The sequence below is a fragment of the Xenopus tropicalis genome, chromosome 9 (genome assembly GCF_000004195.4).
Source record: "Xenopus tropicalis strain Nigerian chromosome 9, UCB_Xtro_10.0, whole genome shotgun sequence".
NCBI lineage: Eukaryota > Metazoa > Chordata > Amphibia > Anura > Pipidae > Xenopus > Xenopus tropicalis.
In genome coordinates this window covers 52230379-52505177 of record NC_030685.2, presented here as the reverse complement: position 1 = coordinate 52505177, position 274799 = coordinate 52230379, and the positions used below count along the sequence as shown (strand labels likewise).

Below are 274799 nucleotides of genomic sequence, written 5' to 3'. Positions count from 1 at the left end.
TCCGTTAAAAAGCTATGTTTGATGAGTCCACCTGACAGGGGTCTCAAATGCTTCTCCACCCATTATGTTTGCATAACTGAGGGGCCTTGTTGTGTTGGCCAGCTGGGCCCCACTGCCTGTTCTGCCCTAGAGATAACAGAGCTAACTACTAATAAGTGTTTTAGAGCCTACTATATTATGAGCATGTTTTGTGACAATAGTCAGAGTATCATTTTGGAGACGTCTCTGTCAGGACTGTCTGTATACTCTGTTTGTACGAATAAACATATCTACAATCAAACTGGCCAACAGTTTAACTTTAACACAGGGGTGCCTGATGCTCTCAAATTAAATATTTAGGGTAGCACATAAAGAAAGCAACCAAAAGACTCTCTCATATCTCACTCTGGCTTATAAGGGCACTTCAGGAGAATGATCCTTCTGCATTTACAGAATTGCTAGTGAAACAACAGAAGGTTAGCCTTTCAGAATGCTCATAAAAAATGGTACTTAGGTTTTTCCCTGGAGTCTGCAGTGCTCTTGGACATGCTGAAAATTGAGGCTTGGTCAGAATACAAGGTTAAATCTAAGGTGGGGGTTTTAGGAAGATAGTGTTCAGTTGCGTAGTAGTTTATATAAAGGCCTAAAGCGAGAGAGCACTTTTTTTTTTTTGGGGTCATTGAACATCTTGCAGGCTGGACACTGGCAGAATAGGATTAATATAAAAACTAAACATAAAACTAGGACCAACTGAAAACTTTCTTAACCTTCATGCTGCCAGGCCATATGGCATACGTGCTTTCAGAAATAGTTATCTACCAAGCACGTATGCCATACGTTGTTTGGCAAATAAAGGTTTGCAGCGATGATAGCCCCCTGGGCAATGAACCAGGGGGGGGCTGTCATGTCGGTACTGCGACGCAATAGTTGCAGGACCGACCTCCAAGCAGCAGACGCGATCGTGTCTGCTGCTTGTCTTGCTGCTCCTCCTCCCACCCCCAACAGCACCACCCACTCACTGCTGCAGGAAGAACTCTGCATAAGTACCCTCCAGGACAGGCAAGTTGCCTTTATTTGCACTACTACACACACTTACATACATTTACACTTTTTTTCATTTTGCACACATATGTACACATATACACACTTACACACTGTAGATGTGTATTTGTCTTTAGTTACATGGGGATTGTAATAAAGACTTTTTTGAATGTTGCGGACTTATATGTATTTTGTAGTATTTCCCTCTTTGGCCACTGGAGGGTTTAGTCTGCACTTTTAATGTTTCTTTTGTATTTATAACTTTTGAGTATTATTATCCCATATTTTGGCCTTGAGGAGTGTAGAAAATAACTGAAAAATATATGTTCCCATTGGGGCCCCTACATGCCACATACTTAGGTAAACCTATACATATTGGGCATCAAACTGTTCAATGGACCAATAACTTTAGGGAAGCATTGCAACTTGGTAGTTTGGAGTAGACAGACAGTTCTACCTATTCTGGATTCCCCAGAATCTGTTCTTTCCAAAAACGTATAATTTTTGTTTGATTAAACCTTCTGTTAGTGGAATTTTTGGCCTTGAAATCTAAAGTATGCAGCTTTCTGGAGCAGTGCTTTGGAAATTTGGTAGTGTACTGCTGGGAGTTTTTGGCCAAGTGAGAAATCTCCATAAAACTATATATATGAAAATACAGCTGATTTGGAAAATTCCATGTCTTCTGAAAGCGCCAATACCTATATATATATATATATATATATATATATATATATATATATATATATATATATATATATATATATATATATATATATATATATATATATATATATATATATATATATAGTTTTTGGTTTGTGTGTTTATATTATTGGAAAATATTTTGTTTAATTTAGACATTTAGAAGCCTATGTCTTGTTACAGAATTGCAATTACATAAAAATTCTACCATATTTTGAAAGCTTAGTTTGTCCTGAAAAAAACGATACTGGTGAAATGCAAAATGTTCAAAAACGAATCTTACTGTTGATAGATATAAAGGTAAACGTCACCTTTAACCCTTTCACTGCCAGCCGTCTACTGAACAGTTTGATGCCCAATATGCATAGATATACCAAAGTCTGCGGTATGTACTGACCCCAAAATGAAAATAGCGCATATGGATTTCTCGCCGGCCAGCTCAGCTTTTGCACACAGAGCCCCCTGTCAGTGTATTATGTGCAGTAACCCCCCCTAACTATACAGAAAAACCCAGAAAACCATATATTTTTGGAAAGTACACATTCTGATGAATTGAAAATAGGTAAAGTTATTTTTCTATACCAAAGTACCACATGGCAAAGCTATGCTAAAATCAAATCAGGAATACTAATACAGGGATACAAAATGCAAACCCCAAAGATTGTGCAAATCAGTGAAACAACAAAATATTTCACACAACAGCGTAATTAGTGGTCAGAATAAATGATCCAATAGTCACGCTGTCAAAATAAAGTTTTAGGGAAAAGAAACTAAAGTGGTGAAAAAAAAAAATGTTGGCTTGCGTTTTTTATACATGTGTGTACACATGTAAAAGTTATGTGACAGTGTGTATATAAGTGTGCAAAATGAAAAAAAACAAACTGCTAAATTGTGTGTTGTATGTGTGCATAAATGTGTGGAAATATATGTAAGTGTATAAGCGCAAAAAAAAAAAATCACTGTTACCTGTCCTGAGTTTGCCTGGTCATCTGTGCTGCAGTCCTTGGAGCAGGAAGTCCCCTAGTAAGTGGGAGGCAGTGCTGGGGGGTAAGGAGGAAGCAGTATAAGCAGCAGACGCGATGCAATTGCGTCTGCTGCTTGTAGGTCGGTCCTTCGACGATCTCGTCGCAGGACCGACATGACAGCCCCCCTGGCACATGCCGCTGCTGCAGAGAGTATCCTTTATCTGCCAAATGGCTTTTTCTGCCAGCACGTATGCCACCGTTGGCAGAAAAAAGGTTAATGAAAACAATAAAGAACTAGATACATTAGCTTTGCATTACACTGTCAGCCTAAAGGGGGAGGGGAACTGGTTCCAAAGAGCACAGACAGACTTGTCTGTGCAGGTATGTCAGTGTAGAAAAAAAAATATAAATATATTTACTTTTGGAAGTTCAGATAGTCTTTATACAACTGAAGCCCTTATTTCAAAATGGGGGGTATACTTCCCTCTAAGGAATTCAATATTCTTTGATATTATAAATGTGTTTTCATTAATTTTAGTAACTTAACTTTATACATTTTCTAACCAGTAATGCAAAAAAAAAAAAAATTGCTAGTCTTATTCCTATGTGGGGATCAGAAATGTTTATGCCGTCCAAACATTTTGAATGGCTGATTACTCCCCTTGCTACGGGCTCAGGGCTGCAGCACCCGGGCCACAAGTTCACTCTCTTGTTTGATCATTTGAAGCAATAAAGCAATACTGTGGATTTGATCTGAAGCAACATCCGGGGCTGGTGCACTCGTACACACCACTAATGGGCGCTGGTCTATTTTTGAGAATGAATATGTATTTATAGAGTAATCAGAAATCATTATAACCTAATTTATTTGCAAGAAAGAATAACTGTAATTTACGCTGGAAAAAGAGAAACACTGAGTAGTTTTTTTCGGCGTTAAACAAAATCTGTCTAGCTACTAGTTGATCCAGTAAAAGGCAAAAAACCTCACCTAAAACCTCCCTAATTGGTCTTATTGGGTCAGTTACCCTGTATTTCCCACTAAAAAAGAGCCACCCAGACCCTTTTTAAAGGGTCTGCCAGTACATCCACTTTAGGGTTAAGGTAATATACAGGCCTTTTTTTCTAGTTTTCCTAGACTCTAGCGTATAAATTGGAGAGGAAATACAGGTCGCTGTGATGAAGACATTAAACATATTTAACATCACTCACCAACTGACCAATTAGTCGTAGGGACCTCTAGAGGCAATATTATGAAAAATGAATGCACACGCATAGCTGCCCAATACGGATTTAAATGTGGTCTTCCATTCATTATCCTAACAATTGTACTGGAGAGGAGTCAGGTACCTGACTTATCAACCAAAAAGTTAGTATGCTGTGGCTATAAATAATAAATATTCTATGAATAATATTCACCTGAAACAAAGCATAAATACACACAGAGGTTCCAAATGTCAGCCATAATCAGAACTAATAAAGTAAAAACTTGTTTCCCCGTTATAATTTTTTTTATTAACAAATCCAACATTCACATACCATTTCTAGGTACATTTTGACCTTAACACAAATCTGTTCATTGCATTCTGGTTTAGCACTGTAGAAACATTTACACTCTACTTTAAATAAGGCTGATGGAACAATACACTCAAGTCAGAGTTATTGCTATAGAAACGATAACAGCCATTATTTTAAATGCCTAATCGGAAGGGTGAGGCTATTAGGTACCCTACCTTGAAAAACCAAGATATGCCAGATCATACATGCAGCTTGAATCATGAATATGTTGGAGTCAAACAGGTTTTATTGGTTTACACTGTATTTCTGGTAACAAACTGATTTCTTGATCTGGAAAATCTCACATTTAACAGCTTTATAGCAGCTATCTTTGGGATCGGACTACTTGGAAATTTCTGCAATACACAAACATAAAGACATTATCAGTACTTGGCCCAGAGGCCTAACAAAAGGGATATTACAGGTACAGCTATCCAATAGAACAGATATAACAGTACCAGCCATAGTTTTTCTTTACCCTGAATAAAGCAGAGTAAGAGTGTCTTTTTGCACAGATAGACCCTATGGTGCAGTCCACCTAATGGCACAATTTAGTCAGTCAAGATAAGAGGGCAGCTGTCAGTACGAGTGCTGCTCTGTTCTGGTTGTTCAGACTATTATTAGCCTTTATCCCTTTTAAAGAAATAGTAGCACTAAGCTAAAAATTGGTTATACAAAACCTCCCATGTTGTATTATTTACACAAAAGTATGTATATTTATATAATATATATATATATATATATATATATATATATAGTCAAAATTACAATATCTGATGCTTTAAGTCCTCCTTTTGACCCGATATATTCAGCTTTTGAAGATCGCAGTCTCCTAACAATGAACGGCTGGGGCCACATTGGCAGGTTATGTGACATTACCATAATATACAACAGCATGGGCCCTGATTCTCTGGCACTTGTCTCAGCTGATTATCTCCAGTGTGTGTGGTCTGGCAATTAGTCCCAAGTCTGGCCTTAGCTATAATTCAGGTTTGTCATAAGGTGGAGGAAAAATTTACATTTAGCAGACTTCCACATTGCATAACTTGATAGTAGCAGAAATCCAATTCATAATGTTGCTGTGTCTTGAAATTTGATGGCTACAAATAACATTTATCTTTTATCTATAATTTAGATAAGCTATCATGTTAATTACAGTGGGTAAATACCAGAAAAACTCTATGAGCCTCTGCAATTCACTACCACACTATCAATATAACTTAGAGGGAGCCAGGTTTAACACTACACAGATTCTAAAAATATTTCTTCAGCAGCTATGAAAAAAAATACTTTAATTATTGAAGTTGCCATCAAAGGAATTAAACAGTGGTAGATGAAGGCATTGGATAGTCTGTGCTTTAAATTTTAGACTAAACAGTCAGGTACAACTCAAATGCATTGGAAGATTTACTGCAAGTGTGGGAAGAAAGGATCCAAAAGACAGGAAAAAATGATATGCAAAGGTTAGGAAACATTTTATGAGTGGTACAGATTAACAGATACCTTGCCTAGCAAATATAAGTTTCAGCTGGAACCCTCTTACAATGTTTAATATAATCCAAATGTCAGCTAAAGAAGTAGGACACATATACCACAATATTGCCAACTATAATAAAATGATGAAGCAGGAGGTACATATAATTTCATTTAACAAACCACACAATACCCACCAGTCTGCTACTCATCTCCCCTTTAACCTTTCTATTTACAGGTTTACTTATCATGTTAAGATCAGTTATCTTAACATGAGACTAGTAGGTACATCATTTACCCTGCAGCTGGAAAACAGCTTAAAACTTTATTAAACATCCTGGCCATTAGTTTATACCTTTTCAAAAATGCCTTCTTGTTTCCATTTCTGAGTGGTAACTACTGTTAACATGGACTTATCTGGAAAACAGACCATCTGTTTGTGAAAGCAGTTTGTCTTGTTCTGCTTAGGAAAGTGATAGTGATATAAAGCCCAGAACTTAAGGATGAGAGTGTCTATGTGGCTGATACACTTTGCAGATAGAGGCACCAGATTATTTTAATTAAATCAGAACACAAGATTTATGTTCAATACAGGAAAGCCAAGGTAAAAGAATTAGCTGACGTTAAGTCCTTTCCAGATCTTGACAATTATATCCATTACAGATGCCAAAGCCAGCAAGTCTGCTTGCTGCCCAATTTACTAAGGGAGAATACGGTCAATATTTTTAACAGCTTATGAAAATACTGCATTTGAAGTCACTTGTTTTACCAGAGCAGTGCAGTTCCTCTGTAACAATGAACAGCCAACATGGTTTTTAGTCTTCTTCTTCATCAATTTGGCCTGATGGGTGTAGCAGAGAGAGTGGGGGAGCAAGGGTATTTGTCCCTCGAGAATTGCGTTCCTGCTCTATGTTTCCTGATATTGATGTCATGCTGAGGTTTTGAACAAGAGAAGATGGTATTCCAGAAGGCACTGTAAGACTGTGGGTGGAGCCTTTGAAGGTTATTTCCTGATTGGGTAGAAGAGGCTTGAGAATGCTGACCAGACAAAAAGCAGAACCGCTCTTTGGAATGAAATTCACTTTGTTCTTATCAGGACAGTAAAATGGTGGAATTTCATGCAGTGGCTTTGGCCTGAAGAAACAAAACACAAAAATTGCTACATAAATACACTTACTTATTCTGGATTTTTAAAAAAAAAAACAAAAGTTGATGGTTACAAGTTCCAATTCTCTTTCTATACTAATGAGACAGACTTGAGGGAAACCCTAAAAGCATCTTTAGCAGCATCCCACCCTAATACCCTAGAGCAGTGCTGTCCAACTGGCGGCCCTCGACTCCCCTCTGTGTGGCCCCCCACCTGTCTGGCTGTTTTGATGGTTTACCTTTGTGTAAGCTTTAAATGGTATCAGTACTGTGATTAACTTCCCCCCCTGCATGGTTCTCACCTCAGATTCAGGCTGTAATCCGGCTGTATTGTTTAAACATGTAATCCCCTGTGTTGTTCACACCTTTTAATCCCTGCATTGTTCACCCCCTGTAGAGTTCACACCTCAGGCTCAGGCTGTAATCACACACATTGTTCCCCCGTTCACACCTCAGACATTCTAGGTACTGCCTGGACTATGTATGGCACACACAGGGAGCACAGAGTAGGCAGATTATGGAACATAGCATAGGGCAGGGAGGGTATGGCACAAACGGATAGTCCAGGCAGAGTATGGCACACACAGGCAGGTTAGGGCAGGCAGAGTATGGCACACACAGGCAGAGTATGGCACACACAGGCAGAGTATGGCACACACAGGCAGAGTATGGCACACACAGGCAGAGTATGGCACACACAGGCAGAGTATGGCACACACAGGCAGAGTATGGCACACACAGGCAGAGTATGGCACACACAGGCAGAGTATGGCACACACAGGCAGAGTATGGCACACACAGGCATCATAGGACAGGCAGAGTATGGCACACACAGGCAGGGTAGGGCAGGCAGAGTATGGCACACACAGGCAACATAGGACAGGCAGAGTATGGCACACACAGGCTGGGTAGGGCAGGCAGAGTATGGCACACACAGGCAGCATAGGGTAGGCAGAGTATGGCGCACACACAGGCAGCATAGGGCAGGCAGAGTGCTGCCTGTGTGTGCCATACTCTGCCTGCCCTATGCTGCCTGTGGGAGGTGAACCTGGCAGGGGTTTGTTGTGGGTTTGTTAGCAGTTGGAAATAGCCATTAAATGATCCCTAAGGTGTGTAACTATGTGCTGGGGGTTGCTGTGCTATCCACAGGGGAGGAGGAGGCATATGGATTTAAGGGTATATCTTAATATGACATAATATAATTCTTTCACATATGAATGACGGTTGACATCCTCGCTGTAAGCACCTAGCATTTGGGATTTTGCTGTGCTACCACCATTGTGATAAAATAGGTGTGGTTTGAAGTGGGTGTAGTTTAAAAAGGGGGAGTGGTCAAAACTGGCTTCCATTAGCGGCCCTCCACCATGTATGCTAGAGAAAATCCGGCCCTCGGCACCACAGAAGTTGGACAGCACTGCCCTAGAGCAGTGATCACCAACCAGTGGCTCGTGAGTAACATGCTGCTCACCACCCCCTTTGATGTTGCTCCCAGTGGCCTCAAAGTATGTGCCCATTTCTGGCTTTATAGTGGAATTTTGAGTTCACACAAAGACAGACAGAGTTTTCTGTCTAAAAAAATGCCACCAAATGGAACAGAAGGAAAAATGAATGGCCTTTTCTAGTTTTGATGTCAGATGAGGGAAAGGCACATTAATGTTTCTGGTAAGTGGGGGGGGGGGGGGGAAGAGGGCCAACAGAGAAACTGGTGTCCACTGAAATTTGTAGATCCCTGTAAATAACGGAGTCTTATGGTTCTCTGCAAAGTTACTGTGCTCGCCTACTAGCATATATTAGATGCATAGATGCAAAATGAAAATCTGTTTATTCTTTAAATAATGTAAACTTGCACTAATCCTCAAGGATTTATATCTCATTCCTTGAATCCTACACAGATTAATTCACATTCTGGCAATGTTGTTGGCAATGAACAGTTCAGAGTGTAACTTGGAAATGTGCACTGGCTGCCAGGTCCTGAGAGCTGAGTAAAATTTACAGGCTGTGCCCTGACATGGATGAGTCAGCTGCCAACTCTAGCTACATGTGGCTTGCATTTAATATAACCAGCTCTGTATAATGAAGCCACCATTTCTAAGGCCAATGCCACAGTAGGTGGGTACTCCACTGGCAGTTACTGCTCAGGCTACCAGCCATTGTAGTGAATAGCAACCAGAAGTGACAGGCAAGTGTGAGCAGAAAATGTGCAGATTTTCAGGTCAAAATCTACTTGTGTCAGGTTCAAGTCTTTGGCAGGCAGGCCAAGTGATGACAGGAGCTTCTTTGCCAGTGGAGCAAAGCACTGGTGTGCCACACAATACATAATTTGTAGGAATGTGGTTGCAATGGGTAGATATAGTTCTGTATCATATATAATTAGTTTTTAGTCTTATATTCACAAGTATTTAAGTTACTACATAACTTAGTATCTAGTAGCATAAATGAGAAAGCACTTCAAACATTATTTTATAGATATACAATTCCCTTCTATTGTGAACCTATTACTACCCTTGTTTGTTTCTTGTATAAGAAACACAGCACACACAGCTAAGGATTGGGATCTTTAAAGAAGAAAACAAAACAACAAAGACAACACAGTGTTCGCCAAACTGTACTTACGCGCCTTCCTCAAATACTTTCACCCTTTCACAACCCTCAGGCGGTTCTCTCTTGAACATGTAACTGTTGTTTGGTTTTGGGGATGTAGCATACTTGGGAAGAGGGGAATGATTTCCATTCTCTGCAGGCCAAAACAAATGCCTTACGTTAATAATGGATGAAAAATGCTTTGCCATTAAAAGTATTGCCATTTACAAATTACTATAAATATGCCTGTTTCATTTGAGGGTTCTAAAATCCCAGCTCAAAATAAACCCCAAAACAGTAGAAGATATGAGTATTTCCCTAGTTCTCTGTAGTCTGTTCCAAAGCTGTGAGGTATATTCATCTAGATCCTGTAAAGTTATAATTGAACATTTATTTGTGGTTTATAAAGTTTTTTTTTTTTTTCAGACAATGTTGCTAGAGCTAAATTATCTGAGCACCCAGGCATCATTCTGGAAATTAGAACAGAAGATGAATAAAACAGGGCCTAAAAAGAAGCTAAGCAATATAACATAAGAGTAACAGTAAAATGTAACCCTCCCAGTCTGGGACATTGATCTTGGCAACTTTTTATCTGTTCCTTTTTTTTTTTTATTTTATTATTAATTATTTGCTTGCCTATTTCAAACCTGCAATAGAAAAAGTGGTTTGATTGTCAACAAAAGCTTACTCTATAACATACTAAAATATAATGGCAACTTCTCCTTTGAGGCTACTGCAGCACAATGTCACTTGCAGTGCCACTTAAAAATTTTGTTGCAATCATTTTGCTTCAATACACTGGTGGTTTAAAATGGAGTAACATTTGAACAGACATTCTCTAGAAATAGCAGATAGATTATATATATATATATATCTCAAACTTAACAGTAGAAAGCACTCACAGCTACAGCATCAATCAGGTCAGTGATTTATTTCAGCATACCATCTATGGTATGCTGAAATAAATCACTGACCTGATTGATACTGTAGCTGTGAGTGCTTTCATATATATATATATATATATATATCCCCTTTTAGAGACTATCGGCCAATATACCTTTGTCTCGAGGATCTGCAATATTGTCATCAGCTGGGCAAGGGCTTTCCTCGTTGCACTCATTAGAGATTGTAATGAAAGAGGCTGGTGACACGGATTGTGAGCGGCTGCTATTGTTGCTTCCGCGGTCAACCCCTCCAGGTGTCTGAGTATCTATACTGCGCAGAGCTAGAGGTGGGGGAGCACGATGTCCATCTGGGATATCTTGGGGCTATTAAAAAAAATAAAAACAAACCAAAAACTTCAAAACACCTTTTTACATGCAGTTTAGTTAACATGCATGCTTGTGACTAATGGTTCTCCTGCAAAATTCTGAAATGAGCAAGATGCATGGTGAAAAAATGTTGCTCATGTTCCAGAACCCTTACTGAAAATGAACATGCTACATTTAACTGGGCAGCATCAGTCTCTGCTCTAATGAAAGCAACAATGCACAAATATACTATTTTAAGAAACTGTTTAAAATATATTTAATACAGAAAAATGGTTGAGTACTTATAGTTACCTTATTATACTGCTGCCAGAAGCAGGCCGCTAAGCCAGAAGGGGTTAATGCTTTATGTTTCAGACACAGCAAAGCACGTACTGCATTCTACACACTTACACAGACATAACTAAATGTGTATTACAAAATTACCCACTTCTTTGTGGAGACCTTTTTTTTTTTTTTTAAATACAAATTTCAAAAGATAATGCACTCCACAGCAAAGATTTTACATAATTTTGGACTGGACAACAGTACTTTCATAAATAATACACGGCTAAAAATAATAATAATCTGCTAAGACTTGTGCATATTCGAAAAGGATACACTATAAACTGATAAAACTAAGCATGTTCATTTTCATGTAAAAAACTTAAAATGAAATAAAAACTTAGAACAAAGTTAGAACAGACAAAGAAAAAACAAGAAAACAACCTACAAACACAACACAATGTTTGAAACAGTAAAGAAGTTAGTCCTATTCTGAGAAGAGAGAGGAAAAAAAATAAAATTAAAAACAGGTCACAGCCTTAGAGGCAGGAAGTGTTTGATGGGCAGTATAACATTTTCAATACCATACAGCACTTTGTGCTCCAAGCTAATAACTTACCTTTGGGAGCAGGTGCAGAAAACCCATTGAAGTGTTCCCATTGACATCAGGAAGGCCTGAACAGTCTCCATGCTGGGAAACCACAAGGATATATGCTTCAAGATGAATAGTGGCGTATCCCACCCTCTTAAGTAAGCCCATAACATGGAGGGTGAACATTTAAAATAATATATGCTTCTTGATTCCATGTAAAGCGGAGAATGTGAATGTGAAACAGAGATGCCTTCCCCATGGTAAGTCAAACTAATCTGGGTATGGGCAGAGTTTGCAGGAAATTTTCACTTACCAAGAGTTGCTCTTCCTTCTCTCCATTTTCTTTTGTAATTATCTCAATCTCTTGGTTCAGCCCCTCTACACTGTTGCGAAATCGAGACCCAGAGGATTTTGTAATGGGAATAGTCACTGGAGTAAGTACATTTTTGGACATCGAACTCTGTAATAAAAGAGTGTTATCAAAATGATACTGAAGGAACTTCACAGCAGGCTGATTGTGGAAGGGTTGGATAGTAAAGGAACAAATACATCTGCATGGACAATACCCTACTGGAAATATAATTTGTGACGGTTTGTCAAACTTTCATGTTGCGGCATATACTAGTTTATAGGAAAGCATACTGTGGCATTTTTTCAGTATGGGCTATAAAATAATGAAGGGAATTGTCTACGCTGTAAGTTTTCTCAGTTAGGGCCTCCCTTGTCTCATCATGCTACCAAAGATTCCCCTTATCTAACAAGCCTTTAGAACCCTTCTTTTATGGGACAAACACAACAGGAGGTGACAAGGAGCATGTGTCTGTCTATCAATGAGGCTGCAGCAAATTATTCAAAGTTTAAACTGCAGGCTGAGCCAGTAAGGGCTCTGGCACACGGGGAGGTTAGTCGCCCGCGACAAAACTCCCTGTTCGCGGGCGACTAATCTCCCCGGATTGCCATCCCACCGGCGAAAATGTAAATCGCCGGTGGGATGGCATACGTGGCGGCGTGATTTAACTGAAACAGAGCCCTTACACATTCATGGAAAGGCTTAGGGGGCATAAAGTGAATCAAAAACAAACGTTCAGCTCTTAGGCGAATGCCACGCGAAGAAGCTTATGGCGCATATTTTCAGCAAGTCGAAAAACAATTGCCGAAAATGCGCTCCATACACTCCTACCTGTGCCTGCACCTGAATGAACTAAATATGCTTGGGTGCAGACACTTTTAACCGATAACTGGATAAAAACGTAAGAAAATCCAAAGGCTACAGGTGCTGTACCCAAGTATATTCAATATTCAAGTTTGGCATTGCACAAGAAGTTATGTCGATATATAAACATCCGCCATCTTGCATGTGTACCATAAAGACCATCACTACCACTATGTATACTGGGAGACAGTTTGGGCATCTCTCATTGTTTTGTTTATTTGGTTTTGTTAAAATTTACAGCAGCAAAATGTGACACCCATGTAAAACTGGCACTGGTTTTGACTGGTAGTGAAACCTTGTGGAAGGCTGCTCCCAAATAAAATGGTACCTGTGGAAAAGGTATGCAATAAAGTAATAAGCATTTTAACATAGTGAATCACCCTATTAAATCTTCTTTAAAAAGTGACACAAAGGGATTAACGCAAAAGAATCACCTAAGAATTCTGAAATTTGAAGCAGCACAAGCAGGATGTCCCCCCCCCCATTTGTACTATTACTACATCGTAAATATGTACAGCTCTGCATATACAATAGCACTATATAAAGATACATATTTATACATAAAATTTTAGCTGCCTCCAACCCCAGCAACTAAATAGTTTTTTTTGTTGTCTTTTCAGGGATGCACCAAATCCTGGCTTCGGTTCGGGATTCGGCCAAATCCAAGCTTTTTTTTTTTTGTAAGGATTTGGTTTCAGCCGTATCTGCAGTCCCGGCCGAACCAAATCCGAATAAGCATAAGCTAATTAGAATTCGGAAAGGGTTAAATGGGCAGTAAAAACCCCTTGCCATCCTAATCAGCATATGCTAATTAGGATTTGGCCGAATCCTTCTGGGTGGGTTCGGCCAAACCCAAAAAGTGGGTTCAGTGCATCCCTAGTCTAAAATTATATTCCGACTGTATATAATGTAGATAGCCAGATATAAAACATATGCATGGAATGCTACTCTGGGCATTTTGTCATTACACTGGAGGAGATTAAGTGAGGGCAACAAAATGTCTCATCTGCCACAGGCCTTCTCCAACATTTACTTCAAACCACCAGGTGAGCCGCAAGAATCCCACTCCCATCATAACAGTACTAACTGCAAGGCAAAAGTAACAAAAAGTGGAAAGAGCAACGCAAGCAGTACTTTGCTGCAATGTTCTTGAAAATTCCATTCTCAATGACCCTTTTCAAGAATTATGTTTTCCAGGTTGTGTAGAAATCTACAAAGTCATGTATTAGGTATATATTTTGTTAAAATAAAGGAATAAGTCACTAGTCTTTAAAAGGGGAAATATAAACTCCAATTTGATATAAGCTCAATTAACTTATTTTAAGCAGATGTATCGACTCTCATGATGGCAAAAACATCTTTTATTATTTTATTTTTCTGCAGGAAACCATTTTTGTGGAAAAGTGCTTGACCCTGACTCAAGCAAACCATTTCCCCACCACATTATCAATTTCTTGTACATTGTTGAAAAAAAGCTAGGAGAGGCACTGAATAATTCTGTCTTTTCCTGAGGGTTGGGGAAAGTTTTCCCAACATATGTGGTTCCCTCTCAAACAGAGGAATTGTGTATACAAATGGACATCAAAAAAAATCACAGAATAAAAGGGTTTTTTTTTTTGCATAATACAGGAGGCACAGAGGTGTAAGAAAACAGCAGTATATTCATTTGTTATGTAAGGAAGTGGGAATGATATAATGCTTCTTGGTGTCTAGCAAAAAATTGGCAGTCAGCCTTCTGTGCCATTACCTTAGAGTGCTTACGGGGCAGTGCAGCCACTTACCTGGTTAATTGCAGAGTGGTTGCCATGAAATGGAGACTGCCTGTCTTTTTCTCGATGGTGTCTGCTGCTGTGTTTACTTCTCTGAAGTTGTTGACGTAATTTTGCAATCTAAAAATGGAAAAGGAGTTCAGAGGTATTTCAGCCATAATTTAGCAGTAAATTAAAGATGTAAACTTTATTATATGTGCACAGAAATTTAAAACTGCATTAGATCTAGAGAAACATTTTGAAGGTTTTATTTAACATCTTGTTTGGCTGTTAATTTAAAGTTCATGACAAAAACAGGCTCTAATCCTATAAATTCGTTAACACCACCATGAAATAGCCTATTATGATGTAAAAATGCACCCTTCATAGCTTAAAGTGAAAGCCACAGAGTGCTGCTATGCTTACAAACACAACAAGCCAGATTGCCGTAAGACAGCAACGTTCAGAGCTGTATTGTGGGTGACTCCATACACATGACAAGTAGCCCATGCTGACAATAGTATAAGCCCCTCTCAAGGAATCTCAAATACAAAGTGGGACTCAAAGGGCCACTCTGCTGGGACTTACATATAAGGCACAAGTATAAAATTATTGAGCATTATCAGATTATGAGCAGGGCCTATGGAGAGAGACTGGGGATATTGTGTTGGTTACACAGAGCAGCTTCCCCTTAGCAAACTTCACAAATAATTATCTAAGCCAAAAGCAAAAATGAGGAATAGATGCTTCTGACTGGATAAAAAGAGGCCAATGTGCATAAGAAACAATTATGCTAATACATATAGAAACAGTAGCTATACATTTTTAGAACTCAATAAAATGTTATTCTTTTTTGATAAATATTGCACAGTGAAAGAGGGTTTAAAGCAATGTGACCGTTTGCGTACGAGTCTAAACTCTGTACCTTAAGGCTGTTTAACTAGAGGCTCAGACCAGATATACATATTTTACTTGCCCCCAGCCTGTTCACGCATTTTGTGTTACATATTAATTTCTCTTAAAACCTGGTCCCTAATAAAATAGTATGGTGTATTATCATTGCTCTGCAAAAAACATATAGAGAGCATCCCTGCAGAAGTTATTAAAACATTTGGCAAAATGGTCACATAAGTTTCAGATTAGTGTACATAAAGTTAAAGTTATGCACTTTCTTAAAGCAAAGAATATATGCATTTAGAATTTATATAACTAGAAGTTTTCACAGGATATTCTCCAACCTTAATGTCTTCAATAAATGTGACCACACAAAGTGTTAGACACTGCTTCAGTTCATTATTCACCATACTGCAGCCGTCTAACCTCTTTTAGCTGCTCATTGCTTCCCCAGGATGCAGAGCGCTTATGTGACCCTTTTTTCTTCTCTGCATATTCTTCAGCCCAAGCACTCTCCGTCTATTTAGAAAGAAAGAGAAAGAGGTTATAAGATCTGAAGAATATTAATCTGTATATTTAATGCAGTAAAGCAGAAGGCAATATGAGTTTTAGATGGGCAAGGCTTAATTTGCACAGCTTGATGTTATAAAAGACTCAGAACAAGTACCTGAGCAAGTGATATTTTGAGCTTCATTATGATTAACAACCAATGTTCCCTTTAAGCTCTGGGCTTGCAAACACATTTTGAGGGCAGCACATACAAGAAGTGGTGTGAAGAAAAACTGTGTGTGAAAATACATAAATTTACTGTTTATTCTGACCCACGCCCTTTTAAAAGCTACATTATGAACACTCTGTTTTTAAAATGACTATTAAAGGGGATGTCACCTTCAAATTAACTTTTATTATGATGTAGACATTGATATTCTGAGGCAATTTGCAATTGGTTTTTCAGTTATTTAGCTTTTTGTTCAGTGGCTCTCCAGTTTGGAATTTCAGTAGCTATCTGGTTGCTATAGTCTTATTTACCATAGCAACCAGACAGTGGGTTAAATGAAAGACTGTAATATGAATAGGATAGGGCCTGAATAGTAAGACAAGAAAAAGAAACATAAATAATATGTTTGTAAGCACAAAGAGCAATAGTTTTTGGCTGTCAGGGTCAGTGCCTCCCCATATGAAAGCTGGCAAAAAAATGTAGAAGTGGTAGGAAAATAGTTTGATAAATGAAGACCAATTGCAGAGTTTCTAGGAATAGAATATTCTATAATATACTAAAAGTTAATGTAAAGGTGACCCACCACTTTAAAGATAATTTTTGTACACCTAACCAAAAAGAACTTTGTTAACAGGCAAGTCAGCACAGTCCACAGTCTGTAAAATAGAACAGAAAGCTTACATTTTTCTTTTGTAAAGGACACATAATCAGGGATTTCTCGTGTAGTTGGTGGGGATTTGATTTATTTGCATTGCAGAACTGGGCAAGAGCTCATTAAAATGATGCCTTTTCCAAAATACCTCTATATTTTAGTTAGTAGCAGAAAATTATAGCACTGTGTTCCATCTGTCTGTGTCAGTGTTCAATAGTAATTCTCATAAGCCCTGTGTTTTTTATTATCTGTTCAAAAAAAAAAAAAAAATAAAGAAAAAGAGATCCTTTAAATGCCTATGTTGTGTTGCCTTTGTTTCCCATAACCCAAAATGTGTGCCTTAAAGGTGCTGTAAGGCACACTGACTACACAACTGTAGGCAGACATAAATTAAAATAAGCAGCTTACAAGGTTAACACAACATTGTACAAAGAGTCTTCATCTTCAACGCATGTTAAACAAACCTTAATATAATTGTCACTGTAATGTGTACCTTCAAAAAGTATAAATAAATATCAATTCAGCTGCAAAACATTTCTCTTTCTGCATCATTTATAATCCTGGCAGAGGAGGAGGGACTAAAACACTGATGTTACAAATGGTAACAGCTTGAATATATATTTATATATTATAAATCATGAAAAAGCTGCATATTTTTTTTAACTGATGTATATTGCAAAGTTGCTTGAAATTATATTAACTTTTCAATGTATAGTTTTTTGGTGAAGTTACCCTTTAAAAAGGTTCTGCTATTTTTCCATATTCTGGAACTGTGGATTAATTCAGGTAAAAGGGATGAGTTTCATGCTCAAATTTAAACATTTTTGGACCTAGTGATTTTGCTGAATTTCAAGAACTAAAGATGATATCACTCATGTGCCGTCCCGAAATTTGTCCTGTGTTAAAGGAGATACCATGCGCTTAATGCTCCTAAACACCATGAAACCCTACAGGTGTGACAGCTGACTGATTTGGGAATTTGGCTGCACTAAGGGGGGTGCAAGTGCTAAGATAATCACGTGAACATTTTCTATCTGAAGCAAAACATATTAAAGAAGAAGGAAATGTATTACCCCAATATTCATTATTTTGCAAAAGCTGCCTTTTTCACTGGCCCCCATTACTTTCCCACTCCTGGGAGTCTGCAACTAGTTTGTGAAAAAACATCTCCGAGACTGATAGTGTCTCTCGATACTGCCAAAGCATTCAAATCTGCTGAATGGCCGCATCTCTGGGAAGTCATCACCAGAATGGGCTTTGGCCCAGCCTTCACTTAATGGATTAAACTAATGTCTAGTGAATCAAAGTCAGAGTAAATGGGATCCTATCCCCTACCCGCCAAGGATGTCCTCTTTTTCCACTAGGGGCAGCGATTCAAGCACAGGATACAGAGTAGATAACAGATAAGCTCTGAAGAATCCTATTGTACACTATAGAGTTTATCTGTTGTCTGCTATGCAACCTGGGCAAATATAGATAGACGTCCTGCCGTAGCTCCCAGTGTAATTCAGTTAGTGCTCATCAACAGGTATCAGTCCCCGTGCTGCCTGGGCCTTTCCTCCATTACCAGCTTGAATGGAGGCCCCATGGCTACACAGCAGGGTATATATTTAAACTATAGTAGTGTTAGTAGTGTATAGTAGCAGACACACAACTTTTACCAGTGCAGGGTAACAGTACATTATACTGTAATAACTTTGAAACATTTTTATTTTTTTGTTTTACTGTTTAATGAACCTTTAATATTTACTCGGCAAGTACAACTGCTCTAGATTTACATCTACTAGATACCACTTGCAATACCTATACTGAACTCTGATAAATAGGAGGTGCAAGTGCAACTCCCCTTTAAAATATAATGGCCTCTTAAAAAAAATGGTATTATAAATAGAGGGGCATATTTATTATAGTGTGTAAGCCAACATCAGCGGTGATGATGCCCATAGAAACCAAAAAGCAATTAGAATTAAAAGTTAGAAAACAAAAGCAAAGATCTGATTGGTTGCTCTGAGCAACATAACTATAACAAATAAGCCCCAGTAAAGGATTATGTAATGAACTATAGCAACCAATCAACATCTAGGTTTTATTAGACTAATTTGGCCTATTTTACAAATTGATCCTAAGTATTCTTTAGTGTATTTTTTGCAGGAATAATTCATCTTTGGCTACTCATGCTTTACATACCAAGATAAAATAATTTTTGTGCATAAGTAGTTAATAAAAGCAAATGATACAGTATGAACTGTATGGCATACCTGGGTGGACTGGTCTTTCATACAAGGAGCTGTCTGCACTTGATTATCACGAGGCCAATGACCGGATAGATAAGGAGCAGCAAGTGTATCAAGTGAAGATGTGCGCCTTATTAAACTTGATGGACTTAATGAAGGAGGTTGTGTTTTATCCCCTGCACAAAAGAGAGAATGGCATCACTGTTATTTTCTAATGATCAAATCAAGAAATATGGTGAGCATGTCAAAACAATGACAGTTCAAATACAGAAGCACAAATCTGATCAAAATGCATATAAGCCCTTATAAAGAATGAACCCTACCTCTGGCTAAACACAATACAATACAAATGCTTACTTCTGTTATTCAAATGCAAAATCAAGCAAGCATTTGGATCACAGAAAACTGTCACTCTGACAGGGTACTCTACAGAATGAAAAAATTCCAGGTGGAAAAAAATTCTGTGTGGATGGGGGTTACTATAATAACAAATATGTGCCTTTCTTCACCCAACAGGAATAGTTTTTACATAAGCCAATATGACTGTAAGCTTCTGAAAATACAGCAATTACCATATGTATTGGCTACTTTACACTTTTTGTACAAATTAATCTATTGTAAGGAATTACATTTTCCAAGTATATTGTACACACATGACTGAAACGTCAATTTTGCACTAATAAATAAATTAAATCAGAGATCCCCAACCTTTTATATAAGTGAGCCACATTTAAAAGGAAAAAGTGTTGGGGAGCAACACAAGCATTAAAAGGGTTCCTGGGGGTGTCAATAAAAGCTATATTTGGCTACTTAATATCCCTTTTGTGGACTGGCAGCCTACAGAAGGCTCTGTTTAGCATTATATTTGGTTTTTATGCAACCAAAACCTGCCTTCTTACCAGAAATTCAAAAATAAGCAGCTACTTTGTGGCCACTGGGAGCAACATCCAAGGGGTTGGTGAGCAACATGTTGCTCACAAGCCACTGGTTGGGGAACACTGCTTTAAAGCAAAGATGCTCTCTACAACACTTAGTTAACCCGAGATCTGTTAATTCTTTGCATACCTAAACATTTTCCTTTTCTGCTTTGAGCCCATATCAATGGGTCAGTAAAGCTAGCCATCTACGACCAGATTTAGTCGTGCACTGTCTAAATGTCTGGTAATGTATGTTACTTTACATACATTACATTAACATTTATTTATAAAGCGCCAACATATTCCGCAGCGCTGTACAATAAGTGGGTTACATACATTGGACATACAGAGTAACATATAAAGCAATCAATAACCGATACAAGAGGTGAGGAGGGCCCTGCCCAAAAGAGCTTACAATCTACAAGGAGAAATGGTTGAGACACAAGGTGTACATACAGGAGAGATTTCCTATTGGTGACAAAGCACCTTGTAAATGTGAAAGAGATAACTGTCATAAGACAAATCACCACTTTTGCATATGATTTAATAGTAATGCAGATCAGTCAGATCATGTTCATATTAGATTTCATACATATTGTTATTAAGTTCAGTCATTCAGACTCAGGTAAGCTTTTTTTCTCTTCTATTTAAAAATCAGCTACATTTGCAGACAGCATTGCAGTAAATATTAATTAGCATTCCAGATATGGGGACATTTACATGGAACCTGGGCATACAGAAAACAAAAACCCTGTCATAAAGCACTGCTACAATTTTCATTTGAGATTATAACTCATCCAGAAAATGTTGCTTTATTGCTGATATATTCCTTAGGGATAAACTGGGTGTCCAGCTCCAGTTAAAGCCAACATCTGCCCAATAACAACGCTATGCAGCTTTTAGTCACTCATTTATCTACCCACTTAAGGTACAGGTTAATCTGATGCTGCCCTTTAAAGAAGAACTAAATCCCCATGAACAAAAGTCCCCATCCACTGCTGTCCATTGCCCAATTTGTATATTTTTGGATGGAGCTTGCAGGCACATGTGCAGTTGAAGCCAATTTCAGACTAGCTCCAGCTGCCCATGTGCCTGCAAGCTCTGTCTCTGCAAACTGATCTGAAGAATACCCAAAGATACAGAAAATGGTGTATGTGAACTCTGCTGCGCTACTCTGCATCTATATGTCAGGGCAGTGGATAAAAGCTTTTGGTTATGGGTTAGTTTTCTTTATGCGCAGTTAAAGATGATTCTGCACAAGCTCCAACTGTGCATGCTCCTGCAGGCTTTGTGTCTGTAAAGAGACACAAAGAGGATTGGAAGGGAGTGAAGATGGCGCCTGCAATCTCCGCCATGCTGCATTTTATTTCAGTTATTTAAATAAGATGCACTTTTCTATTAAATAGACTGTGAGGGGTGGGAGAGGTGAAGGGGCGGATGGAGATTAGTTGGGTAAGCTTTTCTACCTAGGGGGGGTTTAGTTCTCCTTTAAAGAAGAAACCACTAGCATTAATTAGCCCTTGATCAGGACTCGCACAACTGAATTAAAGACATTTACCACAAGATATCTTCAATTTAAAGTAGTGGCTAGATGACAACCAGGCTACTTTGTGAGTTGGTAAACAAAGCTGTCTGAAATAGAATCAAGGCTTGCTCAGATACTTACTATACCAGTTAGCCCTGCAAGGGCGCAGGAAACCGAGGATACATATTGCATGGGCCTCAAGCATCCTCATCTACTCTTACTACTTAATGGCATCCTTAGGTTGCTGGATTTTGATATACAGTCAAACACAGAAAAAGCCAAAGCATTGTGCCCAGGGTAGCGGTGGAGACATGCTGCCCCAGCCACCAGATGAGCGCCCTACATTGTATAACTATCAGTACCCGCTCAGTACATTATGAGCATGTGTCCCCATCATAAGGCAAATCAGTTGGGAAGTTAACCTTTTAAACTTCTACCTAGCTTGCCTCACCATGTTATGGCACACTCCTGAGGTAAACAGAGCACAGCACTCAATGCACTTTTGGATATTAATTATAGTTTACATTCTATAATGGATGGAAATATTCCTAGTTGTGTCAGTAATTGACAAATGTATATAAAGCAACTAAGGCCTGGTGTTTATGTTCAGTCACTTCAGGGAATTTGACTTGCCTTTATGCTGCTTAGGGGCATCCCTGGGCTTTGCCTTTATATATCTAAGGGGCATCCCTGGCCTTCGCCTTTATGCTGCTTAGGGGCATCCCTGGCCTTCGCCTTTATGCTGCTTAGGGGCATCCCTGGCCTTCGCCTTTATGCTGCTTAGGGGCATCCCTGGCCTTCGCCTTTATGCTGCTTAGGGGCATCCTTGGGTTTCGCCTTTATGCTGCTTAGGGGCATCCCTGGGTTTCGCCTTTATGCTGCTTAGGGGCATCCCTGGCCTTCGCCTTTATGCTGCTTAGGGGCATCCCCGGCCTTCACCTTTATGCTGCTTAGGGGCATCCTTGGGTTTCGCCTTTATGCTGCTTAGGGGCATCCCTGGGTTTCGCCTTTATGCTGCTTAGGGGCATCCCTGGCCTTCGCCTTTATGCTGCTTAGGGGCATCCCTGGCCTTCGCCTTTATGCTGCTTAGGGGCATCCCTGGGTTTCGCCTTTATGCTGCTTAGGGGCATCCTTGGGTTTCGCCTTTATGCTGCTTAGGGGCATCCCTGGGTTTCGCCTTTATGCTGCTTAGGGGCATCCCCGGCCTTCACCTTTATGCTGCTTAGGGGCATCCTTGGGTTTCGCCTTTATGCTGCTTAGGGGCATCCCTGGGTTTCGCCTTTATGCTGCTTAGGGGCATCCCTGGCCTTCGCCTTTATGCTGCTTAGGGGCATCCCTGGCCTTCGCCTTTATGCTGCTTAGGGGCATCCCTGGCCTTCGCCTTTATGCTGCTTAGGGGCATCCCTGGGTTTCGCCTTTATGCTGCTTAGGGGCATCCCTGGGTTTCGCCTTTATGCTGCTTAGGGGCATCCCTGGCCTTCGCCTTTACACAGCTTACCGCAATGAGCTGGTGTCATATAATTACCTTTAGGGGAGCTAGGACTCTTCCTCTCTGGGGAGGCCCTTTGCTGCCACCCAGGCCTGCCAACTGACGAGAGGGCCACAGGGGACGGAGAAGAGGATGAAGAGGCCGGTGGGACTCCTGTTATGGACGGATCTGCTGGACTGGTAAGCACTGGGGGAGAGGAGGCAGGAGAGACGACCCCCTGCTGGTGTTGGTTGTTATTGTGGTGGTGGTGATGATGATGAAGGTGGTGGTGGTGATGGTGGGAGTGGTGATGATGGTGGTGGTGGTGATGCCCACGCGTGGGTGACGCCCCTGTCTGCGTGGATACCGTAGGGCTCCCTCGGTTGCTGGTAACTGCTGGGGGGGATTCCAGGCCATTGCCCCCTGCCCGTGTGGGGCTGCCGGTGCGGGAAGGAGTGCGCTGGGCGGCCCCGTTGTTATTGTTACAGCCCCGTGTGGGGCTTCCGTGCTGTTTCAGCTGGAAAGGGACGGTGGCCCTCATTGGCTGCAGCCGACTCCCGGGGGCGCCACTTGGCACGGTGCTCCCAGGGGTCGGTGGTGGCGTGGGAGAGCCATTCCTTCTTACACGCTGTTGGGACATTTTTCCTGTTGCCTTTACCTAATAGGCGATTACCCACGGTGGTACAAAATGGCGGAAGAATAGTCCCGCATCGGAAAGGAAAAATGAATCACAAATTCAGTGTGAGTCAATAGCGAATCAATATCGTGTCCCGAATGTATCGAATGTCGGTGTCACAGCAGCTGCACCTGCGGCAGGCGCCGAAAATGTGTCCCGGGACAACACAACAGCCGGGGCTCCGCGGCACCGCCCACCGCCACACTCCGGCTTCCTGATTGGCTGCTGCTCGCAAGCCAATAGGCACACTGGAGGCGAGAGGTGATTGGTTACAAGGCATCTCCTAGCAGTTTCTTGGCCAATAAGTAACACTTCTTCGTAGTGCCAAGCAAAAAAAGAGGAGATAAGGAAAGGAGGCGGGAATTAGCTCGCTGCTCTCTTGTCATGGGCATCATGCAGCATCCAGTCACCTGCTAGAGGCTGTCACTTATAGGGTCTGTGGGCTGGGCCCGGCCGGGCAGCTTTGTAATCGTCACGGCTGTAGTAACAAGAGAATGCCTTTGGCATCTGTAAGTAAGGGGGAGGGCGATGGCTGGTACAATATCTGTGTCAATGGGCGTTTAAAGACATGTACTGATTATTATATTACATCATATGTTTAAAAACCAAGAAACACATTTGAGTATAAGCCTTGTATGTGTTGTTATCATTTGCACTGTATTTACATCCTATACTTAAAGATCGTTATTAGGCAGTATTTGCACTTAGTCATTTAATGCATATTTTACACATTTTCTATAAATACAAACTCTACTGTTTTTGTTTACTTACCTTTTATATTTATTGCAAGATCTTCACTATAGTTATAGAATTCTCTGTGTGCAGTATTAACTATGTGGATCTTGTTCCACCGCCTGTAAAGATCATTTAAGTATTTCTAAAAATAATTCCCAATTTGTATGGGGACATATAGTGAGAATCACAATGTTTGTGCTGTTGAATTATACACCTCTAAAACAGGGAATGTGGCTCAATAAATTATCACGGTGTTGAAGTTGGTTTCTTATTTAGTCTGAATAAGAAACTGGTGTTTTAAAGAATTAGATGAACACGTGTAAAAGTACACACATTAATAGGCAGGGTTGTCCTACATAAACTACAGCTTGTTTCAACCTGGCCTGAAACGGTTATGGGCAGGAAACCTGCCAGCAATGTGGCATTAGCTTCTTAGTCAGTCTGATGAATAAGTAATTAATGATCGAAAAAGGTAAATGACCTTGAGCCATTGATTTAAACCTATATATTTGCAGGCAGGGATGCAACACATTGTATGCAACCCAAAAAGTGGCATCAAAATGGGCATCTTTGTAATTATGCCTATTTGAATAATTGACAAGGATGCTGAATGGGTTAAATTACCTTGGGCCACTAATTTAAACCTATATATTATCAGGCAGAGATGCACCCAGTGTATGCTCTCTGTTCCAACCTGAGAAGAACAGGAGACCCTCCTCGCACACCCGTAGCTCTCCAGGAAAAAATTTTAGCGCTCGGTGCACACTGCTGGAGGGATCGGCACCCTCCCAGGACACAATAGCAACGAAAAAGCACTGGCATTCAGAGCTGCAAAACGGGACAAGCCCTTTAAAAATCCTTATTGCGGAGGTGCAACATTTCGGGGCAAAGTAACCTCTTTATGATGCTTGATAAAGGGGTTACTTTGCACCGAAACATTGCACCTCCGCAATAAAGGTTTTTAAAGGGCTTGTCCCGTTTTGCAGCTCTGAGTGCCAGTGCTTTTTCATTGCTCTGCTCCAACCTGGCCTGATATGGTTCTGGGCAAAAGTGGCATCAATGTGGGCATCTTTGCAATTCTGCCTATTTGAATATGTAACAGGGGCGCTGAAGGAGTTAAATGACCTTGGGTCATTGATTTCAACCTATATATTTGCAGGCACGGGTGCCCCACATGCATGTGCCTCATTCTGGCCTGGCCCCAAGTGGGAGATTGCCTGACTGGGTGGCACAGATGAGTGTGTTTTCCATTGAAAGGAATGAAAAGAAGGTAAGGAAGTTAACATCCTAACTTGCAGTACAGGACCAGTGACTCTATAAACCTCTCCTATCTGTGTTTCTCTAGTATGGGCCAAGCGTGGCTGAAATGCTGCTCTCCCTGGGACAGCAGGAATCTATTGCATACCCAGTGTTAGACTGGCCCACCACGACACCTGGAAAACTCCCGGGTGGGCCCAGGTGTCAGTGGGCCCTCCTGCTCACCCAGCCATTCTCCTCGTATGTCTATACCATGACCATTATTCAATTCTAAGAAGAAATGGAGGAAAGGATAGATAATAGTATGTAAAAAAAAAAAGCAATTAAGAGACTAAAGAAAGTGAGTGAACAGAGAAGGGAGAGTGGGCCTAAGGTCTAAGGTTTTCTGGTGGGCCCTTGGCACCCCAGTCCAACATTGTGCATACCTCCCAACTGTCCCAATTTTCACAGGACAGTCCCGATTTTGACATCTCAGCCTGCAGTCCCGGATTCTTTCTTTCCCTCATTTCCCTTTGATCTGAATGCTAAAAAAAGATACAATGTTTCCCAAACTTAATTAAAAAAGTAGCTTTTGGCAGAGAGCCTAGAAAAATTTACAAGCTACACCTGCACTTACAGACAATTGTAAATAATAAGCTACAGAGGTCTCTTGGGGGAACTGAGACTTGAAGCTTAAAGGGAAATCCCGGCACAGGAGGAGGGTGGATCTGAGCCAGAAGAGGACATGGCAGATAACAACATTGCTACCTCTTCTAGTGTCCCATCAGCTGTAAGATTCTGTAACAAAAAATGCCTTACCGGGGACGCCCGCCGCGCCGTCCTCCTCATGCGCCGGCTTCCTCATAGTGGGCGCGCGTGCGCTCCCGCATTTTAAGGCACATGCGCGCTGGCGTGATGACGTCAGCATGCAATGGCGCGAATTTCAAAGATATTTAAAGGGACGTTTGTTTACATTTTGTTGCCCGTGATAGGATTCGATTCCTGGTGCCTTCCTGAGCCTTGTGCATTCTTGTTCCTGTATTTCTGATAGTATTTCTCCTGTTTTGACCCGGCCTGCTCCTGACTTTCCTGAAATCCGTAACCTGACCCCGGCTTGTACTTTTGACTCCGATTTTGCCTAAACCCGCTACTTGATTATCTGGTTGACCATTGCCTGTCTGACGATCCCTGTTTTCCGCCTGCCTCGACCCAGCCTGCCTGACGACGAACTTGTTTAACCCTATTTGTACCGTGATCTTCGGCCTAACTGACTTTATCTACAGTCGTGCCCCTTTGCTTGCCAGAGCTCCTGCCTTGTTCCTCTCGTTAAGTCCAGGTGGCATCTGATTAGCTGAGGGCTCCTCCCGAAGCCAAAGGCGGTCACATTACTGGTGAAGCCGAGCCGAGACCAAGGAACTTGGCATTTGTTCTGGTTTAGGGTGCCGACCGTGACAGATTCCATGTATTCTTTAAAAATAATTCACATATACAGTATATCAGTCTTTGGGGTTCATTAAAGAGCGATAACACTTATCACATGCTTTTTTGTGTTAAAAAGCACGCAATAAATAAGTACCGATTCACCAAAATTATTTCGCATGCGTTAAGACGCATATTGCATATGTTAAATAGCGCGCTACCGCAGTATGGAAAGAATACTAACGCATGATTCACAAAACCACATGAAGCGTTAAACACGGTAAATAACGCAATAATTTGTGCGAATATTAACACCTAATCGGGGGAGGCGTTAGTCAGAGCACATTGCGATTTTGGAGTGTTTGTGAAGGCAAGATGGAGTTTGCAGTGGGATTTTTGTTGGATTTGGAGGAGGATCAGCAAGTCCGTGAACATCCTAGAGTGATGCGTCCTCGGCTTTTCAGGGAAATTTCAACTCTAGAGGGCTTAATTGAGGATGATGTCGTCAGGCGCTACAGGCTAAATAGAGCTGCAATATACAGCCTGTATGAGGTACTGGAGTTTTACCTGCAGCCACTGACGCGCAGAAGCCACGCTGTTCCTGACATGGTTATACTGCTGTGTTCCCTGTGCATTTTTGGGATCTACAGGGGGGGTGTCACAGCCTACTTTTTCACGGTGCCTGGCCTGGTCCTGGATGCCATCCGCTCAGTGTCTGGGAATTTCATCTCATTTCCAAAGGCAGTTTTATGGCATAAGTGGCATCCCCAATGTGTTGGGTGCAACTGATTGCACCCATGTGGCATCAAACCCCCCCAAGACAGAGAGCATATGATGCACTCATGAACATTCTGAGCATCGTGTCTGGCTTCCCTGGCTCCTTTAGTACAAAAAACTTTTGGCTTGCGGTCATTTGAAGAAAGGCGATACGGCGATGCAGGTGAAGTATCAGGGGAAGCATCTACTATGCGGCGATCGATTGATCAAGCCTAGCCTTCCTTCTGTATAGGAAGAAGTCAGGCTAGGCTCGATCAATCAATTGCCGCATAGTGGATGCTTCCCCTGATACTTGCCCTGCATCGCCATATCGCCTTTCTTCAAATGACCGGGAGCCAAGATTTAACAGGTATTTTGTACTAAAGCATTCAATATAATAAATGGTTTGCAGGATAGGGCAATTATTGGAGCAGGGTAGAATCGATTTTTTACTTAAAAATTTTTAGTGTTACTTTTCCTTTAAGTCAGTCCGGGCTTTATGATGCTTTTCAAACCAGACAAATGCCTCACGGGTGGCTGTAAGGTAAGTATTTGTGTCATGTCTAGCACAACTTGCCCACATTTGCTTTCTGTCTCCAACTGTCAAACTAGGCCCTGCCTGCCATAAGCTTGTTTTGCAATTTGAAAAGTGCCCTCTTTTGCCAGAAGTGCTTGCTGAAGTATAAGCGCCATCTCTAGTAGTAGAGCGTGTTGGCATTGCTCTACTTGTTTGGACAGCACTCAGTAAATTTGTGTTCATTTCCTTTTGGCCATGTGTCATGCTCTGTATCAAGGTTTTTCTACCAGGGAACTTTGTTTTTGTATAAGTGAATTTTGAGTTTCCAACAATGCCACTTTTTGTTGCTGGACCTTGAAGTGCTCCTGATGCAGGGTTAACATAGCTGCCTCGTACTAGGCTTGGCTTGCCTGGCTTTTATGGCAACACACAAGTCCAGATGTACAGCGTGCATTTTTTTCATAAAGGACTTGTGGTGCTGTATGAGTGATTTGTGGAACCGATCTTTCTCAGGTTCCACTGTTTGGGGGGGCACATGAGATGTGGTGGGTTTGGCCGTTGGTCTGACTTGGTGTTGTTGGTGACTTTCAGTGGGCTCATCCTCTGAAAAAAGTGGCACATCACTGCAACATTCCCCAGACTCAAACTCTCATTTCCGCTAAATGTTGCTTCTTCCATTTCAGGATCCACTTGGTGTTGCAGCAAGTGGAGCTGACTTGAGGAGTGTCCAGCACGTCTTTGCCCACCTTTTGAAAAAAGAAAAAAAAAATATTTAAAGGTTTTGAATTATGTTCATGATGCCAGGCAAACTTCATGGCCAATAATGTTTATCATTTCTTTTACAACACGACAAAGTTTATTTTGCAAAAACTATTTGTGGACATTGATTCATTCCAACTGAGCAAAAAATTTAAAATGTTTTGCCATACAGAGTGCAAAATCAAGTTGAAAAGACTGACTTTCCAAAAGTACAAGATGAACTGACTGCACCTAACCCAGCAAGCCTAACACAAAACACATGTCCTGCAAAATTAAGTTACAAAAATACCTTGAATAGGAGCAACTGACAATTGTCTGCCTTTGCTTGTGCCAGGTGGTGGTAAGAATGAATCTGTTTTACAAAACATTGTATTCCATTAATATTAAGCTTCTCTGCAAGAGCAAATACACTTGTATTAATGTCATTACACCTACCTTTGCCGACATTCCTGTCCGAATCAAAGATTACGCCAACACCAGTCACACTCTCTCCATGTATACAAGGCATGAGCTGCTCCTCATACCTTGTGAAAAAAACTTTTTTGGAAGGGCCACCCCCTGTTCCAGACCTAAATAAAATATATGAACGCTTTTATTGTGTTGCCTTCAATAAGCAAGCCATAACAACGCAGTCACTTTTTGTTCCTCATTGTTGCCTCAATCAATTCCCTTTACTTTCAAGTGTAACAATACTAAGGCATGCTCTGACACAAACCCTACTTAAATGCTGCAAGTTGCTGCTAAGTGGCCTCGCTAACTCCCACGGCTCTCCCTTATACCCTGTATTAATCAATGCTTCCACAATAATCCTCCTTCATAAAGGAGAGTACAGGGCATTAACTATTTTTGGAAATATTTTTTGAATTACCCCCCCCCCCATTTACTGTCCTAATTTGTTCTTCTACTACACAGCTTTTAGGACATAAGTTGCACACATAATAATAGGTGTGCAATACATACATTACATAGAAGTAAAGTAAGCAGGAAAGAAGCCAAAATGGAAAGAAACACAGTAAGCTAAAAGGAAAAGCATATTGAGTAGAAAAGTAGATGAGCAAGTGTTAATTAGAAAGATGAATGTAAGATATTTACCTGTATCTGGAGTCTTCTGCCAGTTTTTTCTTGAGGACCCTCTTTATGTCCTGATACTGCTTTTTACAGTGTTCTACACTCCTCAACACAACCCAACACTATTGACATGGTCCGCGATGTCCTTCCATGCCCTGTTTTTTTACAGCTGTGGGGGTTTTGGCAGCATATTTCCCGATGATTTGGTCAAACACAGACACCTTTTTTTCAATCAGAGCCTCATTCTCAAATTTGGAAAATTTGAGATTTCGGAGCCTGATCTCCTGCTTTTTTTCTTGCTCCTTTTTGGTGATGGGGGGGGAAGTTCCTCACTTCCCTCTCCACTGGCTTCCTGCCAGGCCTCTCTCCCTCAGTGTCACTGCTGGAGCCATGTGACAGGGCAGAAGTCGGAATACTTCTTGCAGGTGTTGGTTTGGCAGGTGTCCCTTCCTCTACAGCTTTGGTGGTGTGGGTTCTCATGTAGCTGCTTGGTTCATGTAGGCTTTTCCTTTTTGGTGTTGCTTAGTGTGCCTGTGCCTTTTCTCAGACTCCTGTGGCCCCAGCCTACCTTGGTGTTCCCTGTGTGTTGCCACCTTTTCCTACTGCCACTGCCGGCTTCCACACCACTCTCCATCGCTTGGGTTGCCTTGTGTTGCTTGGGCAATTGCGCACCTGCACCTTCTGTGCTCTCCATCTGTACACTCACAGCGCAACTGCACAAAATGGCGTTAGTCATGTGGTATATGACACGTTACACTTGCATGCAGAATTTCGCATGTAAATTACCGCGCACTGCGTAAAATACTGCACGAAAATGCTCATCGCGAGTTAAATAACACAAACAGCATTGCTTCTTAATTATGACGCGTGTCCTTTTTTGGGTGTGGATGGTGTAAAAAGACAGAGGCTCTGAGAGGAGCGGAGGAGGTGACCAGGAACGTGCAGGGAGACCAGTGAAGAAATGTAGTGAGGAGCAGAGGAGTGAAGGGCTTTGAATGTCAGCAGAAGGATTCTGTATGCTATCCTTTGCTTTACAGGTAACCATGCAAGAGAGCTTAATTGAGGCTGAACAGGTTCCCTCTTAGGAGAGAGCAGGAGGATCCTGGCAGCAGAGTTCAAGATTGATTGCAGGGGAGAGAGGTGGGAGTCTGGGAGGCCGGTTAGTAGGAGATTGCAATAATCTAAGAGGGAAAGGATAAGGGCATGGATTAGTGTTTTAGCTGTTAAAAGAAAGGGTTGTATCTTGGCAATATTGTGGAGGAAAAAGCGGCAGGCTTTGGCAGTGTTATTAATATGGTTAGAGAAGGAGAGTGACTGGTCAAAGATAACCCCAAGGCAGCGTGCAGAATTAACAGGATTGATGGTCATGCCATCAATAGTAATGATGAAAGGAGGAAGAGGAGAAGGGCTAGGTTTGGGCGGGAAGACCATGAGCTCTGTTTTAGCTAGGTTAAGATTGAGGTGGCATTGGTTCATCCAGGAGGAGATAGCCAGGAGGCAGTTACCAATCTGGGTTTGAACATCAGAGGTTAGTGCAGGGGTGTCTAAATATATCTGGATGTCATCTGCATATAAGTGATATTTAATCATATACAGTTGAGCTCCAAACATCTCCGGACACGACATGCTGCTAAAACCAGGTCTTTATTGTTCCATCTAAAAACTAGACGCCTGACGCGTTTCGTGCGCGCACGCACTTACTCATAGGCATACACATACAACAGTAGGAGGGTTTAAATAGTGTCATAAGCAATTAAACATGCAAATTAGGACATCAATACATACACCCCCATCAGTAAAAAGCACACATAGTGGAATCTGGAACCTGTATAAATCAAAACTGTGGCTATATTTACAAGGCCAATCATTTAAAAAATAATTTTTTTTTTTGTTGTAAAATACATATGTAGAATACATCCAATTAATCCAAGTAAACTGTTCAATACATCAATATCAATAAATATAGTAAAAAGTAAGCAATATTAATTTAATACATGAATGGCAACATTAAATGTTAGAAATTCTTTTATGTACAAATAAATAAACTCATAAATTCAAACATAGCAGCTAATGTCAAAAATAGAATTGAGGCCATTAGGATGTCGTGTATCAAGAGTAAATATCCATTTGACTTCAGAACGTAAGAGCCTAACATATAAGTCACTGCGCCTTGCATCAGGAAGAACTTTATCTATGACTTGAATGTGCAAAAACGATACATCAGATTGGCAACATTGTAAAAAGTGTCTAGCCACAGGACTGTTGCTATTTCTAGCAGCTATATGTCTAATGTGTTCCCTCATCCTGCTCTTAAGGGAGCGTGTTGTACAGCCAACATATTGAATTCTACATCTTGAACAGGTTAAAAGATACACAACATATCGCGTATTACAGTTGGCATAAAAATGCATGTTAAATACTGTCCCAGACACTGAACTACTAAAGGTAGTAGATTGCCTGATATGAGAACAAGTGACACATCTGCGTGCTCCACAGCGATATGTACCCTTTACTGTAAGCCATGTCGCTCTCAAAGGCCGGGACTGCCACAGAGTTGGTGAGAGTATATTACCCAATGTGGGAGCTTTTTTTGCAACAATATTGTAACCACCTTGTAATACCAATGCCAAGTCAGGATCATTATAGAGAACAGGAATTAAATTAGAAACTATACGTCTAATCTTATAGAACTGATTGGAAAACGAAGTTACAAAAGTAGGAGAAACATTACCCCTTCCAACTCTACCATGATGTTGACCTTTCTTATTAGTGAGTAAGTCTGATCTCTCCATCCGTAAGGCCTTAGTAAAGGCTGAGGACAGTGACCTCATACTATACCCACGATCAAGAAATCGATCTCGCAGTATGACGGCCTGCTCCAAAAAGGCACTCTCTGTGCTGCAATTTCTCCGTAAACGCTGAAACTGTCCCACAGGGATGCCCTTAAACATATGTGCTGGATGGCAAGAATCTGCCCTTAGCAAAGAATTACCAGCACAAGCTTTACGAAAGGTTGTGGTTTCCACCACAGTGCCCCTAGCAACCAGTTTCAAATCTAAAAAAGAGATAGTATGGGTGTTAAATTCACTGGTGAATCGTAAATTAAGTGTGTTCGTGTTCAGCTCAGTGACAAAAAGTGAAAATTCTGAATGTGACCCCTGCCAAACCAAAAGGAGGTCATCCACATATCGCTTATAAAAGACTATATTGTGTAAGTAAAGTGAGTCACCTCCATAGATGTGGGTCTCCTCCCACCAGCCCATGTACAAATTGGCATAGGCTGGTGCAAACTTGGCACCCATCGACGTACCACACCTCTGGAGGTAAAAAACTTGATCAAAAAGAAAAAAATTGTGAGACAATAGATAACTAATAGAATCTAAAATAAAGTGCTTGGTGCCCTCATCATAAGTGCTATACATATCCAAGTGATAAGAGATCGCTAGCATTCCTTTCTCGTGTGGGATGCAGGAATACAACGATGCTACATCAATCGTGCCCCAAGAAAAAGTGTCAGACCACTCTAAATGATTAAGCAATTGTAAAACATGTTTTGTATCCATGACATACGAAGTTAACCGTTTAACCAAAGGCTGTAAGTAAAGATCTATATATTCCGAAAGTTTCTCATTCAAAGATGCTATACCAGATACAATTGGTCGCCCTAAGGGCGGACGCTCAGACTTATGGACCTTAGGTAAGTGGTGGAAAAGGGGGACTCTCGGAGAAGTCGGTATCAAATAATCCCTGATTCTCTCATTGAACAATCCAGACTTATAAGCATCATTAACTAATTCCACCAAATTTTTAGTAAACTCAATAGTAGGGTCAGTACTCAGGGGTTGATAAGTAGAAATATCATTCAACTGTCGCATGGCTTCATTCTTATAAGTCTCACTGTCTAACACGACTACCATCCCCCCTTTATCGGCATTCTTTATAACTATAGACTTATCATCCTGTAATTGTTTAAGGGCTGCCTTTTCTTGAGAAGTCAAATTGAAGCCAGTGAACTGACTCCTAGTCTCCATTTTAAGTGACAACAGCTCCTTCTCTATTAGCTCCTGAAATCTATCAACAACACTGCCCCTACAATGCAGTGGATAGAAGTCAGAAGTCATACGTAAGCCATCCCTTATCTCCTCAGGGTCAACACCAAAACGGTGTATGGACGTGTCTGATTCATTTTGTAAAGCATATAAATTCTGCAAACAACGTTCATCCTGAAACAATAATTGACAATTCAAATTATCAGACATACTGGGGAAAGACAAACCTTGACTATCAGAGCCATTCTCAATTAGGCTTCCCGGTGTCGCCGCATTTACAGGTTGTTCAAGTTGTACACAGTTTAAATCATTCAAAAAATATTTCTTTAAAACTAGTTTACGAACAAACCTATTGATATCAATCAAAGTTTCCAGTATATTAAAGTCCCTTGATGGTGAAAAAGATAATCCTTTTCCAAGTAGGGAAAGTTGTGCCTCAGTCAAGTCTTTAGTGGAAAGATTTAAAACAAAAGTCTCCTGTTTCCCTTCCGGTCGTGGAGACGATAGCCTGAACGGTCCCCCCTTATCGAAGAGGCGTGTAAATCCTCACCAGCCCGATCGGCACGATCACTAGTACCCCTCTGGCGTCTCCGGTATGAAACATCCGTACCCTCAGCTCCATGCACAGGAGGAGGGGCATCGCTCCTGCTACGGACAGAGGAGGATTCAACATTCATATCCCGACCGCGTGAACGGGTAAAGCGTCTTGTAGAGGAAAGTCCCGTATCCTTGAACATTTCAATAGCCCGCAGCTCACGTTCACGCTGTGAAGAGATAGAGGAAACAGAGGAGCAAAAGGAGGTACTATCATTTCCTATGCAGGACTCGTCCTCTGTGCTAGAAAATCTGACAAATTTCTGAGAAAGCGGTTTTTTAAGTATAGTTTTCTTATTGTTACTATCATGATGGGGAAAGCTATCAGAGTATCGCTTCCTAAAGCCCCACTGCGTAGTGGTATAAACCCTCCCCTCATCATAATCCTGCCTGTCACGATTTAGTTTCTTAATTTTTCGTAAAAGGACCACTTCCTCAGCATTTTTTAATTTTTGTTTCAGATTAGTATTAAGAGTGTTACATTCATCAGACCAGTTAGCATTAGAGAGTAGCTCATAAGTTTCGTTCAAAAGTTTCTGGGTGTGTACCAAATCATTCCGTTTGTATTCAATTAAGAGAGCCATTAATCTTAGTGAGCAATCAGATAGAATTAAATTCCATTTATCCATGAACTCAGACTCATTAATAACAAAAGACGGTACTTTCAATTTGTTATTCGTTTACATTTACTTTGTTATAAATACTAATTAGAGTAGAGGCTTTATTATAAGTGATATTTAAGACCAAAAGAAGAAATAAGGTCTCCTAAAGAGAGAGTGTACAGGGAGAACAGCAAAGGACCAAGCACAGAGCCCTGAGGCACCCCCACACTAAGCGGAACCGGGGTAGAGGGTTTGTTAGCAAGAGCAACAGAGAAGGAGCAGTTAGAAAGGTAGGAAGAGAACCAGAATGCAGCCTGATCCCGGATACCCAGAGAATAGAGGATTTGCATAGGGACAGAATCATCAACAGTATCAAAAGCAGAGGAAAGGTCCAGGAGAATGAGGACTGAGTAGCGTCCTTGGCCTTGGCAGTTTGGAGATCATTTGCCACTCTACATAAGGCCGTCTCAGTGGAGTGCGCAGGCCGAAAACCAGACTGCATAGGGTCTAGCAGATTATGGGTGCAGAGGAAGTTAGTGACACGAGAAAAGACAAGACGTTCCAGGAGTTTAGAGGCTAGGGGCAGGAGAGAGACGGGACGGTAGTTAGAAAGGCAGGACGGGTCCAGCGTAGCCTTTTTAAGAATGGGTTTGACACATGCTTGTTTGAATAGAGAGGGAAAAGTACCAGAAGCCAGAGAGGAATTGAATATGTGGGTAAGAGCTGGAGTAAGGGCAGGGGCACACTGTTTTAGTAGGGATGAGGGCATAGGATCCAGTGAGCAGGTAGTAGGCGGGGAGGATCGGAGAAGCCGAGAAACTTCAGACTCTGTTACGAGATCAAAGGAGCTGAATACGGAAAGAGGAGATTCTGGAAGGCTGAGATTACTGGTATTTGAAGGTTGGGAAAATTGTTTGCGGATAGAATCGACTTTGCTTCTAAAGAAGTCAGCAAAGTTCTGGGGTGTATGTTCAGATAGGATTGATTCATTAGGTGAAGGATGAAGTAGCGAGTTAAATATGGAAAATAATCGCCGTGGGTTCGATTTATTATTATTTATAAGTGTGTTATAGTATACTTGCTTGGCCCTGCTCTGGTATATCTGGCTTCTGATGAAATTAAACTACTAAAAGAAGATAAGAGAAACCCCTTTAACAGTGTTTTACAGCTAACAAATAACTCGCTCCCTCCAATTTTATAACTGAGTTCCCTATAACAGATCATCCTATACAGTTACTGTGAGGACTTCTTCAGGTCACAAGAGAAAACTGTGCACAAAACATCAAGACACAATGGAAAAAATAAAAATGGCCATAATTTTAAAAAGAGTAGAGCACTGAGGCTGGATTCCTTGCCATGCTGAGATAGAAAGCAGGTAAAGAGTGAGTTAGCAATCACCATCTCTAAACCACACATTCTTTATGCAGAATAGATTTTGAAGCAGAGAAATGTCCATTTCATTATGTCATCAACAGTATCTGGTGTGTTAAAGAGCCCTAGTGTATAAGGGACCAGTTATAACTACAAGTATCCCATTATTCAAATAAGATTAGAGCTTTGTGTAGCTACATCCATTGGGTTAATGGTTCTGTACACTTTGCACCAGAACCTCTGATATGATCAATCAGCCTACTAAGACCAACCAGCAACTGGCAGTTACACTTACTTCATAAAGCGCCTCAAAGAATGTGTTATTATCCTCTCTGCTCCAAGATTCCCACTGCCATCTTCCTTTACTATTGCTGCCCTTTTCTTTTGCCCACCTGATGGCTGTAGGTTCTTGCTGGACACTTTAAGGGCATTTGGGAACTAGGGGGAAGATTGTGGCACTGTCCAGTTCCTAAAACACAAAAGCAAAAGGATCTTTTATTAAACCTTTAAACCCTCCCTTATGAAAGAACCAACAGAATAAGATTTTCATTTTAGGTTCAGAAGTGTTGCACATATGAAAATGAATTACCGTATATACTCGAGTATAAGCCGAGTTTTTCAGCACAAAAAATGTGCTGAAAAACTCAACCTCGGCTTATACTCGAGTCGGTATATGCACCCCCTCGTGAGTGTCCAGGGCCGCGTGCACGTAAGTTCGCGCATGTGCGTTCGTGTGCACGGAAGTTCGTTGGAGTACTTGCAGTCACAGCACGTCCGTGCGCAAGGAAGTTCGTTGGAGTGCTTGCAGTCACAGAAACCTCAGCAACCTTAACGATGTGGCCAGTGAGGCTGCCAGATTTGTGAGTGTGCATCTTTTTTGGTGGGTGTGGGTGGGTGTCACGAACTTCCGCGCACGCGCAAATCTGCACAGTTTGACCAACCAGGTGTTTAACCAAACCTGACTGACAGAATCATTTGGCCCCACACTAAAGATCAGATCACAATAGTGCCTAATGAAAACTGTTGGGAAAAGAATACACCAAAAGCTCAATGCAGTCATTGGCCTACGGGACTTCAAATTAACTTCCAAAAGGTACCTAACCTTTTTCCAAATATCAATTGGTGAGGCCACTGATTTGGCAGACACTGTTCATCTATGTATGGCCAGCATAACTCCACACATCATTAAGGGGATACCAAGAGTCTTAACATTTTTAAACCTGCAGCTGTCAACAATATATGTTTATGAAGAGTTCACAAGGTGTCACTCTAAGTGTCCTTTATTAATTATTTGATTATTGAAACTTCGCAGTAGCGGCTTCATTTACCACCCTAGGCTTATACTCGAGTCAATAAGTTTTTCCAGTTTTCTTAGGTAAAATAAGGTACCTCAGCTTATATTCGGATCGGCTTATACTCAAGTATATACGGTAAGTGCTAGGATAGGGTAAAAGAAGTAATTCCTTTTATTGCAGGGAGCTGTAAATCAACAGGAACATTCACTTAGACCTGCATATGGGAAACTGGTGCATCAGGTATAAGTTCCTAAATATCTAAATATATACTTTTATATAAGTAATTCAGTATACAGGTAACATAATATAACACTGTGCTAATAATACACAATATATCTTGTAAACAATAATCATAAATAGTAAAACCAGCATTAACTACTATGCAACATGTGCACTGATTCTACAGGTATAACTATCTGTCTGCTGTAACTGCAGACTGCCTGTGCTGGAGACAGTGTAGAACTAGTATGCAGTGGCATATAACAGTTTTAAAGGAGAAAGAAAGGTAAAAACTAAGTAAGCTTTATCAGAAAGGTCTATGTAAATACAGCCACGAGTACTCACAGAAACGCTGCATTGACTTCTCTTTCAAAAGATACAGGATTTTTTGTCTGTTTTCCAGAGACATGCAGCTCTCTCCCCTCTCCTGCTCCCCCCTCCCTCAAGAATGCTAAGAACTCACTCCACCCCCTTAGGAATGTGCATCTGAGCCAATCAGCAGGAAGCTGACTCATAGTCTTACTAACTGAGCATGTACTGGGTCTCGGTGCAGGAGCAAGGCATTATGGGAACTTTCTTTACACAGCTCAGCGTTTTTCTTCCTGTTTGGCTTCTGATCATCTGAACAGGTGAAGTATGGGGAGACTTAAGGGCACTATTGAGAGAACTGAAGGTATGCCTGCAGCTTGAGATTAACTCTTTACTAGCCTTTCCTTCTCCTTTAAATATCTTTATAAAACATTAGGTTAAATATTTCTACCTGTAAGACAACAGGAACATTCACTTAGTCCTGCACATGGGAACTGGTACATCAGGTAAAAGTTCCTACCTAAGCTGTGCACTTTGGTTCTTGGAATGTAAGTGCTGAACTTGTTTAAAAGCACAAATTGTATTAGGGGGGTGCATAATAACCTTATACTTCTTACAGAAAGCCTCACAACTGAGACTGGTACAGCGTCTCATCATTTCCAGTCAAACCCTTAGACTGGAAACACTTTAAGCCTGTAAGCTCTACAGGGCAGGGACCTCCTTCCTCCTGTCTCTCATACCACATAGCACTTACTCCCTGTGTATTTATACTTATTTATTGTATTTATTATAACACTTGTCCGCCCTGTGTGTAACTGTGTACATTGTAAGATTGTACAACGCTGCGGATCCTTGTAGCGCTTTATAAATACAGTTATACAGACATACATACCCACAAACCCCAAGACCTTATAAAACAAAGTAAGCCCATTATGGATAGACACATAGCAGTGACTATGGGTACCCCTTTTAATACGATACTGATTAAAGTGCAAACATGCAGCATGAACCTGCATCTGTTCACACCTCAGACTGTAGGAGCATTGCCAGCATTGTGTCACTGTATGCACTGCCTTCCCTATGCTGCCTGTTTGTACCATACTCTGCCTGATTTATGCTGCCTGTGTGTGCCTTACTCTGCCTGCTTTATGCTGCCTGTGTGTGCCTTACTCTGCCTGCCCTATGCTGCCTGTGTGTGCCATACCCTGCCTGCCCTATGCTGCCTGTAGGAGGTGAACCTGTAAGTTTGTTAGCATTTGGAAATAGCTATTATATGGCCCCTAAGGTGTGTAATTATATGCTGGGGGTTGCTGTGCTATCCATAGAGGAGGAGGAGGCATATGGATTTAAGGGTGTTTCTTAAAGGAGAAAGAAAGGTAAAAACTAAGTAAGCTTTATCAGAAAGGTCTATGTAAATACAGCCATAAGCACTTACAGTAATGTTGCACGGAGTCCTCTATTAAAAGAAACACAGGATTTCTAGTCTCTATTTTTGTAAACATGATGTTCCAGTGTCTGACTTTCTCTCTCGGAAACATCCTTAATTCCTGGGGCCAGAGTCTGCCCAGTTCTCTCCCCCTCCCCTCTTCTGCTCCCCCCTCCCACCAAAATGCTAAGAACTCCCTCCCCCCCATCTTAGGAATGTGTGATCTCAGTTATAACGGCTTGAGACTGCAGGAAGGAAGCTACCTAAAATGGCAGCTGCTATCTTAAGCAAACGGAGAAAGCTTCTAAAGCTGTTTACTCAGGTATGGTAATGGTTTCTGCAGAATAAATATAGCGTTCTAGGTGGCACTAATGTGGCAAATCTATTGGCAGTAAAATGCCAAAATGACTTTCCTTCTCCTTTAATATAACATAATATAATTCTTTCACCAACTATTTGGGTTTTTGCTGCGCTACCACATTAATTTGGGTATGGTCTTAAAAGCTCTTATGATAACATCGGTGTGGTTTGAAATGGGTGTGGTTTAAAATGGGGAGTGGTCAAAACTGTCTTCCATTATCGGTCCTCCATCATGTAGGCCACAAAAATTCTGGCCCACGGTACCACAGAAGTTGGAAAGCACTGCCCTACACCAAAGGGATTACCTGAATGTGCTCAACTGTCCAACTTTGCAATTTGGGGCCGAAATCAATATTAGCCAAAGGCTACAGAACATTCTTAGATACCTTAGTTACTTAGTATACTGTTCCCAATCCCCTTCATTGGCAGAGGTGGCCTTTATGATTATCACCCAAGGAATACTAAGAGCAGCAACTTTTGAGAACACTTACTAGTGAATCTCACTGGGATAAAACAGAACACATTTAAGTGTGTAAACCAAGAACAAAATGGTGAAAGGAAGATGAAACAGAAAACAACAGTAGATATAATTGAAAACACATATTAACAAAATGCACAGTGCCACCTTGTGGCCGTTTTACATAGCATACAAGTTTGTTTTTTTTTAATAGTCAACTTTTATTGATTTTCTTATAAGCAAGGGAAATGATAGAAGGAAGAAAGTTAGAAGGGGGGAAGGGAGGAAAAAAAGGGGGGGGGGGAAAGTAGGGAATGGAGAGCATATTATGGTGCCTTAGACCTTTGTTGCTGGGGACTCCAACCATGAGTTCCAAATCTTCTCGAACTTTAGTGGGCATCCTCTGGCTAGATATGTTAACCTGTAGAGTTCCAGTTGTGAGTTCAACTTTTTCCATTTATTTAAAGTAGGAGATAGGGGACCCATCCAGTGTAGGGCCACAGTTTTTTTTGCGTAAAATAGCAGAGCCCTCATAAGTGCTCTGGAGGCTGTCTTTGGTAGTAGGGAGTCCACCAGGCCCAACAGGCATGTGATTGGGTTTAGAACTTGAGGTAGGGAGAGTTTGTCTGCTAGGAAGTGCATGACTTGTTGCCAAAATCTCTGGGCAGTTCCAAAGTAAGTGAATGAAATTAGCATCAGGTTCATTGCAGTGAAGGCATCGGGAGTGTTCCAAGTGACCCATCTGGTGTAATTTCTTAGGTGTTAAGTAGGTTTGGTGTATAATTTTGAATTGAATTAGTTTGTCTCTTGTACTTATTAATGGGGAGTAGAGATTGTCTTCCACCTCTTCCCAGTCACGTGGGTCTAGGTGGAGACCGCTTGATTTCCACTTGAGTTTGACTCTGGGCCTGGGGTCATATTTGTGAGTAATGATTGTTGCGTATGTTTTGGAGAGGGTTTTTAGCTTGTCTGGGGCGCCTTTTTCAATAGTTTCAAAATTGTTGAGGAGGGTATTGTGCCATAGAGGTGTGTCAGGTGAAAAAGTTGTTTTTTGTGTTGGAGATTTTGTACATCATGTCCCAGGCTTTTTTGGTGGTATTTAAAAGAGGAATTAGGGGGGGTAGGCATTTGCTTGGTCTGTATAGAGCGTGATGTAAGGATTCAATGGAGCCAAAATACAATGCTTCTAGTAGAGAAGCTGGATTTTCTGTGTCAAATGTTTTCCAGTTTGAAGCATGTGCTGCCTGTGCTGCAACATAATAGAGTTCAAAGTTGGGCATTGCTAATCCTAATTGTGCGGTTTGGGGAATGTCAGCTTGTATACGGTTTATAGTTTGTAATGTGGTTTTGGGGATGTAGCAAGGCGAGTTGGTAAAGACATAGGGGCATATTTATTATGCTGTGTAAAACTAATTTGCCGAAAAAACGGAGTAAAAAGCTGTGTAAAATAAATGGAAAAGATCGCCGTCTGAACACTGGATATTACGCCGGATATTACGCCGTTATTTTCCATAAGTTCCGGTGGAAGAAAAAACGCGTAAAAAATTACGCCGTTTTTTACACAGCATAATAAATATGCCCCATAGAGTAGTTTGGGGAGATATATCATCTTGCATATATTAACTCTGCCAATTTGTGTAAGGGGTAATGCGGACCAGCGTGAGAGTGTATTCTTCATTTGTGTAAGAGAGGTTGGAGGTTTAAGGAAATGAAGTTTGTGAGGTCTTTGTGTATATTGATTCCCAAGTATTTGAAGGTGTCCACTGTCTTAAGATTAATCGCAGGATTTATAGACTGGGATGCTCGGGCTGTAAATGGAAGGATTTGGGCTTATCTGTAAGCTTGAGAACTTTCTGAATAGAGAGATGGTGTTAAGGGTTGTTTCTAGGGATTTCATTGGGTCAGCTAAGTATAGCAGGGTGTTGTCAGCATATAAGGAGAGCATACAAGTTTAAGCATGAAAGCTGTTGCATTTGTTCCAACCCCATCGGCAGGACAGACACCAGTCCAGACATCTCATGTCTACACCTGTCATTTTCCTAATGTGACTTAAAACCAGAAGCTTTTAGTTTCTCATTACACAGTGCATATCAGACATGCCCCGTCTCCAACTACTGTTACATTACAACTCCCTGTAACAGGTGGATGCAGGCTGTTTTACTAAATGGTCAAAAGGGCCATTTCCCCTGGGCCCACTAGGACAGGGCTTTTCATTACCCTGAAATGGCAGACTCCTTGTTTTAATCCACTGGGAGAGCACACCAGTTATACAACCTCTATAAATGAGTTTTTTACTTCTTATATTTTCACTATTTTGTAATAATGGTTTACCCACTCCCATGGCTGTTAGTTCAGGGAGCTGCACCTAGACCTAAGCTCTGCTTTGATAAACACAGACCATCACATATGTCTTGGGATAGCCATATGGGGGCCATCAATGAGATCTTTGCCCTGGGCCTGCTAGCACCTTAAATTGCTGGATTTTTGGAGTTGTGGGGCAATAACATTTGCAAAGTGCATGTATTAGCTGGCGTTGAAATTGGTTTCTTATTCGGCCAGTTTCTGTATAAATTGCCTTTTTATACAGTTTTACAGAAAAAAATCCTTAGTTCTTTAGACACAGCGGAAGATATTCAGGAATAGAGATGGTGCAGTGCAACTAGTGGACCACTCAGAGAATCAAGTCACACCCACTTTTTAAAAGGGCCCCATTCTTTTAAAGTTTTCATGGGGTTATAAGGTAAAGCATAGCATTAGGAGCAACATTTGTTCCAACGTAACCCATAACATGATATTAAGATTTGTCTAAGCCCGGTAGACCAGAAGTTGGTTGCCTGCTATATATGGATTTTTAGCCATAAAGCAAAATCTCACCAAGGGAGCAATCTACATTGGCTTCCTTGAGTTCTGAAAAGTATAAGCTGATCAAATATGGAAGTTGTACACAGAGGCAGGCCAAGTCGACCAGGTGCCTTAGGCAACTCAGCTAGCCACCTAGCCCTGACCGCTCCCCCCCACCCCGCGCGTGCACTAACACACACAAGCGGGAATGCCATAGAGGGGGGAGGGCGGCGTGCAGACGCCGTGCAGGGGTAAGTGCCGGGTAAGAGATCCTGGACTAGGGGTTGGCAGCAGAGGTACCTGCCTAGCCCCCCTCACTGTTGTGCCCTAGGCAGGTGCCTCTTCTGCCTACCCCTAGTTCCGGCCCTGGTTGTACATCAAAGTCCTAGGTAAATAAGTTTTAGTTGCTATGATTTTGAGATAGTCAGTGTTAGAGTTTTGTGAATTTTGATGCTGACATGTGCTATGTTATGGAACCATTCACTGCCAGACAGACAGCTGAGTAATACAGGTAATAACATCCCCAACATATTATCCTGTGGGGAAAATGAATAATGGTATCTCTATAGCACAGTACTTACAAGCCAAGCAAATTATACACAGATCATCCTTTTCCGCATAAAATCACCAGATTTGAAGAACTGGTCACCACATTTGTCCAGCTTTATTTCTGCAGTAAGTAGTATCTCCTAGGGTTGGCCTAAATGTGTACAAATAATTTGCACTAAGAAGAGAGACAAGAAGGTCAAACCACAGTCAGACGTAGGTAGGTCAAAACAGGAACACTTTAGTAGACAAAAGATATCTGTAAAATGTTCTAATTAAATAGTACATTACTACTTTTCGCATTTCTGTTTAGTCCATGCTTCCAGAAGGAAAAGTAGTTGCCACTAAGGGCAAGATGCCTTGATTGAGACTATAACTCCTACAAGCCAGGCAGAGTAAATTAACTTAAAAGACACTACATGGCAAGGTTACCAACCACCACCTTTAATAAGGAAAGCCTTAATATTACTGTGCCTGTCAAGGCTAAGGGGGGGGGGGGGCTTCAGACCTTAATACAGACCTGGTGGTATTATTGTTTTAGCTATATCCTAGGAATTTACTATATTTGTGTTCTTAAAGCGGTATTTTTTCTGTACAATGAGACGTCATCCCGTATTTAGTCTGACTTACATTACAGCTGTTGGGATCAGATTTTGTTGCATCCCACTAAGTTTTGTGCTGTTGGATGTTGTTGTATGACAAGATTTTGTATTCAGCTGTAAATCTCAGTACCTTATCTGCAGCACAAACCAGTGGTGCTGTTCCTCCAATGGGAATATCTGGCTAGTTACTAAATCTTGTAAATACTGAAACTAATATTATTTGAATTTCGTTTTTTAAATAAATGTAATTGCAATAATAATAATAATATTAAGTGAAAGAATCATGTACTAGATAAATCAGGCTTATGGGCACACCCAGATCCTTGTGCACGCATTTTTTATATATATTTATATATAACAATATTAGAGGGAACATCTTTCAATACATTTAATTTGGGCAGCATGTAGGGTATGGGTGGTAATGTAAAGATTTGGTGAAGGAGAGTGTGTATCTATAATGCAAATTAGCCCAAATTGTGTCAGAGGGGTCACCATTGTAAGGCTCCCATAAGTCCTAGATTCGGAACCTGGTCCACCCCCTAACTTTGTCATAAAAAGTCCCCATGTGGTGTGTTTTGCTGGAAGTAAAAAAGAGGTACCATTGTAAAATAGATTTTTCAACATCTTCTGCCCAAGTGTAACATGAGGATATATTACCAAATGATGACCAGAAAAGAAATTGAGAGCACTTCACCTGCTCTGGGGAATATAAACAAAGCAGATCTCATTTGATCTTGCCTGGGCGTTGTTTAAATAGGGACTGGTGAATAGGTGGGCATGGCCTATGCAATTTATATTGTGTCTACTGTGTGCCCCCTCTTCCCTGGGTTTCCCCCAGGAAATTCTGGCAACCTTATACTTGCTAATTTAGAACAGGGGAGGGGGGTTCACTAAAGTGTCATTAAATTGGAGAAAAGTGTTTCTTTATGTAAGAAAATAATTAAATGACAAATTTATAATTATCTGAATGCACATTTTTACATTTACATCTCTGCAGATGGCTGCAGTTAAACTCCATCTTTCTGAATTCAACATTATTATCCCAAGTAAAATGTTGTTGTTAATGCAAAATAACTTACTGTAAAAGAGAAGGAAAAGTAAAAACCAAGTAAGCTTTATCAGAAAGGTCTAAGTAAATACAGCCATAAGCACTATCAAAAGAAACAGGATTTCTTGTCTCTATTTTTGTAAACATGATGTTCCAGTGTCTGACTTCCTCCCTCGGAAACATCCTTAATTCCCATGGCCAGAGTCTGCACAGTTCTCTCCCCTCTCCTGCTCCCTCTCCCACCAAAATGCTAAGGACTCCCTCCCCCCTCCCTTAGGAATATATGATCTCAGCTATAACTGCAGGAAGGAAGCTACTTAAAATGGAAGCTGCTATCTTAAGCAAATGGTGAAAGCTTCTAAAGCTGTTTACTCAGGTATGGTAATAGTTTCTGCAGAATAAATATATTGTTCTAATGTGGCAAATCTATTGGCAGTAAAATACCAAAATTACTTTCCTTCTTGGCCTAAATTGTTCTAAAAGATTAGTTTGATGCTCAAAATTCAAAATGCCTGTAAAAACTGTTTAACACAAAAACACACTATATTTATATATATATGAAGTAAGGTTTTTGTGAATTTGATGTTCTTTTAACAACGATTTTCTCCAATAATATCTCTCTTCCAGTTTCCAAAAATATTTCTCCTCCAGTTTCAGTTTATTCCACTGTTGTAAATTCCCCCCTAGGATAAGGTTGGGTCATATTCAGAATTTGTAACAGTTACTAGCCAGGGCAGTGCTACAGCAATTAGGTTAATAGGCAGCCATACATTTAATCAGCATGATTATGTAAGGCAGTGACCTAAATATACAGGATGAATTCCACCTATGCTTTCCTGTGGGTGGAGCCCACTAAATAGTCGTATTAGTGAACTGCAGTAAATAAGCATTCATAAAAAAGCAAAATAATTCAAAAACCACAAGAATAAAAAATGAAGGCCAGCAGCAAATTGTCTCAGAATACTAAGGGGCTGATTTACTAACATTCATTTTTTCTGGCCTTGAAAGTCGTATAAACTCAACGTGGTATAAATTCACATTAAACTCGAACATTGTTGTATTTATAAAATGTCACGGTAATGCGTGAATCGTTCGTACAAAAATTTTGTGTTTACATTCGAAAAGGCCAAATTTTCCGAGCCAAAAGTATTTATTTTTCCCAAACAGGAATTGCTCCAGCAGCCATTTTCGGAACAGTGGAACTCATTCTTGGAAAACAATAATGTGTTTAAGTTTCACTTGAAATTGGATAAACTTCCCCTTGAAGTTGATGACTATTCTATACTTCTACTATTCTAAGCCTTCAGAGGTCTCAATGATTAATAAACATTAATAAATCACAAATTATGTTAATTTAGGTATGCAGTTTTGGGATCCAGTACTTAAACCATATATTGCTGAATTAGAGAGAGTCCAATTCAAGGGTTTGGAAAGTATCAGTTATGAAGAAAAACTGGCCAAGTTGGGGGCTGTTTAGGCTGGATTAGATCAAAAGGGGAAGGGAAATGGAAAAGTCGTGGAATTAACCTAAAGTTGCTAAAGTTGGAAATTTACCTGTGTGAAGTGGTTCCTAACACTGCCTGAAAATGAAGAGGTGGGAAAGCAGAGAGTCGTGAGCTACAAGCTCATAAGACCTCATCACTAAGTCTAAAGCAGAAGAGGGCACTTCATGCACATGGAGTATTTTATTGAACTGGAGAAAGATCTACTTGAGAGGGATATGATTACTATGTATAAATATATGTATATAAGGGGATCCTATTATAATCTCTCTAATGCTTTATTTACCAATAGGGCCTTCCAGAAGACACAAGGGCACCCATTCTAATTAGAAGGAGGTTCCATCTAAACATACGGAAAGGGTTATTTACTGTGAGAGCTGTGAAGTTGTGGAATTCCCTCCCTGGATCAGTTGTACTGGCTGCTACATTATATAGCTTCAAGAAGGGGCTGGATGGCTGTTTAGCAAGTGAGGGAATACAGGGTTATGGGAGATAGCTCTTAGTACAAAATTTATCCAGGGACTAATCCAAATGGCCAACTTGGCCAGAAGGAATTTTTTTTCCCACTTTACAGCAAATTAGAGAGGCTTTAGATGTTTTTTTTTGGCTCTGGATGAACTAGTGGTTAGGCAGGTTTTATACAGCTACATTTCTGGCCCTAATGCCACCTAATGCAGCTTTTGTGATGCCAGAACCCCTCGTGCTTACCTTTATAGTGCTGGAAGGGGTCTGAGGGGACCGCCTTCAAGTGCATGGAGTGCAATTGTGCTTCCTTCACTAGAAGTGACAAATTTCCGTTTTTCCGCCGCCCCTGGTAACTAGCAGGGCACTGCCGCCTGAGACAAGTTTTCAACTCACCTCATGGCAGTAGAGCCCCTGGTTTTATACAGACATAAAAATGTAAACTTGTTGGATGTGTGCCTTTTTACTATATAATCTACCCTTTTTACATTAGAAGGCAGGGCAAAATGTTTAAATATGCCGCCATCACTTTTAAGGCAGTTGCCTGACATAAATTGTGCAATCAGGCTATTTTCACTTGGAAATCCATGTTTTTATCCATGAATCCCCGGATTGGACCACATTGCTGTAAAAGCAAATGGAGGGGGACTCATTTTGCATTCAGCCTTGGTTGTGGGTAACAAGACACTCCTGTGCTACAGCCCTAAAGCACCTGCTAAAAATTAAGCTTAAAGGGTGTGTTTTAAAATGATCTTTTCCCTTATACAGGCTTTGTACAGCACAGAAACCTGACATTTTACCAGGGGTGTGTAGACTTTTTATATCCACTGTATGCGTTGCTCAGTTTTTCCGAAGTCACGCAAAGTTTCCTCCTGTAGGCAACTTCACACTTCTTCAGAAAACGAAGCAACACATTTTCTGCCTGCACTAGAAAACTTTGCGTGACTTCGGACATCTTTCCGCCGGTGATTCACTTCATTGCCAATGGAAAGACATTTTGAGGAGATTAGTCACCTGCGGTAGCCCAGATTAAAGACGGGTGACGGGCCATGAGTCTAATAAAAGCATCAAAATGTTTCAGTAAAACTAAACCTGAACCCAAACCTAACCCATAAATCCTTAATCTGTACCCAACCCTAATCTAAATTGTTAACATTGCCGATATTATTGTTAATACTGATGTTATTGCTGGTATTGCTAGTACAGGTATAGGATCCATTATTCGGAACCCATTATCCTAAAAATCCTCAAATTAGGGGAAGGCTATCTCTCAAAGACTTAACTTTACTCAATTCAAATTTTTAAAAAATTATTTCCTTTTTCTCAGTAGTAATAATATGGTACCTTGTACTTGATCCCAACTAAAATATAATTAATTCTTATTGTTGGAAGAACAATCCTATTTGGTTAATACTATTCTTACAGCTAATATTGTTACAGATTTGATGAGCAAATCTGTCCCAAAACGCATTGAATGAGTGTTTTTTCACAGCGAAACCTGGTGAAAGATTTTGCTCATCACTGCTATTACAATTATTATTACTATTAGTATTATTACTACAGGTATCGGACCCCTTATCCAGAACCCATTATCCAGAAAGTTCCAAATTATGGAAAGGCTGTCTCCCATAGACTCCATTTTAATCAAATAATAATCACATTTTTAAAAATGATTTCCTTTTTCTCTGTAATAATAAAACAGTAGCTTGTACTTGATCCCAACTAAGATATAATTAATCCTTATTGGAGCCAAAACAATCTATTGGGTTTAATTACTGTTTAAATAATTATATTAGCAGACTTAAGGTAGGAGATCCAAATGATGGAAAGACCCTTATCCAGAAAACCCCAGGTCCCGAGCATTCTGGATAACGGGTCCCATACCTGTACTGCAATTATAAATAACACCATTATTGCAACTTTGTTTTATAATTACCTTTAATACTGCTGCTACTACTATTATTAATATTATTAACATTATTACCATTTTGTCTATTACTACATTGACCATTATTGCCATTACTATTATTCTCATTACTACTACTACTATTATTACCATTAGTAATTCCATTAACACAATTATTACTTTTATTACTACCACTATTAGTACTGGTATTATTGCTATTGCTGTTACTATTATTACTGCTACCACCACTACCAATACTACTATTGTTGCTCTTACTACCACCATTATAATTACCACTATTATCACTATTATTATAACGGGTATGGGATCCCTTATCCAGAAAGTTCCGAATTACGGAAAGGCCATCTCCCGTAGACTCCATTACAAGCAAATAATTTTAATTTTATAAAATGATTTCCCTTTTCTCTGTAATAATAATTAATCCTTATTGGAGGCAAAACAATTCTATTAGGTTTATTTAATGTTTTAATGATTTTTAGCGGCCTTAAGTTATGGAGATCCAAATTGTGGAAAGATCCAGGTCCCAAGCATTCTGGATAACAGGTCCCATACCTGTACTACTACCATTACTATTATAATTTGTGCTGTTGTTATCATTATTACCACCACCACAACTACTATCATTACTATTGCCCTTAATACTATTATTACCACCACCATAATTACTACTATTATTATTAGTACTGTTGATGTTATTACTACTATTATTGCTACTATAATAGTATTATTATAATTACCATTTCCACTATTATTACTAGTACCATAATTACTATTACCACTATTGTTAATGCTACCACTATTACTATTGTTATTACTACTATCATCTTTGCTGTTATTGTTGTTATTATTACTACTACTAATATTATTATTAGTATTGCTAAGTAGAAATATTAATATTGCAGTTGTTACCTGCAGCAACCAGAACCTGGTTTTTATTTGTAGTAGACAAAAGTTAATTATGATTGGTTGCTATTGGTAACTGCACTGGTAGAATTTAGTACCTATATCAGGAAATCAGACCCACTGTGTTAAAGCAATGAATTGTGTCTGTACACAGTTTCATAGCATTCAAAACTGTTCGGAACTGCTCTGCTTGTAGGAAAGGTATTGTGGTCATATAACAGTTATAGGCACTGGAAAAATGTTTGTTATGATATGTTAAATGGGTGGTTCACCTTTAAGTTATCTTTTCGTATGTTATAGAATGGCAAATTCTTAGCAACTTTTTAACTGATCTTCATTCTATATCCTTTTTGAATTATTTGCTTTTCTCTTCAGACTCTTTCTGGCTTCCAAATGAGGGTCAGTGACCCTGGCAGCCAAAAAACTATTGCTCTTTGAGGCAAACATTTCAATGTTATTGTTACTTTTTATTACTTATTTTTCTATTCAGACGCACTCCTATTCATATTCTAACTTTTCATTTGAGCCACTGCATGGTTCCAAACTGAGAGATTGCAGAATAAATTTCAAAGATCATTAGCAAGTTGTTTTAGAATAGCACTCTCTACAACAAACTAAAAGTTAATTTTAAGGTGAACAACCCTTTTAAAGGTGAAAACACACGCAGTGATTGGTAGGTGCAAATTTTCAAAAAGAAAAACTCAAGTACCACTGTTAGAAATCCAGGTCTGGGAAAGTGCAAAGTCAAAACACCTTGCAAAGGGCCACGCTTATCAAATGACCAAGATTGCAGCACTCCAACTGCAACGAAGTGAAGAAAATAGTTTGTGTCATGTCACAAAACCAGCAATGTTCAGGTTCCACTTAGTCTTGTCCTCTTATACTGGCTTGGTAAATGTCTAGGTAGGCCCTAAAACCTTGCCTAAAAAGGTGAAGCACAAGGTGCAGCTGCCATACTGGTTCCAGGCACAAGCCCTTTATATCTGGCCATTTAGCACTGTGCTGATTCAGAAATGAGCCATTTGGTCTGCTCTTTAACCTACATTTAGATCTGTGAATTGAGAGCTCACTGCATAAAAATTCACCCACTCTACATTCATTTCAATGGGATCTTTAGAAGTGCATGTATGAATGGCTGAAAGTTGACCATTTTATAAATACAGTTCCATAGTGAGCTTTTATTTTACAGGTTAATAAATCTTTCCCTTAGAAATAGCAAGAAAAATAAGCTTGACAAGATGACATCAGCTTGAATTCTCAAAATTACACCAAAGACTCCGGGTTAATAATGTTAAATGTCTGGTTGGAAGATAATTAATCTTAATGTATGATACGACTTTAATTGTAAAATTGGATATTTTCATACAGCACCATTTCTTCAAAAGAAGAACAGGCTCTTTTTATTGTGTTTTTTTTTTACCTGTTGTCCGCATACATTTATTCTGCATATATTAAAAATACAAACTTAAAGCATATTTCACAGGACAAAACCAACAACAAAATAGCTGCTTATAGTTAGAGCAGCTAGCGGGAGAAAGTTTATAGTAAATATTTAAGGTAAGTGAATTAAAAAAAAAATATTCAGAAACATGGCAGACAATGCTGTAGTGTTAGTGAAATGTATTTTCCAGCAAAACAAGGAGCAAATTTTTGACCATTGCACATTTGAAACCAAGTACAAGGAAAGCCAAGGAATAATGCACTCAGTTAAACAAGTGTTCACTCTTCCACAGAGAGGCTAAAATATCGCTTGTATAAGCTCTTTTCATGTTATAATCACTTATCTGGTATATATATATATATATTTATATAATTTTAATCTATTTCATTTTTAAACAAAAACCTTGCCGTGGAGTATTAATGGAGGCATTGCCACCAATTCTTTTCTTTACAAATTCATGCTTCAATATTTCTGTTAAAAATAAAAAATAGGCCTGGTGAAAGCAAAATTAAGAGTTAACACCCACCAACTCAACTTTTCAGGGCAAAATGTACATTATCTATTAACCCTTTTTGTGCCACAGTTTTGAAATCTAGGGGACTGATATGGAAGTACCAAATTCATTTTACATAGATTCTATGTTTCTAAATTGATGGGGAAAGCACAGCCATTACCGGCCCACAAAGGTTTAAAGCCATGATCTTGAATATATCTGCGGTTAAATAGTATGAATGCATACCTTTTCATACCATTTTGTATACAAAACACTCCTTGACATATTGCTTGTCATAGCTGATAAATACTCCAAATAAAAAAACAACAAATGCACCCTATATTTACTGTAACTGTGGGTGCTGCTGTAAATACTCTGAAACTGTGGGTGTAGCTGTAAATACTTACTGAAACTATGGGTGCTGCTGTAAATACTAACTGAAACTGTGGTTGCTATTGTTATTGCAGTCTGTGGAGAACCTCAGCTGAGACAGCTTCTCCAAAGGGCTTGTTCACATAAGCTTTGGTCCCACTAAAGTCAGACTGACTGTAATACAAATAAGATGCGAAAGCCCATGATGTGGACTGGGCATGCTGAATTTGCATTTATTATTATTTCAAAATAGGCCCTAGCTTGTCAGGTACACAAAGGCCCAAACAGTCTCCACAATAAAGAATGACTGCCCAAGACATCTTACAGCAGCCTGAGCCTGATGTGAATGTCACTGTACAAACCCACATTTTTGCAGCCAATTAGTACAGCGAACAGTCAGTCCAACTGCAAGTAGACCAGAGTATAGATGGATAGAAAAGGAATATTTTTGCCCAAAATCAAACTGTGCCTTTATATATTGTTGTTTAAGAGAAAATACAAAGATAATAAGCCCTATGCACAAAACCAGTTTATTTTCTCTTGGAGTGAAAAGCTCTAGCCCTGTCCTTCATTGGCTGGTATGATTTTAACTCCATTTAAACAAGCATACAGTTTGCAAGCAATTGAGGGAACACATTTGCAGTTCATGGGTCAAAAAACAGAATGGAAAAAATCAGGGAGGCAGCAATCGTAAATGTGACCTGCAGTGCTTTCACCTAAAAGTGCAAAGACATATAAATGTATCTACTAAAAGAAAAGGCAGGAATTAAGCATGTTTTTTTAAAAAGGTTTTTTCTCTCCTTACACAAGTGCAGCTTTAACACACCAACATATGAACAGGACATCTGGCAATTAGAATACCATGCACAAGATTTTGCTGAAGTTTATCCTGACTGACAGCTTCTGGAGCATTTTAGAGACCACACTGGTCAGCAATATCTTTTCAATTCTTGCTTCAATCAAACATCCAAATGAGTGTCTTTCTGTTTTTGCTTTTCATTATGACATTACATATACATACATACAGGCGTGTGTGTGTTCTCGAAATGTAGCATTTGCTCAGTAATAAGTCGCAAGGTGCAGAATGGTTCCAGAAATTAATTTGCATTGTAAATGATGAAAACAAAAACATGGAAGCATAAGCTTTTTGTGTGTTTACTCTGCATAGCTGAAATCTATGTAAATTTTTAGCTCTAGAGGTGCCAACAAGGTATTGCTAGCGATTCCAGAACAACAAGATTTGAAGCAAGTCCTTTACAAAGAATTGATGATACAAACTCTTTTTTTCTACATGTTTTTCTGCTCATTTGATGATGCAAGAAAATAAAACATCAAGTTTTGGAGGCTTTGACGCAACCACAGAAAATGTAAATGTGCTGAAGCATTTACAAGCAGCTCATCTTGGCTTCTTTAGAAAGAGTAGAGGTGGCAGTACCCCCATCTATAAGGTAAACGGCCGTGCTGGACTTTGAGTGACTGAAGGTTTCACTGCCCCCATTATTGTTGACCTCACAGTCTTGGCGTTCAGTTGGAATAGCCCAAGTTGAAGGGCGCCACCGTTTAAGGGAGTATGGTGTCTTCACTCTCTTCTTAATCTTCTCTCCTGAGCCAGATCGACTGTCTGACAGTGTTTCACCTAAACATGAGAAAAATAGGAAAAACACATTAGGGGAAGCAGCAAGCTTACATAGCATGACATACTATTATGCTCATACAAAATTATTATATCTTATAATAACTTTATTATTGCAACTTACAGGTAGCCTTCAGCTTTGTAGCTGTTGTTGGCCCACAGAATAAAGCTGCCCATACACTGAAAGAGGTGTCAAACAATCAGATCATATTTACAGGATACAAGCCATTAGGATGAGGACCAATGTGCTGATGCATTCCTCGTTCCAACAGATTATTAAACCTGCCCAATCGGCAGCCTGGCCAGGCCTATAATCTGGGGCCTCAGACCATCAGCAGCTTTTATAGGCCCATGTATGGCCACCTTTGTTAATTTTGTTAGACATGCTCAGCACATTTATTTGCTGACGTCTTACAAACAAGATATACACGGAAGTAAACAATTCCATAAGAAGTCTAATTCATAAAGAATGTGGAACACCATGTCCACCATGGTTGTTAATGGTACATTCTCTACATGGAGTAAGGTTCTCAGAGGGTCTCTCAGGGTTCTGTACTGGGTCCACTTTTGTTTAACTTGTTCATAAATGACTTAGGGGAGGGTATTATAAGCAATGTATCAGTGTTTGCAGATGACACAAAACTCTGCAGACCAATCAATTCTATCCAGGATGTGGCATCCTTGCAGCAGGATCTTGACCAACTTGCAATCTGGGCGGCTAAGTGGCAGATAAGATTTAATGTGGATAAATGTAAGGTCATGCACCTGGGATGTAAAAGTATGCACTAGGCAAATCCATAATGGAGAAGGACCTTGGAATCCTTGTAGATAATAAATTTGGCTGTAGCAAGCAGCTGCAAAGGCAAACAAGGTTTTGAGCTGTATTAAAAGGGGTATAGATTCACGGGAGTGAATTAGAGAGGGTCCAGAGAAGGGAAACTAAGCTGGTAAAGGGTATGGAAAGTCTCAGTTATGAAGAAAGACTGGCCAAGTTGGGTCTGTTTACACTGGAGAAGAGGTGCTTAAGAGGTGACATGATAACTATGTATAAATATATAAGGGGATCATATAATAACCTCTCTATTGCTTTATTTACCAATAGGTCCTTCCAACGGACAAGAGGGCACCCACTCCGTTTAGAAGAAGGGAGGTTCCATTTAAATATTCAGAAAGGTTTCTTTACTGTGAGAGCTGTGAGGTTGTGGAATTCCCTCCCCGAATCAGTCGAACTGGCTGATACATTATATAACTTTAAGAAGGGGTTGGATGGCTTTTTAGCAAGTGAGGGAATACAGGGTTATGGGAGATAGCTGTTAGTACCAGTTGATCCAGGGACTACTCCAATTGCCATCCTCGAGTCAGGAAGGATTTTTTTCTCCTCTGCAGCAAATTTGAGAGGCTTCAGATGGGTTTTATATAGGCATTATGGTTGAACGTGAAGGACGTACGTCTTTTTTCAACCTAACTTACTATGTTACTATGTCTCCAAGTGAGAATTGTCTGAACTAACACATAGGCAATGAGATGATTTCAGGTGATTTGTAGCCAGCCCAAATAGAGCTTATTTACTGCTGTTTGCACCCCAGGCACTGTATAGTATGAGAGATAACATAGCTCTAAGCTATCCAAGCATCCAAGCAAAGGTCACACAATTGAAGAATGAAAGTATGGTCAGCCCTTTGGGGCAGTGGCACACAGGGAGATTAGTCGCCCACAATAAATCTTCGTTATTGCAGGCCAAGCATATGTCATCCCACCGGCAATTGACATTCTTGCCGGTGGGATGCCATTTCAGGGAGATGAGGCAAAGGTATAGGATCCCTTATCCGGAAACCCGTTATTCAGAAAGTTCCGAATTACGGAAAGGCCATCAGACAGACTCCATTATAAGCAATTCTAATTTTTAAAAATGATTTCCTTTTTTTCTGTAATTTCTGTACTTGATTCTAACTAAGATACAATTAATCCTTATTGGAGATGCAAATTACAGAAATATCCCTTATCTGGAAAACCCCAGGTCCCGAGCATTCTGGATAACAGGTCCCATACCTGTACTGGAAAGCAGAAAGAGTTGGATTACCTTCTCAATATGGTTTGTTGTGGAAACAGGGGCTGTAGAAGAATGTCAGAGCCAGAGAATGTCTTGACCCTATGTATAGGCTTTTATAGTATTAGGGTGAGGACACATGGAGCTACTTAGTAGCAGCTACTTGTCACGACTACTAAATACCAGAAAATACCCTGCCAAAGACAATTTTTTTTAATTGCCTTTGCTAAAACACATGTAGTGAAAATTATCAGTAAATGATCAGCATTGTCTATTTTTGTAGCTGCTACTAGTAGCTCCGTGTGTCTTCACCCTTAAGAATGATAGTAGCATTATACAGTGTTCTTACTTCCAGAATACTGTATTGTGATCAGATTAGTATGTGTGCAAAGAAGAGATAATGACATTGTCTAATAATTACAGAGATAAAACAATCAAATCAATAACATCAACTTCAACCCAATACATGTGACCAAATCCATCACACTCTGAATCAACAAGTTAACTTTTTTTAAAGGAGAATACTACCTAAAGGGTTGCGCCAATATAGGGTCCCCTATAACTCTCCTGAAAAGCATTGTTTTAAAAAAACTAGAGTCAAATAAGGCAGAGATCAGGATCCTTCATGCCTGACATTCAGGAAGTGACACAGAGGCTAAGTAACATTTTGCTCAGAGAAAATGTATCAAATCCAAAATGTTTTCTCAGTTCTGGAGGGACCTTGGGGCTATGTATTAATGGCACATGGGGACATTTAATTTCCACTGCCATCTGGTGAAAAAAAACAGTGACCTGTTCTGGTCACCAGCAGGATACTGATAAAAAATGCTTGTGAGTATTTTTTGGCCTTGGATGACCCCTCCATAAGCCATACGGGTAATGTGACTTTATCTCAGACACTTAACAATCCTCTAAGAAATGTGGTATAAAGATAAACAACAAAAAGGTGACAAATAACTGACTGATATTACATCAGAAAACCAGTGGGCTATAGGGAATGAAACTTACACTGTGTGCTGCAGTTATCCATAATACTGGAGTTGGATAAATCCAGGGAGTTTGGTCTCTGAGCTCTCCTTGTCTGACGTTGCCTTGTCTCTACAAGAGCACTTTGCGGAGCTGTCTCTTGAAGGACACATTGGCTGCTATTGTTGTTGTTATTGGAGTTCACGCGACTATTTTCTGCAGGACGTTCCCTCCTATCCACTAGCCGATCTAAGACTGATTCATCCTGGCCAGCTTGTTGCTCTCTCCTTAGTAGAGGCTCATTTTCATCTGGGCTAGAGTTAATATTTAGTCGACTGTCTTCCCCTCTAAACTGGTTCTGTAGCATCTCCTGTGCCCTGTGAGCCATTGAATTACTGCTCAACACAGCAGTTGTGTTAGAATACTGGGCTGCAGGGCCCTGAGAGTTTACATAACCTGTCCTACCACTCACTGAGGCAGTGGTCACTGTCACCACATGTGGTTCTGCAGCAGTCACTGTGTTCATTTTGGCTACTCCTGTCTCAACATGCTTTAAATTTGATTTGTGCTTGCTACTAAATTTCAGCCTGGATTCTTTGCCAGAGTTTTTAGTGTTCAGTGGGAGGCTGGTAGGTCTTTTGGGAAGGTTCTGCTGCTTGGGAAGAGGATACAGCTGTGCAGCATGAACATCCTGGACAATGCAAGCTTGTCCAATCCCTGTTTGATTAAAGTCCTGTGGCCCCGTGGACTCAACTGCTAGTTTTATAAGTGGATAAAAGAGGTTGGAGCTTGTGCTGCTTAAGGGATCAGGTCCACTAAACTGTTTGAGGGAATGCTCCATAAGATTTTCATCTGAGCTCTCTTTTAGGTTCTTATCTACTTCCTTTGGATCAAGCTTATTAGTCTCTAGGTCTTCCTCTGTCAGCTGCAAACACACAGGAGTGGGGCCAATATTTTGCACACCGTGCATGGTTTCATCTGAGTACTGGACTTCTGATATGGTGGTCATTCCAGTGCTTGGTGTGAGCCCAGTGGTGTTGGTAGTGGTAGTGTTTGTTGACAAGCTGGTGACGCTAGTTTCAGGACTGGGTAGGCGAGCCTGAGCTTGCTGCCTCTCGTAGTTGATGGAGTTTCGGTTCTTCTCACCAGTTGTAAGGGGGGCACTAGATATTGAGGTCTCAGATGAGATGTTTTTCACAATGCTGTCAGTGTTGTGCACAGAATCTTCTATGTAGGATGAAGAGGAATAATCTGGGTATGGCCCAATCTTTGGGACTCGCCTATTTTGTGACAAGTTACTTTTAAGACAAAAAAGAGAGAGAAAAAAAACATTAAATTAGTGGAAAGGTTAGAATCCAATTAATCATCAAACACTTTCATTCTAAAATGCAAAGATATAGACGTTAAGGCTAAAGGCACAAAGGGCATCTTCTCCACCAGTGTATTTTAGCTGGCGGTAAGAGGTCTGAAACTGCAATCTCATCTGGAAATCATCTAAAAACACCAGTGCTGCTAGTTCTTGGTCTGTCTGCACCTTGTGAAAGATTAGAGCTAACACTTCTAGAGGCATCCTTTACCTAATGAGCCACTGAAAGCACTTATTGGTTATCTGTTAGGGCAATGTCTCATGCACAGAATTTCTATTTCTCAAGAGACAATATGTGCATTTTTGTAGATAGAAGGCACAGCACTGTCCAAAAAATGGATTTAAAAAGCCTTTATTGGCTATACATGGTTTTCATCTTTGACAATTCGCAATAACTGTTACAGATTATTTGCCACTGAAATTATCTACAAATTAAGTACATGTAAGCATGTACTGGATGAAAATTTGTATGCAGTGAACATACTGGCTGCATTATTCTCTTGCCCTTGAAATGTTTCTGCTTAAAAATCAATTACATTTCTAAACACTGACTATAAGGTCCTGAGAAAACTTTTTCCAGAAAAGTCTTAAAATATTGTTGTCAAAATAAAATCTCCAAAACAAATAGGCTTTATCTTATGTACAGTGGAGGAAATAATTATTTGACCCCTCACTGATTTTGTAAGTTTGTCCAATGACAAAGAAATGAAAAGTCTCAGAACAGTATCATTTCAATGGTAGGTTTATTTTAACAGTGGCAGATAGCACATCAAAAGGAAAATCGAAAAAATAACTTTAAATAAAAGATAGCAACTGATTTGCATTTCATTGAGTGAAATAAGTTTTTGAACCCTCTAACAAAAAAAGACTTAATACTTAGTGGAAAAACCCTTGTTTGCAAGCACAGAGGTCAAACGTTTCTTGTAATTGATGACCAAGTTTGCGCACATTTTAGGAGGAATGTTGGTCCACTCCTCTTTGCAGATCATCTCTAAATCCCTAAGGTTTCGAGGCTGTCTCTGTGCAACTCTGAGCTTGAGCTCCCTCCATAGGTTTTCTATTGGATTAAGGTCCGGAGACTGACTAGGCCACTCTATGACCTTAATGTGCTTCTTCTTGAGCCACTCCTTTGTTGCCTTTGCTGTATGTTTTGGGTCATTGTCGTGCTGGAACACCCATCCACGACCCATTTTCAGTTTCCTGGCAGAGGGAAGGAGGTTGTCGTTCAGGATTTCACGATACATGGCTCCGTCCATTTTCCCGTTAATGCGAATAAGTTGTCCTGTGCCCTTAGCAGAAAAACACCCCCAAAGCAAAATGTTTCCACCCCCATGCTTGACGGTGGGGACGGTGTTTTGGGGGTCATAGGCAGCATTTTTCTTCCTCCAAACACAGCGAGTTGAGTTAATGCCAAAGAGCTCTATTTTGGTCTCATCAGACCACAGCACCTTCTACCAGTCACTCACAGAATCATTCAGGTGTTCATTGGCAAACTTCAGACGGGCCTGCACATGTGCCTTCTTGAGCAGGGGGACCTTGCGAGCCCTGCAGGATTTTAATCCATTGCGGTGTAATGTGTTTCCAATGGTTTTCTTGGTGACTGTGGTCCCTGCTAATTTGAGGTCATTAACTAACTCCTCCCGTGTAGTTCTAGGATGCTTTTTCACCTTTCTCAGAATCATTGACACCCCACAAGGTGAGATCTTGCGTGGAGCCCCGGAGCGAGGTCGATTGATGGTCATTTTGTGCTCCTTCCATTTTCGAACAATCGCACCAACAGTTGTCACCTTCTCTCCCAGCTTCTTGCTAATGGTTTTGTAGCCCATTCCAGCCTTGTGCAGGTCTACAATTTTGTCTCTGACATCCTTGGACAGCTCTTTGGTCTTTCCCATGTTGGAGAGTTTGGAGTCTGCTTGATTGATTGATTCTGTGGACAGGTGTCTTTTATACAGGTGACTAGTTAAGACAGGTGTCCTTAATGAGGTTGACTAATTGAGTAGAAGTGTCTAACCACTCTGTGGGAGCCAGAACTTTTAATGGTTGGTAGGGGTTCAAAAACTTATTTCACTCAATGAAATGCAAATCAGTTGCTATCTTTTATTTAAAGTTATTTTTTCGATTTTCCTTTTGATGTGCTATCTGCCACTGTTAAAATAAACCTACCATTGAAATGATACTGTTCTGAGACTTTTCATTTCTTTGTCATTGGACAAACTTACAAAATCAGTGAGGGGTCAAATAATTATTTCCTCCACTGTATATGTATGCACTGAAACCACTATTTTGGGATCCGGCCCAACCCAGAATCATTTGTAAAAAAAATTCAGCCAAATATAGAACCAAATCCTAATTTGCATATATTCCACAAAGGGGTTAAAGAGAACTGCGCACTTAAAAAAATTTCAACTTCCGTGTTTATGTGACAAAAAGATGCATGATTTTAAGGGTTTGGATTTGGTTTGGCAAAGTACATGGATTTGAATCCTGCTGAAAAAAGGCAAAATCCTGGGCAAACCCCGAACTGAATAAGACACGGATCAATTAATCGTCACAACTTTTTAAAAAGTTGGTTGTAGCAACTAATCGCCACAACATTCATGCCACAGTATATTATAAAATTTGCTGCGACTAATCACACCACGTCTTCGCTGTGTGTCTTTGCAACTTTTTAAAAAGTTCTGTTCATATTCTGTTCATAACATCAGATCTGCCACAATCACATTGATATGACTATGAAGATTTTTGTTCATCCAGGTCATGGTATATCTAGAATAAATAAATCTAAAGCAACTGGACTTGTTAAACAAGTCCAGTTGCTTTAGATTTATTTATACTAGATATAAATCACATTGATAGACTTGCAATAATAAAACTTGATGTTACTCTGTCCTTATATAAAAGCTAAAGCATTGACAGCTGGAATAAACTGTACATATAACATAAACAAGGGAAGCAAACAGGACTTCCCACTATGCCTTCTACTTTTCAGACTGGCTCTGGACCCACACATTAAAAATGTGGTCTTTGGCCTTGTGTTTTAATATGGTCATGGAACTCCTCGGTGACTTATAATATCCTTATATTATACAATAGGGGGTACTTTATTCACTATATAGCCTTTACTGTACAAGCTAATTGCAGCTAATGGCATATGGGGCAGTTTTTTCACAGTGTGTTTTAGCTGGCAGAGGAATGCCTAAAGCCAGTAGCTTTAGGTCTGAATCTTCAGATATGGAGGTAGAAACAACAGAAATTCTACCTCCTTCTGCTGATTCAGCCCTGAGCGTAGATTCTGCTTGGGCGCCTTCAATGGCGCCTAATCAAAATCTTTTAACCTTGCAGAACGACCAGTCGACCGATATACCGATATCTGCAGCCCATTGTGATATCGGTCACCTCGCCGTCATGCACGCACCGAATATCGTACGAAATGAGGTTTCGTACGATATCATTGGTGCGCATATGGCCAGCTTTAGGGAGCTTCTATCTTGTTACCAGCCTATTGTTCTGCTGATTGGCTGTTGGGGGGGGGTTGATATCACTCCAACTTGCAATGCAGCAGTAATGAAAGCCTAAAGATTATTAGAGCCCAAGTCACATGACTGTGGCACCCATGGAAATGAAGAATATGGCTAGCCCCATGTCAAATTTTAAAATGAAATATAAAAAAGTCTGTTTGCTCTTATTAAGATGCATTTTGCTCTTATTAAAATGCATTTTGTAAAACTCATGTTTTCCATGACAGGATCCCTTTAAAGAACTAAATAATTTCAAAGGATAAAGATAACATCCTCAGAGATGAACACCTCAGCATGTGGCGATGATGTGGCTCTAATTATTGTGCCTCCAGGGCCAGCCATACCAACTATAGTAAAATACTACTTTTTTTTTTAAAGAATAAATTTGGATGTATGATTATGGCTCAGAAAAGATGTTTATTAAAACACTCAGTCAAAATACTTAAAATGTCTAAATAAATTAAAAAATATATACCAAAATGTAGAAAAGCTTTATATGTTAAATATCACAGAAACATTAAATAGAATTAATTAAGAATTTTAAAACAGTGAAAGCCTTAACTATACAGCCAGGGTTAATCTGTTCAAATGTGGCAGTTCTGGGACACCCCTTTGTTTTCCCTTTCCAGACATGCCAAAACTGTGCTGCAACAATCCCCTAAACAACGCCACAGTCAGTCCAAGCTTGGCATTTAATCTGCCATATCGTATTTAGGACATCTAGGGTATTATTGTTCTTATTGTTCTTACTACTACTTAACAATAAGCACAAAGAAAGCTGACCCTCCCCCCTTCAAAATACAGCACTAAAAAGGTGTTGCAACCGCAAAGCAAATCCATATATCAATTTCCTGAACAAAAAACGAATATAACCACCCAAATAAAAACAAATCTTATACGTATAAGATGAAAGTTGAGTTAGTGGCTCAAGCACTGGTTCAAGAAAAGGTCAAGAGAGATGCTTCAGATATTTATGCTATCATAAGGGAAAGGTTAGACTACCAGAGAGAGCATTGCTAGTGATAACTATATTTCTATTTATTATCATAATTCAAAATAATACATATAACTGTAAAAGGATTGGTAACTCTAATCTCACCTACACTTGATTTTTAAAATGAAATATTTAATGGTATACATACAGCATCCTAAACTGTGATAAATGCTTAAGCAAGAACTATGGTAGCAGAGCAAGTAAGAGACACAAATCAGAACATTTTGAGATATATTTTAAATATATTGAAATTGTTAAAAAATTCATATTTTTGTTACATCACAGTTGATAACTTGGGGTTGTATGTAAAAACACAGAAGGACAAACCGCTTTTCCTGTCCTGTATCATATGTACAAAGACAAATATGGACGGTTACACTACAGTACAGATTAACTGGCTCCCTTCATGGTTCATGCCTCAGATTCAGGCTGCAATCCCCTGTATTGTTTAAACATGTAATCCTCTGTACTGTTCACGCCTTTTCTTCTCTGAATTTTTCACACCTCAGGCTCAGGCTATAATCACCCACATTGTTCACCTGTTCACACCTCACACTGCTTGTGTGTGTTCCATACTCTGCCTGCCCTATGCTGCCTGCCCTACCCTGCCCGTGTGTGCTATACTCTGCCTGCCCTACCCTGCTCGTGTGTGCCATACTCTGCCTGCCCTACCCTGCCCGTGTGTGCTATACTCTGCCTGCCCTATGCTGCCTGTGTGTGCCACACTATGCCTGCCCTATGCTGCCTGTATGTGCCATGCTCTGCCCTATGCTGCCTGTGTGTGCCATCCTCTGCCTGCCCTATGCTGCCTGCGTGCCATACTCTGTCTGCCCTATGCTGCCTGTGGGAGGTGAACCTGTTAGGGGTTTGTTCTAGGAGTTTGTTAGCAGTTGGAAATAGCCATTAAATGGTCCCTAAGGTGTGTGATTTTGTGCTGGGGGTTGCTGTGCTATCCACTGGGGAGGAGGAGGCATATGGATTTAAGGGTATGTCTTAATATGACATAATATAATTCTTTACCATATGAATGATGGTTGACATCCCTGCAGTGAGGATTAAGCATTTTGGTTTTCTCTTCGCTACCAACATTGTGATAACATGCGTGTGGTTTGAAGTGGGTGCAGTTTAAAAACGAGAGTGGTCAAAACTGGCTTCCATTAGCGGCCCTCCACTATGTATGCTAGAGAAATTACGGCCCTCAGCACCACAGAAGTTGGACAGCACTGATCTAACCTATTGGCTAGCGAAAACTGCAGGTTGTGACTTATCCTTTTGATCCAAAACACCTTGAGTAATTTTTATGTGGAACATTCTGGCATGCTAAATTGGTGGCGATTCTACAGATTTTGGCTTACTTCCCAAAATGCTTATTCCCCACAGAAAAATCATCTAACCTAAGCATATAGGAACTACTGAAAAAAACATAAAAATGCATCATGATGCCAGGCCTGTGTTTTTAAGCCCATCTACAAGAGAGGTTTCAGCTAATGATTGCTGTTGACCTTTTCTCTCATACATACCGTTCATTTTGCACTGCTGTAGAGGTTGGGTTGATAGTTGGGCTCACAGATTTGTTCCGTTCCCAAATCATCATGAGTTCAGCCATCCTCTCTTCTGCGCACTGTGCAGTTAGTCTGGCTTCTGCATCCTGATCCCAGCAATCATCAATTGTCTCTTTCAATGACCTCACAGCCTGTGGGCAAATATTTCCATTACAGGATTAGAATTAAAAGATAGAGTTTAAGACACAAAGTTGCATGATTGGGCATATAGTAATAATTAAATATTGGGGTACAGTCATATAACTGTAAAAAGGACAGAAAGTAGACTAAAAGCGATACTAACCATACTACGATATTACCTATTTCCCCCTTATTTTAAAGCACCATTTCATTTTTATGCAATTCTAATTAGTGCCAGACAGTTTTAGAACACATCCAGTTTACTTAAATTTATACAGTGGGGGGGGGTAACCTAATGGAATCCAAAGCCGCTCTCTCTACCAAAATTGTGGACACAACAGCTGCTGTTACTACTAAGATTGAGAAGATACAAGTGGATCTATTGTTACTGTGCCGTGGAATGGCACACACAGGGAGCATAGGACAGCATACTCTGCCTGCTCTATGCTGAATGTGTGTGCCTTACTCTGACTGCCCTATGCTGCCTGTGTCTGCCATACTCTGCCTGCCCTATGCTGCCTGTGTGTGCCTTACTCTGCCTGCCCTATGCTGCCCAAGTGTGCCATACTCTGCCTGCCCTATGTTACCTGTGTGTGCCATACTCTGCCTGCCCATGTGTGCCATACTCTGCTAGCCCTACCCTACCTGTGTGTGCCAAACTCTGCCTGCCCTATGCTGCCTGTGTGTGCCATATACAAAGGCAGCATAGGGCAGGCAGTACACAATGTTAACACTGCTCCTACAGTCTGAGGTGTGAACAGGTGAACAATGTGGGCATTTACAGTTTGAGCCTGAGGTGTGAACAATGCAGGCACTAAGGGGGAGATTTATTAAGACACGAACGCTCCAAGTGTAGTTTTACCGATTTTTTCACGCTTGCACGACTTTTTCATACGCCCGCGCAACTTTTTCGTACACTTGCGCGAAAAATTTGGAAAGGTTCTGCCGCTGTTTACAATCGTTCGGTATAAAATTTTTTATAACTTTCGGACCACCAATACGATATTATCGTGACTAATGCAATTTTTTCATAAGCATTTTCGTAATATTTGTGATCTTCAGAAATTATTGTATCCAACCCGAATTTTTCCTATTCGGGATTCGAATTCATGTTTTAATGAACCGGCCCCTAAATGTGTGAACAGTACAGGGGATTACATTGGACTTAAGTTAATGATATATTATCTCTGTAAAGTGAAATTACCGGTAATATGTCAGTAAAATTTAAACAAAGGTAATAATAATATCTTTAAGCTGCAGTGAAGTCCTTCCTTTGCTCTGCTAAGCTTTCTTGTGGGTCATTTCACAATGTCCTGTTGCAAGTTAAGGGTAATGTTCCCTCTAATTCCTTCTCATCATTTGTGTGCACATTTCAAGCTTGTGTGCGCATCTTTAAAAAATGCATGCTCATGTAAAAAATAAATGCAAAATTTTGCATTTTCACACAAAATTCTTTGTGTGCACGACAATGTCTTGTGTGCACTGTCCTTAAAATTGAGTGCACAGCTTAGAGAGAACATTAATGGCATTCAGGCTAATAATGGGTGTTCTGCTGATTACAAGCAGCATAATGTGACATGACTACATCAGCTGCACATTAGGGAAATAAATACAACTGTATGCCATAAACAAGGCAATTCCCAAACAAAAAAATCGAAAATTCTAAAAGAAATTCTCCTCATTTTATTATTATATTTGCTGAAAACAAAATGTGTACATATAGCCACTATTGACATTACATTAATATAATATTTGGACACATAAAATGTAATTCAATAAGTCCTAGTTTCTTTCAAACCTTACCAGACTGTTCTCCTTCCAAGCCTCTGGGAATTTGGGCCTTTGCTTCTCTCTGGACACCAATACCTGCATATCTTCAAATGTAGGGTGGTTGCCAGCCTCTGTCTGAAATGCCATCTGGTATTCTGGCACAGATTCCCCTACAGACACACAAACATATAAGTCAGCAGGTTGCTATACACTGGCTTTATTTTTAAAGTAATCATAAAATAGTTCATAGAGACAAATATGACAAGGAAACTGCTGGCACCTTGCATATCATAGACCAGGAATAAACAACACACAAACTTCCAAATGATGCAGAACTACATCCCGAGAGTCTCTCCAAACCATAAAACTGATGGAATGCAGGGAGTTGTAATTCTGCAGCAAATGTAGTACCAAAGGATGCTTTTCTTTGCCATATAGATAAATAATTTCCGTTAAGGCACTAGGTGGCAGCAATGCAATATTCATCACAAGCACTAAAATGTGTAAGACACAATTGCTAGTATATGGGTACATACACAACATGTTTGTATAATGCATCAAATGCATGCGTGTTTCAGCACACTGCTAAAGTACATTGACTGCAATGGGGAAAAAAGTTGTAGACACACAGAAGGTCCCAAGTATAGGCCCTACTGGTATTGTGTTAATGGTGTGCTTGTACAAACCCAAATAAAGGCACATAAGGGTCATTTACTTTTCCTCAGAACATAAGCACTAGAGCACTTAGACATATAAATGTGCACCCCCTAGTGCTCATCTACCAAGCACTTTCTTGTCCAGAAAGAGCTGCACTTTTCTGTAAAAGCCAGTGAACAAAACTGTCATAAGTCAAGCGGTAAGGGTAGGACGCCGTTGAATGACAGCAGAAGGCAGTGTGCAAACAATCCTTCCTTTTTTGAACTTTGCAAACTACCAGGAGGTTGAAAATTGCCCCTTGTTTGTACATACTGTACATTTAGGGGTATGTTTATCATGCTGTGTAAAAAGTGGAGTAGAACATTACCGGTGATGTATAGCATAGCAGCCAATTAGATGTTTTGCTTTGGTTTTCTGTTGAAATCTAAATGCTGATTGGTTGCCCTGGGCAACATCACAGGTAATGCTTTACTCCACTTTATACACAGCATTATAGATATACCCCTTAGTTTATTTCCTCCGCTCTTAGGTGTCCTAGCAGCAGCTCACTAAGGCTAGCTGTCGTTTATAGATTTGAAGCATACAGCAGAGCACCAATATTTTCCTCCTGGTACTTTAGTACTTGCCTGGAAAGAGGTCAGTGCATCTCATAAATATTTCCCAGTAGATGAGACCCAGCGCGTACATGTCCACTTGCTTTAAAGCAGACTCACAGTCCCTCAGATTAACAGCTCCTTCCAAAACTTCAGGGGCCATGTATCGGATCGTACCAACCTGCAAATACAATGTAATCATTAGATACTATACATTTCATAATATGCTGGCAGATTTTCAAAGAAAACTGACCTGACATAAATGGTAGACGTAATAAGACCTTACTCAAACCATTGCATTTAAAGCTGGGGCCTAGAGGATACCATGGCTCTAGATGGGTGGTTTTAAACAAATTATAGATATATATATATATCTTTAGACTGCCTCCAGTGGTTCCCAAACAGCAGTGCTTCATGCATAAAGATTAAATATAATGGATATTTATTCTATATATTGTTGTATCTATTTTTATGGTATCTTTTCACATACAGGTATTGCTTATTCAGTAACCCATTATCCAGAAAACTCTGAAATATGGGAATGCCATCTCCCATAAAGTCTTATTTGAGCAAACAATTGTTATCTATAAAATAATTTCTAATGACAGAAAATAGATCCTATACTTGTAATTTTTCTATGAGCAATCTGGGGCCCTCACCAAAAAAGTACAATCACTGTCCTACCCTAAATTGAAATTAATATTGGGACAGAATTTTTCACTATGCTCCAATTTGCATTTAGCGATAGATCTGATAAACATATTGACATTGCATGCAACATTTTCTAGGAAAGTAACATAATTATCCCCCAGCACTGCTCCGACTTTCATACACAGTAGGCAGAGCCAGCAGGGAGGTAGTAGCAGATGGATGACTGATTAGCAGATACTACTGTTTAAAGGGCACTAATCACATAAAAAGTGTTCTTCCACAGGAGGTGCAGAGTAACAGATCACACTCCAATCTAGGAAACATTTGTATTTATTGAAGAAAAGCACTCTAACGATTGGTCAGCGCCCCCCACTGCGGCCACAGGCAGACATGATGGTTTAAATACATGTGCATAATGAGAAAGTGACCCATCAGGGTCTTTCACATCAGAAGTATTCTGTGTCATGTAAAAGAACTGGGACTAAAAATTAGTAATTTTAAAATATAAGTAATAAGAAAAAAATATTTACCATTTTTTCAAATGCACTTTACAAATAAAAAACTTTTTTTTAGCACTTTATTAGTGCTTTTTTCGAGTTGTGCTACTTTTGTTTATTCAACATAATTATTGCATGCAGGGTAAAAAACTATTTCCCACATGTCCTTACCTCACTGATGGCAGCATTATCTTCATCACCAGGTCTTACCAACCTGTTTCCTGTGAGTCGCATAGACAGACCAAAGTCACTGATCACACACGTGCCATCGCTCTTAACCAGCACATTACGGCTGTTAAGGTCACGGTGAGATATTGCTGACTTGTAATTATCTGTAACAGAAGTAGTAACTTGTAAATTACTGCATATTTATTCATAACTAGTAAAATGGCTGTGATTAGCAAAAAAAAGTCACCATATTTCTTTGCAATTAAAAAAAAGAGATAAAATTAAATATAGCTGTGAACAGTTTACATAATTATTTGCAGTTTACATTATTATATCAACAAGATTTAGCATCCAAAGCAAGGCTGGCAATCTGTATGGAGAGCACAAGAAGAGAAAGAACTTTCCTCTGATTCCTACCCCTATTTCCAGCCTGTGACTATCTGATATCCAAACTAATCTGTATGAATCCATATTGGTGGCAAAACATTAGGATTCTATTAGGTTCATTTAATGTTTAAACTTTTTTTGTAGACTAAGGGGCTGATTTACTAACCCACGAATCCGACCCGAATTGGAAAAGTTCCGACTTGAAAACGAACATTTTGCGACTTTTTCGTATGTTTTGCGATTTTTTCGGATTCTTTACGAATTTTTCGTTACCAATACGATTTTTGCGTAAAAACGCGAGTTTTTCGTATACATTACGAAAGTTGCGTAAAAAGTTGCGCATTTTTCGTAGCGTTAAAACTTACGCGAAAAGTTGCGCATTTTTCGTAGCGTTAAAACTTAAAAGGTGCAAAGTTTCGCGTAAGTTTTAACGCTACGAAAAATGCGCAACTTTTCGCGTAAGTTTTAACGCTACAAAAAATGCGCAACTTTTTACGCAACTTTCGTAATGGATACGAAAAACTCGCATTGGTAACGAAAAATTCGTAAAGAATCCGAAAAAATCGCAAAACATACGAAAAAATCGCAAAATACCGATCATTACGAAAAAAACGCAATCGGACTCATTTCGACCCATTCGTGGGTAAGTAAATCAGCCCCTTAATGTATGATCATAGAAATTGTTGATTTCCATGATTTCCATTTTCCATGATCCGAAAAGCCCTAGGTCCGAAGCATACCAGATAAAAGGTCCTCTGCCTGTAAATGAAATCCAAACCTATTCTGGCAGCATAAAAGACAACACTACTTTCAAAAATTAATATTGGTATGAAGAGTGGAACCAATTACATTATATATTCCCATTAAAAAGAGGAACATTAACAAAAAAAAACCCATATAAAGCATTTGTTTCAATGGAAGCATGTATTTCTGAGCACATGCATGAAGCAACAAATTAACTATTCCCTGGCAATTATCAATGACTTGTACTGATCTTCTTACCTCCCCGCAGTAATTCAGTGTGCAGATATGCCAATCCTTTAGTTACGGAATGTGCCAAGCGACAGGAGTTAAGCCAGTCATTGCTGTGAACACTTAAATATTTGCTCAGAGATCCCTGCAATTACCAAATATAGAGATATCAGTTATGCTCACACTGAACAAAATATGTCCATACATAAAAACATAATTTAAATGTTATTTTGATGAAATGTATAATACTTTTGTATGAAATGTATAATATTACTCCAGTTGTGTGATTTGTCATTCTGGTTCACCCTATCTCCATGTGTTGCTTAGAAGGCATAATTAGAGAAACCAGTTTAGAAATCTCCTATACTAGAGAAAAAAACAATATAACAACATCAATGTATGAACATTTATTGTTCTTGATTCTTATTTAAATATAGTTCAGATTTGCAACAGAAAATGATAACACCCAAATCAATATCCAGCTTAAGATCTCAAAATATTCTGCAATATATGTGCGTGAGCAAGTTTATGTATTAGAATTTCTTCAAGATCCTTTACCATGTTAGAATGAACTGCATCTGCTTAAGAGAATATGCATCGTACTATACTGCATTACTACATGCTGAATTACACAACTTTCATTTTATTTTTTAGTAAATTGTGGCACTGCTTAGCTACCACCTGCCTTCTGCAGAGGATGTCTGGCAGTCACCAGTGGAAAGGCCTGTGCATCACTTTGGTTGCCTGCAGGAGGAAACTTTGTGAAAACCAAAGCAATGAGTAGGCCTTTCCACTGTTTACCACCTTTGTTGCTGGTTGTATTTCGGAGTGATAAGTCACCCGCAGTAGAAGAGATCTACCGTCCTACATTAGCCTAAGGCTAAAAAGGAGGACCAGATGATTATCATCTATAGACTTGGCTAGAAAATTCATTCATGTATGTTCAGGGCCAGATTTAACACTTGCGCACCCCTAGGCCCATCCTCCCCCAGATGGCCTTTGTAGCCTGTCTACAAATCCAGAACTGTGTAGTTTCTCATAAATATATTTTACAAGTAATTCTAGTTTAACAGAACCACTACAGTGCTGTAAAACATCAAAAACCTTGATAAGATAGCATCGTTAAAGCTTTATCCCTCATCTGTAAATTTTGGGTACCCCTGTCCCAGACATCCTGATCCTGATTCTTCACGCTACAGTGCAATAGCTGGACAGGGCAATAGAAGAATGAAGAAACAGAAAATAACTAAGTGGTGCTAAATTTTGGCACCCCCGGTGACTTTCCTTGTCCTTAAATGCAAATGCAATTTGGAAACACTGGTGTTACATAAGTGCAGGGTAGAAAAGGCAAGGAGAAGTGATTAATTATTAAGTGTAATAGTGGAATTGTATTTATTAATACATTAGTAACTAAATTAGTAAGCTAAATTTGTAAATAAAAGAGGTCTGTGACATGTTAGCTTACTATTCTAGTGGCTTCTGTAAAACAATGAAGCTCAGTTAGAAGAATACAAAAAGGTTATTTTGGAACACTTGAAATAAAGTATAAGCAGAGTATAATTCATACAAAAACAACCTATACAAGAGGTAAAAAAGGACAGCATTTTTACATACTAAAATATATTTTATAAACATATGCAATCAATTCATTTTCATGTGCAAAGCTCAATGACAAGCCAGCCAGCTGTTATTAAAAAAAAAAAAACACCCTACATCCACAGAAATTGTCAGAGTATTCTGTAAGTTGTTATTTTGTTATTCATCAATATTTATAGCACCACAGTATAAAGAAGAAGATAGGAAGGCAATCTATTTAGCGCAATTACTGGTTGGTCCACTGTAGCTGCACTACACAAAAACCAGCTTAAGCAACTTGATTAAACTAGAAATATAAAAAAACAAGGCTCAATGCAGTATTGCAGCTGCTATTTCTTTATTAGGGTAGCAAATAATACAATATGTTCCAGACACAGACCTATATCAAGCAACACTCACATTTGCGTAGTACTCCATAACCAAGAGGTATTCCAGACGCCCATCTGATGTTATCCGCTCATCTGCCGCAATAAAGTGAGCTATGTTATCGTGCTCCAGCAGTGGGGTGCGGTAAATGCTCCTTTCGTTGATGAAATTCTGACGGTTGTTAAAGGAAAAGACTTTCACAGCCACAGGGCGTTCATCCAGGGACCCTTTGTACACTGAGCCATAGCGACCCCTTCCTATAAGCTAGAACAAAAATGTTCACTATATAATTTAAATCAGTACTCAAAGACAGTAGTTACACTTGCAGGGAATTAGGACTAAATGTCATAGAATAAAATAGATTTATTTATCCTTACTGCAACTTGAAGTGCATGAAAATACTACCAATGCAGGTCATTTACATAAGAAGAAACAAGGATTATTATAAGTGCATTGGGTTCTTTTAAAGCTGCATTTTTAGTTTAAACAAAATAGTGGGCACAACAGTTAAAGACACTCCTTGGGACATTAGCCTAAGAGAACCTAACATGAGAAGAAAGGGCTAACAAAGACAAACAGAATATCAGTTAATACAATAAAGCTTTGTATCATCCCATCGCATTTGTTTCCTGTTTACCAATAAGCATTATGGAATGTGCAGTCCTACTAACAATTAAGCTACCTTTAACACTAAAGACATCTGGTCCCTTACAAACCTCTCAACCATGAATGTTAAGTTGTATACACAAGCCTATGAAGTGAATAAATAAAACAATTTTAGCTGCTAACGAGTTTGCATACTTAACTGTGCATATGGAAAACTGTAACATCTCACCCACGGTGGAGCCTTCACTCCTGAGAATTACAAACCAATGCCACAGGCAACAGAAATTTGGAACAGCACCAGCATCTGCTTAACATGTCCCTAGGACTCTAGAAAAGCAGCATGTAAAGAGGACCTGGCATGCTTGTAGTCTTTTCTTATTGCTATTGTATGCTGTTATGGCAGTCTCCAACCCCCTAAGTGCTTAAACATTTAGCAGCGGTTACAAATCTGCTGTGTGCTGTTAGTATACCGATAAAAGCTGCTGATTCAGTCCTTCCGGACCAAATCAGCGGCTAATTGACCTGTGCATGGGGCCCTCTGACAGCCCCATTTTTTGTTGTTAACATAGCCTCACCCAGTCTATTGTTTTCAGTAAAACTTCAGATAATGTATATTCATGACCTGGCCCCCAAAACTATACTATGGTTATCTTTATATTTTTAATATATGCCACAAAAGAACTTTGCAGCTCTATTTGCGTCTATGGGAATACATAGGGTCCATTTTTTGTCAATTCTGGATGACTTGTCTATTTATCCTTTGATACCGGCACACCAGTTGTATTCTTTGCTAGCAAGGCTAACGCACATTTCCGTGATGAAATTCACTTTTTTTGTGCTTAGGTGGAATGAAGCAAATCAACCTTTTCTCAAGTCATGTTATTTTTTGACAGTGCAAAAAACTCCCATGTGTATAGTGTGATTTTCATGTATCAAGGTGATGGTATATCTAGTAGAAATAAATCTAGAGTAACTAGACTTGCTGAGTAATCATTAAGGATGTTTCACTACTCATCTGGGCAGCTTCTTCAGTTTAACATCAAGTGCACAAGGGAGGATGTCCTTGAAAAAAAACATGCCTTTCTGGATTGATATCCATCAAAGAGGGGTGAAACTTGAAAAGAGAAGTATATATTAAACCCGCTCATATGAAAAAATATTTGCTGTTTGATTGCCACCATACACTGGAACACAAACTTGGAGTCAATAAACCTTTGTGCCACAGGGTACGAAGTGTAACAAATGAGACAAAGTCTAAAGATAAGTAACTCAAACATCTTAGAGGGGCACTGAAAGTTTGTGGGCATCCAGACTGAGCTTTTGTCAAAACAGTAACTAAGCCCAACAGGAACACCAAGTGAATGGCTCAGCATAAGAGGGTGAACTCTACAGGGCAAGACCTAAAAGACTAACAGCACTCCTTTGAAGATAGAAATGTCCACATTTTCGACAGGGAAGATCACTGGTTGAACGTGGTGTAAGGTAGAAAAACCATCTCTAAACAAAGGCGACGGTCTTCAACACCACCTGTCTGCTTTCTACAATACTGTTCTAACATCTTAACCCTTGCGGTTTTACAACACTTTACACATCCATTCATCCAACATTCAAGCAACACCTGTCTGAGTTTCCTGACACCTCTGAGTTTACATTGCACCACTGTGATTGGATTAATAGAAAAGTTTATGTGACAAGGACTTCCTGTACCACTCAGTTGAAATTAAGAAGTTACTCTGATGAGATGTGAAATAATCATTACTTAGCAAGTCCAGCTGCTACTAGTTCTACTAGATATACAATTTAGAATTGTGCTCAATACCAGAGCATGTATGCTGACATAGTTTCAGGGCCGGTCGTATAAACTGCAGTGGGGAATGGGGACTGGGATTATTTTGGCAGGGCCCCCTACAGGAGGTGTTGCCAGCTGGCACAGGGTGCCAGTGCTGGGTGGGCAAATAGTCCCTGCCTCTCACTCTCTCCATATGACAGATGTTGTAACCTGCCTTTTCACCTCTCTTTCTCTTGTTCCATTGGCCCCCAACAATTCATAACACAATGTGGCCTCAAGCACTGGGCACTGATACACCAAGCATACTATATACAGTGTAAGACAGTGATTATTGGCCCCTCAAGCACACTATACATAGTAAAAGACAATGTGTACCCTGGGGTAGCAGTGTGAATGCAGTGCCAACTTTGTGTAAACAGATACAGTACCAGCATTATCAGGCAATCATTGTTGGGGGGGGGGGCTGGAGAGGTGCTTATTCCGGCTGGTGCGGGCCCTATTGGGCCTAACATACTATGTATATAATATATGTGGGCCCTACATACTTTTTACAGTCTCTTAACATAAATTAATAGTTGTCCTTTTTATAGACTTCTATAGACTACATGCACAGCCCCATTTGTCTGGCCATACCACCTAATGCCATCGTGCCACAGACCATTAGTCACTGGGTCACACATCCTAAAAACTTCCTGCAAGGGGCATTAAAACATAACAAGAAGGTTCCTGGCAAAGGGAGCTGAAAAGGAGGTTAGTAAGGTGAAACAATGGCATCTTAGGCAAGACTAGAACTTTAAGTATATGTATTCACTTCTTAATATCTCTAGCAAACGGTCAAATGGTCAAAATGTGCTGTAAACATAGTAGTAATAGTAATGCAACAGATAGTATTACATGACTTGGCAATGCAATTTCCGGGTTAATTTAGCACATACAGTATTTCATACCTCTAATAACTTCAGGTTGTCTAGGTCCAGGGATGGTTCTGATGTGGCAGCCTCCAGCACATTCATACTGTGAAGACCTTGCTTACGGTCTCCTAAAAGGAAGTTAGGTTATATTCACTATGTAAAACATATAACTGGTCCATTCAAAATATGAATACTTGTTCTGAACAGGACACAGCACCCTAATTAGGTACTAATACAATTACAATTAGGTACCATTCTTTTGACAATGTAAAAATGTGGCTGAAACTGTTGTTTTCAGCTTCTTCTACCATGCTACTAAAAAATACTTTCAAGTGGTAGGCATTACAAACAGAAACAAAGTGCACTGAGGGCAAAAATCATGAGGATTTGCACAATTTTTCGGTACGTTGCACCTGGGCCCCCATGTAATGTCTACTGTATTTAGTAAATAAAAATAAATCACTTATATACCTTGACAACTATTGAGAATCCATTTTGGGGCTTAAAACCCAGCTCTGAAAAATCTCTCCCTTTCTCTCTCTCTCTCTCTAGCCAATAAACAACAACATTTTTGGAGCTATATTACCAGGAAAATCCTAACAAGACTCACTGTACACCAACCTGATTTTGGTGCTCCATAGCAACTGAAGCCTAAATTTTTGATTTTTTTAAATTGACTTTCATGTTTTTAATATTATATTGTGCTGCTCTGTGTAAATAATTCTCCTCCAAATGATCTCCAAGTACGATTCTAAGTATTGTGGATTTTGAGCAATATGAGACGTTAGTGTGCTTATAGGAGATGTAGGGTTAAAGCTGTGTGCCTGTTGTAGAATACGGGGGTGGAGGCGCGACTTTGGAGCGCATACAGTCAGTGTAGTAAGATGTGTCACTCTATGGGTAACGTACCTGCGGTGGTACCCGTCAGTGGATGTGACGTCATGTACCCGGAAGCAAGTAAGGCTCGTGCAAACAGGGAGTTTGCAGTTTCAATTAAGGAAGGTATTTATATCCCTTACACATCAGGATTCCCCTTGAGAAAGGCTTTTTGCCAAAATGTTGGGGTTATTCTCATCTTGGCAAGTGTATCCCTTATCCTGCTTTATCTTTTTCTTTATTGTGCACAATTTTGTGGTATGTAATATAATTTATGGCTATGTATAATTGTCTGTATTTATATTGATTGAAATGGATAAATGTTATCTTTTTTAAAGTGCTACATAAAGAACACTGAGTTCTATTACTACCACTGTGCTATTGGTTTTTTTTGTGTGCAAGCCCATATATGTATATAATATACCTGTCAATATACCTTAAAACATTTATTAAATGTTCAAGACCATATCTAGGAATCATCAAGTCCAAAGCATTGCAGATACCAGTTTTCTTACCTATTTAAAGTAGTACTCAGTAAAACAGAGGCTAAAATGACAAAATTTTGTTACTCTTTTCAGTCTTAATCTAACCTTGTCTTATATCTGTACATGTCCAGGACCGTATTGGGGGGTGCAGGGCCCACAGACGCTTCTGCCTCCAGGGCCCCTGGACCACTTATGGCCCCTGTTGTCTTCACCATTCCCCCCAGCCCCCCCCCCCCTGCAGAGGCCCACAACGTCCTCCTCCCCCGAGCGCTTCTAAAAAAGAAACTTACCTGCGCCTCTGTCACCTGGGCCGGATTTACCAATTGGCCGCCCAGAGGCTGCCCCCGCTCGCAGGCCCCCCCCCCCCAGTGCGCATGCGTGTGCGAACAAGGGGAGGCGGGGTTTCCGCGCGCATGCGCGAACAGTGCGGGGTGGGGTTGCGCACGCATACGCATGCGCTGTAGGCCAAACATGCATACGGAGCAGTGGGGAGAAGTCCCAATTGCTCCGTATGGGGACAAAACTTTTACAATTTTGGTGCGGCGGGGCGGCATGCCGCCCCCAGGTTTCTGCCGCCCTAGGCCCGGGCCTTTGTGGCCTCTCCACAAATCCGGGCCTGTCCGTCAGGGAAGGGAGACGGCGGCGGCGGGATCTGGGAAGCCAAGTCCAATGACATGTCCAATTACATGTCATATCAGCATTGCTGCTAGTCTGTTTTGTCATTTACAGTAAGTAAATCTTTTTACACTACACATGAAAATCTAAAACAGCTAAAAGGTTGTACACAAAGCAGGACATACCTCCAAATATCCTGTATCCAAAGAAGAAGACAACTATTAAAACTGCCAACACAGAGATAGATGCCAGGGCAATGATTATCGTCATCTCTCGATGGAGCCAGCCACTGGGACCTACAAATGAAAAAAAACACTGTGAAAAGACTGTATTTTAGCTGTTTAAGAGTAATAAAACTGCTAAAAACAGTTTAAACCATGGATGAATCAGTACATATTTCAGCTTTAATAAATGTCTTCCATAGTAAAATAGTTACTCTGGATTCCCCAGAATTTGCCCCAATATATTACATTGGCAGCCAGAAAAGCGGAAGATAACTGAAGGACCGGGAAAGTTTCCAAAGTAAAAGCTGTGCAGTGCTTACATATTGTGGGATGCCTAAAAAAAAGTAACTGCTTATATATATATACATATATACATATATATATATACCTTGGGTGCAAGCTGTTGCTGTTTTTTTTTTTATATTTAAATCATTTTATTTAAATATCCGAAAAAAGACCAGCAACACCGAGTTATATTCCAAAAAGATCAATCAGTTACACTGCTGGCCCTCATGTACAGTGCCTGTTCTATACAGGAAGCAGACAAAGTCCACGGTGTCTAGGAAGAGTCCAGCACCAGAGCCTAGCAATGGAATGAAGGAAGTGGACCACCCTATCCAGCATTGTGCAAAAGTGAACTTTTGGGAAAACCTGGTATACATATCAGATACTCATAGTGAAAATATATACCGTAGGTATGGAATAGAAAACAGAAATGGCTACTAAAAAAGGTGGCCATATACATTGGGACATGGGCAGATAAGTCGCCAAACTGGTCTCAAGTACCCAAATCATAGCTGAATTCTGCCGGTGTATGGTTACCTTTATACATCAGGTACAAAATACATATGCAAAACATATCTAAGTGCTGAAATGAAGGATCTCTCACAAGTAATGTGTAATATGAAAACCAGCAATTATGACTGGAATTCCTAGTAAATAAACTAATAACAGAAATAAAAAGTTTGCATGATAAAAGAAAATGTAATTCTAAACAACTTTTTAATATACTTCTATTCAAAGTTTTAATCATTTTAATATCATTTACAATTCAAATGGCAATTGCAACTGAAATCTGCCTGTCCTGGTTTGTTGCTCTTAAAGGAAAAGTAACACTAAAATTTTTAAGTGAAAAAGCTATTCTACCCTGCACCAATAACTGCCCTATCCTGCAAACCCCTTAGTATTTTGAATGCTTTAAAAGAAAATACCTGTTAAAACTTGGCTTCCTGTTAATTGAACTAAGGCGATATGGCGAAGGAAGGAGCAGCAATCACTATGCGACGATCGATTGATCGAGTCTAGCCTTCCTTCTGTATAGGAAGGAGTCAGGCTAGACTCGATCAATCGATCGTCGCATAGTTGATGCCTGCTCCTTCTTTCGCCCAATTGACAGGAAGCCACAGGAAGCCAAGTTTTAACAGGTATTTTATTTTAAAGCATTCAAAATACTAAGGGGTTTGCAGGATAGGGCAGTTATTGATGTGCAGGGTAGAATAGCTTTTTCACTTAAAAAGTTTAGCGTTACTTTTCCTTTAACTACACAAGACTCAATTTTCCAAAATGCCTTGCATACCTCTGTGATTCTTACTCACCAGTTTATTAATCACAGAAGGCATCATGGGAAGTGAGAATTATTAAAACTTTTAATAGATGTATATTGAAAAGTTGTTAAAATGTTATTTTTCTTTTGTTATGCAATTTTTTTATTTCTGTTATTAGTTTATTTACTAGGAATTCCAAAAATAATGGAGGAGAGCTGACATTGTTTCTATACATTGTTTCTAAGGGTGTAGGCAGTTTTATTTGGGCTACTTGGAAAACTGAAGCAAAGCATGTTTTCTTGCATATGATTTACATCATTGCCATTGGGAAAGCATTTTCAGAAGATTAGTTAACTGCGGTAAAGCAGATTTAGAGGACCAATCTCTTTGTGTGCCATACCTCTATGGTTCAGAATATCTGATTAATTTCAATGGCCAGTCAGCAGGGCATTAGTCCAATTTAGCAATACAACAAGATAGCCAAGCTGCACTGATCTCCTGGGCCAACTGGGCAGACCACTCAAAAGAAATATGATAATTTGCACCTTAAGCATCTACAGACCAAATGACCTGAAATTTGGCAAATCACATGACTGGTTCCCCCAGTTTAACCCCACAGTTAACTTTTGATGCACTAAAAGTTGGAAGATTACACATAATTGTGCTACTTTCCCCTGATCCCCAAACACAGAGAAATCACAGATGGTGTGGAAGAAACAGTAGCTAGCTGATCTCTTCAACTCAGAATCAGAGAAAATTCATTCACGGCAGACAAAACATTTGCTCTTGACCTCCAGGGACATGTAAACAAACTTGCAAGCAACAAGGCTCAGCAATGTATTTAGATTATCCTTAATTAATACAGCGCCAAGATATTATACAACAGTTTCCAGAGATTTCACATTCATCTCTTCCCCTGTAGAGCTTACAAATTAATTTCCATATTGCAAGCGCACACATGTACAGTCACCATCAGTGAGCCTAATAGTATGAATTTCAGCTAGAAGCCACCTATGAAATGGATAGAGCAGTGCTGTCCAACTTCTGTTGTACTGAGGGCCGGAATTTTTCTGACCTACGTGGTGGAGGGCCGATAATGGAAGCCAGTTTTGACCACTCCCCTTTTTGAAACCGCACCCACTTGAAACCACACCCATGTTATCACATGACCATACCCATATTAATGGTTGTAGTACAGCAAAAACCTGCCATACTCTGCCTGCCCTACCCTGCCTGTGTGCCATACTCTGCCTGCCCTACCCTGCCTTGGTGTGTGCCATACTCTGCCTTCCCTACCCTGCCTGTGTGTGCCATACTCTGCCTTCCCTACCCTGCCTTGGTAGGGAAGGCAGAGTATGGCACACACAGGCAGGGTAGGGAAGGCAGAGTATGGCACACACCAAGGCAGGGTAGGGCAGGCAGAGTATGGCACACAGGCAGGGCAGGCAGAGTATGGCACACCAGTGCAGGGCAGGGTTACCCTGCCTTGTGTGTGCCATTCTTGGCTGGTTTGTGCCAAACTTGGCCTGTGTGTGCCATACTCTGCCTGCCCTATTCTGCTGTGTGTGCCATACTCTGCTTGCCCTATGCTGCCTGTGTGTATGGCACACACAGGCAGCCTACAGTGACACAATGCTGGCACTGCTCCTACAGTCTGCACAATAACTATATATTAAAAAACTTTTAATTGCAGTACCACCTCAGTATATGTTCTTTTTGTAGTATGCAGGGATTATTTGTGGGTTTCTACTGCTCCTGAGGTGTGAAGAAGTGAACAATGGGTGTGATTACAGCCTGAGCCTGAGGTGTGAACACTGCAGGGGCTGAACAATTCAGAGATTAAAAGGTGTGAACAGTACAGGGGATTACATATTTAAACAATACAGCCTGATTACAGCCTGAATCTGAGGTGAGAACCATGCAGGGGGGGCAGTTAATCACAGTACTGATACCATTTAAAGCTTACACAAGAGTAAGCCATCAAAGCAGCCAGACAGGTGGGGTGCCACACAGAGGGGGCCGCCAGTTGGACAGCACTGGGATAGAGTATACACTCATTTTTTTTACCCTGGTAAGAATCAAACTCAAGGTCTCAGCAATGCAAGGGGCAGCTTTGATTACCATGCTTTACTGCCTATTGGCGACAAGTTATATTAGCTATGCATTGTATATAAAAAAGTGTTCCACAAACATTGGCATGTACACCATACCGTCTCTATCCGACTACCAACGTCACTGTGCTTCCTGATGTTTGAAGTTAAAAACAATCTCTCTTGGCAGTTTGCCGCATGGTTCCCCTCAATTAACTTAAAGGTGTATACACTGGGATCCATACATCATATTTCTCATTTCAGGAATCAAGAGATGAAAGAAAGAAGTTTATTTACTAAATTGAGCACATTCTCCTCTTCTAACTCAGACAAAGTTCACCTCATTAATTCAGGTGTATTTCTACAATAACATGACATATTAAAAAAAATCCCAAGAAAGCCATTGCAAGCCTAATGTGCCAATGTTTTGTGGTGTAAATTCTATGCGAAAATAAACCAACATTTTTCCTACACAACTGAGGTGGGGAAAATGCTCTAGTGAATTTACATAATCAAAAACATGTATATGGGATATTACTATAGAATATATGAAGTAAAAATCACCTAGTAAATTTGACAATGTTGTGGCAAATGTACATTTCTGGAGAAAATACACCAAGTTTTACCTTTTAACCTTTAGTAAATATCTAAACTGGTCTTTATCTTTGCTTGTTTGTAAAGCATTAAAGGATACATTAACCGTTTAGTGGTAAAACGTATACTGTACTTTTTATTTAATATTATTATAGTAATACTTGGAGCTGTTTCAAATAGCTGGCATTTTTAACAAATATTTTTAGAGAGGTTAGATCTAAGATCTACCTTTCATGCTGTGGTCCTAAGTTTTGATTGTAACCTGGGTGGGTACCATCAGAAAGTGGGTGGGGTTTCCTCCCATGTTCTAAAAAATATAGTCAGGAAAATTTAAGCAAAAAAAATTCCTCCCAGCATGTCTGTTGTATGGATATGACAGTTTTTGTCTGTAAAAATGTGTAACAGTTTGCAACTAAATAGATACGTTAAAATAATCCACCACTCAGAATGAATTAAAGCAGGAATACAGAAGCTCAGCATTTTACCTCTTATTACTACAACACCTATCATTCACAGCCAGCCAAGATAAGGGTAAAATGCCAAATTACAAGCTGAGTACAAAATGTTTCTTTTTATAAATGGCTTTTCTTCTCAGACATTCTAACACACATTCATACACTTTGTGTGTTATATTTGCGATTCTGTGACGCTGATGACCAGACAGCATAAACTTAGCAATCCAGTTTCTTTGCATTACTCAGCCCTTGACTCTTCACATAGAATATGGGTGTCCAATTACAGTATCAGCATGTTTTTACTTATCTGTGGGCTCTCAGAGAAGGGAATGTCAGCATCATAGATTTTACAGTGTAACAGCATGTAGAATGAATGAAAGCTAATGTTAATTTTAATTTGTAATTCGGTCTGCTAGGACTGCCCCATTCTGCATTTACTGTTTAGCAATTCAGCTGCATGTTTTGCTCCTTGCTATGATGACAGTGTTAGGGTTAAAACCAAGTATATTATGACTAAAAGGAAACAAAAAACCCTTATGCTTTGCCAGTTCTGGTTGGTCTCCGGTGCACTTTGTTTCCACAGTCTGTGGCTTTTGAGATAAATTCCTTAGCTTAAAAAAAATTCTTTTATCTGTCATCACTTCTATCAGAGGAGAGGAGACTTCATGCAGAAGAGATGAATGCTCTGCAGCAGACCATGAACAAAATAAAGGAGTTGAACTATCTGGCACATACATATACAAATATTGTTTCAGTACAGAAAACCAACAGGTCTTTCATAGCTCAGTTTTCCTGTTGAAAATTTGGAGATTAGTTACTAAAGTGGCAGGATCAGTGTGAGACTTTATAAAACAATGACTGACACTGAATTCCAGCTCAATCATTGTTTCGAATATTAAAATTGTCCACTTTTTAAACCCATATTGGTTCCAAGAATTGTCTTTGTAATACAAAGTTTGGTTGGGATTTTCATTTTAATTACTATATCTTATTGTAGAAAAAAATATCTCATCTGTATTCTGTATGACATGCAGAATAAATATGAATAACATATGCAAGGATCCTTCTATTCAAGCTGTCACCATTATGGTTGGGGGAGGTTTAAAAAAAAGTGTAGTTAGCCTGAAACTGGATGTTCATTTACACCAAGCCTCTTCACATAATTTTTCAGGATTCGTTGAGGTCTGGCATGGTGCAGAGAGACTGGCGAATTGCTAATGTGGTGCCGTTATTTAAAAAGGGATCCCGTTCTCAGCCTGAAAACTATAGGCCTGTTAGTCTGACATCAGTAGTAGGAAAACTTTTGCAAGGGGTAATAAGAGATAGGGTACTTGAATACATTGCAGTTCACAATACTATAAGTTTGTGCCAGTATGGTTTTATGCGTAACAGTTCTTGCCAGACTAATATAGTCGCCTTTTATGAGGAGGTGAGCAGGAACCTCGATGCTGGAATGGCAGTTGATGTCATCTACTTGGACTTTGCTAAAGCGTTTGATACAGTACCTCACAGAAGGTTAATGATCAAATTGAGGAATACTGGCCTAGAACATAATATTTGTAATTGGATAGAGAATTGGCTGAAGGATAGATTACAAAGAGTGGTTGTAAATGGAACATTTTCTAATTGGACCAGTGTGGTTAGTGGAGTACCGCAGGGGTCAGTCCTTGGTCCTTTGCTTTTAACTTGTTTATTAATGACCTGGAGGTAGGCATAGAGAGTACAGTTTCTTTTTTTGCTGATGACACTAAATTGTGCAAAACTATAAGTTCCATGCAGGATGCTGCCGCTTTGCAGAGTGATTTGAAAAAAATGGAAAACTGGAAAATGAGGTTCAATGTTGATGCAAAGTTATGCACTTTGGTAGAAATAATATAAACGCGAACTATCTACTGAATGGTAGTTTGCTGGGGGTATCCTTAAAGTGATACTGACACGAAAAAACAACTTTTTAAAATATGAATCTACATAAAAAGTTGCCTATAGGTCGTGGTGATCATTGTTTGCTGATATGGCTGCTTCTGTAGGCGATTGTTACTTGAAATCCCAAAACCTGACTGTTTTGCCAGCCTGACTGTCCCTTCTCAGCCTGTCAGTTACAGCTTCTAATGCTAACGGCCTCCTACTGGACAAATATGGCAGCCCCCTCATAGAGGAACATGAGGGATCAGATAGGGAATGTAAAAGCTTGGACAAATACTTTTATGGCAAAATTATAAATAGCATGTAAAGACAATGTTATGACAGATGTAAAAAAGGTTTAATTTCTGGTGTCAGTATCTCTTTAATGGAGAAGGATCTAGGGGTTTTTGTAGATAACACGTTGTCTAATTCCAGGCAGTGTCATTCTGTGGCTACTAAAGCAAATAAAGTGCTGTCTTGTATAAAAAAAGGGCATTGACTCAAGGGATGAGAAAATAATTTTGCCCCTTTATAGGTCCTTGGTAAGGCCTCACCTTGAGTATGCAGTGCAGTTTTGGGCTCCAGTCCTTAAGAAGGATATTAATGAGCTGGAGAGAGTGCAGAGACTGCAACTAAACTGGTTAAGGGGATGGAAGATTTAAACTATGAGGTGAGACTATCGAGGTTGGGGTTGATTGCTCTGTACAAGTACATTAGAGGGGATTATAGGCAGATGGGGGGTGTTTTTCCTTTTCCTATAAAAACAGTCAACGCACCAGAGGTCACCCCTTTAGATTAGAGGAATGGAGCTTCCATTTGAAGCAGCGAAGGTGGTTTTTCACGGTGAGGGCACATCTCTAGGCCCTTCTCTAGGCCCTTCCTAGAGATGTGGTAATGGCAGATTCTGTTAATGCCTTTAAGAGGGGCCTGGATGAGTTCTTGAACAATCAGAATATCCAAGGCTATTGTGATACTAATATCTACAGTTAGTATTAGTGGTTGTATATATATTTTATGTATGTGAGTGTATAGATTGGTAGGTGTGGGTTGTGTGTGCTGGGTTTACTTGGATGGGTTGAACTTGATGGACTCTGGTTTTTTTTCAACCCTATGTAACTATGTAACTATGTAACCATAAAATCATCTAACACCAGATTCACAAAAGTCTATATGTGTCTTTCTGAATTTGTTTTATACTACTCCACAATGGAGTAATTTTGTTTCCACAATCATCTTTCTGCATCTGACCAAAATGGTATGCAACTGCTCTGTGCAAATATGCCCACGTGCCAGTGTCATGGAAATTTTGGTGGATTCACCAGTTTGACACATATAAACCTGCACCATGAGGCCTTAGAGGAGGATGTAGAATGTTTCAAAGTAGGAGTGGTGGGTATATGATATTTTGGAGGAGTGGAGGGTGTAAGATGTTTTAAAGTTAAAAAGTCAACATTTTTTGTGCTGAAATTCATGCCATGTGCACACTGACGGATGGGTGTTATTACTGCCTTCTTGGGTCAGATTGAAGCTGACAGGTGTTATTACACTGGCAGAGAAAACACTGTTTATTACTTTACCCTTACTGTACCATTCCAGAGGTTGAGCGGCGGTTTAATAGTTAATGATCCATGCTTTCATATCTGCCCACAGCAGATCACATCTTCATATTATTGATCTCATGAAACCATTTTTTGCAAGCTACTGGATCAGCACAGGCTCATTGTATTCTGAGCTCCTCCTGAGAAGCTGAGCTGACAGGGTCACCAAAACACTACCAGAAAGCTAAATTACATCTGTCAAAGAAGCTGAGACCACAGGGTTGATTATTAATTAAGTAAATTAATTCAGATGCAGAATGCACGGATTTCTATCCTGCCATCTAATGTGAATTTGAACTAATAACTAATCAGCATTGTATATTAATTTTATTTTGTATGTATACAGTAAATTGCCAGTCTGTAAACTCAAGCAACTGACAGGCACCCAGACTATGTGCTGTGAATCAGCAATAAAAATAGGGCGCTACTGAGGGCATCTTTGGCACAGATCTTCACTACTATAAGGCTGGTCTTGGGCAGAACCCCTGAACATATGATCTTACATGTTTATTTGTCCTTTAGGGTAATGGCACACTGGATGCTTTGTCGTCTGTGAAAATTACTCACTGCTGGGTTTAATGGGAACAGCCATAGGTAAAAAAAAATTTGTATCACACAATTTCCAGTGAGTGACAAAGCACCCCCATGAAACAGTTAAAACATCTTATTCTGCTTGTGTGGGGTACATTTTTAATTAGTATGGTGACTACTTTCTATTTATTAAGAGCTTTCCTGTTATGTCGCCTGTTTGTGATTTTTAGCTATGCTTTTGTTAACATAACTCCCAAAAACAATGACAGCAAGATAAGTGACAACAGACTGAGGGATCCCATAGTTTACCAATTTAAATAAAGCCACATCAGAGCAAAATGGGCTTTAAAAATTAGTTTTTCTTTAAACAGTGCTCACCTAATCCCCATTATCCAACAGTGGTGTACTTTGTCGGCATTATTCAGCCACCTTTTAGTAGTGGCATTACAGGGACAGCCCTGTGCCACAGCTGAGTACTAGATAGACTCAGTTAATGTAGCTTTATTTTCATTATACATTGTCAGTAAAATGTGTGGCGACCCTTACACAAATTGCATTTACATTTATGAATTATCCAGGCTCACACCAGATCTGTGTCAAATCAATGAGAACTACGATGAATGTTCTGCCTCTATCTCCATATTCCAAATGTATCAGCTTCTGAGTATGACACATTTCTCCAAGGGACATGGAGTTCAAGCCTAACTGCTAATTAGAAATTTCAGCCAGGACAATTCCACTGTCCAGTCAGCAAAGAATATAATAATGCTAAACATGGAAGGTTCGATATTAATGCACCAAAAACACTCTGAGAAATGATTTATATCCACTCTGAGAAAAAGTCCATGCAACCATTTTAGATCTTGAAAGACTTGGTGTAACTTTCTTTGTAACATAACAGAGGTTTAACAAGTCACTGTTAATGACACACAATCCAATTATGCACATTGAAAGGTGTGCTGGGATAAGTTTTAGAGTACACTCTTGGGAAAAGTTGTAAGAACAACACATACAACATGTATATAGGTGCACACAACCTTACAAGAAATAGCAGCAACTGTGTAATTTGTGCACTTCTGCTATTTTTTATATTACTTTTACTATTACAAAAATATGCCGAATGCTTCTCTAAAGAGAAGTTTTTCTGCACCCTATATACCTATCCCGCGTCATGTCTCCTTTTCATTAGGTTCTAGAGAGATGACCATGCTTCCCTGCAGCCCCAAACAGATAAATAAACACAGGAAAGCCCTAATTCCTAACAGTGTTGCCTCCAATTCACAATCCAAAAGAGATTCCATACTCTCATTATACTAGTCAGCTCTAGATTTTTTTGCTGGGCTTTTCTTCCTGAGTAAATGATACCTCCAAATCTTAGAGGTGCTTTGTTTTAAAGTTTAGGACATTTTGGCGATAAGAGGTCACTGCTTCATTACAGTCTGTGATTGTGGTTACTTCCAGCCATATTAAGAAAATGAATATTAAGAGGATCTCTGTGCAGAATAATCTGTTAGCGTGTTGTAATGAATATTAGGAGAAACACAGGGTAAACATGTAGCCTTCAACTGATGCCACTTGTGGCATTTTCTCCATCAGCCACACCAATCTGCTCCATATTGTGTGACTATTGACAGGAACTGCATCCACCTGTCAGTATTTACACTGAGCTATTTGTGCACGTGTGTGTTTTTTGGCCAAAATCTGCAATGAAAGATTAGAGGGTTTATATGCCTTTTTAAATGTAAAAACACACAGGATAATGGCAAATATGACATCTGCTTTTTTTCAAGCTGGCATAATAGTTACGAAAATCAGTGAGGCAGTTTCTGGCTCTTAATTTTTGGGCAAAAATGCGACTTTTAAGGCACTGAGTGTAAAACTGGATTTTATGATTTTTTTTTAATTTAGGATTTACAATTTCAAGAATTATTTTTCTCTTCCTTTTTATGACAGTTACAAGATCTGTAAAGAAAGATGCAATAAAAATTTTTAACCCTGATAATGGCACAAATAGCTTGTTTACTCCCTAACCATAAATGTTTCTTTACACTGGCAACAGTGGCTAACCAAACATGCAGCATCAACCTCCAGTCATGAAATGGTTGTATCCCTTTTTATATATCAGGTTAAATAAAAATCTGTCTGTGAGCATTATGTAAATTATAACCAGCACACTAAGTACTTGTGTTTTTCCAAAGTCCTGGAACTGTTTTTTTAGCCCCAAATAACCAGATGTTAAAATATGCAATTGTTTTATGAGACTGAACCCCAGCCCCATGTAAAAAACAAACAAAACAAAAACGTATGGAACGAGCAGATAGTTAACGACCTACAAGTACAAACATTGTTTATCCTGTTTAGTTTAGTGCTCAGACTTATACACCTTTAAAGCTTTAGCTGAAAGGGACAGACACATGACTTTTAACAGAAGGGGTTAATTGAATTTTATTTCTCTCCCTTCTGAAGTAGAAGCAGACAGAGTTAGGGAGGAAGCAGACAGCCTGCCTCCAGGCTGGGCCATATCCAGGCTCCAGCATTCATAAACATCCCAGGCTCCAATCAGCCAGGCAGAGATACCCCCCTCCAAACACTTAGGCTCCTTCCTCCACCATTCAAGAGTTTAATTTTTCTCAGGAAACTGACTGCTTTGTTATAGAAGCCCACCAGCCCGTGACCTTTAATACAGGCACAAGAACCTAGACCAACCTGTGGAAAATGTAAGTGTAAATTGGATTACTCCATGGTGAATACACATAGTTTGTTAAATGACATTTGAAGTACAGTGCTGTTGCATAAACAGGGTACTCACGCATGTAACAAAAATATAGTTTTTAATAAAAGTCTGCTACGTAGCAATAAGGATTTGCCCTTGGAATTGGCAAAAAGCACGCGTGCACAATACATTGTATGTATGTGTGTGTAAAATACACCCTGCATTAAATGCAGTACTACAGCAGTAAAACCAAAATTGCTCTTACACAGACACATTGTAAGCCAGTTAATGTTGCAAGATGGCCATAGCCTTTTAAATAGGAAACCAGGGTTTACATGCCTACTGCTCTGGTACAGTTTCACTAAAGTTTAGGTCCTATAGAATATGAAAATTAATATTAGGAATTAAAAGTATTTAAAGTTGTATTTACTCTATCTCTTTAGCTGTGAAAACTGTTAATTGAATTCTTGTAAATATTACACCACTGTTCACATAAACTCCATGTGAGGGCTGTATTTTGCAGAATGCAGGCCACTGCACCTGATTGGTTCATTGCCATAAACTGCACATTTGTCCTCTGCAGCTTGTGCTAAAGGTCATACCCTAGCCTGGAGCTCATACAGGTGCTCTGTCTAGAAGTTTAGAGCTTTAGTTGCTTCAGCAACACAGCATAGGTGCTTTCCAGGCATCAATTCCCCCAGTGGGTGCTTATGGTGGCTTTCCAAAGTCCACAGTTTTCCACTCTCTTTTTCTAAATATAGAAACATTATTGGTGTGTGATTAATAAAGTAAACTTGATTTTAACAGCAGGGATATCTTAACAAACTGGCAATCTGAGTGCTAAGTGGCAAGTGAAATTCTTCCTGCAAGTATGTTCTTGTAATTATGTTAACTTATTTTTATCTCAACTCGCAAGGACAAAATATGGAGTAGCTTCAATTTCCGTTTGACCTTGTTTAGTGCTAGAAAAAAAAAGAGATTTTTCATGATTAAAACATGCAAAAGAATGTTCAGCACTGGCTCTACTCATTGCACTCATGTAGAACAAGGGAGTATACTGCCTATTAAAATGACTAAGTTAAGCATATTATTGATGGAGAATGACCTAGGAGTATTTGTGGATATGTAGGGTACCTGGGGCTTCTCTTCAAGGCTGGCCACCAGGTCCAGAGGTCTAGAATCACTGCGAAGTGATCTTTTCTATTGGAAACCACGAAGCCTTTGCTCCTATTACTGCAACTCTGATTCTGACCCGGCCTGACTTTGGATTTGAACTTTGCTGCCTGAACTGACCTATCGCCTGCCCGACTACTCTCCTGCCTTTCGATTTTGCTCTGACGCTCCGGTTCGGCACTCCTGCCACTCCTCCACTAGGCCCAGTCCTGTCTCACCCTCAACAACTGTCGCCTCAGTGGGAGGTGTCGGAGAGGTCCTTCTCCCGCAAATTCTTCCAACAACTCTTCACCTTCAGTTTTCATAGGATAATAAACTTAGCTGTAGCAAGAAATGCCAGCTAACAAGTGTCTGCAAAGTACTGCCCAGTATTTCAAAGTATTTCAAGAGGTTTAAATTTAAAGAAGGACATATCCATCTAGAATATGTAGAGCAATTTTGGTCTCCAGAGCTAAAAAGGGATATTACTAAAATAGAGAAGGTCCAGAGAGGAGTGACTAAACTGGTTAAAGAAATATCTCAGTTATGAGGAAAGGCTGGCCAAGTTGGCACTGTTTACACTGGGCAGACATGATAACTATGTTAAAAGATATATTGGGACCATACAACAAATTCTCAGATGCTTTATTCACCTGTAGATCCTTTCAAAGAACACAAGGTTATATACTGAAATTAAAAGAAAGTAGTTTTCTCTTTTACGGTGCACCTTTTTCAGTGTTACAGTAAGAACTGTGCATTTGTTGAATTCTCTACTGTAAACGGCTGTACTGGCAGAGGCATTTTTTTAAAGAAAAGACTGGATGCCCTTTTTAACAAGTGAGAAAATATAAAGCTAACTCATATTAGAGAAAATATACCCCCCCCCCCACTTCTTGACATGTGCTCATTCAGTTGGGCATATATACAAAATGTTCAAAAGCATCTGAATTTTTAGAAATATAAATGCATTTTTTTACACAAACAAGTCTGATTCTACAGACTGAAAGGAACCCATGATATCCATCTCTATTTACAGGCACCACTTCTCTATCCCCCATTAAGCTTACACAGTAATGCAACGCCACACTTATATTACCACTGGAAAGCAATGTTATTCAGGACTTAAAGACCCTCTGTTTGTACAGTGGGTGATTCTCTGGAAAGCAGATTCACGGACAAGTTAAAAGGGTTGAGGAGACCGTCTCATATGTATGCAAATAAGTCAAAGGGATTCTGGTAACAGATTCCTTAAGGCTCTTAGAAAAATCCCATTTACATGGGTTAATCCTATAGGTTAAAGCTCACCCAGCAAAAAACAAGGTACATAGCTAATCAGATTCCCAACTACAGAACAGTTTCGCCCTTCCCTGGGTCATCACTGTAGCGCAGGGTTTTCTAATCATCTTAGGAAGAGCCAGGAGTGAGGATTCACGTACAAGTTAAAAGGGTTGAGGAGACCACCTTTGTAAAGCAAGAATTCATTACTTGACAATGGAACAAAACACCGGTGAGGTTGCACAATGTTTCCTAAGGCTAAGGGCATACAATACAGAAAATTGAAGATTTTGACCCGAAATAAGCTCAGTGTAGCTACACAGAAGCCAACACTGCGCCTGTTAGTGGAGCTGCATAAAAGGAGTGGATTATCCACATGGAGTGCCCCAATGCCTTATGGATGTTAGGACATTTATTGTGAGTTACCATGATTTTCTTTCAATCTGTGGAATTATGTATGTTTGTGAAGAAAAACAATTATATTAATTTCTGGAAATTCAGTTAGTGTTTATGCACCTACATAAAAAAGGGTTATATTTACCCTTTACATCTTAGTACAGAGTAGAGTTGATGGGCTGGTTTGATCACCCTTTTTAGAGTTAGGGAAAATATTTTTTTCTCGTGTGTGAGGCTATCTGGACATGGCTTCAGGCATTTTGACCACTGTCAGTCAGGTACAAAATAGCAGCAATTAAAACACCTCCCTCTGTCACCGATTTCCATAGTAATCTATGAGAAAAACACAGCTTAAGCATACATGGCTGTGACAGGTAAAACCAAATCAAACATTTAAAGGGGACCAGTCACCCTATGACATAATTCCAAATGGTTTTCTATTGTGTTTGTCAAGTAAAATAAACTTCACTTACACTATAAAATGGTTTTAATCTTATTTTCTTTAGCCTTGGAATTCACAATTGCAGCCATTGAAGACAGTCACCATTTTATGGACCCTGTTATTAAGGCAAGCTTTGTATCTTCCCAAAATCTTGTTTCTGTGCCAGTATGGGGGGACGCCCATGCCTATGCACTGGTTACAAAATTAGAAGGTGAGGAGGGAGATTGAATGTGAGGAGAGCAGCAACATCTAAGAAGTTCTGAATTGAAATTGAAAGTAACTGTCTGCCCAACCCCTATGCCTTAGGCATAGAGGTGGGGCAGGCAATATATGATTGACAGCTGGGATTTTTAAATGCTTTTATAATGGGTATGGATTTGTTAATAAAAAAAATTCGTTTGGTGTCATGTTTAATTTGAAAAGGACTTTTATTTTACAGCTTTATATGCCTGGGCGACAGGTCCACTTTAAGAGAAAATCTCCGCTAGTTACCTCCACATTTATTTAGCCAGCATGTTACCACAGTTTTTAGCCTGATTGTAGCAAAGGTAAAAATGCCCTTGTGTTATAGTCCTTAGAATCCTTACACATGGGTGTTTGTATGTGTGTTTATTCAAATGCGTGTTAGTGCAACTAAAGATACAGGTATGGGATCCCTTATCCGGAAACCCATTATCCAGAAAGCTCTGAATTACGGAAAGCCTGTCTTCCATAGACTCCATTTTAATCAAATAATTCAGAAATTTAAAACGCATTTCCTTTTTCTCTGTAGTAATAAAACTGTATGTTGTAATTGATCCCAACTAAGATATAAATAATCCTTATTGGATACAAAACAATCTTATTGGGTTTAAATAATGCTTTATTGAGGTTTTAGTAGACTTAAGGTATGGAGATCCAAATTACAGAAAGAACCCTTATCTGGAATACCCCTGGACCCCTGGTCCCATGACAGAATGAAATCTATTAACTAATGTGCTTAGGTGTCCTCAAATATGCATCACATATGCATGAATAAAAACCAATGTGGCAGGGCACAAAAAGCCTTGCAGTTAATACTATGGCTCTGATTTAGGAACTAATGTGTTAAATTGAAACTGTGCAGTTGCCTGTAACAACAAATAGGGCCTTTGCTTTTATTTTCTAACTTGTATTAGAATGTTCAATGCTAATTGATGATTGGTTGCTACTAGCAACTGCACTTGAGCAGTTGAACTCATTTGTGGGTGATTCCTTTACCACATGGTATAAACAGTTTGCTTGAGGGGCCTTTCCAGTAAAGATATAGTTCTACAGTTGCACTATGAATGTACGAAAAAGCTGTAATTCTTTGAAAAAATTTAATTAATTACCTTGATCATTTATAGACAAACAAGTAGCAATTATTTTCTTGAATTTCCTGCCTGTTACTATTGCTGAGAAAAGTGCTGGATTCTGGGAATGTGACTTTATTTAATACAGATGGGGAAATGTGTTCTTAATTAGCTAGCCTAAATGTGAACATGAGGGAGTGATTTACCCGGACTGTCTTCAGAAATTAGACATACACAAATTAGGCCCTCACAGGGACGATGTATGAAAATCAATAATACTGACTAAAACTTACTTAAAGCAAGAAGCATGCATAAAAAGCTATAGTAAGGGTAATTCAATGAATATAATTAATTTAATGGAGAAATGCAATATATTAAATCAGATTTTTAGGAAGAAACTGCGCACCTAAAAACACAGATAATCTACATAGTGTACAATGTTGGAACACCAATTTCAGGAGAAAAAATACTCACTTTTTGACATAAGTCCATTGCGTTGAACTGAATATATATATATATATATATATATATTTCCCCCCCAGCCAAACCATGATAGTCTGACTAGTAGAAACTATTTCCCAAAGAGCCATTAAACCTTGTTTCACTGTGAAGTGATGGGTTCTAGGAACTAAAATCCCTCTGAAAACCTATGTACCACCCTCTATGAAAAGCACAGGGACTTTAAAGGAGAACTATACCCCTCGGGCGCAGAAAGCACTCTTTACTATCACTGGCTAAACCCCCCTCACCTCTCCCTTATCACATTGATGTTATGTTTAAACTCTGTCCCTATCACTAACTGCTAGTTAAAAATGCAGAGCACAGCCGCGTACCTCGTCAACATCTTCTTACCGACTGAAGACACTTCAGGTCTCTCTGCCAATACGAACCTGCTTGCGCATGTGCAGTTAGAGTAAGGTAGCAGGAAATCATCTTCAACTGCGCATACGCAAGCAGGTTAGGTGTCAGCAGTGAGACCCGAATAGTCTTCAGTTGGTAAGATGTCAGCGAGGAAAAGAAATCCTGTGTTTCTTAGATAGAAAGGAAGTGTTTATGGCTTTATTATTTAGACATTTCTAATAAAGTTTAACTAGTTTCTAACCTTCCTTCTCCTTTAACAGGCTTTCCACCAGATCAGTGCTGTACACTGTCAATATAATGGGTTGATACTCTCTATGCTACATGTTTGGGTGCCAGATTTGCTTCCATTTAGCCATAAGAACATGAGTAAGGTGTTCTACTGGGAGCTGTCAGCAGACCAGTCATGTTTTTCCATTCTTTACTGTCCATGTTTTGTGCAGGTGCATAGGGGCAGTATCAGGGGGAAACAGACTGTTGCCACAAAGTAGGGTTGCATACATTTCTCAAGAATGCTGATGCACTGAAAAAAAAATCTACTTTTAGTAGAACCATTGGCCTAGGTCAGGGGTAGGGAACCTTGGCTCTCCAGCTGTGATAAAACTACAAATCCCAGCAAGCATTTTCCTTAATTAACCATGACTGTGGCTGTCAGACTCCTGCAATGCATTGTGGGACTGGTAGTTCCATAACAGCTGGAGAGCCAAGGTTCCCTACCCCTGGCCTAGGCCAATCCATGATAAAAGGCCCACGCTAAGGGGCACATTTATGACTGGCTGAGCTTTTGGGCTTGGTCAATCCTTTATAATTTATCTTTTATGATTGCCGAAGCCCAAAAGCTCAGGAAATCATAAATCATGCCCTATGAATCCTCATCACCAAAATTTATAGTTAGCATTTCACATTCAGACAACTAGCATTTATATGGCATACATTAAGTCACCCAATTGCTTCAGAAAAAAACTTGGATCAGATGACAATTTAATTTTACTCACTGTAAGTGCATTTAAATTTCAATAAAAAAACTGAAATTCATTCCACTTATTCACTACAAAACGACATTCCCTTACTAACAAGAAATTGGAGCTATGTTGGAGTAAAATGTTTGTTTATAACAGAATATTGAATTGTGATAGATTGTGAAGATTTTTTTATGCCAGCTTTGCCAAAATGTTTATATATTTTTATATCATAAAAAAATCTGAACAATGGTGTTTTCAGCAAAATATCTAATTTTTCCCTTTTCAAGTCCTCTAAATATACCCCGGTGTTTGATATGTTTACATCACAGCGTCTAACAAGCTGTAAAGTAGTGCAGTTTTGGGGGAAAAAAGTGTTTCACTTACCGCTAATACCACGTGACGGATTCTGAACCTGAGGATAAATGCAGGCTGAGAGTCCGAAACTAGGCTCCTAACTGCTTTCTGGTGTGCCTGCACCCAAAGCCAATGCATCGGCCCAGGTACAGGCACACAGAGTGGATTTTAGCACCAAACTGCCTATTCAAGCATTTTCGCACCGTTTGCCTGCACCTAGGCCAGCATGCTGGCTCCAAGTGCAGGCACAGAAAGCTGTTAGGCACATAGGGTGGATTCTCACCCAGCATTTATCTGCAGACCAAGAAACCACCACGTATGGCACTAGCCTTATCGATAGAAAAGTTATTGCTGGTTTTTCATTAACAGGGAGGTAGGAGTGCACAATAGAAATGTGAGGTCAGCATCTCTGCAAAATACAGACAATGCCACTGTCACTTTAAAGCTTGTGTAAAAAATGTAAAGAAGAGCATACTGAAAGACAACCTGGTCCTGGCTTTCAGTGTATATGCAAAGTTACATCCAAATAGTACAAGGTTTGCCATGCTGGAAGTTAAGGGATTCACTGTGAAAAACACAAATGTCTGGTTTTTCAAAAAAAAAAAACATTGTTATCTTGTTCACTGAGTGCACAAAAATGATAAGTGTATCAAGGTTATACCGCCCTTGGTGGAATGCTCAACTGATTATTGATGTCCATTCTGAAAACAGAGGAAACATTTGCCAGTTTGATGTGTCTGAACATGAGATATTTATGTGGGATTGTGTGAAGTGGCATTAGCCATATAAAGGGTCATTATAATGATGGAAATATTCTTTGATTTGAACAGCTTTTCCTTTTCAGTAATACAGAAAACTCCCATACTTGAGATATATTGATCAAAAGTTATTTATCTTCAAACTCAAGTAAGCATTTTGGCAATTTGTATACCAACTTTGCACAGTTCAGGTTCATTAGAAATGTGGATTAGGTTTCATTAATACAACAATCATGGCAGCACAACCTAATATTGTACATAAATATAAATATATACAAAGCTTCTTTTAGAGACTAGTCTATGGCAAGGCTATGCAACAGGAGGCTTTCAGGCCAGATTTGGCAAGCCAAGAGAACTGTATGACCTTAAGCATGCCTGAAACCTCAAAAAATCAATAGCAGAAAAATTAATCATGGCAGGGAAAAGCATGGACAGCAATGGCCTATAGCAATATAAAATAATGAACATTTACAGGATAATAAACTGAATTTTAACCCTAAATAATAACAGGGCATATTGTATATTTCAATAATCTGTTAGTTTTGTCTTGTTTTCTGTCAAGCTATATCGTAAGACAAATGTTGTATTTCAGTTACACAAAGAAAAACATTCTAAGTTTGTTCTAAGGTGCTGATAACAAGTGTTTGTGGGCTTCTCTGGGTCTGCGTACTGGTGGATGTGAGGCATGCTTTATCATCAGTGCATATGTGCCCTTTCTGGTGAATGACAAACATGCTGTTTGCTGTTGTACTTCTGCAAATTTTAGGACTTAAGTATGAGTGCCTGGTTGAGTCAAATCCTAGCCTTATTTATAATTTGATTTTTTAAATAATCATGTAAATTTAGACCAGATGTTGAAGAATATTTTTTCTTGCTAAATATTTTTGCTGTGATTTTGCTAATTTGCATACACAAATTGGGGTTTTATTTTGGTTCAAGATTTGGCCAAATCTTTTTGTATTGGATGTGGTATTCTGTAGAATTCTAAAATTGTAGATTGGGTGTATCTCTTACTGTCTCTGCTGATCCAATGACAGCTGCCTGCAGACTAACAACATTTCAGGTTTTATCCATACTCTGTTGCCTTGTTAATATAGTTTCCTAAAAAAGGTCACTGCAGAAATTCTAGAGCCCCAAAAGAGTGTCTGTAAATACTGGTATCTGCACAGCTCACCATCTTTTCAAACAGTGCCACATAGGATGTAATTCATTAACTGTATACTAGAACATTAAATCATAAAAGTAAAATACGTTTTTTATATCAATGTGGAGCAAATGCACACCATTTTATAAGTTGTCTCGCAATCCAGAAAATTCACGTCAAATTTGAAAAAGAAAAAACAAAATGTATTCCCTATAAGGAAAGCTTAATACAACTTTGTTTAGAATTAGGAGATTTTTGTTCAAGACAAAGCTATAAAAAGAATCCTCAGGTTCTAACTATAGAGGAAGTCTATGCTGGGACTGCTGGGGGGCCCATTAGGTATACTGGGGGTCCCGTGGGGCACTAACCAAAAAGCTATTTCAATTTATCTAAAACTTTCTGAGATGTAGAAATGCAGCATATTATTCTAAATCTGGCCACAGACTAGCTAATTCAGACTAGCATTTCAGTCACTTACTAGTCCATGCATGGGACTGAAATGGTGGCTTCCTTGACCAATACCTGATAATAATTTTGATATCCAAAAATTGTGTGCATTTTTAGTTTTTACAGACTAAGGGGGCATTTTTAGAATCCTATGTATCAATGGGTGAAAGTTTGAGATCAAAATACGCTTCTAAAAATCAGATTGCAGTGAATAGGAGATGGGTGAGTTGTTATGTATTAAGCTCTAAACTCACATTTTGATAAATCTGCCCCTAAAAGTTGACTTCATTATATAAATACACACCTCTGTTTATATATGTAAGAAAATGTATATATGTGCATTCTCAAAGTACATAAACAAGTATGCACTGTGTTTAAGAGGAAAGTAATGTTCTTAAGGAAGCTATTTTTGTTCAGTCTCCTTCCTGTACAACAGAACAAAGCTACTCTCTAATCATAATCTCCATTTTTCACTCTACTTTAGGACATGGAAGGTTATAAAGTTTAAACCTTGATGGAAAATCAGTGGCAATTGAGTTAAAGTTACAATAACATATAAAGTTGTCTGCCCAATAAAGTTTTTGCACCTGAAATTTCATTGTTTACCTAGGCTTGGTTGCAATGAATATTTCTTGTCTATACTTTGTAACCTCCTCAATGACAATGTAGCTAATAACTTACTGTATGGTGAAGCACTAGTAGGATCTGAAGGGGTGAAATTCTCCGTAAAGTTGACATTGCACATGTCCTTGCTGCAGCAACAGAAACGGTATGTTCCATTCTGGATGACTGGTGGTGGGGTGGTAACGGCACATTCTTCATAGTAACAATCACGGGAGTCACTTACATGGGACCAGCAACCTGAGAAACAAATGGACAACACTGGTTAATGAGCTATATTTCAATAGATTCAGAGGTATTATCTATGTCTTTTCAAGATTAAATAGAATACAGTCTATGAAGCTGTTCACACCAGACCCTTCAACAGAGAATTTCTGATTGAGCAGCATTGTTACAAATTTCATAGGTCACAGCACATATCTACTCTTACTATTTTTTACACTGAGTTCTTTTTTTAAGAAATACCAATATATTTAACAATTCAGTTAGAGCTGTATATGACCTCTACCTGACTTTTGCCTGCTCTTTAACTACGTCTTTTGGATGCCGATTTGGTACTTCGCTGCTTGTCTGGTTGTGACTTTGGCCTGCTCTCTGTGACTTTGCCTTATTCTCCCCATTATTCCTGTCATATTCTTTGGTTCCCTTACTTGTCCAGAACTCTTGCCTTGGTTCTGGTGGCATTCAAGTATACTAGATACACTATGACCTGGATGAATAAAAATCTTCATAGTTACATTGTTTTAGGAGTCAGAGCCACCAGGGCAGAGAATAGAAAAGGACAGACAAACACTGCTTTTAATAGCAGTCATATATACAAATAACTCGAAAACCATTACAAATTTGTAATAAATGTATATTGCAAAGTTGCTTAGAATTTTATTTTCTATTATAAGGCAAAAAATTATATTTTGGGTTGACTTGTCCTTTAATGCACCTTGCCATTCAAATTGATAAGAAGGTTGTGGGCTAGTGACTTCCAAATCTGATAATCTCGCCATGTTCATTGGTGCTACCCACTCTAAATAAATACCTTTTAAAGTCATTAAATGTCCTGGTAGTCCTGTGATCTTAAGCCTCCCGTGGTTACAAGTGCATAATCCCCATATTGACTGGGATGCAAGAAAGGTACTTCAGGAGGGGATGGCTGTAGACTCTTTCTCCACACAGGTCTTATTATTGTGCTATTCATTTAATACCTGGTTCTCCCCCCCCTAGGGGTAGAACTTACCCTCTCTCTCTTCTTCAAGCTCAAGCCATGGAAGAATACATTAAAGAAAATCTAGAATGAGGGTTCATCAGACCCTCTTCCTCTCCCGCTGGTGCAGGCTTCTTCTTTGTAATAAGACAGTGGTTTGCGGCCATGTATTGATTATATAGGTCTAAATAAGATCACCGTCAAAAATCGATACCTCCTTCCTTTGATTTCTGAACTCAGTGCCACAATTTTCACTAAGATTGACCTCATAGGGGCAGATAATTTAATCTGGATCAGGGAAGGGTAAGAATGGAAGACAGCTTTTAATACTCGTGATGGGCACTATGAATACTTTGTGAAGTCTTTTGGGCTTTGTAATTCTCTAGCTGTTATCCAAGAATTTGTTAATTATATTTTTTTTATATAATATATGATATTTTAATTGTTTCTTCTAATCTGGCAGAACATTGTTATAACATTCAAGAAGTACTACATAGACTATGGCTTAATCAATAATATGCTATGTTAGAGAAATGTATCTTTGAGGTTCCATCTGTTCATGACTTGGGGTACATTATCTCTCAGCGAGGGCTGAAGATGGATCCAGCCAAGACAGAGTCAATCCTAGATTGGGCTCAACCCCTTTATTTACGTGCTATTCAAAGATTTTTAGGGTTTGCTAACTATTAAAGACAATTTATCAAATTTTTTCTACCCTGGCGGCTCCAATCACTGCCGGTTCTTTGCCACAAAGATTCTGCTCTTCCTTTTCTTGTTGAAGTAGATGCTTTAAAAATTAGAGCTGAAGCGTTTTTTTCACAATAACACCCTGTTACTAGTGAAACTCACCTTTGTACCTTCTTTTCTAGAAAATGTTCTCCTATTGAGGCTAATTATGATATTGGTAACTGGGAGTTGCTGATAATTAAGAATAGAGACATCTTCTGGAGGTAGCTAAGTATGTAGTTACAGTATATACTGATTATAAGAACTTGCTATATATTGAATCTGATAAACAAATCCTAGACAAGCAAGGTGGGCATTATTTTTCACCCATTTCAATGGGAGGCAGGCCCACTCTCAAGAAGTTTTCCGCCCAAGCCTCTAGAGGTTTTCAAACCTGATACTATTATTGTAGCCACCCTGAGTTCAGACCTTTTTGCCTCTCTATCAGAGGCTCAAGTTAATTTGCCTACAAACATACCTCCTGGCAAGCTTTTTGTTCCAGAAAATCTGTGTCTTTTCTGAGACTCATGATTCCAGGTTAGCCGGGCATCCATGCCAAAGTAAAACTTTGTCTCAAACTCTCTGGTGGCCAACATTGAGGCAGGTTGTTGGTAATTATATAAACTCTTGTGCATTTTGTTAACATTCTAGGTCCTTACCTCAGGATTTGCTACAATTGCTTTCTGTTTCCAAAAGACCTTGAACTCTATATCTCTATGGATTTTTTTGTTGATTCCTTCAGAAGGTGGTGGATCGATTTAGTACGACGTGCAACTTTATTCTCCTTCCTACCCTCCCTTCTGCTATTTCTCTTGCCAAACTTTTCATTTCTAATGTATCTTAAACTTCATGGAGCTCCATTAATTTGTTTCTAGATTTTAACAGGTCCTCTGCTCACTTATGGGTACTGATTTGTCCTTTTCTTTCACCTATCACTCTCAACTAATGGCCAGACAGAAAGGACAATCAGTATCTTTAACAATACCATAAGTGCTTTGTTTGCAGTAATCAGTCCCAGTGGGTGGAATTCCTTCCGTGGGCTGAGGTCGCTTTTAATAATGCTACTCATGCCTCCATTTGGGAATCTCCACGACCCCCCTCTGTGTGGCCCCCCACCTGTATGGCTGCTTTGATGTCTTACCTTTGTGTAAGATTAAAATGGTTTCAGTACTGAGATTAACTGGCCCCCTGCATGGTTCTCACCTCAGATTCAGGCGGCAATCCTCCTTTATTGTTTAAAAATGTAATCCACACCTTTTCACACCTTTTAATACCTGCATTGTTCAACCCCTGCAGTGTTCACACCTCAGGCTCACGCTGTAATCACCCCCATTGTTCACCTGTTCACACCTCAGACTACCTATGTAGGTACTGCCTGGACTATGCTGGCTGTGTGTATGGCACACACAGGGAGCATAGGGTAGGCAGAGTATGGCACACACAGGCAGCATAGGGCAGGGAGGGTATGGTACACACAGGCAGGGTAGGGCAGGCAGAGCATGGCACACACAGGCAGCTAAGGACAGGCAGAGTATGGCACACACAGGCAGCTAAGGACAGGCAGAGTATGGCACACACAGCCAGCATAGGGCAGGTAGAGTATGGCACACACAGGCAGCATAGGGCAGGGAGGGTATGGCACACACAGGAAGGGTAGGGCAGGCAGAGCATGGCACACACAGGCAGGGTAGGGCAGGCAGGGTATGGCACACACAGGCAGGGTAGGGCAAGCAGAGTATGGCACACACAGACAGCATAGGACAGGCAGAGTGCTGCCTGTGTGTGCCATACTCTGCTTGCCCTATGCTGCTTGTGGGAGGTGAACCTGGCAGGGGTTTGTTGTGGGAGTTTGTTAGCAGTTGGAAATAACCATTAAATGGTCCCTAAGGCATGTAATTATGTACTGGGGGTTGCTGTGCTATCCACAGGGGAGGAGGAGGCATATGGAATTTAAGGGTATATCTTAATATGACACAATATAATTCTTTCACATATGAATGACGGTTGATATCCCCACAGTAAGGACCAAGCATTTGGGATTTTGCTGTGCTACCACCATTGTGATAAAATAGGTGTGGTTTGAAGTGGGTGTGGTTTCAAAAAGGGGAGTGGTCAAAACTGGCTTCCATTAGCGGCCCTCCACCATGTATGCTAGAGAAATTCCGTGCTGTTTGTCCATTTCTACAAATACATGATTTAAAGGCATTGCCGACAGACTGGAGTGCTTCTTCCCCTTTGCAAAGATACATGGAAAAAAGGCTTGGGAGCGGCTGTGGAAGTTAAGCACCCTCTGAGAACATGTATGTAAGTGGTGTGCTGAAGATTTTTGTTTATTGTTGTTTATGAGAAATTCCGCCCCTCGGCACTGCAGAAGTTGGACAGCACTGGTCTATGGCCATCATCCGAGGGCCTTTTCTTTTTCTGGCTAACTCTTTGGTTGAACATTCTTCTAAAATTTGGCAGAAGGTTTGAAATTCTCTATCTTGCTGTGGTTGCCCAAAATCAGGATGGCGATAGGGTCTGGTTGTCTTCTATGAACATTACTTTGAAAGTTCCCTCTGCTAAGTTAGAATCCAAATTCTTGGTCCTTTTTCAGTTTCTGAAATTGTTAATTCTACTACTGTTCAGCTTGAACTCCCTCCTGACCTCAAAATTTCTAATGCTTTTCATAATGCATTTGTTGACAAAACAGCTCATCAGCATCCTCCTTCAGATATGGTCGATGGTCAGCCTAAATATGAGGCACAGAGAATAACTGATTCTTACTTTTCCAGAGGTAAACTGCAATATCTTCTACACTGGAAAGGTTATGGTCCTGAGGAGAGATCTTGGGTTCCTAGTGATCATCTTAAGTGGCAATTTCATTCTAGGTCCCTTCACAAATCTAAGGGCCCAGAGGTCCCCTCTCGAGGGGAGGCGGTGGGAACGGCTGCTGCTGCCCTCTGGGTCTTACGGCACAAGCGTCCTATGATTTTCTTGTGGGCGTGTCAGATACATGCATCTTTTTATTTTGACGTATACTTGATGGTGCTCTATGATGTCATCGCGTTTGGTGCAAAATTCGAATATCTAAAAAACTCCTTTTACCATTTTGTTGTACAATGTAGCTCCTGGGTGTGTTTCTTGTCTGATTCCTGTGTACTACCTCTGCCTGATTCATGACTTTGACTTTCGCTGCCTGAACTGACCCTTTTGCCTTCTATTTGACTATGTCTTTTGGATCTTGATGTGGTACTTCGCTGCTTGTCTTGTTGTGACCTTGGCCTGCTCCCTGTGACTTTGCCTTATTCTCCCCATTAACAGCTACGATATGCTCTGGTTCCCTTGCTTGCCCAGAACTTTTGCCTTGGTTCTCTCACATTAAGTGAAAGGCAGCTGTTATAGGCGGAAGAGTGAGCTCAGACAGGAATCTTGCATTTGTTCCAGGTTTTGGGATACTGTTTGGGATACCGTGCATGACAAGTTGTTTAGAATTACATTTTCCTTCATTCAATCGGTTTTTGGTTAGATGACCCTGTAAATGTGCACTCCAGTGGACAGTATCTTTGCAAGAAAGATAATTAGATTACTCATGCATAATCTCTCCTGCTAAGAGAACAGTGGCAATAAAGTTGAATTTAGAGGAGTTATATACTGGTAATATAATTGCCTACTTTACAAAGACCAGACATGGAGTAGCTACATTTTCCCTGTTTTCCCTATTTAGCTCAAGCCCTATTCACTGAACTCAGGTTGAAAAAGGGGGTATACTACCTCTTTAAGTATTGACAAGCAATGTTACTACCAAGTAATATGTAATTTGCAACTGATGGAATCATGGATCAGGCGATAATCGTTTGAAAATATAAATCTGGCAGGGTCAAAAAGATTAACAGTGTAGCCGACAGAATGGTATTTGTTGCAACTTAGGCTAAGAATTCTTTAAAATGTATGTAAGGACTCTGTACACAAAAACCTTTCTTAACTGTTAATTTGAACAACATAATTAAATTATACATAATCTTTGTCTATTCTCATTTTCACTATCATGAAGGAAACCAAAATGTTGCCACAAGAAAAATCATGCTACAGCACAAAGGACTTTGCTTCTTTTTAGGTCTTTTTATGCCTTGATGTCACCTTCTACAACAGGGGTCTCAAACTCGCGGCCCGCGGGCCATTTGCGGCCCTCGGTACAATATTTTGTGGCCCGCACCAACGCCTTCTCAAAAGCAATGAATGGATCGCGATTTTTATTGCGATTCAAGGGATAATGCAAGGCACGGCGGGTGGGAGCTGCTGATTGCGGAAATGACTTTATGCCATCATAACAGTTATTATGGGAAGACGTTCTGTGTGCACAATTAGATGCTAAGGAGCTAATTGTGCACACAGAACGTCTTCCCATAATAACTGTTATGATGGCATAACGTCATTTCCGCAATCAGCAGCTCCCGCCCGCCGTGCCTTGCATTATCCCTTGAAAGCCAATTTTTTGTGAAATCCCTTATGCGGCCCAGCCTCATCCTGACTTTGCCTCCTGCGGCCCCCAGGTTAATTGAGTTTGAGCCCCCTGTTCTACAAACTTTTTTAAAACTGAAGTCCAGAAAGAGGAAGAGCAGGAAAGATATTTAGGGCACACAAGACGGATTGTCAGCAACCTACTGCAGGTAAAAGCAAGTTGCCCATTGTGCTTGAGAATGTAAATGAGCCCTTATGTGTTTAATGGATGCAGCTGAAGACATACAAAGTTCTCCACAGTCAGTTGCAAAAAAAATCCAATTTGTTTAAGATAATTGTGTCAAAAGGTGCTCCTTGCACTTCTGAAGACATATTTTTGACAGTAAGCACTGAAAGGAATTAAATTTAACAAGTGAAGACTTTTAAAGCAATTGCATCTGAATCATTTCAAAGTGCAAGCATAACTGCACAAATTTTGACAAACTGCATCACCCTACTGCAACCACAATTACACTCAAATTTTGGTAAACATGCTGCATTGTGGGTTATAAATATGGCAGTTGCAACCCAAATTTGCACACTGCATAAGGCGTGGTAAATAAGCCAATGTGCCATAAGATGGTCATACAGGGCAGATTTAATCAGGTACACTTACCTTGTCTGACGAGATTGATTTCGCCATCTCTTGTTTTCTCCCATAATCCAAAACAGATATTGCCCTTGGTACACTTAACAGTGCCATTCTCCAGCGATATCTGACTTTCGCTGAGTGCCTGGTCCTGGTTATTAGGATCCTTATAGGCACACAGGCGTTCCTCACTTTGAGTAGCTAAATGGAATTAAATATTAAAAAATAAATGCAATGAAGAATATTTATTTTACATTAATAATACTGGCAAACTGATGAACTGTGTTATATATGTAAGATTTAATTCATTTTAGAAATATAAATCCTATGTTACTGGAATTGGGTTGCTAGATGGCAAACCTATATCTTTGTTCACTGATGAATGCTAAAAGATTTTTTTGTGCCATAAATCATTAAATGAGTGAAGAGTGATGTTTCTCCAATTGTGTTAACTTTCCTTCTGAGTTACTGGGCAATGCAGCACAACAGCAGCTTCTTACATGACCACTGAAGATGAAGAATGAAGAGGTCACTATACCAAGAAAAGAGTTGTGACATAACAAAGTCATTGCATATAAAAATCTCCAACTGGTTGACACTCCCTCTGAGTTACTGGGTAATGCAGCACAACAGCAGCTTCTTACATGAGCAATGTACTGTAGATAGAAGAGGTCACCATGCCGAGAAACAAGTTGTGACATAACAAAATCATTACATATAAAAATTGTGTTGTTTTACTAAATTTATGACAATTTACTCCTTCATCTAAGGGCAACCTATAATTTAGCATTATTGTTCTTGTTGTATGACTGAGCAACAAGAACCTATAGCCTTTGTTACTAAAGACCATGTAAAAAAACAAAACAGTCTAGTCTATGTAAATATTCTCACACTATTTCCTGTAACAGCTCTATGACTTTGTGGCATATAGCAAATCTTGCCCCAGATTGCCATTCTTATTTCCCAGCATGTTACCAGATAGCTCACACAAAAACAGCATTGTAAGACTTTAGTGTATTAAGGCCAAGAGACTAATTAAGTAAAGTGTACGTTAAAAATTTTCCTCAAGAAGAAAGACGTCATACTAATTATTCTGTTTCAGCTGCTGTGGCTATGTAATTACTGATCCCTAGACTGTCCCAAGTCCCAGTGGAATGGCAATAACTTACATAAGGGCAGTATCCACAGATAGGCGACTCAATGGAAGACACAGGTGAAGATCTTGAAGAAGTTTAATCTTGCAGTGCAGATCTTACAGTGACAAATCCATAGGTCAAAACGAAGTAACTTTACCAGATACAGAAAGATGGATGCAGCACATGCTTACAGATACTTGTCTGAAAAATACTGACTGTGGGAGGGGAGACTAAATGGGAGGAACCAAACTACAGGGAAGAGAGAGGGACAAACTAGCTACAGGCAAACTAGTTGATGAACATCATAACACATGTATGTGGGACACAACACTCCCCGCCTGAAATCTTTAGATTTCACTAATATATACCAACATTAGTCTAATGTTAAGTTCATAGCTCAACGAATCAGTCCTTGAACCTGAAAAAAATAAGCAAACAACAATAAACATAGCAAACATGTTGCTTGAAGAGGTCTCAGTAGGTTCTCTTGACAGAAGTTCTTGTAACACAACAAAGAACAACCCATCTTCAAGTCAGAGAGGCCACAATATGTCAAACCTCAGCTGACTCACAATTGTAATCCAAAGGATAAGCAGTTTCAGGTCTCAGGAGTCTTGCTTTGACCTGAAGAATGTGTTTCACAAGGTAGAAGCAACACCACCTCGGTAACAGGTCTGAAGAAGATCTTAGTTGTACCTCCTTTGGTAGTCTTAACTTCGACCTTCCTCACTTTCCCATCTTCACTGGGAATGGCTTTGACAATAAGTCCAGTTGGCCAGTCATTGCGAGAAACTTCTTTATCTCTCAGTAGCACAAGGTCTCCTTCTTGAAGATTCGGCTTAGTCTCTTGCCATTTATGGCGGCTTTGAAGGGTATGCAGATATTCTATCCTCCAACGGCTCCAGAATACGTTGGCCAGATGTTGGACCTGCTTCCACTGACGTCTGTGAATATTAGAGCAGTCCAAGTCCACAGGTGGTAGTGGGATGTTGCCAACCTTCTGGGTGAGAAGAGTTGCAGGAGTCAATATTGTTGGAGAATCCGGATCTGAGGACACTGGCACAAGTGGTCTTGCATTAATTATCGCAGAAACTTCAGCTAGAAGAGTAGTCAATGTCTCGTGGGTAAGTCAAGAACCTGAGTCTAACAACATGGAATTTAAGATTCGCCTTGCAATTCCAATCATGCGTTCCCAGGAACCTCCCATGTGGGAAGAGTGAGGAGGGTTGAAAACCCATGAGCATCCACTGTTTTTCAAGAAATTATCAAGTTGCAGTTCCTTGCAGGCTCCAACAAAGTTGGTTCCACAGTCAGACCTGAGTTGCTTGACGGGACCTCTAATGGCGAAAAACCTGCGAAGTGCATTGATGAAACAGGAGGAGTCCATAGATTCAATTACCTCAATATGCACGGCTCTTGCACTTAGGCAGGTAAACAGTACGGCCCAGCGTTTGTTATTAGCCATGCCACCACGGGTCTTGCGTGCACAGACCGACCATGGGCCGAAGACGTCTACACCAACATAGGTAAAAGGTGGGTCGGTGCTCAATCTGTCTATTGGGAGATTAGCCGTTTGCTGATGCTGATGAGTTCCTCTCAACCTACGACACTTAACACACTTGTAAATCACTGAAGAAATGCATCTTTTCATGCCGGTGATCCAAAGACCTGCTGATCTGACAACACCTTCGGTGAACTGTCGGCCTTGGTGCTTCACTTGTTCATGGTAATGCCGAACTAAAAGAACAGCTACATGGTGACTGCCAGGAACAATAACTGGATTTTGCTCCTTGCTAGAAAGGTTGGATTTTCCAATCCTACCTCCTACTCGTAACAACCCATGTTCATCAATAATTGGATTCAATTTTAGAAGAGGATTGTTTTTGGGAACTTTGCAGTTTTCTGTGATAAGGTTGATCTCCTTTGTGTAGATCTCCTGTTGCACACATTGAAGTATAATTTCTTCAGCATGAGAGATTTCTTCAACGGTGGGATGATTCTTACAAATGTGCCAACCACGGCACTCAAGTGGCATTCCAGAATTACCCTTGAAGCAGCAAGCAATATGTTTCAGTCGTGCAACGACACGGATTATAGATGACCATGTGGAGAATTGCTGGAAGCGGTGTGATCCAAGTGTTTTCTTCTGATGTATGGTCGTGTAAAGAGTGATACTTTCAGGTCTGATTTCCTTGTCAACTTCAGAACCCACTAAGTTGAAGACATCAGTAGAGCTGGACTCAGATTGATCATATAAGAAATCCGGGGGCAATAGCCAGTTTGACCTTGCAAGTTCATTTGCTGGTAATGCCCTAGTGCCATGGTCTGCGGGGTTCTGATTAGTTGAAATGTAGTGCCATTGTTGTGGTGTGGAGAACTTACGGATACGTTCTACTCTGTTGCTGACATACACGTAGAACCGTCTGGTTTGGTTGTGACTGTACCCGAGTACAACTTTGCTGTCAGTGTAGAAGTCAAAGGAATCGATCACAGTGTCCATTTCACTCTTTATGGTTTCTGCCATTTCTACAGCTAACACAGCTGCGCAGAGTTCAAGCCTTGGAACAGTATGTCCAGACTTCGGTGTCAGCTTAGTCTTACCTAGGAGAAATCCCACAGAAGGTCTATTATCAAGTCCAGTAAGACGAAGGTAGGCTACAGCTGCAATTGCCTCAACAGATGCGTCTGAAAAGATGTGAATTTCTTTTCTTTTAGCGGAAGCTAGGGAGATAGGTGTATAACAGCGTGGGATTTGGGGATTTTGGAGTGCCTTTAAGGAATTCTTCCATGTTTTCCATGCCTTCAGCTTATTATAAGGTAGTGGAGTGTCCCAGTCTACTTTCTCCAAAGTAAGTTGCCTCAGCAGAAACTTTCCTCGGATTGTGACTGGAGCTACAAATCCCAAAGGGTCGTAGATGCTGTTGACTACTGACAAAACTCCCCTTTTTGTGAAGGGCTTATCACAGGTTGACACTTGAAAGGTGAATGTATCTTGCTTGATATCCCAGAGCAAGCCGAGACTGCGCTGCATGGGAAGGTCTTCAGACCCTAAGTCAAGATCCTTTAAGTTAGTAGCGTAGTCATCTTTGTCAAAGGCCTTCATTACCTTGTTGCTGTTGGAGATGATCTTGTGGAGTCTGAGGTTGGCCACAGACAACATTTCTTGGACTCTTCGTAGAAGGTCAATGGCTTCTTCCTCTGTAGGAAAGGATTTAAGGCCATCATCCACATAGAAGTTTTTCTCCACAAAATGACGAGCATCAGTTCCATACTCTTGTTCCCCTTCTTGGGCGGTTCTTCTCAGCCCGTAGATTGCTACTGAAGGTGAAGGACTGTTCCCGAATACATGCACTTTCATGCGGTAGTCTATAACCTTGTCATTCAAGTCATTGTTCCTATGCCATAGGAACCTAAGGTAATTTCTGTCCTGTTCACGGACAATGAAGCAGTGAAACATTTGTTGGATGTCGGCCATTACTGCTATAGGCTCTTGTCTGAATCGGATGAGCACTCCTATAAGGTTATTGTTCAAATTAGGCCCAGTAAGGAGAACATTGTTCAAACTGACTCCTTGATATTGAGCACTCGAGTCAAATACTACTCTAATTTGACTAGGTTTGCGGGGGTGGTATACACCAAAGGATGGAAGATACCAGCATTCTTCGCCTTCCTTCAATGGTGGAGCAGGTTCAGCATGATCATTTTCTAAAACCTTCTGCATAAACGATACAAAATGTTTCTTCATCTCTGGTTTCTTCTCAAAGGAACGTTTCAATGAAGCAAATCTGGAAACTGCCTGCTGACGGTTGTTTGGCAGTCTCTCTCTAGGTGTACGAAAGGGTAGAGGGGCTACCCAACTGTTTTCTTGGTTTTGAGTGAAATCTTTATCCATGATCTTGAGAAACTCTTTGTCTTCAATGGCAAGTGCTGGTTTGTCATCATTACTAGTTGAAATGAATACTGTGTCACCAATGCAATCCTCCAGGTGATTAAAGGTGGATTTACTGTCACTGGTGGCGGATTGCCAGTCTCTGGTGCTGTTGAATCTCTCCTTTACACTGTAATGATAAGGACATGGTTCGAAAAGAGTTTCGCGTCCATTAGGCAGCACGTAGGTTTTGCAAGAAGAAATACTGGTAGCTCTTTTTGTTCTGTTTATACACACATTGCCAATGATAACCCAGCCAAGATCAAGGCGCTGGGCATACGGAGCATCATGGGAACCGTTTATTTGCTGGCGTGCCTTATGCACCCTTAGAATGTCCCTGCCGAGCAAAAGAAGGATTTCTGCATTTTTATCAAGTGGTGGTAAGTGTTCAGCTATAGCTCTTAAATGTGCATGATGAAAGGCAGCTTCAGGAGTAGGGATCTCTTCTCTGTGGGAAGGAATCTTGTTGCATTCAACAAGGGTAGGCAGTGGCAGTTCTACAATACCATCAAGAGAAGCTATCGTAAATCCATTAGCTCTTCTTCCCGACACTTCTGTAACACCTCCACATGTGCCAAGTGTGTATGGTAGGGAATCTCCTTTAACCCTGAAGTGGTCAAAGAATTCTGGCTTGGCAAGCGAGTGGTTGCTTTGATCATCCAGAATCGTATATAGTTTCATGGCTCTTTCAGGCTGTCCGTTGGGGTACACTCTGACTAGACATATTTTTGCACAAGATCTGTCGCAAAGATCTTCTCCACAAACCTCAGTGCATGTAGAAGAAATTGAAGTAGAGTTTGCTGTCTGATTTGTTTTCTCCCCGCCATGATTTGTGGCAGGATCAGAATCTGCAGAAGAAGAGGTATGCTGAAGTGGATGGAGTGCTTGTACATGGGTACCGCTTCCACAATCTTTACATTTGATTTCAGCCTTACAATCCTTTGCGAGATGTTCTCTTGAAGCACAACACTTAAAGCAAATCCCGAGTTTCTTTAAGATTTCTTTGCGTTCTTGCAGTGGTTTTTTCCGGAACCCAATGCAGTTCTTAAGGGCATGTGGTTTCTTATGAATTGGACATTGGCGATTGGGATTTTCTGTATTCTCTCCTTGTCCGCCCCTTTCAAGTTTAGCAACAGGATCAGGTAGCACATTAGTCTTTTTAACTGACATGGGGCCCCTATGACTCCTGGGTTTATCCAGAGCAAATTTGTCTTTACCGAAATTTGGACCTGAGATGTTTGACTCATTGAAAAGGAAGCTTGGATCGTTCTTGGTTTCTGCGATGTTCTTGACGAAGTCACAGAAGTAGAAGAATGGTGGGAAGGAAACATGTTTCTCTCTCTTGTACTTTGAGCCCATGGTTGCCCACTTCTCCTGTATTCCATATGGCAGTTTTGCGGCAATTGGATTCACACCGTGGGCCGTGTCAAGATAGCTGAGGCCTGGGAGGTGTGGATCTGCCTTAGCAAGCTGTAGTTCAAGCAAAAGATCACTCAGTTCCTGAAATTTCTGATTATCCTTACCGGATATCTTGGGGAAGTCTTTCAATCTTTTAAGCAGAGCACTTTCTACAGCTTCCGGACTACCGTAACTCTGGTCTAGGCGTTCCCAAGCTGCATGTAGGCCTGCAGATGGATTGTCAACGTGGACAGCTTTCAGTCGCTTCACGCGTTCTCTTGACTGAGGACCTAGCCACTTTATTAACATGTCAAATTCTTCACCAGGAGGTATTCCAAGGTCATTTATGGCAGCTTTAAAGGTAGACTTCCATCCTCTATAATTTTCAGGGTGGTCATCGAAGCTTGCGAGGCCAGTGCTTGTGAGCTCACGGCGAACCATGTATCTAGCAAGATCTGACACATCGGCACATGGTGGCCTAGGGTAGTATGGGTTTGCATGGGGGTTTAAGCCAGGAACGGGTTGGAAGTTCATTGCCTTGGCAGGACGTGATCCAGAAGAAATGTTGTTATCAGGAAGCATATCAGTAACTGGAAGAGATGACGGTAACTTGGCCAGGATGTTGACCCCTGGGTTGACAGACTGATACTTAATAGTCTGGGGCTTGTGAGGCGAGGTATGGCTTGAGGGCCCATCTTGATGGGCAGAGGGACCAGAAGGTTTGAGGTCTTGCGTGGTCACAATATTTTCAGAAAGCTGATGTCTTAAAGGAGTGTATGTGTCATCAGGAGCCTCAGAAGTGGCAGAGAAATTGCTGTTCTGGTTGAGGACATAGTTCTTAGTGCGCTCCATGGCATCTTCTGAATTTGCCATGCTGACGCTGTCTAAATCACTTCCAACAGCCTGTTCTAAAACTCTTAATTTTGCTTCTGCTGTAGCTTGATCACATTTTCTGTCTAAGACTTCAATTTCAGCCTTCTTGCGGGCAGCTTCTGCCTCCATCTCTGCTTTCTTACGGGCAGCTTCTGCCTCCATCTCTGCTTTCTTACAGGCAGCTTCTGCCTCCATTTCTGCTTTCTTATCTGCGAAGGCAGCTCGCACCTTGGCTGCCTCTACCTCTGCACGAGCCCTTATAAGTTCACTGAGCGTGGAACTTCTTGAATGGGATGATCTCGAAGATCTCTTAGAGTGCCTAGTAGATGTGGAGCGATGAGATGCAGTTTCTTGCAGCTGTGTAATTCTTGCCTCTACATTAGCTTTGGTTTCAGACACCTTTTTACTTCTCTCCTGGTTCAGATGTTCAAACCTTTTCAGTTCTTCTAAAGATTCTTCTGTGTTTGTGCTCTTTAGGAATGACATGTACTTAGTGCAGAGCTTCTGGTAAGTTTCATATACAGACTTGAAGCGTAAGAGAGCGCCCTCTAGTTGCAGTACTCTCTGGCTAGGCTGTGTGACTTCAGACATGTAGTGTACAGTCCTCTCCCAGCGATGTGCTAGATCAACTGAGAACTCTTCCATGGTAATCTCAAAGTTTTCTTTAGATTTCCAAGAAAGTTTGGTTATACGTTTGGGTTTGACACTTGCTTCTGTCAGATTATCTGCACCTTCCTCTTGCAGCAGAGTGTCAGCCATTTGCTGATCTTCAGTGTTTTCAGCCTGGCTCAGAGGGGAGACTTGCTCAGCCATGAGTGTCAGGTTACAGGGAGCTGCTGCGCGTGGGTTGATACAATGTAACAGTTTGCAGAGGGCAGGCACAGGGGGGATGCTCTGCAGGTAGAAATGCTGCCTCTCTTGGCTTAATGCAGGCTGATAAGCAGTATTGAGAGTACACAGATTATAATGCACACAATTTATAATGTAGAAACACAGTTTATAATGCAGACACACAGCTTATATTCCTACTGGCCTTTTCACAGATAACTGTAGTGTAGCAGGAGTAGTTCTGACTGAGATACTGTGTAAGTTCTGTAATATGCCGGATGCAATATACTGCAATCTGTAGTGTGACTAGCAGGGCTCTCAGGCTGCTGAACATCACAGTGATGACTGTATGGCCTTCTATTCGTTTTGACTATTCTGTTTCAGCTGCTGTGGCTATGTAATTACTGATCCCTAGACTGTCCCAAGTCCCAGTGGAATGGCAATAACTTACATAAGGGCAGTATCCACAGATAGGCGACTCAATGGAAGACACAGGTGAAGATCTTGAAGAAGTTTAATCTTGCAGTGCAGATCTTACAGTGACAAATCCATAGGTCAAAACGAAGTAACTTTACCAGATACAGAAAGATGGATGCAGCACATGCTTACAGATACTTGTCTGAAAAATACTGACTGTGGGAGGGGAGACTAAATGGGAGGAACCAAACTACAGGGAAGAGAGAGGGACAAACTAGCTACAGGCAAACTAGTTGATGAACATCATAACACATGTATGTGGGACACAACACTAATGAAGAGTCACAAGTAGAGCAAAATCCCTGCTATAAGGTCAAATTGCCATGGTTCTTGTGTAAATCATAAGTTTACATTTGATTGGTGTACACACCACAGATTTAAGTTTTTTAAACCAACCAACCTTAATTTTTAACCTAACCAACAAACCAAAACAGATCGTTCTGATCTAGAACACTTTCAATTGTATAAGAGGAAACTGTTTGCTTAGGATACTCATATACTGAAGAAACAATGTACGTTCAGACAAGCCCTGTACAACAAATATACAGGATGAATGTTCAATGCAGCTTTACCATTAGGAAGAAAAATAAAAAAAATAAATTTACAGACTAGTAGAAATAGAGCTTTCCTACCTCTTGCTTGTTGTGCCTCACAATGGGGGGGAATACAACCCTGTTTTCGAAGTTACGAAAGGAAGTTTTTCGCTAGAGATGTGAGACACACACGTAAACAATACTTTGGAGCAGGGGTGGCCAAATTTTAGCAATGTGGGATCTCACATTTCAATTATCACATCAGGATCTTCCATCCCATATGTTGCGCAGCTATGGAAACTCTAGAAATTCATTGCATTACGCCAAAGGAACAAAGATATAGGATCTATTCTGCAATGCTTGGGTCCTGGGTTTTTCGGATAAGGAATCGTGCCATGATTTAGATCACCACAACTTAAGTCTGCTAAAAATCATTTCCAAAAAATCACTGCTACCAATATGATTGTATGCAGCTTAGTACCAGATACCATTTTATTATTACAAAATGGAAATAATTTGTAAAAATAGAATTTGCTTAAAAGACAAGGAAACCCTTTTATGCCAAAGGTGGGCCCTATATTTGGTTTATGAATCATGCCCCCTTAAAAATATATTAAATCGGTGAGACATATAGCTGTTTGCATTGAGTAAGATGAAGACATTTAAATCTTAGTGACAGATGTATGTACAGGAATGTTCAGCTGTTGTACCCACCATTACTTTGCTGAAGTATTGAAGGAAAAAGTGCAAACGCTTAAACACATTCAGAGATTCTCAGGCTTCCTACATGACTGGAAAAGCTCAAACAATTATTGAGCTACAACAAAAAAAGTTATTTTCAACTAGTCTTTCTTGATGTAAAATACCTTTAAATCAGCAAAAATGCCTGACAAAATCTGTGTGTGCATGGCTTCTCTACCAATCACCCCTCTGCCTGTCCCATGCAGGCTTATCAGACTTGTACCTTGCCAGAACTTTCTGAGCTAGTGGTGGTAACTATTGGTGCAGTGGATTAAAAGACCACTTGTCCAGATGTAAGCCAACTACTGATTTCAGTTATTTCTTTTTATTATAAATGAGCCACTACATGTGATGCTCTACATCAGTGCTGTCCAACTGGCGGCCCGCGGGCCCGGCCCGCAAACCCCCCTCTGTGTGGCCCCCCACCTGTCTGGCTGCTTTGATGGCTTACCTTTGTGTAAGGTTTAATTGTTTCAGAACTGAGATTATCTGGCCCCGTGCATGGCTCACACCTCAGATTTTGTTTAAACATGTGTAACACCTATTTGGCTATGAAATGGCCAACCCAGGCTAGTAGCGTGCTGTAGAGCATGTGTTACATGCGACCTTAATGCACAGGAGTGGGCCTCCGCTACGTGGGAGGTATATAATGGAGCTGAGGGGTTGTTGAACTACAACTAGCTGAAGTAGTGTGGTGCAATAGAGATAAATGGACGCCAGAGGATTCTTATGAAGGAACTGGATAGTACTTTATTTGTCCAAGACAAAGGTAATCAGGGTATTTCGATACTCACTTAATAGATGGTACACAGTATGCAGTTATACAATTGATGGTAAAGATGGATAAATAGCAGAAGTATGATGCTCCCCTGTGTATCCCTTCTCATCAAGAGATTTGGGCAGGTAGAACACCAACAGCGTGATAGGTAGGAAAGCTCACCGGCATAGTCCCATGCTCTTTTGGAGGTTAGGGCAAGGCATATTTGCTAACCTATTTCCCTAGCACTTCTGTGTCCCTAATCTAAGGCCAGTAATGCCTGTTAGGAAGACTACTCCTTTGCTATTATCCTGGATGGAGCAAATGGCTGCTCTTTCTGTATAACTCTGTCTGAACTCACCACTTCTAGAGGGTGCTATGAAATATGCTGCTATACTGTCTTTTCCTCATTCACGGGGCCCTGTCCCCGACTTAATTTGGATGGATAGTGGCTTACTGGGCCGGATCTGTACCCAGGCTCGATGGAGCTCTGCTTCAGGTAGCAGATCAGCAGCCAAAGAGGAAAACACTTCCTTGTGTAAGACACTATATAGCCTGCACAAGGGGAGTGGTTAAATGAGCTAAACCTGTAAGGGATAGCTTAAGAAACTGTAACCTGAGTATAGAGGGGTCTACCCTATAACAGTACAGATAAGGAAAAAGTAGGGAAGTAAAGCCATAGGGAGCTTAACCCTATGGGTCCCTACACATGTAATCCCCTGTACTGTTCACGTCTTTTAATCTCTGCATTGTTTACCCCCTGCATTGTTCACACCTCTCAAACTCAGACCGTAAGCACCCACATTGTTCACCTCTTCACACCTCAGACCATAGGAACAGTGCCAGCATTGTGTCACTGTAGGCTGCAGGCAGAGGATGGCACATACAGGTGGGGTAGGGCAGGTAGATTATGGCACACACAGGCAGCATAGGGCAGACAGAGTATGGTACACACAGGCAGCATAGGGCAGACAGAGTATGGCACACACAGGCAGCATAGGGCAGGCTGAGTACTGCCTGTGTGTGCGCCATACTTTACCTGCCCTATGCTGCCTGTGTGTGCCATACTCTGCCTGCCGTATGCTCCCAGTTTTGCCATACTCTGCCTGCTCTATGCTGCCTGGGGAGGTGAACCTGGCAGGGGTTTGTTCTGGGAGTTAGTTAACAGTTGGAAATAGCCATTAAATGGTCCCTAAGGTGTGTAATTTTGTGCTGGAGGTTGCTTTGCTATCCACAGGGGAGGAGGAGGCATATGGATTTAAGGGTGTGTCTTAATATGACATAATATAATTCTTTCACATATGAATGAAGGTTGATATCCCAATAGTGAGCACCAAGCATTTGGGTTTTTGCTACGCTACCACAATTAATGTGGGCATGGTCTTAAGTGATAACATGGGTGTGGTTTGAGGTGGGTGCAGTTTAAAAAAGGGGAGTGGTCAAAAATGTCTTCCATTATCGGCCCTCTACTATGTATGCTAGAGAAATTCCGGCCCTCGGCACCACAGAAGTTGGACAGCACTGCTCTACATAATATGCAGCTTGTATTAGTATTTAATCCCCAGACTATTTTGTAGGAGCTTTTGCAGCAATAAGAGTGTTAAATATTTTAAGGTAAGTGCACACTGTTCAGAGGTGATTCTGGTCCATTCTTCTGGCAGATATTCTCTGTGTTGCTCAGCTTAGTTGGTCTACTCTAGAGGATGAACATTTTTGCAGGGCACAGTATTGCCTACAGAACAGCCTATAAACTCTGCATGTAGGCCTGTAACATTCACGTTACCCGTGTTATAAATAAACAGTAAGTTCACTCCTGGAATGATAAAGTTCAATTTGCTACACCATCAGCTTCCATGAGCTTTTGCAAAGGTGAAAGAGGTGTATTTATTGTGTTCAAAGAATAAGCTTGTTTATTAACCACAATAGGGCTTATTTAAGAAAGAAATTAAGAAAGTAAGAAGGACTAATCAGCAACAAATGTAACACAAATGTCCACAGTGCTTGCGGACATAAATGAGCCTAAATAAATAACCCTTTCAGGATCTATAACCAAGCATTGACATTCAGGACTAGCAAGTTGCAAACTAATGACAACATGGTATATCTCTGCTTTTTTTTCTTAGAGAACATCACTGTTACTTCAGTGCCTTATGGTTTCTCTAAGAACTAACTGAAAACGTGCTGCTCATCCCAAATAGCTGAATACTGTTCCAAGCCCAAGGCTTCCTTGTCTGCTTTTGGTTGACAGTATCCTGTAGGTCTCTACATTATTGCTAAAGTTACTGGAAAACTGCACAGTGATTTTAGCTGCAGACAATGATGCATGTGTATTGGACACAGCTTTAGAATTGCCACTGCAGCAGTTCTTCTCTCAGATTTGTGTTTGACTCTTTCATCTTTAGAGCAGTCTTTGCTTTACAATATCGCACAGCGCTTACATGTAATGCTACGGTTAATGCAGCATACCGCAGGGACAGCTCATGAAAAATGCATGGCTCTGCCAAGCTTCTCAACTTCCTCCAAAGGCATCATAATGACAGCTGCAATATCTCCAGGTACACTGCAAGATCATAATAAAAGAACTGCTTGCAACCAGAGGGTGGAGATTGTATCTGTGTGTGTGACAAGATTCTAAAGGTACAGTAGCAGCCAACATTCCACAAATACTGCACATGCACATATTAACTACATACGATTATGGATTTTTTAAGCTCTGCTGCATTCTCTAAGCTTATACATTTTATACAAAATATAATAAAATAATAATATTGACTTGAGAAATGTTCACGGAAATATGTTGTTGAAGTCCACTAAAAATTACCCCTGCAGCTGCAAATTTAGTGTCAGCTCCACTGAAGCATCTATTCCTAGCCAGTACAATTCAACCTTTGGCAACACCAGGGAAATTTACTGCATAGTTATAACAATAGATGTGAAAGGAGAGTAATTTCCTCCACATTCCTGTCAAGCTGGCTCAACAAGGCAGCGAGTGCCAGGATCGCTTCAGACAACAGTCAATTTTCCTAACACGACATGGCCCAGAGTCATAATGTCTGGCAGCGCAGAGTCTGAGAATAACTCTAGTGCCACAAAAATTCTTTTGCCTCTCCCACTCTGCCAATAATGATGGGAGATGCAGTCCATCATTAACTGCAGTTTTAGTATCCTGCCTCAACAACAGGTTAAAACAAAATAAAGAATTACATACTACAGTATCGCTCAGGTACAAAACCAGAGTTTTGAGAGATATGAATAGAGGGGCATGGTTTGGTTTTGTTCTAGGACCCATGGTTCTCTGACACTGCTGTTACACAATTTAGTAATATTTAAAGGGGTTGCTTACTTTTCAAACTTTAGGGTTTTTTCAGCTAGTACACCAGAAATAAATAATTGAATTCTATTCCTAATAGTATTTATTATTTATTTACATGGGGAGATTTGTTGCCCAAGGTTAAATCTGCGCTACTGCAGGCAACTGCTATTATTTTATGGCTTATCACATGAAAAAGTATGGATAAAATTCAATTTCAATTCCAGATTTTTCCCACACTAATAAAGTGAGATTTAATTTGTTTTTCAAATTGCACCTGGCTTTATGGCAACTGCTGGAAATGGATAAGGAGATAAGCTTTTCTGTACTGTAGCAGTGCTCAATTCAGAATGCAAGGCAGGCAAGACTTACAGCAGCTATATGGAGTCAAAAAAAACACAAAAGCATGAATTTTCAGGCTGATCTCCACTCTGTGTAGCTGCATTTAGGCTGATGCTGTGCCTATCAGTGGAGCTGCATTGAGGTGCACATGAGAACAATCCGCATCTATCTGCCTGCCTACAAAACACAGGCAGAGCATGGTGTGATTTTGTCTTTAAGTGTCCCATAGCCCGAAAGCTCCAGCAGTTAGTAACACTGTTATCTGTTATAGATATTGCCTGTAAAGCTGGCCATACACGGGTACCTACGGGTGGGCAATATCGGGGAGGCATGTAGGCGAATACGATTGTTTGGCCCTGGGGCCAAACAATCGAATTCTACACGCGGCAATCGGGCAGTTGGTTCGGGGACTGCATCAACGAGCCAATGCGGTCCCCGATCCGACTGGATTTTCTAACCTGGCCGATCGATATCTGCCCAATTTCAGGCCAGGCCAGGCCCCTCGGTTCTGCCCCTACACGGGCCGATAAGCTGCCGAATCGGTCCAATGGACCTTTACTCTTAAGAGACAATTGTGTCATATAGGAATGGGTGGAGGAGGACCCACTCCTTTCTCCTGTAGGGTGCCACAGTTCATGGGCTATGTTGTATGTGTCTGTTTTCAGAGTCTTAATTGAAAATGTTGGGCTCCTATAAGCCAGTAAAATCTGTACTACACTGAGTGCAAATAAAAATAACCCTGAACTCAATCACTCAGCTATGCTTTTAAAGTAATATTTTTTAAAGTGGAACAGACACTATTATAAATATTCACTAATTATTCCTGACAACGATCCCTCCTGGTGGATCGAAACACGTAGATATGAGTGCGGAGCAATAAATATTTTTATTTTGGCTGCGAGTGCTTTCAACTTATAATATTATATATATATATAAATATCTTATGGTGAGCACCCAGCCTTTGATATTAGAATGGGGAGTGTCGTCAACAGAGGAGATATATATATATATATAGTATATATTATTATACTAGTATAATACCAGTTTATTTAACAAAGGTGCATCAAAATTTTTTTTTCTTCTTTAAAAACACGGTTTAGCCAGTTTAACTCAACTTTCGGAATTTTATGTTATTAACTTAAGCAAAATGGCGTTAATAACTCAAAAAACTCGCACAAACTTTAACACTTTATGAGTCTACAAAATCACCATATTTACAAAACAGATTAAGGCTTTTGGGGATTTGACATTTTTTCTAGCTCTAATTTAACTCTAATATATGAATCCCCCCCAGGTGTCAACAAGAAGAAAATTCACAGCAACTTGCTTCTATTTCATCCACTTTTTACGGATAAAAAAGAAAATGACTGGTCATTATTTGCTTCAAGCATAGACTATAAAATGACAAAGCCAAAAACAGAGACAATAGAGTCAGCCAGCATTCTGCAGAAACACTGCCCTTAACCGAAACACATGTTCAGTTCTCAGAAAGCGTGGGACACCGACTTGGCTTCATTCACTGGTCTGGAAATAGGGCAGCTTTGTGAACTCTTTCCAGTGTTGTTCAAACAGCAGAGGAGAGGATAAAGTGATTGTGTACTATCCAGAGTTCCAAAAACTAGAAAGCATTTAAAAGGGCACTTTCACTCTAAATATACACAATTCAGTATTGCAATAACTAGGCCTACTGCATTTACTCTTTTAAACATTGGAATATCTCTCACCTACCCTTTAAAGGAGAAGGAAAGATACAATCACTGGGGGTGCCAAAATCCACCTGGGTGCAGGCACATGCAGCTGATATCTGCCAACAAATGTGAGACTAGGGGGGAGATTTACAAATCCACGAACGATCTGAAGGCGTCCGAATGCGTTTTTCGTAATGATCGCTATTTATGCGACTTTTTCGTATGTCCCGCGATTTTTCCATTGCGACTTTTTCGTATATTTTCCGCGACTTTTTGCAGTTTTCTTAAATAGAAAACTGCAATTTTAAGTACTAAGGGCCTCCCCCTGGATTATACGATTCACTGGGCACATAAACAATCCATGGGTACACATATGTACTAGGTTATATGAGCCAATGAATGGACTGAATAATAAAGGGGCTGTTTACCTTTGTCCAAAGAATGGACAATTCTGAGAAACCTTTCAACTAGTTTTTAAATTATTTCAAAAGCTTTTGAAGCTTTCGAATTGAGGTCATTGACCCCAGTAGCCAAAAAAACTTTTGCCCTGTGAGCAATCTTTCTAGTCAAGCCCTCCCTCATTCACACCACTGCTTGGCTGCTATGGTAATTTGGGCCCTAGCAACCAGATAGCTGCTGAAAACCAAACTGGAGAGCTGCAAAACTACACAATTAAAAAAAAACATAAATAATAAAAAATTAAGACCAACTGCAAATTGTCTCAGAATATTCTTCTCTACATCATATTAAAAGTTCAAAGACAAACAACTCCTTTAACAGCGCTGTATTTCTGTTTGGGGTGGCCTTATTCTTCACCACCCCCTGATCCCCCCCAGGATTGCATGCATCCTTTTCGGCCTCTCCAGAAATCCCTTTAATCCCTTTAATGCTTTTAATATACATTTTTTAGCGCATCAATGCTGCATGGACTTTTCCTAACTATACTTTGCTAAAAGTTAGGGCATTACCAAAGAATGCCAGCTGATAAATAAAGTTCAGAACAGTGGCCTGCTGGGAAAATGTTCCAAATGAAAAAGTATACTAGGAGCCTACTGTAAAATGAGTTCTGGTCAGTGTATTGGAAATGACAGGTTGGTGTTTATTCCGATAATTAGTCTGAAGTAAGCTGAAGTCATACGAGAGAAAGGAAAACATTGTGTGTGAATCAGGAACAGCGCGTCCAGCCTGAGTTTTCAGGGGAAAGTCCTGTAACCAGTCCAGCAGTGCTTGTTAAACTGCTCACAAACAGTGCTTCTTTTATTGGATTTAAACACTGGCACCTCAATTCCATGTCCCTTTTTGCTTATTTATTCCAGTACGTTACTTTCCTTGCACTGACAATCAACATTTATGCTGAACTGCCCTGGTATGGAAGAACCTGTAGCAGAGAGTACAACTTTTGGACCAAGTGATGTTTCAGAAATCAGCAACCAAGTGCCAAGGCCAGCTACACTTTTGATTTATGGTGATGAAGCTAAGCTAGAGCCTACAAGTCCATATTCCTATTTCAACGTGAAAGTGTCACTGTTGTTATTTAAAACTTTCCATTGGTTAAACTTTACTTCTGTAAGTGACCCCCTGCCAACCCCCTAGCACAGCGGTTCTCAACCTGTGGGTTGGGGCCCCTTTGGGGGTCGAATGACCCTTTCAAACGGGTCACCTAAGACCATCAGAAAACACATAATTCCGATGGTTTTAGGAATAATTTTATGGTTGGGGGTCACCACAACATGAGGAACTGTATTAAAGGGTTGCGGCATTAGGAAGGTTGAGAATGACTGCCCTAGCAGGAGGTGAACAGGATGCACCATGCAGAGGCCAACATGGTGGCAAAAACAAACTAACTGATATTGATGGCACACAGATATTGGTTGGGGTTGGCAGGGCAGCATACATGTACCATGTGTATGGCCAGCTTTAGTCTCACTTGAAAAAGTCAAGAAAAGTCCAGAAATAATGTAAATGCCCACAGAAACTCTAAGCAAGGTACAACATATATGTTTGCACCTTAGATCCTTAGATACATGGTTTATTAGGCCACGTCACATTAATGATGTTTCCACTTCATGTTTTTCTACTGTGTTGTGACCCTGTACTTTCCACTTTGCAGAAACAGTTGCATTCTGCCCAGTTTTCAACATGCTGAAAACCAAACAGAAATCATACTAATTGCGTCCTGCAGATAAAATTGGCCCTGCCAAACATGCTACCATCACGCAGCCAAAACCATCATCACGTGATGATGCCACATGATGACATCAGTGCTTTGAGTGATGCTGGCGCCGATGTCATCACACATGTCCCCTTTGTCCTACTCTGTGGACCCACTTAGCAGCTGTAAGTAAAAAGTAGATTAAGCAAAACAATAATAAAATTGCAGAAGTCTTTGCCAAAGTACTGCAGAAGGCTGCCCTGCTGTCATTAAATAAAAGTGAATAATACTGAAGTCATGTTTTCAGCATTTCTATACAAACACAGTTTTAGTCCCAGTGGCCCTCCATCTCAGAGGAAAATAAACAGTAGAAATAAAGAAATAATGCACTGTAGGAGATGCTAACACAAAGCTTGTTGACAGGCATGGTAGGCGAACAGGCAGTATAATGAACAATTCATAACAGCTGCAGACAAACATATTTAAAAAGAGAAATTGGCGGCTGTTTATTTTGGCTTCTACAAAATGGTGTGTTCTTTACATGTTCTGCAGATTGCAAGTGTTAAAGAAAGTGCCTTCCTATTTAATGACATTACTCAAAATGGTTGTGGAAAAACAAGATGGGCAAGTCCCCTGCATGCTAGTAAAATGAGCCTGGAAGGCTGAGATTAAGTACCAGGCAGCACAGACAGGAGGAAATTCTGCATCCATCTTAGTGACTAGGAGACAAAACACAGACATTCTATAAAGGATAGGGGTAGGAGTGCTTGCTTGCACAATGAGCCCTCTGCCAAACAATGGAAGGAACATTAAGCTCTTTTCAATGCCACATGAGCCACTGTGCAATTAAAGGTAATTAATCCAGTGCATTAGTACATAGGAAAAAGCAAATTTAAGCAATTTTGTGTCCCAATTTTCTACCCTTTTGATGTCCATGTGAGGTACACACAGAATATGGTGCAAAAGAGAGGGAAAAATCATACAAATGTTTCTTCCACTGCCACTTTTCTGGGCAATAACTTATTAGAAATATTAAAATGGAAATATAATGAAATATTGAAGTCATAACTCCAAAGTGTCCCTATTTAGGTGGGCCATTCACAAACTGCCATAAAGTGTGTGGTGTTGGAAACATAGAATATAAGGGTTGATTCACTAGTGCAATAACACATATCACATGCTTTTTTGCGTTAAAAGTATTATCGCATGCGCTAAGTCGCATATCGCGTGCATTAAATAGCGCCCAACCAAATGCGTTAATTTTACCGCATTTCGTTAATTCTTGCACAGAAATAATACTAACGCATGATTCACAAACACTTAGACGCGCTAAATATCCCATTAGTCTGTGCGAAAATTAACACCTACTTGGGGCAGGCGGTAATTATAGAAAAGTACAGTTCACCAGCTTTTGGCAACACAATATGGACTTTGCAGTGTGATTTATTTAAGTATGTGTTGGCCCTAGAGTAATGCATCCTCCAGTTTGCAGGGAAATGGTCATTTTCAAAAAAAGTAGTTTTTCGAATGTAATGGTGTGTATAGCTAATATGGCGTGCGCGATAAGTAGCGCACGTGCATTAATTATCGCGCGCGACAAGTAGCACGCTTCGTTAATTATCGTGTGTTGCGTTGAATACCGCACGAAAATAGTCTTCACGACTTAAATAATGCAAACAGCATCGCATCTAAATTAACACAAATATACTTTTAGTGAATTGTGCGTTAAGACGCAAAAAATTAGACGCGATAAAAATTTTAACGCATGCTATAATTAGTGCTCGTTTTATCGCACTTTAGTGAATCAACCCTATAGAGTGTTGTTGCTTGGGTACTTCCATGTCAACATTGTTAACTCTATGAATTGTAGAACTTTACTGGGGTAGTCAGAAATTTAAACACCTGCTTTGGGGCCAAAGGGAGCAACATCAAAGGGTTTGGTGAGCAACATGTTGCTCATGAGCCACTGGTTGGGGATCACTGATTTAAGGTATTATGGGAATCACAGTCTTTTCTGGAGGAAAGCTGACTCCTATAGGCTGAAGAGCTCATTGTCATCAGTACTAAATGCCAGAAAATACCGCGACAAAGACAATACTGAAAATTGCCTCTGCCAAAACACATATAGAGACAATTATCAGTAAATGATCAGCATTGTCTATTTCTGTAGCAGTGACAAGTAGCTACTACTAGTAGCTTCATGTGCCTTCACCCTAACATCATTTCATTCCCAAAGTCACCCAAAGTTTCATCTCAAGACTTCGGGACATCGCAGCGATGCGTATGCCACCCCACCGGTGATTTACATTCTAGCTGGTGGGATGGCATTGCGGGGAGATTAGTCGCCCGCCACAACGAAGATTTGTCGCGAGGTGACTAATCTCCCCATGTGCCACTACCCTAAGAGCTAGCAGTGCAGAATGGAACAAACAGACTGCTTCCAACTACTAAAATAAAATAATATATACAATAGTTCCACAGAATTACCTCTTTAGGCAAAATAAAATGCTGGGTAAAGATCCTATTTAAAGGACATGTCAACCCCAAAATAATTTTTTGGCCTTATAAAAGAAAAAAAATTCTAAGCAACTTTCCAATATAAATTTATTAAAAAATATTAATGTTTTAAAAGTTATTTGTAAATGTAATTGCTATTGAAAGCAGAATTTGCTGAACTCCTGGTTGTTACTTTTTAAACAATGTTGCAAGTGCCAGGCCCCTCCAGCAACGCAGGTCTGTAAAATCTGCTGGCATTTGTTTCATTGTTTCAAACGCCAGAGCCACCAGGCCAGAGAATAGAAAGGACAGACAAACACTGCTTTTAATAGCAGCTATATATACAAATAACTCAAAAACCATTACAAATATGTAATGAATGTATAGTGCAAAGTTGCTTAGAATTAAGTTTTCTTTTAATTTATTTTTTGGGGTTGACATGTCTTTAAAGATTAAATAGACAAAATGAGGTCTGCATAAACAAGCTCTCCCCCCAGTTGCAGCCTGTGTCTCTTGTTAACAGAGAGAAAATGTCAAAAAATACCATTGTATTCCTTGCTTTTATGTGATAAAGCAATAGGAATCATTCACATAAGGCCATATTAATAGGCAGTCAAACAGAAGTATTTTCAGGTGTTTTGTTTCTAGCAGGGGTGCAATTTCCCAAGGGTGACAAAATCACTTGTGTGATAGGGAATTAGGATCACTCTTTTGGATCACCTTTTTTGATAGGGGGTCTTTCAGGAATTTGGATCACCATACTTTAAGTCTATTAACAAATAATTTAAACATTAAAGAAACCTAATAGGGTTGTTTTGACTCCAATAAGGATTAATTATATCTTAGTTACCATTATGCACCAGGTACTATTTTAATAATACAGAGAAAAGGGAATTCATTTTTAAAAACAAATTCACTTCTTAAAATGAAGTCTTTGGAAGATGGCCGTCTCGTATTTCATGGCTTTCTGGATAATGGGTTTCCAGATAACGTGTTTCCTAATAGCTGATCCCATACCTTACATACAGTACTTTCAATTTACTTTTTAGAACAAGACAACAAAATCCATAGATATGTCCTAAAACTATATGCAGAAAGCATGTTCAATACAAGCCCTATTAGTGTTAAACACATGTATGATGAACCTTTATACCAACAGGCTACGTTATTAACTCTTTAAGTGAAGTAGATCATAGAAGTAATTCAGTATGGTACTTTATGCTGATGTAACAGATTTTTAGTTTATGGCAGTTGCTTTGATCTAATTCATGCCATGTGTTTACTGGCAACATGTGGCACAGCAAGATCAAATAAATGTGCACTTAAAGAGTTTAAGAACAAACAATTTTTTTCATACATTTTAGGGAAATTATATTATTTGATTAAAATCTAAACTTTTGCCAAAGTGTAAATCCGATTTGTTGCCACATGAAGCAAAAGTTAAAGCAGGCTGCAAGGCCAACCACATTTGTACACGAAGAACACTATGTGCTTGCAGCTTTAGTATTGTTGACTTATGTCTCAGACCAATGTTTTGTCTAAGATGAACTAACTAATGTGTCTTAGAGCCATATGTTCAGTTCTCCTTCACACAATCTCTTCTCTTCCTACCATCAATCAGAACCCTCCATTAAACATGTTCCCAAAGCTCCCAGCTTTATTTATTTTGTATTTGAATATCATTATTGATGTTTAATGAAGGGCTCTGGCACACAGGGAGATTAGTCGCCCGCGGCAAAACTCCCTGTTCGCGGGCAACTAATCTCCCCGAGTTGCCTTCCCCTGTCATCCCACCGGCGAACATGTAAGTCGCCGGCGGGATGGCACACGCGGCGGTGCGATTTTGCGTAAATCGCCGAAAAAGACTCGCGAGAGAGAATTTTCTGTATTAATTGTAATACATCTATTTAGTTACTTGTTTGAAGTGCTAGAAGCAATATGTGGCTTGTACTGATAGATCACTAAAGGAAAGAATAAGTCTTATCTTATCTTATCTCCTTTTATATATGTATATATATATATAAAATCTATTACTATTTTTTTTTTCAGTTCAAGTGAGATTGTGGAGTGAGAGGGGGTGATTTACTTAGTCTTTAAGCAAGAATGGAGGTTTTTTTATTTACATATGTGTTTACTTAATTATGAGTTTGATGTTACATGCTTTACTTGAGAGTAAAGAATCCATCTCCTCCTTCTTCTTCAATTAAAATTTTTTTGTGCAAACTCTAAAATGTAAAATGTTCTTCTACGTGAGAGTAAAAGTTTGATTAATGTATGGTTTGAATCCCACTTGTATAATGGGGTATATATGTATTTTAACAGCTATCTGTAATGATATTGTCAGGTACAGTATAATTATGTTTTCTTGAAAGATTTTGAAAAACTTTGAATGTTTGTTTGGATTTGACTAAATGGCCATTTTACTATTTGATTATTGCTGTTAAAATGTAACCAATGGACAGTAAATTGATGAATTTCTATTTTTTGTGATATTTACTGTCTCTCTTTAAATGATAATGATTTTAATGAGGGGTGGGGTTATTTTTGCTTAAATATGTGCTTAAGAACCCATGGGGTCACAACTGCCTATGACTAAGGCTGCATTTTTGAGGGGTTTGTATGTTTTTAATAATGATTTTTGAATAAAATGTGATTTTTATTTTTTGAACTTTTGTGTGATGTTTGGGATAATTTTGGACTTTACCGTTAATGAATAAAAGTCAGCAAACACTTTAGCTTAATGCAACCCCCATGCTGTTCATTGAAGGTTTATAAATTGACTCCTGCTGCTGTTTTTCAGAATGCACAATAATACTAATAATGAACCCCCTATTGTAAAATTAGATGCCACAGGGGCTGTTTTCTGTTTTTCCAAGGAAAGCAATGTGGCAACTACCCACCTATATATTACAAAGCAAAGTATGTTATTTAGTCTTAAGATTCAGTTTATTTTTTAGTAAAGTAAACCATGGCAATATATAGGTTACTCTGCACATGATCCTTTAGCTGCATTTTAATTTGTCTCTATTTATATGTCATTTATATTTATGTTTATCATGATAATACATTTAGACAAAGGACTGCTTCTCAATGATCATATAAAAAATATTATACATTTTTGCAAACTATCTTTCCAGTATGGTTTATCCCCATTTTATAGTTTAGGAAACAAGGTGAGAAGGACATACAATGTGGCACTTGCTAGCCAAAGATGAGGACCTTCAGGATATTTAGTGGCTACTATAAGATTTATTGGTAGTGACTGATCTAGGGCAGTGTTGTGACTGATTCCTCACAGATTACGTGAAGATCTTGCTGTCTAGCTGCTTTGTCTCAGCACCCTAATAATAGGCAATTCCTTTAGTCATTCCATGACATGACAGGGTTAATTTAAAAAAGCAAGGGATGACTTGTTCACTTTATAAACCTTTTCTCTATAGGGACTAATATCAGAAGGCTATTATTGATGCACAAGTACTGTTCTGAAGATCAGGGGGATATTGTCATGTTTGTCACATGCAAGAGATCTGCAGTTTCCTTTGTTCTTCCATCCTCTCATCATTTGTTCTGTATTGTCTGGCATTTGTATAAATACTTGGTTGTCTGCTATTTGAGTAATGCTTATTTTTTTGCTTTTATATGAATGCAGATTAGTTTACAATCTAATTGATTAAGAAGCAATATTCTCTGACACTGTACCTAGATATACCGTATCCATGCTGTGCTTACAGCTATTGGGGAAGCTGGATTAACATATTGATCCCAGCTAAATGGCAGCACCAAACCATAAATTGAAAGAGCCAGTATACTGTATACCAACAATGCCAATTATTTATTTAAAACACAGAGAATAGGTCATGTCAGGTTTGAGACCCGTACAGGTGTGGATCTAAGCACTGTGTGACCCATTGATTAGTACATTTTGACAACCTTTAGGGCTCTGGCACACAAGGATATTAGTCGCTCACGACAAATCTCCCTGTTCGCGGGTGACTAATCTCCCCGAAATGCCATTCCACCGGCAATTTACAATGTAAATCGCCAGTGGGATGGCATATGTGGCGTTGCGATTTCCCTGAAAGTTGCTTTGAGAGGAAACTTCGTATGCCATCCCACTGGCGATTTACATTTTCACCGGTGGGATGGCATTTTGGGGAGATTAGTCGCCCTCGAACAGGGAGATTTGTCACGGGTGACTAATCTCCCCGTGTGCCAGAGCCCTTAAGTGCACTGCAATCAGAAAAGGGTTTGGTCTCAGACAATATCAATTTCAAATGAGTGGTGTATTTATTGACTTGTAAGAGCTTTACTAGGCAATATAGTGGCAGGACTTCAAGGACCCAAAGAGCAAGGATAAGTGACCTTATCAATGCAAATAAATTAGAATGGCGCAACACCCTCCTTTTATATTTTAAAATGCTAATGACTTGTACAGAGAATGGAAAGGGTTATGTTAGGAGTCTGAGTTGGTGATTTATTACATACTGAGATCAAATGGATTTTGTAAACTGAGCATTAGACAAGCAGTAGGTACTTAGTATTCAACCTGAACTGTTTTGTGTAAAGTGGAGTATAGTGGAACCCTTAGAGCTGGGGTCCCCAACCTTTCTTACTCGTGAGCCACAGTAAAAAGAGAGCAACACAAGCATCATAAAAGTTCATGGAGGTGCCAAATAAGGGCTAAGATTGGCTATTAGGGAGCCTCTATGCACACTATCAGCTTATAGGAGGCTTTATTTGGTAGTAAATTTTGTTTGTATTCAACCAAAACTTACCACCAAGTCAGTAATTCAAAAATAACTACCTGGTTTGGGGGCACTGAGAGCAACATCCAAGGGGTCGGTGAGCAACATGTTGCTCACATGCCATTGGTATGGGATCACTGCCTTAGAGTCACTGCAGCTAAGCAGCAGGGTTTATATGAGATATAGCAGTTTATTCATTCCTTTAAATAGGTTACTTGTACTGTATATTTATGAATTAAAATTAACTAAATAGTTTACTGTATTGTTATACAATATCTTGTTCATAAGGATAATTATACAGTGTGTAAGAACAACTCCTTAGAACATTTTCCTTTTTATCTGTTCTACTTTGAAGGGGCCCTATAACCAAAAAATGTTCTTTGCGTAAAGATGTAATTCTAAGAAACTTTCCAATATACAGTAATTATACATTTTTTGCTTTGCTATCTGATAATAATTAATGTTAAAATGTTAAAGGGGACCTGTCACCCCAACATCAATAACTGTATAATAAAAGTCCTTTTCAAATGAAACATGAAACCCAAAGTCCTTTTTTATTAACACATCCATACCCATTATAAAGGCATTTAAAAATCCCAGCTGTCAATCATATAATGACTGCCTGAGGCATAGAGGCGGAGCAGACAATTACTTTCACTTTCCATTCAGCACTCAATTTCCCCCTCCCTCCTCACCATCTGATTTTTTAGCCAGCGCATATGCTTTAAAGTAGATTTAATGAAAATAGTAGATAGTAGAGTCTAATATAATGTATATGATAACAGATTATTATTGTAAAGAATAAGTTGCTTTAGGTTGTGTATGTATTTCTCCCCAAGCAAAAACATATTTAAAAGAGCCAGACAAAGACAGACTGCTGCTTTAATGCAGTGAGATGTGCTGTCCTTTATACGTGAATTATTAATCATACTTCTGTGAAGTATCTGTACAGAGATGCAGAAATTATTCATGAGCTGGCAGAGAGAGGAATACGATGCACACCAGAAGTTTAACAGACACATGTTTGCATGTATTGGGGTTTTTAAAAATGCAACAACCCTAAAAGTGTGAACTACTGTGATTTTACCTTGAATAAATTGCCAAGTTTTATTAGAAAAAAAGGTATAAAATGATCTGATGTCAAGAACAGATTCAGCTTCACGCTGAATTAGTCTGGGTGGCATATCTCACCATTTTCAATCCTGTGTGACATATAACTTTAAACCAGTGACTGTTGGCTTTGACAATTAATGAGAGATGCATATCTCCACAGTCATTCGACTTGCAATGTCTTGCTTCCAAGCTATGGGGTTGCATATAGACATATTAGACCTTACACAATAGGTCCACACTCCTTATGCAATCTCTTTATTCTCCTAGCCTTTTTTATTTACGGTGCTTTGTTCCCAAACAGAAAAAGGCAATATCTATGAAACAGGGCAAATGGTTAGAAGCAGGAGGGCTCACTGACACCTGGGCCAACCAGGAGTTTTCCTGGTATCCCAGTGTGCCAGCCCGACATTGTTCTTAGCTATAGTTCTAAGGGCTCTGGCACACGGGGGAGATTAGTCGCCCGCGCCCGCGATTAACTTTCGCGCAAATCGCCGAAAAAGACTCGCGAGTCTTTTTCGGCGATTTCCGGAAATTGCCCCGCCGCGTCTGCCATCCCGCCAGCGACTTACATGTTCGCTGGTGGGATGGCAGGGGTAGGCAACTCGGGGAGATTAGTCGCCCGCGAACAGGGAGTTTTATCGCGGGCGACTAATCTCCCCGTGTACCAGAGCCCTTATGGGTACAAGGAGAAATGCCTTGTTCCTATATTACACATCCAAGGCTGATGGGTTTTTAAAACACACAGTCATTAATTCAAAGACGCTGGACAGCACACAGACAAACTGTGGTTTAATCTTGATGGATCTAATCAATACTATAAATATAGGAATATGGCTTCGAAGGTGAGAGATGAGAAAAAACAGGAGGTAGTGGTAAAGCTATAGTAAGATTTTCTTTTTAAAGCAGCACTTCGAAGGACAGTTAAGCAACACCTTATAAAGTAATTGAAGCATTATACAACCTATCGCTAAATCTTTAAACGCTTTAAAAAGTTTTATCTGACAAGTGAAGTATTTGCACACACAGCATCCACTGGGCTTATAGTAACGTTCCAAAGTTCATGTTAAGAAAATAGGAGCCATTTAGAGTGCTGCATGGATGGTGGAGGGTGTACATATTTGTTTATGTGGAACCAAGTCAAAAACAGATCATGGAGTGCAGAAGATGAGTCTGGAGTAGTTTATATTAATGAGCCCCTGAACATGATGATATTCAGCAAAATAACTGTATACTAGCAAAATAACTGTATACTGGCAGAATAAAAACATTTACAATGCAGCACCAGCACAGTTTGAAATTTTAGGCCAAAGTTACACTAAGCAATGGCTCTGCTTCTCTCAGCCTGTGTTTTGTAGGCAGGCAAAGAGTAGGGAATCCACTCTCTTACTCAGCTCCACAGACCTGCACTGACCTGACTGCAGCTACAGGGAGCAGAAATCAGCCTAAAAAAACACAAAAGCCTGCAGAGCCAACACTTAGGGGCCATTTACTAACCGTCAGATTTTCCCTAAAAGTCGACAAAAAAAGTTGTAACTTTTTCGGAATTTACTATTTACAAGTGGTTAAAAATCCAAATCTGAAAACTGAATACTGCTGGCACAGTTCTTATCACATGAACCCAGTTTTGGCACAGAAGTCCTGGCATAGACATCCATAGCTAGTTGCAAAGCACCTCTATTCCCAGGCCACAGGTGGCAATGTGAGAGAATGGCGATAGACCATTACACTGGGTCTTTCTGTAACATGAGCAGTAGAGCAGTGTGGTTCTGGCCTAAAACCTTATAGGGCTCAGCAGAGAGAGCTGATGATTATTCTATATATCCCAGGTACAATAATGGTGTCACCACTGACCATGCAAGTAACTGATGCTCTTTCAAGTATCTGGCAATAATTTTACTCGAAACTATGCATATTTTATATAAAAGATCTGTAGTGATGGATTAAGTGTGCCTTGGTTATATTCAATACATCAGTCTTCTGGCCCATTTACCTAACAGTAACAACTGGGTGATTTATAATACAGCTGAAGGGCTACTATTTTCTCTTTTAGAATCATCAAACCAAATATTTTAGATTTATTATTTCATTTGGGAACATTATAGTGGCCAATTCTAGGTCTATTTTATCCGCATTTGGCATTTCAGTGCACTTACTCAGTAGAGCATCCACTGATAAAAATAAGATCAGTTAACTCCTGTATTCCTATGCAGTGGAACACAATTAAAAACCCATCCATTTGTAAATTCCCTAATTTTCCCATATTTTACAAAATACAGTAAATCATTTTTTAAATGTGCAAGTGACACCATTATATATGATGATACTGCCAACACCATTTATATAGATATATTTTATATGTTATTGGTGGCATTTGTGTATTAAAAGTGTATAAAAAATAAGACTAGTGCTCTGAAGGGTTAAACAGCTGCAGCAAAGCAGATTCAGGTTTAGTAGACACAGCCCAGTCTGTCTGCTGGAAATCGGCCAACAATTTCTTCCTAATTTACATTCCCTTCCAAAACCACCTTTCATTGTTCCCCAGCCCAAGGCTGCTTTCTTTACTGACAGGGAAAGCCCATCGCCAGACTAGCTCAGCTTTAAAATTTATGTATTAAGCTGCTTCTATAAAATAGCACGGAGAAGGGTGGGGGGATTATTATAGTCACCCTTTTTCATGATACAAAATGAAACAGTCAAGGCACAAAGGTGTGGTTATACCTCCTGAATATTTAAAACTATGCTCTCACTAAGGGGCTGATTTACTAAGACACGAATTCGAATCCGAATTGGAAAAATTCCGATTGGAAAACGAACATTTTGCGACTTTTTTCGTATTTTTTGCGATTTTTTCGGCGTCTTTACGATTTGCGCGAAAAAACGCGAGTTTTTCGTAGCCATTACGACTTGCGCGAAAAAAACGCGAGTTTTTCGTAGCCATTACGACTTGCGCGAAAAAACGCGAGTTTTTCGTAGCCATTACGACTTGCGCGAAAAAACTTGAGTTTTTCGTAGCCATTCCGAAAGTTGCGCAAAGTCGCGATTTTTTCATAGCGTTAAAACTTGCGCGAAAAGTCGCGCCTTTTTCGTAGCGTTAAAACTTAAAAGGCGCGACATTTCGCGCAAGTTTTAACTCTACGAAAAAATCGAGACTTTTCGCGCAAGTTTTAACGCTACGAAAAAATCGCCAGATTTTGCGCAACTTTCGGAATGGCTACGAAAAACTCGCGTTTTTTCGCGCAAATCGTATTGGTAACGAAAAAGTCGCGATAATTTCCGAAAAAATCGCAAAATACCGATCATTACGAAAAAAACGCAATCGGACGCATTCGGCCCGTTCGTGGGTTAGTAAATGTGCCACTAAGACTTTCCAAATTCAGATTAACCATGTTTCTGCTGGTTGACACAGCTTTAATACAGTAGTTACCTTTGCCACAAGGCAACTTAACTATCTGTTTGTGTTGTTGCTAAAAACAGAGAACTTTTTTAATACCTATCGCACTGTCCTTCTGTGTGTAAATGAGCCTGAACCCACACTTCGGGCTCACCTTCTTAGCGCTGACCAGCCCAACACGGAGGGTAACTTTCAGGTCATGCATGTATTGGGTCATTTCATCATCACAATAACTCGAAGCCCCCTCCTCTGCTGTTACCAAGTGGCTCCTGGAAAACATACCTGTACCACCTATACCTTGCGCTGACCTTCTTTTACATAAAGGCAAACTATGTCTACATATTTTTAGCCATCAGAAATCTTAGGGCCCTGGACATCTTAACAGAGGTTATAAATTGTTTCTATTACAATTCCCATATCAAGCCACCCAATCTTTCAAAATCTTTAGCTACTTTTAAATAGATCAATGCCGCTGCTTCTAACCTGCTGAACCTATGAAAAGGTCCTCCATAATAGAGGCCTTGCTCAGCTAAAATACTTTAGATTGTTTCACTAAAACAGTCCCATCAGTGGAACTGGCTTGTAATGTTAAAGGAACAGTAACACCAAAAGATGAAAGTGTTTTAAAGTAATTAGAATCTAATGTATTGTTGCCCTGCATTGGTAAAATTAGTGTATTGGCTACAGAAACTCTACTATAGTTTATATAAATAAGCTGCTGTGTAGCCATGGGGGCAGCCATTAAAGCTGGAAAAAGGGAGAAAAGGCACAGGTTACATAGCAGATAACAGATAAGCTCTGTAGAATATAATGGGGTTTAATCTGTTATCTGCTACGTTATCTGTGCCTTTTCTCATCTGAATGGCTGCCCCCATGGCGACACAGCAGCATTGTTTATATAAACTATAGTTGTCCTTCTAAGGCGAACACACCAGGTGTACCAATGCAGGGCAACAGTACATTATACTGTAAATACTTTTATACACTTTCATATTTTGGTGTTACTGTTCCTTTAAGGCCAGTAAAAAAAACCCTTGCTAACATATGCAGTATGTCAAAATGAACTCAAATCTAGAAATGCAAATAAGCAGAAAAGCAAAGTTCTGTACACGTGGTAAATAAACCCACAAAAGTTGTTGTGATAAAACCCTATTTACATATTTTCCAATTATAGTGTAGTTTCTAGGAAAATTGGTAGGGAAGGTTGTGGTTTGGCTAACACATAATATTTATTGCAATGCCACACAGGAGGAGATTTTTTTTCACCACAGTGAGGTGCCAGGAAAATTCACAGGACTTTTCTTACAACAAAGATCAGTAATATTTACTTTTTTCACCTAAATGCTTGGCTGGTTAAAAGTTGGAACCCTCTTTACTAGAGCTGGAAAGTAAATGTTAAGGCTACCTGCCACTTCACTATATTTTTTACTGATTTCAATAGAAGCCCCAACTGTTGCTAATGTGTCTGAGTATGTAAGATTTTCCAATGTAGGACAGTCATAATCACATTTTTTTTTTCAAAATACATTCATGGAAAGAAGACTAGCATTAAAAGAATGAATATTTCTATACAATTTGATTTCTATCATACATACAGCTTTAAGAGTGATATTAGCAAAACATGTTTCATTGTCCTGGATAAAGGTCTAGGTCTAGGCTCACAAAGGATGGAAGCAGCAATTACATAACTGGCTAAATGTTTGCTTTCGGGAATTTCTAAGGGTGGCATGTTTGTTGCTACTTTCAGCTGAACATAAAAGGACTGAATTGTCGGCTGTAATCTACTAAAACACATTTTATGGGCTACAGTTGCCTGAAAATACCACTCTGACTGCCAAGAGAGTGCTTTAGGCAACTGGGGTGCAGCATGTTCCTACAAAGAAAAACGAACAGGAATTATCTCCAAAAGTCAAGGTAGGTCGCAAATGAGTGACTCTGGCCTATTCTTGCTCTAACATGCTATATTACTGACAGCTATACTGTTCCTTAAATAATACTTACACGGGCATTACAAATGCCAAACTGCTCTGTGGGCCTTGAGCTGGATTGGAAATCAAGAGGTGAAGTGGAACACTGTTTATAATGTCTGCCCTAAGCAGCAGGGCCGGAACTAGGGGTAGGCAGAAGAAGCACCTGCCTAGGGCGCCACAGTGAGGGGGGCTAGGCAGGTACCTCTGTTGCCACCCCTAGTCCGGGATCTCTTACCCCGACATTTGATTTGCCGGTGCTCCCCCCCGCACGGCATCTATAGGATGGGGGGAAAAGGGGGAAGCAGTGGGGGTGAGGTGGCCGGCCGGGTCGCCTCTGCTAAGCAGGCATAAAATACTGAGCTGCCTTACATTTTATGGGACGCCTTAGCTGTGCGTGATTAATGTGCATTATATATATAAGTAGTTAGCATAGTTTACCCATTTAAATGCCATACATGCAGTGATTATGCCAACATGGATGCCTTTACACACTTCAAAAGGCAGATTATTACATTTAAACATCTTAGCACCCCAGCCTGTAAGTTTAGGATTGAATTTAAATCTGCCTGGAAGAAACTGACCCCAAAGAAACCACAAGTACAAAGAAAAAAAATGTTTGTACTGATTCTGACTTCTCTGCACAAAGTTTGCAAAAAGTGCATATAAATGACAAAGCCTGTGTATTTTCTGCTTCCGCCTGAGTACAGGTACACGGAGCAGAGCGGAGGTCAGTCCAAAAATGCCTGCTTTCGTGTTTTTGGGTCAACCTCCGCTCCGCATACCCACGCAGGAAAAATGCAGACTGAGAGAAGCAGAGAAAACACTTTGTGTGCCCATGGCCCAAGACATTGCCCATGTGGTATATAAAATAACCGACATATAACAAGGAAATGTTAGCCTTTCGCGAGAATAGTGTTAACTTTTCTACAGTAAACAATTAACAAATCTGGTGCCAAATATAAAGTGCAGTGCCAGGGGCACTAACCAGACACGGGAGGCAATAAGGACAGGGACATTTTGTGGTCTGCAGCCTCTGATGCTCCCTAAATTCCAATAAAATGGTTACAGAGACCTGCAGTAATTCTACAAGGAAAGGAACACTGTCTGGAGGTCATAAATGACCCATCTAGTGTCTGCTTGTCAACCCTTTTCTTCCTACTCGGGTGCACCATAATGACTAGCTGTGCAGCTAATGGCATATGTGATAAGGTTTGACTAAAGGTGGGGGGAGGTGTGTTTTTTTAATAAAGGAAGCCATTAAATCTGTCTGACTCTCCTCCTTTTTCTGCTGAGCCTTTGTTTTCTTTATGTTAATTAAACTTGTTAAGGTCTCCAAGATGACCCAGTTAAAGGATTTAATATTTTTTTAACTATCTTTTTATTGACAGGATATAAGTTGTGAGTAGACCCAATTCTGAAAGTAATGTGACTTTAGGGCCCTGGAGAACCAAAGGCAATATGCACTTATTTAGTAATGGAATTTTGGGGAATTTTGCTCTATATATGCAAATAAAATACACTTACTGATTTTCAAAGAGAATTTACTGCTAGTTATACAGGTCTTTTATATCTGCTGTTAAAAGTTATTAAAATTCCTTCCAAAATTATAAAAGGCATGAGTATCCATAAATTGTTTATTTATTAACAATATTCTTAAATGGCAAGACTTATTTGGCAATACAGTGCAGAAAGTGCCATAAAAAGAGCTGCAGAATACTCTATTGTTATCCTGGCAATCTCTGCTTTCTGACATTACCTATGAACAACTCTTCTGGAACAAGGCTGAATCAAAACATTGTTCTACAAATTACGTATAAATTCCATTATGCTTATGTCACAAGTGGTGGATTCTCTGGCTGTGGACAAATGAAGGCCAAGAATCAGGGCCGTATTTATATATAGGCCCCAAGGGCCTATGCCTAGGGTGGCAGATTTTGGTGAGCGGCCCTCAGGTGCCTATATAAAAGATTTTCTTTTTTTAAAAAAAATTTCAAATCCCCCCCCCCCCAGGGGGTGTTAGGGGGTTTGCTGCGTGTTGGAATGGGTGCCATGTCACTCATACGGAAGTGACCTCACGGCAGGTTGTGCATGACATTTCTTTCACATCTAGGAGCCATATTTAGGTCCGGTGCTTAAAGGTGGCACCAGACCTAATACAGCACTGCCGAGAATCTGCCCCTACACTTGAAAAAGCACTCTTCTGTGTCTGCACCCAGAGCCCCAGTGTCGGGCCAGGGGAAGGCATTCAGAGCAGATTTCAGTGCTGAAATGCATACACGCAGTTTGGCATCAAAGTTTGCTCTGTTTCTGTACCCAAACAGACGCAATGGCTCCAAGTGCAGACACAGAAGAGTGCTAATTCAAGCGTAGGAGCAGATTCTTGCCATACCTCTATATAACTACAGTCAAGCCCCCACTACTGCACAAATATATCTTATAAAGGAACCTAAGTTGCCTTACCAAAATGATTTCTTTAAATAACAACAGTGACCCAGTACAGTATTCAAAGAGAATAGAAGAGTAGAATAGAGAGTATGTATTAAAGGAGACTTGGGTGCTTTCTGAATTTCCCCAAAATCACGGAAGTTGCCTTGAGAGGAAACTTCTGCGATTTCTGGGAAATCTCGGCGCCGCGTATGCCATCCCACCGGTGATTTACATTTTCCCTGGTGGGATGGCATTTCAGGGAGATTAGTCGCCCGCGACAAAGAAGACTAGTCTCCCCGTGTGCCAGAGCCCTAAGGTGGGCATATCAGTGTAGAGATCTGATTGTTTGGTGACTTAGAGTGTATGGCCACCTTTAGTTTGAATTCTTTACTTGCTGTACGGTGGCACAAGCCCAGTAATATTATGTATTGAGTTAGGCTGTAAAAACCACAGCAGTGAGTAAGCATGTCTGTGCATCACTGTGCAACTTAATACATGTGATGTGCATAGACAAAGTTGCTGCATCCCATGTCACCAAAAAGCAAAACTAGGTTTCCCTTGCTTAAATGATACTGTTTACTTTTTGAGATACTGTATACTCTTAGGGGCTGATTTACTTACCCACGAACGGGTCGAATGGAGTCCGATTGCGTTTTTTTCGTAATGATCGGTACTTTGCGATTTTTTCGTATGTTTTGCGATTTTTTCGGATTCTTTACGAATTTTTCGGATCCAATACGATTTTTGCGTAAAAACGCGAGTTTTCCTATCCATTACGAAAGTTGCGTAAAAAGTTGCGCATTTTGCGTAGCGTTAAAACTTACGCGAAAAGTTGCGCATTTTGCGTAGCGTTAAAACTTACGCGAAAAGTTGCGCATTTTTCGTGTAAGTTTTAACGCTACGCAAAATGCGCAACTTTTTACGCAACTTTCGTAATGGATACGAAAAACTCGCGTTTTTACGCAAAAATCGTATTGGATCCGAAAAATTCGTACAGAATCCGAAAAAATCGCAAAACATACGAAAAAGTCGCAAAATATTCGTTTTCAAGTCGGAACTTTTCCAATTCGGGTCGGATTCGTGGGTTAGTAAATCAGCCCCTAAGTCAGCAAAACAGAATTTGAATTATTTTTGTGATACACATTTGTTAAGATCTTTTCTATCATTGCAAGCTACAAGCAAAACAATTCCAGCTTAACTGTCAATGTGAGATGTACCCATTTATTAGAATCAATACAGCCTCAGCTCCGGATACTGCAGAGCATATAAATCCATCTTTTATCCTTACAGCTCTATTGATCACAATATTAATTTGGTCTGCTGGCTCTGAAAAGGCAATTCTAGCAAATGAAAACAAATGAAGAAAACGAACAAAGCTCGGAAACAAGTTTATTGCCTGCCATCCCTACACTGAAAAACCCTTAGCATTAGATGTGTACTCATTCTACACAATGCAGTTGCCCCTCGCTACGGATTCTACATTGCATGAAAGCTGCACATTCAGAAAGGATCCAATTTCAATACTATAGGTTATCCTTCAGACAGAGCTTCAGAAAATATAGGTATTCTGCAATCAAATGACCAAACTACAAATTATAACTGATATCCAAACAATGTAAGAAAATATTTTTCACAGGAATCAGCATTTATTTAATTGCTAAAGCATATGAAAAGCTGAAGTCGTCCCTGACCCCTCCCTGTCTGTCAAATAAAGATCATTTGTTTTGTATGTACGTGCATAATTAATACTTTGCAATATATTTACTGCTTTACTGGATATATTTAAGCAAAATCAGCCTTTTTTTCAGCTGATAAAACATAGGCAGACATTTTATGCCCCAGTGGATCTTACGTACATGAAGGATGTTTGTTTAGGGGCCTCACATGCAGATTTAAGGTACCTATATCATAAATCTGAGTGCTGCTGGAATGACTTTTATCAGATCAGATGTAGCAAAGAAGTTATTGCTTAAAATAGGTGCACATTATCATGGTTCCCAAACAGCAATAGCTTTATTCAGTCTTGTGCACTTTGACAAAATATAACCCTAATTATTGCATTGGGTTATTGGGTTGGTTATTGAACTGGCAAAAAACTTATGTAGCTAGCCTAAGTAGGGATGCATCGAATCCACTATTTTGGGATTTGGCTAAACCCCAAATCCTTTGTGAAAGATTCAGCTGAATACCGAACCAAAGCTGAATCCTAATTTGCATATGCATAAAATACAGCTTCTGTGTTTCTCTGGAGAAAAATCACATAAAGTCCTGGTTCAGCAAGGACCGTGGATTCAACCGAATGCGAATCCTGATAAAAAGGCCGAATCCAGAGTTGAATCCTGGATTTGGTGCATCCCTAAAGGTGGCCACACACGTGGCGATCTGACGATGTTTTGTGCGACCATCGGTCGCACGAAACATCGCCAGATCCGCCACACACCGTTCAGGGCTGAAACAGCAGATAAGGAGGTAGAAACAATAGGATTTCTACCTCCTTCTGCTGATTCAGCCCTGGCGGCAGATTTTGGTCAGGCGTCTTCTATGGCGCCCGATCAAAATTTTCTAACCTGGCCGATCGGCGAGTCGACCGATTTCAGCAGCTTCCTGCGATATCGGTCGACTCGCCGACATGCCATACACGCACCGAATATCGTACGAAACGAGGTTTAGTCAAAGGGAAATGGCTCACAGGGAGATTAGATGCCCGCAGATAATCTCAGCTACCAGAGGCAACTAATCTCCCTGAAACACCTTCCCACCGGCAATAAAATTAATCGCTGGTGGGAAGGCACAAGCACCGCTTTGTTTTCCAAGATCACACAAAGTTTTTCCTGCAGGCTACTAATCTCCCCGTGGGCCACTGCCCTAAAACAAATTTCAGCATGACAGTAAATCATTTAACATATCTCAGAAGAGTGTATACATAAAATACTGACTGACACAGAAGAGTGATAACTTACACTATTTTCTTTGATACACTACAACTATAAGTATAACCAATTACATTAATATGCACAGTATTAAAAAAATATTTAGAACATTTAAAACATTTAGGGGCACATTCATGAAAACGTGAGTTTGAATCCCAAATGGGATAAATGCAGATTGGATACGATAATTTCTTAAGAACGCAAATATCACGAAAATGCTTACGAAAAAATCGTATTAGTCACAATAATATTGTATTGGCGATCTGAAAGTCACGTAATTTTCATACCGAACGATTGAAAAAAGTGGGGAAACCTTTGCAAGCGTACGAAAAAGTCGCGCAAGTGACGAAAAATTTGGCGAAAATACGCTCGGAGCACGAGCATTCATGTCTTAATAAATCTGCCCCTTAGGGTTAGTATCCCTTTTAGCCTTATTATTGTATTATACAGATGTGGAACCTGTTCGGGACCTGGGGTTTTCCGGATAAGAAATATTTCTGTAATTTGGATCACCCTAAATCTGCTAAAAAATTATTTAAACATCTCACACACAGTCTAAGAATGCATGAAGGAGAGCAGGAATTCAGAAGTTCCAGGAATTCTTCTACAGTCATTGAAATTCTAGAACACAACAGGACAAATTTGTTGTAAATAAATATTTTTAACTGGACAAAGTATGGAAAATATTATTTGAATATGAAACCCCTGACAAGTAATGTTTCCATAATTTATAGTTTTACAGTGCTTTTAACTCAGTCTGAATTGGTGTTCTGTTCACATAGCAGCCAGTCTAGTGGCACAGAATGTTCTTTCAAATGCCTCCTCCACCCAAAATCTATGGCTGCATTAAAGGAGAAGATAATTATATTTTATAAACCACAGTAGCAAAAGCAGGTTTTGTGAGTTTTTTTCTTTTTAAAGACCTGTTTGTGTCTTCACTCACAGGTTATATATACTCTTAACAAGACATTCTGTAAGTAAGATCCACATTGAATATAAGGCGGGTGGGTCATTTTTACCATGTTTAACAGAGCAATATAATCTAAAATGCTTGATCTATCAATTCTGATATTATATCAGCATCACTGGGGCAGCTTCTCTGTCCGCAACTTAAGGTGGCCATACACGCACCGATATTATCGTACGAAACCTCGTTTCGTACGATAATCGGTGCGTGTATGGTATGTCAGCGAGCCGACCGATGTCGCAGGAAGCTGCTGAAATCGGTCGGCTCGTCGATCGGCCAGGTTAGAAAATTTTGATCGGGCGCCATAGAAGGCGCCTGACCAAAATTCTCCCTTCAGAGCTGAATCGGCAGAAGGAGGTAGAAATCCTATTGTTTCTACCTCCTTACCTGCCGATTCAGCCCTGAATGGTGTGTGGCGGATCTGACGATGTTTCGTGCGACCGATGGTCGTACGAAACATCGTCGGATCGCCACGTGTATGGCCAGCTTTAGTCTCCATGTTACATATCTGTTATATAAAAGACAAGGTCACCCTCAGATAGTAGTCATTTGAAGGTGAGCTTAATCTGAGACACGTTGCAGTTGGTCTTTTAAGTTTTCAGTTTCCAGACAACTGAAGGTATGCCTGCAGCTTGAGATTAACTCTTTGGTAGCCTTTCCTTCTCCTTTAAAGCTCCTGCCACACGGGGCGGATTCTCAGCCTGCGGATAAACGCAGGTCAAGAATCCATCCATACACTCAAAAAAGCTTACTGATGTGCCATTGTGTTGGCACGGGTGCAGGTACACTGAGTGGAATTCGGCGTAAAACTGCTCTTGCATGCCTGGGCCATACTGCTACCCATATGATCAGAGTAAAGGCACATCAATAAGCTTTTCTCAGTGTAAATGTCCCCATACACGGGCCGATAGTAGCTGCCGTAGGTGGGGGATATTGGGTGAAGATCCCCTCGCTTGGAGACATCGCCAAGCGAGCGGATCTGCCAGTGTATGGGGACCTTAAGGGTGGGTTCTTGGCCTGTGTTATCCACCCCTTGTGGCACTTACCTAAAGCAAGATTAACCTAAAACACTGCAGTATCTGCATTTTATCTCTCTGCTGCAACAAAATACTACATGGAAGCAGCACTGTAGTGAAAAGCTAGTTAGAGTGTATAGATGCTGGGGCATGCAGGGGCATGCACATGGGCAAACACTATTTTATCACAGCCAAAGTCTTAGTAAGGATTAGAGCAAATGGCTGACTGTTACAGTTACAATTAAAATGCAGTCAAATGGATCCCTGCACTTTCATTTCTTGCAGCATTAGAAGACTTTATAGTAATGCCACAGTTTTTTACACTGATCTGGCGTACTGCAATGCAGTTATCAGCACAAAGGACTAGCACGGTATTGCCCTGTATTAAAAGGGGCTCTGGTAAGCCCCTATCTAGAATATGCAGCCCAGTTGTTGTCACTGGTGCCCAAATCCCAGCACATACATAACAACTGGCGCTACAAGTACAGATTATTTTGTAATATTCTAAGATATTATATAAGCACACAAACGTCTTCCCTCTGCTTCCTAGACACACCATGACATGTCCATGACCATGACCATGACTGCATCCCCATAGGTGCAATGACTTGTCAGATATCAGAGTGTGCTATGTCACATCATTGGAAGCTTTTTTCTTACACCACTTTTGAGGTAGCAACTAATGCCAGTTTTAGCATTGTGGGTAAAGAGGAGAGAGAAAAGATGAGTAAACAAACCTATATTTTAGGCATAAGCAGCCAAAAATACATAATGTGAATATTGGGGAAAGAACTTGCTGCTGCTTGCTATTCAATGCCATTTTAAAATGTGTTAATCCCTTTATAAGAAGTCTACTCTGCAAGGTAAGGTTTGTGTTTCCTTTTTGTGAATAACATTATTTATCTATTATTATAGTGCTGATTCTGAAGGTGAATGTCCTTCACACACCACAGTTTGTTCTCATGGAGATTAACAGCTCTGCTTATCTAGGCCAGTTCCCATTTCCCGGCAGGCTGAAAGACTGTTGCACAATATCCAGATATTTACTGCATCTGAAGACGAAAATTATCCAAGATAACAATTTCATTGTAAGGAACACATTCAGAATTTTTGGTCATATTTGTAACAGAAGAATACAAGAACAAGATAATTTGGTGTCATGCCATTAACCCCCGAGGGGAAAAGTAGATCTGTTATTCACTGTTTATAACCAAATAAGAAAAAGGGATAAAACAAGGAAAAGTTAAAGAAAGAAGAAGAATATCAGAGGACAGAAAATGTGCTAGAAGTATGCAGTGGCAAGGGAACAAGGATGGAAGTAAATGGATCTATTGCTGAAGGCACTTAGTAGAAAAACAACAGAATGGTCATAAATTAACCATAAAATATCATAAATAATTATATCATAATCAAAATAAAAAAACAATCATAAAACATATGTTGTTACCATCCCTAGCACCTAACAGACTAGAATGTGTGGGATGTATATCTAAAATTCCTGATTAGCCAGTGCATAGCATGTCTTGGTTTTGTAGGATTTTTCTAGTGCCCACAGATTAAATTGGCAAATATGACTGATGGTGAGCCACATCAGGATACAGAAAAGTACATTGCACTATTTTGACAATGCAACAAAATTGCTAAGTGCATGCTGCAAGTAAGTAGGGTTGACACCTTTCCCCAAGCTGAAAGCCGGGCAAGAGCAGTGACATTACAGGGTGGGGCTATAATGCAGCAAATAGCGACCTAGAAAAAGTCCCTTGCGAAAACCAGGCTGTCCAGGCCAAAACTGGACAGGTGGAAACCTTACAAGTGTAAGACACAACATTTTGTAGTGATAGGCCCACAGTGCTAGGCAGTCACTTATTGAACACAGATACCAGTTGCAGATGTTGTTGGCATAAGGTCAGCAGCTACAAATTAGATGAGCAATAGAATGCACTAAAATGTCTGTAAATAAGCCTACTGCTTTGAGACTTCCTGTCACAAGAGACATTCAATAATCTGCAGATATCTCCCGAGAGCTAGTTCCGTATAACAGGGAGCAGATGAACAATTTAGGCATAGTGCATTTTCAGATCACCAGAGTGCATTTATAATGTTAAATTTATAAAGATAATGTTGGCCCTAGCAATATTGGTATTTTTTAGCCATCGATAAAGCACACATATTGATTTAGTTTTGATTTGTGGACCTTTTGCATTCAATAGCACAATTCTCTATCTAGGCTTTTAAGTATGTACAAAAATTATTCTGAACTTAGTCTGGGGATTTTCCGGCTTGTTTCATTCCATCTGATAAACTGTAATAGTGGAAGAAATGGAAATCCAGAGTTGGAAAAGCTTGATGTACATGACACTGGGGGGGGGGGGGTCTATTTTTAGGTTGCACGTTACCAACCAAGCATTTGGCAGCTATGAACATCAGCTGTAAGCCAAGTGCTAAGAATGACTTTCCATTACAGTCTAGGTTTTGCATACCAAAATGCACCCATAAGCGGGTGGTCCTTTGTTTATCCAGCACCAACATGTTTTACATCATCTACATTACAAATTAATTTCACATTCACGCAGCACATGAGGGTCAGTTTTATCAGGAGCCATTTTTTTTTGTATATTTGTAGGTAAAACAAAAGCTGACATCTTAGGGCTCTGGCACACGAGGAGATTTGTCGCCTGCATTTTTTCCTCCTGGCGCTTTGGCGACAAGTCGCCACGACAATACCCACGAAGAGATTTCATGCGAGTTGAGCTCCAGGCGATCTGCTACCCATGGTACACTCAACAGTTAACCCCCCCTCATGTTTACTCAAGTCGCTCAGAAAAGGGTCTGTGTGCGATTTGAAACAGCAGGCGATTTGAAGTAGCCTCGTATGTTTTGACGCTGCCGATTTCCATTGATTTAGCATTGGCGTCTTGTTGCTCGTCTTGTCGCCAAATCGCTCTTTTAAAAATCGCCGGCGACAAATCTCCTTGTGTGCCAGAGCCCTAAGGGCAATGGCACTTGGTAAGATTTGCCACCCAGGGTTAAATCTGTACTACTGCAGGCAACAAATCTCTTAAAAAATGATTTGCCTCAACTAAAACATATAAATAAAAGTAATCTGGCTTAATCATGGGAAAAGCCATTGTTGCCCGTGATCGGGTGACAAGTCTTACCATGTGCTATTGCCCTTAATAGCAATTTTTATTTTAATATTTTTTTTTTTCAAATTAAAATATCCCAATTAGGGTTCCAATTTAGGTGCTGATTCACACTAAACTTTTGAGAAGAATCCCATAATCATCTGAATCCAAAAGGTATGAATTTGGGATGTGGGCTGCATGGTGGCTCAGTGAATAGCACTTCTGTCTTACAGCACTGGGGCTCTGAGTTCAATCCTAACCAGAACACTATCTGCAAGGAGTTTGTATGTTCCCCATGTCTATGTGGGTTTCCTCTGTGTACTCTGGCTTCATACCACACTCCAAAAACAGGCAAGTTAATTGGTTATTGACTATAGTGTGAATGTTATAAGTACCTTAGATTGTAAGCTCCACTGGGGCAGGGGCTGCTGTAAATGATATATAATCTCTGTAAAGCACTGCAGAAATGTGTCAGTGCTATATAAATCAAATAACAGGAAATAAATAAATCCCTAATACAAACTCTTTGCAGAAAGTGCCCAGGCTGTAATCACACTTATCACCCAAAAGCTGCAAGGCTGAAATTCTAATCAGCAAGTCATAATGCCGTTTAAATATATACCCACACTGTACAGCAATCAATAAAAGCCCTTTCATCTATTACTCTGATGAATAAAACTGAATATTTGCAGGGTGTTTTACCCAGCATGTCACAGTGCTGGCATGTTTTATGACAGGGATTCCCAAACTTTTATACCCACGAGCCACACATTCAAATGGAAAATGTTTTGGAGAGCAACACAAGCATGAAAAATGTTCCTGGAGGTGCCAATGAATGGCTGTTTCATAGCCCCTATGTTGACTGGCAGCCTCTGTTTGGCAATTACACTGTGTTTTTATGCAATCAAAGTTTGCCTCCTAACTAAAAATTAAAAAATAAGCACTTGCTTTAAGGCCAATGGGAGCAACATCCAAAGAGTTGGCGAGCAACATGTTGCTTATGAGCCACTGGTTGGGGATCATGGCTCTATGGTAAAATAAACAAAACTACATGCTGCACTACACTGTGTTCAAGCTGCTAGAGGTTAGATGGTGATGGGGGCACAGCAGAATAATTACATGGGTGGAAGACATTCACTCCCTCTTTGTGCCATTAACCCAACCCAAGGCTGTTAAGGGAAGAAGCAAGATCCCTCTTACCGTCTGCTACAAGCAAGAAGTAGTCACTGCAGATTTCAGCTTCTTTGTTATACATGACATCAGACTCAATGTAAGGAGAGGGGTATGTTATTTTAAGGGCTGTTTAGAGCCTTTTTAAGGATTTTAAAATAAAAGACTTACTTATCCTTTAAGTGACAGGTTTGGGGCAGATGCATATGGACCACAGGCAAGGCCTGGTGAGTTTAGTTCTTCCTCAGTTCGATAGTATTAAAGCGATCGTTTGGTGTTTTTTAAATGCTAGGTCTGGACAAGTACACCCAAACCATTAACCAATATTTTTTAAGACTCTGACATGTGTGCACATTATGTATAAACTCATATTTAGCATTACTCAAATAATTATCTTTTAAGGTACATACAGTATAGCATACATACATGTACAAAGACATATAAGGCCAGACGAAACTGGTTTATCATTCTTTTATTATGTGCAGCCTGTTCTGACAGACTGAAACTATACAAAGAGCAAAGAATTAGACTTGAAAAGAATCACTTTGATCTATGTGGGATCGCCAAATTCAATGTTAGGATTATAATTAACCCATTATCCTGCAGAAGGGTCTTTCAGTGCAAGTTGCTACAAGTTTTAGTGTAGGCACAACTAAACATTAAGTTTAATATGTAAAAGAAAACTTTGTGAATATCTTTAGATTTTAGAAAGCAGTTTAATCAAAATAGAATGCCCAGATAAACCTAACTATTCAACAAAAATGACTGGCCATTCACAGGTAGGTGAGAAACACTGCTTTTGACCGAAAATACATTTACAAAAAATTTCAGAGCATTTAAAAATTTTAATGAATGCTTATTGGAATATTGCTTAGAATGTCAATTTTGGGTACTTTCACATTTTTCCACTAAAATGTGAGCACTCAGTGTTTGCTGAATTGAGCGCATCTGCCTTTTCTCCAGTCTGAAATTTTACACAGGCAGAGAAAAAAACAGTATATAGAATAGTGTGCCACTGGCCTTAGGGGTAGGTTTACAGAAACACTACTTAAGTTTATAACAATAAGCTGCTCTGTAGCCACACATCTAGGCAAGTTCAAATTAGACATTAGGGCCAAGTTTACAAAACAGATAACAGAATACAATGGTTTTAATTCTAACACAGGAAGATAAACAGGAGTCAAATGTAAACTATGGTTCTCAAAAGATATACTGAATCAAAAACTTTTTCTTAAGCTGGCCACACACCATCGGTCGCATGAAAGATCGTTCCAACCCTCCCACTGACGTTCGGGGCTGTATCGTCAGAAATGGAGGTAGAAACAATAGGATTTCTACCTCCTTCTGCCAATTCAGCCCTGAACATAGATTTTGCTCGGGCGCCATTGAAATATTTTAACCCGCCCGATCGGCGAGTCCCCCAATATCTGCAGCTTTCTGCGATATCAGTCGCCTCGCCGTGTTGCCATGCATGCACGATGCGTGTATGGCCAGCTTTAGGGTTAGGGCAGTGGCACACCCTTGAGAGGCAACTTCGGGAAAACGAAGCAACCTGCATGCCATTCCACAGGTAATTTACATTCCTGCCGGTGGGATGGCATTGTGGGGAGATAAGTTGCCCACGGTAACGAAGAATTGTTGGGTGGCGACTAATCTTCCCATGTGCCACTGCCCTTACCTATGGAGTGAGTTAATTGCCCATGATAGATCTCTGCTATCGTGGGGAACTAACCACTCTGAAAAGGCTTTCCACCAGTGATGCGAAGAGGATTCCACTAATGACTTCTATTGTTGCCGGTGGAAAGCTTTTTTGGAGCAGTTTGTGGTCCGAAATAGCAGAGATCTATCGCGGGCAACTAACTCGCACCATGGGTTCTTACCCTAATAAAACAGAACATTTGCTGCTCAGAAATTGTTATCTTGCTGAACTTGATTGGGCAGGTTTAAAAATTCCATTATGGCAAGGACAGAACTGGCTCATTTATGTCCTCACCCGGACGGCTTGCATTTGCCATAAAACAAGCGGATCTTTAAGTGTATGGCCGGCTTTACACTTTCTTGACCTGCCAATGCCATCCAACAGCATATCGGCAGATCTAAAAGTTTAGTGTCTGCTTCTATGACGCTAAATTTGCTTCCCCCACCAGAGGTGTGGGCTAATAGAGCCTGCACTCCAGTTGGGAAAACAATAGTTTTAATTAAAAAAGAACAGTCGCTGATGGCACTAGGCCACCTGCACTGGGAGGAAGCGCCTGCAGGGGGCAGTCATGTTGTTTAGGGCAGTGGAACATGGGGAGATTTTCACCCGCATATAAATCTTCGTTACTGTGGGTGACTGATCTCCCTGAAATGCCATCCCACCGACAAGAATGTAAATTGTCGGTGGGATGGCATACACACTTCAGTTCAGTTTTCCAAAGTCACCCAAAGTTTCCTTGGGAGGCAAATTCAGATGATTTTGATATCAAAGATTTATCGTGTGTGATTAATCCCTGTGTGCCACTGCCCTTAGCGTGCATCCACATAATGAGCGAGAGTCCCTGCTTGCTCATTATGCACATGCAAGTGCCACAACTTGGCTGCCTGCACCAGGAGCTCTCAATAGGGGCAGCCTAGCACTGCAGGGGGCTATTAGCTCACACCTCTGGTGGGCGGAGAAATTTTAGTGCAATAGGTGCCCTTTAAGCTGTCAGTTTGAGAAGAATCTTCTCAGGGTTAAGGGTGAAGACACACAGAACCGCTTAGTAGCAGCTACTTCTTCACAGCAACTCAACTCCAGAAAATACCCTGCCATAAACAATACTAAGAATTGCCTCTGCTAAAACACACAATGACAATTACCAGTAAATGATCAGCATTGTCTATTTTCGTAGCCGTGACAAGTAGATGCCACTAGTACAGCGGTTCTCAACCTGTGGATCGGGACCCCTTTGGGGGTCAAACAACCCTTTCACAGGGGTCGCCTAAGACATCGGAAAACACATATTTCCAACGGTCTTAGGAATAATTTTATGGTTGGGGGTCACCACAACATGAGGAACTGTATTAAAGGGTCACAACATTAGGAGGGTTAAGAACCACTGCACTAGTAGCTCCATGTGTCTTCACCCTTAGGGCTCTGGTACACGGGGAGATTAGTCGCCCGCGAGCAGGGAGTTTTGCCGCGGGCGACTAATCTCCCCGTGTACCAGAGCCCTTAGGCAGTCTGGAGACACAGAAGATTAGTTGATAAAAGAAAAGATAAGACTAGGAATTCTTTGTGAAACATTGGCCATTCTTAGGGAATAAAAAAGCAAAAGCTGCACAATCATGGTTTTGAATTTCACACTAATGGCTTCATTGGTAGATATTACTGTCAATAGAAGATACATTTATAAAATATTAATAACAACATGTTATATTTTATGTACAATACAAGAATCTATAAAATACTCTTTTGTCTTTGTCATGGGACAAGCAAATTTAACACAGGGTACAGTACTGTGATTATCTTTATGGTACCGTTCAAGATGGTTGTTCCTAGGATGACATGCAGAAACGCCTACTGTGTAATGACTGTACAAAAAAATTGATGACAGCATTAGCCAGGTAATACAATAGCCTAGTACAGAGCTATATACAGCACAATATATGCTGTCCATAAAGACCACATGAAGTTTGGTTCAAAAAGTTCAGATATTTTAGAAATGTAAACCTGTTCCACACTGGAAATACAATGTATACTACTGCCATGAAAATGTGTCAGCATAGCATAAAATATATGAAATAGTACATGACTGTATTTAAAGAAGCATGGAGTTTTTAACTTTAGGATACTGATTTTCTTTGTATCATCAATTACAACAGCCTTATAGATAACAAAAGGTTTCATGTCTATGTGTACACTATTTATTCCTGCAATGTACAGATCACAAACCCTTTTATATAAAACTCTTGCCAAGGAGATTATAAGATAGGAACCGTTACAGTAATGGTAATACTTACTAATATTCTATCTTTTAAAGGAATGATCTACCACATAATAAAATAATTGGTTTACAAAATACCATATCATCACTGCAGATATTTCTGTATAGATACCCAAGTACCCATTTACTAACACGTTCCTAGATACCTCACACCTTGTGTCACATGTTTCTGAAAAGATCCCTTTGCATGGGCCAATGGGTCAAGTTTTTCAGGTTGTGTGAAAGGACATATTACCACATCTTCTAGAGCCTATTGGAAACCATATGGAATTGACGCTCATACATATTTCTTATTTCAGTCAATGGGAGCATCAGAAGGCACAGACATATTTCATTCAGTTTATATACGCCGTCTGAAGAGTGATGCATGCGCCAATGGCCTAAGTGATTATGGTCTCTTCCAAATAAACAAAATGCAAAACTGAAAAGCTATTTTATAAAATGTCAATAGTATATATTTATGCATGCAAACATGTAAAAATATTTTGTACAAAAGAACTCTTGCAGCAATTTAATGAAACTGTTGTTTTTTTTAAAACATAATTTTAATATCTAACAATAATGAAGCTCTGAAATAAAAAAAAATGTAAACCTTGGGATAGCTGACAAATGAGCACAAAAGCCAACCAGTTTTAGTTACTTACCAGGGGCAGTGGCCAATAAGAAGGTAGAATGCAAGCCAAGGATCAGTAAAATAAGGGTATGATTTGAAGCCATATCTTGCAATTTCCAGGACCGGGACAATAACGGGACAACTGGAATAGGCAAAAATACCATAAGATCCAATTTCTCTGGCTATAATCCGATTTCACAATGAACGTGATCTGGGCTGCTAATCCAAGGCCCTGCAACCAACAATCCTCTAAGCATCGGGCTCCTCTTCACTGTCAAATCATGTTCATTTTAAGAGGAATGTGTATACTTGGGGAGTCAGAAAACCCCCTGAGAAACCAATTCCTTTTCCACAAAGTCTCACTGAGCAAAATCCAAGATTCTCCAAAGACCTGCAGAACGCATTCCCAAAGCAAAGGATTACACAGGGGCTTCCACACACATGAATATACCATTTAAAGGTGAAAAAATAAATAATGAAAAATCCATTGCACTCCACATAAATAACCTGGATTAAACGCCCTGTTAGTCCTTTTGTCTCACATCCGGCTAAAGAAGATAAATAGAACGCTTAACCTTTTGCTAATAAAATCCTTTTCTTCTTTTTTCAGAGAGCAAGAAGATTGTGTGAGCTGGTCCAGTTTCTCACAGAGCAATCTCCTCAGCCCTTTCTCTTATTCCCAGAAACAGAATCTTCTTTTCCTTCTCAGCTTTTCACATATGATGCAGCGTCTCACTTACAAACCAGAGAGCACAGTCTGTAGCGAGTAAATAAAAATATTAACCATCAGCTTGGACGAGGCATGCAGCTGCCTGCTTCTATAGACTTCCCCTCCCAGAATGAGGCCCTGTAAAGGCTACAGCTTGGCACTGCTGTACTCCTGTGTGTGTCACTGCAGCTCCTGCCAACCTCTGCACCCTTGGGCAACCTCCAGCTTGGCAGCAGCTCCCTTCCTACCCAGGGGAAGCCACCACACGGGGAGTTTGTTGTTGGGAGGAGGAGGAGGAGAGGAGCTAGAAGAGTTGATGAGGAAGGCACCGAGTCACATCCCCTCCCCTTCTCCCTCACACATACACATACCTCCTCCTCCTGTGTCACAGCCAGACACAAAGAGGCCTCTCTCACCGCCCAGCCTTACAGAAAGGAGGAGAGCTCGAAGCAGAAGAGGGAGGGAGGGAGAGAGGGAGAGGGGGTACAGTAAAGGGAGGAGGGATGCCAGGCCCGGAGCTATTTTTTTCCACCAAACTTTATTAAAAACAAAACAATTTCGTCACTGCAGTAATTATTTTTAGAAAGTATGTACTACTTAGAGCTTATATCCCGGAGTATTATTTACAAACTATATAAAAAGTATAGTATTGTGAAGGGGTCCAAAGGCGTTGACATTCAATAACACGACACTAAATACCATTATGATGGTGACTGACAATTTGTACAAAACAAAAAATGTTTTTGCAAAGACCTGAATTACATGTACTAAGTGAAAACATCTGTCTGGTAAAGAAGATAGCAAAATGTACCCCCTTTTGAGGCTTTCACCTTTCTAGTATTTTGCATGACCTGGCCCATAAAAATGTTACTTGATACCAATGTTATTAATAGGAAAATAAAAGATAAAAATATAGAAAGGACAGAAACAATAGAAAACTTACTGCCTTTATAATTAATAATTAATAATGAATTGATAAACACTAAATGCAAAAATGAACATCAGTAAAGAGCTACAGTTCAGCAACACAGGATCTATAAAAAATGATAAACCACACCAAGAAATTATAATTTACTGTAATTTCATAATATTGTGAAAATATTACTAAATACCATTAATAGGTTTTGGATTGAGTGTTACTACCAATTATAAATCTAATTAAGGGCAATGTTACATGAAACATTTTGTCACATGCAATAAATCTGCGAAATCACGGGTGACAAAATGACGCTAGATCCCCACAGAAACCAGTAATGTGAATCATTGTTTGGAAAACATACACGCATACCTCCCAACATTTGAAAAATGAAAAGAGGGACAAAAAGAATTGGCGCGCGCAGCGCAGCAAATATTTTGACCACGCCCACCTTCGTGGCCACGCCCCAATTAACACACCCCATTTTTTTCTAAAAATACTCCTTTTATATAGTTGAAATGGCGGGATCAGACGCAAATGTGCTATACCCTCATACTGTACTACCTAAGGAAAACAATATAGCAACTCCTACATATAAATACAAATATAGAGAGAAGGCAGTGAGTTATAACTATGTACCAGTTTTTCCCCCCATACACAGTGCCCCCAATGGCCCACAGTACCCTTCATGCACAGTACCCCCAATACACAGTGCCCTTCATACACAGTACCCCCAATACACAGTACCCTTTATACACAGTACCCTTCATACACAGCGCCCCCCAATACACAGCACCCCCAATACACAGTACCCTTCATACACAGTGCCCCCCAATACACAATGCCCTTCATACACAGTGCCCCCAATACACAGTGCCCCCCATTACACAGTGCCCCCCATTACACAGAGTCCCCCATTACACAGAGCACCCCACACATCCTCCTACTTCTTCCGCGGTTCCTCTCCTTATGCGGCTCCATGTGTGGCGGTGCCAGGCCCTTTTATAAGGTTGCGCCCCGTGTGTACGTGTGACGTCAGTACGCACGGGGCGCAACCTTATAAAAGGGCCTGGCACCGCCAGAGAAGAAGCCACATAAGGAGAGGAACCGCGCAAGGAGCAGAAGCGCCCACCTTCAGCCGGCAGATTTCGCTATCACGGATCGTTCCATGAATGTTACAGAAATGCGGGACATTCATGGAACGATCCGGGACAGCGGGATGCACTATAAAAAGCGGGACTGTCCCGCGCAAAGCGAGACAGTTGGGGGGTATGATACATGTTGTGGATTAGCCCAATGTCTCTGGCCCCAGGAATGAAGGATTTTTCTGAGAGAGCAAGTCAGATACCCTAAGGGGCACATTTTCTAACCCACGAACGGGCTGAATGCGTCCGATTGGGTTTTTTTCGTAATGATCGGTAATTTTGGGATTTTTTTCGGCGTCTTTACGATTTTTGCGTAAAAACGCGAGTTTTTCTGCGTTTTTACGCAAAAATCGGAAAGACGCCGAAAAAAACGCAAAAAATGCGAAAAAGTCGCAAAATGTTCGTTTCCAATCAGAATTTTTCCAATTCGGATTCGAAATCGTGTCTTAGTAAATCAGCCCCTTAGTGTATGTTTACAAAAAAAGGAGACATGAAATCCTATGTTTCTTTTGATAAGAGTGCAGCATTACTGTAAATGGTTATGGCTGTTTTTACATAGACCTTTCTAATAAAGCTTACTTAGTTTTTACCTTTCCTTCTCCATTAAGTGCAACCCCTTCAAATGAACCCCATTGCACATGCATCACATGCATAAACAGACCTATCTATATACTCACATTTATGAACATTATACTGTATATCAATACCTGCACCGGGGGCAGTTCTTACCCTGGAGCCATCCTGAGGCGGCTCCTGCAATGCTGCCCCACAGCGATTACCATTTCTGCGCCAGAGGGAGTTCAGGGCGGGCCACGTCACTAGTGCAGAGAGTGCAGTTGATGAACTGAATTTTGGGGACACTGCCACCTGAGGTAAATTTCTCAACTTGCTTCATGGCAACCCCTGACCTACACTAAACTAAATGTAGATCCTAAGATCAACATCACCTGGCAGTAGGCATGGACTGGGATTCAAAATAGACCTGGCATTTCGAGTACACAGAGTCTGAAACAGCCTTCACCAGCCTACTAAATAGTGAACGTCTATAGCTTTTTAGAGCAGCCCCTGTGGCATTTGCCAGAATCCATAGAATGCCAGTCTGGGCCTGCCAAGCAGGGCATTCCATGACTTCACAGACCTCAACAAGAATAACCTATGCTGCTTTAAATAAAAGGTTAGTTCCTCAAGTTTAAATGGGTGGCCTCTGGTCTTTTAATATTTTCTAGGAGTGAAAAGACCCCCTGCTATTTGTCTATAATGTTCTTTAATGGACTGTATTTGTTAAAGGTATTCCTGCCCCATTGCAAACATCTTTTCTCCAGAGAAACCAACCCCAACATTAACACCATTTATATTTACTTTCTCCCATTCCTACCAGTCTATTTGCACATCTCTTCACTCTCTCCAGCTCCTTAATATAATTCTAAAGGACTGATTTAGGGGTATATTTATCATGCTTAGTAAAATGTGGAGTGAAACATTACCAGTGATGTGTGTAAAAAGTGGAGTGAAACATTACTGGTGATGTTGCTCATAGCAGCCAATCAGATGCTTTGCTTCACTCCACTTTTTACATAGCATGATAAACATACCCCTTAGTGTAGCATTTATATTATTTCTACCCAAGTGCATAACCTTGCATTTATCAGCAGTACATGCACACAAAACAAAAATACTTAATATTATTCCTAACCACTTTCGTGCCAAATACAAGTAACAAATAAAAAAATTTAATATTTGGGTCACACTTGCATATATATAATATAATTCTAAATAAAGGACACGTTTGCCTGTAGACACAAGGCCTTTTGTGGCTGTGTGCTGTTCATGTTAAGGAACACCACGTCCCACCTAAACTGTTTTCACTGTATGGTTTATGAGGTACAAAAGTCAGAATGATGTTTTTGTCAGAAAAATGTTTGCTCAGTGGTTAACCTCAGCCCCCTGTTCTGGAGCTCATTGCCACAATGTTCTGATTGTTCTGTAAGTGTATTTGCAAACATAAAAGCATTTAGGACACATAACTGCTCTGCTGTTCCTTCCCATTCATTCTGTGCCAAAACCTTTGCCCCTGCTATTCTGCTCCTATATATTTATACTAATGATGCCTACACAGGACACCCACTCATGTTATAGCACAGATTCATGCCTCAATGCCAACAAGTTCCCATTTGTTCAGTTTTGTTCTCAATATATTTAGTTTTATTTATTTCCAAAGAGAATAAATAAACAAGAATTAGATGGTCCATTCTAACCTGTAATTATCGTTTGCCATAATTCACATTTTCTAAGGCAAACTTAATAAACAGGCAGTATGCAGTTACAGGATAATAAAAGTTGCCATTGTTTGAAAGATCAGACTTCAATATCTGGAAATGTCTATATGAAGCCACAAAACTTTTGTGGTTGTTCACCTTTGAGTAAACTTTTAGTATGATGTAGAGAGTGATATTCTGAGACAATTTGCAATTGGTCTTCATTTTTTATTTGTAGTTTTTCATTTATTTCACTTTCAGTTTGAGGCGCTTTCCAGTTTGGAGTTTCAGCAGCTATTTGGTTGCTAGTGTCTTTACCTTACCTAACCAGGGAGTGGTTAGAGAAGAAAGTTACAAAAAGTATCAATAACAATAAAACAGACAATAGTTTTTCGCCGCTGGAGTCAGTGACCTCCATTTAAAAAACTGCAAAGAGTTAGATGAAGAAGAAGGCAAATAATTAAAAAACTATAACAAATAAATAACGAAAACCAATTGAAAAGTTGCTTAGAAATAAGATACTAAAAGGTAACTTAAAGGAGAAGGAAAGGCTAATAAAGAGTTAATCTCAAGCTGCAGGCATACCTTCAGTTGTCTCAATAGTGCCCTTAAGTCTCCCCATACTTCACCTGTTCAGAAGATCAGAAGCCAAACAGGAAAAAAAACCGCTGAGCAGGGAAGAGAAGATTCCCATAATGCATCGCTCCTTCCCAGACTTGGCGACTTGTTACTCTAGGCGGCGCATGCGCACACAGCAGGAGCGTCTGGTTGCCATGGCGACGCAGAACTCTGTGAGTGGGGGGAGGGGGGGTCAGGTGCGGGGAGCGGCGGAGGGTTTGTGGCAGCATGGCAGGAGCGGGGAGCGGCGGGGTTTGTTGCGGGGGGGGTTTGTTTGGCAGCATGGCAGGAGCGGGGGGGTTTGTGTCAGCATGGCAGGAGCGGGGAGCGGGGGGGTTTGTGGCAGCATGACAGGAGCGGGGAGCAGCGGGGTTTGTGGCAGCATGGCAGGAGTGGGGAGCAGCACGGCAGGAGCGGGAGCGGCGGGGAAGGGGGGTGGGTGAGTATATCTCTTTTTGACAGCATTGTATGGCAGATACGAGTAGCCGGCGAGCGGCGACGAGGGGGGGGGGGGTTGTGCTGCCGGATGATCTGTGACATGCTGTGGGGGGGGGTTGTGGCAGGTGAGTAGTGAACGGGGGGGGGGGGTGGCGGAGGACACTCTGTGACATGCTGTGGGGGGGGACACTCTGTGACATGCTGTCGTTCACTGAAACAAGTATGTAAGTTCTAGTATGTGTATCTCTGTAAATCTTTCATTAGGCAAGCCAGAAATATAGCGTTTTTACACAGCAATAGTAGTACTATTTAATAGTGTGCTTAATAGATTTTGACTTTCCTTGTCCTTTAAGGGCTCTGGCACACAGGGAGATTAGTCGCCCGCAACAAATCTCCCTTGTCACGGGCGACTAATCTTCCCGTGTGCCAGAGCCCTAAAGGTGAACCACCCCTTTAAAGCTGATTTTTTTAACAAGTCTAAACAGCAGAAACTATGTTTCTAAATCAAAACTGCAACAAAAACTACAGCAATAATATTAAAACAGTATTAGTGGGAATACCATTCAACCAAAATATATGTCATCAAATGCCTTGGCTGAAGGCAGCTAAAAAAGAAGCACACCCATCAAACCCAGGCTACTGTGGTGGCAGATCAACAATAAAATTAGTGGACAAGCGTCTCCATTAGTGATGTGTGGGCCAACCCGATACCAGATTCGGGCCAACCTTGGCACATCAACTGTGGGTTTGCGGGCGGGTTGAGCTCTTCCGCTCAACCTCCCTGCCCGTGACCTAACACTGCCAGCTTTCTAGTTCCAGCTTCTGAATTTATAGGCTCCGACATGCCCCACCTCTTTTGTGACATCATTAAGGGGCAGGGCAGGCAGCTGCAGGTCAGAGGGGGGAGAAGCCGAGTCGGGTAGGGTTGGGAGCAGGCGGGTTGGGGTTGAGTATTTCTCGACCCGCACATCGCTAGTGCCCATGGCTTTTTAGGAAGGAACATTGATAGCCAGGTGGAGTAAGAAATTAAAATCTAGAGGTATATAGACTTTTAGCTTGGGTTGAAAGAAAACATTTTTTTTTTTAGTAACTTGGTATGTAGAGTCTTAGCTTGGGGCTCTCCTTCAGTGAGAGACATGTAGACAGATAAGGACTAAACAGGGCCTAGGTGAAGGGCTCCCAAGACCCGACATTTTGGCTTGGCACGCCCATCCATTCACTTCAAATGAGAGTAATCTTTCATACGCTGAACATCTACCCCGACACCTCATCACAGTGGAAAGCAGTAGAATTTTCTTCTGCTACCAATATGAGAAATAACTGCTGTCACCTCCCTTTTTGTGACAAAAGTAATCTTATTAACAAAATATACTGTTTGATGGTGCAACAGGATGCCTACCCTTAGTTCAGGCCCTGGATTGCATTGGCAATCACCACCTTTAAAAGCTGTATTATAATACTTAGTTGTGTCATATTTGTAATATCTGATATAGAATGGGGAACCATTTGATCTATTGAACAAAGAGTGCAGCTCTAAGCGTGCATAATCAACCCACTGAAATCTTCTGGGGTGGGAATGATCTATTTTTATAGCAAGAGAATAATGGACAGACTGACCATTATATCTTTTTTTAATTTATTCTGGCTGGAAAATGAGTTGTCGTCACATAATACAGAAACTTTAGAAAATATGTCATATGTCTAAGACAACATATATTTTGTGTATAAAATGTAAAATTGCTCAAAGCTTTCTTTTTTTATTTGGATATTAGCTCTTTTATATATACATGTGTAACTGGGGCACCCCCTGCTGTTGAGCCAAGGTAAAGGCTGGACAAAACAGTAAAAGGTTTTTTTACTGCCATTGTGTGACAGGCTTAAAGGAACAGTAACACCAAAAAATGAAAGAGCTTTAAAGTAATAAAAATATAATGCACTGTTGCCCTGCACTGGTAAAACTGGTGTGTTTGCTACAGTAACACTACTATAATTTATATAATAAGCTGCTGTGTAGCCATGGGGGCAGCCATTCAAGCTGGAAAAAGGAGAAAAGGCACAGGTTACAAAGCAGATAACAGATAAGTTCTGTGGAATACAATAGTGTTTTATCTGTTATCTGCTATGTGCCTGTGCCTTTTCTCCTTTGAATGGCTGCCCCCATGGCTACATAGCAGCTTATTTATATAAATTATAGTAGACTTTCTAAAGTAAACACACAACTTTTACCAGTGTAGGGCAGCAGCACATTATATTTTAGTTACTTTTATACACTTTCATTTTTTGGTGTTACTGTTCCTTTAAGTAACAGTTTGGTTATACAGTTGGGCAGGGTAGATAGGCAGTTTTAATAAAGATAACTGTCAATTTAGAATGGAAGTACAGACAAGGCACAGAGAGTACAGACTGAACCACAAAACAGAACATTAACAGAAGAACCTGATACTAACTGGATAGCATGGTGGAAATGCTATGGTGTGGGGCTGCTTTGCGCTGTCAGGGTCTGTGCGGCTTACCTTCATAGAATTCACTATGAATCCTTCATCCTAAGGATGTGAGACCATGTCACATGACACCAAGACTCCAGTGAGTAGGTTGTAAGGAACTCAGGTGCTGTTGTCTAGATGAAGCACCCTAAGTCTTATGTGGATAATAGATTACACAGTTGCACTGATATTGAACAATTTGGCTGTGGCCAAAAATGGCACTGCCACCTTAGAAACAACAGCCAAGGTTTGGTCAACTGTAAAGAAGCAGCCCATCAATTCATGATTGTCTTAGAATGTCCCTATACTAAGCACAAATATACTGATAATTGTAAATACATTAAGGGTACCTAACCACAATTTTGTTCAAATCAAACTTAAAGGGATGCTCTAGTAAGAAAAGTGTTTAGCCTGCTTGTAAAGTAGTGCAGTTCTTTAAAGGAGAACTAAATCCTAAAAATGAATATGGCTAGAAATACCATATTTTATATACTAAACTGACTGCACTAGCCAAAAGTTTTTAGCATCTCTATAGTAGTTATGATATTGGTCTTTACAGTTGTCACAGGAGCTTCCCATCTTGGATTGTTAGAATCTGTCTGGACAGTGCATGTGCTCAGTGTGCTCTGAGCAGCTAACAGCACTAACGATGTATCTAGCCCAGTGCTGTCCAACTTCTGTGGCACCGAGGGCCGTGTAATGGAGGTGGTGGAGGGCCGATAATGGAAGCTAGTTTTGACCACTCCCCTTTTTTAAAACCACACCCACTTGAAACCACACCCATGTTATTACATGACCATAGCCATATTACTGGTGGTAGTACAGCAAAAACCTGCCACACTCTGCCTGCCTCACCCTGCCTGTGTGCGCCACACTCTGCCTGCCCCACCCTGCCTGTGTGCGCCACACTCTGCCTGCCCCACCCTGCCTGTGTGCGCCACACTCTGCCTGCCCCACCCTGCCTGTGTGCGCCACACTCTGCCTTCCTTACCCTGCCTGTGTGCGCCACACTCTGCCTTCCTTACCCTGCCTGTGTGCGCCACACTCTGCCTTCCCTACCCTGCCTGTGTGTATGGCACACACAGGCAGTCTGCACAATACCTATATATTAAAAAAAAACTAATTGCAGTACCACCTCAGTATATGTTCATTTTATAGTGTGCATGGTTTATTTTTGGGTTTCTACTGCTCCTACTGTCTGAGGTGTGAAGAGTTGAACAATGTTGGTGATTACAACCTGAGCCTGAGGTGTGAACAATGCAGGGGATGAACAATGCAGAGATTAAAAGGTGTGAACAACACAGGGGATTACATTTTTAAACAATACAGGGGGGTTTACAGCCTGAATTTGAGGTGTTAACCATGCAGGGGGCCAGTACTGATACAATTTAAAGCTTACACATAGGTAAGCCATCAAAGCAGCCAGACAGGTGGGGGGCCACACGGAGGGGGGTCGCGGGCCGCCAGTTGGACAGCACTGATCTAGCCTATTTCTTTAGTCAAGCTTTAAAATTTATATATATATTTTTTTTATACTGCTGCTTGGAACTGTATACAGTAAAAGAGGAATGCCTGCCATTTTTATCTTGTCTCTGTTCAGTATACAGGTGTAGGACCAGTTATCCAGAATGTTCGGGACCAAGGGCTTTCTGGATAAGCGGTCTTTCCGTAATTTAACTAATCCCTAACCCTAACCCTACCTTAAGTCTACTTAAAAATCAATAAAACATTAATTAAACCAAATAGGATTGTTTTGCATCCAATAAGGATAAACTACAAGGTACCGTTTTATTTTTATAGAGAAAAAGGAAATAAATTTAAAAAATCTGAATTATTTGATAAAATGGAGACTATGAGAGACAGGCTTTCCGTAATTCGGAGCTTTCTTGGTAACGGGTTTCCAGATAACTGATCCCCCATACCTGTATAAGCAAACTTAAGAAACTGCAGACTCAGCCTTCTATTGTTCCTATGTGGCCATTGCCAAATAAAGCAACCTTGCATCTATGCTTCCTTCTTCCAAATTTTTTTTTGTTTTTTGTAAAACCCAAAAACCAGCACATTACTACAGTGCTTACTAAAGTCATCTAAAATGAACGCCCACATTCTTGAACCCTGTGTTTTGAGAATACTGTGCTAACAGTATGTTTATTAACGAAACATTGTCTCTTGCTTTTCTAGTTTGACAAATGGATGCATTATTTCAACACATACCGTATATACTCGAGTATAAGCAGAGTTTTTCAGCACAAAAAATGTGCTGAAAAAGTAACCCTCGGCTTATACTCAAGTATACGCGCCCCCCCCCCCCTCCATGGACACAAGAAAAGCAATACAGGTATCGGACCCCTTATCCGGAAACCCGTTATCCAGAAAGCTCCGAATTACGGAAAGCCTGTCTCCCATAGACTCCATTTTAATCAAATAATTCAGAATTTTTAAACTGATTTCCTTTTTCTGTGTAATAATAAAACAGAACCTTGTAATTGATCCCAACTAAGATATAAATAATCCTTATTGGATGCAAAACAATCCTATTGGGGTTAATTAATGTTTTATTGATTTTTTAGCAGACTTAAGGTACGGAGATCCAAATTACGGAAAGATCCCTTATCCGGAATACCCTTGGTCCCGAGCATTCTGGATAATGGGTCCTATACCTGTACTACTAATTACTTTTGGGGAATTTTTATTTTGTATATTTTTTAATAAATATATATATATATTTTTTTATATTTTATTTTTTTCCCGCACTAGAACAAAGAGATTTGGGGTATTTGTGCACATTGTAAAAACTGCAGCACTCACCCTACATTATCCACAATGAGAACAGTTTAAAGGTGGTAATCCATGTTCAGATTTTAGTTTTCTTCCAACAAACACTTTTTAATTCAACAATCTAAAACTAACATTTAGATTTAAATTGTCGAATTCCAGTCCTAAAAATAACAAATTGGAGGATGTTCTGACCATTGTCCATTGTAGGTCACCCAAGGATATTGTCAGATACACTGAATTTTTCTAGCCTTATTTGACAATTGGGAGCCCACTCGTGGTACGAAAATTGAAATGGTGCATGTATGGCCAGATTAAAAGCACCAGGAACCAGTTTCCAGTTGTTGCCTTGCAACATAACTGTTGTGTCTTAATACATTGTGATTCTGTGTTAATTGCAATTTTTGTCACCTCCTGTCTGTACTAGTAATGAATTGTAAAAATGTGCTATGTACCCATGTAGCCTTATATAAAAGTAAACACACTCAACATTTAATCTGTATTTTAACAATTTTGGTGCAGTAAATACTCCGTTAATCTAGGCGGCAAAAAATGGTAGTCTTCCATAGATCACTTCCTTGTTTATGGCTTCTTTTGTTACTAAACACAACAAACACTACTTTTATAAAGTATATTTGGAGAAAAGGGAAAATATATGTTATATACACAACCGGTATTAATTTGTTTTAACAAAAAGAACAATATATGGACAGCAACAAACATGTTCAGTATGGATTCTTTAGAGAAACGTTAAGTTCCTTTAGTTCCTCTTCCATATTTTGAATTCTTGGTTTATGCTAAAGAGTCATTGTGAGTCTTCTCCAGATGTTTAGAGAAATTCTTAAATATCTCTCTCTTTCTATGCTGGAGAGGGATCTCCGTAAAACGAAATGACATACAAGTCCATAAAATATTGTATGTTTTCTTTCCTACTCATCATCCTCCTGTTTTACCTTCTTCTTCTTTTTCTTCTTTTTTGGTGTCTAATAGGAAATACAACATTTTTATGAAGTCATTAAAGTCACTATCATTAAAGAAATATGGACTATATCCCAAAATGCAAGTTACACAGAAAGCCAAATATTATTGTGTGCGGTGTTAAAATATTTTGCCTAAACATGAGCAAGGTTTTTTTTGATGGCCAAACATAAGCAAAAAATGTTTTAAAAAAAATATGTCTACTAATATGCTGCTGGCTATGCAAGGTTTGGGTGCAGCAAAATAAACAAAGCTCAAACTACAATATGTTACCTAGAATGAATAAGAAGATACTGCATTGTATTGGACATGTTTATTTTTTATATCTAGCTACAGTCTGGAGTACTCACCTCAACTGCTGTGCTGGTGGAAGGTTCTTCCTCTTCTACTTCTACCTCTACTGCCTCTGCCTCCTCTTCCTCAACTTTGATCTTCTTCTTCTTCTTTTTTTTCTTTGGAGCTTCTTCCTCTATTTCCTCTGCAAGAAAGAGGGGAACAGAAGTAAGCATCACTGCTAACATAAGAGTAAAATTACGGATGTGTTCAACAGCCTTCAGATGTGGTGTTTGTATAATGTACAGCTGCAGGAAGCTTCATCTTCATCTGTACAAGAGACATGGGATTTATTTTCCCCCCAAAAGTACCAACTTGGGGGAAAAAAACATTTACATCATCAGAGGGGTGCTGAACATTTTGGTGACTTCCATGTCTTTTAATGTTAGTGGGGTATAAAATGATTTAGCATAAAAGTTTTATCATAGAAGTTTTATTACTACCCACCTTCTTCCTGCACTACCTCCACTTTGGGCTTTTTAGATTTGACTTTAGTTTCTGCTGGTTGTTCTTCTTCCTCTACCTCCTCAAACTTTCGTTTCTTTGGAACAGATGGCAGTGTAGAATCCCCAGATGGATCATATGTCCGTACCTCACTGTAAGAACAACAACACTAATTAGGAAAATTCCCTACTTTTCCTGCAAGACAAGCAGACTAGCCATTTATGTTGGTAATTTATCATACTAGTGCATAGTTTCACTATAGTGTCACAAAGCAAAGAGAAGCATGTGCGGTCTTCTTTTGTTTCCATGATATCCCCCACCCCCATGAGAAAATCATCTTATTCTTTTTGCCAACATCCTAAGCACACAAAATATAGTTGCCTCAAACAATTGGCTGCAGGATAAATCATCACATAAAGAGGATTTTTAATACACAGAAATCTTCCTCTGTATTAGGCGACACAGGCAAATGGTCATAAAGATCCTGGCAAAAGGAGTCGAAAAAAAAATCTTTTGTTTTCAGCAATGAAATCTGACATCACTCAAGATGGGTAAAGGCTGAAGGAGCCACACATCTCTCCAATGACTGTTCCAGGGGGGCTGGAAGAATTACCTACTTTCATTGCCAGTATCATAAATTGGCTTGGGAGGCCAGAACCTCTCACTGTGTATATATCAAAACAAATGTTGCTCCTGCTACAATATTCTCCTTTAAAACATTTAAAAGGTGCATGGGTTTTAAAGGATATGCCCTTAAATTTTTGAGGCTTATTTTCCAAATATGGAAGGCAAATCAGTTAATGTTACTCACCTCTTGTGCTGATACTTTTCTGCTCTGGCCAATGCTTTCCCAGTACCACTGATTCTTTTCAACTATTGGGATAAGAAAATAATTTTCATTAGGTTACATGGAGAACTAGAAGAACACAAACATAGAGCATACATATTTACTTCAGCAGGGAAGAACTTTTAAGCTACTCAAACATTTTTACTTGGGGCTCAGATGAGGTAGAGACAGCTATTTCCTTCAGGAAAATCAGGCAAAAGTTGAAATCATCATTGACCCAATTTATTGACATCATTGACCCTTTTCTAATCCTTAGAAATGGTTAATTCTTACCCCCTTCTCTTCCAAGTGTCTAAGACGTGACTCCAGCTTAGCTCTGGTTTCTACACCCAGTTCTGCATTGGTGTCTTCTCCAAGAGCATCATATCGTATGGCAAGGGCTGCCTTGGCTGCCAACATACGGGAGATCTATGAAGAGGAAGAACATTGCATAACTGTACTGTAAATATTTTGATTTGACATTAAGCTAATAGGTTTACAAGGAATGTAAAAGTGTTATACCTGTACAGTAGCTCAGTACATAAAGTGGTATATAGAAGATATAAACACATAGCAGATTTCTTTGAAGAGATCATACTAAGAGACTAAATTAAGAGTAAGAGCAGCAGGTACTGTCTTTCTTTCTACAAGAAGGACACACATTTCATTTAGTTTGAATAAGTATCAGTTGTATACCCCAAGTTGAAAACAAAATGGTAATTTACTATATACATTTTGGCCAGATATCTGCCTTAGCCACTTAGGGCACTCTCTGTCTGCCACAGCCTTTAAGCACCAAGTATCCTTATCTATCTAAAAGAAATACACCAGAGTTTAACAGAGAGCCAAAGCACTGCTTGTTTTGATATGCTAAATAAAAGTGGAAGTTTGCAAATATAGTATATGAAATTCTAATGCAGCAATATAAAACCTTTCATATGTTAAAATTAGTGAGCAGCAAATCAAAAACAAGGTTTATAAAGCAAAAAACAATTTGAGGGTGAGGGCATAATGAAAGAAAATGTAATTAAGCAATTTTCCAATATACATTGAATACAAATTTTAGAAAAATGTTTAGGCTATTAGGAAATGTAATTGCGATCGAGCAGATTTGGACAGTGCTCTTTTCTCCTTTACCAGACTTTAATAATTCTAAAATTACAACTTTGTACTGGTAGTCAGTTTTACTACAGTCAAGACTCCAACTCCCGCAATGCCTTTTTATGTTCTTTGATTAAAAGGAGGAGATAAGAGAAGTGTGCAAGGCATTGAAGACCTGAAGTATGGGCTGAAGGGTTGATCTCTGATACACGGTTGTAACTTTGTGTCACATTTTCTTTTTATGTGCAAAGAAAAAACATTTTTTGGGTGGACAACCCCGTTAGTGGGCAGAGTTTATTGGACTTACCTTGCCCTTATTTTTAGGAGTAGTCTGTCCAACTAATGAAGCATGATAAATCAGACCGTATTTGGGAGTGTCCTTTCTGGTTTTTAATGCTCTGAAGAGAGCTTTCTCTGCTCCTAAAATCTGCACAGTTGAAGCAGGGTGCTTTGCTAAGTTCAAGAGGGAACCTTAAAAAAACACACAAAATGTATAGATTGTTTGTAACGAAAATAATGAAAACATACAAAACTACTAAACATCTAACAAGGGCTAAGCAATACCATTAATAAAAAAACAATTACAGGTATTGGACCTGGAAACACATTATCCAGAAAGTTCCGAATTATGGGAAGGCTATCTCCCATAGACTTGATTATAAGCAAATAATTCTAATTTTTAAATCATTTTGAAAACAGTACCTTTTACTTGAAGCCAACTAAGATATAATTAATCCTTATTGGAGGCAGAACACTCCTACTGGGCCCCAGGCCCCAAATATTCTGGATAATGGGTCCCACACCTGTACAAGGTGTACATTTTAAATTGAACAGGAAAGTGGTCTCAGATGAGGTAGTGACTAAAATTGCCCTCATGGGTTATCAGGCAATTAGGAATAAAACATCATCACTGACCACACAACCTGACATAGAACACTTGATAAATTATTAAAACATACATCAACATTAAATATTATGTGAAAATTTATAACAGTCCAGTGAGCTGTTTCTGGATGGAAAAAGTGGTAATTAAAAAAAGGTAAGGGGAAAAAAAAAAAACTACCAAAAATGAATAAAATGATTTACAAGTCATTTTCCCAATGAATTTTTTCATCAGTTGTTTACAAATGTAACAGTTTATGAATGGGTTGCTCAATAAACCATTTTTGGCTGCAAAATGCTGTGAATCACTGATATATCTCTAAGTTCAAATGGACGATTTCAGTGTGAGGTGTTGGTTTTCAGTGACAGCACAGTTACATTGCAAAGACACATTACTACAGTGGACACATGTTAAATTCAACGACAGCTCCCCTTTATGGTCACATACACAGAATGTTATTTGAAGTAGCATTTTTTCCTATTAGTTATGAATATATTTTAACAGTCAAAAGCTAACCTGCATGGGCAATAAGCCTGGCACCAACTAGCTCGCCCACTAGCACAGTCAAGTTGGGTGCAATGGCCATCATTCTGTTCTTCAAGTAGTCATACAACTGTGACCTGTACTCAGAGATCTCAATCACCTGGAAACAAACATAAATAAGTTAGATTTATCTTACACGTGTGTGTATGTTCCAAGAAAAAACATTAGCAGAAAATGCCAATTCCACAGTTTAAATGTGGTTCACCCTTGTGCATAGTCATAAAGGGGTTCTGTTGGTATCAATTTTTTTTAATACTGTCCAGTAAGTGTTTTAATCACTCAACCCTCCAAGAATTCTGCCAGCTCTGTTTACACTTAAAGAGAATATATACCCCCCTTTTTGACAAGGTCTCATTCAGTTGGACTTATGTAGAAAAGATGCATCAACAGTACTTGAACTTCCAGAATATTTTTTTTTATATATATAATACAAACATACCTGATTTCACTTATTAAAGGAAACCATGATAACTCCAACAAGTTATTTTCCAAGGTGCCTTATGCTAACAGTATAATTCAACCTCCTCTCTGTTTGTTCTCCTCTAAAGTGATGAATTTCCGGGACTTGAAAGGACACACGTACATCCACAAGTGCAGTGAGCAAAGTGCAATTTCAAGCCTAAATCGCCATGTTTTCCACCATACAATGCAGAGTCTTCTTCCAGAATTTGTGTCATTGCGGTCACAAGGAGGTGATTCCTTTGTTAAAATTATGGCCAATTTGCCAAAATTACCACAACTGTGTGGGCATTTCCTGCAAATCGGACACCAATTATCCAGAAGTCTGCCTGGGGTTGTTATAGTGTTTAGCATGTGAGTAAAGTCTGCGCCCAGTTCTTTAAGCTGATGCCACATGGAGCGAGTTAGTTGCCCGCAACATATCTGCTATCACGGGCAGCTAACCACTCAAATACCTTTCCACTGACAAAAACAGGAATCACCGTTGGAAAGGCCTACGCATCACTTCACTTGCTTGCACTTTCTAAAGTTGTGCAAAGTTGCCTGCAGAAGGGAAATTCGCTCCAAAATGCCTTTCTATCAGCAACAATAGGAACTGCCAGGTGGAAAGGCCAACGCATTGCTTTGGCTTTCTGAAGTCAGGCAAAGTTGCCTACAGTAGAAAACTTTACTTTGGCTTTCCGAAGTCATGTAATGAGTAGACCTATGCACCAGCGACTCTTAGGGGCACATTTACTTATCCACGAACGCTCCGAGCGTTCGTTCGATTGGTCCAATCGTATTTTCCACAACTTTATTGTACATTGCGCAACTTTTTCGATGCTTGCGCAACTTTTTCGTATTTTTAGCGCAAAAAAATCGGATCGGTTTTGCTGCTGTTTACAATCATTCGGTACGAAAATTTCGTGACTTTCGGATCGCCAATAGGATATTATTGTGACTAATACGATTTTTTCATAAGCATTTTCGTGATATTTGCAATCTTCAGAAATTTTCGTTTCCAATCCGAATTTTTCCCATTTGGGATTCGAACTTGTGTTTTGATAAATCTGCCCCTTATTGTTGCCAGTGGAAAGGCATTTAGGAGCAATTAGTCGCCCGGGATAGCAGAGATCTAGCATGGGTGACTAACTCACTACGTGGTGCATCAGCCTTAAGCGCAATTGTGCTGCGCCTACTGATGCTGGATGTGAACGTAACCCTGCATCAATAGGCTCAGCAGTGCTCAGTTAAACTAAACACAGAAGGACTGCACAGAGCTAAATGCAACTATATAAAAGTGCAAGAGTGCATTTTGACCTTTGACCAAGAATATTGTGGTTTCCTTTAAATCTGTGTAACCAGTAAAATATAAATGTATTTTTTTTTCTAATAACTTAAATATTGCCTATTGCTTAAAAACATGCAAAGAAGAATATGAAAAGAAGATGGAGGGTATTTTTGTGGGCAGGAAATATGGCATTTAGTGATTACTATATATACTCGAGTATAAGCCTAGTTTTTCAGCACCCAAAATGCGCTGAAAAAGTCACCCTTGGCTTATACTTGAGTTGGGTGCCATGGGTCCCTCCAGACTAGCACCCTCTGTCCTTTGTGTGCAAATTAGGCCACCCGCAACCAGACCCTCCAGTGCCCTGTCCTGCTCCCAAATTCATCTTCATTTAGCATCCTCACCTGCCCCATTCTGCACTAGACATTGCACTTTATATTCTATATAAAATATATATATATATATATATATAGTTTTGAAGGACTAACTCTTTGTGTTTAGCTTGGTTGCTGATTGAGCTAAGGGGGTAGTACTCTTAAGGAATCATTGTTGATACCATATTGTTTTTGTTGACCCTCTTCTCCACTTACAGAGCTAGTTATTTTATTGGTATTTATTTTGATTATTGAAGTTTTTCTAGTTTTCTTAGGTAAAATTAGGTACCTCGGCTTATATTGGGGTCGGCTTATACTCAAGTATATACGGTATATGCTTTTTATTTACCTGGTCACACAGATGCAGGATGTTGTTTATGTCTTCTTCAGATACCTCAGTACCCATGGAAATCTCTGCAGCAGCTTTTACTTCCGTTTCAACCTCTTCTGGGAGGATCTCAGACAAGTCAAAAGTTGCAAAATTTATTCTGTCACCTAAAAGAACAGAAATGGTTGAAAATACTATGAAACTATTAACAGATTACAAATGATTAGCCATGCACACTCAAATATTTTGTCATTACTTCAAACCTACAAGAAAAAAAACCTAAGCAGTAACAAGTCACCAATCCATACAAAACTTAAGTGAAAAGGATTTAAAATACATTAAATTTGTGCCTGGGTCACAAATACTGTCACTTTAAAACTTTACAAGGTCTCATGCTAATTAATGACTGCTGGGATTTGTCCCAAATACAGAGGTGGAAGAAGTGAAACTTTACATTTTCAAGACGTACATAAGCTACTCAGTAACAAGAAGTATAGTCATAATTTCTGTTTGTAGAATAAAACACACAGCAACTGTGACAAGCTCAATATATGAAAGGGGAAAAAAAATAATATATATATACACATACACTATATACAAAACACCAGTTTGTCTCAGATGAGGTAGTGACTAAAATTGCCCTCATTTAAGTATCAGGCAATTAGACAAAAATCATCATCACTGATCAAACTTACTCTTGTATATTAGTGCCTAACTATGCTAGATAGTAGTAGAAATCACCTTGCCCATCAACCAGTGCAAGCATTCTGTCTGTATTACTTCAGATCGCTCGTGTATCTGGTAGGCAATTCACAACACTGAAATATTTTTACTGTTTAATAATTACAGAATTTTTTTTTTTTTTTTTTTTTTTAAGCGTTGGCTAAGAATGGTAACTCATGACCAGAACACTCACCTACAGCACGCAAACACTTGCAATAGGCCAGGTTGTCTGTGATGATCTTGCCCAGCTCTGGAAAGTGCCAGCCATACCACTCTCTGCAGCGCATTATGTAATTGTTTAACTCTTTATCCAAATCATCGAGTAGGGCTTAAACAAAAGTAAAAACAAGGTTATAAAAACAGATTCCACTAATATTTCTGTAGAATTTAGTCAAAGAAAAGTTTGATTAGATTCAGCATATATAGAAGTTAGCATAGTGTCTTATGTGCTTGCTGTTCTTTGTCCTGTATTGCACTTCTATAAAGAGAATGCCAAGTACGATTTTGATAAATTATAACCACCATTAAGGAATGCTTGTTTTGACATAAAGCTAATGGCACACAGAGGTCCTGACCGACAATCGTGCACAAGCAAAAACAGCAGTGGTCAAAATGCACATGGACAACACGCTACTTAAACCATATGTGGCAGTGAAAGAAAGTCACCACCAAAAGCATTTTGAGTGGTGCTCTGCATTTCACCACCACATTGGCCCAAAGTTTTCCCATATATTTTTCTAATGAAAAAATGACAGGCGACACCCTGCGTGCCACAGGCTTTGAGAATGTGCAAATTTGTAAAATCATATAAAGGCAATAGCTTTCTAAAGTCATTTTTTACTTACATATAGCTTGAACTATCATTGTATCCACTTTATCAGGGCTGAACTTCAGTTTGTAGCGGGAAAGACTGTAATACAACAAGCAGTTTTAATAAGTAAATGCTAAAAAACTTTTGCCTAAATGTCAGTACCCCAATGCAATGGAAAGCTTTACTATACCTATGAGCCAAACCAAGAGACATGGCTGCCATTTCACGTGATGAAATCCCAGTTATTAAACCATCTATCTGGTTGCGGATTCCTCTCATCAGTTCTGTAACCATGGAAGAGTGAACACAGCTGATGTTTGCTTTGTCCTAAAATAATTTGAAAAAATGTTAAAGATGGTAAGCAACAGAGCCATTTAATAAGATTTACATTCAGTGTATTCAACAATTTGTAGAGACTTTTGCCGATATTCCTAAGTTACATAATGACACAAATCTTGCCTCAAAATTCACTTCAAGATTATTTACCACAGCAAGCTGTCTAAAGCCAATGTTAGGAATTGTTGGCACAGAAAAGCAAATACTGCAAACACTGTCAAAGCAGGACACTCAGGCTTTGCATAATGTATTTGTGCTTTTACACACTATGACCTGGAGCAGCCATATGGCGGCTTGCATTGGATTGGAAACTGTACAGAGAACTTGAACAGCTGCATGCAATAGTGTTTTGTTACTTTTACTTTCTGGCAAATACCTAGCAGCCTTGTACTTCAATGCAAATAGTAGTATTACAATTCTGAAACATGCTAAATTTCTTTAAAGTTTTAAAATTTCTTAAAGCACTGAAATACTTTAAGAATATTTAGTTTTTAACTCATCCTCTCATTATTCTAACTTAATTCATCCACATCAAACTGCAAATGCAAAACTGTTAAATGCACATTGATTATTTCTTTCATTCAAAAAGATCACATACAAAAATTCAAGACAAAGAAAAGCGTAGGTGTAATGCACAAATATGAATGAATCTACGCAAATGCATTGACTCCTTTGGCCTTTATAATTTTGTTATTGTAACTCACACACTTGATTTATAATAAATACCTTGATGACGCCCCCAAGCTTTGCATCTGCAATTGCAAGTTGCTCATGAGCCTCCTTTGCTGCAATTTTTCTTAATACTTTTTTCAAATTTTTACTGAGTTTTCCCTCAACCAGAGCAGTGGAAGCTAAAGATAAAATTGTAAGAGAATTAATTTCATAGTTTATGACAATATAAAAACTTAGCTAAAAGGGGCAGTGTCTTATCTTGTTAATTGCTAATTTAAAAATGAACATCCTTTCACCAATATCTGCAGAAATTAATAAACCTGTCATCACCTCAGTGGTAGTGACGAAGAGTTGAATCTAAAATCATTTTGTTTCAGATCAACATTTATCCATCATAGGTGACATTTAGCAATACTGCAGGTATAGCATGTTTTTCATACATGAAAATATGGTGGCAGAGTGGGATAAGCATATGAAGAATATTTACCTGCCAATGCCTCTGTTGTGTCCTGAAACTTCTCAAAGTGTTTTAATTTCACCCTGCAATACAGAAATATTTTACAAATTTCAAGCTATACGGTTAGCACTGTGTGTGTTATAGTGGACCAATAACAGGTCCGCCTTTAAACAAAGTTAAAGATCACACACAAAAAGCAATTATACAAAAGCAATTTAAAACTTTAAACTTGCCTGGACTACCAACCAATTTATTTGCTTCAGCCCTGGACTCAAACCAAGTAAAACCAATTCAGACGGAAGAATTAATTTTCCGTAACACTTAAGTATTGCCTCAGTGGTAGTGACGAATTGTTGAATGAAATCACAAGTAATCAGTTCAACAAAGGATCCATCATTGGCAATATGGAAAATATATCAGACCCAGTTTTCATAGCCTCTGAAATGTTACCCAGAAACTTTAATTAAAGTAATCCTTACTCTTTTCACTAAACGCTACTTAAAGAGGGATTATTTTTTTTATATCCTATTTAGAACCCATCCTAATTACTTTTCTTATGTCTACAAGTTATCTCTATCTGTAATTTCCTAATTTATTTCCCATGAACCTATTTCAATGATCTAACAGTATACATGCTGTCCCTTCCCAGCTTTCATTTGTATTTTGCCTGACGAAGGACCCTAGGTACTCCGAAAGCTTGCAATTTTTACTTACACAGTTAGGTATCACCTAACCTTACATTGTCTGCATCTCTTTGATTTTACAGTCAGAGGAACTGACCAGTAGGTGGCGCTGATACACAATTATATTGCCAATTTATAAACTACTTAATATCTTTGAAAGGAACAAAAATGTAAATTGCTAGACAATGCAATTCAGCAGTGCACAGTTATTAGAACTTACACTCTATTTGCTTTTTCTGGTGTTTCAAACTCTTTCCATATGCTGTCTACTTCTTGCAGCTTACTCTCATCCAAAACCTGTAAAGAGAAATGGTTTTAGACACTTTGAAGGGAAAAGAATTTTAAATTATTAAATCATGGTTGTTTATTTTTTTTATTCAGTTAAGTGACACATGATTAAATGAACCCTAACATCCCAGGCTGAGAACAGAAAAAAAAATGTGAACATGCAGAAGCCCTGAGCTGCAGTTACAGCAGCTGCCACCAGTAATGCTCTTCTGTTACAGCAGAGAATTGAATGCGAAAAGCACCCCAATTGTATTCGACCAGGGATCCCCAACCTTTCTTACCCGTGAGCCACTGTCAAATGTAAAAACACTTGGAGAGCAACACGAGCATCATAAAAGTTCATGGAGGTGCCAAATAAGGACTGTAGTTGCCTATTAGGCAGCCTCTATGCACACTATCCGCTTACAGGAGGCTTTATTTGGTAGTAAATCTTTTTATTCAACCAAGACTTGCCACCAAGTCAGGAATTCAAAAATAACTACCTGGTTTGGCGGCACTGAGAGCAACATCCAAGGGGTTGGTGAGCAACTTATTGTCCCCGAGCCACTGGTTGGGGGTCACTGTATTAGACAGGTGTGCAAATACAGGCCAAATTGCATCCTGTTGTGTTTTGGTTAGCAGCATACATGCAAATATTTAATGTGGACAACTTCGCCTGGCACCTAAGCCTTTCCTGGGAAGCCACCAATATGAGGAACATAATATGCCACTGGCAGCATAACACAATTACAGGTGCTTTTGTAGCAAATATTTTTTTTCCACTACAAATGAGCACCTTATCAGGGAACTGTTGAACTATGCAGTTTTCGCATACATCTGACTGCAAGACAGCAGATAGTTTTAAATTATTGGAATTGGTACAAATAATTTCATAAAAATGATAAGGTTTTAGTCATGGCAGTAAGGTAAGGAATCAGAACCTGTGGCTGCTATGAGGCACTAGAGGCAAAGTAGGGCAGTAACTGATATTCCTTTTATTATTTTAGTAAAAATGTCTTGTTTCTAAAGTTTAGATGGCCCTAAATTGATCTAGCTGTGGGGCCCATTATGTTCTAGTTACTACATTGGTTTTAGACAGAATTAACAAAGCAGACAAAGTGTTGCAAAGATATCACATTGGCTGGAGTTCCCTGGGGCAACTATAGAAAGCCAAAAATATCATTATAAATAAGCAGAGGATACAATATACTTGACTGCGATACATTCATAAAAGTATGCATTTTTCCAGCAGACAAGTAATGTAGTGTAGTTCGTACTTCTAAAACAAGTAAATCAAACTTTGTTAAAATATTTCCTCTAAAATAAATACAATGTAGCTAGAATATGCACACGCGTTACAAAGTTGCAAATTAATGTTATTCAAACGTTCAGCTATAGGAAACCCGATACAAAGGTTAAAGCTGCGCTACAGTGAAGCGCTTGCCCATGTGGCCTGCTAATGGCCCCACCATGTGCTCAGCTCTCCCTTTCACTAGCAGCATCAATACTTCCCACCGGACACGGATTACCTTGAAGATGGCGTAGCCCGCCGCCGTTTCGAACAGCACCAGCATCTTGGCCCGCCGTCAGTCCACCGATAGCTGCAGCACTTACGGACTAGCGCTCGGCAGACACGTGTGACCGGGAATAGCAAGGAACACACTCTGATTTCCACCGCCTTCAATTCGCACGTCACTTCCTGCTTACTCCAGTTCCTTCCTTCCTCTGCCAGCAATGGCGCTTTGGCACGTGTGCGTTACGATTGGTTGTTGTTCAGCTCAGTGATCCAGCAGATAAACGAAATATGAGCGAATATAATAAAAAAGCGAAACCTTAATCTCATATCCCCTGGTTTTAAGTTTTTGTGCGCTTCTTTGTGACATTTATATTGTATTGGGTGCTTTTGATAGAATTTACACTGTTTCGCTAGACTTCTAACCAAAATTTGTAGTCACTGTGTTTCCCCAGATTTGACACCAAAATTTTGTCCTGATTTTACCCCAAAATTTTACGTTTTAAAGTAAAACTGACTCCAGTAATTATATCCTTTAAGTACATGAAGAAGAATAAGTTGCTTTAACACATTTCCCCTGATTTTACACCATTTTCTCTCCTGAAAATGTAAATCGGGGGTTCTACTGTAAAGTAATAATTTTTATTGTGTGGCTGTATAAATAAAATTTCATTTTTCTTTAAGATTTCTAATTAAAAGGTCACTGCAGTGTTCTTTCTAGGCTTATACAGTATATCAGTAACTTCAGTGTTGGATTGGGGTACCAAGGGCCCACCAGAGAACCAGACCTCAGGGGCCCCCTGTGCACATTCTTTGAACTAAAATACAATAGGTGTAGTTAATTATTATTAAATAACATAAAAAAGCAAATACAGTAGAACCCCAATTGGGGTTACATACCAGGATTTTAAGATTTCCTGGAACTGACGCTGTTTTTTTGTGGCCCCATACAGGCAAGTGGTGTCATTTTTTCCCCCAAATTTAAAATTTTTCCAGATTTTAAGCTGTTTTGACGCCTTCCCCTGGGATATGTAAAATTAGGGTTTTACTGTTCTATTAAAGGAGACATATTGGATAAATGGTAAAAACCTTAATTTTGTAGGCAATTATGAAAAATATATGGTGCTGGTTTCACTTTGTGCTAAAAATTAATCCTGTCTGTAACAATGGCCCCTTTATTGGAGCTCCCTATAGATCATATCACTTCTCTGTCCAAGTTTGAAATGGAGAGTGGGTGTGTCCTAACAGTCCCTGCCAGAAGCACAGTAGGAGGGGGAGAGCCAATCACAGCCCTGCAGTCACACAAGCAAAGACAGGCTTCAGTTCCCTATCAGGTCAGCCTAGCTGCAGATTGGTTCCTATCCTACAGAGCAGTGTACTGAGAGCCGCCAGCTCCCCAGCTCATCCAGAGAATTCAGCCAGCAGGAAATGGAACGGATGGGCGGGACTAGTGAGGTTTTGGGGGAATTTCTCAATAAATCAGCCAGAAACACAACTTTTTTAAGCACAATCCTTCTATATCTAGAGGAGTATAATTTACTGGTACATTCTTAATTTTTATAGGATGTCTCCTTTAAAAAAAGTTTTACTGAAAAGTTTAAAAAATGGATTTAAAACATGTATGACAGAGAAATTAGTTATTTTATAGATTTTCTTAAATGACAATACATACAATGTAAATACTAGCCCAACAGCTCAACTGAACCTTGAAAGGTAGTCCACGTGGTTATGTAGCAGTTAAATTACATTACAGCAGGGGTGGCCAGACTTTTTGAGGTCATGATTGACCGGACCGATGCGGAATGCGGCATCCCCGGCTTGATCGTGGTCCACCAGAAATCCATGGGGATCGACTGGTAGACCGCGATAGACGTATTGGCCACCCCTGCATTACAGCTTCAGATGCCCAGTTTTCACAGATCGAGTAATGGTAAATTATTTTTTTTTTTAAAAAGTCACGCAAGCGTACGAAAAAGTCGCACAATCGCGAAAAATCGGCAAAAATTCGCTTGGAGCCCAACCAATATACTGCTAACGCACCTGGCTCCACTATTGATTTGGGAATATTCCCATAATACTTATGAATTGTATTTAATTTATTTTAATTTATATGTCTTTAATTTATCATAGACTTTACAACCCCCCCACCCCAGAACTGCATACCTAAAATGTCAGTAATACAAATTTCTGCGACCAGAGGCCAGATGCTGGTGCTGCCTTTTGACACCGGCTTTTTTTTTTCTTATTCTTAATCGCTGATGAGGTTGAGATTCTACAGCTGCAGCAGAGCTCGCATATCTTAAGCACTCCTCCCAACACGTGAAGTAACTGCCCCATAATAAAGCAGTGGGCACACATCAAGCTTAAAATTTGATTCTGTGCTAAATGGCCCTTTAAAGAACCTGAATAAATATTTGGTTCTACATGGGACAGTTTGTCACAGAATCAGAATTTAAGCTTGAAATCTGCCCCTACTGTAGGGAGCAGGGGTACAGGGAACACAGTGGGGCATTTACTAATAGGTTCATTAAAAATATCGTGGGGGGGGTCTATAGCAAAATGATTTTGCTATGGGGCCCAGTAACCTAATTACCCAACTGTTCCTATTAGTTACTTTACTGAACAGTAACTTTTGGGGAAAGGCATTTTTCACATGATGTAGTGTCATTTTGTTACTCAGCAAGTGTTGGGCCTTAAAATGTTCCTTTTAACTAAGAGAATTTTTCTCTTTTTCCTCAGCAAGCAGGTAAATCCGGAACCCTCTCTGAGATTTATAAGGTGAGTAAAAAAGAGGGTAAAAAATGGGACCCACTCACTGTAGGTGCTGCTAGAGCACGGAATATGGGAGCTGGTTTGGCGAGACCCCCACTTAGTTGTATGAATGTTCCACCCTCCAGTAACCTCTCTCTTACATATACCTTGTGTTTCTCCCACACCCATTTTTCACAAAATCCCCCTCTGTCCCTATAGGTAATACATGTTTTTCACCCTGGGAGATATTATCTTATCAATAAAATCCTTTTTTATTGATATTTTTCAGCCTCCTGATGGTCGGCTGACCACGGATGTACTTCTCGGAAAGGGAGGTCCTGGCGATGTGTACAAGGTAAGGACTGAAAGCAACTTTAATGTGCTATCCCTACCCCTGCTTTGCACATCAAGACATTTTCTGATAACCTGGTAATTCTGTAGCCCTATTATTCTACTGTCAATGGCTCCCCGGGAGCACTCATATTCCATAGAAGTTGGCATATACATATAACATTTAAATTAACTTTGTGTGTAGACTTTTAGAAGAAAGTGATACAATTAGCAGTTGGTTTTCATCTTTCTTTTGTGTGGTTTAAGAATTAATTCGTTTTTTTGTCTATGTTACAGGGTCGCCACCATCTCAAAGGTGTTGTAGCTGTCAAGATTGCCAACATCAGTCAGGTAGGGTATCCTTATATTTCTATTCTCCATATCATTCCTATTGGTGTGGTTGCCTGAAGAGGGTCGTTCATAGGGATATTAAGAGCCCCAACATCATGCTCACCAAGGAGGGGAAAGTCAAATTGAGTGAGTAAAACTTACACAAATAACATGAATGGATGGCCAGAATCTTTTGTGAATATGGATTCAGAGGGTTGCATAATTCAGGTTTTTATGTTATTGCCTTTAAAAACGCATTTTCTGTTCATACGCATAATCTGTCATTTCAGTTGACTTTGGATTCTGCTGAGACCTGGACCCCGAGACAGGTTTGTGCCACGAGGGTGATGGAACTCCACACTGGATAACACCCGAGGCCTTTAGGAAGGGCAAGCCCGTGGTGTACGACACCAAAGTAAGTTGTACTTATAAAACTTGGAACAGCATGATGCATTTACCTATTTTAATGGAACATAGAAGCAGTAGGAGGAGCCAATGGCATTTTTCTCCACCTACTCCCATCTTATCTGCAATAGTGGGTGTTCATATAACAATAAATACAGATAGATACAAAATAAATACAGTTGCAATAAGTTAAGAGTCAAAGACACAAGAGGATGGAGATCCCTGCCCCGTAGAGCTTACAATCTATATGTTTTCCATTCATTGTATGCAGGCACCGATGGAAAAACCACCCGCTTAATAAGTAACTAAATAATTCACTAACCCAATGCTCTCCTTCTAATGCTCTTTTGTATCTCTTTTCCAGTGTGACATCTGGTCGTTGGGCATAACCACCATTGAAATGGCCAAGGGAGAACCACGTAAGTGAATCCCAACAATGCGGTACATTGGAACTACAGGCTAGTTCCCCAAACTGGCAAAGGGCATTTATTTAGTAACATGCAGGAATCCAGGCTGGGCCTGTGCCTTTACATGCAGTATATACTTACATATGTTTAAAGGGTCTGATGAATTTTTATATTTTCTAACTTTTAGTGTATGCCAAGCAATATCTAGTGACAGAGCTGATCCTCAATAATGATTCACCACAGCTTCGATCAAAGACCTGGTGAGTCTTTCCCAGCTTTGCATTGGACCTGTGTTTTGCAAGAAGTTACTGGGCAAAACCTTCCTGGGAATAATGATTTGTTTCTCAGCTATATATATTGATATTATACATCAAACAGGTGCTTGATGCTCTGGCAACCCACATCCCCCCCACCAACTTCCTACACAAAACAGCAAAATTGAACTATACAGGGTACATCTAACAAAGCCACACCATGAACCATATCCTAATACCATTTGATGTTATAGATTCTTCTGTTCTGTCTCTTTTTATCTCCTCAGAATTAGCTATTTAAAGTAATGCATCTGGTTTTTTTTTTATTGTAAAGCTGAAAGTTCATTTTCATTCCTTTTTTTCAGGTCACCGTATTTTGTATCCTTTTTGGATTACTGCCTCAAGAAGGATCCTTCAGAGAGATGGAGTGCTAAAGAACTCCTTCAGCACCCATTCATCACTGGCCTGCCGTCTAAGAAGACCATCAGGGTGGAAATCAAAGAACACCTTCGGGCTTTGCACAACTGGCCAGCCAAGAAAGGTGAGGGAATCCTTTGTATTTGGTAAAACTGCACCATTGCATATGTAGAATCTGCAAGAGTTGATCTCATTATAGTGGCGCTAGGGATATTGAACAATTCAAGGGGTAGTTTTCACCCAAATATTACTTTTTAGTATAATATTAACAATAGGATTCTAAAAAAAGTTACATTTGGTCCTCCATGTGCAAGTTATGGCAAACATTTCTAATCAGGGATGGGATCACTTGTGAAGAGTGTTATTAGCAACTCTTGCGTCTGATCTGATTTTTTCCAAATAATGAGAAAAAGGGAGTTTTTGTTTTGGTTATTTCCTTACTGTAATTTTATCGATTTTTACAGGATTGAGACAAGCAGCTCACTGGGCCCTAAAGCATCTGCGGCGCGCTTGTGACATCTGCGCAGAGACATCCACAGAAGGAGAAGAGGTGCAGCTAATGGCACTGGAGGGCTTTTCATGTTTTGATCTTGTGGCCAATAACATCAGATGCCCAAGATGAATCTCCGGAATAACATTCAAGGAGAAACACCCACAGAGAAAGGTATCATCTCTGTTAAATATCCCTATACATTGGTCCTATAAAGCCTTAGGTCAACATTTTCTCGGCTGTCCGACAAACACCAGTTTAGTCCCCCCTAGTCCCACTCAGCAAAGAGGTACATTTTTAGCTAGAAACACTTGTATGCATTTCCTGGTTAAAATCCTCCCCATTTGCAAAGTGACCCAGGCAGTAGGGAAAAGCACTGCTCTGCCATCTTTCCTTTCCCAGGCGCTCCTGCAGGCTCAGACTTGCACATGTGTGGGACAGTAATATTCTCTGACTATTGACACCTGGGAAAGCAAAATAAGGTGGCAATGTACTACTTTTTTCATTGGCCAGTGCATTTTATTTCTAAATAAGGAGCACCAGACTAGGGGAAAAATCCCTAAAATGTTGACACCACTAGTAAATAAGGCTTTCCTTGTCCTTTAATCCCACACAAAATCCTCCATAATGATATACTACTAACCGATTCTTATTTTGTTTTTCAAACAGCAACAGTGCCACCTCCTGCTCCACCAGCTCCTGTTTCTTACAAGCTACCGCAGCTGAACCAGTGGTGAGGCGGCCTTTTGGATACTGACACAGAGGGGCAGGGGGGTCGCAATGGTATCATTGCTTGAGGTCATGCAACACCACCAACAGTGTCACTTTTAGGACCACATCTCCACCAGTGGTACTTTACATTCCAGCTACTTCCATCCATGGAATCTACATACAACCTTTTCTCCAACAACATCCATTTCTCCTCCTTCTTCCACAGCTTCACCAATCAAATTATCACTTTCAGTAAATATATACAGTACACATAGGAATGTCCTCCCTCCACATTCCTAAAAAATGCTACACATTCATTAAACAGTTTTAAGAGAGGGCTGCATGCATATTTAGCAAGGGACAAATACAGGGATACTGACAGGGGCTCTTAGAAGATGTTGATCCAGGTCCGATTGCCCTTTGGGAGTCAGGAAGGAATTTTTCCCCCCTTTGAGGCAAATTGGCTCTGGCTTCAGATGGGGTTTTTTGCCTTACTCTGGATCAACTACTAAATAGGAAGGTCCCATTTACACTAAAACCTGGACTAAATGGACATGAGTGCTTTTCAACCTAAATTAATATGAATAAATCAAATATATAATGTTTATAAATAAACATTTATACACATATTTTAATGGTGTTCTTGCATTTTTATAGTACCATAGTATTGCAATGGAATTTTAGAGAGTATGGAGACCTGCAGTGCAAGGGAAAAGGTTAAAATGAAAAGAGAAGTGGAATCAAAAAGTAGGGGTGGAAGCAATGGGTAAAAAAGACACACTAAGGAAGTAGGAAATAAATGTTTGAGCCCAGTCTCTTGATCTTCATTGAGTTTTGGTTTTGGTCAGTGTTCAAAGCCTTGCACAACAATTAAAAATGATATATAAGATATCAATTTCTTAGTACATTTCGGGCCTAGCAGGGACCATCCTATAAGAATAGTATCCTTTGGGCCTAGGAGAGACTGACTAGTCAGTTTCATCTCCATTAGTATCCTGAATTAGAGGAAGGATCATTATGCTAAATGGTGAATATACACTTAGCAATGATAGTGCTGTTGGACTTGTTTAGAAATACAGCAGCCCTGTGTCCTAATATTAATCATTACAGTCTATGACTATTACAGATATTACTTGCCCTTTAAGGAGAGGCAGGATGGGAGGGGAGGAGGCAGAGCTGATTTAATTTAAAGGACAATGAAAGGTTAATATAAATTAAAAGTAAGTCTAAAGGCATTCTTTTTAAGTACTTACTGCATATCTAAATTCCCAGATCCCTGCTTGCTTCTCTGAGATATGGTGCTGGCAGCCTACAGCAGTGTGAAGACTACAGTGACATCACTGAAATCTCTCTCCCCTTCCTGTAGGCTGCCAGCGGCAACCCTCCTATTCTCTGAGCATGTGTGTAACTTGATCCTGTCTCCTGTTCTGAGGTACAAATGCCCACCAGCCAATCAGAAGCGGATCTGGCAGAGGGGAAGGGGAGGAGGGATTGAAACACATGTGCAGTATGAAGCCAGGAGGGAAAGGAAGGGAGAATACCTTTTTAAAGATGGCTGCGTGTTCTAGAAAACAGATAGAAAATGTGAAGTAAGTGTGACTGAGTAAATATTTGATTAGGTGAGCCAAAAGTGTGACATTTTTACTAAACAATAGGAGGACTATTGGGCAGTATGCTTTTTAAATTTTGACTTTAAATACAAGGTACAGCCGTATCAGCTTCTCAGCTGTGTTTGGACCAGACCTTTAAGAGACACTTTGATATCAGTTCTATCACCCCCTAAGGGATGGTGCTTCCCCACACATTAGGTAGAAATAAAATGAAGCTGGGCTGCCTACCGTGCTTTAGCTGAGGTTGAACAACAAATCCTAAGAATCATAGCATTCATGCTCCTTAATACCCATGAGTATGGAAAAGGGACACTGCTACTGGGAGTTGGTACCAGGCCACAACCATGTTTTTACTGGTGCTGGGTATCCCTTGCACTGATTTAAGCTGGGTGCATTTATAGTACAGTAAATTCCCATGAATATTCTTTGGTTTCCCTAAATTCAGTGCATGGTACCAAATACAAGCCTGTGACCGACCCAATAATCTTTAGACATATGAGTGTATATATCTTTGTGCCAAAGAGAGGAAAATCAAATATTCTCTAAGAGTAATAGCACTGAGAGTATTCTATATAATTAAAAAACTGTTAATAAGGCATAGAATTTATAGATTGGCTGTTAATAGGGGTTAAAGGAGTTCCTTAGGAATCTTGCTGACCAACAATAAAGGGCCACTAGTACACAAATACCCTTGTACACTTGTAGGGTGGCACACTAAACTGGAAGCAAATGTATGTAGAGATGAACGCCATGCGTAGGTACTTAAGCCCATACAGGCTCGTTAATAGAGTTGTATTCTGTATTCGGGTCCGATTGTCAATTTGGAGTTAGAAAGGAATTTTTCACCTCTGAGGCAAATTAGAGAGGCTTCAGATGGGTTTTTTTTTGCCTTGGGCCAAACAATTGAATTACAACTATGGAAGAAGACCCATCAAAGTGAGGACTGCATCAATGAGCCAATGCAGTCTCTGATCAAACCTGCCTGATCAACATCCGGACAATTTGAGGCCAGATATCAGTTGGATGGGCCCATCAGGGGTCCCCTTACACAGGCAGATAAGCTGCCACCTTATCTTGTCAGTGATCTAGGCTTTAAAAATGCTTTTAAGAACTATTGCCTACTGAAGACAAGGTATGACTTGGCGTGGAGATATTGGATCTCTTTGATGGTATTTTAGCTAAAGGCTGATAAAGAGTCAACATTATATTAGGCAACTTGATATATGGGGTAAGATGACCAGGATTTCACTTCTGGATTGGACTTTCAATTTTTATAATTATTATAACAAGGAGTTAGCGCTAAAAAAATATACCACCAAGTGTAAAAATTCTATAATATTTTAATCAATCATTAAATCAATACAAAAAGATACAAGTCATAAGTTAAAAGATACAATAGGATATAGTGATAATCAAAAACAGTTCGTTAAAACTAAAATGTTGGCCCTATTAGTTCATTAAAAAAGTGAACTAGGATAAATGAGGATGGTACAATAAATACGTGCATAAATAGTCATTTAAAAAGCTAAACGTATTTATTGTACCATCCTCATTTATCCTAGTTCACTTTTTTAATGAACTAATAGGGCCAACAATTTAGTTTTAACGAACTGTTTTTGATTATCACTATATCCTATTGTATCTTTTAACTTATGACTTGTATCTTTTTGTATTGATTTAATGATTAATTAAAATATTATAGAATTTTTACACTTGGTGGTATATTTTTTTAGCGCTAACTCCTTGTTATAATATTTATATATTCACTGTGAGGATTAGTTTGGAGGAAGGAGGCTATTTATGATATTCTATTCACTATTTGGGTAAGAGGATTGTTGTTGGGTAATTTAATTTGTTTTTTAGAATAATATTAGTCTTTCACGAACTACACATAAATTTATTAGAAGCGCGGGTAAGGTTTATTCACACAATTTTGATAATTATGTCTATTCTCCACCCACCCTATGCCTCGGTATCTGTTATTTAGTCTCTTCCCAATGTGTCCTCTAATATAGAGGCATCAGGGGCTCTCAAGGGATCAGATTGACAAGATAAGATAACCAATTTTTTTTTCATATAAGCAATTGTCTGTAATTTGGCTCATTCATTTAACCAGTTTATATAAACATTTGTGGTCAATTTCAATCATGCGACGCAACCAAAAAGGTTAAGAATCACCTACTAAAACGTCAAAAGCCACGTAAAGCCAGGTAAAGCCAATCTACTATGTAACGGGGCCTTTTAATGATGTGAGGCTGGCAGTGCCAAAGCCATTAGACGCCTACTATTAATGCTCGGCTTTGGAGAGGTTAATGCTCTATACAGAAAAAACACTGGATATCAATGGTTAAAGGCTGACGTTCGCATTACAATATGGACACAAAAGCGCCACCTAGTGCTCAGCGTCTGTGCAAGCGCATACCCCTACCATTTGCCGCAAGCCGCAGCAGTGCGCGTCAGCAAAATGTGGGCGGTGCCGCATGTATCGGAAATGAGGTCATTCCCAAGAACCGGAACACCTTCCTTGTCTGGTTCTCTTGTGCTGTTATTGTGCCCGGAGGAAGGAAAAGCGTAGAGCGGTCCAGTGTAGCGAACCGATACCGGCCGAGAGCAGTTAGCATGTCTGATCAGGTGAGACACTTTTGTGGAGTGGGCGGGAGAACGAGAGAAAGTCTCTGGGACGTGTGTGTCTTGTTTTGTGTGTCTGGAGACCTGCTTGTAGATGTAAACAAGTAGGTCTCATGGCTACACATTAATATGCAGCTAAAGTAGTACATGCGGCCCATAACCAAGGGCGGCAGCTAAGTCATTTACTTTCATTTTATACGACACTTAGACTATTAGAGCTGGTTGCTATGGGTTTCTGCTGCTGTGCACTTTTGCTGGATAAACTGCTCTATAGGACCCACACCCCGTTGTGTGTCGTGTAATTTGCTTTATGTCTTATTGTCCAGTATGTGTATCTTCTCCTGTAGATGTTATTATCTGTGAGTAATTGCCCAGTGGTGGTTGGCGAAGTGAGAGGCCTAACAGGAAAGCCAGAGATATATTGGCCCATATAGTTATTTGACCTATATAAAGTATATATTAACCTAACAAGTTTCAGCAGCTTTAGCCTTATGGGGTCTCACACAGCATTGATTTGTTACAGTAGGGTAAATCTGTTAGCCTGGAAGAGCTCAAAGCATTTCAGAACTATCAGGTACATAAATTAAGTCTATTTATGAGCATCCACTAAGTGTTTGTAGATACATTATTATGTTTGGTTGAAAATATAACAATCGCGTTTAACCCTTCCAAACAAACACCGCTGCACACGTATACACATGTTAATTTAATTGTAGTGGTAATTCCCATTACCCAGGGGAGGTATCATGTTAAGCTGTGTGTAGGTATGTGGGAGTTAACGATTGATCTCTTGTAGTACACTCTGCTTGTTTATATTGTATGTAATGTTCAAGCACATCTTGTTTTCTTGCATGACTTTCATAGTTTAGGATCCCAATCTTATCTTTAATGCAGCCACCTAAAGGGTGACGGTTTAAACATTCAAGTGGACTACAGGCCAAAATGATTAGATCCCTGTGATGTTGGGCAGTACCAGCTAGTCCTGTCACTTCAAACTTTGCTGATGCCGCATTCATGTGGGCATGGGGACCACTGGGAGCCCCAAATTTCTGTCTGGCCCAATTAAGTGCACTTTCAATGGTGCGACGGATTAAATACCAGTGATGCACGCAGATGTTTCTGTTGAAAGCTGTTTTTCCCATTATTGGTATTTATTGCCTTACATTTAGGGCAACATTGCGTACATGCATTTGTGTCAAATGTATATCACTCTGTTATTTTGTATCTCAGTCTGTGGGTATGTGTGAACAAGTATTCCCATTTCATCATACACCTCTAAAATAGTGTCTGAAAAGTTGCTTTTTGTACAGCTTTACTGAAAAAAAATTTAAATACTTTGCTAGCACCATTGAGCAATTCCATTCACTGCTGGGTGCTTTTCCAAGATGTGCAGAAGAGTTAGTAGGGCTCCTAAATTATCTCTGCAAGTGTAATTTCAGTCTCTAACTTCCGCGCAGTTAGTTGTGTGTAAAACCACTTTCATTTGAGGTACGTAAGTGAAAATGCGCTTCTTAAAGGACAAGGAAAGTCGAAATCTATTAAGCACACTATTAAATAGTACTACTATTGCTGTGTAAAAACGCTATATTTCTGGCTTGCCCAATGAAATATTTACAGAGATACACATACTAGAACTTACATACTTGTTTCAGTGAACGGCGCCGCCATCTTGTCCAGCATGTCTGTATGGGCTATTGCTGAAAAGCACAAGCCAGCCCCCCTCCGATCCCCTCACCTGCCACAAACCCTCCACCGCTCCCCGCTTCTGCCACAACCCCCCCCCGCTTCTGCCACAACCCCCCCCCCGCTTCTGCCACAACCCCCCCCCGCTCCTGCCACAACCCCCCCCGCTCCTGCCACAACCCCCCCCTGCTCCTGCCACAACCCCCCCCTGCTCCTGCCACAACCCCCCCCTGCTCCTGCCACAACCCCCCCCCGCTCCTGCCACAACCCCCCCCCCCCTGCTCCTGTCACAAACCCTCCGCCGCTTCCCACTCCTGCCACAAACCCCCCGCCGCTCCTCCCACCTGCCGGCTCTGCATGTCACAAATGCAGATGCATCACTGCATATCAACTCCCCCGGCTCCCCGCTCCTGCCACAAACCCTCTGCCGCTCCCCCCACCTGCCAGGTCTGAATGTCACAGAGCAGAGTTCTCCTGTCGGCTGCGTCGCCATGGCAACCAGACGCTCCTGCTGTGTGCGCATGCGCTGCCTACAGTCCCAAGTTGCCAAGTCTGGGCAGGAGCGTTGCATTATGGGAATCTTCTCTACCCTGCTCAGCGTTTTTTTTTCCTGTTTGGCTTCTGATCTTCTGAACAGGTGAAGTATGGGGAGACTTAAGGGCACTATTGAGTCAACTGAAGGTATGCCTGCAGTTTGGGATTAACTCTTTATTAGCCTTTCCTTCTCCTTTAAACTTTAATGTAGGTGTGCTTGGCACAGCTCAGTCCTTCCTGTCTTGTGAACTAAGGCACAACACAATTGCACCAAGCACATTGACTCTTGCAACTGCAAAGATGCTGGAATTCTGGGAAAAATATTGCATTGTGGAAAAAACTAGGCGATTGCAGTTAAAATTGCACATGCAGATGTATAGGTACCCTGGTGTCTCATCAGTTTTCATTGTAGGATGTAAATCAATTGGCAGCTAGGCCGAGTTTGTGAAAGGCCACAAAGACCTTCCCTAGAGAAGCAGCATCTCTCTGTCAAGACCATTCTGATGTGTGGCTGTTCTCTGTAATGTTAGCAGTAAGCACAGTTTGGGTAGGAGGGAGAACCAGCAGATCCTTTATAGCACGTTGCTTACATGATGAGGGTGATTTTCATTTTAAATGTTTTTGGTTCTTTGTGGACAAAATGCATCAATACTGTATATACCTTTTCATGTGGTTCTGTTGTATGAAGATTTTATGCTAAATAGTATGTTACACAATCCACTACAACCTTCGGGCATTGATACAGAAGTAATTTTTATTGGTACAGTACCTAAAGTACTGTTTTACACCAGATTACTTCCCATTACTTCCCATTCCTTCCCCTGTGGCAGATATCGGATTGCTGGATAAACAAGATACAGTTAAGGAAACAAAGTAAACTGTGCAGAGTTTTAAGCCTTGCTTTAAGGGTGTATAACTAGGGATTTCATTTAGTTTCAGGCTTAGTGCAATTTTTAATAAGCACAGAGATTTTTATTACCAAATACCTTTCTTTATGACACCATTGTTTATAATAGCCCAGCTCCAAAACATGTGAAAGAGAGGATAATTGGCCCACAACATGGAATATTATGGGTTGCCCTGATGTAAAGGAAGAAAACAATTAAAAGGTGTACTGACTGTAATCTGAATTCTCTCCAGTGCCACCCCCAGGTTATTGGGGCTTCTTTTCTATCAAATTTCTGTAATTTTGGGTGACATCTGGCTTTCATAAAAATGCTTTATGTAGTCTGATTGCTGCATTCCCAGTTGAGAAAAACAGACTGCTAATTGTCTTGCATTGCTCCTTAGTCACTATGGAGTGTCAGCTACATTACATCAGGTGCTTGGAATGGTACAACGGAAGATTTCTGTCAGAATCCCTATAAGATGCTTGCAGAGAAGTACTGTATGGTGCAAATACCCAGCATCAGTTTGTGCCAATGATGCACTGAATTGTAACGGGATGTTCTTTACCTCTTGTATCAATCTATATTGTATGTAATTTTTTTCATGTTAACATACAATCTATTTTACAGCTTTGCGTGCTTGTTAGTACTTTATAAATGTGTGGTAATACAGAATGAACTCACTAAGTTTTCTTGTGCAGAATTATAATGAAATGAAGGTGACTGCAGGCAGCAGCACAATTCTTATTTTCCACTAGGTTGAATTCACATTTAGAATATTATTCCTCAGCTTTTTTTTTTTACCTGCTGATTCTATACAATATAAGCTGCTCCCTCTGTGCAAGGCTGAATCAGCAACATTGTGGCTATAAAAGGACATTGAGAAGAGTAAATTGCCTTTGTAATAAGGGACATTCAGAAGCAAATTGGCAAAGAGATCAAGAAACCAAACCTACATATATCTATTTATCTATAATTGTATGCATTTTTTTTTTGCAAATTAGAATAATCTAACTTTAACCACCCACCGTGTAACATTACACTGCCCAAGTCATGGATTTATATAAAAAAAAAAACTATTTTATATATATATATATATATATATATATATATATATAATTTAGTCCCACTCATACATATAAAGGTGTAGATAAATAAGACTCATTTTGCTCTGTAACCTATGCCCATAGAGTTATTGACTTTTCCGGATGGGGAAATTATATTCCCTTGAATACAATTATTTGTATTCGGTCTGTTACCTAATGGCATGTCATTAGTTAACGCTTCATTTCAGTATAAATATAATTGTGACTGGAATGCTGTTGCAGTTCAATTGTGGGTTCCTTTGTTAGATACACAATAAATCCATCAGTGTTTGTGTATATGTAATCAGGTTTGATCAGCAATACCATTCTAATCACAATCCTATACCCCCCCCCCCCCCCCCCCCCACATTTCTGTGTTTTAAAACAAAATTTGGGTTAGAGCCCTATTTTGTTTTTAGTGTTTGAGATGCCCTTAAAGCTTACCTAGTTTTTACCTTTCCTTCTCCTTTATCAGAAATGTAAATACAGCCATAAGCACTCACAGAAACCCTGCACTGAGTTCTCTGTCAAAAGAAACAGGATTTGTTGTCTCTTTGTTTTCCTGTGCTAGAGACATGCAGCTCTCGCCTCTCTCCCCCCTCCATCAAGAATGCTAAGAATTCCCTCCCCTCCTTAGGAATATGTGATCTGAGCCAGCTTTCTTATAGTGTTACTAACTGAGCATGTACAGGGGTCTTGGTGCAGGAGCGAGGCATTATGGGAACTTTCTTTACAGAGCTCAACATTTTTTTTCCTATGAGGCTTCTGATCATCTGAACAGGAGAAATATGGGGAGACTTGGGGGCACTATTGAGAGAACTGAAAGTATGCCTGCAGCTTGAGATTAACTCTTTATTAGCCTTTCCTTCTCCTTTAAAAGGCACCTATCACCCTTAAATTGTTTCCCCCACCAGAGGTGTGGGCTAATAGAACCGCACTCCGGTTGGGGCAAACAATAGTTTGTTTTTTTTTAAAAAAAAAAAAGAAAGAAAAAGCTCTCGCCAGTGCTAGGCTGGCCCACCAGGAGGGAGCTCATGGTGCAAGCGGCCATGTTGTGACACTCGCATGTGCATAATGAGAGAGTACCACAACTTGCTCATGTGTTGTAGAAGGGTGAATCGCATCCACCACTCCTGCATGCGACAAACAACAAGGTCTCCCTCCATGGCTGGGGAGGGGGGGGGGGGAACCTTTAGAGGGGTGATAGGTGTACTTTAACTGGCCTTTAGCCTGGTACGCCATCCAGAGCATTGCAGTTTGGGAACCACTTCCTGAAGAGCCCTTTGGGGTAATAGGACCAGATTACTTCTTTCCTAAACCCACCACCATGGCTTGACTAACGAGGGCCTGTGTTAAAGGGTTTCACAGTTTATTGATCTAAGGGCAGGTTGGTGTGCTTTTGAGCAATAAGGAGAGATCTTGCTCAGTAAAACAACTTAACTCTCTTAACACATAGAAATCAACATAGTTGGGGAAACCCTAAGCAACGGTTCTGTTATGGTGAAAATTCACCCTCCTGTCTGACAGTGTTGAAGAGAATAGCCCAGAAGGAGGATGAACAGGCTTTTTTTTTTTTTGTGGGTAAATACTGAGGGAATAGTATTCCCCAGGTGACAGTTTCCTAACATGGCTGTTGCAGACAACACAATTATAAACAATTATATGTAAATGAATTCCTGTTACTGTTAAAGCATAGCTCATTAATATACCGGTTGTTAAAATATTACGTTTATAGTATATTTGAGTAAAAGACATTTTATTTTGTTCAGCAAATTATATATAAAAAATACTTTAATTTACCTTTTTATATACAGGAAGCTAAACCATCTAGCGAGGATCTAGGAGACAAAAAAGAAGGAGGGGATTATATCAAACTCAAAGTCATCGGACAGGTAAATATTTCCAGGTTTTTTTTCCTTTCATCAAATTTTGAAGGTCAGTATAAAACTAACATTTTTGAAGTTAAGGTTGATGGCACACGGGATGATTAGTCACACAAGGTTAAATCTCCGCAACCGTGGGCGACTTATTTTTCCAAAATGCTTTCCCACAAGTGATTCACTAGGGGGGAGGCATATGCTGTTCTCTCCGAACAGGGGCACCAGCCAGGGGTAAAAGGTAGGCGAGTTAAGTCACTTGGGGGTGCCTAATATTTTGGCACCCCCAAGTGACTTAGCCTTTCCTTCTCCTTTAAGGCAGTTGGAGGTAGGGGCTAGGAAGATTGACCTCTTCTCCATTTTTCGGATTGGCATGCAACACTAAATTTTATTTCTTGTGGCTATCACTTCTGCCTGCAGAGTTGGGGAAATCCACTCTGTGAAGTGAGCCTGTTCTCAGATAAAGTTGTTTTGAAAACCCGCTTTCAATTTCCTGCATTAGATTGTGTCACAGTTTCACCTTGTTTTGGAAATAGCATTTCCTTCTTTTTGCCAAAATTCTGAGCAGGAGCGGAGATGGCAATACCTTGGATTTATTACGCATTGTGCTCTCTTATCAACTGGCAGGCAGAGAGGTACCACATAACCTGAAAGCTCATTCTATTAGAGCATTGGCTACTAAGTTGGGAAGGAAGATCCTGCAATCTGTTGTTTATTCAAAATAAATTTTGTTGAGCATTAGTGTTGTCCCACCCCTCTTACTAGGGTAGTTCTCATAAATCGCTGTAATTTCAATTTCCAAGTTACCTTCCATGGCAGCATTCACTGACCTTCCTCTCTTCTGTCGCTGAGATTCAAAGACAAGCAGAGACAGGCAAAGGGATGTACTTATAGAATTAACCTTTTCCTGTCCAGTGACCTGAGAGGCAAGATTACTCATGTTGGTGAATGCTGCCATGGAAGGTGACTTGGAAATTACAGGAAATATGAAATATTTCTCTATGTTTGCACCATAAATCAGTAGAATGTTTCCCAGTAGTGAATGAAAATTTAAACCATGTAAATATTTTGTTCACAGGATAGCAGTGAAATTCACTTTAAGGTAAAGATGACAACGCATCTCAAAAAGCTGAAAGAGTCATACTGTCAGAGACAGGTAAGTAGAAATTTGTTGAATTTGTCTTTTTAAATAAGGTTTGTAAGTAAACCGGCTATTAATGCCAGGGAATTAAAATGTTAAACATGTATGAAGACACATATGAAGTAGCAGATTTATCAAAGGTTTGTGAACCACTTTAGATGATTTACAGTAGGCAGTGTACTGTTTATATTAGTAAGTCTATACCACATATATGAAAAAATACAGTTATGAAACTGGCAAATGAAGGGCTGCATTTATCTTTGCAAAACACATTTTCATAAAGGAAACATTAACATAGTATGCATACTGTAACTTTAATTTTAGCTTTTTTTTTTTTTTTTCAAATAGAATCAATTATTTGCAGTGAGAACAGTGTAATATAGTAATAAAAACTATACCATAAAAATCATGACCAAAATCTACCATTTATAAATGTACTTGATACAGGTACAGGGGACTATGTATAAAGTGTTGTAATTTCTACATTCTACATACAAATGTATGCAAATAACTTTAAATTAAAGTCTGCAATGTGTACTTTAATCACGTATGAATTGTTTGAATTAAAATTTCACAATAAGGAGCAGAGGGGTAAATCAAAGAATAATGTCTTTGTCCCAAGCATGGAGGGCATTTCATTTTCCCTCACTTTGGAGTAAAAAGCCTGCTCTATATATAATAGGCCCTTACTTTCTCCTTTTTGCATTGCCATTTGATATTTTTGTGTCCCTCCCAACCAGCAACAATTAACTATTAATGTACTGTAATAACTCTGTTGCCACCATTTTGAGTTCTGTGGAATTCCTAAAATACATTGTTTCGTAAACAATGTGACCTATATAATAAAGATGAGCCTTGGAAAGCAAACAGCAACTGAACACACTACCAAATGTACTACCACTACATACTGTATTATTAACAATGTTAAAGGTCTGACAAGTCAATACATTTTTATTGTTATGTAACAAATTCAAATAAAACCCTTTTTTTAAAAAGGGTACTGCATTGGTTTCTGCTGGAAGAGAACTTTACCATCAGATTTACTGTGTAAATAATGGCTATGTTGTTCCATTCAGGCATGGGGCTGATTATCTAGAATGCCTTGGGTTTTCCCTTGTGTTTCCTTATACCCTAAAAACAAGTACTAGCTGCAGTTTTAGATTAAAAAAAAAAGCTTAGTTGTACACCAACTAAATGTAATGTCCATGTTAATACAATTAAAAATTGTTCAGAACATATCAGTAAGTTTTAACCACTGTGTTTTTAACAAAGTGGTTACAGTGGCTTGTGTCACAAGTACAGGTATGGGATCCCTTATCCAGAAACCCGTTATCCAGAAAATTCTGAATTACGGAAAGGCCATCTCCCATAGACCTCCTTCTTAGTGTCAAAACAAGCCTATTGGGTTTGTTCAATATTTAAATGATTTTTAGCTGACTTTTTGGAGATCCAAATTACGGAAAGATCCCTTATCCGGAAAACACCAGGTCCCGAGCATTCTGGATAACCGCTCTTATACCTGTATATTATATTCCCAGCAGTGTGCAGCTACCAAATGTGTGCCTCCTTATATATGGGCTTTTTCAGATGGGGTTTTTTGCCTTCCTCTGGATCAACTTGTAGTTAGGCAGGTTAGGTATAGGCATTATGGTTGAACTTGATGGACGTATGTCTTTTTTCAACCCAACTTACTATGTTACTATGTAACAATAGCACTGATTTTACTGTAGTGCTCTTTTCAGCAACCACTTCATGGCATCTGTTGCAATTTACTAAAGCTGAAGAATTTCTTGTTTGATATTCCTTGGGGCATGAAGGTCCCTTGACGTCCATTTAGGTGACACTTCATCAGTTTTTCAACTAGTAGCTCCAGCATCCCTGGCTGTCAGGAAAGCCTAAGAACTGTTGAAGGGCCATACCTTAGATATATTTGACTGAGCCCTGTGCAGTGAGCTCATTTGCGCATGTTTACAACCCTTTTAGTGCAGTAGATTATAGAATCTACTGCTCTGGCTTTCTGTTTCTTGAGTTGGAAATGTTGTTCTCTTTCCGGTGGGAAAACCATGTGGTCTAGCTATGGTCTCGCACATTAAAGATAAGGCCAGCACATACTATGTTAATGCACAGGGTTGAAAACTGGTTGTTCTGCTGCAGAAAATGCTATCTCTCCCTTTCAGTGGCAACAATTTTAAGATACACCAGTGGTTCACTTAAAGAACTACATGTATCTGTATGTGGATAAGCTGAACAATATTAAGACAAGGCGAAAATACCAATACTGTTCCTGTACCCAGTAAACCATGTCAAGAATTGTAACACTAATAATTTGTAGTTTATGGAATGTTTTGGGCATAATTTGGTAGGTTTACATTAATTCTTGACTATGCACTTTCTCCACTTTTTAGGGTGTTCCAATGAATTCTCTCAGGTTTTTGTTTGAAGGGCAAAGAATCTCAGATCACCAGACTCCTAAGGAGGTAAGTTGTCAGTCTGTATGGCTTCATGACCCCCTCTTTTCATTGCAGGTAATGATAACCTTCTTGGTCAGTTGCTTGATGTGACTTTAGGGGGTAGGTTTGCAAGCTAACAATCAGTTGGGCCAATAATATTTAAACAAGAAAGACTGGTGGACCCCCTCCCCAGACTGGTGCTTTGGCCCAGTTCAGGTCTGGTATAGTTAATCTTCTCCATCTCTTGTCCAGTGGTATGGTCTGTCCCCCCCCCCCCCTCCACTACTTTCAAGTGGTACGGTCCCTCTTTCCACCAATGTCAATCTATCGACTGTACCAATTCTTGGCGGTGGGGGGCGGACCATACCACTACTGGGGGGAAGGGGGGGTAGAGGAACTGTACCAGTATTTGATGGGGAGAGTGGTAAACTGTACTACTTGACATGGGGATCCCTGTTAAGTGGTGTGGTCCATCTCCTGCACTACTTGTCAGGTGGTACCCCCCTACCTTGTCAAGTAGTATTGACCCTCTACCCTTGCTACTCTCAAGTTCCACCTGACAAATAGAGGGGGGAGGGGTTGGGAGGGAGATGGATGGACTATACCAACTGACAATGAGGGGGGGGGGTGGACTGTACCACTTGACAATGGGGGGAGATGGTGTAAGGCCTGAGCAGTATAGTAAAGTTTTAGAATATTATTGTTTGTTTATAAGTTCTGGAATGTTAAGAAGCCGCAAGCAAACCTTGGGAAATATAGGTAAGGTGGAGAAGTGACGCTTTCCATGCAGCTGGTAGCAACAAAACGTCTGTTGTTTCCATCCCCGTTATTTCAATCGCTGGTGGAAAAACATATGCATTGCTTCTGCATTGGCTCTTTTGCGTCTGCCAGTGGCCAGAAAACTAGGGATGTCTTCTTGCCCGCCCTAGCGCAGATTTACCACAGATGACAAAAGCATCCATAATTCTTAGGGAAGTATCCTTTATTTTTGTTATTTGATTAGTTATTTTACAGGGATGTGTTTCTCAATACTTATTGTACAGTGCTGCGGAATATGTTGGCACTTTATAAATAAATGTTAATAATAATAATAATAACTGAGAAGTGCCTAATAAGCTTCTTGATATTTTATCTCATTTTAATTTGCAAACTTAAAGTTGTCTTGCTGTAAAGCAATTACTGGGGCCCAGGGCAACCAATCAGTAATTAGATTTCAACAGTTAGAAAATCAAAGCAAAGCATCCGATTGGCTGCTTTTTACACAGCATGATAAGTATACCCCCTTAGTAACACGGTGTTAATACTTTGTTTAGGGAATTTTAGCCTTTTCCTACAAGCCATGCCACTCTGATGAGCCAACTGTTACAAAAGTACAAATATACTAGCTTAGCACAATGTGAGCAACAAAGAGCTACTTAATTAGCTTAAGATCAGTGGTGCTTTGATGCCTGCAGGAAACCACCTCACCCATGAGCAAAAAAATCCTGAAAATATCTTCACAGCCAGAATAATGGTAATCTCCACTAGTAAAACACACCACTTGCATCAGTTGTGTAATTGCACAATTGTGTTGCAAGTACTCAATGTGCTTTACCAGCAGAAATTTACATTCTTCTTGATGCAAAGGTGTTTTCAGGCACTTTGTTTCCACTGGGAGAGGAGACTTACCTTGGACACCAGAGCCTGTGTGCCATAACTCAGATTTACTATGACTTCATAGGATGAACTCCTTTTTTTTCTTTGAATAAACTCATCTCCACGTATGTCTGACATTTACTAAGGGGTATATTTATCATGCTGTGTAAAAAGTGGAGTAAAACATTACTGGTGATGTTGCTCATAAGCAGCCAATCAGATGCTTTGCTTTGGTTTTCTTACTGTTGAAATCTAATTGCTGATAGTTTGCCCAGGGAAACATCACTGGTAACTCTTTACTCCATTTTTTACACAGCATGATAAATATACCCCTAAGACGTCTGAACAGAAAGTATGTGCGGGGGGGGGGGGGGGGGGAAATTTGCAGAAAAGATGCAAAACTAAAGGGAAGAGACCTCTGACATTCAGTTCAACATGATAATGACAAGTTCAGCTGGCGAATTGTCTGATTTGGATTTTAAGCCATTTTGTCACGTAGTAAATATTGAAATTTTGCAACTTTTTTTTTCTGCAAATTTTAGTGCTAAAAAATCCCCTAAGAGTCATTTGCTTTTTAAACAATTACAAACTATATTTAACAATTAATATGTGTCTTGATTTTTTTTCAGCTCGGTATGGAGGAAGAGGATGTTATTGAAGTTTATCAGGAACAGACTGGGGGCCACTCGACAATTTAAATTTTTCCCTCACCTTCGTTTTTTTTTTTTTTAATTATTATTTTTTTTACTTTTTTTTTTTTTTGTAATGTTTACCTCTCCTTCCCCTTGGTACTCTGTTTCCTTTCATGTAATCAGCCAGATGTCTGTGGCATCTAGATCACCTCATTTTAATATCTTCATCAGTATGAGAAGTCACTTCTGAAGATGTCACCAGTCCAGGCTGTTTTAGCTTCACTCCTTTTGGTCTCCAAGAATATTGATTTGAATTTACATTGTAAAATTACTCGGTTGCTTGGGACACGAAAAAGAACGTTTTTTGGGGATTTATTGCACTTCAAATTGTTGAATAAAATTTTCACCATTACTGTTATCGTTCCACCTGCCTAGAAGATATAGGAGTTGTGTTTTTAGATACAAGTTGTCATGCAACCACCCCCTATGAAATGTTCGCTGTATCTTTTATTTTTGTGGGGCATGGGTTTTAAAAAAAAGTTTAAAAAAAAAATGAAAAAAAAATGTCTGTATTGGCTTAATTCAAGTTGAAGTTATATTAAAAAAAGCTAAAACATTTGTAAAAATGGAGACCACAATTGTCTTTATTACATTCCTCTGTCACCAACATGTTTCCTTCTCCCGCTTTAAGCTATATAGATCCAAATTCACCTTCCTTACTCTTACTGACAAGCATCTTGAATGCCTCTCAAGAAAACACTGATTGCAAAACAGCACTACAGCATCAATTTGACAAAGCAGTGTTGTCAAAATATACCATAACCAATCTTTTCATCAACAAATGTTCCTTTACTGCGACCCAATTTTGCCTACTTTATAAGTTCTAGGTTTCAAACAAGGAAACTGGCTGAGTATTCATGTGAATTTTCTCAGAATCAAAATTGTTGTTGCTGGAACCTAATCCTAGAAATGTTTCAACTGTATTCCATTTGTGCTGTCACGTAGAACAAAGTTGGCCTAAGAATGTTTACAATTACTCATTTAAAATGGATACAGACTACTGAGCATTTGGATTCTACAGAGGTAGTTTGTTTTTTGGTTTTAAAGCCATATTTTGGGCATAAGTAAATGGCTTTAGCTGACAGATCTACTTGGCGTGACTTCTACTGCAGTGTGCAGAGTTCGATACTTTGTTAATTACCGTATATACTCGAGTATAAGCCGAGTTTTTGACCACCAAAAATGTGCTGAAAAAGTCACCCTCGGCTTATACTCGAGTATATGGATAAGATGGCATTCATTGCACACCCCCGTGGATGTCCGCTAAGACCCCTCTTCACCGTGCGCTCCTATGCCAGAATGCATAAGAGACCCATCTTATGCTTACCGCTCTACAGGCACGAGGAGCGTGTGCCTCGGTCCCCAGCAGCTTCAACCAGCCCCGCTCCCAGCCTACAGTAAACACCCGCCGCTACTCCGGGGCTAAGCTGCAGCACAAGCAGCCCATTGTGTTGTCCGTGGTGGTGGCTGGTTGGTAAGCAACAAACCACCTTCTAGTACTTCATTGGTTATAGAGGGGGAATTGCTGGCTGCTGGAATCCTCAGACAGATAAATATTAGGGATTTGAACTGGTTGCATAGAACTCAGGACCCGGACTGAGAAAGAGCTGTCCAAACTGTGCCTTAACTTGAAAGTGGCTGCTCCCAGCCAAAGAGCGACTCGGCCTGCAATGTATTGCACCCCAGTGCTTTGGCACACCAGGCAAACCTGGCTTTTCCATGGCTGCATAAGGCCCCTGTGAACCTGCACAAACTGTAAGTCTACCCTGATGCACTCTCTTAGTAAGTAAGCTGGTGCAAGATTTGGTAGGTAGATCCACTATCAGGGCTGTGCACCAGGAGGCTCAAGTGCCAGATGCTTCACTCCAAAGAGATTTTTGGGCCCGTCTAGTCATGGGCATCATGCACTTTTCAGCATCATGTAATTTTAGTATTATGTAAGCCCACCCTAGGCTTATACTCCAGTCAATACAGTTTTCCAGTTTTCTTAGGTGAAATTCGGTACCTCGGCTTATATTTGGATCGGCTTATACTCGAGTATATACGGTAGCTAACAACAGAAAAACTCTCCCGCTTACTATTTAGTCCTATGGGATTTTTAAGTGTGTATAGCAAATTGTGAACTATCACTCACTGATAAATATTCTGATAAAAATCCCATAGGAATGAATAAAAAATGGGCTCTAATTTCACATATATAATTTTAGGCAACAAAAGTGCTTAGGGATACAGTAAATTCCAGCAAGATATGTAATTGCTTAATTAGAAATACTATTATAATGTAGTAGAATCAGCTGAAAAGACCAAAAGGTAGAAGGTACTGCAGTTATCTTGTGACTAATGCAAGTACTTCAAATCATCACTCAGGTAGAATGTCCTATATCAAACTGATTTTAATGGCTCAGTATTGCACAGATGATTTGTTAAATCTCCAGAGTTCTGCAGATTAATTTTTTTTAGAAAGCATGAAATCAGTAGAAGGGAACGGCCTGAAACACCCCTTGTTCCACTGCACACAATGAAGATACTTCTAGAGAACATAGTCTTCAAAATATAACCAATGCCTACAACACAAGATCAAGCATGGCCCAACTGAACTCTAGCATAGGAAGTAATATTCTGGCCCTTCTTAGTCACCCTGAACAGACAGTGGTAAAAATGGCAGCTCCATAAATTCAAAATAAGAGAACACCCAAGGTCTTGAAACACCCTGGGTCTGGTCCAATCCAACTGATTCCTTTAGCAGTCCCTTGGTAAATTGCAACTGTTTTTCCAAGGCTGCTGTTTGCCTGCAAAACAAAAATATGATTATTTGATAGGACACAGTTATGAAAAGGCAAAGCTAGTATTGAAGATAAAAATATAACATTTTTTAGAATTCCATAATATAACATAGCAGTGGGAATATCAGGCCACTGTGCTGCAGGACAAAAAATATCTACCTGTCACTTTAACGTCTGTTGCAAGAGTGAAACAAATTACACAAAAAGGATGTTTAGATGTTGTGATGGCTTGTGTTTGTTTGGAACTGCCTCAGATTAAAGGAGAAACATAGCATAAGTGAAGCCCCCCTAATTTCACTCTGGGCTAAAAATTACTATTATCTTTAAAGATTGCCCATTTATTGCACCCCTCTATTGATCTTCTACAATCCCAGTCTGAATTGACAAGGAATAAACCAAAATAGTATGATGGAGTTTAAATCTGTATTGGCAAAGTTATTTGAATGGCTTTACAAAGGACAGATCATGAAAAAAAAAAAAAATAAATAAATATATATATATATATATATATATATACACACACACACACACACACACACTCTCTCTCTAGTGATGAGCAGGTCGAGAAAAACCCGTCCGCTCCCAACCTGAACCAGCTTCTCTCCTCTATAGACCAACCCCACAATGACGTCATAAAAGGGGCTGGGTGTGTCGGGTGCGTGCTTATAAATTCACAAGCCGGAAGGGACAGCTGGCAGTGTTAGGTCGTGGTCAGGGAGGGTGAATGGAAGAGCTCAACCTGAACCTGCCTGCGACCCGCAAGTTACGTGTCGAGGTTGGGCACACAACTTGTAGGTATTGGGCCAGCCCGTATATCACTAATACACGCACACACCTTGCTAATAGTTGTGCTTGTCTCCGAGCTTCTTCCATAACAGCTTTAGCTTCTTCTTCTGCTTTTTTCCTCCTCTCTTCAGCTTCTCGCCTGGCTTGTTCCTCCTTTTCCTGCTTCTTCCTTTTGTATTCCTCCCTCTCTTCTGCTGCCATCTCCAGCAGCCTAAGGCGCTCCTCTGCAGCCTCCCGCTCAATTTGCATTTGTCTCTGACGTTCTATTTCTACAAGTTAAAGTCCACATTTATTAATGTATATGCACTTATTTAGTGACTTTTGTGAAATAATGCTGTCTTTGTTATTAGTGCTAGGGAACAGTGTTTGTGCAGTAACATTTTCTGTTAAATGGGTAGTTCACATTTTCTGGGGGCCTGAAGGTGAAAACAATAGCACACAGGGACAGATATTTCCTTCTTGAAAGACAAGTATAGAGTAGGAGTGGTATTATATGCAAAAACTATCATGTGGCATAAGTCAATGTGCAGAAGAATCATCTCAGACATTGCTAATAATCTAGAAAGAAAATGCAGAGGGAGTAGCAAAGAACTGTAGAAAACTGTAGAAACCCTGAAAAGGGAAGAAAGGGAGACTATGTGGGAAGCTGAATATTGAGACTCTCAGGCAGGGGGAAAAGTAAGCACACAATGAACAAGTATGGTGGAAAAGAATCAGAAACAGTATAGAGAGGGAACATTTTTTATGTGGAAGGACAGTGTCCTGACCTCTAGCTAAAACATGTCCTACCTCAAAAAGGGGAATTTGCAAAGCTGGAGCCAAAACTAGCCCCCATCACACTAATTATATGTGGAGCACGTGATTATAGACACAGATTTATTCCATCTTGACAAGCAGTAATGCCAAAGGTGCAGTCTGTTAGGTCTGCAGGTAAGTGTTTAAATGTTTTTCACAATACTCCGTTGTGGCGGGCAACTAATCTCCCCGCAATGCCATCCCACTGCCTGCAACAACGGAGATTTGTCGCGGCGCGACTAATCTCACAGTGTGTCATGGCCCTAATGCTTCACATAATGCCAGTGACCATTGTTAAATGAAGTCCAGGACTCCTTCAGTTACTTGGGAGTATGAGAAACATTAGGTTATCAAAAAGTGGTTCTTAATGTGTAGCACTGGCTCCATTTGAAAGTTCAGATTTAGGCACAATGCACTGAGATGACTGCCTACACACCAATATTACAGCTAAAAATAAATACATTTGTTGGTTCCAGAAAGTTCCTAATTAGGGAAGGCCATCTCCCACAGACTTAATTTCAATCAAATAATTCACAAAAAAATGATTTCCATTTTATCTGTAATAATGAAATATCAACGTTTTTAGAAGACTTAAGGTATGGAGATCCAAATTGCGGAAATTCACCTTATCCGGAAGACCCCAGGTCCCAAGCATTCTGGATAACAGGTCCTATACCTGTAATTTTTGGTAAATACCAAGCAAGCATCCTGCTGTGTTTAATATAATTATAATCACCAGAGATCCAGGTCCAGGCCCAGATTTGTTGCGAGGCCACAAACGCCCGGGCCTAGGGTAGCACAATTTTACGGCGGCATGCCGCCCAGCTGCACCTAAACTTTGCACACATACGGAGCACTGGGAACAGGACACACAGAAAACTTCAGCGCGTCCTGTCCGCTGTGCTCTGTATGTTAGCTAAACGTATGGGCAGAGGAGTACTGTGGGCAGGGAATGGGGGCGGCCTCTGGGTGTCAAAATTGTAAATCCACCGTTGCAGAGGCTACTGTGTCACTGGAATCTGTTGGTTAAGATTTACAGGTTGCTTTAAAGGGGTATGGGTTTATCTTCACATAAAATGACAGACGAATGAATGATAAAACATGTTTTACTGAATATGTAATCTTTATGCTTGCCCAATTAACTATACATTTTCACGATGGCTATTCATACTTCAGACATCTGCTATGTAGGTCAATAACTAACTAATGAAACGGCAACATGAGTGTTTCAGTACAGTGGCAGTTTATGTTTGGGGGGATAAATAGGCTGCACTAAATGTAAGTCAAGGACATAGTTAAACATGTTTTATTAGAAAGTTTCCTTTCACCTTGGGAGGTAAGCAAATTGTGGTCTTACCCAATTTCTCAAGCTCCTCCTGTTGTTTGCGCCTATGGATTTCCTGGAGTTTCCTTCTGTGTTCCTCTTGCTGCTGGCGTGCTCTCTCCAGTGCTTGCTGTTCCAGCTGTATCCTTCTAGCCCTCTCTTGCTCCTGGCATTTCTTTTCCTCTTCTTCATGCTGTTTCTTCATGCTGGATTGCATAAACATAATGATGTGAGTGCTAAAGTGTGACATTGTGCTTTCCGTCTGCTGCGAGATATAATTTAATTAGATGGACGGTCTCTAGTGGTCTCTTGTGCAAGACAATTCTAACCATTTTCATTCCTTTCTCCTTAAATGGACATGCCAGTCTTACCGAATCTCTTCTGCCCTTCTTTGCTGTTCCTGCTCCAACTCTATCCTCATTTTCTCCATCCTCTCCTGTTGCTCCTGCTCCAGCCGCAACTGTTCCTCCCTTTCTTTTCTCTTCTTTTCTACCTCAGTTCTCCTCCTCTCAGCTCTATCTGACAACTCCTGGGTTCGTGAAGATCTCTGTCTGCGCAAGGAAGCGGTGGTAGCCTAGAAATCAAAAACCAATCAGTTTCAGAAAACCCTCATTGTATTAAAACTTACAGGTGGCATAGCTCGTTGTAAAATTAATAGTGAACAGCTATATTGAAAATGGGCAATCAGCTTTGCAGCAACGTATAGCCATAATTATCATGGGCATGCAAAACTTAAGATATATGATTGCAGATGTCCAACCTGCACCTCTCAAGCTGTTGAACATCTTATTGTATTGGGAACTGTACTTCAAAATCAGCTAAAGGTCTGAGAATTAGATTGATAAACTATAGAAACATCAGTGACCTGCTGGCCTTCTGCCTAACATAGTGCAAAATCATAATATTAATGTTATTGTCAGTCTGACAATAAATAAACAGTGGGTCATAGCAATAATAGATAAATAAACAGAGTACAATAATAAATAGAAAAAAATAAAACATACAGTTGCATTAAAGATGCCACTCAGATAAGTGACAAGCGACAAGAGATGGAGGCCCCTTTCACATAGAGCTTTCAGTTCCAAATTGTATGGACTTTTTGTTTACAATCCTATTTCATTTAATCTTATATTCTTCCATTTTCCACCAATGTTATTTAACAGGCAATGAAGCAATTGTTGGCAATGTTTCCTTCCAAAATTTCCTTCCAAAACCTCCCTGGTTTTGGAACCAGAGCTTCATAAGCTATGGGGAGGATGCCTACAGAATTAGCAGAGAGAATCGACCCTTACCTCTGATGTTTCACTACGGGCAGAGTCATATTCAAAGAGCTGGCTCAAAACTACATTTTCCTTTGAACTTTCAGCCATCAGTTTATCATCAGTGGCTGACTGTTCTGCCTTCGGATCCAAAATTTTAATTTCTTCACCATCTTCACCATCACCTTCTTTACCATCAGAGTGCACAGGTGAGCTACTCTCTGGTGTCTCCACTGTCAAGGATGGTACCTCAATTTCAATTTCTCTATTCTGTTCCTTGTAATTGGACTCTGAAATTGTGATTGTTTCCTGCCTTTGGAGAACTACTGGAGGTTTCTTAGGATATGGATTTTCTTCGGCTTTCTTCTCTTTAGGTTGCCCTACAAAATACAAAAAAATCTGCAGTCAAACATAGACACAAAAAAGAGATTTTAATGCAAAACACTACAGTATGCATTTCATTACTAATGTTCTGTTGTGCTGTCTGCATTAAGTAGCCACACTGTAATTTGGGCCTAAGTAGGCTATCACTGCAAATATTTCATAAGATGGGGAACGCCAAATATTGCATGTAGGGTTGCCACCTTTCCCGTAAAAAAAAATACCAGCATTGCTACTAACAATAGTGGTTATGATGGATGTATTTGTGTGTGTGTTTAGGGTGCATTAAAACAAGTGTTCAGAGGAGCTGATGTAAAAGTGAAACTATGCAAAATTAAGACATGCTATAATGTACTTTACTGAACATTTTTACCAACAACAAATGCTGCTTTTCCCTGGTTCTTTTTGTTTCCTTGTTTTGTCTTTTTGGATTCTGTAGCTGGTGTTTTCAGGGACTTTTGTGTCTTCTGATTTTTTGTTTTCTTCTTTTCTTTAATTTTTGATGCCTCTTTTATCTACAAAAAAGTATTACTTGCAATTTTAAAATCTCAGTGCATCGCTAAAATTTCTTTAGCAGAAAAGACTAGTTTATACTGTGCAAAAAAATGATCTTTAAGGTGTATGTTATTCACACAAACATAGCTGAGAAAACTAACTAAATACTGGAGCCAAAAACATAGTCCATATATTTTTTTACAGCCAAAAATACAGTTGGTTATGGCTGGTTTTAGAGCTGTATATGGCCGACAGTTAATATCCTATGCTAGAAATTTGGTAAACAATAACTTATTGATTTCATCTTCTGGTTTGACAAACATACTGTGGCTGATTTACAAATGTTACTGCTAACTGTACAAGTGCAGTTGCCAATTTGCAACCAACCAGTTTTGTTTTCATTTTCCATCTGTATATAGAAGATAGTTTTGAATTTGGAGATGTGTGTTGCACTTACATTAATATGGGGCAATATAATTCTTGCTGTTTCTAACTGCATTTGGACTGTTTAGTACCAATGTTGATATCAATATTCTTCCTATATATAGAGACAATCTTAGTAGTTAGTGGCTCTTGACTTTGCTCTCCATAGATAGAGACTGTCAGTATTTACTAGTACATGTGAATGTGGCACTATTCTTTCTGTAAACAGAGGCATTCTTCATTCTCAGTGGTGAAATTGGGAGTAGTAGAGACATTTCTACACAAAGGGGAATGAAATTGGATGACGCTGCCCTTTCATTGTGACATAAAAACAGGAAGTTTTGAGCATTAATTTGTGCTTTGTTGTTTGATAATTACTTTTTTTAAGGATGTAACGAGATATACAAAAGTTGGTGGCACTGAAGGTAAAGCAGAGTACAGAGCTCCCAGCATGAGATGTGAGATCCAAATGAACAAACCCCGACCTTTAACTAGGGGAGCAGATAATCCAAGAACCATAGGTTCAGCCTACAACCTTTGACTTTTAACGTACATAAAATAATAAACGTGTAAGGAATGTTCTTCTAATATTTTTTTTTTTTTTATTTTCATCTAACTGGCCTGTGGGTAGGGCTACACATGTCTACCCTTTTTTGGTTCAAGAATGTAAAAAGACATCATATTTTAGAGTTTCATATTAATCTGTAAAAAGAGAATCACAAATAAGCCTCTGATGGTTTAAGGCTGTTTAGATTTTCTAGGTGGTGAGGCTGCATCATTCCACATGGCAGCACCAGAATGTCATAAGCTTGAGACCCTGGCCTATTGCAGGACTACAGGCACCACATAGTGATGTTATCACAGTGCAATGCAGTTGTTTTTGCACTAATAGCCCTTAAAAATGGCTTATTTTGTTATCAGTCATTGCCCAGTTGTAGATCTCCTATTTCTGGTTCCCTTTGTGTATTACTTTCCTCGATTTTAATAACTGGAGTGCATTCTGATATGCCCTATCTCTCAGCTTCTGTCTGAGTCCTCACTTCACTGACCGGTGGTTATCAAAAGTCATATGGTGCATCTCATTTTGCACTGGGCACAGTTACAGCAGAATTAACTCCAGCTGGAAGGATCAAATCAAACTTTCCTAAATAAACTTGGTTGTTATTTAATAAAAATCATAATACTCACTGTACTACTAGCAATCTGCTGTAAGAGCTCCATTTCCTCATCCTCTTTCATTGCCTTAAGCCCATTTGGTTTTGTTAATTTTCCAGTGTCTTGCAATGCGTCAGATGGAATGACAGGGGGCTTCTCTCTGCTGTCAATGGATACTTTAACCACACTTAAAAGATTAAAAGATTATAAATACATTTGCACCCTTTTGCTCTTTGCACTTTGCACCTTGCTACTGTTTAATAAATAAGCCCTACTGTATTTTTTTTGGAGGGGGGGGGCAGTGGACTGAATTCAACTATTTATGTCTTTAATGCTCTAAACAATGTATTTTTCTTAATATTCTTTATACAAACTTATAATATACACTTATATAAACTTTACAATATGCTCTTGCAAGAAATATGCACTTGCATGAAGTTAATATGGACTAATATGGAGTTATAAGCTCTCAGTTCATATTGTGCCTTTACACCTTTGGGTAATGAAAGTCACAGTTGTATGTAAACAAACATGACCCACGCATCCAACAACACTTGCTCACCTCACTCACCAATAAAAACTGCGTGACCATATCATTGTTGGAAATGATAATGGCCACAGCTTTATTTATAAATACAAACAGTGCAAATAGATTGAATACATACTTGTAACATGTTTAATCACAACAATACATCAATGTAATAGGTGCAAACATTAACGAACCCAAAAAACACCGACCCTGAACTCCTTGCCAGTCTGCCCTTCCACTACCACCCTGAGCCATGCTATCCTCCAGCCTCCAAATCCCTAGCTCAAAGGATAACCACCGCCAAAAGGGGACTGATCCGGTCCCCTTTCTCAATTAGCCATGTTCAGTACCCACCCAGCGCTTTATAGCGCACCTTTCTTATTCCATCCACCAATGGTCACCCACCTTAGGGGTTAGACCATCCACTCTACCTGATCTGGCATACCAGAACAAGCTTCCCTCCCCGGCAGACTGACAAGGACCCGCCAAAGCTGTGACAACTACCATGACGCCGATCATCCGCGTAATTTTCCCTGCTTATCCCCCTTTCTAGCTAACTCATCCTGTATACCCCTAACCCTCCGAGGCCACATGAGTGACAGCTAGAAACAATAAGGTAACCCAATAGAACCAACCCCCAGCTAAGGGAGGGCGGGTGGGGACCTTTCCTCTGCTGTTATCTCCCAAAATGGTGGATAGCCATCCCTCACTGCGTCTCCTATATACCCTCTCCTCCCACCTTTTTCTCCCCCCCTCTTTTAGCTTAAACTGACCTATCCCCGCTAGTGATGCTGGGCTGGGTCATGCAGCCCCTCCTCCGACCTTGCTTCTCCGGGGCTAACAGTAAATTTATTGAAAGATAGTGGTGATGCATGGCTTTCAGAGGAATAGGAAGTAAAGTAATTACAAACAATTTTCAAGTAACTCACATTTCAGCGGTTTCACTGTTGGGCTCTGGCTGCCCCTTCCTTGTGGTCTCCAGTGTTTTCTGTTTTTTACTTTGTTCCTTCATTGGACCTAGAGGAAGACATTAATCTTGCACTATATGCAAATATCACGTTCAGCACTGTGTAGAGACCTATGAGGATTTCTCATTGTTCAATGTAGAGAGCTTCTACTAGTCATCATTCTTAGTATGCTGCAAAGATGGCCATACCTAAACTGCTCAGCCCCTTCAGACCCAGTTGACAGCTTATTGGCCTGTGTATAGGATAGGATTAGGCAATTTAGAAATCTGATGCTGCCAAATAAAATGAAACATTGGTGCACTGATGCAGTGCTCTCCCATCATTTCTCCCTAGGCCTCCTTTATGATCCAAACAGGGCCAAACAATAAGATCATCCCAATTTGGGCAGGAATGTTTTCTTTAGTGTTTCCAGTAAAATGCACTATGAATGCTCCCAGAATTCTATGGTAATGTTATAGTAGTTCTAAGACAGAAAATAAACTAATTGGCATTTGGACTTGGTTCTGAATCCAGTACTTTGGGACCCCCATAGAGTTACTAATTCCAGAATTTCTGCTTTTGTGAAAACACAGGTTCATCTATAATTCAAAGCGCCATACTTTTTGCATATTGCAATTTACACCCAAAACATTTACTCCTAAAATAGAGCATGAAGGGACGCATTTACTCCTAAAATAGAGCATGAAGGGACGCATACAGATGGGGCCAGAATATTGACTTCCCCTGTCAAGTACAGGGCTCTCTCGCGAGTCTTTTTCGGCGATTTGCGCGAAATCGCGCCGCCGCGTCTGCCATCCCGCCGGCGACTTACATGTTCGCCGGTGGTATGGCAGGGGTAGGCAACTCGGGGATATTAGTCACCCGCGAACAGGGAGTTAATCGCGGGCGACTAATCTCCCCCGTGTGCCAGAGCCCTTAAACACAGGCTGAGAATCTGCCCCTACGCTTTAAAAATCTTATAGTTTTGCCTGCACCTGGAGCCAATGCATCAGCCTGGGTGCAGGTGCATGAAGCAGAATTTGACACAAGCAGTTTCCGAATTCCATTTCATGTTCCTGCACCCGGACCAAAGTAATGGCGCTGGGTGCAGGCACAAGTGTCAGCTTTTTGAAGCGTAGGGGTGCATGCTCAAAATACAACAAACCTAATTGCCCTTCAGGGACACATCTGGGACACAACAAAAGTGATATTTAAAATAATTATTAGTAGTATTTTGTATACGAGAGTATATAAAAAAAATAAATCTAAGTTTGCATTCCCGCAACTCTGTTTAAATACTGTAACTGTTATGTTAATTTATGCAGGGCCACCATAAATTGAAACCTTTTCTGTTTGGTTCCTCCTGCTTGGTGCTGTGTTGACCCTGGACAGAAGGGGGAGCTGTGACCTCATGATCCAGCTTTTTCTCTGGAGCTGCACCCTGCTCTCTTATCTCCTTCCCGCTTTTACTGTTTGATGTTCCTTTCTGGAATTCAGGCTTGAGCCTTGGATAGTCTAAAAAAGTTGGAAAACATTTTCAGTTCAGTGCATTCTAACATGAAACACAAAAATATAAAGGACAATATTTAAAAATCCCTGGAAATACATAAAGGACTTAAGCCTGTTTTGGCATTATCATTAGGGACATCAAATAACTACATGGCCGCAATCACAGCAGGTATTATTATTATTATTAACATTTATTTATAAAGGTATCATCTGGTCCCATGAGGATTACAGTATATGCACAGGATACATGATAAAGTCCTGGCCTCACACATGAGAGATATCAGATAATACCATGACTGAATATATAAGAGACATAAACTAATGCCAGGATGGAAGATAATCATACAGTTTGATTTGATATTTTTACTACAGAAATGCTTTGAATCATAAATTGGGTTACCTGTTTTTTTTTCCTGGATTCCGTGGTCAATCCTGTTCTCTCTGCTGCTCTTCTGGTAAAGACCCTGCACCTCTGACTCCTGCAAGTAAAAAAAGAAATCTGCATGAGTTAAACTGCAAGAAGATACATGTATGTGCATTAAGACTGGGCACTGTATCCAAATTGTCAATTGATTATATTCAATGCTCATAGTAAATAATACCCGGCAGAAACTTCTTATAGGACGATAAAGCTGGAAACTCAAACTATTAGTTTAGAAATCCTGAGACACAGTATATCAAATTAAAAGGGATAATGCTTACCTGTAGCCAGATAACTGCCAAGAGACTTTGCAAATAAAAATGAATGACTCTAGCCGTATTCATTGCTGCATAGTAGCAGCAGTGTTCTTGATGCCAGCCTAATGATAATACTTCTGCCTCTACTGAATGATATTATAGAAAGTGGATAGAAGGCTGATACTTTTTAGGAAATAGCCAGGGAGCTCAGAAACATAGGGTTCAACTGAGGTCTATCAAGATCATTACTGTATAAACCATGCTGCCTAGGTGTGCAACTAAATTAGGCTAATGGCAGCATTCTCTATGGACAGAAATATGCTAGCCAAGAAACATCCTGAAACCTCCCATGCTGGCAGAGAAAATGGCCTGTGTGCCATTAGCTCGAAGACGCTATTACATTTTGTCCTTTAGCATGTGATATATCAACGTAAGGACTTACAGAGTGGGACTAACCTGTAGTAGCCAATTAAATTTTTTGTTTTATTGTTCTGGAAAAAGATAGCATAAGTTAGTGATCAGGTGCAGATTTGATAACTGAGCTCCAGTGATTTTGAAAATGATGGAAGATGAGGAGATTTCTCACAAAGATGCAGGTGAAAGATCTCCTAAAAATACCTTAGCATTGGTGTCAGTGTGAAATGATAGCTATACAATTCATATGTTTTATCACAGTAAGGACCATCGCTAGTTCTGAAGATTTCATATATACCGTATATATAGTAGCTAAATGTACTGTAAATGGCTAAACGGCTTATGCTTATATCCCATTTACGGATAGGACCACATTCGAAAAATCCTGTTTTCTGTGACTCTGCTGTTAGGGTATATTATGCATATGACTTTCTTAATCCTTTTTCTTGAATACCCTATAAAATGACAATTCTAAGCAGCAAAATCAATAACTACATAGGGGCAATTAATAAACTTTCTGATTTTAGTGGTTTTAGTGCTCCAAAAATGTGCATTTTAATCACTATATATTAATGTGCTTATGTATCAGTTTTGAGTTTGAGTATTGAATGCTCGCTTATTTAGTATAAAGAAAACTCATCTGAATAAAAAACTTGAATACCTTGAATATCTTGAATTGAAAATATGGCTTTACTTTGCCTAGAAAGTTGCGATTTTCATGTTTTTTCGGAGTCATTGTGCGAAAAGTTGCACAAGTTTTGTCACATTTATTTTTTTTATGTCCATATTTTTTTATATTATTTATATTATTATAATTATTTAATTTTCTAATTAATTTTATATTCATTTTGTATTATTAAGTCTTAATTTGAGGAGTTGGGCTTATTTAACATTTCCTTTAGCAGCTTTCAAGTTTGGAATTTCAGCAGCTGTGTAATTGCAGGGTGCATAACTACAAATTAGGCACTTGGGTGCCTGTTCATAAGGCAGCAGCTCTCCGGTTCAATATGGTAAATAAAAAAACACTGTAAAAATCTCCCTAGCCTGCTGCTGGCTAATTCTGGAGAAAAACCACCTTCTTCAGCAATTGGTTCATGTGCAGTACAGCAGGGCCATCTGCACATGCACTAATAATCATGGAAGGGGGCAGTCCGAGGTCTGGTGACTTGGGCAACACCGGACCTAAATGTAGCCCTGGATTGTTGGAGTCCTACTTACCATATAAACTAGGTAGTGGTTGGAAAGACTGAAAAACGAATAGGAAAAAGCCTGAACAAATAAAATAAGTAATAAAAGAGTAAAATAAGAAAAGAAAAACATGGTTGCCTCCCAGAATAATAGTTGATTGTTGTGGTCAGTGATAGCATTTTTTAATTGATTGGTTAGAAAGAAGCCGAATAACCAAGCAAATAATTCAAGAACCATAAAAGATAAAATAATGAAGACTAAATAAAAAGTTCATAAGAAGCAGACCAATCTGTAACATACTAGATGGTAGCCTAAAACTTCCCCTTATTTTTGAATTCCTAGCTTGGGGGCAAGTTTTGGTTGCTTAATAACCAGGTGTACTGCTTGTAGGCTGCCAGTCCTTATAGGGGATATCAAATAGCCAATCATAGCCCTTATTAGGCACCCCAGGACTTTTTTTTATACTTGTGTTGCTTCTCAACACTTTTTTCCATTTCAATGTGGCTCACACGTATAAAAGGTTGGAGACCCCTGACTCTACTTATAAAGTATGCAGCCCATGCTAGGAACATGTTTTTACAACACAGGAGCTGGTTTCTGCTTTGGCAAAACAATATAACATGCAAGTCAAGGTCAAAGTCACTTTAAACATTCAGGCTTAGATAAAATATTCTTGGATGAGTATAAACCTTGAAGAACACTGATAATGACAAATGGTGACAAGTTAAATAAAGCTAATAAAAACAATGTATTATTATTTATGTAGCAGCAAAACAGTCAAAAACCAATCTAAACATTTACGTGATTTTATAAATATGCAGATTTAATAGCATTTAGAATTTTTGGGAATTTTTTGAATTCCTCAGTTTACTCTTTTACAAAGTCAGCCCATAGGCCTATGGCCAACAGGTTAGAATAAAAAAAAATGTTACTTACCAGCACTTTATCAGTGCAGAACTGCTTATGTCCTTTTGCCTTAGAAGCTGTGTCATGAGAATAGGTGGCTCCCTTTAAAGAAAATTCAGAAGCAATGATAGAATGTAGAATTTAGTATTTTGCCATGAAGCTGTCAGATCAGAAGGAATGGATTTATTTTACATTATTATACAGATTTGCGGCGAGAATTACAGGAACAATGATAACACTAATTTCAAAGGCTAAAGAAAGCATCACTGTCATCAAACGAACAGCTTTCATTAATTAAACACTAACTTGGACCCCAAAACTCTCTGTCACATTAATAACACATGAATGTTGTGAATACAAACAACAAAAAACTCATGTTGTCTCAAACAGCAAAACTTTACATATAAACCCGGTCTATGGTGTCACTATTCCAAGCTGGAATAACACATTTCAAACCAACCACACATCTCTTTAAATAAATAGTTCACCTTACAACCCCTTTTTTCAGTTTACTTGTTTTTAAAAAGCAGATCAGAATTAACAGTTTTTAAAATTGCTTTCTTCTTATCTTTTTTTGTATTTCTATTTTCTAATTTTCTTAACTTTCCTCACTGTAGCATTTCCTAGTAGCAACTCAGTAAACCAGCTCACTAACTCGCTAAACTTGTGCTACATTAGTTGATGCATTTCTCAGCAGCTCCAGAGCAATGGCTGCAACTAATGGAGCAATTGAAAGACCTGATTTTAGGTTGCTTGCTGGGTAGGGCTGAAGATAAGAAATAAATTAACAATGTATCACATTTTAATTTTTCGCTTCATGGGTTCTTCCTGGGTAACTTGAGAGAGTGAAAAAAAATAACCTTTAATCAAAGAAAACCAGTCAAAAATAAAAGGCAACTAAAAAACGTAAACTGATAAAGTATTTGTAAGGTGAACTACCCCTGCCTACAATACTTGCTTAGGGTCTACAGTATTGTGTTGTTGTTGAGAAGGTGGGCAAGGATAAGAGATTTTATCCTGTCTCAATACCCTTTTGCAGATTAGAGACAGAGTCTGGTATTTATTGACTAACTATGTATTTGGACGTGTTTAAATGCATTTTAAACACATATATTTCTCATATATTTTCATTTGTAACATTAGATATAATATTAGAAGTCATTTAGGATTTCCAAGGTCAGAGATTCTATAATGAGCATTTGGGTTAACTTGACCCAGCTGGCCATGCCTCTAACCTCCGTTCGTCCATAACATTGTCCCCTACCCAATATGCCGTCAGGGCTTCTGACAGGACTTCTATCTGCCCCCTGTGGTGGCCTTGATCATGGTAAATGCAGGCTGAAAATCAGCCTATCCATTACCTCTGCCCGTGTCTGCACTAAGAGGCACTGCACTGGCCTGGGTGCAGACACATGGAGTGGATCTTGGTGTGGAAATGTGCAGTTTTGCATTTTCACAATGAAATCCACTACATGTTTGCACTTAGAGGCCAAAGCAGTGCCTCTCAGTGCAGAAGTGATTGGAGGCCAGTGGATAGGCCAAGAATCAGCTCATCAGCCCTGTTTGGCTGTAGGCTATATAACTGTATTATACAGGTCATGAAGCCCTGTGGTTAATTCTAAAAGCCTTGTGTGATACATTAATTTTTGCTGTGTGACAGAAAAGACAAGTAAAAGTCACTTATAAAGGGGCTGATTTATCATTAGTTGAAAATTGTACCTATAGTATGTAACATGATGCAATAAGAAAATGCTGGGACTTACGGATGTTCCATGAGATAAAGCATTGGTTTTATCTGTTGAAGAGGAGTCTCTTACTGATGAAGCTTTGATGATTTGTACAGGAGGACTCTCAGCAATTTCTGCCAATGGTCCCTGTGTCAATACATCAGACAATTACCATATTTTATGATTATACATTCTTTGCAATAAAACCATGGGGAGTATTTATTAACATTGAGACAAACATCACCAATGATGTTGCCTATAGCACCAATCAGAAATTAGATTTGAACGGTCACCTACAAATTAGAAAACAAAAGCATACATCTGATTGGGTGCTATGGGCAACATCACTGGTAAAAATTGTCTCCAATCTTAATAAATAAGCCCTATATGTGTGACATTCTCAAAAATGTGGGTGGCACATAAATGATAAAGTCTACTCTTGTTTAGATACTTGTTAGGTTTACAGATATTTTAGCAACAGTTTCCGTAATATTACAGAACCGGCTAGGCGACATACAAATGCCAAATGGAGCACTTTAAGTTCCCTGAAACTTTGAAATTCTATCCTTTTTTGGTTGGCAAATTAAGTTTATACCCTAAAATCTATATATTTTTTTAATCACAAGAGTTTTAATTTGCTCATACATCATGCAAAATGTTTAGATAATTTTGTTTTTGATTGACCATATCAGTGATAATATGTATTCTTACAAATGCCTTATGCAGCCTCTGTTCCTCTCATTTACTGTCTAGATATTTTATCTATTTCCTGTGTGAGTGCCCAGCGGCTGGTGATTATGTCATTGCTAGTATTAAACTGAGGCATTTCAACATATGGTATCTTTTACAGTATGTCATAAAGTGCTGCACATAATTCAGAAAGATTAGGAAAGATTATTTTTGCTCTTTTAGCATTATCTAGATTGTTCCTGTGTGAACCAAATGCTTGTTAAGTTTGGCCAATGGTGTGCAGAGCTGAATTGCACTACTGTAATTCACATGGAAACTGGGGAGAGATATATATTCTGCCTATTTTGATTGCCTGATAAACCAGGCTTGGACTGGGACTCAAAATAAACCCTGGCATTTCAAGTATATAGAGGCCCAAACAGCCCCCATCAGCACTAAATAGTGACTGTCTATGGCATCTTACTTCTGGCATTTGCCAGAATCCAGAGATTGCCAGTCCGGGCCTGCTGATAACTTGCCACAAGTACAATTGTTTCTTCAGAATTAGTGTGCAAGTGCTTTCCATATAGAGCAACAGGCTGCCAATTTGTTAGCCAAATCTACTGACCATATTACATGATGTGTAGACACTCTGACAATCCTTTGGCTGCTTATAAAAAAATAATGTTATTTCAAACATTAATGCCAGCAATGTGGCCAGTATAGGTTCTGCTAGCATCTATGACAGCAGAAGTGATGTGTACAGCACAAATATCTCTTTATCTTTACATACCTGCACAAGTACTGATGAATCACCCTCTTTCATTCGTATGCTCTTGCTTCTTTCATCCTGAGCCAGTTGTTTGGATGTTTTCTTAATATAAAAAAAATCGCTTTATTGCAATTGAAATGTTAATAGAAATAATTATTATTGTTAGCTCCTCCATGAGAGATGGAATGAGCATACAATAAATCAGTGGGAAGAATTACATAGCCCGATAACACACGTATAAAGAACAGGCTAATATAACTCACCTTTTATTAAACTTTTCCCCAACAACAAAGTAAAAAAATACCCAGTGACCAGCCATTCCAATATCTTAAGGGATGGAAAAATGGACAGACCTACTAGAATCCTTGATTAAGGAGGCATATAAAAAAATCTTGTGATACTCTCAGATAAGACATACTGCCAACAGAAATGTCATATACGGTAAGTTAAATAAAATAAAACAAAAAAACCCTAACTGCAGACTTTTTTCATATTTATTTGTATGTTGCAAGTGTACTCATTGTCCATGCCTGCCTGGTACCTTCTGCCTGGTCCATTAATTTCTCTCTTTGTTTAAATTACTGTCCTATCTCCCCCACAGTGCATCTGCCAGACACTTCCGCCCTCATCCATGCTCTTTCTCAGTCTGGTCCATTTTACTGTAGCTAGCCTTTATTTTAATCAGAACCTTTTACCATGTGCTAAAAGTCATTATTTACGTATTATCTCCTTTTCAACAAAAAGGATAACTACATTTTCACTGCCATGACCAAAGACTTTACAAATTACCCTAGTTATTAGTGGTGTAAGCTGCCTAAGAATTAATTACAGTACTGGTTATCTACCACTATTTTAGTGCCCATCAACTACAAATTCAGGGTAAAATCAACAGAGCAGCAAGTTCTTGTCTAAAGGTGGCCAAAGACCCTGGGAACCTAAAGAAAATACCATGCTACAGAGGCATTGGATTCATTAATTAGCCTCCCCAGAAAGGTTCTTATATAGAAATACAATCTGGAAGTTGTCTAGACATGGCATTATAATGAATACTGTAGAACACAAAACAATCAAACTTGGTTAGTAAAGATTTTAACCAGGCAGGGGTAAAGGTCCTGACCTGTTTTTGAAAGAAATCTGCTTCAAAAGGCATGAATACTTTAAAATGGGTATTGAGGCCTTTGTGTATGATAAAGCTGTACAAAGCAGGGTATTGTGACTATGCACCTGAGAAGTTAATCCTTCTATGAACATCGAGTACTAAGTATCTTTTTCTGAACTAAAGCAAACAACATGAAACCTGAGCACTTCAAGGCTGAAATCCTGTGCAAGGTAGTAAATATTCAGAGAGAGCATTCATAAATAGTGCATAGTCTCCCAGCAGGGTGCCAGATCATACAGGAGATGAGAGGAGATCTCACGGCTCAGAGGTGTCTGCCTAGGTTCTTGGATATGCTCTTTCATCCCAAGCTTCACTGTACTTATTCCACCGCAGTGGTCAAAGTGCCAAGTGGGAGCATAAGAAAAAAAATAGGGACCGTATATTAAATAAAACTTCAGAAGACAGAATAGAAAAGTGTTAGAAAGTTTCTAAATGAATTTACCCTGCTATGCCACTAACGTATACATATGTATATATTGGACAAATGTAGTTAATTTTCTTTTGTTTGATTGGTATGCATCTGAATGCAGAACTTGAAAAGCTTAATAATTGTAGTATTAATCAAATAAAATGTTAAAATGAGAAATATGAATAATTGATGTATAAAATCAAATCAAACAGTAGTTCAGCCTAAACAACCTAAGCAATGGCAAAGTATCGTATCATATATCATCAAAATAGATGTTTTCACTGTAATTTCCAGGAACCCTTCAGGTTTACCCATTTGATCTTTGATTAATCTACCTCTTAGTGTGTGAAATAAAAAATTAAATTACAATTAAACCAAATAAGTAAGAAGAATAGAAGCTTGGGTCTCTGACAGGCCCGGATTTGTGGCGAGGCAACAAAGGCCCGGGCCTAGGGCGGCAAACATTTAGGGGGGGCATGCTGCCCTGCCACGCTAAAGTTTTTCTCCCATACGGAGCAATGGGGACCTCTCCCCGCTGCTCCGTATGAAGTTTAAATTGTCGCCTGTGCGAATGCGCATGTGTGCGCTCGCAGGGGGGGGTGAAGTGGGTTGGCCTTGGGGCGCACAGATCAGAAATCCGGCCCTGGTCTCTGAGGACACATGCATTGAAAGGTACTGGCATATTTGGCCTGTGGGCCTCTAGTTGGACTGCGCTCCTGTAATCTGAGGACAAACTTGACAAGCAAAGAAGATAGACAGAATAAGTGCTAAGCAGCAAAAAACAATCCTAAAATGGCCATTCATGGGCAGATTTAAGATGCTGATTTGGGTCCTTCAGACCGATTTGGCAGCTTAACTGTCCCTGTATATGAACTTCTGACTGGCATACCTGACCAATATCTAGCCTAAAATTGGCCAGATATTGATCAGGCAGGTTTGATTTTCCCATCAAATCAGGGACTGCATTGACTCATTGATATGGTCCTTGCTCCGATGGGTCCTATTCCTGTCAATGTAATTCGAACGTTTGGTGCTGGGCTAGTCGGTACAGGTGCCCAAGGCATGTGCACCTGCTAGCCCGTCCATGTCCCATTCTCCAACAACACTTCTGCAAAATAATCCACTCGCCAATAATACCCCTACCTGTATACGCTCGCCTCTCCCACCCACTGCTGTGCTTTGTAACCCACTCTGATACTTAATGAGCTGGGTACTCACTTTAACAGGGCAGGAGAGAAGGCAGCAGAGGCATGTGTCTAAGGTGCTGTGCCACCCACCTCTTGCATCCTAGCCACGTGCCTCTTCTGCCACCCCCTAGCTCCCTGATAGCATTTAGCACAGTTTAATCAAGACAGTATTTAGTAGGGCCATTAGTGAGACCCTTCTGCTAGACCTGAGGTAACCTCAAGATCACCTGGAGGCTATACCAGTGAAAACGCTTCTTTTGGAAGCTCAAGCCATTCTTTCTGTGTGCCATGACTATTTTTTTTTTTTTAAACACCAGCTCGGGGAAAAAATGATTGGTAGCATGCTGAGGTAATCAGATGTAGAAACCAAGCATGAGTTTAGGACCTTCCACATGGTTTTATAAACTGCATCAATGAGCCCAGAATTTCAAGCATTTATAAATTGGCCTCTTGATGTTTTGGGGTACAAGCCTTTTGTCAGAGAGCTGAGCAACATCAGAGCAGCTCACTATCTTTCTTCTGACATTTTCCCCCAACCATATCACAGTTGGAAAACTGACCAGACATTTCCTGCAGGCTACAAAGCACCCTATATTCCGTTACCCTTAGATCAAACCTTCTTTAGCAAATGAGCAGAGAATAAATGTAATATACATCCTTAACTTGTACAATTAATTTTCCTGTGACAGCACTGCTTTCATAGCACCACTGAAGACCAAATTTCCAAAACCATATTGAAAGCATACATAAAGTACACATAATAATACATAATAAATATCAACTCACTGCATCGTTTTCAGGCAGACTGGGTCCTGAAAGAGTGCCATGCTTTTTCTGCAACAAAAATAGATCTGGTGATTATCTAGTGCAACTGGGAAGTGAGAAAACAGTGAAAGGCTCAGAGACCATTAGTGTAATCAGTGTTAGAGTTTAATCTTGACATGTAATTCATCAGAGAGAGCAGGCTGAAGGGGTGCATTGGTGTTACCCTAAAGTTGTAAAGGGGTGCACACAGGGCCGCTACTGGCCAAATGGGTGCCCTAAGCAGAAATTTACTTTTGTGCCCCCTCCCCCAAATATTACGGAAGTAAAAATAAAATAATAAAAAAAAACACCTACTATAGGGGCCCCACACACAGTGCCCCCAATTGCCCCCATAGACAATGCCCCCATAGTAAGTGCCCCCAATAGCCCCCATAGATTGATTGAACTATCCGGGACAGCGGGATGCGCTATAAAAACCGGCGGGACAGTGTTGGGGGGTATGTTATAATATATAAAAATGTTTTTTTTTTTGGAGCAGCTGGGATGGTGCCCCCCTGGGAGTTGGTGCCCTATGCAGACTGAGTACTCTGCTTATAGGGAGCGGCGGCCCTAGGTGCACACACCTTTCTGAATAGCATCAATGTATTCTCAGTTTGACATCCAAAATAGTAGCTTTAGCACTAGCATTTGCAATCGGTAATTGATCCCTAAAAACTCCAAGATGGGTCTACGCTTCCTACATTGCCTGGTGACTCTTAAGCTGGCCACACATGGAAAGATCTGGTTGCCAAACAAGTGGATGTTTCTCTGATATGCTTGACGCGGGGTGGCACAAGCAGCAAATGATCAGATTACAGCACCAGGAATGCACGCTGTTGGAGCAAGGACCACATTAATAAGCCCATGTGGTCCTTGCCCCAACATGATTTTTAAACCTGCCCGATAAACATTTGCCTGAATCAGCATCTTAAATCTGTCCCTGTATGGGCACCTTAAATTAAAAGATTATTCTGCAGTATAAAATATGAAAGATCAAAGAATCTCTCCGTTAAAAACAGATTTAAGCCCTTACCTGCACAAGACAGCCAGGCTGATACTGTTGCAAATGCTTGATATTAGCAGTGTAAATACTGCCAATTTAATGAAAAGTAAAAAAATAAATAATGCATGTATATTTTAAAAGTGCTCATAAGAGTACTCTGAGCAATTTCACATTATGTTATATTGGTGTGCATATGAGGATGAATACCTTCTCCTTCCGGTAAGGCAGGCCAGTTGCTCCTTCTTCTGGAGAGCTTGTAGGGATATGCACAGATAAAGTTTTGCGACCAATAGCTCCTGAAAGTAGTGCATACAAAAAGAATATTATAGCTGACAAATTAGATGTATAGATTAGGATCAATACTTAATATGTTTTCATATCAGTTTAAAGAGATACTGTCATCCGATAAAACCATTGTATCTGTACCTGACAACAATATATTATGTTGTGTATTAAAAGTTTGTTGTTGGTGTTGGTAAGATGATGGGAGTTGGAGGCAATTAATTTCTGAAAACATTAGTCAGTGTTTAAGCCATAATGGGAGAGTGGGCCTGGTATTATCTGTACTTTCAGGTAAAACAGATTATCTCAGATTATATGCTGCTATTTGTTGCATATGAGCAATAAATATGTCAAACACACAAACATTTGTCCTATCATTAGGGATTTCCTACTATGAGGCTAGGTGAGCACTTGGTTTTAAGCAGGCTTTTTGGAGGGGTGACATATTGCTGACCACAGCATGATATAGACATTATACTACAGTATATTATCATCAGTTATTATGAACCATTATGGGACAAATTTCTTGTTTTTTTACTGTACTCTTCTAGCAAGACAGTAAAGGATGGAGTACACTGAGTAAAGATACTGCCAACCACAAGTCTTATACAGTTTATTATATTTCTGAGAGCAACTTCTAGCACTTTGTCTCTCCACAGGAAGGGTACAAAATTATAGACATTCCCCCTTTTCAAAGATATTTTTCTTCTTACAGTATATACTGTATTGTCATTCCACATCTGAGTCCATTCTCATATCCAATTTATCTCATGGAATATCTCAGATTTTTATATATTGCATGTATACTGCCAACCTTCCTTTCCATCTAAAGGTTTACCTGCTCACTATTTATTATCTGTTTTAGCATACAATGTGTTTATGAATATTAACTATATGACGGAAGTTTTTCATCTGAAATGAAGGCACATTTTTGCACCATTCAATCATTCACACTAGAGGGTGTTGTGATACCATAGAGCAATGATGCCATTTAACTCTTGGTACAACTTGAAAACAAGCATAACCTGAAACAGAAGTGTTGCATTGCAAATTACACATTTACAGATATGCCCCACACTGTGCACCATACTTAAAATATTAGAGGAATAGTAAAAATCTGCCAAAAGGTTTCTCTGTCACACTGTGCTGAGTGTGGGAGGAGTAATTGGCTCCTAATGAAATTGATCATAGTGTGTGAATGTGATAGGGCCTTATATTGTATGTTTTACTGGGACTGATGTTAATATAGTATAATGTCTATATCATGCTGTGTAATACGTTTATTGCATATAAATAAAGGATAGTAATAATAATATATGCAGGCATGTACAATCTCAAATTGGCCACAGGGGTGCAATGTCTATTTAATGTAATATAGCTGTTATATGAATATGTACTACAAATATGTGCATCAGTAAAATTCAGTGGTGACATTGGTCATTCTGGGCAATAAAGATATTTCAATAAGGGAGTCTATACTTTGCAGTATGGGATGCATAATACTTAGGGGAAGATTTATTAGGACACGAACACTCCGAAAGCTCCGAGCGTATTTCCGCTGATTTTTTCGTGCTTGCGTGACTTTTTCGGACGTTTGCGCAAAAAATTTGAAACGTTTCTGCCGCTGTTTACAATTGTTTGGTACCAAAGTTTTGTGACTTTCGGATCGCCAATACGAGATTATCGTGACTAATAAGATTTTTTCGTAAGCATTTTCGTGATATTTGCGATCTTCAGAAATTATCGTATCCAATCCGAATTCTCCCCATTCGGGATTCAAACTCGTGTTTTAATGAATCGGCCCCATAGTATATAGCAATTTCAGTTGACACAAAAAGACACACGTACATTGAGTGCAACCTTTTTGTCCAACAGAAACCTGCCTAACAAATTATTGCAATTTATGCAATGTAATATGGTGATTTGTACAGAGACTGTGCAATGTACTACATATCCCCTACAAGCCAGGTAATGTACTTGGATGCTGTGCATATTACTGTAAAAATACTGTCATATTTTTAATTTATTTATTAGCCTATATTCATATAGCGTGGACACATTTACTCTGTTCCTTGTAATGTTCCGTGGTGCATCATTGCCCTTAGACACTTCCTCTTTATAATGCTTGTGGTTTCAATGAATCATTTATTTTGGAGTAAAATGTATACTTTAAATAGATGAAACAGAAAGTTGTCTTTGAGGTATGTGTCTCTGATTTAACTTAATCCCCTACTGAGTAACTTTCTAGTGGGAGTTGTTGGAGGTGTTGACAATATCAAGGCTGACTCCTACATGTCCATCGATAAAATCATACTGGAGACAGGTTAGCTAAAATAGAGCATAGAATTTACATTTTGAAATCCCAGATGACCCAGCCTAAATCCTTCTTTTGCAGCATTTGCTATCCGTGATTATTTGATCACTGCAACTGGTCCTATTAAATGGGGTCAAAATACTTATCACACTGCACTGGGAATCCTTCAACTACTAAAAGGCTGAATAAAACTCAGAAGATCATTAAGTCTGGGAAACTCTCAGGCGTGTCAACCACACAGTTTTCAAGATACACATAAACCTGGCCACTGTGGCTAGTTTGCAATCTGATCCTAAATCACCCTATTAGGGCTGTGACACACGGGAAGATTAGTCGCCGCGCGACAAATCTTCCTTGTCGCGGACGACTAATCTCCCCGAAATGCCATCCCACTGGCTAGAATGTAAATCGCCGGTGGGATGGCATACGCGGTGCCGTGATTTGCCAAAGTCGCAGATGTTACTGTGAGAGGAAACTTCGGCATATCGCGGTGCCTGGAAATCTGTTATCCAGAGAGCTCTTAATTATGGGATGGCCATCTCCCATAGATACCATTATAAGCAAGTATTTCCCTTTTCTCTGTAATGATAAAACAATGCTTTGTACTTGATTTTACCTACGATGCATGAATCCATATTGGTGGCAAAGCAATTCTATTAGGTTTGTTTAACTTTTAAATGATTTTTAGCTTAAGATACAGAGGTCAAAATAACGGAAAACCCCAGGTCCCAAGCATTCTGGATAATAGATCCTATACCTGTAATTCACAGTCCTGTACAGACTACACATCAGTCACATCAATTCCCTTGCCCCACCCTTTATCTTTTTGCTCTCGTGTTTTTCCTTTTAGAATCTGATGTAGTATTTACTTCTCAGCTTATTCCGCCATGAACAGTGTCACGTCTGTTTTGTATTACTTGATCTGTTAAAATTGTTTCCTCCTGTTGGTTAATGTTTACATTTTATAGACACAAAATAAAAATATATGTATATTTTTAGAAATACTGTTTCAGTGTTTACTCTTCTTTCTCGCAACAAGAGAGGTCAGATTATGAAAGCATGTTTTGTACAGATAGCTAAGAATTCCAGTCCCACCCTTTAATCTTCAAAGTATGCAGACGCTGCAGTGAAGACAAATCTATGGAATGGGACTGCTAAGGAGAAGAGCTGTGATGTGATGAGAGGCAGCTGTACAGAAGCAATAAGAAACTGTACAGACAGACAGGCTCCAATAGTACAAAACTAGCCAGTGTAGACCAATTGCCATTGTGGTCTTTGAAGTGGGAGGGACAAATGGAGCCAGTTTTCCTTAAACACAGACAGAGCAGAAAACTGCCATTCTATTCATTCCAATTCCAATTCATTACAGTAAAGTAACAGCATAATTTTTTTTTTACTTGTGTCTTCCTCTCTCTTGGAACTACAACATCCACAATGACTTGTAAGCAGCTGAGCTCTCATGGGATGTTTAGATTTCAGCTTAAACTGTAGTAAAAGTAAAAGACTCATATGTGATTAAAGCAACATAATAATTTTCTTGGATACTAAATGTATGTAAAAGTACAGGGAAGTGGCAAATTTGGATGTTATGACCAACCCATATTGCTGGGCCTTTACTCATTGCTCACCTGGGCCCCTGAGCGTGGGGTTCTCCCAACAAGTAGAATGGGGCCTTAATAAAAAAAAAAAAGATGACCATGACCATTAAGCTGGCCTTACACGTACCAATAAAATTGTACGAAACTTACTTTTGTAAGATTTTCTTGTGGGGGCTCCGAATTATCATCCCCATAATTTTCATACCATGACGAATGATCAGGTTAAAAAATTTTGGTCGGGTAATGATAAAATCTGCGCATGTATAGTGTATCGGACAATCTCCTTGGGAAGCCTACAATGGAAATCACTTGCATACAATTAGGGGCCGATTCATTAAAACATGAGTTCGAATCCCGAATGGAAAAAATTCGGATTGGATACGATAATTTCTGAAGATTGCAAATATCACGAAAATGCTTTCATACCGAACGATAGTGTAAACAGCGACAGAACCTTTCCGAATTTTTCGGCATACGAAAAAGTCACGCAAGCACGAAAATATAGTCGAAAATTTGTGTCTTAATAAATCTCCCCCTTAGTGTCTGCCAACTATTTCTTGTTTAGAACATCCTCCAATTTGTATTTTAAGTGCTTTATCCTAAAATTTCTGAATGTTAGTTTCAGATCGTTGCATCTAAATATACGACCGATATCCAAACGTTTGTCGGAAGAAGACTAAACTCTGAATATGTATGGCCACCTTAATCCACCATAGTAATGCTCATTATGCTAATAACACCACCTATGATCTGCCAGAACCACATCAACGCTCCAACACACCCCACCCCCTTTGCAGTCTGCTATCACACTTTTATGGTTCTTGAGCCTGTTCCTTCACGGGGCCCTTAACTGCAGTACTCCCTGTACCCCACCCCCACCCCCCCGATGATGGCCATGGGTGAGGGTGTCACTTTGCCTGGTCCTGCCAGGGATACTGGGTAGTGCCATCTAAACAGCATTTTAGGTAAGAAAGATGTTAGGTCCAAGTGTGTGTGAGCATGGGGGGGATCCAGTGCAAGTTTTGCACCTGTGCCTGTGGGACTATATTATGTTACTGAATCCATCAGTATCTGCTACCAGCTCAGTGGGTAAGTAAAAGCAATTACTAGTACTGAAAGCCTCTAGTTGAAAACTTACTGGTGGTGCAGCTATAGCTTTGCTTTTGTTGATAGAGAAGAAATGGAGGGTTTATGTGGGGAGCAGGTGATTTTCTGTTATGCATGGACTCAATGTACAGGCATCACTTTTCTCATTTAAAGGAATTAACTTGCAGCATTCTGTCAGGCTGGCAAACCTGAACTAACTGTTGCACAGTCCAAAGAGTTATTATTGCAAGCAGAGGATAAAACTGAGCTATCAGTTTGCCTTTATTCTTCAGACTCCTGTGCAGAATTCAGTGTGTTGTCTTCTCAGTTATCAGAATAGTGCAGGGTCTGCTGGGCTGCCTGACTGCTGTCCAAGTTAACTCCTTTTATACAGGATCCAGGGAGAAAAGAGTGATCGACTTATCTCAGTATCACTCAAACACACACAGTATGGCCTGTGCAATCTATAATGAACCCTAATAGAAAAAGTTGGCACACAGAGTTAATATTTTTTTGCAGGAAGAAATTGACTCTGCCATTCAAAACATAGCAATCTCCTGCAGGGCTTTATAGATGCAGTGTTGATACATATACTTCCATCTTCTACATAAAGAAGCAAATTTATGAATGTGTGAAATTAGAGCTGACCAAAATAAAATTTCCTGGCTCTCTATTTATTACTATGGCATTTTTAGAGGAGTATTTATCAAATGGCGAACCCTTTTACCCATTGATAAATACAGCTCTAAAAATCCCATAGGAATGATTAAAGTTGCAGATTTTTACTATGGCAAATTCAAATTTCACATTTTGATTAATCTGCTCCAAAGTATAGAGACACCTTGAATTATCTAATGACATATAAAGGGCCACATTCAATTGAAGGAGAAAAACTTATCTTAAAGATTAGCCCATAAAGAAATCCATTACTTCTAAGGGGACTTGTGTAATTGAATTTGGAGTTAAAGGAACAGTAACATCAAAAAATTAAAGTGTTTTAAAGTAATTAAAATATAATGTGCTGTTGTTCTGCAAAAAAACTGGTGTTTTTGCTACAGAAAAGCTACTATATAAATAAGCTGATGTGCAGCCATGGGGGCAGCCATTCAAGCTGGAAAAAAGGAGAAAAGGCACAGGTTACATAGCAGATAACTAGTAGTTAACCCCATATAATGGGGGGTTATCTGCTAAGTAACCTGTGCCTTTTCTCCTTTGAATGGCTGCCCCCGTGGCTACACAGCAGCTTATTTATATAAACTATAGTAGTCTTTCTGAGGCAAACACACCAGTTGTAGCAGTGCAGGCAACAGTACATTATATTGTAATTACTTTTATACACTTTCATTTTTTGGTGTTACTGTTCCTTTAAGTTTTTAAAATTAAACTGGCCCAAAATCAGTCTAGGTGGAGAAAGGACCAATAAATAATCAGAACAGGACTTTTGGCAAACAAGGCGAATAAGAGTATTTTGCTGCCCATGCAATTTACAGCTTGGCTGATGGTCTTTATAGACTTCGGTGTTAGAGCTCGTACTGTGCTCCTTTCTGTGTCTTCTTGCATGTGTTCCTCTGTGTTCACCACAGGGGAGTGCAGGAAGAAACATATTCCATTCATAGGTATGTGTCTGTACTGACACAGGCACATGTAAACATCGAATGCAGAGAAACGCACTGCAGGGAAATGCAGAAAGGAACACTTGTGAGTACAAGCCCTTAATCGATCTGATCCTGCTGGTGCAACTGTGGGTTGACAAATAATCACCTGACTTGCCAGTACCTAACCATTCATTAGGATAATCACTGATATTGTTTTGGATGATTTATGCTGTAGCTGCTTTCAATTATACTGCCAAACAACCCCCCCCATCCTTTAGGGATTGTACTCACAAGCATTTGCTTTTGCGCTTCCCTGGGTTGCGTTCCCCTGCTTTCCACCGCAGGGAAGTGCAGAAACAAAAGCAACCTATTCTTCCTAATGTGTTTGTCCTCACACAGATGCATGTAAGTGCTGAACACAGGTGGGACACAACATGTTGCATTCAGCGCTTTTAATGCACCTGTGTCAGGATGAGAACATTAGGAAGAATAGGTTGTGTTTGTTTCTTGCTTCCCTGTGCTGGAACTCAATGCAGTACGAGCCCTTATGCACTTAGAAGGCAGCTACTTTAAAGGAGAAGGAAAGGTAAAGAAAAGGAAACTGAGTAAGCTTTATCAGAAAGGTCTATGTAAATAGAGCAATAAGCACTCACAGAAACACTGCACTGAGTCCTCTATCAAAAGAAACACAGGACTTCTTTTCTCCTTTTTTGGGAACATGTTGTTCCGGTGTATGAGTCTCTCAGAAAAATCCTTAATTCCCGTGGCCAGAGTCTGCTCAGTTCTCTCCCCTCTCCTGCTCCCCCCTCCCTTAAAAATGCTAAGAATGCTCTCCCCCCTCCCTTAGGAATGGGTGATCTGAACTGTAATGTAATGTAATGGCTCAAAAGCTATTTAAAATGGCAGCTGCAATCTTAAGCAAACCGAGAAAGCTTCTAGGGCTCTTTACTCAGGTATGGTAATGCTTTCTGCAGAATAAATATAGCATTCTAGGTGGCACTAATGTGGCAAATCTATTGGCAAATGCAAATCTATTGGTAAAATGCCAAAATGACTTTCCTTCTCCTTTAAGTGTTTGCCAAATGCAAGAATGCTTGACTTTGTTTGTTTATACAACCAGTACAGATTAAACAGTAGTAAGAAAAAGGCTTTCTGTGTCTGGTTCAGGAGTGGTGAAATCAAGGGGAAACACACAACATAATTTTTGTACTGTAATTTTTATGGAACCACAAATAACTGTAGCGTTGCCCAAAATAATTGAACAAAGTCCATTTTGGACAATAACATTGGGCAGTGCTGTCAAACTTCTTTAGTACATGGTGGAGAGCTAATAATTGAAGCCAGTTTTGACCCCTTTTATAACCACACCCACTTCAAACCACACCCATACTATCACAAAAGCCTTTAAGACCATACCCACATTAATGGTGGTAGCACAGCAAAAACCCAAATAGTTGGTGCTAACTGCAGGGATATCACCCATCACTTTTATGAAGTCATATTAGGCCACACCCTTAAATCCATATACCTCCTCCTCCCCTGTGGATGGCACAGCAACCCCCAGCACATAATAATTGCACACCTTAGGGATCCCCTAGAACTATTTCCAAATGCCAACAAACTCCCAGAACAAACCTCTCCCAGGTTCACCACCCACAGACAGCATATGGCACACACAGACAGCACAGAGCAGCAGAGTATGGCACACACAGGCATGGTAGGGCAGGCAGAGTATGACACACACAGGCAGGGCAGACTGAGTATGGCACACACAGGTAGAGTAGGGTGGGCAGAGTATGGCACACACAGGCAGCATAGGGTAGGCAGACTATGGCACACACAGGAAGCATAGGGTAGACAGAGTATGGCACACACAGGAACTATTTCCAAATGCTAACAAACTCCCAAAGCATTCCCCTGCCAGGTGCACCACCCACAGGCAGCATAGGGCAGGAACTATGACACACATGCAGCATATGGCAGGCAGAGTATGGCACACACAGGCAGCATAGGGCAGGGTAGGGCAGGCAGAATATGGCACACACAGACAAAGTAGAGCAGTGAAGGAGACAAGACTGGGAAACCTATTATGACTATGCAAGAAATTGATCATGACCGCTCATGACCACACATCATGACACAATGCCAGTACTGCTCCTACAGTTTGAGGCATGATCAGATAAACAATGTGGATGTCAACAGTCTTAGCCTGAGTTATGAACAATGCAGGGTGTGAACAATGAAGGGACTTAAAGGTAAAAGGGATTACAGGTGTGTTTACAGCCTGAATCTGAGGTGTGAACAATTCAGGGGGGGCAGTTAATTTCAATACTGATACCATTTAAGGTATCAGTAGCTAGACAGGTGAGGGGCAGTCACATCAGGCAGACAGGTGGGGGGCCACACGGGGGACTGCCGTGGGCTGGATTTGGCGTGGGCTAGATTTTGCCTGTGGGCTGCCAGTTGGACAGTACTGACCTACAGTATACTAGGCATATTACTGTTAGGGGCAAGTTTAGGAAACAAGAGTTAAAGTCAGACTATTGGGTTTCTGAAGGCATGTTTCCATATATCTGCGTCACCTATACAGATATAGGAAGGGCATGGAGGGTACAAATTTATATGTTTGGGGGTGTTTGTCTGGCTTTAGCTAAATGTCCCCTAAGAGGGTAAGAAATAATTAAATAACACTCTACTAAGCAGTCCGTGCTGAGCTAAAAACCTAAGCTTTTCTTAGAGATAACTTATCAGTTGCAATTGCTCTGCATTGATCTCAGTGTGTGTGTGTTATAGGTATATGATGGGCAGTAGTGATGTGCGGGTTGGTTTTTTACTGACCCGCACCCCCAAGCAGGTACGAGTGTATAAGTAAGCAGACCGCAGGTGGCCAGTGGGGAATTTTGCAGCACAGCAACATCGACCTGCTAAAGATAAGCTGAGCCAGCTGAACCCGCCTGCCCCTTATGTAAACCTGCGGGTCCAGTGGGTTTCGAGCCAGCCCACACATCACTAATGAGCAGGGACTGAGTTGTATCATGTAGAATGTCTGTGTTGCAGAATATATTGCTGATGTATAAATAAAAGATTATAAAGTATATTAAAGATCCACTCAGCACAATCAGCAGTGTTTTAACTGCAAAGTTTAAATCAATCAGTGGCAGTACACACTACTACATGTTTCGGGCCTAGTCCTTTATCAAGTGTGATGTGAATAGTACAATACAGGTATTAGCCCTTTTTTTACAGCCCCATCTCCACAGCCAATTGGCTTTCATTTATTGAGTGACAAGGAAAGTCCCAATGGAATGGAAGAGGACTTTGGCTGTAAGTTGGCAAGCAATGGGTTAGGGTCAGGAGGGAGTTAAACATTAGCTGACCCATCACTAGGGGTCAGATGAGAAAATTCCTGAAATGTGGATATTTTTCAGGCACTAAGTACAAAGATATGTGTAATCTCTCTCTGACCTGAGAATAAGATAAGTAACTGTGGCTGTGTAAAGAACTGAAAAACCCCTAGATACAGAGTGTAATTTTGTTTTTTATTTTGACGGATTAAATTTGCCCTAAGGCAATGACACACAACAAAATGGTGTACCATTGCCAATAATGTAAATCCCCATGAATACACAATTCGAAGCATGTAATCCTACAAAAATATTTTTTAGATTATTTAGTGATTTAATGCTGGTGACAAAACAACCAGCTTTCCTTGTTTGCTCCAGTCGCGGGCGACTAATCTCCCCGTGTGCCAGAGCCCTAAGAGTAAGGGCGAAGACACATTGGGCGATTAGTCCATGTGGCTTTTACAAACATCGGTCGCAGAGACTAATTGCAGTGCCTTTCCTGCCACAGGGTATAGTATAAGTCACTGCGCTTTGTCGTTGTGATTTTTAAAAAAAGTCGCTGCGACTAATCAACACTTGTGTCTTCCCCCTAAATCCCCTACACTTTATATAGCACTACTAGGATATGCATTGCTGAACAATTTTACCATATAGAAAAGTACTTTGTATTAAATATACAGAGATAAAGTTCTATGTGGTAAACAGGTTCCCTGCCCTATACCGCTTACAATCTAAGTGAAACAGATGTAACCTTTGTATATATAATATGCATACATAATAACGTTGGGTTTGTGCAACTGATTAACACCAATTGGCTGGATATTTTACAGTCTGGCAACCCATGTGGATGGCCAGTTTGCATTAATCCAACCAATAGCTCCATTCATTTGGTTGTCTGATAGGATCATAACATAATTTTCTTTCTTTGGGCAATCATCTCAAGTATGAGTGAAAGAGTGATTGTTCCTCTAGGTTTATTTATTTATTTGGCAGTGTGTGGCCAAATTAACCCTTTCACTGGCTAATGATTTTTCACATACACATGTGCCAGCTGCCAAGCAATTTGTTGACATTTTGTGATCTTTCAAATTCCTGGGGAATCTTTTAGTTTACTTAGGAAAACTATATACTATTTTTTCAGAACCACATCAGCTTTCTAAATAGCATACATTTGTGTTTAATTCTACTTAACTTACAAGGTATACTGCTAAAATACATAAACAAATTGAATATGTTTTTCTTAATACAGAGACAATGTAAAATACTTAAATGATTTCAAAATCCCTATATCCCCTGAGCATTCCAACAAATATTCCAACAAATATGTATAGATTTATGGAGATTTCTGACTATGGATCAAAAACCCGCAGCAATACCTGCACAAGAAAATAATGTGAAAATACACAATCAGTTCTACAATGTTACACATGCTGTAAAATAAATGTTTACATTAAATTCAGCACATTGCAGTATAACTTTTTCCTTACTAAAGGCCAAACAACAAAAAGTCATGTTAACAGTATTCAAAACCAGACTCACATGTTGGGACAAACATTTCCAGGAACAGAGTCAAAAGCAGGGGCTGTTCTTGGAAACCAGGGACAGTTGGTTTATATGAGTAATTTTGTAAAGCAGATTTGGGGGCTATAGGGCTCTGATGTAGAGAATAACAAGACATTCCTTTCTCCAACAGCTTTTTGGGGCCCCAAGTGCCTCAAATACTGGGTAAGTTGATCTGTTTTGAAAACAAATGTCAGTCAGGACCCCCAGGATAGTTTATGCAGCCACTGGAACTCTTTTTTGTACTTTCGTTGCTTCTCTTGATAAAGCAAGCCATACACATACAAATAAAATTGTATAAAGCTAATTTTCATGCAATTTTGGTACATGTATGGTGGTCCAATGATCCCTACTGATATCTGTGTTCTGTGCTTATTTACTGGTTGGTCATTGTGCAGGTTTAAGAATCAAGTCTGACAATGCACCATATCTACCAGTGCATGGTCCATCAGTAGATGAAGAGCTGCTACTCCTTTTCCCTTTCGTCTCTTCTGACAATTCATACTTTCAGCCTGAATGGAACAATAGAAAAGAGGCTATACTATCTATGGCCTCTTGTACAGTATCCATCCATTTGGCTTATGGGTCAATCAATTTGATATCATATTGGGACATCATGTGTATGGCTGCCCTTTAGTGTACAGGAAGGCTAATAGAAAAAAAAATAGAAAATCTGATCCTTTGTTGACTCCGCCCACTTTTTCTAACCTTGGGCCACAGTTATATAGTAAAAACCACTGTGCAAAGTTTGGGGACCCTGGTTTTAATAGTGTCTGAATGGCAGCACTTTAAATTACCCCACTGAAAGTCAACGAGTGACATCTGATTGGCGGTTGGTGGCTGCAAAGTTTCGGGACCCTAGGTTTAATAGTTAAAGAACGACAGCAGTTTAAATTTAAACCAATAAAAGTCAATAGGTAAATTGTGATTGGCGGTTGGTGGGTGTGCCCACTTTTTCTAACCTTGAGTCGAAGTCACCCAGTGACAAACAGTGGGCACCCTGGCATAAATAGTGTGAGAATGGCAGCATTTTAAATCAATAAAATTCAAAGTATAAAATCTGATTGGCAAAAAACATTTTGCATAAAAATTGTGAGACTGACAGCATTTAACATTTCACCATTGAAAGCAAATAGGTGAAATGTGATTGGCTGATGGTGGCTCCGCCCACTTTTTTTTCTAACTTTGAATGGCAAATACCCAGTGACTAACTCTGAAAAGTTTAACAACCCTGGAATTAATACTTAAGTAATGGCATCAGTTTAAATATAAACCAATGAAATTTAATGGATGGAAAAGGATTGGCTTTGCCCACTTGTTCTAACCCTGAATATATAGTCAGCCAGTGACTAATTGTGTAACGTTTGGGATCCCTGACATAAATAGTGTGAGAAAGGCAGAATTTTAAATTTAAACCAAAAAAAAAAAATCAATAGGTCAAGTCTGATTGGCTGTTGGTGGCTCCACCCACTTTTTAAAACCTAAAGATGCAGTCCCCTAGGACCATGGTGTTAATAATGTGAGAATGGCAGCAGGTTAGATTTCCCCATTGAAAATCAATAGTTAAAATCTGATTGGCTAACTCTGAACCGCAGTTACCTGGTGACTAGCTTTGCAAAGTTTGGGGACCTTTATTTAATGAATGGCAGCAGTTTAAATTTAAACATATGACGTCTATAGGTGAAATCTGTTTGGCCCCAGCCACTTTTCTAAACTGTGCAAAGTTTCATCCAGTGACCGACTGTGCAAAGTTTGGGGACCCTGGCATCAAACCAATAAAATTTAATAGGTGAAATCTGATTGGCTGTTGGTGGCTCAGCCAACTTTTTCAAAACTAAAACTGCAGTCCCCTGGTGACCAGCTGTGAAAAGTTTGGGGAACCTAGGGTTAATACTGTGAGAATGGCAGCAGGTTGAATTTACCCATTAAAAGTCAATAGATAAACCCTGGCTGTTGGTGGCTCCGCCCACTTTTTCTAACCTTGAACCACAGTTACCTGGTGCCTAACTCTGCAAAGTTTGAGGACCCCAGTGTTATTACTGTGAGAATGGCAGCAGGTTGAATTTTCGCCAAGTTAATAGGCCAAATCTGATTGGCTGTTCACAGCTCTGCGCACTTTTGGGCATCCAATAATCATCATATTTTCATTCAGGCTGACCCCATGATGGTGTGATTCAAGTTTGGGGAGTGCAGCCTCAAAGCTGTAAGAGTGGCAGCAGTTTTAATTTCTCCATTAAAGTCAATGGATGAAATTTTATTGGCTGTTGTTGGCCCCTCCCATTTTGGGGTCATCCAACAAAGTCGCTGTTTCATTCGGGATGACCCCATTATTATGTTATTCAAGTTTAGGGAGTGTAGCTTCAAAGCTGAAAGAGTGGCAGCAGTTTGAAAATCTTCCCTGTCAAAGTCAATGGGTAAATTGGGGGGTTCGGAGCGGCGCCACAAAAAGACGGGGGGCGGGATCGCTTATAAAAGCACAAGCAACCTGCTCCGCTATAGGGCGAAGAAGTGTGGAGAGTTTGGGTGTTGTACCCCTAAAACTGTAGGAGGAGTAGTGTTTAGAAAATGGGGGGCGCTAAGAATATGAAGAAGAAAAAGCCAAAGTCGAAGAAGAGTATATTGGGGTTTTCAACCCAACATAATGAATTAAACTTAACTCCATTCAAATTGGGCATCCACTGAAATTTAACTGAAAAGTTTGCCAAATAAGGAAGCTACAGGAAAAAAAAGAAACATATATACAGATTATAATTATTAGTAAAGTAGAGTTAAATAGAGGACAGCCAGCTTGAGGGAAAAAATTGAGGTTGAAAAAGTTTTGCAAAAGTATATTAGAAATATAATGAGAGTCAGAGAATGGATTCATGGTGATTGGTCTTGGTGCACCTTTTGCATACACTTGTGGGCTCCTATATTATTAAGGAATGTGGAAAATTCACCTCTGAACCCAAGTGACAGACCAAAGGATTATTATGTTGGGATAAAGAGTGCTTACTTTAATGAAGCCAGTTTAAGTTTAACACATGCATGAGGATCAATTAGTTCTTGCTGAGGAAAGATGCATAATAACTGCAACATGAATTAAAAAAATTAATCGGAAAATTACAAGGCTAAACACTGATCTGTGATGTCAGGGTGACCACCATCTGCCTTATTGTTTCCAGACATCCAGTGGAATCTCAAAAACATTGCAGCCTCAGAGAACCATAAAAAACTACCCTTTTTTTTAACCCTGTATGTGCTCAGGGGATTGCACAGTGAATTAGGCCTCTGCTACCAAGGGATCATATTATCTCTGTGCACAGTTTTCATTAAATGGCAATTACAAAATATAAACACTTTTTTAAAACTTGGTCTAATATATATACAGATATGAGGCTCGTTATCCAGAATGCTTGGGACCTGGGGTTTCCCGGATAAGGGATCTTTCCGTAATACATCTTTCTCCATATCAGTCAGGGATCCCCAATCTTTCTTAGTTATGATCCACAGTCAAATGTAAAAACACTTGGGGAACAACACAAGCACCATAAAAGTTCATGGAGGAGCCAAATAAGGACTAAGATTGGCTATTAGGCAGCCTCTATGCACACTATCAGCTTACAGGGGGCTTTATTTGGTAGGAAATCTTGTTTTTATTCAACCAAAACTTGCCCCCCAGTCAGGAATTCAAAAATAACTCCCTGGTTTGGGGGCACTGAGAGCAACATCCAAGGGGTTGATGAGCAACTTGTTACCCCCGAGCCACTGGCTGGAGATCACTGCCTTAAATCTACAAAAAAATTATTTAAACATAAATTAAACCCAATTGGATTGTTTTGCCTCCAATAAGGATTAATTATATCTTACTTAGGATTAAGTACAAGGTACAGTTTTATTATTACAGTGAAAAGGGAAATCATTTTAAAAAATTAAAATTAAAATTATTTGTTTATAATGAAGTCTTCCCATAATTTGGAGCTTTCTGGATATTGGGTTTCCAGATAACAGGTCTCACACCTGTATGTGTATATATATATATATATATATATATACATACATATATAATTTTCTTTTAATTTTTTTGTTCACTTTTTTAATTAGTTAATTTTAAAGGACATATAAACCCCAAAGGTATTTTGCAATGTAATTGCTATTGAAAGCAGCATGTGCTGAACTCCTGGTTGTTACTTTTTAAACAATGTTGCAAAGGCCAGTCTCCTCCAGCAATACAGGTCTGTCAGTCTGTTGCCTTGTGTTTCAACAATCAGAGCCGACCGGGCAGAGAATAGAAAAGGACAGGCAGGCACTGCTTTTAATAGCAGCTATATATACAAATAACTCAAAAACAAAAGTTGTATAGAATTTTGTTTTCTTTTATTAGGCAAAAAAATATATATATTTTGTGTTGATTGGTACATTAAAAGGATGTCTTTTATCAGCAAAAGAAATGAAGGTTTACCCCAGTTAGTGATGGTGCTTTAGTAGCAATTTCAGCAATGGGTTTGGGCGGATAAGCTTCCTAATATTCTGACATCATACAGTTTTTTACTCTCTAATCTGGCTCAAGTTATTATTTCTCAGTAGTTTCAAGATAGTCCTGTATTTCGTCTGTCCTATTGCTATTTATGTCATACAGTAAATGTCAAGCTGTCAACCCACCTTGATCAACATACAGTAAGTTTAATGAATAGCACTTGTGCTAAACATATTTAAAACAACAGGCAAAAAAAAGAAAAAATACCGTTTTTTTTTTTTTAAAGAAACAGTGAAACTGAAGTGACTCCATACTTGGTTATTGCAAGGTAGATATTTAGATTACCTGTGCACAGATTTTCCCCCCAGCAAAATGGATCTTTGCTTATTACAACAAAGGGATGAGGGTTGTTTTTAAAGAGCTAAATAGCAAATTACAGGGAATTAGTGGATATGAAAGCAATTAAACGTTCTTTATCTCACTAATAAAAAAGAAAATATGCATTTTTTAAATGTATGTAGTTTATTTATCCTTGCACACCCTTATTTGTATGGTTAATCATACATGTACACATATAAGTCACAAAGCCATGAACATCCTGTACAATGTAGGACTTGGTCCCTTCAGACTTAGTTGACAGCAGGTTTCACATCAGTGTGTTGATGTGGTCCCTGTCCAACTGGCCTCTATAGCTAGCATTTGGATGAGCCCAATTTGGCTCTCCTTGTGGATGGCTTGATTGTTTGAGGACCTTGCCAAATGAGTGGATCTACTGTATATGGGCAGCTTAAAAGGCAAGATAACTTTTCATGTTATCTATTATGGTAGCTTAAGATCTAATAAATGTTTTGTAGTTTTGTCTAAATAATTGTTGTGCAATTAATGTAGATATCATATCAGGCAGAGACGGAACTAGGGGTAGGCAGAAGAGGCACCTGCCTAGGGCGTAACGGTGGGGGGGGGGGGCGCCAGGCAGGTACATCTTCTTTCACCTACCACTAGTTCTCGGCCCTTTCCCCCCACTGCAGTACCTCCCGCACATGCACACATGGGGGGGGGGGGGGTGGACCAAGCCGACCAGGTTGCGTAGGGGGGCCAGCCAGCTTGGCCCTGCACTGTCATTAGGTAGGCAAAAAACAGTGATCTATAACTATTTTAAAGTATATTTAAAGTATAGCTATAAGAAATTTAACCAAGGGATCTATGATGGCACTTTCACAATCTGTGAATATAAAGCTGGCCATACACGCACCAATACTATTGTCTCTTCAATTGGGCATTTAGGGCTGAATCGTCAGGAAGAGGTAGATTCCCTATTGCTTCTACCTCCATATCTGACAACTCTGAACGTCAGTGGAGGTGTATGCCCATCGTTACGCTAGCAGGTTTTTGGGTACTGGGCACTTTCAGACACTTTCTATTCAAATGACTGCAGGAGTGATTTCAACCTGTCAATGCCAGGGTGACAAAACAATCTATTTTAATTAATGATAAGCCTTTTCAGTACCATGACTATGCATATTTCATGAAAATAATTTAATATCTGTAGGCCATAATCATCTGGAGGAATTAGGAAGTATGAGCCCTAGGCAGCAGGTAGAGGGGCAAAAGGGCTTGACTTACTTATTTTGTAGGTGTGTTTATTTATGCATATTTTTATTACTATAGCACTTGTGCACCCACGACTGTACAATACATTAAAATAACAGACAGAGGTTAAAATAATTATAAAATATAAATAAATAGTGGAGAGACTCCAGCACAGACAGGTTAGCAATGTGGTGTGCAACTCAGTAATAGGTGTTGTGCCACGAGTCTTCGATCAGATAATTTTCAGAACTCGATTTTTGCACCAGACAAATTTGGTAGATTATTTTGAGATGTTAATAGAAGAGTATTATTGTTGATGCATTATCTGTTATACATAGCAATCAGAATGGCACCATATACTGGATTTCCCCCTTCCTGATTTAACAGTGGCTAAAAACCATTCCTTATACCCAATTATCTTTCCTTCTTACCTTGCTCCATGTCCTGCTGATTAGAAGGCCATTGTTCTTCCTGACCCTTGCATTCCAGAGAAAGACAGTCTAAAACCAAGTCAGATAAGTTATGTTGATGGTATTAATTAACCCAATACTGCAGTGACATCAATCATTTAACACCGATTAGAAAGATTCTCCTGCAAGCCCCCTTTTTACAAGATAACGGATATCCTAGTATTTGAGAACCAAATGAAATCTTTTCCATGCTAACCTTTAAATAGCAAACTAAATGTGAAAACCCACATTTTGTCTAAACACCCTAGAGTTTAAATACACATATATGTATATAAGAACAACAAATGGGCTTCGAGTTTTGAAAATGGTTTTATATTCATATTGTTTAACAGTACTGTACTAATGAAGCATAAAATCATTAAAAACAAGTTGTTCTCTACTGTATTCCTTCCTTCTGATTCTGTACAGTCACTGTCAGAGGAAAGTGGAATACTGTACTGTAGTCCCACTTGCTTTTGCCTATCAGTATAGTCAGCTTGTCTTTGCATTATACTTCCCCAGTATGTGAGAAATATATTTTGGTCTATGTAATTTTTTCCCAGACAATGGCTGCATCCACAGATAGCTTTACTAGTAATAGTAATTGCTGTTATTACTAGAAAAGCTATCAGTGTTAGTTCCAATGGTTAAGATTTTAAACAACTAAAAACAACTAACATTTACAACATGGTTGTAATTTAAACAGTTACTTCTACCTTCTCTGTGCAATCAAAATAGTTCAGCATTAACCTAAGTTCATTTTAATTAGTTTGGCTTTTTTTCTTGGACCGATTCGGCAGCTAATCGGCCCATGTATGGGGAGAGCAGAGCGGCCTGGCCGACCGATATCTGGCCTGAAATTGGCCAGATCTCGATCGGCCAGGTTAGAAAATCCGGTCAGATCGGGGACCGCATCGGCTCGTTGATGCGGTCCCCGATCCGACTGCCCCATTGCCGCCCACATAATCCGATCGTTTGGCCCCATAATAATCGGATTATTTTTTTTTTACCTAAATGCTCCCCGATATCGCCCACCCGTAGGTGGGGATATCGGGGGAAGATCCGCTCGCTTGGCGACATCGCCAAGCGAGCGGATCTGCTCGTGTATGGCCACCTTTAGGCATTCTGACATGTTTCTGCTCTATGGCAGCACCCCAGGGGATCATGTTTACTTCAGTACATCACAGACCATTTTTTACTGCCTGCCTTACTATTTTGAACTTCACATGCTTGAGAGTTAGCCTATCACAAATTTACTTGGGCAGTGGGGGCCCACCAATAAAATTTTGCCCTTAATCCCCCCAGATCATATAGCCACAGTGTGGAGATCACAAGAGGCTTCATTTATACTAGGAAGGATTTCAGCAATGAGTGATGGTTGTCCTATTATACAGCGGCTCACTCTATTTTAGTCACAAAGTGTAGCAGTTGCAGTGGCCAATGTGGGCCGCCTTTATTACTCCGGGGACACATGAAACCCTGCAGCCTCTTTTGGTGTCCCCCACCAACAGAACAGTACAATCTGTTGATGGACAATAGGATGCTGTTTCTTTGATGTCTATGTAAATCTATCTGCCAAGGTTAACAATATAGCAACTTCCATATATATATAACAGTAACTGCATATATATATATATATATAAAGCAGAAAATGTGGAATGCTGAACATACAGAATAAACTGATTTATTTTTAGTTCATATTCATTAAAGGAAATTAACTGGAAAAATTATTCTTTTAAAAAGACCAGCCCATGTTAAGGATACTCTCAGCAATATGCAATATGACAGCTAATTAAACTAAAAAAGAAGTTTCCATTCACAAAAAGTAAATGTTTTAGCGTGCAAAACAGCCTTGTTAAGTGGAACACAATGTGCCACATTTCAACTATTCAAAAGCATTTGTACGGAAAAAAGGGAACACCCAAAACCACAAAATATGATTTGCCTGAGCTGTAACTAGAGATCGTTGGTTCTCTAGGGTCCTCTGTGTATTTCTGCTGGTACTTTTGTATGTATTTGCATATATCTTTATTTATATGAGCTACTGTGTATGCGACACTGTATATATTTACAACAAAGTAACAGCACAAACAGGGGGACAAATATTGCAATAAATACAGTAACAAAGATGAAGTTGCCAATCTGTAAACATTAGTGCCAAATTAGAAATGTATTGTTTGTGCTACAATAATAAGTTTCTTGCCTTTCATTTCTACAAGGCTGCAGAAACCAATGGCCCGTTTTGCAGATATAAGATAATAATGGAGTGCATTGGAGCTGGACATCTGTCTAACTTCCATTTTGCAGTGTGTTCTTTGTTCTCTGCTGAGACCTTTGTGGGAAAGGTTTTGTTTTTCTTCTTTGCAATCACAGTGGGTTGTTGTCAGTCCTGTGAGAGGGGACTGTTGATTTAGTCTGGAGCCGATGAATAAATGCAGAAAATGGGAGTGGAAGTTCGTTTGTTGCAATTTGGAAAGGCTTCCTGAATATTACTTAACCTTTTACTATCTGATCAATATCAACATGTATAGTATGAGTTAAGAAATAATGTATGCTTTAGTCAGCATTTTAAAATATCTGTATCAGTATAGAAATAGCATCTTACTTTTAATACTTTGCTTATAGCAGGACTGAGCTTCTAATTTATATGGTATTAAGTCATGTAGAAAACTGAAAATTGTTGCTGGCTTCTTTACAAATGTGTTTTACTACAATACCCTGAAAGATCAGTTTGTTTGGTTAGGTCACCCAACAAGCCCACTTTGGCAATGTAAGTGGCGTATCAAATGGAGCTTACTCGATTTTTAGGTCCCTGTGCCGACAATTTGATCATAGAAATGCCTACAGTCAGGAGAGGATTCACCCAACAACATTTTCAGGCCGCTAGATAACTTGCTGATCACCTGGAATATATTGGTCAGACAGGTTGTCATTTTGGCCCCACAATCATGCCAGTAGACCACTGACACACACACAAATATATTTATATATATGTGTAACTATGTGTGTGTGCTACACATGTGATAAATGTGCTGCATGTGAAATCTAAATCCATTGGGTTCACATCATGAAATCTTATGATACAGCAAAACTCCAACAAAAGTTAAACAAGGCTGCAGCAAGGATCTGATCAATATGCCCCCTAACTATGCTTCTGCCCCAACGCTCCTTAAAGTTTTTTATATGCCAGCACCTGAAGCTGTTGAATTGGCCCAGGTGCAGGCCAGATTGCAGAGCAGATTGTGGCATGGAACTGCTTAAACATGACAGCAGCTTTAAAGCACAGGTTGGATATTTGCCAAAATAGTTCTTAATAACAAAGACAGGTGGATATTTGGTTATAGATTTTAGTCTATTTATAGATGATTTGCACCTAAGATGAATGTACTGTATGTGAATGCTACTCATTTGGCATCACAGTTGCTGTTCAGGAAGCCTGCTCAACTCTGATGAGCTACTGAAAGAGCTAAACTACTATGTGTATCTGCCCTTACTGTATTTTTGGCCCAAGTGGGTTTTAGCTAATAGGGTTTCCTTGAACAAAATTTAAATAAAGCAAAATATGACACTTCATATTCATAAAGAGGTGGTGATTACTTCAAAGTTTTTGCTGTCTCTCAGATAACCATAAACTATGATACTAAGATTGCGTGTTTCACCACTATCTTTGCTAAGGAAACTAAAAAGTTTACTAAAATAGGGATCTACCAATACTCTTCCATCATTGCTTTAAACCCATCTGCATAACATTTGCATGTCTTTCCACTGTAGTCAGAGAAAATTTCAGACTACAATGGAAAGAGCCTGAGTGATTTGAGAGAGGTTTTATTAAAAAAATTGTGAAAACTAAAAACAGATATGAGATAAGAGGAGGCTTAAAGAAGTATATAGCTATACCTTCTTCTTCATCATTGTCTTCTTCCTCAGGAATGAAGTCAAAGCGGACAGGCACATCTGCATCCCTTGAAGCACCCAGGAGTGACAGACACAAAATCTCTCCATCAGGGCTCATTATCAAGCTGCCCATAGAGTTATTCTTACAGCAATCTAAAGCACAAAGCATACAGTCATTAAAATATGTTCAGCAATGTGAAACAGATGAAAATTTAAGAGCAATATCACTTAGATACACAGTGACATTATAGCACAAACATGATTTACAAGCTAGAGGTAGAGAGAGGGTAAGACAAAAGACAAATACTTTGTGCCATTAGTTATACCTTTGTTTTATGCCATCCGATTCCTAATAAAATCTTGTTATATTCATTTCAAGGTACATATTGTGATTAAACTCTTTACCATCTTTTTTAGTTTCATTGACTGGGTATAATCTTTGGTGGGCAAGGGTGAGGTCTAAAGGATCAGTAATCCATAAAAATAATTTAGTTTTTGTTTCCATTATTCTACATCAACTAGACCCATCAAAGTAAACTTGCTTCTATACAGAACCAATGCCAATAATATAACTTCACAGCATCTTGGACTTATTTCTTCTAGTTTAAGTTCTCAAAGTTGCTCGACGAGAAAGCATTAAAGTAGTGGAATGGAGGCCCAGCCTAGAGGGGCAAAACAAAAAATTTGGAATGACGGCTGTTTTTTTCTCTTAACTCTAACCTGAAGGCCAGTTTGAGAGAGAGTTTGGTTATTCTTAAAAGGGAAGACTGTTTTAAAATCTATAACCTGTATAACTGTTTTTATCTATAACCTTGTTAGGAGGTAAATGGAACCCAGATCAAGTGACCAAAAGGTGCAATCAATTAATTATGACTTAGGGGTTATCAAAGGGTAATAAAAGATTTTCAGCATAATTCCCCAACATCTTCAGATAAATCTATATGAGCAAATCTATTTCCATTAGAGAATTATGTTGAGGATATTTGCTTCATCTTGTGCCAATCAAGAAACCCATATGCAAGTTTTGGTCCAGTGCAGCCTTCATACCTGTGCCAGAAACCCCATTCCCAAAATCATCACCAACTTCTATCCATCCCATTACTTCTATCCATTAAACCTTACCAGAAGATAACAACAATATTCAGTTACACACTCACATACTGTGATAAACTATATATACTAACATCAATACTAATTGTAGATTTTAGAACCCCCATAGCCTTAAATATTATGATTGTTCAAGAAATCATCCAAAACACTCTTAAAGGCATTAACAGAATCTGCCATTACAACATCATTAGGAAGGGCATTCCCCAACCTCACTGCCCTCACTGTGAAAAACCACCTTCGCTGCTTCAAATGAAAGTTCCATTCCTCTCTGGTGGCCTAAAGGCAACCCTGCCTAGAGACATTACCATTAATATAAAACCCAGTGAGTGGTGTTGATAGTAATGTCCATTTCACCTCAGGCTTCACATTTTGTTGAGCCAAAATTTACACTAAAAGTGAATGATCCAAATTATGTACTAACCCCCAGCCATAAATTGCTTCAAGGGTCCATGAGATAGAACAGTCAGACTTCAGTGCTCATTTAATTTACACTTATAAAAGACTACAGTCCCAAAAAAGCTTCCAACAACTGACATTTATTGTCACCTCTGCTCCTTCTAAGACACTTTCTTATTATCTGGCAGTGCCAATGTCTCAGTCAGTAAATTACTCATTGGCAAGTAATGCCATAATCCTCTTAGATAAAGCCGTCACAGTGAGGTCAGAGGAATCACCTCCCTTATCTTCCAGGGAAGACAAACACGACCTCACACTGAGAGGAAGTTCACCATGGAAAAATAAATATCTAATCTTATTAGATATTCTTAGGCTATGACCATGCCAGGCTGGAAGGGCCAATTCAGTGGCTCTGGGTGCAGGCACAAGAGTGGGCTGATTGGTGCGTAGGGGCTGATTCTGAATCAGTCTGGTGTGGCATTAGACTTAAGGTGGCCATACACGCACCGATATTATCGTACGAAACCTCGTTTCGTACGATAATCGGTGCATGTATGGCATGTCGGCGAGTCGACCGATATCGCAGGAATCTGCCGATATCGGACGACTCACCGATCGGACAAGTTTGAAAATTTTGATCGGGCGCCATAGAAGGCGCCTGACCAAAATTCTCCCTTCAGAGCTGAATCGGCAGAAGGAGGTAGAAATCCTATTGTTTCTACCTCGTTACCTGCCGATTCAGCCCTGAATGGTGTGTGGCGGATCTTACGATGTTTCGTGCGACCGATGGTCGTACGAAACATCGTCAGATCGCCACGTGTATGGCCACCTTTAGGGTGAAGACACACAGAGCTACTAAGAGCAGCTACTTGTCATGGCTACTAAATAGACAATGCTGATCATAACTGATAACTGTCTCTATGTGTCTATTAGGCAATTCTCAGTATTGTCTATGGCAGGGTATTTTCTTGTGGTTAGTAGTCGTGAAAAAGTAGCAGCTACTTTTTTACATGCCATTCCACTGGCAAGAATATAAATCACTGGTGGGATGGTAAACGTATCGTTTTGGTTTTCTGAAGTCACCCAAAGTTGCCTCGCAAGGAAAGAGCTATGGTACATGTTTACATTACCAACTACTCAGTAGATGCAATCATACTGCATCCCTGTAGGAGGCTTTCCACAGATGGCTTTGGATATTAGTGAAAAATGCCATTTTGCATTATTTTTCATCATAAAAAGCTGAAAAGAAAAACACCTCAGTGCTCATTTGCGAAAGGACACCCATTGTGTGTTGCATTTCCATATGTGCAAATAGATGCGGACCACTGTGGTCCATTTCAAAGCACAGAGACCTTCAGCTCCCTTTCACTAATATAGTGCTGTAAGTGGTAAGGAGTGGGCTAGGTGCTCCTACTGATGTTGCGCTTGTCATTGAGGGCAGAATATTCCACCTGGTGCTTAGTGTAGAGTGCAGTGTATTACCTATCTTGCGTACCATTACCCTAAGGGGCACATTTACAAAAGCACGAACGCTCGAGCGTTCATGCAAACGCTCTGAGCGTATTTTCGCGATTTTTTCGGGCGTCCGCACAACTTTTTCGTACGGTGCACGACTTTTTCGTACGGCGCACGACTTTTTCGGACATTTGCACAAAAAAATCGGAAAGGTTTTCCCGTTGTTTACAATTGTTCAGTACGAAAATTTCGTGACTTTTGGATCGCCAATACGATATTATCGTGACTAATACGATTTTTTTGTAAGCATTTTCGTGATATGTGCGATCTTCCGAAATTTTTGTTTCCAATACGATTTTTTCCCATTCGCGATTCGGACTCCCAGCATTGTGCCAACGGGTATGTTTTTATTACTACCTAGAATACTGGATAAACTGTCTGATAGTGTGGGGGGGGGGGGTAACTAAGGGACAGATTTTTTTTTTGGTGTAGAGCTCACTAAAGAAAATCCAAATGTGAGATTAGAGCTCACCAAAGAAAATCCAAATGTGAGATTAGAGCTCACCAAAGAAAATCCAAATGTGAGATTAGAGCTCACCAAAGAAAATCCAAATGTGAGATTAGAGCTCACCAAAGAAAATCCAAATGTGAGATTAGAGCTCACCAAAGAAAATCCAAATGTGAGATTAGAGCTCACCAAAGAAAAAAATCACCCACTTTCTATGGGATTATAGAAGTGTATTTATCAAATGGTGAATTTTAACTTTCATAAATGATGAATGCACTAGTTAAAATCCCATAGGAATTAACAAAAAGTGGGTGAATTTTTCTATGGTGAGCTCTAATCTCACATTTTAATAAATCTGCCCCTAAATGTAATCCAGCAGAAGTGTGCCTAGTACAAATATGGTAGATTTGCAACCACAGACTTGTATGCATCTGTCTATACAGGCTAAAAGAGAACCCAAATAATTCTGTCTGATATGAAAAGTTCTCCTGTTTAGCTGATCATGACTCCAATGACAATGTACCATGCCCTTTTACCATCAGGCCCCATCTGGCTTCTTTAAAAGATTTAATTTACACAGTAGGAGCTTTGCAGGAGGTGATGAGATGCATGTGGACTCCCTGCACTATGACAACTGCTGCTTAGTAATGCTAAAACACTAGGCTGACTTAATACCACTACAGAATCTTTGGAGAAATAATGCAAATGGAAAATACATTTATACCAAGTTTTAAATAAGGCAAATCCATTAAACTATACGGACTTTTAAATTACAAAAATAGAAATAGTGTAGTCATGGATCCTAGTTTGTACCAGTTTGACTGCCAAGCCGCTATCAGAAACCTGCCCTGTAAATGCACAATGTTTGTGATCCCTTGAGACTTATTTAACAAAGTAAATATTGTTTTTCAGGGCACTAAGCATGTGTTCAGTACAACTCTACCTTCATCCCAACATGACTGTACTGAAACACACAGCAAGTCTGACATCCAAAGAGCCACATAAACAAGCAATCGGCGTTGACAGGAATATAGCACATGCACAAATAAATAAATCATGTATTGCAGGGCTCTGTAGTACATTTTTAACAGCTGGAGTCTTACCTTTGAGCTCCTCGGGAAGTGAGCCTCGAATAATCCCTGTTGGTAGGGTTTTCGGCCCAGTTGAGTTGCTATTACTTGTGGTGGTTGCCTTTAAATTTGCCATACTACTCTGGTTCCCTGGTCCTTTCTTTCCATTTATAGGGGGTAGAGATCCTAGTGGTGGGGCTTCAGGCATAAGAGAGGGATCCCCATCTGAAGAAAGAAAAACATTTTAGACATTTTACATCTTAGTTACTAGAAATGTCTTTTACTGCAACACATCACTCCTGACCTCTATCTGTTTATAATAATACTGTAATAATAATAATGCCTGGAAATGCCATCTTTTGTGTTTGTGATTTAGAAAAAAAATGATAGTGATCTTTTGCCACATGCTTGAACCGCCTATTACAATGATCATTTCCTCTTAAAAACAATAAACAGCCACAGCCACTATAATATACTGTCATGTAGAAATTTATCTTTATTTAATCTTTATTTAATTTGTGGTTTTAGAGTTTTCTGTGGTAGAAAAAAAATATGAAAATTGCACAAACATGAATTTTAATATTTGTGCCCCTATGGGTTTGTGCCCCCTGTATTTCCTTTAGTGTTCTATATGTCTGGTGAACACACAAGTGTGTGGGGGAATTCACAAAAGTGGAGTGTGAATTCCCCTCTGTGCCTTTTAAGGTGGCTATACAAATTAAGGTGCTAATACAAGTCCTTTAGACAGCTTTGGCAGCTTATCTGCCAGTGTATAGGGACACCCGATGGGCCCCCACAGCCAATATCTGGGCAAAAATTGGGCAGGTGTTGATCAGGCAGGTTTGATTTTCCTGTCAGATCGGGGATCACATTGGCTCGCTGATGCAGTCCTCGGTTGGATCGCTCCTATTCCTGGTGTTGTAATCCGATTGTTTGGCCCTAGGGCCAAAAGATTGAATTAGCCCTATCAGGAAAAGATACGCTTGTTTTGCTATATATACTACATAATATTGTGAAATATTTTTTAATTCAAACATACACCAAGGGGCACATTTACTAATGCACGAACGTACCGAAAGCGTCCGAACATGTTTTTTCGTAATGATCGGTATTTTTGCGACTTTTTCGTATGTCCCGCAATTTTTTCGTCGCCATTACGAATTTATCGTATATTTTCCGTAATTTTTTCATCGCCGTCACAATTGCTCAATACGAAAAAGTCGCGCAAAATACGATAAAGTCGTGAAAGCGACTAAAAAATCGTGCAAAATACGAAAAATATGTGACCGCAATGAAAAAGTGGCAAAATTTGGCCAACCCGATTTTTTCCCATTCGAGATTCAGATTTGTGGATTAGTAAATGTGTGCCCCCAAGTGTTTCTGATGAAGCCTGATTGGTGAAGTATGTCAGGCATGACGTCATCACCAAGGACCAGGGAACGCTGGCATTTAAATCTGTACCCTCCAAGATTCCTGGACTATAGGACTTGAAATAAAATGTTTTTACACTGTTTGGGCGCTCCCCCATTTATATATATTGTAGTGAATGGCTCTGGAGGAGGAAGCATAATTTTGAGATTCTATATGCTGCTAATTTTGAGGAGTCTGTAAGTACCCACCTTAACTATTAGTTGGATTGTGCATCATGAGATTTTTTGGGAAATAAACCATTTCCCTCTTGTAACTATAAGGGAGTGGAGAAAATATTGCACACCTCTGCTGTAATTTCAGACACACTGGGTATATGTTTAAATTATAAATACTGCACAATATTACTCTCATTGCTGTCTTGTAGCTAAAAGCGATGGGATTTTTGTGTATGGATTGTTTGTGTTGGGACTATCTACATAATATCTCCTCTTCCTAGTCTTTTACATTCTGCTTAGTGTGTGTTTTTCTAGAGTATTCTGAGTGATTAGTAAGTGCTGTTTAGGAGTTGCTGCCTACGGCATTCCCAAGAGTTTGTCACTGCTGTTGCTCACCCATGTTCCTCAAATATAGCTAAAATCATAGGGGAACATTGTATCAACATCTTGCATCAGTCCTTGGCCTTACTGTGAAAGATTTCTAAAGCCAACAGATTTGATTTTACATGCCATAGTTCTAATGATCCCACAAAAGTTTTGATTGTTGTGCCGTTTCCCTGTCAATTCTAAGGATTTCACATTCATCCTTGTCTAAGAATTTTACACATCTCCACATTCTACTAAGTTTCAGCAGCTGCAGAGCTAGCTGTGTGGCATTGCAGCAGGGAATGAGTTACACTGAGGTTGGAGCAAATTTTTTTGCCAATTACTTAGAGGAATGAAGTCGCTTCACATATATTAATAATTAAACAAGTCTTAACAAGAATTTTCTTTTCAATAAATATATTTTTGCCTAAGGTTTTCCCAACTCTGGGGTGCTAATTAGATAACTCTGTAATGAACCATTGCACAGGCTTTCCAGATCTGCAGTAATAAGATTTTATTCACCCATCCCAAAAAAGGCACAGAACATATTGCCTTTGCAGTGTAATACATTATAGGTACTGCTGAAGAAAAGGCAGTCTAACTTAAAGAGTGTTCCTACCTGTCCTGCAAATCTGAATGTTGATTTCTTTATAGTGAAAATAGCTGCTTGCTACTAATGTTTTTACTGGAACTGGTATGCAGTATAATTTTTTTTTGGTATAAGTTTTTATAGCCTGAGCAAATGTAACGACACATTAGGGCTCGTGTACAATGTCCCACACAGTGGGCAAAGTGCTAAAACAGGCCACAATCCAACACTGATTGTTTAAATAAACACTGAAGTTAAAAGTTTAAATGACCCAGTCACTTCCTGTTTTACATCCTGATAAAGATCCCTTGAGAATCGGAATACGTAGATGTTTGTGTGTATACATTATATTAGAGAACTAGAGGACCAGGAAAAAACAGACTCTACCTTAATCCTTGTTACCGTGTATATTTATTTTCTATTTATTCTCTCATACTCTGGAAATGCAAGATGTAAGGTGACTTAATGAACATATTCTATTGGACACACCTATATGAGAATGTGCAGGCATAATCTACCTTGCAGGGCCGGACTGGGCTGGGGCTCTGGGAAAAAACACGGTGGGCTCTGCGGCCCCTACCGACCCAGGCCTTCTCCCTCTGCCAACAACCGCCCCCATTGCGGCTGCTAGGAATAAGTATAAAACCAGCGCGACACCCCAGTTTGACCCTGCTACCTATTCTTGAACAGCTCCACTCTACAACTGGTTTCTCTTTGCTAATGAAAAATACAGATGTGCTACCTGCTTGTTGATCAACGTTCCACTCAATGTCCATCTGCAGAGTGTTCATTTTGTTCTCTGACATTAGAACATCTCCAGCCAATGGTGGGACATCTCTTGCTTCCTTAACAATACCTTGGCTCTCTAAATAATCTTGAATGGATTCTAAAATAAAAGGCAATGTTAATGTTAAAACACATGTGACACATCCATGACTTACACTTTCTAAAGTGAGTTTATAATTATAGTAACAAACTGAGAGTCATCCTTGCTTGAGACCTCAACTACCATAAACATGTCTTCTTCCCTTTGAAACAGATGATCAATTACTGACGATTGCATAAATATGTGCTTACAGTCTTTAAAGGAAAAGTAACACTAAAAATTTTTAAGTAAAAAATCTATTCTACCCTGCCCCAATAATTGCAATATCCTGCAAACCATTTATTATTTTGAATGCTTTCGTACAAAATACCTGTTAAAACTTGGCTTCCAGTCATTTGAAGAACGGCGATACGGCGATGCAGGGGAAGTATCAGGGGAAGCATCCACTATGTGGCGATCGATTGATCAAGCCTAGCCTGACTCCTTCCTATACAGAAGCAAGGCTAGACTCAGTCAATCGATCGGCTCATAGTGGATGCTTCCCCTGATACTTCCCCTGCATCGCAGTATCGCCTTTCTTCAAATGACCGGAAGCCAAGTTTTAACAGGTATTTTGTACTAAAGCATTCAAAATAATAAATGGTTTGCAGGATAGGGCAATTATTGGGGCAGGGTAGAATAGATTTTTTACTTTTTAGTGTTACTTTTCCTTTAAATAAATATCTCCATATAATCTTCCTTTCAGGTCAAAGCCTAACTGTGAGGCTAATGCCACATGTAGCATTTAAAAAAAACTGGCGGGGACAGTCAAACTTATTTATTCAATTATTATTAAAGGTCTTGTGTAGATGTGGAGCTAAAGACAAATACACAACACATGTCAGTAAAATGTAATCTATAAGACAAAATCGGAAAACTATCTGTTTAAAAGACACATTCCCAAAAGTGGAGATAGAGGTTTGTGAAGGCGGAAAATCTGACAAATCTATGTCCACTTTTATTTTGTCTCAATATCACCTCTCTTGTTAACTCCCCTTATTATCTTAAAAGTGTCTGTTTCACAGAAGTAGATATAGAGGTTTATGAATAACAACAAATCTATCTCCATTTTCATTTTGTCCCAATATCGCCATTTTCCATTGTGTCGGCCCAGGTGAAGGCACATGGAGTGGATTTTGGCACCAAAATGTATTCTTATGTTTTTATGTCAGCATCCCAATAATGTTATTTTCTTATGCCAGATAGTATTATTAAGAAAACATACAAAGCACATGGTTTTGCCATTGTGTCTGCAAGTAACCTACATTTCTCCAGCACTGATCTTTTATCTGTACTTGTCACACATTACCTGTTTTGTTGCCCTTATCCTCTTGTTTTGACTGCTGAAGTTGGAAATGAATTAATAGAGGGATAACTAATAGTTCCTTTGGTGTGTCAGTGGCTTGACATCGCCTCTTGCGTTTTGAAGCTTTAGAAGTTTCATCAAAAATAGGTGGCAACTTAAAAGAGTCAGGCTAAGGAGAAAACAAAAATGAGCATGATAACCTCTAATGTGCTCTTCTGTCGCATCAGGTGATTGCAAAATGCTGGAAGTTATAGTTTATCACACCATATGACCATAAATTTGCCTTTTTGGTATTTTAATATTATTTGATGGCAGATCCAAATTTCTGTAAGGGCATCAATATACTGTATCATGTATCTGTTTTAATTAGGGACGCACCGAATCCAGGATTCTGTTCGGTTTCGGCCGAATCCACGGTCCTGGTCGAACTAAATTCGAATTAGCATAATTTAGCATATGCAAATTAGCATTCAGAAGGGTTAAAAGTTTTTTTACCACTTCGCATTCATTTCGGCCAAATCCATCAGAGTGGATTTGGGGTTTAGGCCGAACTCAAAAAACTGGGTTTGGTGCATCCCTGGTTTTACAATCAAGCCCGGACTTATGGGCAGGCCACAAAGGCCCATGCCTAGAGCAGCGAGATCTGGGGGCAGCATGTTGCCTGCTAGCCACATCTGCACTGGGAACTGGATTGGAGATTTAAATCTCCCACCCGTTCAGTCCCCAGTGCAGAAGCGGCTAGCAGACAGTATGCTGTCCCCAGATCTTCGCTGCCCTAGTGGAGCCGATCAGTGGATGCAGGATCAGGGACTTCCGATTAGGTAAGGGATGGGGGGAATGATTGCAAGCATTTGGGGGTGAGAGGGCGGGGGGGGCAAGGGCACCCCAGATCTAAATCTGGCCCTGGGTGCAACACAACATACAATAGTTACTCAGCATGACCAAGTGATAATTTTAGAGGGCAACCTTCACCTCCATCAGATGGAGGGATGCACTGAATCCAGGATTTGGTTCGGGAATTGCCCAAGATTCTGCCTTTTTCAGCAGTATTTGGATCAGCCGAATCCACATGCCTGGCCAAACCAAATCCTTAAAATCACATGACTTTTTGTCACATAAACTTATTTTGTGCAATAACTTGTTTAATTAACCTTAATTAGTACTTTTGATCAGATAATTGACTGACCTGTAAAGGCCCCCATACACGGGCCGATAGAAGCTGCCGATATCGGTCCCTTGGACCAATTCGGCAGCTTATCTGCCCGTGTAGGGGCAGAAGCGAGCGGGCTGGCCATGTTAGAAAATCCAGTCGGATCGGGGACCGCATCGGCTCGTTGATGCAGTCCCCGAACCGACTGCCCCATTGCCGCCTACATAATCTGATCGTTTGGCCCCAGGGCCAAATGATCAGATTATTTTTTTTTTAACTTCAAGCTCCCCGATATCGCCCACCCGTAGGTGGGGATATCGGGGGAAGATCCGCTCGCTTGGCGATCTCGCCAAGCGAGCGGATCTTACCGTGTATAGGGACCTTAACTGTCCCACCAACACCTACCACTTTCACATTGAATGAAATTTACCTTTGTGTTGGATTCCTTCTTTGCTCCTATATCAGATCCCACATACTCAGAAATAGGTGGCAAGAATCCTGCCTCGTCTTGATCTTTAATACGTTCTTGTTTACCTGCTCATAACAAAGTAACAGATCATAAATACAGAATTTTTAAATTAACTCCATAATTTTTATACAAGGGTTATTTGTAAAATAATAAGGGGCTCATATCACACTAGGGCAGAGTACCAAGTGCAAAAAATTACATATGCCCCATGTATCATGAAGGTTAGCCTGTTTGGCTCTTTTGTCTGAATTTAAATCACCAAAATCCTTGATGAAACCTTGATGAATCAATCCCTAACATATGTAAAACAAGATGAAAAATCACCTCTGTAAATCCTGGTGATAATCAGTTATACCGAAATACCAATGCCAATGTCATTTACTTTGCAATCTCACATGTAACAATTTACCTCTTATCCATTGTTCCTGACTTTAACTATTTCTCAGACTTGCTATTCCAAGTGTTTAGCTTTCCCTGAGAAAAACTATTCTGCAAAATCCAACTAATTTTGGGGTCTGGTCTTCTCCAGCCACTGTTATCAACAGGGCTGGACTGGAATTCAAAATGGGCCCTGGCATATCAGGAACAGATTGGCCCAAAGAGTGCCCCACAGGCCTAGAAATGCCCAAACAGCACTCACAAAGGCCCAATACAGCAGCTCCTCTGGCATCTCTAGTTCTCATGTAGCTTCCCAACTCATCCACATTGAAGAAAAGTTGGGGCACCACATACATCTGCAGAGATCTGCCAGTTCCTCCTTAGTCCCCCCTTTTACTTGTGGTAGGGAATGGGAAAGTTAAATTGGCAGAAGGGACTTTGGAGGAGCTACCATACAGCACCCTGTAGTCTGGGCCCCACCTTGCTAGCTGCTGTATGGTATTTATGCCACTGATTATATCAATTAATAAAAGGATACATAAGAAATGTTTCTTACAGGCCCACCAACACAATACTCCTCTGTGCAAGTTGTAATATAAGTCATACACAAAATCCCCGCATCCTAAGGTGTAAACCATCATTGTATCCTTTCATAATACAATAAACTAATCTGTGTAAAATGTAGTGCACTAAGGACCATATATACATATCAGTGGGATGGGATGTCTGGGACAAATAATGAACAACAATACTATCAAATCTTTTATCAACATAAATTCCTCAAAATAAAGGCAACAATGATTTCCCTAAATGAGTAGTTAAAGAATGGTCAGTTCTTAGCAATTTTGTAATTGGTTTTCTGTGAGGCTACAGTTTTATTGTTATTGCAATTTGTATTGCTTATCCTTCTATTCAGGCTATCTCCTACTTATATCCCAGTCTCTCATTTAAACCACTTCCTGCATGCTAAAGTAATTTGGATCCTAGCAACCAGATAGCTGCTAAAATTCTAAACTGGAGAGTTGCTGGACAAAAGGCTAATTAATTAAAAAACACAAAAAATTAAAAAAAAGTCATCATGCTTCATTTATATGGTGTGATCACAGATGTTTATATAGACTGTTTATGTTCCATGTATTTCTTCTTCAGTGGAGCTGCATGCACATAAACCATTATACGGGCAAGTTTATCAGTAGCCAAATAAACTATAAGCCTCTACATTATAGAGAAAACAAGAGCACTCAGTGGACACCCAACCAAACACAAAAAAGGCAGGTAGTGACTTGTTTGAAAATTTACCCAATATCCTAACTCTGCAGGACAGCAATGATAACCACACTAATCCACACTAACATTTATATGTGAATATTCATCATTTTGCAAAGATAAAATGATGTGTCTAAGTTCCATGTTGCAGTTCCTGGATATATGAATTAACGTTGCATTAACTTGTGCAGTTCTAACCTTAACTGGTTACAAACCTTGCTGGAATTTCCTTCTTGCAGTAAAAGGACCACCATAGAAAGTCAAGTGAGGCTTGACTTGAGTTGACTCAGAAATATTTTTCTGAAGAGATGCATCAATGTGAAAAGATGGATGTTCAGAGATATCAGTCCTGTCACTTGTGACTTCATTGTCACATTGTTTGCTCTCTTGCGTCCCCTGTAGGTGACAAAATCAGAGCTTCAGAAAGTGAAATGGGGAAGTTTAAGAAAAATACATAAATTAACGTTAAACAAAATTGAATGTTAATACTTGTTATACATTTTTCAACATGGAAACCTAAATGGGCTGTATTGTGCATGGATTCTGAAGTCTAGAGGGCATGTTTAAGGCCAAATTTTGTACAATTTTTCCAATGTTTACAAAAGACTTTCTCTATTTATATTGATTGTTCTAGCAAATGCATAAGAAATATTACCCATCCACAGAGTCCAATATAGCAGTACTTTCCAATGGCCATACTGATGTAGGAAAATGCTACAATGTATGCTTAACTTATAAATTCATAATAATTTGAACAAAACTCCTTTCAGGCATGGCTAATCTCTCTTTTTTATTCCATACCACAATCTCTTTACTTTACAACAATCTCTATTAGCCTATATTGTTAAATGTAAATTACTTTTAATATTTTATAGAAAATACATTTATTTGGTTTTCAAATACGGTAAGTATTTCAGTAGACACATGCATATTCAAAAATATTCTGTTATGTGGAATTTTAAGATAATTTTAGCAACTTCTGTAATATTTTTTTTAGAGCTAGCATTGTGGGCTGTTTGTTAGGAAGATCGATCAAGCTGGCTTTTAGCAACTCAAGAACCAAATCATTGGTAAATAAGCAAATGTGTATTTATTTATGAAAGAATAAATGTATTTATAAATGTAAATGGATCATTTATGAAACAGAAGGCAGTGTGCAAAGTGCATAAAAAGGCAGAAATTGGCTAAAGGCATTTAGGCACATAGGTTGGAGGTAAGGACAGGGATGGCCTGCACAGAGCTGTCAACCTGACAGCTCTGCTACCTGGGCGGTCAGCGCTGTGACAAAATTTTTTGCCCGAAACCCAAAATTGACGTGATGCAAAATTGTCACTGAAGCCGAAAAATTCTTCCTGCGCATGCGCAATGCATCAAATGACATCACCAAACACTTACTGTGTGTCTGAAATTCACTACAGGAATTCATAAAACTTTGTAAAAATCATGAGGATACTGCTGGGAGAGCATGGGAGAGCCACCAAATTTGGGTAACTCCTGAAGAAATGGAGGGGGGAGTTGACATCTCTGCCTGCACCCCCTGATGCTGTGCTCTGCACCTAGGGCCAAGGTTTCAATCCAGCATTAGGGGCAGAGTGAAGCATTCCCCAGGCACAAATGCTTGTTAAGTGAGCACTAAGGAGCAGAGTAGTAGTACTTTTCCAAGGAAAAGTAAATTACATATATATACAGTATATTTATTGGCAGATGTTAATGTGCTAAATTCTAGATTCCGTTGTGCTGCTAACTTTAACATAATATCCTTAAAAGTTACTGCTCAAGTCACAAGCATCTGGTTGCCTTTTGGCACAAGAAGTGGAACTTGCTTCACTAGGAGAAGCACAGTTTTCAAATGTAAAATGCTATAAAGGATGCTGTTGGTGATGTTACTGTTCCTGTGCTATATCCCACCTTCCTTCTCCACATGTTCTTTCTGCCATATGTATCTCCGCTATCTGTATTTGATATCTGTTCTGGATTAGTTACTGGTGAGGTCCACGTCTGTTTTTGAGATTCTTCAGCAAGATCTATACCGTCGACTAATTCTTCTTCATTGTCATTTTCTTCTTGGACAGGAGTAAAACGTCCTGAGAAAAGACATTATAATATACATATTTATTATACATGTGTTCTGTTCTAAGGGAGATAATGCATGTTCACATCTGTTCTAATGAAGACTTCTACTTAAAATGTGATGTAAACCCCATAATATTTTTTCCTTATAAAAGAAATTGTAATTTTAACCAACTTTCCAGTAAATGCATTCATTTTAAATTTCCAGTGGTTTTACAATTATTTCTATCCATATCTGCCATTGGTCTGTGTCTTTCTATTCTTTGCCCTGTTGATTCTGACTTTTGAAAGAATACAACTGTTTAACAGGCTTGTAGGTCATAACTGGGACTTCTGTCTACTGTTATAGTGGGCATGTCTGTTGTATATTCTGCCTGAAGAAGAACAGGAAATAGCTGCTCTTAGACTATAAATAAGTTCCACATACCTGAAGTGGTAAACAGATCATCATGAGTCCAGTGAGGGTTTTGATAAGGAGGAAAAACAGACGGGCACTGATACTTTAGGGGTACAGACGACAGATCTTGATGCCTCCTGCTGCTTTCTGCATAGTTGGTTGTGAGCTGTTGAAGTCTCACAGAATTCCTAAGGGTCCCTTTAAAACCAAAACAGTGATATCAGCACAAAGATCGCAGTGAAGTTAGACTTAGGGTCAAACAAAACTCCTCTATGGTATGTCTATAGGGTCACAAACTAAGACCTTTAAGATGATTTTCTAGACTATACTTCCATTTCCTATAAACAAATAATGTTAATAAGAAGCAAAAGGGATAAACAAAGGTAGTTTTAATTGATACTGATAATATATTTTATGGCTATATACTGCAATTCCAATAAAAAATGTTCCTGGTATTACACACCTATTTGTTAAAGTTGTCATCATTTTTTTGTGTTTCCTTAATTTCTTTTATCATTGTCTGTTTCATTTTCCCTTTAAATACAAAATCTGTAATATGCAACAAGGTTTAGACAGTTAACCATTATATTCTATGGGAAGATTGCCACCAAACTTTCAGCACTCTAATGAGATACTTATTTGAAAAGACACTATGATTTTTGGTGCAATGTTGATCCTTTAATCTAAAAAAATATTAGGAATTTCCAAACCCTGCAAAACAAATTATTTTATGGCATGTCAACAGGGGAAAAAAGCTATTCATAACTAGTGAGCTTTACATGTCACTCAATCCACATTTTATAAACCTAAAGTAATTTCATAAAAGTTACCTGCTTGTTGAAGGTTGTAAATTGTACTTGGATGCCATGTTTCAAAAAGATGGATAAGATATCTCTTGGGTGAATACCCAGGTCGGATCTGTCTATCATTATGGTTTTCTTCTTCTTGCAATATATGTAGGTATGGCTGCCAGGGATGGTCACCGTGGGGTTTCTGCAGAAAAAGGCAGGAAAGACAGAGATGCAATAATTATAATAATAATTACCGATTCATTAAAACACGAGTTCGAATCCGGAATGGGAAAAATTCGGATTGGATACGATAATTTCTGAAGATCGCAAATATCACGAAAATGCTTACGAAAAAATTGTATTAGTCATGGTAATATGGTATTGGCTATCCGAAAGTCACAAAATTTTCGTACCAAACTATTGTAAACAGCGGCAGAACCTTTCCGAAGTTTTTGCGCAAGCATATGAAAAAGTTGCGGGGGCGTACGAAAAAGTCGCGCAAGTGAGAAAAAAATCGTCAAAAATACGCTCCGAGCATTCGTGTCTCAATAAGTCTCCCCCCTAGTGTCACTGTATTGTAAATGCCATTGTACTAATATCCTTCTAAAATGTTTACAGTAGATATACTGTGATACCTGTCGTTCAGACAGAACAATTACAACAGATGTAATCACAGTGCAACAATTGTTTTTTACCCAGAATGCAGCTATGCCTGGTATGTCAAAATGTATGCAATGGCTCTGAAGAATCTGGAGCTGGAACTGCATAATTTCTGCATAAAAATTATGTCTATATGTGATTAAGGGTAATTCTGCTGCACCTTTTGACCCATCCCACACTAAACCTCTAAAACGTAGCTGGGGCTACATGTAGACCAAATAGCAGTACCGCATACTAAAATAACCCTTCAGGGGTAGAAAAAACTATTTTCTCTTTTGCCCCAGTTAATGGTACATTGCAGTAACTTTTGGTATGGTCAAAGTGGTTATATACTTTGTTGTGCCAAGCATCTCAATTGATTCAGGAATGTGTTCCTGAAGTTGTTACAAAAACAGAGACATATTGCTTTGGAATTAAAACAATGGGGATAGACCATTCACTGCATGACTCTTCTATTAGCGCTGGTTCTAGAATCTTTAAAAACTTAATCTGAAATTATTTGTCTGCAAGCCCCAGGTATCTAATAGGGTTTAACGTTTACCTTCACTTCTGGGTTTATGGAGTTCCCCCTGGTAAAGGTCTAAAAACACATTCTTATTTTGCTATTTTGCTGCCTCTGACTTGGCAACAGGGTTTCAGCAATCTTTATCTCTTATACTGAACTATAAGCTGTTTCCATAAAGGGATTTACAGCAGTGAACGACATGATTCTTGGGGTTTCTTTTTTTACAGGCTAATACATGCTTTGTTGACTTCTCCTACCTCTTTCTACAATCTCATAAGGTCCTTGAACAATTATACACCCTGGACTGAATAGCCTGGACTTGCTGTAAATGCTATTTGACAATAGGAATAACCTTTTCAATTCTGTCCTGCATTTTGGTTATATGAACGTTTAACTTGACTGGCTTCCAGGTCTCCTTGGCAATATCCAAGAGACCCCTGTGGCAGCTCCCTTATGCCAAATATGAGATATGGTAACAGACAATCCCAGTTCTTCACAGGATTTTTTAAATATTTCTAATAGATCAGCTGTTTTGGGGTTTGTATTCTGATATCTGTAAGGTGTGACATTTTTAGTAATTTATACAACTTTTGTAAGCTTTTGCATAAATAGTGTTCTCCGTCAGTATGAATTTCCTCTGGGATACCTGTGCATATGAACTTTAGTAATTACATTACTGCAGTGCTTCTTGATGAAGGAAGTGGATCACCTTAGGATATTTCTTACTGCTCAAATCAAAATAAGCTTTCTGGGGCTCCCCAGTTAGAAAAGAAGCAATAACTTCCACCCACTGATCAGTTGGCCTGTGTACCAATCTATTAACTATGGCCATGACAGCTCCTACATATTCATCTAACTTTTGCAACAAAACTTGCAATCTGTAATTACACAAGTAGGCTCTTTCTATATGGTTTGTGTTCATTCCATAGCAAGAATCCATTTTAAGAGCTGTCCTACTGCTCCTTTAAGGATGCTTGAGTAGCCTATGCAAATATTTGGATAGTTTGTGGCAGAAGGGCATTAACTTGCTGCCGACTGGCATTTGTTTGCTGATGACCAGCATTAATCTGCAAACCTATGGAATGGCAACCAGATGCTTAATGATAATGCCACATGGGGCAGCCCGATCCTTAATGGTAATGCCACACAGGGCGGAAAAATACTTGAGGTGCCGAGGTGCAGGCACACACAGCTTATTTCTGCCTGAAACTGCTCTAGTATACAGAAATACGCATACACCTACACTCGGGTCTAAGAAATGCTTCTGGGTGAAAGCACAACTTAAAGATTTTTAAAGTAGAGGGGCAGATTCTTGGCAAGCATTTTTCCGTTGCTGAGAATCAGCCCCATTCGGCATCAGCCTAGGGGCTCTTACACATGAGTGTTTTACCCTGAGTTTTCCTGCAGTGGATTTTTACTGTGTTCCACTGCAGGGAAGCACAGGATGAAACGAAGCCCATTCCTCCTTATCGACCCCTACTGACACAGGCACATCCAAGCACCGGATGCAGGTGGAACGCATGAAGATTAAGTGATCAGAATCACAAATCACAAAATGATCCCACATTCAGTTTGATGAATAAGGGAAAGGGTAGTAAGAAACTGATCGTAACAAGAGGGCAACTAGGGCTATCAACATTGGGCAAATTTGTGCCTGGGCAGTGTGTCTGTAGCATGCTGTCAGTTATTAGTGATTTCAAACAGCTAAAGGTAGACGAGTGAAAGCAAACATTTGGCACATTAGCACCCATTAGCGACACTGGTAAATGAGCCCTTATGTATATGCAGTTATATGCAGTATATGCCAATTATAATGACAACACTAGGGGTGCACAACTGGTGGAGGAGGAGAGGGGGGAATAGATTGCATACAGTGAGCACTGGTGCTGTGCTTTGCTTCTCATGCCACATTTTTAGTAAGTAATTTTTAGTAATGTAAGTGCTCAGTGAATGAGCCCTAAGGGGTATGATTTTGGGCCTATGACTTTAATAAATGTGCCTCAGAATTTGACCCTTGTAACTCTCTGACTTTCTGATCTTGGTTGGTCCCCTTTTAGGTATCAGTGACTCCCACAATTCAAGTTCCTCACTTGGCTCCTTTTTATCAAAAATGGTAAAACAAACACTTTAACTTCATATTTTCATCTGCTGAAACTTTATGATCAGTACATTTAGGGCAAGGGAATATGGGGCAGATTGTCAGCCTGTGGATAAGCTTTAGAAATAATTAGTATGATGTCAATTAGGCTTACCAGCAATAAACCGAACAATATTATTTCTTTTGAGTGCTCCCTGCTACCAGGGCCCAGTTGGGACCATTTTGCTGAGGCTCCCTAAACAAAGTGTTGCTGGCTGGCATGGGGTTCCCAAAGCTGGGTGTGCAAATAATACCTTGCCTTTTCACCTCCCTCTTGGCCCACTGGCCCCCAACATTCCATGGCACAATATGACCCCCTACGAGGCCCTGCTCAGCTCTTAATGGGTTTGTAGTAGGGATCGAGGAGGAAGCTTCAGTACAGGCAGACGATCATAGCAAAAACGCAGTACCAGAGGGGTTAATTAGTGTCAAATAAAATTCCAGGCAAAGGTCAGAAACAGGCAGGAAGGTCAAATACCGGAAGATCAGTAGAAGAAAGCGATTATAGCGCACCCAGGAACTTGCTAAAGATGTTTTATACTCGGGCATTGAACCCAGGGCTCTGGTGGGTATTTATTTAAAATACATATATACACTCACATATACACATATAATCTCACTTTTTTCTCCCTCTGCTCGGGTGCAGGCTCATGTAGCCGATATATGCATGAAAACGCGAGAGTTTGCATTATCTCGCCTTTTCATGCGTATATCGGCTACATGTGCCTGCACCCGAGCGTATCTCATTCATTCGGGTGCAGGCACATGTAGGAGGCGTATGGCGGAATTTTCAGCAAGCGCTTTTCTGCTTGCCGAAAATATCCGCCCTACGCCTCGTGTGGCATTAGCCTTAACTTCTAGCGAGGTCCAGACTCACACTGTTGGTGAGTGTACCTAAAATACATAGCTGCATGCAAATTCACAATTGCCACATGCTGGTTAAAGGAATACTGTCATGGGAAAACATGCATCAGCATCAGTTAATAGAGCTTCTCCAGCAGAATCCTGCATTGAAATCCTTTTCTCAAAAACACAAAAAGATTTTTTTATATTTAAATTTGAAATTTCACATGGAGCTACCATATTCTTCATTTCCCAGGGTGCCACAGTCATGTGACCTGTGCTGTGATAAACTTCAGTCATACTTTACTGCTGAGCTGCAAGTTGGAGTGATATCCTCCCCCCTCCCAGCATCCGATCAGCAGAACAATGGGAAGGTTGCAAGATAGCAGCTCCCAGAAGATATCAGAATAGCACTCAATAGTCTGGCTTGGGACTCCTCCAGTTACATAGGAGTAAAAGCAGTTCTAATGTGTAGCGCTGGATTTTTCTGAAAGCTCAGACTCAGGCACAATGCACTGAGATGGCGCCTACACACCAACATTACAACTAAAAAAAATACATTTGTTGGTTTAAGAATAAAATGTAAAATGTTGGAGAGAATTATTTGCTATGTAAACAGTGTAAATTAGAAATAAAAAGTATAGCATAAAAATCATAACTGTATCCCTTTAACAGAGCAGTCAAGCATCAAGTCTTCCAAAGAACAGAGCAATTCAGAGGTTTTTTGGAGGTTCACAGCCTTAACAGGAAAATAAATAGGGGATGATACTTTGACACAAATTGTTAAAATTTTAGGCTTATTTCAACCAAATCCAAACTATAACTCAGAACAGCAATCTGTCTAGATACTAATGGGTTAATTTATGAAAGCAAATGCCAAAATTGCAGGCCCAAAAATATTCACAAAAGTACTCGAGCCTTACACCTTTTGCCAATGCTCCAATTTAGCCTGTTTTGATGAACTGCACACAAGCTGCAAAGTACAGAGACCGTGGAAACAAAGAAGCCCTAGAATTAACATTTGCCTTGGCGTGTGGCACCTACTGAATTGTACCTAGTGAGTCACATGCAAACAACATTATTGACACTACATGCATCAGCGCTCTGGATTGGAAGTGAAACCATTCACACACAAATTAAGAAAATCTGGCAACACAACTTGCGTGATCTTTACCAGAACTATGACTCCCAGGCTGCTCAAAGGCTCCATAAATTTTTTTTAAATGAAACCATTCTTTTAATATAATCTGGCCCTCAAATATGTGGTGTATTATATTACTGTCCACTACACTGAAACAGTTGCACAACACTGATATTGCTTTACATGCATCAAAATGCCTACATTTTTAACATTTATAATAAAAGGGTTTTATCCATACTATATATACTGTATATAGCAACTTACCCCCATATGTAATAAAAGGCACTAAGTTTGCCCAGGAGCAGTATCCCATAGCAACCAATAAGATGTTTGTTTTTCAACAGGTGACCAGTAAATTCTGCATGCTGATTGGGTGCTATGGGTTACTGCACCTGGGCAAACTTGATGCCTTTTATTACATATGGGGGTAATTTTATTGTCGCTCGTCAAATTGCCCGGGCTACAAAAAAATAGTTGTGACAAAAAAAATTGTGCAACAAATGTGATTTGTGAATTTTTCGCCGTTTTGAGAATTTTCTTGCAGAATGGGACATATTCGCTCATTACTATTCACCATGTTTAGAATGTGGTGACAGGCATGGCAACTGCCTGTCAGTGCACAAACAAGGCTGATTTAAGCTCAAAAAATGTATAGCGTTGAGTTATAACTGTGAAATGCTCTAACTGGCGGATGCCATGCCAGAAAAGATATTGCAATAGACAGTAACCTTAAAGTTAGCAGAACATCCTGATGAATTAATTAAGTATAAGGATACAAAACAAGCCAAAAAGTAGCAAGCATCTAAACAAACCATAACAAACATAATTCTGCTTGAAGAACTAAAATATCACACGTGCGCAACATGATGGGAGGAAATACCAGTAAAGGGGCATTCATTCTGTACATATTTACAGGTACATTTGAGTAGGAGAATCTGTATTGCTTGTTTTAACAAAATATATGTCAGCTGAACACCACCATTTATATACCAGAGATGATACCATACCGTCAACATTAGGGCAGATGAAACATTCACTTTGGAATTTTTTTAAGCATAGGCTCCCTACCACTGCAAAATGTACTTTAACTAGCGTGTTTCCACTAGTGTGTTTCCAGACGTGCTCTATGGCAGTGCTGCCCAACCTATTACACATAATACTTGCAAACAATACTTGAGGCATGGGATCTTCTATTTATGGAATATGCATAATTCTCAATTAAAAATCATTAAAAATTATTAAAAAAATGGAAATGATAATATTTTACAGGATCACGGTTTGACTAGTTCATGTAACCAGTCAATATTTCTCTTATTTCTTATTTGCTCAGATTACTTGATATTATAGTTTTCATCAAATAGATGATACAACCCTTTAAGTGGAGAATTAGAAGTACAAAATACTCTTTCAACCTCTTCAAACTCAAATCCAGAACATTACCCGCACAGTCATGGAACCTAAAGGAAAACTATACTCCCAAGCAATGTAGGAGTATGTGCTATTCGGTAATACTAAATAGAATATTGCCATTTTAAGTATTAAGGGCCACCTCCTGGGTACGATTCACATACATTTTAGGTCATATCAGCCAATGAATGGGCAAAGTTTTGTCCCACACGTCTTCCTGTTATAGTTAGAGCTGCATTATTTCTGGTTATGTGATCTCTGGGGGAGCACACAGCCCATCAAAAAATGGTGGCTCAAGGGAAAAGATGCAAAAGGGCAATATTTACCAATATATAGATTCCAGTTTGGTAAGATAGTTTAATTTTTTTTTTTTAAGGGCCATTGTCCAAACCTTTGTGCACTTTGCAGGGACTTCTACTGTGTCTTTTACCACATGGCACTTAATCTCTGCATATCAATAGTTATGTATTTATTTGTTATAACATTTATCTTGTGTATCCAGTGTATACCTTTCAATATCATGAAATTGTACGGTGCTGCATATCCTAGTAGTGCTTTAATAATAAAGTTATTGATACATACACTAAAAATGAAGCAAAATCGATCCATGATAACCTATCTTAATGCTCAGTTATATTGCTCCTAGGCTAATATCTGAAATATCAGGATATAGCCAACTAGAAACAATATCTACTCTTTCCCTTAATGTAAGCGCTTGTCCAGTTTGGGGCATTGTTCCAGAAAACTCAAATCTAATTTGAGCTAAAACTTATCGGATGCTGGAATGAAAGAAGCAGACAGAAAATTTTGGAAATATTGTATTATATACCCTGTATGCTTTGTTTGTCTAAACCCAACATACTTTCGGTCTTATTTTCTTCATACCTTCCTCTTAGTTCTCTAATAATGTTTACCTGTTTCCTTCCATATGCTAAAATGGCTCCAGTCAAATCTTGCAGGGTGTTAAGCTCCAATTTAAGCTTATTCTGTTTTAGTCGATGGCCTCTTTGGACCCATTTGTTGTTTACTCTGTACCACCATGGCAAGGCTAGATCTTCAGAAAACAGCACTAAGGATCCTTTCTTTGTGCTATAGGTCTTGGGAGGAAGGATTTCCCAGAAGCGATTTGAAGAGTATCTGCCACGTAGAAACCTTCTCGTCTGAAAATTATTAAAGGACCTCCAGTTGAAGTAGTCCTGAAATGATACATATTATTATGAATTGGTGATAAACCCCTTTATGTTTTGACACAAGATATTTTGCCATTACAACAGACTTAAAAATGTACACTAAGGCTAATTTCCCACGGAGCGTGTTAGTCGCCCGCGATAGATCTCTGCTATAGTGTATGACTAACCACTATGAAAATCCTTTCCACACTTAACAATAAGGGGCCCATTCATTAAAGCACAAATTTTCGCCAATTAAAAGCACGATTGGAAAAAATTCTAAGAAACCACGATAATTTCTGATGTGCGAAAATTGCTCAATAATTCTTTTCTTGATCGTACAAAAATATTGTGGTTGCCATCCGAAAGTCACGAAATTTTCGTATCCGAACTATCGTAAATAGTGCAAAAACCTTTCTGGCTTTGAAACTTCAATGCATGATTTTGGAAGCCTCCCATAGGACTCAATGGCACTCTGCAGCTCCAACCTGGCCAAAAGAAAGTCACGATACCAAAGCTTGAATGAATTCTGAAATGGTCGTCTTTGTGAAAAATACGAATTTTTCATGGAATTTAACAAAAACCACGAAAAAGTCATACTATTTTTACAATATTATTGTGGTCAATATGAAAAGTTCTAACAATTAGAAAAAATACGATTTTTTCTCATTTGTGGTCAATCGTGCTTTAATGAATGGGCCCCTAAGAGTTGCCGGTGGAAAGCCCTTTATGTTGCTTTGGTTTTCAAAAGTCAAGCAAAGTTGCCTGCAGGAGGTAACCGAAGCTATGTGTTGGCCTTTCCACTGGCGCAGTTAGTTGCCCGCAATAGATCTCTGATAGATCTCTAAAGGAGCTAATTTATGAAAGATCTAACTGGAAAATTAGAATAATCCTCACCATTTTGATCTGTTTTTGTGTTTATCAAAACTTTTCTTATTGTCATTTTTGTACACCCAGCTTATATGTACATGAATTCTAAAATTACTTTAATTCCACAGAATAGATAGATGTTAACAGCATTTCCTTTGTAACAAAGGAGTAATTATATTGCCAAATTTAACCACATGGGATACAGAACAAACAAGTACATAAAATTGTCTGTAATCACATGATATCACAGTAGTTCTGTCCAGACAGATAATCTGTTCTCCCTTTTGTGGCATTTTTCTTCTAATTTGTTAAAAGATGGTTCACCTTTAAGTTGACTTTTAGTATGTTACAGAATGGCCAATTCTAAGCAACTTTTCAATTGGTCTTCATTATTTATTTTTTTTACAGTTTTTGAGTTATTTGCTTTCTACTGCTGACACTTTACAGCTTTCAAATGGGGGTCACTGACCCCAGCAACTAAAAACAATGCATCTGTAAAGCTACAATTTTATTGTTATTGTTACTTTTTATCTTTTCCTATTGAGGTCCTTGCCTATTCATATACCTGTGTCTCTCTTTCAACCCCCCCCCTGGTTACTAAGGTAATTTGGACCCTAGCAACCAATTGCAAATTGTCTCAGAATATTACTCTCTGCATCATAATAAAAGTTAACTCAAAGGCGAACAACCCCTTTAAACCTCTAAAGCAGTTTTTATATAAGTTCACTTACATTCTTACTTGCAGTATTCAACACTTTAGATGGGTCAATGGGTGAATGGGTTAAAGTTTAAAATTTCCTTGATGCACATTCATTAACACAGCATACCAAAGTAAGCACACAAATCAAAAGGCATTTTGCCTTAATGAGATGATTATTTGGGCCTGAACTAAATTAAGATAGTATTATCACCCCTTGGTACACATTTATTTTGGGAGTGGAAAAAGGTTAAGATTTTTTCCCCTGACATGAAAAGCAGCTTTCAGCTTTGAAAATGACTTGTGATTGATCTGTTTCTTGATGACCTCAGTATCTTGTAGCCCTACAGTCTGTGGCCAAAGTGCACTTGGATGGATTTATCAAGTGTTGCAGAAGGACTGCTGAGGTTTTAGACACAAATCCCTGACAACAAATGGAGCCCATTTATCGACTCATTAATCACACTTTGTACATGCTGATAAGGAAGAAGGGCCAACAAGTTACATCTGTCCCCACAAGGCCTTGTATTTAAAGATGAGTCAATTTACTTACAGGCGTTTGGTCTTAGGGCGAAGACAGATGGGGTGATTAGTTGCCTTGATTTTTAAAATCCAGTCGCGTCAACTAATCGCCACACAACAAACTGCGCCGACTGGTCCCACGCAGTAGATTTTGCACCCACCAAGGTGTTATGCATATTTTAATAGAGGTTTGGTTTCTGTGATTAGTCGCAGCAACTGGATTTTTTCATCGCCACAATTGCGGGTTTTATAAGTCTCCCTGAAGCTGGCCATACACGCACCGATAATAACAAGGTTTCGTACGGTATTCGGTGCGTGTATGGCAAGTCTGCGAGGCAACCGATATCGCAGGACGCTGCTGTTTTCGGTCGACTTGCCGATCGGGCGGGTTAGAAGATTTTGATCGGGCACCTGAGCAAAATCTATGTTCAGGGCTGAATCGGCAGAAGGAGGTAGAAATCCTATTGTTTCTACTTCCATATCTGCAAATTCAGCCCTGAACGTCAGTGGAGGGTTGGAACGATATTTTGTGCGACCATCAAATCGCCACGTGTGTGGCCACCTTTAGAGAGCGCTTGCCATTTCTCCATAAAACATTTCTCCATAAAACAAATACAACAGAAGAGCCCAAACAGGAAGATAGGTGGTAATTTATTTATTGTTTTCAATATTAGAAAACACTATTAAAATACTAAAATACTCAAAGTGGTCTGAAGGAGTTCCATTTTCCTCACATAGTAACTAAGACTAAGGGGTATATTTATCATGCTGTGTAAAAAGTGGAGTGAAGCATTAACAGTAATGTTGCCCAAGGCATCCAATCAGTAATCAGATTTCAACAGTAGCAAAGCATCTATTGGCTGCTATGAGCAACATCACTGGTAATGTCTTACTCCACTTTTTACACATTGTGATAAATATACCCCGTAGTATCTTACTAAGTCCGACTGGATTTTCTAACCTGGCCGATTTCATGCCAGATATCGGTCGGCCAGGCCGCTCGGTTCTGAGCATACACGGGCCTATTAGCTGCCGAATCGGTCCAAGGCAGTTGTCAAGAAGTTAAGCTTAGGGGTTGTTGCAAATCAAGCAGAAAATAAGGTTCACATGTCAGCCTTGTATTGTGACCTTTATATTCTATTTATACAGTATATTGTGAGTTGTTCCCTAAGCTCAGGTAAGTGACAGCAGCACAGAGCATGTGCAGTGAATTAGCAAAAAAACCAGATGGGGAGCTACTGGGGACAAATTTGGAGGCACAGAAAGGCTGTAGTTGCCTTGGCTGGTACAGAACCCCAAAACATAATGTGCAGCATTTCTACTTCTTTGTTACACTTAATGAACTCTGTACTAACTTGTAGAGCGATTTTATTGGTTAAACATTATGGAATTCATTTTGTTTAACCATGAGATACTCTAGTGATGGATTTCGGCACACTAGTTTTTTTACCCAGGTGCACCTTTTTTCTTGGATAGTAACAAGCTGCCAGTAAATTTTGTGCAATTTCCCTCACATAATGAAACAGCTGCAGTGTTAGAATCAGCACTGGACTAGTGGAAGTTCTAATGTGGCACTGGTGTGGTTCAGGCATGTCTGGCCTGCAAAGATTTCTGTGATGCAAAACCAGTGTGTGAGCCCCTCTTTTTCATTTTAAACCCTACAGCAACTGGCAGATTCAGGGCTCTGTGAATCAGCATGCAAATCAGTACAGTGCCATAAAAATTCAGCCCCCAGTACTTTGTTAAGCAATCATATCTCTGTGCCAAACATCTCACCTCTGGATCATAGCGGACTTCAATCTTTTCCTGTGTGGTTTTGACTACATGTGCACTCCCTCGGCTCAAAAGGGACAGATTTGACATCTTTCATGGCAGAACTTTGCCTGATCCCTCTCAGCAATCTATTCCACTTCCAGCAGGCAAAGCAGTAGGATTCCAGGGCCCTGCAAAAGTGCAAAGTAATTCAGCATGCTCCTCCAAGGACTTGAAAATTTAGATGTCTGTATAAGAATAATAATTTGTCAGCTTTCTGCTTAGAATACAAGTTGTACATGCAAAAATCAGCCCGCTTGTATCTTTCTGAAGCCTGCTCAGCTTTGCTTATTGCTCTCACACAGCTTTTGTTGTCATTCCTGCAGTGGTTGCTAGCCTGCACCATTTCCAGTGTGTTTTTTTTCTTCTCATACTCCTCTGTGCTCCTCATTGTTAAAAGGGATTGTTTCTATTGTTGCCTTGGCTGCAAACAGGGAAATCAGGATGCCTGAGAAACAAAGCCAATATCCAATTATACTTTCTAAAAGTTCAATACATGAGCTATAAATACAATTAGTGTTCTGTATCAAGTCACGTATAAAGTTAGCATTATTACCCAATTCTACTCTGCAGAAAGTTTTTTATGATTTGGTCTGTCTCTAACATGGATAATAT

The 274799-nt window shown here is 39.7% G+C and overlaps 5 protein-coding genes, 1 long non-coding RNA gene and 4 other non-coding genes across 14 annotated transcripts; 2 read left to right on the top strand and 8 right to left on the bottom strand.

The window, feature by feature from the left end:
• Window positions 1-4176: 4176 nt before the first annotated feature.
• On the bottom strand, window positions 4177-23793 carry fam117b (family with sequence similarity 117 member B). 2 transcript variants are annotated; one of them, XM_018097568.2, is made up of 10 exons: window positions 22991-23793; window positions 19048-19199; window positions 15846-15938; window positions 14559-14666; window positions 11878-12024; window positions 11592-11663; window positions 10498-10708; window positions 9474-9594; window positions 6484-6848; window positions 4177-4597 (listed from the first exon to the last, which is right to left on the bottom strand). In XM_018097568.2, the coding sequence occupies exons 1-9, from the start codon at window positions 23571-23573 to the stop codon at window positions 6530-6532; spliced, it is 1806 nt and encodes a 601-aa protein (XP_017953057.2). In that variant the 5' UTR covers window positions 23574-23793; the 3' UTR covers window positions 4177-4597; window positions 6484-6529. The 2 variants fall into 2 exon arrangements, with proteins under 2 accessions (XP_017953057.2, XP_017953058.2); XM_018097569.2 differs by lacking the exons at window positions 4177-4597; window positions 11592-11663 and having other exon boundaries at window positions 5517-6848; window positions 22991-23790.
• A 4438-nt stretch (window positions 23794-28231) lies between these two features.
• On the top strand, window positions 28232-29030 carry LOC116407749. Its single transcript, XR_004220547.1, has 2 exons — window positions 28232-28299; window positions 28956-29030. It is a non-coding gene; the product is annotated as an uncharacterized LOC116407749 (long non-coding RNA).
• Window positions 29031-51932: 22902 nt separating this feature from the next.
• On the bottom strand, window positions 51933-155675 carry bmpr2 (bone morphogenetic protein receptor type II). Its single transcript, XM_002937715.5, has 13 exons — window positions 154554-155675; window positions 106456-106629; window positions 99497-99676; window positions 78249-78359; window positions 76124-76215; window positions 72815-73045; window positions 70850-70964; window positions 69464-69624; window positions 68178-68325; window positions 66928-67064; window positions 64963-65135; window positions 57607-58862; window positions 51933-54554 (listed from the first exon to the last, which is right to left on the bottom strand). The coding sequence occupies exons 1-13, from the start codon at window positions 154684-154686 to the stop codon at window positions 54304-54306; spliced, it is 3162 nt and encodes a 1053-aa protein (XP_002937761.3). The 5' UTR covers window positions 154687-155675; the 3' UTR covers window positions 51933-54303.
• Window positions 155676-166478: 10803 nt separating this feature from the next.
• On the bottom strand, window positions 166479-179039 carry nop58 (NOP58 ribonucleoprotein). The gene is given in 15 exon segments (NM_203967.1): window positions 166479-166844; window positions 167190-167317; window positions 167620-167768; window positions 168428-168489; window positions 168737-168871; window positions 169851-170014; window positions 170943-171069; window positions 173422-173567; window positions 174317-174451; window positions 174969-175033; window positions 175125-175261; window positions 175997-176121; window positions 176430-176482; window positions 177303-177379; window positions 178879-179039. Coding segments are annotated over 15 exon segments (1602 nt in total). The 5' UTR covers window positions 178924-179039; the 3' UTR covers window positions 166479-166790.
• Window positions 170382-170461, bottom strand: LOC116407851. The gene has a single exon (XR_004220563.1). It is a non-coding gene; the product is annotated as a small nucleolar RNA SNORD11 (small nucleolar RNA).
• On the bottom strand, window positions 174010-174089 carry LOC116407850. The gene has a single exon (XR_004220562.1). It is a non-coding gene; the product is annotated as a small nucleolar RNA SNORD11 (small nucleolar RNA).
• On the bottom strand, window positions 176262-176351 carry LOC116407901. The gene has a single exon (XR_004220592.1). It is a non-coding gene; the product is annotated as a small nucleolar RNA SNORD70 (small nucleolar RNA).
• LOC116407900 lies at window positions 176721-176809 on the bottom strand. The gene has a single exon (XR_004220591.1). It is a non-coding gene; the product is annotated as a small nucleolar RNA SNORD70 (small nucleolar RNA).
• Window positions 179040-189082: 10043 nt separating the features above from the next.
• sumo1 (small ubiquitin like modifier 1) lies at window positions 189083-201660 on the top strand. The gene is given in 5 exon segments (NM_001005111.1): window positions 189083-189198; window positions 195199-195276; window positions 196340-196417; window positions 198808-198879; window positions 201117-201660. Coding segments are annotated over 5 exon segments (309 nt in total). The 5' UTR covers window positions 189083-189186; the 3' UTR covers window positions 201186-201660.
• On the bottom strand, window positions 201236-274499 carry kiaa2012 (KIAA2012 ortholog). Of its 4 annotated transcripts, XM_031893409.1 has the most exons (27): window positions 274149-274499; window positions 270029-270310; window positions 262461-262623; window positions 261661-261828; window positions 261072-261247; window positions 259379-259559; window positions 257481-257584; window positions 255904-256069; window positions 254472-254615; window positions 251222-251413; window positions 246653-246802; window positions 242738-242806; window positions 224689-224777; window positions 223461-223508; window positions 219941-220021; window positions 218515-218625; window positions 216782-216853; window positions 213966-214044; window positions 213401-213571; window positions 212039-212126; window positions 210614-210767; window positions 208881-209022; window positions 208160-208506; window positions 207239-207441; window positions 206901-207073; window positions 204798-205017; window positions 201236-203968 (listed from the first exon to the last, which is right to left on the bottom strand). In XM_031893409.1, exons 1-27 carry the CDS (start codon window positions 274233-274235, stop codon window positions 203809-203811), a joined length of 4020 nt encoding a protein of 1339 aa, XP_031749269.1. In that variant the 5' UTR covers window positions 274236-274499; the 3' UTR covers window positions 201236-203808. The 4 variants fall into 4 exon arrangements, with proteins under 4 accessions (XP_031749269.1, XP_031749271.1, XP_031749272.1 ...); XM_031893411.1 differs by lacking the exon at window positions 216782-216853; XM_031893412.1 differs by lacking the exon at window positions 218515-218625.
• Window positions 274500-274799: the final 300 nt, after the last annotated feature.

Bases quoted from the DNA above. Each gene is read 5' to 3' on its own strand.
- kiaa2012 (XM_031893409.1), bottom strand. From the start codon at position 274,235: ATGTCAAATCTGTCCCTTTTGAGCCGAGGGAGTGCACATGTAGTCAAA. The intron at 251,414-254,471 runs GTAGCACATCTG...TTCTTTCTTCAG, and splicing joins GAACGTTGATCAACAAGCAG to ATGGGGATCCCTCTCTTATG. The intron at 212,127-213,400 runs GTTTCAATTTAT...GTCTTCCTCTAG, and splicing joins GGAGGAACCAAACAGAAAAG to GTCCAATGAAGGAACAAAGT.
- fam117b (XM_018097568.2), bottom strand. From the start codon at position 23,573: ATGTCCCAACAGCGTGTAAGAAGGAATGGCTCTCCCACGCCACCACCG. The intron at 12,025-14,558 runs GTAAGTGGCTGC...CTTTTATTACAG, and splicing joins ACCACTCTGCAATTAACCAG to AGTTCGATGTCCAAAAATGT. The intron at 6,849-9,473 runs GTAAGTACAGTT...TTGTTTCTTCAG, and splicing joins AAAGTATTTGAGGAAGGCGC to GCCAAAGCCACTGCATGAAA.
- bmpr2 (XM_002937715.5), bottom strand. From the start codon at position 154,686: ATGGTATTTTTGCCTATTCCAGTTGTCCCGTTATTGTCCCGGTCCTGG. The intron at 106,630-154,553 runs GTAAGTAACTAA...AATTCCATTTAG, and splicing joins CTTATTGGCCACTGCCCCTG to CTACTCAAAGTGAGGAACGC. The intron at 73,046-76,123 runs GTATGAAATACT...TTTTTGTTCTAG, and splicing joins ACAACCTGAAGTTATTAGAG to CTTATAGGAAGGGGTCGCTA.